The sequence below is a fragment of the Aquarana catesbeiana genome, linkage group LG09, assembly GCF_042186555.1.
Source record: "Aquarana catesbeiana isolate 2022-GZ linkage group LG09, ASM4218655v1, whole genome shotgun sequence".
In the NCBI taxonomy this organism is placed as follows: domain Eukaryota; kingdom Metazoa; phylum Chordata; class Amphibia; order Anura; family Ranidae; genus Aquarana; species Aquarana catesbeiana.
In genome coordinates, this window is record NC_133332.1 from 137,144,987 (window position 1) to 137,433,344 (window position 288,358).

The 288,358-nt window shown below is 42.8% G+C and overlaps 1 protein-coding gene across 1 annotated transcript; it reads left to right on the forward strand.

Annotated features, from left to right (window-relative positions):
- The first annotated feature begins 54,567 nt into the window (after positions 1-54,567).
- LOC141108985 (zinc finger BED domain-containing protein 4-like) lies at positions 54,568-165,903 on the forward strand. Its single transcript, XM_073600943.1, has 3 exons — positions 54,568-55,390; positions 55,475-55,762; positions 165,719-165,903. The coding sequence occupies exons 1-3, from the start codon at positions 54,568-54,570 to the stop codon at positions 165,901-165,903; spliced, it is 1,296 nt and encodes a 431-aa protein (XP_073457044.1).
- The last annotated feature ends 122,455 nt before the right edge of the window (positions 165,904-288,358 follow it).

The window sequence follows — 288,358 nt, forward strand, 5'->3', positions numbered from 1 at the left end:
CATGAAAACTGTCCATTCTCACTCTTTACATCCCTTAATTATGGTCTATGAAATGTGTCTTGAAGTATGTGTAGCTAATTACTCAAAACATTTTCTCCTTTGTCCAGGAGAAAATAGAATTTCATTTTTTTTTTTTTACATATGGAGCCTGCCTACTTTTGATTTGCCTCTGATGAGCACAATTTATGCTTTGTGCGGAAAATTGGTATGATTTCTAAACTATGTGTCAGAAAAAAAGAGTCTGCTTGCTGTTACTAAGGTATAGATTCTATGTCTAAAATTGGTACAAAACGTATATCATATTTCCAAAACATACAGTCTAATTTAATAACTTAAAGATAAATCTGCATGCTCTGTTCCTTAGAGACAGTGGCCTCTCCAAAAAGCTGTACTGCTAAACACTTACAATTTTCCATCTGCTGTGTGTAAAAAAAGAAAAAAAAAATCAACTATAAGGTGCAATTCCAGTGTGGTTACTGTCACCCTCATAAATTGTGATTCTCACAACAAAGGCTTCATTGTCCAAAACAAAGGCACTGATTTACAATTTTCTGGTATAAAATGACTGAATGCTATATATCTGCAAACTATCCACACTGCTTTGTCAGCTGAGTTGCTAAGCTTTAAGCTTATTTCACCCTGAGTTTAAGTGTTTATATACCTATGCTAAATATCTACTCAATCTCTCAGAAATTGCAGCCAGTTCAAATGGGATTTCGAGCTGTGGTGCAAACCTATATGCTATTTCCATCAGCTGTGTCCAAAAAACATGTTTTTTTTCCTGATGCTAAATGCCTACTCAAGCTCTCAGAAATAACAGCCTGTCCAAACAGGCATTTTAGCTGTGGTGCAAACCTGTGTGCTATTTCCATCATCAGCGTTAAAAAAACAGACTCTTTTTTCAGATGTTACATGCCCCCTCAAGCTCTCATAAATTGCAACCTGTCAAAACAGGCTTTTTAGCTGGGATGCAAACCTATATGCTATTTCCTTCCTCAATGTCCAAAAAAGACACACATATTTCTTTTTATTTTAGGACAGATGCTAAATACTTGCTCAATTTCTTAGAAAATGCTTTCTGGATGGCATGGAAACTGATTGGCCATGTAATCTAAGAGCTCCACATGGCCACCGGGGATCTCCTCTCACATTGGAGCTACCTGCAGCCAATTTGCCTCCTAGTGCCCTTTAACATTGTGACATGCCTAGGTGATGCAGAGAAGCCCCACAACCAAAAAAAATGGCAGTTTTTTCCCAACGGTGCTGAAGATACAACCACAAAATGGCAGCAAGATCCACAATGCCCAAGCCATGGCCAGTCCTCTAGCAGCGGCTTTCTACATGCAGACAGAGACAGTAGATGCGACTGGGGGTTTGGTTCAGGGATCAGCAGGCTCTGACTTCTCCTTCAACTAGGAGCTCAGTTAAATCTAAAGGAGGAGCATGGATGTTGACATGCATACAGAGGTGAGCCCTCATAGGGATCCACTGCCAGCAGGTCATTTATAACCTGATTCAGTGGCAGCCTTTGCAAGCTTGGACCAGCCAGTCTCAGGTACCACAATGAAAGATATGCTGCATTCTCTTAGAATACCTTTGAACTCTGAAATGGTGGCCTGTGTGCACCAATACAAAATTGAGGTGCAGGAATTGGGAGAGAGGGTAGGACATGCGGAAGATAAAATGTGTGAGTTCACCTCCACTTTTAATACACTGGTAGATGCCCATGCAGTGTAACAGTAGGACCTAGCCTGGGTCAACACAAAAATAGTGGATTTGGAGGATAGATCTCTGAGAAACCATCACAACTGCCTTACTTTGTATGAGATTACGGAAGTGATCCTATCTCTTACAATAGCTGACATAACTATCAATAGAATCCATAATGTGCCTAAACCCTCCTATCTACCCTCGGGCATTCTAAGTGATGTCTTACTGAGAATGCATTATTTTCAAGTAAAGAAGCGACTCCTTGAAGCCTGCCACAAACCAGACCAACTTCCAGAACAGGCATCTAAATTGCAAGTGCTTCTGGATCTCTGCTAACGCATGATGCAAAAACGCAAAAACTTTCTAACAATTACAAAGGCCTTAAAGCGGTGTTCCGCTCACCGCTGCAAAAACTAAAAGCCAGCAGCTGCACATACTGCAGCTGCTGACTTTTAATAATCAGACACTTACCTGTCCTGGAGTCCAGCGATGTCAGCACCGAAGCTGATGTTTCCATCAGCTGTGGGGTGCATGCCACCTCCATTGCGAGTAATGCAATCTGGCAGTGTAGCCTTTCAGCTTCACGCCGGGAACCCTACTGCGCATGCGCAAGGCTCCGCTCCTCTCTCCTACTCACCCGGCTAAAGGGGGAGGAGGAGGGAGGAGGAGGGAGCCCAAGCCGTGATGTCAATACCTGCGGCTGAAGCTCCCCAAAGTGGGGAAAGCATACCTGTGAAAGATAGGTATGCTGCCCCCCCTCACCCCCAAAAGGTGCCAAATATGGCATCGAAGGGGGGGAGGAGTACAATGAGCAGACTTTTCACTTTTGGGTGGAACTCCACTTTAAGGAATCACAAAATCATGTAAAAGTGTAAGTATTATGCTAATCTTGTCATTACACATCTTAGCTCCACCACCTCTATTACCACCTTAGAGGCTGGCCTGCAATTCTTACACCAGTGGAACAATTTTCCTGAATCTCCCTAAGCTGACAACCACCCTTCTACCAATGCAAGGCTCTTCTTGGATTGGCGAGTCATCTCCCACAAAAGAGGTGCCCAATCGTCCACTAGACAAGACTCATAACCTTCAAATCGATTAAATTGCTAGTTTTTTGGGAATCCCCTGAAGGAGAATAAGTCCCGTCCATCATACTTAATTAACCTCATTCTTAGCCATTCTCAATTTTTTCTAGAGGCCTCTCTATTTTTATCTTTTTGTTTTTGAGGACTTTAACATAGTAGTGCATCCAGGTCTAGACTCTACCTCAGTGACTAGAGGTCGCATTCCATCTCTCGGAGACTTCCTCCATAAGAAGGCCAATATGTTAATGAGAATTCATCTGTTTGTCATAGATAAATGGATCCTACAACGGGTATCCTCATCTTCCATACATGATATCACTCATATGTGTGGAGAAAAAGAATACCTGTATAGCAAAGAGACCAATTTAAGCCAAAGCTCAGCAGATGTTAATGTCAATTTGGGTTTGCCCAATCCAACCATCAACATACGACGTGCGCGTACTATATGTCGCACACATATTTTGGACCAAGAGCAACTTGTTTATGAGTAACATCAGAGTGAAAGGTTCCACCAGGCACAGTTAGAACATCGTGAAATCTTAGAGGTTTTTTTAAAGGCCACTGAAGATGAAATTAAGGGCATGAAGGCATGTATGCAGGGATTCTTGGCAAGCACTGCAGAGCTTCAAAAAAATAAACTTGACTTAGATAGTGGCTTAAGAAGTCTTCTGACATTAATCCACCACCTGATGTTGCCTCTCCCTCTGCTATTGCCTTTTTTTGTATATACATTTTTTTATTAAAGAGGAGAAAAAAGCCTCCCATTCTTAGAGCAAATACATACATATTTTAGATATTAGTAACCTCAGTCTTAGGTAATACATTCGTATCTAGTAAGTTACATATAATATTCCATCCAACAAATTAATCAAAATATCTTACCTCTCTCAGTCATGAATTCAAGAACTAACGTGACCCGATTCGTAATCCCAGGGATGGTAATAAGAATGCTAAACTTTCTTCTCCCTTCCCTCTTTCCCCTTTCCAATAAAAGAAAAAAAAGGGAAGAAGAAGAAATAAAAAAAAAGAAGTGGGAGGGGAAAACAAAACATCACCACCACCAAAGAGAGAAAAAAAAAGGGGGGGGGTGGGACAAAAAATGACCCTTTACATCTTCCTCCTCCCCATAGCCCTCAAAGGAGCCAAATTAAATTAAGGGAGACATTGCCTTCTTTCCTCAGTTATTAGGATTCACATCAATGAGAGTCCTTCCCTCCTCTGAGTTGATAAAAATGTTCCATGGGGTCCATGTTTTGTCATATATCTCTCGATTCTGCCTAGTTGTCTAAACCAAATCTTCCAATCGATTCAATTCTTCCACCTTTCTAAGCCATAATCCCACTGAGGGTGGCCAGGTCTGCTTCCAGGCTAAGGGGGATACGAGATTTAGCCACATTCAAGAGGTGGCACATATTAAATTTTTTGTGTTTCTTACCCGGTATTTTAAAGTCATGCAGAAGAAAAAAAGTTGGGTCTTTGGGAATCTCAGTATCACTAAATTTTTTTTAAAAAAAGAAGGGGATATTTGCGCAAACCAATCAATACATACAAAAAATATATGTGCACAAGTGATATAACTAAATAAATTGAGATTTACCACTTGAGCCCCGGACCATTATACTGCCTAAGGACCAGAGGTCTTTTTCCAATTTGGCACTGCGTCGCTTTAACTGCTAATTGCGCGGTCATGCAATGCTGTACCCAAACGAAATTTGCATCCTTTTCTTCCCACAAATAGAGCTTTCTTTTGATGGTATTTGATCACCTCTGCAGTTTTTATTTTTTGCGCTATAAACGGAAAAAGACCGAAAATTTTGAAAAAAAATGATATTTTCTACTTTTTGTTCTAAAAAAAATCCAATAAACTAAATTTTAGTCATACATTTAGGCCAAAATGTATTCGGCCACATGTCTTTGGTAAAAAAAATGTCAATAAGCGTATATTTATTGGTTTGCGCAAAAGTTATAGCGTCTACAAACTAGGGTACATTTTCTGTAATTTACACAGCTTTTAGTTTATAACTGCCTATGTCATTTCTTGAGGTGCTAAAATGGCAGGGCAGTACAAAACCCCCCCAAATGACCCCATTTTGGAAAGTAGACACCCCAAGGAAATTGCTGAGAGGCATGTTGAACCCATTGAATATTTATTTTTTTTTGTCCCAAGTGATTGAATAATGACAAAAAAAAAAAAAATATTTACAAAAAGTTGTCACTAAATGATATATTGCTCACACAGGCCATGGGCCTATGTGGAATTACACCCCAAAATACATTCAGCTGCTTCTCCTGAGTATGGGGATACCACATGTGTGGGACTTTTTGGGAGCTTAGCCGCGTACGGGGCCCCGAAAACCAAGCACCGCCTTCAGGATTTCTAAGGGTGTAAATTTTTGATTTCACTCTTCACTGCCTATCACAGTTTCGGAGGCCATGGAATGCCCAGGTGGCACAAACCCCCCCCAAATGACCCCATTTTGGAAAGTAGACACCCCAAGCTATTTGCTGAGAGGCATGGTGAGTATTTTGCAGCTCTCATTTGTTTTTGAAAATGAAGAAAGACAAGAAAAAACATTTTTTTTTTTCTTTTTTCAATTTTCAAAACTTTGTGACAAAAAGTGAGGTCTGCAAAATACTCACTATACCTCTCAGCAAATAGCTTTGGGTGTCTACTTTCCAAAATGGGGTCATTTGGGGGGGTTTTGTGCCACCTGGGCTTTCCATGGCCTCCGAAACTGTGATAGGCAGTGAAGAGTGAAATCAAAAATTCACGCCCTTAGAAAGCCTGAAGGCGGTGCTTGGTTTTCGGGGTCCCGTACGCGGCTAGGCTCCCAAAAAGTCTCACACATGTGGTATCCCCGTACTCAGGAGAAGCAGCAGAATGTATTTTGGGGTGTAATTTCACATATTCCCATGGCATGTTTGAGCAATATATCATTTAGTGACAACTTTGTGCAAAAAAAAAATTTGTCTCTTTCCCGCAACTTGTGTCGCAATATAAAATATTCCATGGACTCGACATGACTCTCAGCAAATAGCTTGGGGTGTCTACTTTCCAAAATGGGGTCATTTGGGGGGGTTTTGAACTGTCCTGGCATTTTATGCACAACATTTAGAAGCTTATGTCACACATCACTCACTCTTCTAACCACTTGAAGACAAAGCCCTTTCTGACACTCATTGTTTACATGAAAAAGTTATTTTTTTTTGCAAAAAAATTACTTTGAACCCCCAAACATTATATATTTTTTTAAAGCAAATGCCCTACAGATTAAAATGGTGGGTGTTTCATTTTTTTTTTCACACAGTATTTGCGCAGCGATTTTTCAAACGCATTTTTTGGGGAAAAAACACACTTTTTTAAATTTTAATGCACTAAAACACACTATATTGCCCAAATGTTTGATGAGATAAAAAAGATGATCTTAGGCCGAGTACATGGATACCAAACATGACATGCTTTAAAATTGCGCACAAACGTGCAGTGGCAACAAAATAAATACATTTTTAAAAGCCTTTAAAAGCCTTTACAGGTTACCACTTTAGATTTACAGAGGAGGTCTACTGCAAAAATTACTGCCCTCGATCTGACCTTCGCGGCGATACCTCACATGCATGGTGCAATTGCTGTTTAAGTTTGACGACAGACCGCCGCTTGCGTTCGCCTTAGCGCGAGAGCAGGGGGCGACAGGGGTGCTTTTTTTTTTTTTTCTTTATTATTTTTTTGCTTTTTTATCTTATTTTTAAACTGTTCCTTTCATTTTTTTTTTTTTTAATCATTTTTATTGTTATCTCGGGGAATGTAAATATCCCCTATGATAGCAATAGGTAGTGACAGGTACTCTTTTTTGAAAAAATTGGGGTCTATTAGACCCTAGATCTCTCCTCTGCCCTCAAAGCATCTGACGACACCAAGATCGGTGTGATAAAATGCTTCCCCAATTTCCCAATGGCGCTATTTACATCTGGCGAAATCTAAGTCATAAAATGCTAGTAGCTTCCGGTTTCTTAGGCCATAGAGATGTTTGGAGCCACTCTGGTCTCTGATCAGCTCTATGGTCAGCTGGCTGAATCACCGGCTGCATTCTCAGGTTCCCTGTCGAGACAGGAGAGCCAGAGAAAAACACGGAAGACGGTGGGGGGGGGGCATTCCCTCCCACGGCTTGTAAAAGCAGTCTAGAGGCTAATTAGCCACTAGGATTGCTTTTACATGAAAGCCGACCGCTGGCTGAAAAGAATGATACCAAGATGATACCTAAACCTGCAGGCATCATTCTGGTATAACCATTCAAAGTCGTGAATGGCGTACCTGAAGACAAAAAAATGGTTAACAATAAAGCACAGTAAACGGTAAAGTATAAAAAATTGCATACCTGAAAAGCAAACATGATAAAACATAATAACAATAAAACATTGCAGAATAGAATACAGTAAAAAAGAGCAGAACAATAGAGAGAGAGAATAGAGAGAGAGAGAACAATGAAACGACAACTATTTTTTTTTTTTTTATATATTTTTTTTTTTTTTTTTACACTTTTTTTGTAACTAACTTTTATAACGGTAACCGGTTCCAGGTTCAGGTCTCTCAAAATGCGATGGCATCTTGGGAGACCCTGTGAAAGTGTGCCTAGTCTGTGCAATGCTGTACCCTACGCTAATACTCAACTAATGAATGGTAGCGTTCAAAACATTCACCAATGCAAAGACCAGGATTGTCAGGACAGGAGGGACAATAATAGCGGGTGTCACGCCTATATCCGTGCTTGCTGCAGACACAACATCTTTTTTGGGGGGGGGTTCGTTGGGTAGGGGTACTCGGGAGGACATAAAGAAAATGCCTCTCATGCAGCCGACTGCATTTGGTTGGGGATGTGAATGGGGGAAGTACGGGCGCTGCAGAAGTGGTGGGTTCCCAATTAGGATTGGCGAATGCAGCAGGAAGGGCACTATGGGCACGACGGGCCTGTGTTTGTCTTCTTGGTGGCAGCGCGACACTACTTGTGCTTGCCACCTCACCAGCTTGAACTGCACTTATGGGACTCGCCACGTCACCAAGTGTTACTGCAGTGCTGGTTTGACTATGACCAGGGTGTACTAGGCCGCTGGCGCTTGCCAGTTCAATAAAAAGCTACCAAAAAAACTGTTAGCGATTGCAGGGATCAGGCCTGACTCTGCGAACGCTGCAGTTATGCGTTAAGTGTTTTGTAAGTGACAGTGATCGATCGATACTGCACTTGGGTGGGCTGGGCCGGGCGGAGGGGCAAAATGCAGGTGCTAGCAGGTATCTGGGCTGATCCCGCTAACACTGCGTTTTTGGGAACCCTAAACTGCTGGGGACGCCAGTATAGATCTGATCGGATCAGATATTGATCCGTTCAGATACTATACCACTAAGGGAGGCGTATGCTGCGTGCGTGGGTGTTAGCGGTACTGGCGCTAATCTGACGCTGCTTGGGGCTAGTGCTTGCCAGTTCACCAAAATACTACCAAAAAAACTGTTAGCGATCGCAGGGATCAGGCCTGACTCTGCGAACACTGCAGTTATGCATTTAGTGTTTTGTAAGTGTCAGTGATCGATCGATACTGCACTTGGGTGGGCTGGGCTGGGCGGAGGGGCAAAACGCAGGTGCTAGCAGGTATCTGGGCTGATCCCGCTAACACTGCGTTTTTGGGAACCCTAAACTGCTGGGGACGCTAGTATAGATCTGATCGGACCAGATATTGATCCGTTCAGATACTATACCACTAAGGGAGCTGTACGGTGCATGCGTGGGTGTTAGCGCTACTGGTGCTAACCTGACGCTGCCTGGGGCTGGTGCTTGCCAGTTCACCAAAATGCTACCAAAAAAACTGTTAGCGATTGCAGGGATCAGGCCTGACTCTGCGAACACTGCAGTTATGCGTTTAGTGCCTTGTAAGTGACAGTGATCGATCGATACTGCACTTGGGTGGGGTGGGCGGAGGGGCAAAACGCAGGTGCTAGCAGGTATCTGGGCTGATCCCGCTAACACTGCGTTTTTGGGAACCCTAAACTGCTGGGGACGCTAGTATAGATCTGATCGGATCAGATATTGATCCTATCAGATACTATACCACTAAGGGAGGCATATGCTGCGTGCGTGGGTGTTAGCGGTACTGGCGCTAATCTGACGCTGCCTGGGGCGACGCATATCACCGCCGGGCGATCAGGGGGCTAAACCTTTATTCGGTAATAAACGGCGGGTGCCCTGACAGTATAAAAAATAAACAAACTAACCAGCGTCACCCGTAACAGTTATACGGTGATCAGTGGTGAAAGGGTTAACTAGGGGGCCATCAAGGGGTTAAAACATTTATTAGGTAGTATATGGGGGTCCCTGTCGCTATAAAACGCTGACGGCGAACCTAAATATTTACGTCCCTAACTAGCATCACCAGCGACACTAATACAGCGATCAGAAAAATGATCGCTTAGCGACACTGGTGACAGGGGGTGATCAAGGGGTTAAAACTTTATTAGGGGGGGTTAGGGGGGTATCCTAGACCTACAGGGGGCTAATACTAACTGTCCCAACACTGTAACTGTCACAAACTGACACCAATGCAGTAATCAGAAAAAAAAAAAAAACTGCTGGTGTCAGTTTGTGAGGGGGGGGGTGATTGGGGGGGATCGGGGGCGATCGGGGGGGGATCGGGGTGTTTTGTGTGCCTGGCATGTTCTACTGTGTGTGTGTAGTGTTGTGCACTCACATACCTGTCTTCTCTCCTCGGGCCGGAACGGAAATTACCGAGCCGAGGAGAGATGACATAATTTCCTTTGCTGCTGTTTAGCATACAGCAGCAAAGGAATGATTCGATTGGCCGGCGGCGATCGCGAGGGGGGGCCACGAACGGATGGCCTCCCCCTCACCTCCGATCGCCGTGGGACAAAAGACGACCGCCTCGGGCACCGGGAGGGGGTCCGATCGGACCCCCCACCTGCGGAAGGCAAATCACGTATATGTACGTGATTTTGCCTGTCCATGCCACCTTGCCGACGTACATCGGCGTGAGGCGGTCGTCAAGTGGTTAAATGCTGCACCTCTATAGGTCAAAAACCAAAACCTAAAACCAATATTAAAAAAGAAAAAGATGTGCAAAGAAACCACTACAAATAACAATAAATATTGCTGTGAACAAATTCTCTAAAACATGATAATATTAAAAATTGAGTGGTGTATCAATAAATACCGTATTTATCGGCGTATAACACGCACTTTTTTCCCCTTAAAATCAGGGGAAAGTCGTGGGTGCGTGTTATACGCCGATCCCCGCTATCGCTATGTGAATGTCGGCGATCGCCGCCGACATTTACATAGCGAGTAGTTTTAAATATGGCACCGCGGAGTTCGGAGGGACTCAGCGGTGCTGAACGAGTGCCGCCGAAATCACAGAGCCGAGATACACATACCCGAGTGTATTCGGCTCTTTCCGGCGCCGCTCACAGTCCCGCCCAGTCCCGCCCTATGATGGACATAACACAGGTCCAATGGCAGGACTGGGCGTGACTGTGAGCGGCGCCGGAAAGAGCCGAATACACTCGGGTATGTGTATCTCAGCGGCGTTCGTTCAGTTCCGCCGGCGCTGAGTCCCTCCAAACTCCGCGGCGCCATATTTAAAACTACTAGCATGTGTATGGCGGTGGCAGCGGCAGGCGGTAGACATGGACACTGGGGACAAGGCTGCACTGGGGACAAGGCTGCACTGATAAGGCTGCACTGGGGACAAGGCTGCACTGACAAGGCTGCACTGGGGACAAGGCTGCACTGACAAGGCTGCACTGGGGACAAGACTGCACTGACAAGGCTGCACTGACACTGAAAAGGCTGCAATGACACTAACAAGGCTGCAGATGAACACTGATGAGGCTGCATTGATGGGCATTTTAATGTAAGTTTCTTTTCCTTAAACTTCCCTCCTAAAAGTTTTTTTCCTTAAAATTTCTCTCCTAAACTTGGGGTGCGTGTTATACGCCGGCGCGTGTTATACGCCGATAAATACGGTAAATAGTCCATGTGATATAAAAAATAAATTAATAAAACCAAAAGTGAATTATCAAAAACAGAATATCCCAAAATGATCCTTCAAAATTTAGGAGATGCAAAAGTTATTCACTTAATCTCGAAAAGCAGGACACATATTCATTGGAATCATCTGGAATACGGAGCATAAAATGCAAATACAAACTGCTTACCAGATCCGTTTTTTATTTAAAAAACAAATCATACAAAGTCCATAGATTCAAGCAGTTAAGAAAAGCAGGTTTGAATCAGCCGCAGTGTCTAACAGTCAGCTGTTCAGCGTGGTGATGTCACAGGATCATGCTCAAGAACTAGGGGTGGAGCATGAGCCTGTGACATCACCACGCTGAACAGCTGACTGTTAGACAATTCAAACCTGCTTTTCTTAACTGCTTGAATTTATGGACTTTGTATGATTTGTTTTTTAAATAAATACCTTTGCTGGAACACACTGCACCATGAAGCTCTCTTGTATTCCTCCTTACATGGGAATACCCAGATCCTGGCTTTTATGAGAGTGTCCCGGAGAGTGAAGTTTTGTCCTTGCTGATTCCTGGATAAACAGGTGGATTCCTCTCTGCTTTCAATCACTGTGAGTTCACTTGGCGGCAGGCTAATGCACAAGTGCTTCTGATCTCTATCATTTGAGATCCAACGGATCTGTTAAGCAGTTTGTATTTGCATTTTATGCTCCGTATTCCAGATGATTCAAATGAATATGTGTCCTGCTTTTCAAGATTAAGTGAAGAACTTTTGCATCTCCTATATTTTGAGGGATCATTTTGGGATATCCTGTTTTTGATAATTCACTTTTGTTTTTATTCATTTATTTTTTATATCACATGGACTATTTGTTTTTTGATATGCCACTAAATTTTTCATATTATCATGTTTTAGAGAATTTGTTCACAGCAATATTTATTGTTATTTGTAGCGGTTTCTTTGCGCATCTTTTTCTTTTTTATCACTAAATTTTTGAATGATCCTTTGGACCTCTCTCCAGTAGTTCACGATTCTGGGACATGACCAGAAGACATGTAATAGTGACCCTCACTCTCTCCAGCAGCGCCAACATTGACCAGAGACATTTGGAAAGTATCTATGGTGAAGGGCTGGGGTTCGATACCATTGGGAAACAATCTTGTAATTTGTTTCCTACATTTTAGTACAGATTGAAGTTTCAAATATGGAGTGGATTATGTTAGCGCACTGTTCCTCTATGAACATTATATTGAAATCCAGTTCCCATTTCCGAAAGCAATTGGAAGTTTTCAGAAAGTGCTATTAATAAAGTGTATATCTTTGAAATAGTGTGAGAGAGTGATTCTCTCTCAGTACAATACTCTTCAAAAGGGTATACATTTTGCTCAAAAACATCTGGAGTGTGTAAAGTATGTAAACAATGTCTCAACTGGGCTGCTCACCAGAAGTCCAGCTGATATTGACCAATTCCAGAAGTTAACATTTGAAACGTAGGCCATTCCCCAGATGATATAACATGAGAAGCCTGATAAAGCCCCTGGTCCATTAGTCTATTGCAGCCCCCCTGCCCCCTCAGGCTCAGTATAAAGTGTGGATTCCCCAAAATTGGGAACAATGGAGAATCTAGTGATGAGAGCTTTCCTTTAGTAAAGAGCCCTGAGCACTGCCGTAGGGTGGGTCTTCTCAGGGGATGAGTCTTAATATTGGATGGAAGGCCTCTATAGCACCATGGAGCACTATGTAGCAATGCACTGCTCTGTGCCTGTTCCAGATTAGGCCAAATTTTTATGTCCCCATGCTGACACCAATCTATCAGCCGGCCCAAGTGGCCACCTGATAGTATTTGGGTAGGTCAGGTACAGCCAGTGCACCGTTTTGTTTAAGGAGAATCAATACAAGTCTTCTAATCCTCAGATTTGTTTATACCCAGATAAATCCGGTGATAATTGCGTGTACCTGTTTAAAGTATTGCATAGGTATGGCCTGGAATAAGTATAAGAACTATTGCCTTTTTATAAAGGTAATCTCCAGCCACCAGTTGTTTGCCTAATGTGTATTTTTATGTGATATTTGTATTGCACTTCAAGAAAGTGTAATTAACCACTTCAGCCCCGGAAGGATTTACCCCCTTCCCGACCAGAGCACTTTTTGCGATTTGGTACTGTGTCATTTTAACTGACAATTGCGCGGTCGTGTGACATTGATCCCAAACAAAATTGGCGTCCTTTTTTTCCCACAAATAGAGCTTTTATTTGGTGGTATTTGATCGCATCTGTGTTTTTTATTTTTTGCGCTATAAACAAAAAAAGAGGGACAATTTTGAAAAAAACCCATTATTTTTTACTTTTTGCTATAATAAATATCCCCCAAAAATATATAAAAAAATATTTTTGTCCTCAGTTTAGGCTGATATGTATTCTTGTGCATATTTTTGGTAAAAACATCTCAATAAGTATATATTGATTGGTTTGCGCAACAGTTATAGCATCTACAAAATAGGGGATAGCATTTTTATTATTATTATTTTTTTACTAGTAATGGCGGTGATCTGCGCTTTTTACCATGACTGCAACATTATGGCGGACACATCGAACAATTTTGACACATTTTTGGGACCATTGGCATTAATACAGCGATCAATGCTATAAAATTGCATTGATTACTGTAAAAATGTCACTGGCAGTGAAGGGGTTAACACTAGGGGGCGATCGAGGGGTTAACTGTGTTCCCTGGGAGGTGATTCTAACTGAAGGGGGAGTGGACTGACTGGAGGAAGTGACGGCTCATGGTTTATAGATAATAGGAACACACAATCTGTCACTTCTGTCAGAACAGAACAGGGAAGTGTGTGTTTACTCACACTCATCCCTGTTCTGTCTCCCCCGCTCATAATCGCTCAAGGCGACCGTCGGCCACGAGCATCGGCACCCTCGCAAACCCAACCCCGTGAGCCGATGTATAGCTATGTCGGCTCGCGCAGGGGAGCCAACCTGCCACAGTATAACTGCGGCGGTTGGTTGGGAAATGGTTAAAAGTTACATGGTTTTTGTTTTGGATACAGCAGAGAAGGGTTAGAACATCTGTTCTTTTTTTTTTTTTTTGCTGTCTGTGCCCTGTTAGAGAGATTTCCTCCCTATATTTCTACTGTTTGTCTTTATCAGTGAGAGTGAAAGGACTCTAAAAACCAACATTTTGTCTTGTCAACCAAACAACAGAGGGTGAATCCCATCAATGGGACTCAGATGGTGAAAACAGACTGACAGGGGTTCTAACACTCCATTACTGTATCCAAAATGAAAAAATGAAAAAAAAACAGTTTTACCCTTAGTTACACTTTCAAGTCCTTTGAGACATTCTTTTTGGCAAAGTAATTGTTGTATCTCGGTTGTGCTTTTTGAATATGGAGAATAGGCATTGGGTGCTATTTACTAAAACTAGAGACCAGAAAATCAGATACAGCTGGTCATACTAACCAATCAGATTCTACATTCAACTTGTTCTATGAAGGTTAGACAATAACACCTAGCAGCTGAGTGGATACTAGGTCCAGCTGTGCAAGACTGTATGTGCTGCAGTTTTAGTACCTCCACCATTGTCATTCTAGACAATGTTGAGTCTAGTTCTTTGAGCCTAAACATCTCCTCATCATTAAGAAGATGAGATGTTTAGCAGTGTGTGTCAAAGTGGAATGGGACACCTACATTCCGTTGGCATATACCCTTTTTTTCTTAACAAAACAACGTCCAACAGTAACCTCAAAAGAGAAGTTTCAAAATAAATTTACAAAACTAATTTGGAAATTGCTTTATTCTCTCATCTTGCCATCTTCTTCCTCCTCTTCTACTCCTCGTATATACAATACATTATTTCACCTTATTAGAACTTCTCGAAGATGTCCAGACAATGCCCCATCAATATACTCTTATGTATTGTGAGCTGCATGTCCATGTAGCCATCCACAGAGACCAGGTATTCATTGCATTCCATACCCCACTTCAGTTTCACTAATACTGACTTACCAGTAAGGCCATTAAGGAATGGTTTTGGGTTTAGTGGCAAACTCATTCTGCCGCTGGAGCCACCACTAATCTACAGACCAGTGAAAGGAAGAAAACATTTCCTCATTTCCTCATGGAATTCTCAGAGAACACACCACAGGAGAGAGAAGGAAATGGCTAGAGGTACTCTTGAGGAAAGCAAGAATTGGCCTTTCTGTAAAAAAAATAAAATGATATGCACCTATGAAAATTGGGCTTTGGGTGTTGGTGGTGCCTTCACACTCTAACCCTATAGAACAAGGGTCTCCAAACTATGGCCTCCAGTTGTTCAGGAACTACAATTCTCATCATGCCTAGTAATTTCTGTGAATGTATAAAGTGAATATCAATTTGCGCAATCTCGTGAAATAAAGTAGTGTAACATTTTTTTAAATAATTAACCACTTCCCACCCAGCCTATAGCAGGAAGTGGTTCTGTTATCCTGAGTGAGTGTCATATGACGTCCAGCAGGATAACATGCCGGCGTGTGCCCACAGGGGTGGGAGGCGATCAGTCTGACATGCCACATCTCCAATCTTGATAAGGAGCCTCTGTCAGAGGCTTCTTACCATGTGATCAGCTGGGACCAATCACAGCTGACCATCTCGTGAACCAGGAAGTGCTGGTAAACGGCATTCCTCGGTTCATGCTGACAGGGAGAGCCGATCGGCATTTCTCCCTATCAGAGGGGGGTCTGTGCTGATAATCAGCACATTGATTATCAGCACAGCCCCCTCAGATGTGCCAATCAGCTGCCAATCAGTGCCCAGAAGTGCCCCAATAATAAAGTCTGCCAGTGCCCATCACAGTGCCAATCAGTTCCCACCACAGTGCCAATCAGAGCCCACCACAGTGCCCATTACAGTGCCAATCAGTGCCCAGCAGTAACATCTGTCAGCACCTCATCAGTGCCACCTGTCAGTACCATTCAGTACTGCCTATCAGTGGCAATCAGTGCCGCCTGTCAGTGCCCATCACAGATGCCTGTCAGTGCCCATCACAGCTGCCTGTCAATGCCCATCAGTCCCCATCAGTGCCACCTATCAGTGACCATCAGTGCTGCATATCAGTGCTGCTTATTGGTGCCCATCAGTGCTGCATATCAGTTCCACCTATCAGTGCCCATCAGTGAAGGCGAAAACAACATTTTATGACAGAAATTAAGAAAAACTTTTTTTTCCCAAAATGTTGGTCTTTTTTAGTTTGTTTAGCAAAAAATAAAAACCCCAGAGGTGATCAAAAGAAAGCTCTATTTGTAGGAAGAAAATGATAAAAATGTCGTTTGTTTACAGTGTTGCATGACCGCACAATTGTCATTCAAAGTGCGACAGCGCTGAAAGCTGCAAATTGTTCTGGGCAGGAAAGGGCAAAAGTGCCTGGTATTGAAGCAGTTAATAATGGCTTTTATCACTAACAAGTGTTCTAACTTCACTTAAAAGGTGCAAACAATCAATAAACAGTGCTGCTCTATAAATCAAAAACTATCAATAATGATAAAAGTGTAATTAAAAATGGTAAGCAATACACATATATTGCTGAAAGTTCATATATAGTATCTGTGACTGATTGAAGTGAATTCAAAAAATCAATAAATCAACGGTACAAAAATCCAAAGTGCTTGTGCTTTCCTCCACCAGTTTAACAGGCTGCTCACCGCACATTTAAATAAAATCAGCAGTGTTCCCCTCTGGGGATAATAGAGTAGGCTGGTGTGGTGCTGGTAATCACTTTCCTCCTTCAAATCACCTATTCCCATGGGATAAAAACCCCAATCATCTCACCAGATATGATAGATATGCTAAAGAAGGAAGGAAGAATCTAGTGCTCTCTCCGTTTAATATGTTTAAATATATAAAAAAAAGGTAAGGTATATAACTCATAAAGATGGTATTGTAATGCCGTGTACACACGGTCAGAATTTCAGCCCGCAAAAGACCGATGAGATTTTTTCGTTCGTTGGAAAATGTGATCGTGTGTATGCTCCATCAGTCTTTTGCTGGCAGATTTCCAGCCAGCAAAAAATTAAGAGCATGCTCTCAATTTTTCGGTCGGGAAAAATTCCTATCCGAAAATGCGATTGTCTGTGGCAAATTTCGATGCGCAAAATCCCTATGCATGCTCAGAAACAATTCAAAGCATGCTCAGAAGCATTGAACGTCATTTTCTCGGCTCGTCATAGTGTTGTATGTCACCTCGTTCTTAATGGTCGTAATTTCAGCGGAATTTTGCGTGACCGTGTGTATGCAAGGCAAACTTGAGCGGAATCACGTCGAAAAAGCCGTCATATCTTTTTCCGATGAGAAAACCAATCATGTACACGGCATTAGCCGTGCGAGCTGAAAACACATTTCAGACACAGTAGGTCTCAAGATGGTCGCAATGTAACGTCAGACTCCATCCCCTAGGCGTGTATCTTTAAAGCATTGACTTTTTCAGTAGGGGTGAAGCTAGAGACGTACATCTGCTGTTTATATACTCCCTGATTTCTGTAACACACATGGGCGGCTAATCAGCCCTTCCCCTAATCACTCCCACAGGAGGTCATATGCAGGGCCAGATTAAGAGCATTATGGGCCTGGTGCTGAGGATTTTGGTGGGCCTTAAGGGCTTTGTGTTGGCGTGTGCCCTGAGGTGAAAGGATGCAATAGCACAGGTCCAATGCTATGGAAGTCCCAGGCTTCCATAAGAGCCCTAATAAACAGAGTGCTGGGTTCAGAAGACCATAATACACAGAGTGCTGGGGTCAGGAGACCATAATACACAGAGTGCTGGGTTCAGAAGAGCGTAATCCACAGAGCTCTGGATTCAGAAGACCATAATACACAGAGTGCTGGGTTCAGAAGAGCGTAATACACACAGCTCTGGATTCAGAAGACCATAATACACAGAGCGCTGGGTTCAGAAGGGCGTAATATACAGAATGCTGGGTTCAGAGGTTTGCTATGCACAGGGCACACTTCTGCCCCAACATCTAAAGCTTCTCAGCCTCCCACACAGTCCATTTGTGGCTCTGCCTCTCCTCCACTGGACAGCTGCAGCGGCCGGCAGTGAGATCATCCAGCAGGGGGCATAGGCATTTGAGCACCAGGCTGTTTCTCAGCCAGCAAACCCTCTGATGCCCCTAACATATCATTGCCTCTTCAGCTGTGTCTGTTTCCGAGTGCTGTGCTGGGAGGTTCTGAGGGAGCAGTGCCAGCCCGGGCATCTGTGTTCACAAGTGACAGAAAATAGCAGTAACAGTGAATCTGGCCAGCGAGGGCCTAAATTATGGTAGGGGGCCTGGTGCTGCAGCTCCAATAGCCCCTATGTTAATCCGGCCCTGGTCATATGTGTAAGGAAGTAGTCACTAACACATTTACACGTGGACACTGTATAAGAAAGAAAAAAATGCAGCTTAACCACCTCAGCCCCGGAAGATTTGGCTGCTCAATAACAGGCCATTTTTTGCTATACCGCTTTAACTGACAATTGCATGGTCATACGACGCTGTACCCAAACAAAATTGACGTCCTTTTTTCCCACAAATAGAGCTTTCTTTTGGTGGTATTTGATCTCCTCTGCGATTTTTATTTTTTGCGCTATAAACAAAAGAAGAGCGACAATTTTGAAAAAAACACAATATCTTTTACTTTTTGCTATAATAAATATCTCACATTTAAAAAAAAGTGAAAAAAAATCTCCACAGTTTAGGCCGATATGTATTCGTCTACATATTTTTGGAAAAAAAATCAACATAAGCATATATTGATTGGTTTGCGCAAAAGTTATAGTGTCTAGAAAATAGGGGATAGATTTATGGCATTTTTATTATTATTTTTTTTTTTTTACAAGTAATGGCGGTGATCTGCGATTTTTATCAGGACTGCGATATTGCAGCGGACAAACTGGACACTTTTGACACATTTTTGAGACCATTGACAATTATGCAGAAATCAGTGCTATAAAAATACACTGATTACTGTATAAATGTCACTGGCAGGGAAAGGATTAACACTAGGGGGCGATCAAGGGGTTAACTGTGTTCCCTAGGTGTTTTCTAACTGTAGGGGGATGTAGTCTCCTCTCTTTACACACACAGATCCCGGGTCTCGCTCTTTCACGAGCGATCACGGGTGCCTGGCAGTCATCGCACCTGCCGGGCACTCACATTGGCTCTGGGCACATGGGTAAAACTGCGGCAGCCAGTTGGGAACCAGTTAAGACACAAATTCAAGTGTTTACAAAAACCGGAGCATGCATATCCACTGAATTACATCACAGCCACCTTTTACATTCATTTGGAGTAAGGGAATATCAATAAAAATAAGTAATAGCTTAAACAAGGAAATGTTTATAAATAGGTGAAAAATATGAAAAATAAACTTAAAAATAAACCAGATAAAATTAAAAATAAAAATAAATATAAAAAATAAATTTTTTTTTATAAATAAATAAGAAAAATTAATGAAATAAAAATAAAAAAATATAAAAATAATAAATACAAATAACTTAAAAAATAAATATAAAATAAATGGAAAATAAAAATTTAAATAAAAATCAAAATTAATTCAAAATACCAATAAACATAAAAAATATGTATGAAAATCAAATAAAAATTATCTATCACTAATAAAACAATTAGGGTAACTTTACGGCCTCTAGGTACAAGAACCTTTGCCTCAAATATTCAGGACGACTCTGTTTTACTCAGTTGTCTAAAAAAATTACCCCCTCTCCAGTGTTTCTCCACTTGTTCTATTCCCCAAAACTTAAAAGAGCTAAGACTTTTATTATGAACAGGTTTAACCATTTCAGCCCCAGAAGGATTTACTCCCTTCCTGACCAGAGCACGTTTTGCGACTCAGCACTGCGTCACTTTAACTGACAATTGCGCGGTCATGTGACGTTGTACCCAAACAAAATTTACGTCCTTTTTTCCCACAAATAGAGCTTTCTTTTGGTGGTATTTGATTGTCTCTGCGGTTTTTATTTTTTGCGCTATAAACAAAAAAGAGCGACAATTTCGAAAAAAAAAAGCAATATTTTTTACTTGTTGCTATAATAAATATCCCCCCAAAATATGTATTTGTAAATATATGTATTGTAATGTAAATATATATGTATTCTTCTACATATTTTTGGTAAAAAAAATCGCCTTAAGCGTATAGTGATTGGTTTGTGCAAAATTTATAGCGTCTACAAAATAGGGGATAGATTTATAGCATTTTTATTATTAATTTTTTTATTAGTAATGGCGGTGATCTGTGATTTTTATCAGGACTGCGACATTATGGCAGACAGATTGGACGCTTTTGACACTATTTTGGGACCATTGTCATTTATACAGCGACCAGTGCTATAAAAATGCATTGATTACTGTGTAAATGACACTGGCAGTGAAGGGGTTAACCACTAGGGGGCGGTGAAGGGGTTAAGCGTGTCCTAGGGAGTGATTCTAACTGTGGGGGGAGGGGCTACACCTCACATGACAGCAATCACTGCTCTCGATGACAGAGAGCAGTGATCTCTGTCCTGTCCCTAGGCAGAACGGAGAAATGCTTTGTTTACAAAAGCATCTCCCTGTTCAACCTCTCCGTGACACGATTGTGGGCACCTGGCGGATATTGAGTCCGCGGGACCCACGGTCACGGTCACAGAGACCGCGGCGGGCGCACCGTTTCTTAAAGGGGACATACCTGCACGCCCTTTTGCCCACCAGTGCCATTCTGCCAACGTAAATCGGCGTGCGCTGGTCGGCAAGCGATTAAAATGTTTAGACACATTATGTGTAACCACCCTCTTCTTAATATTCCTAATATGTTCCTCCATTCTAATATGTAGGGCTCTGGATGTATGGCCAATGTATTGAAGCCTGCACCCACACTCCAACATATATCTATCTATCTATCTATCTATCTATCTATCTATCTATCTATCTATCTATCTATCTATCTATCTATCTATCTATCTATCTATCTATCTATCTATCTATCTATCTATCTATTTATATATATATATATATATATATATATATATATATATATATATATATATATATATATATATATATATATATATATATATATATATAGATAAAAATATATAGATATATATAGATCTAGATCTATCTAGATCTAGATCTAGATCTATATCTATATCTATATCTATCTATATATATCTAGATCTCTGGATGTATGGCCAATGTATTGAAGCCTGCACCCACACTCCAACATCTATCTATCTATCTATCTATCTATCTATCTATCTATCTATCTATCTATCTATCTATCTATCTATCTATCTATCTATCTATATATATATATATATATATATATATATATATATATATAGATCTATACATATCTATATATATCTATATATATAGATATATATATAGATATATATAGATATATATAGATCTATATAGACAGACAGACAGACAGACAGACAGATAGATAGATAGATAGATAGATAGATAGATAGATAGATAGATAGATAGATAGATAGATAGATAGATAGATAGATAGATAGATAGATCGATCTATATAGATATATCGATATAGATAGATATATATCCCCAGTGGTAGCACAGGTGATGAGGTCTCTGATTTGGTACCCTTTCCCTGTGCTGGTGGATATTAACTCTTTCCTCTTTTTAATATTAATCTTAGCGTGCCAACACGCCAAACACCTACCACACGCTCGAAACCCTGTAAAAAAATATCAAAAAGCATACTTTTCCTCTGTTTAGGTGGGTCTATAACCCCAGGCGCTAATATGTCTTTTAAGGTGGGGGCTTTCCTGTAAATAAAGCCAGGATGGGTTGGCAAGAGAGGCCCCAATATTTTATCCTTCCTAAGAATACTCCAATGATTTTTATAATGTTTTCTACCTTCTTAAACTGTACATTGTAATCCAAAATGATTTTATACTCAAAAGAACGACAATCGCCTCTATGGCCATCCTGTAGAAGCGATTGTCTGTCCATTTCAGATACTTTATTCTGATCATTTAAAACTGCTGAGGGATGGTAAACTTTTACAATAAATCTATTGGCTAGGATATGAGGAAATAATCTGATAGTTTTGGATCAGTTTCTCTGCAATGTGATAAACTGTCCCTTGGGAATGTTATTAAGCCAGGTATGGTAATGAAGTGATTTCTAGTTGGAAGTCTATCACCATCCTTAAATATCTCTAAATCAAGAAACACTATTTGGTCAGTGCTTAATTTGCTTAATTTGATGTTCTTTAAATTGCCATTCATATTTGCCATGAACCTATCAAAAGACGCCTGATCACCATTCCAGATAATCAACAGGTCATCCATATACCTTTTTATAACATGTCTGTGAATGTCAGTTTTACAATGCCTCATTGGACGTGTAGTTTCGTAACAGCTGGAGGGCCGTAGTGTGAAGATCCCTGCTATAGAAGTATTGTTAATAAAAGCAAGAATTGGCCTTGCTGTAAAAATTTTAAATATATGCACCTGTCAAACAGATGTGGAAAAATTGGTCCTTGGGTGTTAACTGTGCCCATGAAACCTATACCAAAAAATGACTTCAAGATAAATTTAACACCTACAAAGCTAGGCAGCCTAGATAGTCTTGCAGAGATTCCAGATCTCAAAAACATTTAATCAGTGACATCGACATTAGAGGCTTGATAGCTGCTGCTAATCTAGGACTTATTCATTTTGACAAATGTCAGCCAGTCAACAGAGTCCATGGACATACATGCCCTTTTATCTGTCAGAAAACATCCAGCAGCACTGAATGCCCATTCGGAAAGCACGCTGGATGCTGTCCAGTTGTCTATTTGCATGACCCAGTAACCTAGTGGATCGTCTACTGGAAAGCTCTCCATGTCTGTTTTTGCCCCAGATAATCTTCAACCATATGATGCAGAGGTTGCTGATGTGATCTTGTAGCTGACAGTCGTGGGCGCCAAGGACTAAAAATGTTTTTAAATGTATCACTTAGGCAGCCCCCTTCTCCACCACTCCTCCTTTTACCAACAGAAGCCTCAAAATGACTTTTTCCATGAGACTGTAAAGGTGTTACATAGACTCCTTTTTAAGGTGTCCTCAAGATATTTCATCCTGTGCTCCCTCTTCAAGGGCAGGATAAATTCCGAGATTTTCCCCTTGTAACGGTGGTCAAGGAGGGTTGCCAACCAATCTTGATCCTTCTCCTTGATGCCACAAATTCTCAGGTCCTTTTGCAGACTTTGAAGAATAAGGGAGCCCATGCACCGCAAGTTTGCAGAGGCATGAGAAGCAGGGTCCTCGGGGTCACTAAGGATCGCACTGGAACTTCAGCCACATACTACTCCCAAGGTTTTTGGGGACTGAAAATCATCTCTTAAGGTTTGACTCCAAAACTACCATAATCCTCCTCCCTCTCTTCTTGTGTGTTGTGTGGCGTCGCAAGAATGGTGTCTGCATAAAGCGGAGATAAAAAAATAAAGTTTTGTTGCAGCTGCAGTTATATTAATTTTGCTTAATAGCGCAGGTTTTCTCTTTCTTTTTTTTTTGTCTGCATAAAGCGGGCCTTGAGTGGAAAGGAAGTCCTCCTCTGCCTCTCGCTGCTCTGCCTCGGGTGCCCTGTCCAAAAGGCCACACAGAGTATGCTCCAGCAGGAACACAAGAGGGATTGTGTCACTGATGCATGCATTGTCATGGCTCACCATCCTCAAATGGTGACCATACAGTGCATGCATCTTTTATTAGCAGCCATTGGCGTGGAAAAAAAAAGCAGAGGTGCCCTGAGCCTGTCCTTGTGCCATACTCACACAGGTACTCATTGACAGCCCTGTGCTGCATGTGCAGCCGTTGCAGCATTGCCAACGTTGAGTTCTACCATAAAAATCAGGCCATCAAATCAGGCAGTTTACAGGCAGGTGGAATTCCTGCTGAATTTCAGCCAACTGAACACTGGCTCTGTATAATCGCCTGAAATGGCTACAGACTCTTTTGGCCTACTTTAGAAAATCTTGCAAACCTGGGTACCTATTTAAGAAACACTGCACTACCAAATTGAGGACATGTGCCAGGCATTAGGGATGGGCGAATGGTTCAGCCCGAGCATAAGTTTGGGCCTAGGGATGAGCCGAACACCCCCCTGTTCGGTTCGCACCAGAACATGCGAACAGGCAAAAAATTGGTTCTAACATGGGAATTGGTTCTATGGGACACGAACATGAATAATCAAAAGTGCTAATTTTAAAGGCTTATATGCAAGTTATTGTCATAAAAAGTGTTTGGGGACCTGGTCCTGCCCCAGGGGACATGGATCAATGCAAAAAAAAAGTTTTAAAAACAGCCATTTTTTCAGGAGCAGTGATTTTAATAATGCTTAAAGTGAAACAATAAAAGTGTAATATTACTTTAAATTTCATACCTGGGGGGTGTCTATAGTATTCCTGTAAAGAGGCGCATGTTTCCCGTGTTTAGAACAGTCTGACAGCAAAATGACATTTCAAAGGGAAAAAAGTCATTTAAAACTACTCACGGGTATTAATGAATTGCCGGGCCGACAATACACATAAAATAATCATCCCCCAAATAAACGGCATGGGAATTCCCTGAACGAAAATTTAAAAAAAAAATGATGTGGGGGGGTCCCCCTAAATTCCATACCAGGCCCTTCAGGTCTGGTATAGATATTAAGGGGAACCCCGGCCAAAATTAGAAAAAAAAAAATGGCGTGGGGTCTCCCCAAAAATCCATGCCAGACCCTTATCCGAGCATGTAACCTGACAGGCTGCAGGAAAAGAGGGTGGGATGAGAGAGCGCCCCCCCTCCTGAACCGTACCAGGCCACATGCCCTCAACATTGGGAGGGTGCTTTGGGGTAGCCCCCCAAAACACCTTGTCCCCATGTTGATGGGGACAAGGGCCTCATCCCCACAACCCTTGCCCGGTGGTTGTGGGGGTCTGCGGGCGGGGGGCTTATTGGAATCTGGAAGCCCCCTTTAATAAGGGGACCCCCAGATCCCGGCCCTCCCCCCGTGTGAAATGCTAATGGGGTACTTGTACCCCTACCATTTCACAAAAAAGTGTCAAAAATGTTAAAAATGACAAGAGACAGTTTTCGACAATTACTTCCCTGTCCGCCCCCTCTGACGTCACGGGGAATGCCACAGGGAAGTCCCCATGCATCAGAGGGGGGCGGGGTCACTGGGTGGCCCCGCCCTCCATTATTTAAGAACCATCAGAAGAGGAGAAGCGTCACACAGTGGGAGCCTCCCATCATGGGTCAGATGTTATCTCTAGGGGATGAGTATAGATTAAGTATGGCTGTGAGGATGTTCCCTGTCAGTCCGAACTTGAACATGACTTTTTCCATATATTTCCAATGTACTATATCAAACGCCTTCTCTGCATCCAGTGAAAGGAAGAGAGAAGGCGTTTGACTGTGTTCCACCCACTGAATTAAGTCAATGAGGCATCTAGTGCCATCTGACGCTTGTCTGCCAGGTACAAATCTGACTTGGTCAGTATGTATTATTTGGGGGATGATCCAGGATAGGCGTTGCGCTAGTAGTTTCGCATATAATTTGGTATCAGTGTTCAAGAGTGAAATCGGGCGGTAGTTGGCCGGTTTGTCAGGGGGCTTGCCCGGTTTGGGTAAAGTGACTATTAGGGCTTCCAGGGCTTCTTTGGGAATTCAGCCAGTAGAGGTGTACTGGTTAAAAGTATTAAATAGGTATGGGGTGATCAAGTCAGAGAAGTGTTTATAGTACTCATTTGGGAAGCCATCAGGACCCGGGGCCTTGTGAAGGGGCTATTGTTTATTAGCTGCAAGAATTTCTGCAGGAGAAAAGGGTATAAAGATGGATTCTAGTTGCATAGTGGATATAGAAGGGAGGTGAATGGATGAGAGAAACTCATCTATGTCCTCAATTTTAGGATTATTTGTTTGTTCTGAGTCCTTAAGATTGTAAAGTTTGGAGTAAAATGCACTGAATTTGTTCGCTATATCTAAAGGATTATTTAGCTGTTTTCCTTGGGAATTGGTCAGGAACTGTATTTTGTTGGTGGCACGATGTTTTTTCATTTGTTTAGCCAAGAATGCGCCTGATTTGTTGGCCGAGGTTTGCTGAGTTGGTACCTGATATTTTTGAGGTCTAGGGATAGTGTGTTGGATGGTGTTTGTTTATTGACATGTTCTAGTGCCCTAATTTGTTGTAACAATTTTTCAGTGGCAGCTGCGTGTTGTTTTTTAGCTTGAGCACCGAATTTTATTAAGATGCCACGTGAGAAAGCTTTATGCGCATGCCAAATAATAGAACATCAACAGATTGCAGGTTATTATCAAAGTAGGTCTCAATCTCGGATCGAATCTCTCCTTCAATTGCTGGGTTAGTGAGCAAAGATGTGTTTAGTCTCCAAATACTGTGTTGTGTAGATTTTCTGCAATTGAATAATGTGATGGATATTGGCGCGTGGTCAGACCAGGTGATTGTGCCTATGCGCGCTTCAGTGATCAATTGAAGGAGAAATTTGTCTGTTAGAAACATGTCGATCCGAGAGGAAGACTGTTGGGAATTGGAGTAAAAGATGTAGTCTCACTCCATATCGTGTGTACACCTCCAGGGGTCATAGAGGTCTTCATTGTGCAGAAAAGAGGACAGGGCAGAGGGTCTATGTTTAGTTGGGTTGGTTGTGTCTAGGGAGTTGTCAATGATTTTGTTGAAGTCCCCACACAGTATCACTGGGTTAGATCTATATGGTGCCAGTTTAGAGATCAGGGTATTGTAGAATTTCTTTTGACCAGTGTTAGGCACGTAGAGATTCACTAGGGCGAGGGGTTGCGGAGAGGATCAGATATCTGCCATCTTCGTCAGCCTCACAATGGTTACATGGTACACTTCCCCTATGAGTCGGTCTACAACATATGATGATCTGATGACTTCGTAGATCGGTACTGATGTAAGGTTCAAGTTTCAGCTGTTTTGCTAGCTATGATCCTCTGTAGTGGGAGATCATGGCTTTCTGGTAAGGAATAACCCCTTCTATTCCTGGTGGTGGATTGCATTTCATGGAGTGAACACCATTTATTTACAGGGATTTCTCCTTTTCACACGGGTGATCACACACAGATGCCACCATATATTGAGACTATAATTCAGTTCATTGATTATATGGACTATTTTTTTGCATGGGTGGTTAACACTGGATGCATACATTGAGAACATCAAATATTGACTGTTTTTAGTCTATTTCGCATTTGAAATTGGTCTCATCTATTATTGTGTCACGGATTTTTACACATCTATTCTCATTTATTTAGGTTAGCGCGATTCTTTTGTTTTTAATTTTGTTCAAATAGTTTTTATTGAAAAATTTTTAGTGCAAATACAGATAAATGCAGTCATACAGGAGTATAATGAAACAATCCTGTACTTACTGTACAGAAAGTAATCGAAAATAGTAATTACAAGTTTTTATTATAAAAATTGAGTATGTCTGAAATCATTCCAAGGTATCTTAAAGAATGTAGCTTTACTACTATAAAGAGATCGTGAGATGATGCTGATTGTTCTATTCCACGAGTAGCAGTGGAGAAGTAATGGGAAATACAATGCTTTTATAACGGTGGAGGAGATCCCCGGGCACCCCAATGGGAACACACTGTGCTCACATAGGGACTCCCTCCTTTAATTATATTAGTAAATCAGTAACCATTTCAAAAATAAACAGTATAACTCGGGAGTCACTGAGATATATTACTTTGCATAGTTTATCAGCTACAGCTTAGTTGGAATGTTGAAACGAAAAAAAAAGAAAGAAAAAAGTTAAAACAAATAATTAGAAGATAGAAGGAGTTTCCATGGGGACCAGTTAGATTCAAACTTTGAAAAGGTTCCATCCCTGTAAGCCATAATTTTTTCATATTCTATAATAGTGTTAATTTTTATTTTTATATCTTTAATAGTAGGTACATCAGTAGATTTCCATCTGTATACTAATTCCATTCTTGCTGCCAGTAAGACTTGTGTTGCTATACATCTAAGTTCTGGTTTGTAATGGTCCATGTTTAATCCTAGAATAGCTTGTTCTATGTTTGGGACCACTGTGCTATTAGTTATTTTCGAAAGCATATCATAGACCCTCCACCAAAATTTTTTGACTACCGGACATGACCACAGCATGTGTGCTAGGGTCCCTATCTGACCACATCCTCTCCAGCATAGATTTGAGTTGTCTTTGGAGAATTTTGCTGTAATGTAAGGTGTGTAGTACCATCTTAACATCAATTTTTGTGTTAGTTCCTCATAATTGGCGCATCTAGAGAATTTGCGATTATTAGCAATCGCTTGTTTCCATTGTAGATCTGTGAACTCTTTGCCTAATTCTTTTTCCCATTTGAAAATCTTGTTATTTTTTGTAAAGACATCTTTAGAGTGAAGATAATTGTTGATTATTTTAATTCCTTTTATATTGGGGTTTTTGGATTGAAGGAAAGTCCATATTTTTTCTACTATGGACACATGTGTGGCCCTAGACCCCTGAAGATATGAAGTAATCTGGGTATATGTTAGGAATTCAGAAGTGTTGAGATTAAATTTCTGTTGTATTGTGCTAAACGGTAGGAGCCTATCGCCACACATGATATCCACTATATTTAGTATATTTGCTTTATACCAGTTGCGAAGGTTAATATTGGGAATTATCCATTGCAGTGTGTCAAGGGGAATGGGTATCATTGTTGAGGGGTAGAATACATTCCCTGTATTGTTGATTTCTTCCCAAGATTGTAGTATCGCTTGCATTGTTTGTGGAAGGGGTCTTCTATTCTGTTTATGTGCCTTAGTAGCAATTAAAAATGATAATGGTGAAGTCTTGTTTAGTCGTGCAATCTCCAAGTGACACCATGGTTTAGTAATAGGGTTGGAGAACCAATTTTTAAGTTGGTCCAGAACTGCCGCTGTGTGATAGTCTTTCAGGATTGGTAAACCCATGCCTCCCACCGTTTTGTTTTTAGTTTGTATTTCAGGGGAACATCTTGGTCTTTTTCCTGCCCATACAAAGTTAGATAATTGTTTTTGCATTGATCTAAAAAATGATGCTGGTGCTGGTATAGGTAGGACTCTGAATATGTATATTAGTTTCGGTAAAATAAGCATTTTGTACGCTGCTAATCTGCCTAGCCACGTTAAGTGGTGCTTCCCCAGTCTAGACAGTTCTGGTTGAAGGGAGGAGAGAAGTGGGGTATAGTTAATGGTATATGTTTTCGAAACTGGATAGGTGAGCTTAATACCTAGGTAATTGATTGATTCGTTTGTCCAGGGATAAGGTAAGGAGTGTTTGAGGAGGTTTTCAAGTTTTTTGTGTATATGCATACCTAAAATGCTGGATTTAGATGCATTAACTTTATAATAAGATATGTTACTAAAATGTGCAAGGACTTTGTGTGCTGCGGGTAGTGATTTGTCTGGGTTTGATAGGGCTAAGATAACATCGTCTGCAAATAGTGAGATTTTGTGGTGGTGTTCTTGTGATGTGATACCATGTATAGAGGGATGAGACCTAATTTTTTCCGCTAATGGTTCCATAAGCATGGTAAAAATTATGGGGGATAAGGGGCACCCTTGTCTTGTTCCATTTGTAATGGGAAATGGTTTAGAGAACATGCCTTCAGTATAAACAAATGCTGAGGGTGATGAATATAGTGCCATTATAGCATTCTGCAGTGGGCCGACCAGACCAAACTTATCCATGACCTTGGACAGGTACCCCCAATGCACTCTATCAAAGGCCTTCTCTGCATCTAAGGCCAGAAGCAGAGAAGGCTCTTTGTTTTCCTCTACCAAATGAAGGAGATTTAACATTCTTCTGGTGGCGTCTGTGGTCTGGCGACCCACCACAAACCCCACCTGATCATAGTTTATCAAGTTGGGTAGGATACGTGATAATCTGTTAGCTATCAGTTTAGCGTGCAATTTGACATCTACATTTAATAGGGATATCGGCCGAAAATTTTGTGGGAGGTTGGGTTCTTTGCCTGGTTTGGGGAGAGTTATAATTGTGGCTGTAAGCATTTCTGGGGGAAATTTTGCTGTAGTAGTTGCAGCTTCAAAAACATGGAGTAAGTGAGGAGTTAGGATGGGGGAGAATAATTGATAATATTCTGAAGAATAACCATCTGGGCCTGGGGCTTTGTTGCGGGGGAGATGTTTGATGGCGTCATTTGTTTCTTTTAGTGTGAATGGTTGGTTTATGTACGCTAAATCTTCTGTAGATATTTTAGGGAGATGTATTGATTCCAAAAATTCTGAAATTGCTCTGTCATTGGGTTGAACAGTGTCTGGGTCCTTTTGAAGGTTATATAGTTTCTCGTAGTAATCGCTAAATGCATCGGCTATGTCTTGCGGGTTGTTAACTTTTTTGTTGGATTTAGGGTTAATGAGGTAGGAAATTTTTTGTTTAATAGTTTTTTCTTTTAATTGTGTGGCTAGGGACTTTCCTGCTTTATTCCCGTATCTATATGTTTGAGCTTTAAGTGATCTCAATTGGTGGTTGTGGCGTGAAATTAGGAGAGTTCGCAATTCTTGTCTGGACATAAACAATGCTTCTCTTATCTTTTGTGTGGTATGTTGTTTGTTTAAGTTTTCTAACTGTTGGATTTGAGCTAGTATAGTATTGAGTTTTTCTAATCTTTGTCTTTTTGCTCTAGCGCTCATCTGTATGAGTAGGCCTCTTACATAAACTTTATGTGCATTCCATAGCGTGAAGGGGTCGCTGACCGAGGGGGCGTTGATGGCAAAGAATTCTTTAATTGCTTTTTCGATTTTCGCTAGGTTTTGCGGTTGAGATAATGTGAAAATGTCATTGCGCCATCTGTTAGCCCTGGTCTCGGCACAGCGATCCCCCACTTCCACTGAAATCGGAGCATGGTCCGACCATGTAATACAATGCAGTTCAGATTTAGAAATCTGTTGTAAAATAAATTTATCTACTAGAAACAAATCTATACGGGAATATGTATGGTGAATGCTGGAAAAAAAAGTAAAGTCCTTTTCTGAGGAATGTTGGCACCTCCACACATCATACAAACCGGAAGATGAGATGAAATCATTCAGAGTCAATCTGTTTCTTGAATGCTTGGTCTAGCTGGACACATCTAAGTCTCTGTTGGGGACAGCGTTAAAGTCTCCACACAAGATGGTATGACCTTGTTGCATTGAGGAGACTTTTTTCCATATTTTTTTTAGAAAAGATAGCTGTTTGGAGTTTGGAAGGTAGATGTTCACTAAGGTGAATTTTTTGCCGTTAAGCTCACATACTAAGATGATGAATCTGCCTGAGCTGTCCAAGTGAATATCTAGACTTTGGAATTGCACAGAATCCTTAATGGCTATGGCAACACCTCTTTTTTTTGAGGTATAGTTTGCTTGGAAAATGTGCGGGAACTGGCGATTTTGAAAGTTAGGCGATTTGTTTGCTGCAAAGTGTGTTTCCTGGAAACAAATCACATCACAGTGAAGACTTTTAGCTTCTTTCCAGGCCATTTGTCGTTTGTATGGGCTGTTCAGGCCTTTTACATTAAGAGATACAATTTTGATCGGCATGGTGTGGGATCCTGTTGGTCTTAGTTATATGGTTTGACAGTTATTTAGATGTTGGTTACCTTAAGGTCGATGAGTGGTTCGGCTCTGGTCCTGAAGGCGATGATCAGACGCTGGCAGTGTGGTGGTCCGTAAGGTGGAACTTGTGGATTAGGATACTCTCAGGTGGTAGCTGTTGCGGATATGCTGAGATGCGTTACTGCAGGTGGGGTTTCCGTTCAGTTGGAGTAGTATGCGATTCCTTGGGATGTACAGGGATGGATCCCAGTCTTGGAAACTTCTTGGAGAAAAGAATAGTTAACAACAACAAACAAAACTTGATTCTTAAAAGAATCAGTGCGGTAGGAATAACCGCTCAAATGAGGGGTGTTTAACAGGTAAACGAAAGGTGGCAATCCCCGGGGCCATCGGGGATGTAATAACAGTAGAGGTTGCCTAGAAGTATATCTAGTTTGTGGACCTCTCCCTTTCTAGCAATGATTGACTTGGTCGTCTGCATCAGGGAGAATGATTTGCCATTCTCGCAGGAGTCGGAGGCCATCTTTGATGTTAGAGATCACATGTGTGGTTCCTTCTCTTGTTATCATGAGTTTTGCTGGGTATATCCACCGATAGGTGATATGGTGGTTGTTTAGTGGCTTCGTGATAGAGGCTAATTGACGCCTCTGTTGCATGGTGAAGGCTGAGAGGTCAGCATAAAAGGAAAGTTCTTGGAACTCCTCTGGAAGGGAATCACGGTTTCTTGTGGCAGCCATAAACTGATCTTTAACATGATAAAAGTGTATTCTGACAATGGTGTCCCTGGGAAGGTGGGCGGCTACATGTTTAGGCTTAGGCAGTCTGTGGATACGATCCACTACTAGTTCATCAAGGGGAACTTCTGGGAGGGCAGATTTCAGCATTTGTATAAAGTAGGGTTTCAGGTCAGGATTTTTAACTGATTCAGGTATTCCTCGTATTTTAACGTTGTTTCTCCTGGACCTATCTTCCAAATTTGCTAATTTTAGTTTCAGTTGCATCATGTCGTCATCTCTATCATTATGGGCATCCACTAAATCGTTAAAAGTGCATGCGAATTCCCCCATCTTTGTTTCGACATGTGAGATTCTCTTGTTCACTGAAGATATTTCAGATTTAAATTGTCTAGTTAGTGATTGAATGTCAGCATGCAATGTGGACCTGAGAGATATCAGCATGTCTTTAAGTGTAGTGTCCATTATTGGTGTATTAGCGGTGGGGAAGTCAGTTATGGAGTCTTGTAGTTCTCTTGTATCATCCTGAGATGAGTGCAGGCTTACCTCTTCATCATCCTCCTCTGTGTGATCCAACTTTGGCTTGCTTTTGGCTGGGCTGGATGAGGCTGAAGGAGGCAGGGAGTACTGCTCAGCGGTGGGTGAGTTGTAAGCTCTGTTTGGTCTTCTCCCCTGTGCAGCGCCGTTCTGTGTATGAGAGCCTCGTGTGCCTTTCCCCTGCTTGCCGCCGCCATCTTGCTCAGGAGACCGCCGCTGCCACATGAAGTAATCTGGCAGTTTGGTGGGATAAGTATCCTCTTTTCTTTTCCTGGAAGTCATCCTTAGTGTTCCCCCAGCTGAATCGCTTTGGTTGTGGTAAATTTTCTAGGTTGTAAGTCGCTGTTTGGATGTCTGATGGCCCTTGGCAGAGAGGAGCTCTTTCAGTGAGCGTCCATACACCGCGCCGGCTAGCCACGCCCCCCCTTTTGTTTTTAATTTTAAGTGATATATGGGTGTCATATAATCAGAGTTGCTGCTCTTTCACTATAATTATTTATCTGATGTATTATCACAATTTCTAGGTACTTTGTTTATGATGTATGATTTAGGTAAAAAAGCAGGAGTAGTATGGCGCTGCCCTTATGGAGACAACATTTTTTTTATTTTTTTATTTCTTTGTAGTGAATGTATTGCCTAGTATCCTTATAGAATTGCTTCTAAAACCTGTATATGTTCAAAAATTGAATAAAACTGACTGGTGGTGAATATTTCTATTCAAAATGAAAATACAACAACTGGTGCTCCAATTGTTCAACAAAGGTGCATTGTGCCCTTTAACCACTTGACGACCGCCTCACGCCGATGTACGTCGGCAAAGTGGCACGGACAGGCAAAATCACGTACAGGGTACGTGATTTGCCTTCCGCGGGTGGGGGGTCCGATTGGACCCCCCCCCCGGTGCCCGAGGCGGTCGTCTTTTGTCCAGCGGCGATCGGTGATGAGGGGGAGACCATCCGTTCGTGGCCCCCCCCTCGCGATCGCCGCCGGCCAATGAAAACACTCCTTTGCTGCTGTATGCTAAACAGCAGCAAAGGAAGTGATGTCATCTCCCCTCGGGTCGGTATTTTCCGTTCCGGCCCGAGGAGAGAAGACATCTATGTGAGTGCACCAACACACACACACACAGTAGAACATGCCAGGCACACAAAACACCCCGATCCCCCCCCCGATCGCCCCCCGATCCCCCCCCAATCACCCCCCCCCCCCTGTCACAAACTGACACCAGCAGTTTTTTTTTTTTTTTTTTTTTTTTTCTGATTACTGCATGGTGTCAGTTTGTGACAGTTACAGTGTTAGGGCAGTGAGTATTACCCCCCTTTAGGTCTAGGGTACCTCCCTAACCCTCCTTAATAAAGTTTTAACCCCTTGATCACCCCCTGTCACCAGTGTCGCTAAGCGATCATTTTTCTGATCGCTGTATTAGTGTCGCTGGTGACGCTAGTTAGTGAGGTAAATATTTAGGTTCGCCGTCAGCGTTTTATAGCGTCAGGGACCCCCATATACTACCTAATAAATGTTTTAACCCCTTGATTGCCCCCTAGTTAACCCTTTCACCACTGATCACCGTATAACCGTTACGGATGACGCTGGTTAGTTTGTTTATTTTTTATAGTGTCAGGGCACCCGCCGTTTATTACCAAATAAAGGTTTAGCCCCCTGATCGCCCGGCGGTGATATGCGTCGCCCCAGGCAGCGTCAGATTAGCGCCAGTACCGCTAACACCCACGCATGCAGCATACGCCTCCCTTAGTGGTATAGTATCTGATCGGATCAATATCTGATCCGATCAGATCTATACTAGCGTCCCCAGCAGTTTAGGGTTCCCAAAAACGCAGTGTTAGCGGGATCAGCCCAGATACCTGCTAGCACCTGCGTTTTGTGCCTCCGCCCAGCCCACCTAAGTGCAGTATCGATCGATCACTGTCACTTACAAAACACTAAACGCATAACTGCAGCGTTCGCAGAGTCAGGCCTGATCCCTGCGATCGCTAACAGTGTTTTTGGTAGCATTTTGGTGAACTGGCAAGCACCAGCCCCAGGCGTCAGGTTAGCGCCAGTACCGCTAACACCCACGCACGCAGCATGCGCCTCCCTTAGTGGTATAGTATCTGAACGGATCAATATCTGATCCGATCAGATCTATACTAGCGTCCCCAGCAGTTTAGGGTTCCCAAAAACGCAGTGTTAGCGGAATCAGCCCAGATACCTGCTAGCACCTGCGTTTTGCCCCTCCGCCCGGCCCAGCCCAGCCCACCCAAGTGCAGTATCGATCGATCACTGACACTTACAAAACACTAAACGCATAACTGCAGCGTTCGCAGAGTCAGGCCTGATCCCTGCGATCGCTAACAGTTTTTTTTGTAGCGTTTTGGTGAACTGGCAAGCACCAGCCCCAGGCAGCGTCAGATTAGCGCCAGTACCGCTAACACCCACGCACGCACCGTACACCTCCCTTAGTGGTATAGTATCTGATCGCATCAATATCTGATCCGATCAGATCTATACTAGCGTCACCAGCAGTTTAGGGTTCCCAAAAACGCAGTGTTAGCGGGATCAGCCCAGATACCTGCTAGCACCTGCGTTTTGCCCCTCCGCCCGGCCCGGCCCAGCCCACCCAAGTGCAGTATCGATCGATCACTGACACTTACAAAACACTAAACGCATAACTGCAGCGTTCGCAGAGTCAGGCCTGATCCCTGCGATCGCTAACGTTTTTTGGTAGCGTTTTGGTGAACTGGCAAGCGCCAGCGGCCTAGTACACCCCGGTCGTAGTCAAACCAGCACTGCAGTAACACGTGGTGACGTGGCGAGTCCCATAAGTGCAGTTGAAGCTGGTGAGGTGGCAAGCACAAGTAGTGTCCCGCTGCCACCAAAAAGACAAACACAGGCCCATCGTGCCCATAGTGCCCTTCCTGCTGCATTCGCCAATCCTAATTGGGAACCCACCGCTTCTGCAGCGCCCGTACTTCCCCCATTCACATCCCCAACCAAATGCAGTCGGCTGCATGAGAGGCATTTTTATGTCCTCCCGAGTACCCCTACCCAACGAACCCCCCAAAAAAGATGTCGTGTCTGCAGCAAGCGCGGATATAGGCGTGACACCCGCTATTATTGTCCCTCCTGTCCTGACAATCCTGGTCTTTGCATTGGTGAATGTTTTGAACGCTACCATTCACTAGTTGAGTATTAGCGTAGGGTACAGCATTGCACAGACTAGGCACACTTTCACAGGGTCTCCCAAGATGCCATCGCATTTTGAGAGACCCGAACCTGGAACCGGTTACCGTTATAAAAGTTAGTTACAAAAAAAGTGTAAAAAAAAAAAAAAATATGAAATAAAAAAAAATAGTTGTTGTTTTATTGTTCTCTCTCTCTCTATTCTCTCTCTCTCTATTCTCTCTCTCTATTGTTCTGCTCTTTTTTACTGTATTCTATTCTGCAATGTTTTATTGTTATTGTTATTGTTATTATGTTTTATCATGTTTGTTTTTCAGGTGTGTAATTATTTACACTTTACTGTGCTTTATTGTTAACCATTGTTAACCATTTTTTTGTCTTCAGGTACGCCATTCACGACTTTGAGTGGTTATACCAGAATGATGCCTGCAGGTTTAGGTATCATCTTGGTATCATTCTTTTCAGCCAGCGGTTGGCTTTCATGTAAAAGCAATCCTAGCGGCTAATTAGCCTCTAGACTGCTTTTACAAGCCGTGGGAGGGAATGCCCCCCCCCACCGTCTTCCGTGTTTTTCTCTGGCTCTCCTGTCTCAACAGGGAACCTGAGAATGCAGCCGGTGATTCAGCCAGCTGACCATAGAGCTGATCAGAGACCAGAGTGGCTCCAAACATCTCTATGGCCTAAGAAACCGGAAGCTACGAGTATTTCATGACTTAGATTTCGCCGGATGTAAATAGCGTCATTGGGAAATTGGGGAAGCATTTTATCACACCGATCTTGGTGTGGTCAGATGCTTTGAGGGCAGAGGAGAGATCTAGGGTCTAATAGACCACAATTTTTTCAAAAAAGAGTACCTGTCACTACCTATTGCTATCATAGGGGATATTTACATTCCCCGAGATAACAATAAAAATGATTAAAAAAAAAAATATGAAAGGAACAGTTTAAAAGTAAGATTAAAAAAGCAAAAAAATAATAAAGAAAAAAAAAAAAAAAAAAAAAACACCCCTGTCGCCCCCTGCTCTCGCGCTAAGGCGAACGCAAGCGGCGGTCTGTCGACAAACATAAACAGCAATTGCACCATGCATGTGAGGTATCACCGCGAAGGCCAGATCGAGTGCAGTAATTTTTCCAGTAGACCTCCTCTGTAAATCTAAAGTGGTAACCTGTAAAGGCTTTTGAAGGCTTTTAAACATGTATTTATTTTGTTGCCACTGCACGTTTGTGCGCAATTTTAAAGCATGTCATGTTTGGTATCCATGTACTCGGCCTAAGATCATCTTTTTTATTTCATCAAACATTTGGGCAATATAGCGTGTTTTAGTGCATTAAAATTAAAAAAAGTGTGTTTTTTCCCCAAAAAATGCGTTTGAAAAATCGCTGCGCAATTACTGTGTGAAAAAAAAAAATGAAACACCCACCATTTTAATCTGTAGGGCATTTGCTTTAAAAAAATATATAATGTTTGGGGGTTCAAAGTAATTTTTTTGCAAAAAAAAAAAACTTTTTCATGTAAACAATAAGTGTCAGAAAGGGCTTTGTCTTCAAGTGGTTAGAAGAGTGGGTGATGTGTGACATAAGCTTCTAAATGTTGTGCATAAAATGCCAGGACAGTTCAAAACCCCCCCAAATGACCCCATTTTGGAAAGTAGACACCCCAAGCTATTTGCTGAGAGGCATGTCGAGTCCATGGAATATTTTATATTGCGACACAAGTTGCGGGAAAGAGACAAATTTTTTTTTTTTTTTTTTTTTTTTGCACAAAGTTGTCACTAAATGATATATTGCTCAAACATGCCATGGAAATATGTGAAATTACACCCCAAAATACATTCTGCTGCTTCTCCTGAGTACGGGGATACCACATGTGTGAGACTTTTTGGGAGCCTAGCCGCGTACGGGACCCCGAAAACCAAGCACCGCCTTCAGGCTTTCTAAGGGCGTGAATTTTTGATTTCACTCTTCACTGCCTATCACAGTTTCGGAGGCCATGGAATGCCCAGGTGGCACAAAACCCCCCCAAATGACCCCATTTTGGAAAGTAGACACCCCAAGCTATTTGCTGAGAGGTATAGTGAGTATTTTGCAGACCTCACTTTTTGTCACAAAGTTTTGAAAATTGAAAAAAGAAAAAAAAAAAAATGTTTTTTCTTGTCTTTCTTCATTTTCAAAAACAAATGAGAGCTGCAAAATACTCACCATGCCTTTCAGCAAATAGCTTGGGGTGTCTACTTTCCAAAATGGGGTCATTTGGGGGGTTTTGTGCCACCTGGGCATTCCATGGCCTCCGAAACTGTGATAGGCAGTAAAGAGTGAAATCAAAAATTTTCACCCTTAGAAATCCTGAAGGCAGTGATTGGTTTTCGGGGTCCAGTACGCGGCTAGGCTCCCAAAAAGTCCCACACATGTGGTATCCCCATACTCAGGAGAAGCAGCTAAATGTATTTTGGGGTGCAATTCCACATATGCCCATGGCCTGTGTGAGCAATATATCATTTAGTGACAACTTTATGAAAAAAAAAAAAAAAAAAAAAAAAAGTGTCACTTTCCCGCAACTTGTGTCAAAATATAAAATATTCCATGGACTCAATATGCCTCTCAGCAAATAGCTTGGGGTGTCTACTTTCCAAAATGGGGTCATTTTGGGGGGTTTTGTGCCACCTGGGCATTCCATGGCCTCCGAAACTGTGATAGGCAGTGAAGAGTGAAAGCAAAAATTTACACCCTTAGAAATCCTGAAGGCGGTGATTGGTTTTCGGGGCCCCGTACGCGGCTAGGCTCCCAAAAAGTCCCACACATGTGGTATCCCCATACTCAGGAGAAGCAGCTAAATGTATTTTGGGGTGCAATTCCACATAGGCCCATGGCCTGTGTGAGCAATATATCATTTAGTGACGACTTTTTGTAAATATTTTTTTTTTTTTTTTTTTTTGTCATTTTTCAATCACTTGGGACAAAAAAAATAAATATTCAATGGGTTCAACATGCCTCTCAGCAATTTCCTTGGGGTGTCTACTTTCCAAAATGGGGTCATTTGGGGGGGTTTTGTACTGCCCTGCCATTTTAGCACCTCAAGAAATGACATAGGCAGTCATAAACTAAAAGCTGTGTAAATTCCAGAAAATGTACCCTAGTTTGTAGACGCTATAACTTTTGCGCAAACCAATAAATATACGCTTATTGACATTTTTTTTACCAAAGACATGTGGCCGAATACATTTTGGCCTAAATGTATGACTAAAATTTAGTTTATTGGATTTTTTTTATAACAAAAAGTAGAAAATATCATTTTTTTTCAAAATTTTCGGTCTTTTTCCGTTTATAGCGCAAAAAATAAAAACCGCAGAGGTGATCAAATACCATCAAAAGAAAGCTCTATTTGTGGGAAGAAAAGGACGCAAATTTCGTTTGGGTACAGCATTGCATGACCGCGCAATTAGCAGTTAAAGCGACGCAGTGCCAAATTGGAAAAAGACCTCTGGTCCTTAGGCAGCATAATGGTCCGGGGCTCAAGTGGTTAAGTTAAGTAATAAAGTAGTTGTGGATATAGATGTAATATCATCTAGGTGGAAAGTGTTAAAAAAAAAAAAAAAAAAAAAAAAAGGAATAGTATGGCGCTGCCCTTATGGAGACAAAAAAAAAAAAAAAACTCTCTTTAAAATGACTTTATAATTCCTAAAGTGTGTGTGCCAAAAATGAATAAATATGTGACTGGTGCCAAGTCCTTACTGTTAAAGGTACAATTGCAACATAAGGTGCTTCAATTATTCAACAAAAGTGCATAGTGCAGCATCACTAAAGTGACCAGTGTTAAATCATACAAATCCATACAACATTGTGCAAAATATCCATCATAAATAGTGACTCTTGTGCTGTGACCAGTATTGGTTGGATAGGAAAAGTTCCGTTTATGAAAAAAACAAGTTCTTTTTGGAGTATTTTGTAGTGTTCAATCTTTGAGGGTCAAATATCTGTAGGAAAGCTTCTTATCCAGGTGCTGGTTTCTTTAATTAGTGCCTTGTCTGCATGCTCTGACAATGCTTGCACTCACCGGATTCTCCTTTCCCCTGCAGGGGTATGCGCGGTCACAGTGTCTGCCACTGTGCAGCAATCAAGGATATCCCCCAAACTTTAATTTCAAATGAACAAATCAAGCATGCCAAAAGTTAGCGAATTCCCTTTGTTAGAGGTGCTGCAAGACGTTCGTAACCCGCCCTACGCACGTTTCGTCGTCAGACTTCTACTGGGGCCTAGTAGAAGTCTGACGACGAAACGTGCGTAGGGCGGATTACGAACGTCTTGCAGCACCTTTAACAAAGGGAATTCGCTAACTTTTGGCATGCTTGATTTGTTCATTTGAAATTAAAGTTTGGGGGATATCCTTGATTGCTGCACAGTGGCAGACAACGCCATTTACTTCTGTGTGTGTTACTGCCAGTTTAATGCCATATAGTTCTGTGCGTCACTGTACATTTAGCGCAATATATTGCAGAGTATTATATTGAATCCGTGAAGTGTGTCTGTGTAGTGTGAGTACTCAAATTAAAGGGACCAAACACCTCTTTACATTGATTAAAGTGCATCTACATACAGACTTCAACTTCTCCTTTACATTTGCTTATAAGCACCGCCCCTCTCCCCCAATAATGTCTGGGCGTGGTGGTCAGTCCTCAGGAAGGGCATCATTTCCTCTGTTTAGTGAGTTTGCCCGTGTTATCCAGCCACAGCATGCAGAGGAGGTGGTGGACTGGCTTACTAAACCTTCCTAATCCTCCTCATCCTCTGTCACACAAGCAGAGACAAGTGTGCAGTCCCCTGCAGTTGCCAGATTGGATAAACCTGCCTCCTTGTCCACATCTATTCCTGCCATAGCCCTAACATCAGCCATTGAGGAGTCATCTGAGTTATTTGACCACAGCGTCAGCCACTTGCACCTTGATGATGCCCAGCCATTACTGGATTCAGATGCTGGTTCTGAGGTTGAGGATGACAGGAACATGAGCCTAGAGAGAGGGAGGAACACTGGTAGACAAATTGGCATTCATGTTCCCCAAGCTGCAGCGTATTGCCAAGTTGTCTCCAGTGGTAATGATGAAGATGGAGAAGATGGAGATGATGATGATGAGGTCACTGATGCGACTTGGGTGCCAGATAGAGCAGAGGAGGAAACTGAAGGTGAGGTGGCACAACCCCAAGAAGGTCGACATCAATAAAGAGTAGAGAGCAGCCACCCTATTCCATCACATTCTGTAGCTGTTATCTCCCGGCCCACTCCCCAAAGCTCAGCTGTCTGGGCCTTTTTCAGCACATCTACAGCAGATCGCACTGTTGCTATCTGCAAACTGTGTCACAGGCACATCAAACGTGCCAAAAACACCAAACATTTGGGTAACAAGGCATTTAACATCCAACCACACAGCCGTTGGCAAGAGCACCTAAAAGGCACACAAAAGGGGCACAAATCTGTCCCTCCTCCTCCTTACCCACTTCAGTCTGCCCCTGCAATACCGAGTCATTATCTTTCAGCAGCCACCACTGACAGGGATGATGGTATAGCACAGGGTGTCCAAGGTCCTAGCAGCTCATCTACCAGCAGCACACCACCAGCTGTAGACTGTAGCCAGCAAATTTCTCTGCCCCATCTTCTGCAGCGGGAAAAAAATACAATCCCTGCCACCCACATTCTTGCTTTCATCAAGATAATCTCTATAGGGTTACGGTGGGAAGGCGCCACCAACACCCAAAGACCAATTTTAACGCACCCATTACTTCTATCCAAAGTCAAAGTGACACCAGAATGTATCCAAAAAATCTCTAATCTTGTTCCCAGTGCACTACATTGTGGCCTCATCATACACACTGGCTCCCCAGTTGTTGCTGAGCAAAATAAAGGCAGCTTGCAGGAAAAATGTCATTTTTTTGGCTTTATAAATGCAATTATTGCTGCAGCAGATTCTAAACATGGTACAGATCTGCCAACTTTACAGTTAGACTAAGGGGAACCCCCTGGAACTATATTGGAAGGAATTTTTCATTTTTTAGGCTTTCACTTTAAAAATAAAAAAAATTACTGCTCATTTAAAAATGACGTTTTTCACAAACTTTTTTTTTTTTTTGATCCATGTCCCCCAGGGCAGGACCCAGACCCCTATAACCATTGTATGCCTAATTACATGCATTTAAGCCTTCAAAATGGGCACTTTTGATATTTAATGTTCAGGTCCCATTGACTTTAATGGGGTTCGGTGTTCAGGTCCGAACGTTCGCGGTTTTATTAATATTGTATACTTGAGCTTTTACCACCCTCTGCAAAAGCCATCTACCAGTAATAAAAAGATCAATTCTCGAATAAGTCTTATGAGGAATTGAGAAAAAGGTATAGTCTCTATCGGATGTGTGTAAACAACGCCATGGATTATGGAGCTCTTCCTGGAGTAGAAAGTTTTTAAGACCTGTCTTTCTTTTGGAGTTTATTGCTGTGGTGTCTATTTCTGGGTCTATAGGGATGTTGAAGTCCCCGCATATTAACAACTTAAAGACCAGGCCTCTTTTTCAGACTCTGTGTTTACAAGTTAAAAACAAGTTTTTGTTGCTAGAAAATGACTTAGAACCCCAAACATTATACATTTTTTTTCCTAACATCCTAGAGAATAAAATGGCGGTCATTGCAATACTTTTTGTCACACTGTATTTGCGCAGCGGTCTTGCAAGCTCACTTTTTTTGGAAAAAATTCACTTTTTTTAATTAAAAAAATAGAACAACAGTAAAGTTAGCCCATTTTTTTTATAATGTGAAAGATATGCTTCAAAATTGTGACCACTCATGGAATGGCATCAAACGTTTACCCTTAAAAATCTCCATAGGCAACGTTTAAAAAATTCTACAGGTTACATGTTTTGAGTTACAGAGGAGGTCTAGGGCTAGAATTATTGCTCTCACTCTAACGATTGCGGCGATACCTCGTATGTGTGGTTTGACTTGAACTCGAAGCTCATCCCTAGTTGACATACTACCAGCCCTTATTCACAATTACCAATCGGGATTTACAAAAGGTCGCCAAGCCTCAGATGCTACGAGAAGAGTAATTAATGCTATCCATTATGTAAAATAATCAAGGACACCTTCTATTTTCCTGTCTCTAGACACGGAAAAAGCATTTGATAGGGCGAACTAGGGCTACCTCTCATCAGTATTGTCCAAATTCGGGATTCAATGACAAATTTACAATGCCATATAGGCCTTTAATTCTATCCCATCGGCTCAAGTATTTACAGCAGATACCCTCTCATTTCCATTCCAGGTCTCGAATGGAATGAGATAAGGTTGTCCTTTTTCCCCCCTTATCTTCAATCTTATTATGGAACCCCTAACTGAAAGCATCAGATCCAAAAAAAAAATCTCAGGGATATCCATCGCAGACCAAGAGCATAAAATCAGCTTATTTGCTGACAACGTTATACTTATGGTCACCGACCCAGTTACCTCCTTACCAGAGATTCAAAAGATTCTAGCCTGGTTTAGCAATATTTCTTACTGCAAAGTAAACAAAACAAAATCATGTATTTTGAACTTGGGTGTGAACACTGCCACTAGCGAATGTCTTCAACAACAATTCCCTTATACTTGGGCAGATGAAAGTATAACCTACCTAGGTGTGCAATTAACTAACTTAACTAAATCATTATTTCAACACAATTATTTGCCTTTCTGCACCAAACTCCAAGAGGACCTCAACTGGCTGACATCATTTGAATTTTCATGGATGGGATGCTTAGCAGCCTTTAAAATGCTCAATTTTCCCCAAATCCTTTATCTGTTTAGAACCCTCCCAATCCCAATTCCATCTAGCTACTTTAAATCACTTCAAATTATACTTTATAAATTCATATGGCAAAGTAAAATATCTAGATGTGCTTATGCAAAACTAATTAAACAATGCCAGGCGGGTGGAACTGGCTATGTAGATTTTCATGATTATTACTTGGCCTCTGTGCTTACACAAACAAAGGAATAGTTTATGTCTTACCCTGCCACATTATGGGGGAAAATAGAAGCTTCCTATTATTCTCTATCACACTTGGAGCTAAAATTCCTTCTTATGTCTCCCCAACAATTTTAGCGACAATCAAAGCCTGGGACCGAGTTATAAAAAGTAGCTCATCATACCCTCTCAAATCCACTCTCCAAATTCCCTTAGAGGCATTGAATAATTTAATGCACTCAACATCCTATGTAGAGTGGAAAGTGAAAAGAATAATGTGCATAAATTATCTGCTCAGTAAGGAATAAATCAAATCATTCCCCACCTTCCAAATATAATTTCACTTACCAAACTTAGACCTTTTTCTTTACATCTGCACCCAACATTGTATTACCAGACTTCCAACATGGTCCTGCTAGATTCCCCAATCGGCTTTGATCTTTTTTAGAGCCCCCACACCACATCAAATAGGGATCTCACTTTTTTATAATCTCCTTCAACAAAAGAGTATCTTTATCAAAACAACCCCATTACTTAGATGGGAATCAGATCTAGGATGTACCTATACTGTGGATGAATGGGCTAAAGCCTGCAACTCCACATACAAAGCCACCTGCTGTTCCACCCTCTGGGAACTATCAATCAAACTGACAAAACGTTGGTACCTTACCCCTGACAGATTGTCCAAATATGACATAAAACTAGATGATAAATGCTGGAGGCTGTGTGGACAGAGGGGAGATATGCTCCATATATTTTGGAAATGCCCCAAATTAACACATTATTGGAAAGCAATATTCCACTTACTCTCTGAAATTACCCAAACTATAATCCCCCTGAGGCCTACGCTAGCACTATTAGCTCTCTACACGGAACACTACCCGAAAATGTTTAGACATACCATGTGGTGAACACAACCCATGTACACTTCAGCTATGAACAAATACTAGCATTAAGAAACCAATACAAGGATCACACCTATAAACTGTGGCACTCATGGATGAACTGGATTAGCTCCCCAGGAATTATCGAAGCTCTTAGTTCCTAACCTCGCTATCTAGGAACTCTATTTGTTTTTGTTCATTGGTTTAATGTTTAATATTTTAGTTACCTTGAAAAATATAGATTTGCATGATTAAGGTATACATTTTATATGGGATGGGGTTGTTTCAAACCCAGACACAGTATTGCACCCAAAGGGGTGACCGGGATGGTAGTCAATCCTCCTACCCCCATCCTACACTGCAAACCTAATAAACCGCATAACAAAAGTATTATACATCTTGCTGTTGTTATACTACATATGTAGATATATCTAGATGGCTAACATTACTCAACAGATACTGTTTGTCTGTATGTTTACTTGTCTGCTTACTTCTGTTATATATAAAAAATATTAATAAAAATCTATTGAACAAAAAAAAAAAATCATAAAGAAAGAAAAAAATGTAATTCAAAAGAAAAAAACATTGAAAAAAAAAAAACAATAATTAAAAATGTTTTTGTTTTATTTTACTGTCACCAGTCAATGTCCCTGATTACTGCTACAGCAGTCATGTGATGACACTGTACTGCACTGTTGACGGTATGTAAAAAAACTAATTGTGAAAATATTTTTTTTCAATTCTTAATTTTCTAAAAAATTATGACAAAAATGCCATGCCTCTTACTTAATACCTTGTACTGTCCTGACATTTTTGGGTCTCAAGAAATTAGATATGTCAGTACATCAGGATTGATCGATTTTCAGATATATACAGCACCATAGTTTGTGAACTCTAAATCTTTCCTGCATACTAAATAATAAACACTAATTTGGGTTATTTTCATCAAAGAAATGTAGCAGAATGTGTTTTGGTCTAAACTTATTGAAGAACAATTATTTATTTTAAATTTTATAAGAGAAACAAATAAAAACACGTTTTCTTTCCAAAATTTTTGGTCTTTTTTGGTTTATTTAGCAAAAAATAAAAGAACACAGGGTTGATTAAATACCACCAAAAGAAATCCCTAGTTGTATGAACAAAATTATAAAAATTTAGTTTGGGTACAGTATTGCTTGACTGCGCAATTGTCATTCAAAGAGCAACAGTGCTGTAAGCTGAAAATTGGCCTGAGCAGGAAGGGGGTAAAAGTACTAAAGTATTTAATAACGTGTGACATCCCATTCTCTGCTTGATTCCAAATTTTGTTTGATGCATATTTACATTGGATAATGTATTATTCCTACTTGGGGTTTTGGGATAATATGTATGTTCCTTCCTCTGATTCTTTAGTTTTTATTTATATGTGCCAGCTGTGTTGTTTTATCACCTCCAGAGATTAATATGGGGAAATCTGAATGCTTTTTTTAAATTTAATTTTCCTTATATATATATATATATATATATATATATATATATATATATATATACCAAACTTTTCGTTTTTGATTAAGACATCCAAAGTCCAGTAACTTTTAGACAATTGATTTTTCAGTTTTGTTATGATTTATGGCTTTTATTGCTTGCTTCATATTGAGGCTTGTTTTCAGCATCAGCAGTTTATTGAGGCTTGGTTCAGTGCTGGTTTTTGCCTTGCTTCCTTTTCCTGTATAGTTGAGATCGAGGCTTGTATCTGTGGTGATTTATGTCTCATTTTGGGTTTCCTCCTGTTACTTATATATATATCATGATGACCGGATGAGGTCTCTATGCCCCGGAAGACATCATATATGCCAAAATGCACAGGAAGGAAACATCATCGCACATTCTGATACGCGGAAGTGGTCCGCCTGAACGCTGAGACTGGCTTTGTTACCATACATGCTCTATTGTTGTATTTTACTATTGTGAGTATCTTAACCATCTTAACAAAATTGGCAGTTTATGGTTTTTCTCTATGTGGCTTCCCTGATTCTCTTTACATGGATACTGTGAATCTTTGGTATTTGGAATAACAGGAGACCTGTACAGGAGGATGGATATATATATATATATATATATATATATATATATATATATATATATATATATATATATATATATATATATATATATATATATTTATATATATATATATATATATAAATACACACAGTGGGGACAGAAAGTATTCAAACCCCCTTAAATTTTTCACTCTTTGTTATATTGCAGCCATTTGCTAAAATCATTTAAGTTCATTTTTTTCCTCATTAATGTACACACAGCACCTCATATTGACAGAAAAACACAGAATTGTTGACATTTTCGCAGATTTATTAAAAAAGAAAAACTGAAATATCACATGGTCCTAAGTATTCAGACCCTTTGCTGTGACACTCATATATTTAACTCAGGTGCTGTCTATTTCTTCCTTGATCATCCTTGAGATGGTTCTACACCTTCATTTGAGTCCAGCTGTGTTTGATTATACTGATTGGACCTTCATTGGATTAGGAAAGCCACACACCTGTCTATATAAGACCTTACAGCTCACAATGTATGTCAGAGCAAATGAGAATCATGAAGTCAAAGGAACTGTCTGAAGAGCTCAGAGACAGAATTGTGGCAAGGCACAGATCTGGCCAAGGTTACGAAAAAATTTCTGCTGCACTTAAGGTTCCTAAGAGCATAGTGATCTCCATAATCCTTAAATGGAAGATGTTTGGAATGACCAAACAGAAGGAGGGAACTAATGCGCAAAACCAAAGTGAGCTGAAACAATTATAAATAAAGAGATCAAAGAAGCCGCCAAACATAAAAAAGTGTTCCCACACAGAAAAAACAATATGATTATAAAAAATATGTGATGCTAACTAAAGTGCATAAAAATATCATAAATGATGTGATTAAACATAAAAATAATGACAATTCTTCAGTGTGACATCAATAAACTAACAAAATCAAAGTGATAAAATGATCCAATAAGAGTGCATAAGTCCAATGATACTCTAAAAGTGCATAAAGATGAAAGAAATCACAAAAAAAGTAAAAAATCGCATAAAGTAAAAAAGTTGCATATAATGACTAAAATCGCATAAAGTGCAAAAAAAAATCCAATAAGAGTGCATAAGTCCAATAATACTCTAAAGGTGCATAAGAGTGAAAGAAATCACAAAAAAACACAAAAAATGAAAAAGATCGCATAACGTGAAAAAAGTTGCATATAATGAAAAAAAATTGCACAAAGTGCAAAATAGTGAAAAAACACTATAAAAATAGACAAAAGTGCATAATCCAATAGGTGCAGTAAGGTTCCAACGTGGATGAAGTAAATCTTCATATAACAGTTTCTGCAAAGAACAAAAAATGCATGTGCAGAAAATGATCGGCTTCAGATTCCTCCAATCATCAGCAATCCGTGGTGCGCCACATGTTTCCCCTAGCCTCTCACCTCTATTAAAGACCCCTACGGGTCAAGTTGAGCCTGCAGTCTGAAAGCAGACGAGAACCAGTGGTTGATCGATCCCCGACACCTGACTCCTCCCTGACGTGTTGCATCACTGCTCACGTGTCCCTTTGATGAAGTCACGTAAGCAGTGACGCAACGCGTCAGGGAGGAGTCAGGTGTCATCACATCCGGTTGCGGACGAGACCGGAAGTACTGTGCTCTGTGCTGTTTATCCTGATTTTAAATGTAAGTTACTACATTGTAGTTAATAAAATTGTGTTGAATACTACACCATGGGGATACTCCTTTTTATTGCATGCCTCCACCTTACCTGCCGAGCTTGAAGCCTTCCACCAGAGACCCGCCAAGTGCTGTGATGATCGGAGGGAATCGATCAACCGCTGGTTCTCATCTTCTCATCCGAAGGAGTGGCTTGACAACAACGAGACTGTTCTTGAATGGCCCAGCCAGAGCCCTGTCTCTCTGGAGAGACCTAAAAATGGCTGTCCACCAACGTTTACCATCCATCCTGACAAAACTGGAGAGGATTTGCAAGGAGGAATGGCAGAGGATCCCCAAATCCAAGTGTGAAAAACTTTCCCAAAAAGTCTCATGGCTGTATTAGATAAAAAGGGTGCTTCTACTAAATACTGAGCAAAGGGTCTGAATACTTAGGAATATATGATATTTCAACTTTTCTTTTTTAATAAATCTGCAAAAATATCAACAGTTCTGTGTTTTTCTGTCAATATGGGGTGCTGTGTGTACATTAACCACTTCAATACCAGGCACTTAGACACCTTCCCGCCCAGGCCAATTTTCAGCTTTCAGCGCTGTCGCAATTTGAATGACAATTGCGTGGTCATGCTACACTGTACCCAAACAAATTTTTTATCATTTTGTTCCCACAAATAGAGCTTTCTTTTGGTGGTATTTGATCACCTCTGCGTTTTTTATTTTTTGCGCAACAAATAAAAAAAAGACCGAGAATTTCTAAAAAAAAACACGTTTTTCTTTGTTCCTGTTAAAATTTTCTGTAAATAAGTACATTTTCTTCTTCAATGATGGGCACTGATATGGCTGCACTGACGGGCACTGATACGGCGGCACTGATGGGCACCGATGAGGTGGCACCAATAAGGTGGCACTGATGAGGTGGCATTGACGGGCACTGATGATGGGCACTGATAGGCAGCACTGAGGGGCACTGATAGGTGGCACTGATGGGCACTAATAGGTGGCACTGGTATGCGGCACTGATGGGCACTCATAGGTGGCACCGATGGGCACTCATAGGTGGCACTGATGGGCAATGACAGGTGACACTGAACACACTGATTGGTGGCACTGATAAAACATATTGGGGGCATTGCTGGGCAGATCTGGAACATAATGTTGCCAATCAGTGCCCATTTGTGGGCACTGATTGGCACAGATTGGGCACATTGGGCACATGTGGATGGCCATGGGGTACATACCTGGCCATCCACATGTTGCCCCTTCCCTGGTGGTCCTAGTGGCAATCCCTGGTGGTCCAGTGTGGTGATCGGAGGGGGGGCTGCGCTGATAAACAATCAGCACAGACCCCCCTGTCAGGAGAACCGCCGATGGGCTCTCCTCTACTCGCATCTGTCAGACGCGAGTGAGGAAAAGCCGATCAACGGCTCTTCCTATTGACAACGTGATCAGCTGTGATTGGCAGAGGTGGGGGACTCGAGTCACATGACTTGACTCGAGTCGGACTCGAGTCACCTGTTTGAGGACTTGCGACTTGCTTGACAAAATTAAATAAATGACTCGACTTGACTTTGACTTGCCACTAATGACTTGCGACTTGACTTCGACTTGGGCTATTTGACTTGCAATGACTTGCAATGACTTGGCACCACCAGTGCTGTGTCTTGGCCTAGGCAAAAGCCGCCCCCCCCACAAAAGAAAGCTCCCCCGAGTCCCGGCTTCTGCCCGCACAAATACAGCTTGCCAACATTGTGGGCGGGGATCGCATAGGTGTCCGCGAGCGGCGCTTGCAGTGTTCACGGCCGCCGCAGACTTTTTTTTTATTTGATGATGACTGTGCTGCAGTCTCTCCTCCAAGGCTGTACAGGTCTCTGTATTCCGTCCGGCCAGGCCGCGGCGCCGCCCCCCTCCTACTGCGGAGTGATCTCTGAGGGAGGGGCTGGGCTTCTGTGCAAGTGTGCAGAGCCAGCAGCGTGAGTCGCGGGCCTCACGGTGGGGGAGGAAGAAGGAACTGGAAGTTGCCCAAGGAGCCAGCCAAGCCTAGCCGACTGACTGAATCTGAGTGGAGTCCAGTCCAGCAGCCATAGAGTAAGTCATGGCAGACTATTATTCTTCTACTGAGGGGGCACTGAAGCAGGGACAGTCACACGACTCAGGGAGGAACTGGTCTGAGAATGGGGGACAGTGCAGTGGTCGTCGCAGCACAGAAGAAAAAGCACAGAGCCCGGAGCCGAGGAGGAGGAAACAGATTTGCAGAAGCTGCAGGTTTGTTTGATGCAGTGCCAAGCAAATGCTTCCCTGCAAACTTTGCAGGGAAGCATTAGCTTGCTTGGCACTGCATCAGACAGACCTGCAGCTTCTGCAAATCTGCACTAGTGATGTAGCAGCTAGCAGGGCCCTGGCCTGTACTGATGATTACAGGACGCAGATATGATTGCAGATGCAATCTATCATCAATATCATTGCACATGCTAAAACTATGAAACCTAGGTAGGTACAAACCTTCTTTCCTTGTTTTCTCCTCCTCCTCGGCTCTGTGCTTTTTTTCTCCTGCGCTGCGACGGCCACTGCACTGACCCTCAGTCCCAGACCAGTTCCTCCCTGAGTCCTTCACTAATTAACTATTACTTGTGTGAAGTACAAAGTGCTCAACGTGAATATTACATAAAAATCATATTGCTGAATTAAGTTCTCCATGCGTACTACAAATTCATTAAACAGTCCACATCCAGTGAAAGTTCATGTACTGCAATGCTCCATGCATGCTGAAATCAATGCAAACTTTAGCACTGGTCACTGTATTGGTGTCACTGGTGCCCAAAAAGTGTCACTATGAGTCACTAATGTAATATTCTAATCTGGAATGATAAACGTGTCACTGTTTTAAACAAGGTTAGGTTAAGACCGTATATATATAATACATTAAAAATAGTTCTGTAAGTACTAGTGTACTAAGCAGCAACACCTTATTTTCTGGCAGTGCCCGGGCCATCCCGACAGCAAACTCTGGATCCACCCCTGACAGATCAACGCACAAGGCAGCTATAATGGAGGGAGCGATTCCAAAAATAATTAAATTTGGATTTAAGGATTATATTTTAGATGTTGGTGAAAAGAAGAGAACGGCGATATGCAAGGTCTGCAACTCAAAAATAAGAGACACGTCCACCACAACATCCAACTTCATCCGTCACTACAAAACCCACAAAGAAAAGTAGGTACAGTAACGTCACGTGTATGTGTATATATATATATATATATATATATATATATATGCAAATTAGGCCTACATCCCACTTTAGGTGGGAGCAGAGTGTATTGTTGTTCAAATCAATAAATCACATACAGTACCTGACCGCGAGATTGTGTTTCCAGCGCGATACCATCGCGCTGGTTCTCGGCGACAGGGTACTGTGAATGTCGCGCTGGCTTGCTCATCGGGAAAGGAAAACTTTGTTTTCCTTCCGCGATGAGTGACAGGCAGCGCTGACAGCTGTCTGGTATGAATCCTGAGGCGGGAACACCGCGCCAAATTTTCAATGAAAAAACCGGCGTGGGTTCCCCCCTCGGGGGCATACCAGGCCCTTAGGTCTGGCATGGATTGTAAGGGGAACCCCCTATGCCGAAAAATCGGCGTGGGGGTCCCCCCCAAATCCATACCAGACCCTTATCCGAGCATGCAGCCCGGCCGGCCAGGAAAGGGGGTGGGGACGAGCGAGCGGCCCCCCCCCTCCTGAGCCGTACCAGGCCGCATGCCCTCAACATGGGGGGGTGGGTGCCTTGGGGGAGGGGGGCGCCCTGCGGCCCCCCCACCCCAAAGCACCTTGTCCCCATGTTGATGAGGACAAGGGCCTCTTCCCGACAACCCTGGCCGTTGGTTGTCGGGGTCTGCGGGCGGGGGGCTTATCGGAATCCGGGAGCCCCCCTTAATAAGGGGGCCCCCAGATCCCGGCCCCCCACCCTGTGTGAATGAGTTTGGGGTACATGGTACCCCTACCCATTCACCTAGGGAAAAGTGTCAATGTAAAAAAAAACACACTACACAGGTTTTAAGAATAATTTATTAGTCAGCTCCGGGGGTCTTCTTCCGACTTCGGGGGGTCCCCTTCCGACTTCTCCCGGTGTTCGGCCTCTTCTCCCGGTGTTCGGCCTCTTCTCCCGGGCCCCACCGCTATCTTCTTCCAGCTCTATTGCCAGCGAGGGGCCCGGTCTGCTGCCGCTGTCTTGTCGCCGCTGTCTCGCCGCCGCTGTCTCGCCGCCGCTGTCTCGCCGCTTCTTCTCTTCTTTTCTTCTTCCCCGATGTTGACACGACGCTCTCTCCGGCTGGAATGCTGTGTGCGAGCTGCGGAGCCATTTATATAGGCGGTAACCCCGCCCCCTTACGACGTCATGGTCCCAGCATGCGCAGGGACTCTGGCGTCATAAGGGGGCGTGACCCCAGAGTCCCTGCGCATGCTGGGACCATGACGTCGTAAGGGGGCGGGGTTACCGCCTATATAAATGGCTCCGCAGCTCGCACACAGCATTCGAGTCGGAGAGAGCGTCGTGTCAACATCGGGGAAGAAGAAAAGAAGAGAAGAAGCGGCGAGACAGCGGCGGCGAGACAGCGGCGGCGAGACAGCGGCGACAAGACAGCGGCAGCAGACCGGGCCCCTCGCTGGCAATAGAGCTGGAAGAAGATAGCGGTGGGGCCTGGGAGAAGAGGCCGAACACCGGGAGAAGAGGCCGAACACCGGGAGAAGTCGGAAGGGGACCCCCCGAAGTCGGAAGAAGACCCCCGGAGCTGACTAATAAATTATTCTTAAAACCTGTGTAGTGTGTTTTTTTTTACATTGACACTTTTCCCTAGGTGAATGGGTAGGGGTACCATGTACCCCAAACTCATTCACACAGGGTGGGGGGCCGGGATCTGGGGGCCCCCTTATTAAGGGGGGCTCCCGGATTCCGATAAGCCCCCCGCCCGCAGACCCCGACAACCAACGGCCAGGGTTGTCGGGAAGAGGCCCTTGTCCTCATCAACATGGGGACAAGGTGCTTTGGGGTGGGGGGGCCGCAGGGCGCCCCCCTCCCCCAAGGCACCCACCCCCCCATGTTGAGGGCATGCGGCCTGGTACGGCTCAGGAGGGGGGGGGCCGCTCGCTCGTCCCCACCCCCTTTCCTGGCCGGCCGGGCTGCATGCTCGGATAAGGGTCTGGTATGGATTTGGGGGGGACCCCCACGCCGATTTTTCGGCATAGGGGGTTCCCCTTACAATCCATGCCAGACCTAAGGGCCTGGTATGCCTCCGAGGGGGGAACCCACGCCGGTTTTTTCATTGAAAATTTGGCGCGGTGTTCCCGCCTCAGGATTCATACCAGACAGCTGTCAGCGCTGCCTGTCACTCATCGCGGAAGGAAAACAAAGTTTTCCTTTCCCGATGAGTGAGCCATCTCGGCGCTGGCCCCTGCGACGGGGCTCGTAGGTGTCAAATCTCGCCGAGAAGTGCGGCGAGATTGACACAATATCGCGGTCACCTACTGTAGCTAACTTTTTTTTCTATCTCTCTTCTGTTTACTCTATAGATATGAAGAGTACATCCATAGCAAAGGGACTTTTGATGATACCCAGCCTCAAATCTCACAATTCATCGCACAGGGGACTGTGCAGCTATACCACTGCAACCACCAGCAGCAAAAGGCAATTACAAACTCAATCCTGTCAGACCTCATTCTAAACTGCAACATGCCACTGTCCATCATTGAACATCAAAGCTTTCGTCGCTTTTTGTCAATAGTAGATAACAAGTACTCTCCAGTAAGTAGAAGAACAATTACTGGCAAGCTTGACAATCTGGTGGCAGATAGGAAAATGAAGCTGAAAAATGAACTCGAAGTGGTTGATCATCTGTCAGTGACTGTAGATATATGGTCAGACCGCAGGATGAGAGGCTTTCTTGGAGTCACAGTGCACTGGATCAACATTGAGGATGACCGTCTTCAGTTAAAATCACAGTTGCTTGCTTGCAACCGCTTCAAAGGTCCCCATACAGGGGAAAGAATTTGTGAGGAATTTGAGCATATATGTGAAGAGTACAAGATTAAAAAAAAGGTAGACCACATCATCTGTGACAACGCTGCAAACATGAAAAAAGCATTCACTACATGTTTTCCAGGACAGCTAGATGAAGACGATGACCTTGATGATTCAGACATTTGGAATGACCTGTCAGTGGAAGAACAGGAGATGTTTGACAATTATTTGAGTGCAAAAACCCAGACTAGACTTCAATGTTTTGCACACACGCTTCAATTGGTAATAGGTGATGGACTTAAAGAGACTAAATTAGTCAATGCAGCTCTCGCCAAAGCTTCCAGGTTGAGCTCCTTGTTACACACAAGCACCTCTTTCAAGGAAAAATTTGAGGAGGAGTTTGGACAGCGTGGAATCCCTACCTCTGTTACCACACGCTGGAATTCCACACTGAGGCAATTGAAATCAGTGGTCAGCTGTGACCAGCTGAAACTGACTAGAATGCTTGAAGATGGGGGACACAAAAAGACTGTATTCACAGCTAGAGAGTGGAATCAGATTAAGGAACTCGTGGATGTCCTTCAACCTTTTGGAGAAGCCACAGACCTCTCACAGGGAGAAAAACTTGTGACAATAAGTGCTGTTGTACCCTGTATCCTTTCTCTGAATCACCACTTGGAAAATCATAAAGAGAGCATGCGCTACCTTGGTGGCTTGATCCGTAGCCTGCAAGAATCACTCCAAAGACGATTCGAAGGGATCTTTGTCAATGTGAGGATGGCAGATGAACAGAATGATGTAGCAACCTTACCCTTCTCTGACCCTCTATACCTAAAAGCTGCTCTGCTGGATCCTTCATTTGGCACCATGTGGTTGACCCATGATGTTTTGGCTACCGAAAATGTCAAGGAGGCTGTGTCTGCGATGATAAAAAGTATGTTATGTTTTTGGTAATAACCCGTTTGCAGTAATAACACCTGAGTGCATTGAGTCACTGTTTTATGCTTGTGTTTTTCAGACTTGATTCTCAAAGAGGACTGCAAGCCCACCCCAACAACCACCGATGAAGACGAGCAAATGCCAGTGGCAGAGTCAGAGAGTCAATCTGGGCTGTTCACAGCATACCGCAAAAAACAGAAGAGAGATTCATGTTCCAGTCCCCAAATACAGCTGAACCAGTATTTAGACATTTGTGATGGACAGAGCTGCCTTCAGTTTTGGGCCATGAACAGGCACATGCTCCCCTCTTTGTTCAGGGTAGCGGTAAGAGTAATGTCAGTCCCTGCATCAAGCGCACCTGTTCAACGTGTGTTTAGCCATGGTGGGGTGATAATGCGACCCCATCGCTCACAACTGAGTGAGAAAGTACTTTCAAATTTAATTTTTTGCAAATGCAATGCATGTTAGGTGGCTATTCTGAGAATAGCCACTTAACATGCATTGCATTTGCAAAAAATAGTATTCTGAGAAGTGAGAATACTATTTTTTGCAAATGCAATGCATTTTAAGTGGCTATTCTAATAACTAAGAAAAAAGGAATAGAAGTAGATAGGCGCTGTTTCCAAGCCTGGTGAATTCAAATGTGTTATTCCCTTAGTGGGAGGGCAGTATGGAGTGGGAAAGATTGTAAAGATATTGCCTATAGTATAGTGAATGTTTATCCCGTGGAATTACTATAAAGGTCCTGGATGTGCATAAGTCAAGTTGGTTGTCTGACTTAATAAAGTGCAGTGTGTGCTCTAAAAAAGATATAACTTAATCCGTATAAATATAATATATCCATATATAAATGAACCCTATTTTTAAATTAAAAATATTTGTGCAAAATTATGTGATCCATAACGTAATCGATAATGTAAATATGTAGTGAACAAACAAATATATATAATCAAGTGCTTTCAGTGCTGCTACAAAAAAAAACCCTGGATTCTGATGGATATTCCAATGAGTAAACCTTTCAGTGCGTGCCTTAATCCGTGTTCTAATAGTGATTGATTGCACTCACCAGATCCTAGCAGCACTGAAAGCACTTGATTATATATATTTGTTTGTTCACTTCATATGTACATTATCGATTTACGTTATGGATCACATAATTTTGCACAAATATTTTTAATTTAAAAATAGGGTTCGTTTATATATGGATATATTATATTCATACGGATTAAGTTATATCTTTTTTAGAGCACACACTGCACTTTATTAAGTCAGACAACCAACTTGACTTATGCACATCCAGGACCTTTATAACACATTTGAATTCACCAGGCTTGGAAACAGCGCTATCTACTTCTATTCCTTTTTTCTTATATCTTACTCCACCTAGTGGAAGTAATCGGTAGTGGCAGCAGTTCCAACAACATTCTTTAATTTTTAAATTTTTATTCCATTGCATGCATCCCATTGCGCGGGTGTTTCTCCCTCTTTTTTCTATTCTAATAACTAAGCTCAAAGTTTGAACTTGACACAATGCCAAATTGCCAATATCTGGACACTTGAAGAATGGTGATGGGAATACTATTATTCTCATCACCATTCAAGTGTCCAGATATTGGCATTGTGTCAAGTTCAAACTTTGAGCTTAGTTATTTTCCCCCTCAGCAAGGACTACATTTTTTTCAGGCTTGTTGGCCATTTAATTGCTGAGTGTTCTGCTCCTTGTCTGCTGTTTGGGCATTCAAAGTGTTTCTTTAATATGCCAAGAATAAAGCACTAAGCAGTTTTGTTAATGTTGAAAATAAAACAAAACCTTTCCTGAAAACTGACTTTTAACTCATTTAAAGGATGGAAATGGGGTATATCAGTATTTTGACTTAATTTGTGACTTGACCAAAATAAATGACTTGACTTGACTTGCATGCCTTCTAGCAGGGACTCGACTTGGCTTGCTTGCTTTTCGCCACAGTGACTTGGGACTTGCTTATGACTTGAAGGTTAAGACTTGAGACTTGCTTGTGACTTGCACATGTGTGACTTACCCCCATGTCTGGTGATTGGACATGGCTGGTGACATGGTAAAGAGCCTCTGCCGGAGGCTCTTTACCAAGATCGGTGGAGCAGTGTGTCAGGCTGACACACCGCTCAACCGATCGCCGCGATGCGCGCCCCCGGGGGCGCACGGCGGCATGTTATCCTGCTGGACGTCATATGATGCCCAGTCAGGATAACTGAACCACCGCCCAGTCGTCATCTGCTATGGGCTGGGCGGGAAGTGGTTAATGAGGAAAAAAATGAACAAAAATGATTTTAGCAAATGGCTGCAATATAACAAAGAGTGAAAAATTTAAGGAGGTCTGAATACTTTCCGCCCCCACTGTATATATGTATATATATATATATATATATATATATATATATATATATATCGCATGTTTTGATGTTTTGACTTCTATAAAATGCAGTCGAAACAATCTGGTAAGCATTTTTTTTAGCACATGGTGGAGCTGCATAGGGGTGTGGTTCCTATATGGTAGATTTATCTAAACTGGTCAAGAGGAAGATAGATGGGGAAAAAAAAATTAATTTGGGACTATTGAGTTTTAATATACTTTGAACTTTGACATATCACTTTTTCACTTACAATGGAGAAAATCTGCTGAGAGAACACAAGCAATACTGGAAACTAGTACTTTGCCCTTTGTCAGCTTTTCTGAGCAAGCTCCAACAGCTCAGTTCTTCGGAGACAACTGTATAACTGTTCAGATAATGCACAGTTTTTGCCTTTCCCTCCTTAACATAATTAACCCAATGCTTCAGAGATGGCCACATTGAGGTACAGTGCCTTGCAAAAGTATTCACCCCCTTGGCATTTTGTGTGTTTTGTTGCCTCACAACCTGGAATTAACATATTGAGGATTTGCATCATTTGATTTACAGAACATGCCCACAACTTGGAAGATTATTTTTTTTTTATTATTGCGAAGCAAACAAATAGGACAAAATAAGAGAAAAAGTCAATGTGCATAACTATTCACCCCCATAAAGTCAATACTTTGTAGAGCCACCTTTTGCAGCTATCACAGCTCCAAGTCTGTTTGGATAAGTCTCTAGGAGCTTGCCACATCTTACCACTGGGATTTTTGCCCATTCCCCCTTGCAAAACTGCTCCAGCTCCTTCAAGTTGGATGGTTTGTGTTTGTGAACAGCAATCTGACCACAGATTTTCTATTGGATTGAGGTCTGGGCTTTGACTAGGCCATTCCAACATATTTACATGTTTCCCCTTAAACCACTCAAGTGTTGCTTTAGCAGTGTGTTTGAGGTCATTGTCCTGCTGGAAGGTAAACCTCCATCCTAGCCTCAAATCACACACAAAGTGGTACAGGTTTTGCTCAAAAATATTCCCAAATCTATGAACCGTACGACTTATTGTCGTCCTATGTACAGATACTCCAGTCTCTGCTGTGGAACTCTGCAGCTCCTCCAGGGTTACCTTAGGTCTCTGTGCTGCCTCTTTTATTAATGCCCTCCTTGCCCGCTCCATGAGTTCTGGTGTGCGGTAGTCTCTTGGAAGGTTTGCTGCTGTGCCATGTTCTTTCCATTTGGTTATGATAGATTTGATGGTGTTCCTAGGGATCATCAAAGATTTGAATTTTTTTTATAACCGACCCTGACTTGTACTTCTCTACAACAATGTCCCTTACTTGTTTGGAGAGTTCCTTGGTCTTCATGGCAGTGTTTGGTTAGTGGTGCCTCTTGCTTAGGTGTTGCAGCCTCTGGGGCCTTTCAGAAAGGTGTGTATATGTAACGGCAGATCATGGGGCACTTCGATTGCACACAGGTGGACATCATTTCACTAATTATGTGACTTCTGAAGGTAATTGGTTGCACCAGAGCTTTTTATGGGCTTCATAACAAAGGGGGTGAATACATATGCACATGCCAATTATCATTTTTTTATTTCTGAAAAATAGTTTTATGTATATATTTTTCTAATTTTACTTCACCAACTTCGACTATTGTGTTCTGACTTATCACATATAATTCAGATTAAAAAAACATTGAATCAAAGGATGTTACGTAACAAAATAGGGGGGTGAATACTTTTGCAAGGCATTTTACATGGGGATAAGCTGTACAGGCATAGCCATCCACAGGAGGATTTAGGGAGGAGCCTGTGATGATTGTTGTTGGCTGCACCATTGAATTCAGGTAAGTTTGCATCTGGGGAGGAGTAGATAGGTTTAAATCGTGTGATCACTGGCTAGGCAAAATGGCTACTTTCTGTAAAAGTATATTTATCCTTTAATTTATAATTCCAGGCATCGGTATATTATTCATGGTAACATCGGTCTAACTTGGACCAATGTAACTATGTATAACGTACCGATGCCTGGAATTATTCTTTAAAAACTCCAGTTTGCTTTTAGTGCAGCTTTTTTTGCCACATTCTTAATATAGGCACATTATACATAGTTCTTGTCTTAAACATTCATTCATCACTAGATTATGTCACTGTACAAAACAGCAATATTGCTTTGACATCATTTTAAGTGTGTGTGTAGCTTAAATGACATTCATGGTCTGAATAAGCAAGTAATGTTTGTTAATGGAAATCATTTAATTATGTATAGTACAATAACTGTAGAAATGAAATGTCAATGTATATTGACAATTCTAACTCTGAATACATAATGTTTCCATATATCCATAATCCCAGAGTACAGTATATCCATTTTTTCAATTAGTTGACTTTAGAGAGTCAAGGTCACATCATAATGAATACAGTGTCTCTAGATGTAATACACAGTTCTCCTCTTACATAAAGCATTAGCTGTTTTACACCAGTTAGAATAGTAGAGCAATGATGATTAACAAAAGTGTAGTCTCTACTGTATATTTATATACCATGCCATCACAAGCAATATGAACAATTGAATTGCAGTGTTAAGATTTTTAACTTAAAACTGGTGCACACAGAATCTGGTGCAACTCTGTATAGTAACCAATCAACTTTAGCTTGTTCAATTAAGCTTTGACAATACAACTTAGAAGCTGATGGCTCTGTGTGCAACTGCATTAGATTCTGTGTACACTAGTTTTAATCAATTTCTCCAAAGTGTAAAGGGCATGATCTATGAGATTTTAATAACTCCCAGCAACCATTTCAATTTGCTGTTTGATCAGATGCATTCCACCTAACTGCAGTGGTGCTCTGCACTTTACCAGATAACACAGACCTAAAATATACCTGGTGCTTTATAGCTTTTTGCTAGGCAATAAATTATTGTATACAGTAGTTTTTTCATATACTGAGCTACAGGTTTGGGTCAACCATGAGTTCAACCTAAACTCAAGCTGTTCACAGTTCACCAAATGAACAATCTAAATGGCAAGGCCAATTTGTCCTCCTATCCACCTGAACCTCTGGCTGCTGCTGGAACTCATTTATTTAGTAGCAGTATTAATACATAGTTACATAGTAGGTGAGGTTGAAAAAAGACACAAGTCCATCAAGTCCAACCTATGTGTGTGATTATATGTCAGTATTACATTGTATATCCCTGTATGTTGCTGTCGTTCAGGTGCTTATCTAATAGTTTTTTTAAACTAGGGATGAGCCCGATGTTCAAGTCGAACATAAGTTTGACTCAAACATCGGGAGTTCACCTGTTCGCTGAACAGCGAACAATATGCGGTGTTCGCGGCAAAATGGAAAGCTGCCGGAACACCAATAAAGTCTATGGGACACTAACATGAAAAATCAAAAGCGCTAATTTTAAAGGCTTATATGCATGTTATTGTCATAAAAAGTGTTTGGGGATCCGGGTCCTGCCCCAGAGGACATGTATCAATGCAATTTTTTTTTAAAACAGGCGTTTTTTCGGAACCAGTGTTTTTTTTTAATGCTTAAAGTGAAACAATAAAAATGAAATATTCCTTTAAATATTGTGCCTGGGGGGTGTATATAGCATGCCTGCTAAGTGGCGCATTTTTCCCATGTTTAGAACAGTACCACAGCAAAATGACATTTCTGAAGGAAAAATTGTCATTTAAAACTGAATGAATTATCGGGTCCCAGCAATATAGATAAAACTCATTGAAAAAAAGAGCATGGGATCCCCCCTGATTCCATTACCAGGCCCTTTGGGTCTGCTATGAATATTAAGGGGAACCCAGAACCAAAATTAAAAAATTGCGTGGGGGTTCCCCTAAAATCCATACCAGACCCTTATCTGAGCATGCAACCTGGCAGGCCACAGGAAAAGAGGGAGGACTAGAGAGCACCCCCCCTCCTAAACTGTATCAGGCCACATGCCCTCAACATGGGGAGGGTGCTTTGGGGTGGCCCCCAAACTACCTTGTCCACATGTTGATGGGGACAAGGGCCTCATCCCCACAACCCTTGACTGGTGGTTGTGGGGGTCTGTGGGCAGGGGGCTTATCGGAATCTGGAAGCCCCCTTTTACAACTTCAGCCCCGGAAGAATTTACCCCCTTCCGGACCAGAGCACTTTTTACAATTTGGCACTGCGTCGCTTTAACTGCTAATTGCGCGGTCATGCAATGCTGTACCCAAACTAAATTTGTGTCCTTTTCTTCCCACAAATAGAGCTTTCTTTTGATGTTATTTGATCACCTGCGGTTTTTATTTTGTGCGCTATAAACGGAAAAAGACAGAAAATTTTGAAAAAAAATGAAATTTTCTACTTTAAAAATCCAATAAACTCAATTTTAGTCATACATTTAGGCCAAAATGTATTCGACCACATGTCTTTGGTAAAAAAAATGTCAATAAGCGTATATTAACTGGTTTGCGCAAAAGTTATAGCGTCTACAAGCTAGGGTACATTTTCTGGAATTTACACAGCTTCTAGTTTATGACTGCCTATGTCATTTCTTGAGGTGCTAAAATAGCAGGGCAGTACAAACCCCCCCCAAATGACCTCATTTTGGAAAGTAGACACCCCAAGGAAATTGCAAAGAGGCATGTTGAGCCCATTGAATATTAATTTTTTTTGTCCCAAGTGATTGAATAATGACAAAAAAAAAAAAATTACAAAAAGTTGTCACTAAATGATATATTGCTCACACAGGCCATGGGCATATGTGGAATTGCACCCCAAAATACATTCAGCTGCTTCTCCTGAGTACGGGGATACCACATGTGTGGGACTTTTTGGGAGCCTAGCCGCGTACGGGGCCCCGAAAACCAATCACCGCCTTCAGGATTTCTAAGGGCGTAAATTTTTGATTTCACTCCTCACTACCTTTCACAGTTTTGAAGGCCATAACATGCCCAGATGGCATAACCCCCCCCCAAATGACCCCATTTTGGAAAGTAGACACCCCAAGCTATTTGCTGAGAGGCATGTTGAGTGGAGTCCATGGAATATTTTATATTTTCACACAAGTTGCAGGAAAGTGACACATTTTTTTTTTTTTGCACAAAGTTGTCACTAAATGATATATTGCTCACACAGGCCATGGGCATATGTGAAATTGCACCCCAAAATACATTTAGCTGCTTCTCCTGAGTATGGGGATACCACATGTGTGGGACTTTTTGGGAGCCTAGCCGCGTACGGGGCCCCAAAAACCAATCACCACCTTCAGGATTTCTAAGGGTGTAAATTTTTGATTTCACTCTTCACTGCCTATCACAGTTTTGGAGGCCATGGAATGCCCAGGTGGCACAAACCCCCCCCAAATGACCCCATTTTGGAAAGTAGACACCCCAAGCTATTTGCTGAGAGGCATAGTGAGTATTTTGCAGCTCTCATTTGTTTTTGAAAATGAAGACAGACAAGAAAAAAAAAAAAAATATTTTTTCAATTTTCAAAACTGTGAGGTCTGCAAAATACTCACTATACCTCTCAGCAAATAGCTTGGGGTGTCTACTTTCCAAAATAGGGTCATTTGGGGGGGTTTTGTGCCACCTGGGCATTCCATGTCCTCCGAAACTGTGATAGGCAGTGAAGAGTGAAATCAAAAATTTACGCCCTTAGAAAGCCTGAAAGCCTGAAGGCGGTGCTTGTTTTTCAGGGTCCCGTGTGCGGCTAGGCTTCCAAAAAAGTCTCACATATGTGGTATCCCCGTACTCAGGAGAAGCAACAGAATGTATTTTGGGGTGTAATTTCACATATTCCCATGGCATGTTTGAGCAATATATCATTTAGTGACAACTTTGTGCAAAAAAAAAGTGTCTTTTTCCCGCAACTTGTGTCACAATATAAAATATTCGATGGACTCGACATGCCTCTCAGCAAATAGCTTGGGGTGTCTACTTTCCAAAATGGGGTCATTTGGGGGGTTTTGAACTGTCCTGGCATTTTATGCACAACATTTAGAAGCTTATGTCACACATCACCCATTCTAACCACTTGAAGACAAAGTCCTTTCTGACACTTTTTGTTTACATGAAAAAATTATTTTTTTTTGCAAGAAAATTACTTTGAATCCCCAAACATTATATATTTTTTTAAAGCAAATGCCCTACAGATTAAAATGGTGGGTGTTTCATTTTTTTTTTCATACAGTATTTGCGCAGCGATTTTTCAAACGAATTTTTTTGGGGGAAAAAACCCCCATTTTTTAAAATTTTAATGCACTAAAACACACTATATTGCCCAAATGTTTGATGAAATAAAAAAGATGATCTTAGGCCGAGTACATGGATACCAAACATGACATGCTTTAAAATTGCGCACAAACGTGCAGTGGCAACAAAATAAATACATTTTTAAAAGCTTTAAAAGCCTTTACAGGTTACCACTTTAGATTTACAGAGGAGGTCTACTGCTAAAATTACTACCCTCGATCTGACCTTCACGGTGATACCTCACATGCATGGTGCAATTGCTGTTTACATTTGACGCCAGACCGACGTTTGCGTTCGTGCGTTCGACTTAGCGCGAGAGCAGGGGGGGACAGGGGTGCTTTTTTTTTTTTTTTTTTTTTTTTTTTTCTTTATTTTTTTTTGCTTTTCAATCTTATTTTTAAACCATTCCTTTCATTTTTTTTTTTTTATCATTTTTATTGTTATCCCAGGGAATGTAAATATCCCCTATGATAGCAATAGGTAGTGACAGGTACTCTTTTTTGAAAAAATTGGGGTCTATTAGAACCTAGATCTCTCCTCTGCCCTCAAAGCATCTGACCACACCAAGATCGGTATGATAAAATGCTTTCCCAATTTCCCAATGGCGCTGTTTACATCCGGCAAAATCTAAGTCATGAAATGCTCGTAGCTTCCTGTTTCTTAGGCCATAGAGATGTTTGGAGCCACTCTGGTCTCTGATCAGCTCTATGGTCAGCTGGCTGAATCACCGGCTGCATTCTCAGGTTCCCTGTTGAGACAGGAGAGCCAGAGAAAAACACGGAAGATGGTGGGGGGGGCATTCCCTCCCACTGCTTGTAAAAGCAGTCTAGAGGCTAATTAGCAACTAGGATTGCTTTTACATGAAAGCCGACCGCTGGCTGAAAAGAATGATACCAAGATGATACCTAAGCCTTCAGGCATCATTCTGGTATAACCACTCAAAGTCGTGAATTGCGTACCTGAAGACAAAAAAAGGTTAACAATAAAACACAGTAAACGGTAAAGTATAAAAAATTGCATACCTGAAAAGCAAACATGATAAAACATAATAACAATAAAACTTTGCAGAATAGAATACAGTAAAAAAGAGCAGAGAGAGAATAGAGAGAGAGAGAACAATGAAACGACAACTATTTTTTTTTTATTTTATATATTTTTTTGTGTTTTTTTTTTTACACTTTTTTTGTAACTGTAACTTTTATAACTGTAACCGGTTCCAGGTTTGGGTCTCTCAAAATGCGATGGCATCTTGGAAGACCCTGTGAAAGTGTGCCTAGTTTGTGCAATGCTGTACCCTACGCTAATACGCTAAAACTAGTGCATGGTAGCGTTCAAAACATTCACCAATGCAAAGACCAGGATTGTCAGGACAGGAGGGACAATAATAGTGGGTGTCACGCCTATATCCGCGCTTGCTGCAGATACGACATCTTTTTTGGGGGGGTTCATTGGGTAGGGGTACTCGGGAGGACATAAAAATGCCTCTCATGCAGCCGACTGCATTTGGTTGGGGATGTGAATGGGGGAAGTACGGGTGCTGCAGAAGTGGTGGGTTCCCAATTAGGATTGGTGAATGCAGCAGGAAGGGCATTATGGGCACGACGGGCCTGTGTTTCTCTTCTTCTTGGTGGCACCTGGACACTATTTGTGCTTGCCACCTCACCAGCTTGAACTGCACTTATGGGACTCGCCACGTCACCAAGTGTTACTGCATTGCTGGCTTGACTACGACCGGGGTGTACTAGGCCGCTGGTGCTTGCCACTTCACCAAAACGCTACCAAAAAAACAGCGATCGCAGGGATCAGGCCTGACTCTGCGAACGCTGCAGTTATGCATTTAGTGTTTTGTAAGTGACAGTGATCGATTGATACTGCACTTGGGTGGGCTGGGCTGGGCCGGGCGGAGGGGCAAAATGCAGGTGCTAGCAGGTATCTGGGCTGATCCTGCTAACACTGCGTTTTTGGGAACCCTAAACTGCTGGGGATGCTAGTATAGATCTGATCGGATCAGATATTGATCCGTTCAGATACTATACCACTAAGGGAGGTGTACGGTGCGTGCATGGGTGTTAGCGATACTGGCGCTTACCTGACGCTGCTTGGGGCTGGTGCTTGCCAGTTCACCAAAACGCTAACAAAAAACTGTTAGCGATCGCAGGGATCAGGCCTGACTCTGCGAACGCTGCAGTTATGTGTTTAGTGTTTTGTAAGTGACAGTGATCGATCGATACTGCACTTGGGTGGGCTGGGCTGGGCCGGGCGGAGGGGCAAAACGCAGGTGCTAGCAGGTATCTGGGCTGATCCCGCTAACACTGCGTTTTTGGGAACCCTAAACTGCTGGGGACGCTAGTATAGATCTGATCGGATCAGATATTGATCCGTTCAGATACTATACCACTAAGGGAGGTGTACGGTGTGTGCGTGGGTGTTAGCAGTACTGGCGCTAACCTGACGCTGCTTGGGGCTGGTGCTTGCCAGTTCACCAAAACGCTACCAAAAAAACTGTTAGCGATCGCAGGGATCAGGCCTGACTCTGCGAACGTTGCAGTTATGCGTTTAGTGTTTTGTAAGTGACAGTGATCGATCGATACTGCACTTGAGTGGGCTGGGCTGGGCCGGGCGGAGGGGCAAAACACAGGTGCTAGCAGGTATCTGGACTGATCCCGCTAACACTGCGTTTTTGGGAACCCTAAACTGCTGGGGACGCTGGTATAGATCTGATCGGATCAGATATTGATCCATTCAGATACTATACCACTAAGGGAGGTGTATGCTGCGTGCGTGGGTGTTAGTGGTACTGGCGCTAATCTGATGCTGCCTGGGGCGACGCATATCACCGCCGGGTGATCAGGGGGCTAAACCTTTATTCGGTAATAAACGGCGGGTGCCCTGACACTATAAAAAATAAACGAACTAACCAGCATCACCCGTAACAGTTGTACGGTGATCAGTGGTGAAAGGGTTAACTAGGGGGCAATCAAAGGGTTAAAACATTAATTAGGTAGTATATGGGGGTCCCTGACGCTATAAAACGCTGACGGGGAACCTAAATATTTACCTCCCTAACTAGCGTCACCAGCGACACTAATACAGCGATCAGAAAAATGATCGCTTAGCGACACTGGCGATGGGGGGTGATCAAGGGGTTAAAACTTTATTAGGGGGGTTAGGGGGGTACCCTAGACCTAAAGGGGCTAACCCTAACTGCCCTACCACACTAACTGTCACAAACTGACACCATGCAGTAATCAGAAAAAAAAAAACTGCTTGGTGTCAGTGTGACGGGGGAGGGGTGATTGGGGGGTGATCGGGGGGTGATCGGGGGGGTGTAAAGTGTGCCTGGCATGTTCTACTGAGTGTGTTGTGTTGGTGCACTCACATTCCAGTCTTCTCTCCTCGGCATCGGAACGGAAAATACCGAGCCGAGGAGAGATGACATCATTTCCTTTGCTGCTGTTTAGCATACAGCAGCAGAGGAATGATTCGGATTGGCTGGGAGCGATCGCGAGGGGGGGCACGAATGGATGGCCTCCCCCTCATCTCTGAACGCTCCCAGACCAAAGCCGACCACCTCGGGCACCCCCCACCTACAGGTACGTGATTCTGCCTGCCCGTGCCATTCTGCCGATGTACATCGGCGTGAGGCGGTCGGCAAGTGGTTAACAGCCTGTGTGAATTGGTAACGGGGTACAAGTAACCCTACCATTTAACAAAAAAAGTGTCAAAATGGTAAAAAAGACAAGAGACAGCTTGGAACAAATCCTTTATTAAAAAATAAAAAAATTAAAATGTCCCACAATGCAAGTTCACACCGCCTGACAGACTGAAAAAAAAAAATAAGCCGCAACCGATCCGACCTCCATGGGATGCTACCCGCCGAGTGATTCATCTTCGCTGTGACAGCTCTTATATAACTGAGGGCAGGGCCATCTGGTGATGTAACCGGGTGACCCCGCCCCCCCTGACACCCTGGGTGCTTCCCCATGGCTTCCCCGTGGCGTCAGATGGGACGGGGCCACCCAGTGACGTAAAAGGGTGACCCCTCCCCCCTCTGATGCCACAGGTCAGATGCCACGGGTCCATTTCCAGCACATCCTTCTTGAGGACTGGTGCCCAGAACTGGACAGCATACTCCAGGTGCGAAGTAGCATACTCCAGTGTCTTGTAGAGTGGGAGAATTATTGCTTTATCGCTGGAGTTAATCCCTTTTTTAATGCATGCCAATTCTGTTTGCTTTGTTAGCAGCAGCTTGGCATTGCATGCCATTGCTGAGCCTATCATCTACTAGGACCTCCAGGTCCTTTTCCATCCTAGATTGCCCCAGAGGTTCTTTCCCTAGTGTATAGATTGCATTCATATTTTTGCCCTCCAAATGCATTATTTTACATTTTTCTACATTAAACCTCATTTGCCATGTAGTTGCCCACCCCATTAATTTGTTCAGATGTTCTTGTAAGGTTTCCACATCCTCAGGATAAGTTATTGCTCTGCTTAGCTTAGTATCATCCGCAAATACAGAGATTAAACTGTTTACCCCATCCTTCAGGTCGTTTATGAACTAATTAAATAGGATTGGTCCCAGCACAGAATCCTATGGGACCCCACTACCCACCCCTGACCATTCCGAGTATTCCCCACTTATCACCACCCTCTGAATTCACCCTTTTATCCAGTTTTCAATCAATGTACTCACCCTATGATCCATGCCAATGGACATTATTTTGTACAGTAAACGTTTATGGGGAACTGTGTCAAATGCTTTTGCAAAATCCAGATACACCACGTCTACGGACCCTCCTTTAGCTAGATGGTAACTCACCTACTCATAGAAGGTTACTATGGTTTGGCAAGAATGATTCTTCATGAATCCATGCTGATTACTGCTAATGATACAGTTTTCATTACTAAAATCTTGTATATAGTCCCTTATCATCCCCTCCAAGAGCTTGCATACTATTGATGTTAGGCTAACTGGTCTGTAATTCCCAGGGATGTATTGTGGGCCCTTTTTAAATATTGGTGCTACGCTGGGTTTTCTCCAATTCACTGGTACCATTCCAGTCAATAGACTGTCAGTAAAAATTAAGAACAATGGTCTGGAAATTACTTACAAAATGAGTATAGATACAATATCCTAACCCTGGGTTAGGATATTGTATCTATACTCATTTTGTATTCTGCTGTTCTATTATTCATGATCATGTTCAGTACTTTTATCTAAAATTATTTTGTAATAAACAATTCTTTTATTAATACTTTTTTTATTTTTGGTAGTGCCTAGATTAGCCTTTATGAAACAAACTGTAATACCTATGAATCTGATGGCATTGGTTACTCCTGCTGTCAATCAAATCCTGTGATGAGGGAGCAGGAGCAGGTTGGAATCTCTCTGTCTGTGTCTATAGATGCAGACGGCATAGCTCAGGATTGAGCCTGTCACATACAGGAAGTGGCTTCTTATGGTGACACACAGACAAGAGGAGGAGCCAGGAGCGTCAACGGTGGATCCCAGAAGAGGAGGATTGGGGCTGCCCTGTGCAAAACCATTGCACAGAACAGCTAAGTATAACATGGTTGTTATTAAAAAATAAATAGTTTTACAATCACATTCATTTAAAGTTTTTGTTTGAGTTGATTAATAGTTTCTATCTTTTGTTAACCAATCAAAAAAGCCTTATTACAATTTTCTTTCAAGATCAAATCCATATTATTTTGAGCCATTGTCACAAGGTCTTAAAATGGTGCGGGGCCCAAAGCCTGCTGTCTACTCTGCCTATTTGGTAATCCAGCACTGTTACAGGCTGCAGTGTTATAAAATAATAGATGCACATTTTTTAACCTGCAAAATCATGTGCATTTATTATTTGGTTACAAAAAGTAAACTTAGTTTTTTAAGCCTTATTAAAAGGCTTTCTCCACACTATTTTTTTTTTTTTTTTGTATTGGTACATGTATCCCACCACTGTGCCCAGATAATCTTGCATTTTTTTTTACCAAAGCTTGCAAACTGGCCTTGAAAAATTCCAGACAAAAATCAAATTTTGTCCCAATGGGATTTAGGAGCTAAGTCTGTGGAATTTTTCAAGTCATCAATGAATTAACTTCACTTTGTTTTTCTCACAATTGACCAGTACATAGAATTATTTCATATGTGATTATAGTCACCCTGACCTAAGCAGGATGGTTGTTATTTTGTCATGGAATGTAAAGGAGTTTGTACAGTAAGTGTCTAGAGGTATTATTCAGGGTTAATATTGTGGTTTACTTTATGTACAGTATGTTATATTGATATTTTTGTTAAATGATTGTTAATTTTTGTTAATTGATTCATATAAGATAATACAGTATAATGAAATCCAATTCCCTGATAATATCCAATCAGTGATATAAGTAAATGAACACAATTAACACTAGATAATAGCAAAGCAAAATAATGCCAAATAATTATGTGCTAATGCTAATACAATACTTCCTTGCCACTAGTATCAATCCAATCTACTAAATCAATTAATTAATTAATCTACTAATATAACTTCTAAATAAATTATAAAGTGCTGTGCAATTAGACGTGCAATATAATTAATATACAATTGTGTAAAACAACAAATTGTTATAATTAGTAACATTTCCAATATTCAAAGTGTGCAGTCCAAACATAAAGTGCTTCAATAAAGTTATGTAATCTCAAACATTCAAAAGTGCCTTCTTATGGGGAGTGTGGCTTGCGTGCGCACGAGAATGGATGCCTGAGCCGTGAGCTCCCTAACGCCGACTGGACTACCAGCGCCGAAAGGGCTCCTAATCGCTGCCAAATAGCCCAACAGGCACACAGCACATCCCCAGGCACTCCGCCGCCACGATGTCCCTCAAAAGAAGCCAGGACGGAGGCCCGAAGCGCCTAGAATCCTTCTCCTTCCAGCCCCGCTGGGCACAGGGAGCAATGGTGCGGCACTCTGCTGCCTATACAGACACCTCTGACGGCCATCCACAAGAAATTTAGGGTGGATCATCATCCTCATTTCCCCAAGACTTCTCTCCAGCCACCCCGGTCTCTGTCCAGCCAAGTCCAGGATGTGGATGGATCCTAACCACCAGGCCTCAAACACAGTGGGTACAGGCCTCCATAATGAAAACGCTATCTCCTCACTGCAATCCTCTATAGCTCAATTCCTGACCTCTGGGCAACCGGTGCTAGACACCACTATGAAGGACATGCTGTTATCCCTACAATCCTCCTTGATGACTAATCTGTCATCACTGATTGATAAATTTTCCCTGGAAATGAAGCATATGGATAATAAAATGCTATACATGGAAAACAAAATGGAGGAATGTACAGAAACAGTAAATGATCTTGTTGATGCATATACTGAACAAAAGGATGACTCTCTGTGGATTAAAGCAAAGCTTGCAGACCTTAAGGACCTTTCCAGATGCAATAACATTAAAATTTGCAGAATCCCAGAATCCATCCCACCTAAAGAACTGCACAACTACGCTAGCACCATGTTCTCTAGCATGCTCCCAGAGCTCTCTCCAATTGAGCTTACTATAGACCATATTCATAGAATACCTAAACCTCACCACCTGTAAGCAGACATACCCAGAGATGTTTTATTGAGGATTAATTTTATCAAGCGAAAGAACAAATCATATCAAAAGCAAGGGAACTGTCCCCTCTTCTGGCTCCATACTCAGACATCCAACTATATGCCGATTTATCACAGTACACGCTGCAAATGAGGAGGCAACTAAAAAAGATCAGTAAAAAATTAAGTGGTAATTGCGCTGATATTATCCTCTTATTACTACATCAATGTAAATACTTAAATCAGTGATTAGCTACTAATAAATAATATATCATATGTGAACACCTAAAAGTGATATAAGAAATCTTAAAATTCCTAAAAATGAATGAATACAATTCTCAACACTAAAATCACCCCACCAACATAAACGTGAAAAAATAAATAAAGTAAAATGAATTTGCGACTTTTACCATAAAGTGCTCAAAATTATATCTGCTGAGTTAAATAAAAATATGAATATTTTCAGTGCCAATATCATAAACTTGAATCAATATATGAATAAATAAGTGACTAGAGGAGTTAAAAAATCAACAGCATATAGTGCTCAGAATCCATCTAGTGTTTTGTGCATATAATGAGTTCAATCATTGCCGGTTTCAATGTGTCAAAAATGTAAATCAATAAATAGTGTCAACAAAAAGTTTTACTTTCACTTCTTCTCTCGTTTCGTTTTACTCCGCTAATCCGCCCATATCCAGGACATGAAAAGATAAAAAATATACATCCATTACGCAGAGATCATACCAGTTGAATACTAAGTGTTAGGCTACTCTCTTTCACTCACATTTCCAACTCCACACGATTGCATATACATTGATCAGCTGCACGGAGCTCAGCGCTGAGGCTATTCATCCGTCGCCACTGCTCACACACTGCAAGTGCTGGGAACGTCACAGGCTCCTCCTCCCTGCTCCTCCTCTGTGCAGCTGATCAATGTATATGCGATCGTGTGGAGTTGGAAATGTGAGTGAAAGAGAGTAGCCTGACACTTAGTATTCAACTGGTATGATCTCTGCGCAATGGATGTATATTTTTTATCTTTTCATGTCCTGGATATGAGCGGATTAGTGGAGTAAAACGAAACGAGAGAAGAAGTGAAAGTAAAACTTTTTGTTGACACTATTTATTGATTTACATTTTTGACACATTGAAACCGGCAATGATTGAACTAATTATATGCACAAAACACTAGATGGATTCTGAGCACTATATGCTGTTGATTTTTTAACTCCTCTAGTCACTTATTTATTCATATATTGATTTAAGTTTATGATATTGGCACTGAATATATTCATATTTTTATTTAACTCAGCAGATATAATTTTGAGCACTTTATGGTAAAAGTCGCAAATTCATTTTACTTTATTTATTTTTTCACGTTTATGTTGGTGTAGTGATTTTAGTGTTGACAATTGTATTCATTCATTTTTAGGAATTTTAAGATTTCTTAGATCACTTTTAGGTGTTCACATATGATATATTATTTATTAGGAGGATTACTGTAGCTAATCACTGATTTAAGTATTTACGTTGATGTAGTAATAAGAGGATAAAATCAGCGCAATTAACCACTTAATTTTTTACTGATCCAATCATTTATTTAGTTGCAGCTATATTATTTGGCCATCTCTTGTTAACTATTTAGTATCCGCATTGAGTTTATCCACGTCAGCGCTTTAGTACCTTACAAACTAAAAAAGATCACTAAGGCCATGAATAACCACAAAATAATATACAAGTGGCGCCACCCAGCCACCATTTTGGCCACCCACAACAGCATCCATCACACCATATCCACTCTGGATGGCAGTCTGAAACTTCTCCATGCCTGGGGAATCCTACCAGAGCCTCAACATAACCAACCTGATCCCCACGGGAAACCCAATCCCTTTCAGTTGTGTCAGAATCAGAGGCACGGTAAGGATAGACATAAATGAATTAACTTGCCCAGAAAAGAACTACATTGAGCACCAGTTCTAAGTCCGGTCTGGCCATATGCTCAGATAACCATCTGCTGAACTTTTCCCCCAAGTTTGATCAGCTGCTCCCAGAGCTTTATACTGCTGATTTACCTGTGTGTCTTACCTGCAGTTGTTACTTTTGTTGGTTTACATTTCTGCTGGTTAACCATACCTCATCTCTCTGAACTCTAACCGATTTAGTAATTGCAAAGTTGCAGCTCAATACCGAACGCATTTTATACCTTTATTAGAATCTTGCTAGTACCAAGTTTGCAGCACCGCTAAGAAAACCAGACAATGAACCGCGCTTCACATCCTCATTTGAATCCCCGAGGACTAGCCTTCTGATCTCCAGCAACTGTAAGTTATTACAATCCTATCCCACTCCAACATCACACATCAACATGGATATCAACATTTGGTCCCTGAATGCAAAGGGTTTGAACCACCCTGCAAAATGTGCCTCTCTATGGAAAACAGCACTTTCCCAAAAGTGTGACGTTATATGCATCCGAGAGACTCACTTTGCTCAAAATGCATCCCCACAGTGTAGCCACAGACAATTCCCATATGTATTCCGAACCAGCTATACCAAAAAACAAAGAAGAGTCATGATAGCCATTCGGAATACTGTATCCTTCCAATTACAGAACTGCGTCATGGATCCAGAAGGGAGGTACATATTTCTAATTAATAATGTCCCATACACCTTGGTCTCCATCTACGCCCCAAACCACTGCCAAATGTACTTCCTCAAAAAGACTCTTCGGTCTGCAAGGAAAATCCAACAAGGTCACATGTTGATCTGTGGTGACTTTAACCTTGTTCCTAATATCGACATGGACTCCACTGCAGGGTCCAAACGTCATGCTTCTCCTTTGGATAAGTTTACTGCTACTAATGAATTGTATGATGTGTGGAGATGTTTTCACGCGAGTGAATGTGATTTCACTTTCCTTTCGCCGCGCCACAACACCTTCTCACGAATTGACTGATAAATGGCTATTACAGAAAATATCGAGCTCCACCATTCACACCACCACCTGGTCAGATCATGCTCCTATTAGCATCTCAATATCCACTACCTCCCCACAACCCAACTCCTATATTTGGAGGGTAAATAATTACCTCCTCAACACTCCATGCTATTCCACTCCAATTAAACAACAACTAGAAGAATTCTTCCTACTCAACAAAGCATCAGTTTCTGACCCGTTGGTGGTGTGGAGTGCTCATAAAGCCGTAATTAGAGGTGTATTTCTTCAAATGGGAGGTAGGGCAAGGAAAAAAAAAAAGAACTCAAAAACTAGATGAACTCACAGCTGACATATCAGGCGCTGAATCCTTGAACAAAACTAATCCATCTCCTATACTCCAAGCTAAAATCTTCCAACTACGTCATAACTTAAGATCCCTACTCCTTAAGTCATACGTTAAAAACTATAAAAAACTCAAAGCATTCACCTACACTGCAGAGAACAAAGCAGGCAAAGTCATGTCCCTACGGATACAAGGTCATAGAACACAAACTAAAATCCCATTTCTATACCACCCTCACTCCAACAAAAAACTACTTAAACCTCACTCCATTGCCAATGCCTTTAGTGCATACTACAAAGATCTTTACAACCTTAAAGATGATTCACTCACACATCAACCGTCCCCGGAAGAAATCCAAGCATTCCTAGACAACACAAATCTTCTTTCTATAACCCCACAACAGCTTTCATCACTAAATAAACCCTTCACAATATCCGAAATACTACGAGTAATTAACAAACTTCCTAATTCCAAATCCCTGGGACCGGATGGCTTCACTGGGGAATACTAAAAACTTTTCCAATCCATATTAGCCCTTACTCTATGCCAAACCTTCAACTCAGCCACCGCATCCACTTCATTCCCTGCTGAAATGCTAAGTGCCATGGTTGTGACGCTACCCAAACCTGGTAAAGAACCCACGTCACAGAAACATTTCCATCCTATCTCCTTACTTAATCTAGATTTAAAAATACATGCCAAACTTATAGCCAACAGACTTGAAGACATATTACCATCCCTTATCTACAGAGACTAATTAGGTTTCACAAAGGGTCGTCAAGCTTCAGACGCCACTAGAAGAATGATTAATATTATTAACCATGTAGAAACCAATAAAACACCTTTCCTTTTTATATCTCTAGATGCTGAAAAGGCATTTGATAGGGTACACTGGGGATACATTTCATCAGTACTACACAAATTTGGGCTACAAGGCCAAATCCACAATGCAATAATGGCCTTATACTCTTCCCCCTCAGCCACAGTGTTCTCAGTGGAGAACCTTTCTGTACCATTCCAAATCTCCAACGGTACGAGACAGGGGTGCCCGCTCTCACCCCTAATATTCAATCTTATTATGGAACCCCTAGCTGAAAATATCAGATCTAACTCAAAAATTAAAGGAATATCCCTTGCTGATCAGGAAATAAAATAAGTCTCTTTGCAGATGACATTATCCTCATGATCACTGACCCTGACTGCTCCCTGCCCGAGATCCAGAAGATGCTTGCCTGGTTTAGTAACATTTCTTATTACAAAATGAATGAGACTAAATCTTATATTCTAAATTTAGGAGTGAAGGACTCCACTAGTGAACGTCTTAAACAACACTTTCCTTATGCATGGGCGGAACAAAGTATTACGTATCTGGGGATACAATTAACTGCCTCCATGAGAACATTATTTCCATTAAACTACTTACCTTTATGAACTACACTCCAAGACAAACTTACCAGGCTGGCGTCTTTTGAGTTTTCATGGAGTTTTCATGGATGGGGTGATTAGCAGCATTCAAAATCTTCCACCTCCCATAAATACTCTATTTTTTTAGAACTTTCCCGATCCCAATACCCATTAAATACTTCAAATCACTACAAAACAATTCTATCTAAATACATTTGGCAGGGTAAAAGACCTCATCAACGTGGTGGGGGAAAATCGAAGCCGCTACATCCTTAGGAAATAGTCTCCCCTCATGGCTATTTTCTACAACTCTAGGAATCCCTCCAACAATGGTAGCGACACTTAAAACATTTAATAGATTTGTGTCTGGAAGCCTGACCCACCCTCTCAAATCGGAGATAAAAATCCCTTTAGAAACACTGCAGAACTTAATGCAATATACATCTTACTCACAATGGAAACAAAGGGGTATTACATACATATCAGACCTGCTCCACAGACACAAAATAAAACCATTCCCCAAATTACAGAAAGAGTTTCATCTCCTAAACTCTGACATATTCCTATACATACCAAACACTGTATTGCCTCGCTCGAAAGTTGGTCATGCAAAATCCCCCAAGAGGCCTGGACATATTTTAGAAACCCTGCACCGCACCAAAAAGGGATATCATTGTTTTACAACATGCTACAGAACAAAAACATTTTTCCAAATCTACTCTACTACTTAAATGGGAATCAGAATTAGGACAATCATACACAGTGGATAACTGGGAAAAAGCATGCAAATCCACATACAAAGCCACTTGCTGCTCAACCCTGTGGGAACTGGCTGTTAAACTGACACACCGTTGGTATCTCACTCCCGATAGAATAGCCAAATTCAACATGAACCTTGACAACTCCTGCTGGAGGCAATGTGGACGGAAAGGAGACATGTTACACATTTTCTGGAACTGCCCTAAACTGACACAATATTGGTCCTCAATATTCCGCTTGCTTTCTGATATAACACAACTCACAATACCCATGAAACCCTACCTAGCACGGTTATCCCTAGAAATAGAGCATTACCCTAACCCAATGAGAAATATAATACTTCATGTCCTTTTATCTGCAAGACTCAGTACTACTAGAAAATGGAAAGACCCAGAACCACCCACAGTAAGCGAAGTGGTGCAAACAACCCACATTCACTTTTCGCATGAAACCATACTAGCACTACGACACAAAAGCAAATCACATTATCATAAAATGTGGCAACCATGGATTAGCTGGACTAGTTCCCCAGGACATTTTGAATCCATCAGTCCTCAACCCTGATAGATAGCTCTTAGACAGTTTCTCTTAACAGTTCCATGTTAAGTAAAGTTCATAATGGTTGAGTTGTATTGGAAAACACTCCCATAGTGTATGACCCCAGAGGAGAGGGTTGCGTGCCTACATGGGCACAGCATAGCGCCAGTCAGGGTGCGCTGGTGGGCATATACCTCCTCCTCCTCCCTCAATACATCTTTAGGATCGGATGCTCACCACTAACATCCAACACCTATGGAAATTGAGTTTTGTTTTTCTACTTATTAATGTACTATAACTATGATTGTATCTGTATGAAACGTAAAAAACAAGAAATGACTATCGTCCACTATGTTTGTTTGTATGTCATATGCATACCTCTAACATGATTTTTGCATAACTTTGTATTGTAGGAAATCTTTCAATAAAAATGTATTGAGTAAAAAAAAAAGAGCCTTCTTATTTCTTCATGCATGTGTTAACACACACCCTTGTGCTCCCCCATTAAGTGCGTGTTTACCTGAGAGTATGTGACCTCACACTTGAGCTTGGTCAAAAACAGCTCCAATAGTGCTTATATCATTAAAACTCTGTGCTTTTATTTATAAAAGGTAAACAACTTACATTTGCTGGGTGCACCAGTGCACCTACTATATACAGCTTAATTTTCTTCATGCATAGAAATGTCAATACATTGCAAGCAGAGTGTGGGGAAGAAGTCCACCTGCACCCAATGCCATTCTCCACGGATCATCCCACTGGCTTCCCATAGCTGTTCCAGCCACCTCGCTCAATGAGGGAGTGTGAGGGACCTGCCGCAGGATTCGCCATGAGTATGGCTCCAACCAGCCACCCCTTGATGATTGCCCTAGCCCTCGCTACCCTTCATAATCCGATCAGCCAAGGTGGAGAGAATCAGGCGATCCACGACTCATCTCGTTCATGTAAACCGAGGCTCACACTGAAGTGCTCAAGGCTCCCACACCGCCGCCACTTTCTGTCCAGTGACTCACCGGAACATCAAGCCAAGAGGAATACCTGCTGCAGTAAATACAGAGGATAGATGACAAAACTGTCTCTATGCACCTGCAGGCATACCCTTGGCTGGGAGGAGAGTCCAGCACATCACCAGTGAACATCCAGAGATTCTCACTGAGAGGGCCCTGCATCTCACAGTGTGACACCCCACCCACACAACCGTGAGTAGCACCATACAACACTTCTCTAACGTAGACCCATACTACCAAGGGAGTCATGAGAATTGATCGTATAGAGATCCAGTGGGGGTACAATGGGTCAGAATAGTGATTATTACTGCCCCCCCCCCTCCTCACAAGTGCTGACATTTCTATGCATGAAAGAACTGCATCTATAGTTCTCTTGGTTTGCAGACTTCCAGTGGAGGAACATTGTTTACATATGATACCATGTTTTGCACTAGCCCTCCTTGGCAGATCATAGGTAAATAGAGAGAATGGAAGTCCACAGTGTTTGTGTATAGCTATATTCGGGATGACACCACTGAAGTTTCCTGTTACTCACTCTCACCTGATCTCAAGTGTTCTCTTACCATATTATATTGCCTATTATTGCTGGTCATACATATGTTGAGTGCTTATGGACCCGTGTGTGTGTTTTTAGCGACAAGGTTGTCCTAATTTTTTATTTCATGTGCAGTTTGCTTTCTTGTTTTTGTCTCCATTTTTGATACCAATAAAGCAAATTTATATACTATTGGCAACTCCTAAACTCTGTGTTTAGGAGTTGAAGGGAAAGGCACCACCTTTGATGGTGAGTCGGTACCTCCTACTGTGTTTGCTGATACACTTACCCAACACTTGGATCCTATGGTACAAATCCTTTTCTTACCCTAAGACTCTTAAAGTATCATATATGGTAATTATGTCATCAATGTCTATGGACTTTGCTTTGTGCAGTGGTCCAAATCATTTGGTGAAGGGGGTATTATGGTGTGGGTTGTTTTTCAGGAGTTTGGCTTTGCCCCTTAGTTCCAGTGAAGGGAACTCTCAAGGCGTCAGCATACCAAGACATTGTGGACAATTTTATGCTCCCAACTTTGTGGGAACTGTTTGGGAATCGCCTCTTCCTGTTCCAACATGGCTCCAACAGAGTTCCAGTGCACAAAAAAGGTCCATATCTTCATGGATGAGCGAGTTTAGGGTGGTGGAACTTGACGGCCCTGCACAGAGTCCTGACCTCAACCTGATAGAACACCTTTGGGATGAATTATAGCCGAGACTGTGAGCCAGGCCTTCTTGTCCACATCAGTGCCTGACCTCACAATTGCGCTTCTGGAAGAATGGTCAAACATTCCCATAGACACACTCCTAAACCTTGTGGACAGCCTTCGCAAAAGAGTTATAGCTGTTATAGCTGTAAAGGGCAGGCCAACTCTATATTGAACTCTACGGACTAAGACTGGGATGCCATTAAAGTTCATAGTTACATAGTCACATAGTAGGTGAGGTTGAAAAAAGACACAAGTACATCAAGTCCAACCTATGTGTGATTATGTGTCAGTATTACATTGTATATCCCTGTATGTTGTGGTCATTCAGGTGCTTATCTAATAGTTTCTTGAAGCTATCGATGCTACCCGCTGAGACCGCCGCCTGTGGAAGGGAATTCCACATCCTTGCCGCTCTTACAGTAAGAACCCTCTACGTAGTTTAAGGTTAAACCTCTTTCCTTCTAAGTTTAATGAGTGGCCACGAGTCTTGTTAAACTTTCTTCTGCGAAAAAGTTTTATTCCTATTGTGGGGTCACCAGTACGGTATTTGTATATTGAAATCATATCCCCTCTCAAGCGTCTCTTCTCCAGAGAGAATAAGTTTAGTGCTCGCAACCTTTCCTCATACAGTACCTGACCGCGAGATTGTGTTTCCAGCGCGATACCATCATGCTGGTTCTCGGCGACAGGGTACTGTGCATGTCGCGCTGGCTCGCTCATCGGGAAAGGAAAACTTTTTTCCTTTCACGATGAGTGACAGGCAGTGCTAACAGCTGTCTGGTATGAATCCTGAGGGGGAACGCCGCACCAAATTTAAATAAAAAACCGGCGCGGGTTCCCCCAGGAGCATACCAGGCCCTTAGGTCTGGTATGGATTGTAAGGGGAACCCCCTACGCCAAAAAATCGGCGTGGGGGTCCCCCCAAAATCCATACCAGACCCTTATCCGAGAACGCAGCCTGGCCGGCCAGGAAAGGGGGTGGGGACGAGCGAGCGCCCCCCCTCCTGAGCTGTACCAGGCCGCATGTCCTCAACATGGGGGGGTGGGTGCCTTGGGGGAGGGGGGCGCCCTGCGGCCCCCCACCCCAAAGCACCTTGTCTCCATGTTGATGAGGACAAGGGCCTCTTCCCGACAGCCCTGGCCGTTGGTTGTCGGGGTCTGCGGGCGGGGGGCTTATTGGAATCCAGGAGCCCCCTTTAATAAGGGGGTCCCCAGATCCCAGCCCCCAACCCTGTGTTGGGGGGATTTTGGGGGGACCCCACGACGATTTTTCGGCATAGGGGTTCCCCTTACAATCCATACTAGACCTAAGGGCCTGGTATGCCTCTGGGGGGGAACCCACGCTGTTTTTTTATTTAAAATTTGGCACGGTGTTTCCCCTCAGGATTCATACCAGACAGCTGTCAGCACTGCCTGTCACTCATCGCGAAAGGAAAAAAAAAGTTTTCCTTTCCCGATGAGTGAGCCATCTCGGCGCTGGCTCCTGCGACGGGGCTCGCAGGTGTCAAATCTCGCCAAGAAATGCGGCGAGATTGACACAATATCGCGGTCACCTACTGTAACTAAGATCCTCCAGACCCTTTATTAGCTTTGTTGCCCTTCTTTGTACTAGCTCCATTCCAGTACATCCTTCCTGAGGACTGGTGCCCAGAACTGGACAGCATACTCTAGGTGCAGCCGAACCAGAGTCTTGTAGAGTGGGAGAATTATCATTTTATCTCTGGAGTTGATCCCCTTTTTAATGCATGCCAATATTCTGTTTGTTTTATTAGCAGCACCTTGGCATTGCATGCCATTGCTGAGCCTATCATTTACTAGGACCCCCAGGTCCTTTTCCATCCTAGATTCCCCCAGAGGTTCACCCCCCCCAGTGTATAGATTGCATTCATATTTGTGCCACCAAAATGCATTATTTTACATTTTTCTACATTGAACCTCATTTGCCATGTAGTTGCCCACCCCATTAATTTGTTCAGATCTTTTTGCAAGGTTTCCACATCCTGCGGAGAAGTTATTGCCCTGCTTAGCTTAGTATCATCTGCAAATACAGAGATTGAACTGTTTATAGCATCCTCCAGGTCGTTTATGAACAAATTAAATAGGATTGGTCTGAGGACAGAATCCTGGGGGACCCCACTACCCACCCCTGACCATTCCGAATACTCCCCATTTATCGCCACCCTCTGAACTCACCCTTGTAGCCAGTTTTCAATCCATGTACTCACCCTATGGTCCATGCCAACGGACCTTATTTTGTACAGTAAACGTTTATGGGGAACTGTGTCAAAAGCTTTTGCAAAATCCATGTCTACGAGCCTTCCTTTATCTAGATGGAAACTTACCTCCTCATAGAAGGTTAGTAGATTGGTTTGGCAAGAACGATTCTTCATGAATCCATGCTGATTACTGCTAATGATACCGTTCTCATTACTAAAAATCTTGTATATAGTCCCTTATCATCCCCTCCAAGAGTTTACATACTATTGATGTTAGGCTAACTGGTCTGTAATTCCCAGGGATGTATTTTGGGCCCTTTTTAAATATTGGTGCTACACTGGCTTTTCTCCAATCACCTGGTACCATTCCAGTCAGTAGACTGTCTGTAAAAATTAGGAACAACGGTGTGGCAATCACTTGACTAAGTTCCCTAAGTACCCTCGGAAGCGAGACATCTGGTCCCGGTGATTTATTAATGTTAAGTTTCTCAAGTCTAATTTTAATTCTGTCCTCTGTTAACCATGGAGGTGCTTCCTGTGATGTGTCATGAGGATAAACATTGCAGTTTTGGTTACTAAAGCCCCCCGATTCCCTCGTGAAGACTGAGGAGAAGAATAAATTCAATACCTTTGCCATCTCCCCATCCTTTGTAACCAGATATCCTTCCTCATTCTTTATGGGGCCAATATGGTTTGTCCTCCCTTTTTTACTGTTTACATACTTAAAGAATTTCTTAAGATTTTTTTTGCTCTCCTCTGCTGTGTGTCTTTCATGTTCTATCTTAGCAGTCCTAATTTCACTCTCACATTTCTTGTTGCATTCTTTATAAAGTCTTAATGCTGATCCCTCAACCTTGTATTTTTTTAAGGCCTTCTCCTTTGCTTTTATATGCATTTTTACATTGGAGTTAAGCCATCCAGGACTTGTGTTCGCTCTTTTAAATTTATTACCCAATGGGATGGGATGGGATTTTTCCTAATATTTTATCCCAATTTATGCCTTTTAGCAAAGTTTGTAGTTTAGGGAAGTTGGCTCTTTTAAAATTCAGTGTCTTTGTATTCCCTTTTTGTTTCCTATTTGTGTGATTTATACTGAAACTAATTGACCTGTGATTGCTGTTACCTAAATCGCCCCGTATCTCCACATCCGTGATCAGGTCTGTATTGTTGGTAATCAGTAGATCCAGTAATGCTTTATTTCTAGTTGGTGCATCGACCATCTGACTCATAAAATTGTCCTGAAAGACATTAAGGAACTGGCTTGCCTTAAATGAATCCCTCCACCCAGTCTATGCCTGGATAATTAAAATCCCCCATTATGATAACACTTCCCATCCTTGCTGCTAATCCAAATTGTGATAGGAGATCTGTCTCCACTTCCTCCCTTAGGTTAGGGGGCCTATAGAATACTCACAATATTATTTTCCCCTTAGCTTCATCCCTTTGGAGCTCTACCCATAAGGATTCCACTTCCTCCCTAGCTCCCTTAGTGATGTCATCTCTCACATTCACTTGTACATTATTCTTGATATATAGGCATACCCCTCCCCATTTTTTACCCTCTCTATCCTTGCAGTAAAGGGTATACCCTTGAATGTTTGTCAGCCAATCATGAGAGCTGTTGAACCAGGTCTCTGAAATTCCCACAAAATCCAAAGCCTCCTCGTACAATAGTATCTCTAGTTCACCCATCTTGTCCACCATGCTCCTGGCATTGGTGAACATGCCACATAGTTTAGATCGTTCGCATATTGTCCTTGTATTGAGTGTTCTGAGATTGCAACTAGGACTTGCTACTATACTTACCTTGGGTTTTTGTGCTTTAGTCAACCTACCACTAATGCCCCCAATACTACCCTCTGGAATATGTTCCATGCTGACTATCTCTACCTCTGGACCCTCATTTGTGTGCAGTCTGTCCCTTCTATAGTACTGGTTATCGACTGAGAAGTCGGCCCAGTCCTCCAGGAACCCAAAACCCTCCTTACTACACCAGCTCTTCAGCCACTTGTTTACTTCCCTAATTTCCCTCTGCCTTTCTGGTGTGGCTCGATGTACAGGTAGTATTCCTGAGAATACTACCTTGGAAGTCCTTTTCCTCAATTTAGCTCCTAAGTCCCTAAAATTGTTCTTTAGGACACTCCATCTGCCTCTGACTTTGTCATTGGTGCCAACTTGCACCATGACCCACTGGGAATTCCCCAGACCCTCCCGGTAATCTGTCCACCAGATCCGTGATGTGCCGAACCCAAGCGCCCGGTAGATAACATACTGTTTGGCACTTCAGGTCTTTGTTACAGATTGTCCTCTCTGTCCTTCTAAGAATTGAGCCCCCTACCACCATAATCTGTATTTCCTTTCCCTTCGCTTCCCCCCCACTCTCACTGGAGTTCTTCCCTAGCACTAGGAGAGTGCCTCAGCTCCAGCAGTGCTGGTCCCTGACTGGTTTCACCAATGTCACTCAATGGAGCATACTTATTGGGATGCTCCAGCCCTGGATCGGCCTCCCTGGCACTTCCCCCTTTACCCTTCCTGACTGTCACCCATCTACTCTTTGCTAGTGCCTGCACCTCTGTGCTGGCCCCTGCCGCCACCTGCCGTGTATGTTCCTGGCTCTCCTTTAGTATGGAGGGACTTCTCAGTGCTGACAGTTGCTTCCCCAGATTCAGAACCTGGACTTCCAGGGAAACAAAGTGCTTACATTTTGCACAGCAGTATTCGCCCTCGATCGGATGATCAAGGAACGCATACATGCCGCAAGATGTACAGAGTCGCCTCTCCACACCCGCCGGGCATCATACCTATTAAATTTAATGAGGATTGGGGATTATACCCTGTCCAAATTATCTAACAACTAGCTTCCTGACACTAATACTCAAGACAATACACAGATACTCAACAAGACAATACACAGGTACTCACAAACCTACATGCACTCGCAGAACACTCGCAGAACACTAGCAGAACTACGTGCACTTGCAGACCTACGTGCACTTGTAGAACTATGTGCACTCGCAGAACTATGTGCATTTGCAGAACAGTCGCAGACCTACGTGTAATCGCAGACCAATGTGCAGTCGCAGACCACTCACAGAACTATGTGCACTCGCAGAACTACGTGCACTCACAGAACACTCGCAGAACTACGTGCACTCGCAGACCTATGTGCACTCGCAGACCAACATGCACTCGCAGACCACTCGCAGACCTATGTGCACTCGCAGAACTATGTGCACTCGCAGAACACTCAAAGACCTACATGCACTCGCAGACCTACGTTCACTTGCAGACCTACGTTCACTCGCAGACCACTCGCAGACCTACGTGTACTCGCAGAACACTCGCAGAACTATGTGCACTATGTGCACTGGCAGACCTACGTGCACTCACAGACCTACGTACACTCGCAGACCACTCGCAGAATTACGTGCACTCGCAGAACTACGTGCACTCGCAGAACTACGTGCACTCGCAGAACACTCGCAGAACTACGTGCACTCGCAGACCTATGTGCACTCGCAGACCACTCGCAGACCTACGTGCACTCACAGAACTACTTGCACTCGCAGACCTACGTGCACTCGCAGAACTACGTGCACTCGCAGAACACTCGCAGACCTACGTGCACTCGCAGACCTATGTGCACTCACAGAACTACGTGCACTCACAGAACACTCGCAGACCTACGTGCACTCGCAGAACTACATGCACTCGCAGACCTACGTGCACTCGCAGAACACTCACAGAACTACGTGCACTCGCAGAACACTCGCAGAACTACGCGCACTCACAGACCTACGTACACTCGCAGAACACTCGCAGAACTACGTGCACTCGCAGAACACTCGCAGAACTATGTGCACCCGCAGAACTACGTGCATTCGCAGACCTACGTGCACTCGTAATACACAAGTATACAGTACACAATACACAAGTACTAATGATCCACACACACAACTCAGACAACACTCAGGTACTCACACTACACAGGTACTATGACCCCTGTTATAACCTCCTGTTTTAAAGTCTGGTTTTAACTCACCACTTAGACCAGTTCCACTAACTCTGGTTTTAACTCACCACTTAGACCAGTTCCACTAATGCCTCGTACACACGACCAGACTTTACGGCATACTTGGTCCTGTGGACCGGAGTCCGTTGGACAATTCAATCGTGTGTGGGCTCCAGTGGACTTTTTTTCCCCAAAAGTTCAACGGACCTAGAAATAATACATGTTTCAAATCTTTTTGATGGACACGAGTCCAGTCGAAAAGTCTGCTCGTCTGTATGCTAGTCCAACGGACAAAAACCGACACTAGGGCAGCTATTGGCTACTGGCTATGAACTTCCTTGTTTTAGTCCGGTCGTAAGTCATCACGTACGAATCCGTTGGACTTTGGTTGATCGTGTGTAGGCAAGTCCATTAATTCGGAAACTCCATCATAAAGTCAGTCGAAAAGTCTGACGGACAAAGTCTGCCGTAAAGTCCGGTCATGTGTACGCGGCATAACTCTGGTTTTTAACTCACCACTTAGACCAGTTCCACTTGGACAGAGTTCCAACAGACTCAAAATGAGCAGGCTCAATATGAGTTCTACACAAGGTTATAGGCCTCAAGCACCTGTGAGCAATTAACCACTCCCCTTAATTAGTACGTGCGTGTAAAGGCAGGTGTCCCAATAGTTTTGGTAATATAGTTTGTATATATATATATATATATATATATATATATATATATATATATATATTTTTTTTTTTTTTTTTTTTTTTTTTTAACTAATGAATGTAAGGTGATTTCATATCAGCATTCAGAGTTGGGTGCTGATGTGATTGTCAGTGAGAGAAGGCTGCTTTAACTGATTAAAATAACTTTTTAAAAGTGTCCATGTAATGGTCATGTGTCCTATCATTTTTGCCCACAGCCCACACTGTAGTACCTTATGATGGCCCCATAACACTACTGTGTCCTGTATTAACCTAAGGGGCTGGCAGAAGAAACCACAAAACACAGAGGGGACAAGACACTCAACACATCAGCTTTGGATTTTAAATGCTGTGAAGGTCGGTGATATAAGTAAGTATGGATGTTTTTTTTCCATTTCTTTAATTTTTAACAGCAAAATAATCATTTTAATTGCATTTTGGTTTCAGCTGCAGCTGCTATTTCTTACAGGGTATGGCACCTGGCATATAGAATGTTATGTGTTCAATAATTTTTATTATGTGGCACTGTTGTGTCATGTAGCTTCAACAATCCTGATAGCACTATATTTAAAGAAAGACATTCTTAATATTTTGAACAGAAAGAGTGCATATGTTATTAACCCTTCAGAAGACAATCATATGCTCCTTTAAAAGGTACATTTTATTAAAAACAAAGTTGTTCAGAAGCATTCAGTGCTACAGGCCACCTTACAGCTAATACTGTACTGTGTGTATACAGTATATCACAAAAGTGAGTACACCCCTCACATATTTCACATATTTGTAAATATTTTATTATATCTTTTCATGTGACAACATTAAGTACTCACTTTTGTTGCCAGTGGTTTAGACATTAATGGCTGTGTGTTGAGTTATTTTGAGGGGACAGCAAATTTACACTGTTATACATGCTGTACATCAACTACTTTACATTGTAGCAAAGTGTAATTTCTCAGTGCTGTCGCATGAAAATATTTACCAAAATGTGAGGGGTGTACTTACTTTTGTGAGATACTGTATATATACACACATATGAATGTGTTTTTAAGCTTTGTGGGGCACACCCTAATGCCATAGGCTGTACACACCTATGTTTATTGCATTTTATAAATGTATTGCAGCAAAGAAATTGAAAAATTGGAAAATAGGGTCAGCAAATCCACAAATGCCTTAAAGTGGTCCTAAAGGCTGGAGAAGGCCTTGGATTAAGAAGGTGTAGTCATGACCCCCTAGGGGTTGCTGAATGTTGTGGTTCACCTTTCACCCAGCCCAGCATCCATCTCTCAGGCACTCAGAGACACAGAACAGTACATGAACTTTGTTTTTGTTTTGTTTTTATTATGAGGGGATTGAACTTGGATGGGAAAGGGAAGTTATGGGATGCCCAGAAAATTCAGTGTAACTTGCTTGGGACTGCTATATACAATCCTGTATATACACTGCAGTACAAACTCTTGCTTAAGACCTTGTTTCTTACACTCCTCCAGCACTTCCCTTGCTGCATAATGTTACTACTTCAGCACTTCCCTTGCTGCAGACTGTTACTCCTCCAGACCGCATGTTTAGGCCTGACACTAACTTAACCAGGCCTCAATGGATTGCATTTTTCCCCTATGGTGTAGAAATAGTTCCGGTGCTAGCTATACTCTATTCAGCTACCAATCCCAGATAGCTCTCTTCAGGCCCTGCCAGCCAGCCTGGCTGCAATGACCTCTTCCCACTGCCCTTCCCACAGTCCTCTCTTCTGGTTCTGCATCCATCTCAAACTGAAAACTCCCAGTTCTCTCAGGCATACCTCCCCAGTCCTCCCAACTGTGCCTCACTCACCAGCCCTCCAGGCTGCGACCAGTTGTCCTCCCTGGAGGCTCTTAGCAGTGTTCTCTCCCGCTGTCCTCTCCTTGCTCTCTCGTGTTTCTCTCCTTCAGGATCTCGTCTCTCCTCCTAGATGCACTAGAGCCCCGGCCCAGGGTCCCCCCCAGACTGGGAAGCTCCCCGTGGGCCCCGACAGCCTCCATACTCTCTTACTCCAGCTCTTCCACCCGACAACTCATCCTCAGCTGGGCTGACACAAGGTATTTGAGGAGGCCTGCCCCCTGCCAATCCAAGTTGGGGATTTGTAAAAACTTCTCAAGACACCACAGGCAACTCCATATTTCCTCTCCTCCTCTCTTTATAGCACCTTCTAGAAAGAAGAGAGAGGTGACAGTGATGTTACCTGTGAGTCACCCAGCCCTGCCCTGAGCCACTCCCAGCCTAGAATGAAAACAAACATCAGCCATAAGCTAGGCCTGCTTAAATTTCCTCACTCTATCATTATTATTATTATTATTATTATTATTATTCAGGATTTATATAGCGCCAACAGTTTACGCAGCGCTTTACAATATAAAAGGGAGACAATACAGTTATAATACAATACAATACAATAGGATTAAGAGGGCCCTGCTCAGAAGAGCTTACAATCTAATAGGGTGGGGCAAGTGGTACAAAAGGTTGTAACTGTGGGGAATGAGCTGGTGGAAGTGGTAGGAGATTAGTTGGAGACATGATAGGCTTTCCTGAAGAGATGAGTTTTCAGGGATTGCCTGAAGGTAGCAAGAGTAGGGGATAGCCGGATAGATGGAGGTAGCGAGTTCCAGAGGATGGGAGAGGCTCTGGAGAAATCCTGGAGACGAGCATGGGAGGAAGAGATGAGAGAGCTTGAAAGCAGGAGGTCTTGAGAAGAGCGGAGGGGTCGATTTGGGCGATATTTGGAGACAAGATTAGTGATGTAGCTTGGGGCAGAGTTGTGAATGGCTTTGTATGTTGTGGTTAGAATTTTGAATTTAATTCGCTGGGTGATTGGGAGCCAGTGTAGGGATTGAAGTAGAGGGTTGGCAGACACTGAGCGGTTGGTAAGGTGGATAAGTCTGGCAGCAGCATTCATGATAGACTGAAGAGGGGATAGCCTATGGAGCGGTAGGCCAATGAGAAGGGAGTTGCAATAGTCAAGGCGAGAGATAACAAGGGAGTGAATGAGGAGCTTGGTGGTTTCATTTGTTAAAAAAGGGCGAATTTTAGAGATGTTACGGAGGTGAATTCTACAAACTTTTGACAGCGATTGGATTTGAGGCTGAAATGACAAGTCAGAGTCTAGGATTACACCTAGTACCCTGGCGTGAGGGGAGGGACTGATGGTTGCATTGTTGATTTTGATGGAAAAGTCATGGAGGGGGGCACGGGCAGGGGGGAATAATAATAGCTCAGTTTTAGAGAGATTTAGTTTAAGGAAGTGGTGCGACATCCATGCTGATATGTCAGTTAGTAAGTTAGTAATGCGAGAGGAGACTGAAGGAGTGAGGTGAGGAGTAGACAGATAGATTTGGGTGTCATCAGCGTATAAGTGGTATTGGAAGCCGTGGGCAGTTATTAAGTGACCAAGGGAGGAGGTGTAGATAGAGAAGAGAATGGGTCCAAGAACCGAGCCTTGGGGGACCCCCACAGAAAGGGGCAATGGAGAGGAGGAGACAGAGTTGTAGTTGACACTGAAGGAGCGCTGTGATAAATAGCCAGAGAACCAGGATAGAGCAGAATCTCGGAGGCCAAGGGAATGTAGTTTATTGAGAAGGAGCGGGTGGTCAACAGTATCAAAGGCCGCAGAGAGGTCAAGTAGTAGGAGTATGGAGTACTGGCTGTTGGTTTTAGCAGTTAGTAAATCGTTAGTGAGTTTTAGTAAGGTAGTTTCCGTGGAGTGCTGCGAGCGAAAGCCAGACTGTAAGGGGTCAAGAAGGTTATTTTCATTGAGGTAGGAGCTAAGACGGTTGTAGACTAAGCGTTCTAGAAGTTTAGAGGTGAATGGGAGTAATGAGATGGGTCTTAAGTTGTTCAGGTCGGTAGGGTCCAGTGAGGGCTTTTTAAGAATGGGAGTGATCTGTGCATGTTTTAGAGGGGAGGGGAAAATGCCACTAGAAAGGGAGAGATTGAAGATGTGGGTGAGGGAGCATAGGATAGAAGAAGAGGGTGACCGTAGAAGTTGTGAGGGAACAGGATCCAAGGGACAATTGGTTAGGTGGGCATCCGAGAAAATTTTTGTAACCTCTTCCGTAGTAGCCAATTCAAAAGAGGAGAGTGTTGAATGTGCTGCTGGGCAAGGTATGATGGGTGGGGAAGACGTACGCACAGTGGAGATGTCCTCACGAATTGCATCGATCTTGTCTTTGAAGTGATTGGCAATCTCTTGGGCAGTGAGTGAGTTAGTGGGTAGAGGGGGTGGTGGACGAAGCAGAGAGTTAAAGGTTGAGAAGAGCCGACGGGGACTGGATGACAAGGAATTAATAAGAGAGACAAAGTAGGCTTGTTTGGCAGCATGGAGGCATGAATTGTATTTTAGAAGGGCAGATTTATATAGGGTGAAGTCTTGCAGGCATTTGGTTTTACGCCACAGTCGTAATGTCTCTTGAGATTTCTAGTGTTGTCAGTTTGGCAGGGTTGTAACGGTCGGGGCCTAATTCTGCGTGTGGTTAGAGGAGCAAGTGCATCTAGTGATGATGAGAGTGAACTGTTGTAGACAGAAGTGGCCACGTCAGGACAGGACAGGGGAGATATTATGTCATATAGGTGGTCAGTAGCAGAATAGAGAAGAGAAGGGTTAAAGTGGCGAAGGTTTCTACAAGTAATTGTTTGCTGCTTGGAGGGATGGGTGGTTGGAGGCAAGGATACAGTGAAAGTAATGAGGTTGTGATCAGATAGAGGAAAGGGGGTGTTGGTGAGGTTGCCAGGGTTGCAGAGATGGGAGAATACAAGGTCAAGGGTATTACCATTGAAGTGAGTGGAAGTATGTGTCCATTGGGTTAGGTCAAAAGATGAGGTTAAGTTGAGAAGTTTAGCTGTAGTTGGGCTGTTAACATTGACAGGAATGTTAAAGTCACCAAGAATAATGGTGGGTATTTCAGAGGAGAGAAAGTAGGGTAGCCAGGCACCAAAGTCATATACCGCGATACCGGTCCTAGAGGCCTATAAATTGCTGCAATCCTCAGAGAAATGGGAGAAAACAGACGAATACAGTGCATCTCGAAAGAAGAGAGGGATAGAGAGGGAGGGACAGTAAGGACTTGGAAGGTGCTTTGTGGGGACAGAAGGAAGCCAACTCCACCTCCTTTCTGTCTGTTGGGTCTGGAGGAGTGAGTCCAATGGAGACCACCATGGGAGAGGGCAGCAGGAGAAGCTGAGTCAAAATTTTGCAGCCAGGTTCCTGTTATGACGAGTATGTTCAAACCATGAGAGATGAAGAGGTCATGTACAGATGTTAGCTTGTTACAGATGGAGCGGGCGTTCCAAAGGGCACATGAGATTGGTGGGGTGCTTTGAGGAAGCAGGGGGATAGAAATTAAACTGAGTGGATTGCGGTGGTTGCCAGAGGGGGAGGGGTATTGGATATATGGCTTGCATTTGGAAAATGGCGAACCAGGATTAGGAGAAATGTCACCTGAGACTAGGAGAAGGAGGAGGGTGAGGAAGGCAAGGTGGGAGTGGGATGTGCATGAGCGCACGTGTCTAGTGGCCCTGGTGTTTATGTCAGCATGTGGGTGCAGCAACTGCAGGAGATGATGGGTGCCATAGTAGGGAGAGGGTAGGAGTGAGGGTGATATGTGCATGCTGCAGGGAAGAGAGGAGGGGTAGAGTAAAGATAATTTGAGGATAGAAGACACCAATGTGAGAAGGAAGAGAATAAGGAGCATGTTAGTGGATAGAGAGTGGGAAACTAACCTAATATAAAATAAATTTCAAAGGTGGTTTGCTTGTCGTCTTGCAGAGTGGAGCAGAATTCCTGTTGTTCATGCAGCTTTAGTTATCCTGCTTTCGTTAAACTGCGTTGGTGAAACTGCACATCACTCGTGACAGAGCCACTCAGGAAAGAGCCATGATGTCTGCGCCATGCCCCTGTCTGCGCCACCCCATAAGCTGCCATAAATTTATAGAGAGACTAAGCTGGGATGCATTTCTCAGTTGGTCATTATTGGGTCTCTATCAGAAAAATCCTCACTCTAGCACCTACCCAACTAGAGGGTGCTACAAAGGCCTTTTAATTTTACTTTCATGTTTAACTAACTTAAAAAAAAATGTTGTATCCCTGCCCATTTTAAATGTAGAAATAAACATATATGCAAAATAACTATACAGTCCTTTTAAAATTAAAGTTGTATTGTACAGTCTACATATGCATTTTAGATTATTTACACTTTTTATAAAGTGGCATATTTCAGAGTAGAGGTTTATATGATTCATTTGCATACACTTGACCTCAGTTGTAATAATGTTAAATAATCAGCTGTAATTTTAATAAATATTTAATTCAATGAAATACACTTATTGTTAGTGGGGGTAGCACATCTTCATATAATGAGTTTAAAATTTTATTCATGGAATAATCACTCAGATAAATTACTGATTTGCTAATGGCATCATGGGAAGGATTATTAATCTACCCCTTTCAAACATCATTAGACTTGCTTTAGTGCATCAGCTAATTAAAGGTACGCACTTAAGTATAGCGGCCAATGTGGCATAACCATTTGACTGTGATAATTAGATCTACCAGTACAATGTTTGGAATGTGGCAGCTTTGCTGCACCTTTATTGGATTATTCTATCCCGCAATCATCTTTTAATTATAATAAGTGGGCTGGTGAAATTGACTTTTGTACAAGGGTCTTTGAAAACACAGCATCCTAATACAGCAAAGAAAGCAATTGCTGGTCTATCTCTCTGGGTGACTTTGGATTCAGCCAAAGTAACAAGTATCAAATATTTCCTTTTTTTGTATACTGTAGATAAAGTGCAAACAATGCATTCTTGTATGCCATAAAAACAGTATACCAATAGTGGTATCTTTTAAAAGACAAAACTAAAAATGAAGAAATGCTAATTTGTAGTAAGCTAATACACTGCTTTAAATGAGCTCTTTTGTCAAACACACCAGTTGGTTTAAAACAAATATAATATGCATCAGATTTTTCTATGTACACATTACACTCAATATCCAAAAGTGAACCTCCACCTATCCTCCAAATTACTTGCTTAAATACCTTGAGACAGCACAATAGACCACAGTAAAGTTATAGTGTTCCTGATCAGTGCCACACCAGTTACAGTATCCCTGATCACTGACACAGTAGTTACAGAATCCTGGATCACCACCACGCAGGCTACAGTGTCCCTGATAACCTTCACTGCAGTCACAGTGTCCATGATCATCACCACACCAGACCCAGTGTCCCTGATCACTGCCACATCACTAATATTGTCCCTTATCACTGTCACCAACTCATAGTGAAACCCCCACACCACTCAAAATGTCAGTGATCATGGCCACACCAGTCATATTGCCACACCATTGCCACACCAGTCATATTGTCCCTGATTACCGTCACATCAGTAATATTGTCCCTGATCACCATCTCACCAGTTACAGTGTACCTGATCACCACCACACCACTTATATTGTCCCTGATTATCACGCCACACCAGTTAAAGTGTCCCTGATCACTACTACACTATTCATATTATCCATAATCACCATCACACCAGTTACACTGTACGAATTTACCACCACACCAGTTCTAGTGTCCCTGATTATTTACACACTAGTTATGATGTTCCTGATCACCACCACACCAGTGCAGCATTGTCTCTGCTTTCTGCCTATATCAATCCTGGCCTAGTTATTGATTACATTTCTGTCTGCTGCCTGGACCAATTCTTTGCCTGGTTGCTGACCATGTCTAGCCTTCACTTACACATCTGCTCATCCAGCTAACTATGTTCCTGTGAGACACCAGTCCCAGCCATCCCCTGCAGACAACTGCACTCCTGGAACCACAGGGACTCTTTTGTTCTTTGTTTCTTCAGCCTCTTGTAGTGAATATGGCATTCCTGGGGGCAACAACATACCAGTTGGCTTGGCTTGCTTCACTTAGTTTCAATAGGTTTTTATTGTTTTTTCACAAAGAAAAACATAAGAAAAACATAAGAACAGGGTACATAGGTTTCCGAGTATCTACAAAGGTGGGCCAAAGGCCTGCACTTGGAGAACAGTATACATAAACCTTTTTACAGAATGTAAACAAAATGTAAGAAATACATAAAAAGTAACATGAGTCAGAGATTACCAAACATTGAGCAGGGTCAAACCATTCACGGATACAATAAATTCAATCTACTGTGTGATTATCATACCAGTCTAACTATGGGCTCCAACTGTCAAATGCAACCTTGTAGGAGCTCATGTAGAGGGCAAGCATTCTTTCATAGGTAATGTCCTGATGTACAAGAGTCATAACCTCAAAAATGTAAGGCCAAAATTTGGCTAGTGACTTTCAGGACCACAGAAGGTAGTATAATCATTGGTGGTGCGTCCATAAGGGCATACGGGTGCCGCCCCCTCTCTCCAGCCACCCCCTCTATGACCAATGGATAGATTCATGCGTAGCATGAATCTATCCATGGCTACCACTGCCACCCCCTATTCAGGCGCCCGTCCCCTTTTTGGGTGCCGGGTCGCCTGAATTACAGCGGCAGGGGGTGTTTTTTAAGCACGTGATTAGAGCCATAGGCTTGAATAGGCTGAACTGTGAGTGCCATGCTTGGTGCTTGCAGTCCACCCAAGTGTGTTAGAAAAGCGAATGAATATTCACTTTCCTAACACTGAACCGCCTCTCCACCAATTAGGCGCTCGGTCTGTTATGCGTCACCTGAAATGACAGGCTCTGTGATTGGACGCCTATCAGGGGGAGAGGATGGGAGGAGAGGACGGGAGGAGATGCATGCAGGACACCGTTCGCCGCCGTCACCCGCTGCCCCAACGAGACAGGTTAAGTAATGGGCAGACAACGGCGCAGGGGAGATCACAGTAGCAGCATTCAATAGCACAGTGGCAGCATTTGATGGCACAGTGGCGGTATTCGATGGGCACAGTGGCAGCATTTAATGGAACAGTGGCAGCCTTTAATGGGCACAGTGGCAGCATTTGATGGCACAGTTGCGGCATTTGATGGGCACAGTGACAGCATTCAATGGGCACAGTGGCAGCATTTGATGAGCACAGTGGCAGCATTTGATGGGCACAGTGGCAGCATTTGGAGTCACACTGGCAGCATTCGATGGGACTAGTGGCAGCATTTGATGGCACAGTGGCAGCGTTTGATGGGCACAGTGGCTGCGTTTGATGGGCACAGTGGCAGCAATTGATGGGACAGTCGCGACATTCCATGGGCACAGTGGCAGCATTCCATAGCACAGTGGCAGTGTTTGATGGGCACAGTGGCTGCGTTTGATGGCACAGTGGCAGCGTTTGAGGGCACAGTGGCAGCGTTTGATGGGCATAGTGGCTGCGTTTGATGGGCACAGTGGCTCCAATTGATGGGCACAGTGGCGGCATTTGTTGGGCACAGTGGCTGCAATGGATGGGCACAGTGGCTGCGTTTGATGGGCACAGTGAGGCTGCAATTGATTTTTTTTTCAGAATTTTTTCAGTTTGTTTGCGCCCCCTCAAAAATTTTGAACACCAGCCACCACTGAGTATAATGTACCTACTTGTCTGCAGTTTCTCCAACATAAGTTAGATGTTTGAGAGTAAAATTTGGATATACAATGGGTCGTTAAGTACCACCTTAATGTTATCTTGTGCATCAGTTTGCATACATTAGTATTCCTAGTATAAGTGTAGGTAGCAGACAGTACATGTTTCCATTGAGTAGGGGTATGGGTGGTTCCCACTAGGGATGAGCTTTGTGTTCGAGTCGAACGCATGTTCGACTCGAACATCGTGTGTTCCGTCGTGTGCCAAATTACGTACGTTATGGGCCGTTCGCGCCAAATTCGAGTGGGGCGTCACGGCCCATAATTCACTGCGGCATAGCAGTGCATTGCTGGCTGATGATTGGCCAAGCATGCTGTCATGGACATACTACTTCCAGACCTGCAACAGGGCTCAGGCGCATCCCCACCAACAGGTCCCCAGTAGCGAACAGACGTGCGCCAATGCGCATGCGCGGGATCACGGAGATCGTGCACGCGTGCACAGTAACGGGGCTTTGGCGCCCAGTGGCCTTTAAGAGGGGCTCCCACTGTTCAGCTCTTGCTGTCTGATCTGCATCTTCACCTGTGACCTGTTCCTGTAACCTGCGTCCGATTACCTTCCGACCTGGCTTCCTGACTACGCTGCTGTCACCAATCCTGAACCTTGGCTTTCCTTAACCCTGATCCTGTTTACCTGCCTGCCTGCCTGATCTCCTGCTACCAGAACCAGCCTGAACTCTCTGTGAAGAGCAATGGCAAAACCATCCACCCGTCCCCACATGTCAGGGTGCTAGGTGTTATCCTAGATTCTGAACTCTCCTTTCAGCCCCACATCCAATCACTTTCCAAAGCTTGCCGCCTCAACCTCCGCAACATCTCTAAACTACGTCCCTTTCTAACCAGTGAAACTACAAAGCTCCTGATTCACTCCCTGGTTATCTCTCGCCTTGACTACTGCAACTCACTCCTCGTTGGCTTACCTTTAAATAGACTATCCCCCCTTCAGTCCATCATGAATGCTGCTGCCAGACTCATCCACCTTACAAACCGATCAGTGTCTGCTACCCCTCTCTGCCAATCCCTCCATTGGCTACCACTCGCCCAACGAATTAAATTCAAAATACTAACAATAAGTTACAAAGCCATCCACAACTGTGCCCCCAGCTACATCACTAACCTAGTCTCAAAATACCAACCTAAACGCCATCTCCGTTCCTCCCAAGATCTCCTGCTCTCTAGCTCCCTCATCACCTCCTCCCATATCCGCCTCCAGGACTTCTCCCGAGCCTCACCCATCCTCTGGAATTCCCTACCCCAATCTGTCAGACTGTCTCCAAATTTATCCACTTTTAGGCGATCCCTGAAGACTTTCCTCTTCAGAGAAGCCTATCCTGCCTCCATCTAACAACTGCATTATTTTCTCCATTAGCTCATCCCCCACAGCTATTACCCTTTTGTATAACTTGACCCTCCTTCCTAGATTGTAAGCTCTAACGAGCAGGGCCCTCTGATTCCTCCTGTATTGAATTGTATTGTACTTGTACTGTCTGCCCTAATGTTGTTGTAAAGCGCTGCGTAAACTGTCGGCGCTATATAAATCCTCTATAATAATAATAATAATAATAATAATAATAATAACTTGACCATTCCTTGCCTGCCGATTGATCTGCTGTGTATGACCCGGCTTGTCTGACCTTGCTTCTGCCTGCTGTGCGCACCCACATGCGTTTGTTGCTTCTTGGCGCACCTGCAGCCTGCTGACCTGCATCGAGCTTACCTACACCCTTCTGACCTGCATCCAGCTCACCTGCACCCTGCTGACCTGCATCCAGCTCACCTGCAGCCTGCTGACCTGCATCCAGCTTACCTGCAGCCTGCTGACCTGCATCCAGCTTATCTGCACCCTGCTGACCTGCATCCAGCTTACATGCACCCTACACTCCAGCCGGTTCCAGTGCCTCCCATTGGTCATCATCTCCAGTTCCAGAGAATCCACAAGGCACTCTTACACCACTGTGCTCCTACGGCTCACATACGAGGTACGCATCAGTATCAGACAGCCATGCCTGAGCCTGCAAGAGGGACCTCCACTACTGATGAAATCTGCCAATTGCTCTCTGTCCTCACTCAAGAGGTGAAATCCTTCCAGAACAGCTATGAACACCTTGAGAGACAAGTGCAGTCCCGGACGATTACTACAAACCTTCCTTCCAGTGGGTTGTCATCAGAGGCTTCCTCCGCACTCCCTGTAATGATGTTAGCTCCAGAACCGAGGGTCCCAATTCCGGAGAAGTTTTCCGGGGATCGAAGCAAGTTTCGGACTTTCCGCAATGCATGGGAGCTGTACTTTTACTTACTACCTTTAACCTTTTTGAAGGAAAACACCAAGGTGGTGTTTGTTTTCTCACTTCTGCTAGGAGAACCACAAGCCTGGGCTCATCACCTGCTGGAAGAACACCATGTTTCTCTGGACTCTTTGTCATCCTTCTTCGATGCAATGTCACTCTTATATGATGACCCCCCAACGAACTTCCACTGCCGAAGCTGCTGTTAGCACGCTCCAGCAAGGCCGCAGAGTGGTTAAAAACTATATAACAGACTTTAGGCGCTGGAGCACAGATACCAAATGGAATCATGCAGCTTTATGGCACCAGTTTCGCCTAGGCTTGTCAGAAGAATTAAAAGATGAATTGGCTCAGGTCGGTGTACCAAATTCTTTGGAGTCCTTGATTACTCTAACTATTTAGATAGACCGTCGTCTTCGGGAACGCAGGATGGAGAAGGTGACCCAGCAGACTCAACCAACTTAGATGTTACCCCAAGTTCCTACAACCTCTAGTCCTGTTCCCTTTGGACTGGTCCCAGTTAATCCTGCACCAACTAAACTAACACCGGATTTTCATAAATCTGGGCAGGTCGGACTAATGAGACCCACATTGTCCGCCGAGGAACGTCTACATTGGCAACAGCTCAACCTTTGTCTGTACTGCGGGGGAGCTGGCCATTATGTACATTCATGTCCTGCCAAGTATCGTAGATCTTCAGCCATCCCATCTGCCAGTCACCCGGTTCCCTCTACTCACCTGGCTATTCCCATCACCCTTCAGTTTTCTGGAAAAACTGTGTCTGTTACTGCAATAATAGACTCTGGTGCATGCAGTTGTTTTATTGATTTGAACTTTGCCAACCAACAACGCAATCCATTCCAAGCACAGGGCTCAAGGACTTTCCAATTTCTTGGCGGATGGATACCACATTAAATCTGGCCAGGTGACTCAGGAGACTCCCCCACTGCCTGTAGTTACGGTCTCGAACCACAAGGAACTGCTTAAGTTTGATGCAATTGCTTCCCCTCTGTTCCCGGTCATCTTGGGTCTACCATGGCTTTGTTTTATCGGCTTTTATTTTGTTTTCTATCTGTTGGGAATCGGTGTTACCCTTTCCCAGTGCATAACTGGTCAGGAACATACGGCATTTGGATGTTTGTTCCGTATATATGCTTTTAATTAAATAAACGGACGCTTTTTTATACTACTACACTATGGAAGCTCTTTCTTCATGTTTTGGTGTATGAGGGCACAACAGCATCTACCAACCAGCCAGGACACATCCGGGACATCCACCGAAGACAACAGGTAGCAGTGACCTCCATATAAAGCACTATATGCCTATTACCCCTGCAGGGGTGCGTGGAGTCAGTGAGTAGGAAGTCTGAAGGGGGAGCACAGAAGTCACCTGGAAACATCTTTAAGCACTAAAGTCACCCTGATAATGTTCTAGTTTGATGCAGATAAATGCCTATGGGACTATTATATACCAATTTGATTTGCTTACTGCAGCATATGTCGGGTTTGAGTCTCACTAAATGATTTGTATTATACCCGCTTGGCTGACTGTTTGTGTTTGATCTATGTACTTATTTATGTAGACGTGACAGTATATACCAGTACATATATATTGAGGCATCTCTGTCTACATACTGTACCTATATAGGCAGCCTATATGTATACCAGTCTTTCCACATCACTACACACTCAACAAATGTAACCTAGGGATCTAGGGGCCTCTCCATATCTATTCCACACCAGTCACTGGGGAATAATATCTCACATACTGACTGAGGTGGTATGGGTATTGGTGTGTAATTCTCTATTACCATAAAATACCTCTTGTGGTTTTTTCCTAATATACAGTAGTATTTAGGTTTTCGTAGGTAGCGCCAACCACCCCATTTTTTTCACTCTATAGTACCGTGGCTTCAGGATCACAACCCACAAATTGACTGGGGCTCCGGAGAAATCAAGTTTCAATCCCTCTACTGTCAAAGACACTGTCTGCCCTTACAACCAACATATCTGGCCCTCTGCTGTACCTGGAAGCTGACTCAGAATTATGCTCACTGGTACCTGAACAGTACCACGAGTTCTTAGACGTTTTTAGTAAATGAGGGGCAGAGACACTTCCTCCTCATCATTCCTACGATTGCCCGATTGAGTTGCTGCCCGGAGCTGAAATCACCTTCGGGCGGAATTTCCCTCTGTCTGAGTGGGAGTTGGAGGTTTTGAAGGAATATGTTGATGAAAACCTTAAGAGGGGGTTCATCCGGCCATCCACCTCTCTGGCTGGGGCAGGAATCTTTTTTGTGGAGAAGAAGGACCACTCATTGCATCCTTGTGTGGACTGCCAGGAACAAGGTCACGGTCAAGAACCGGTATCCCTTACCCCTGGTGCCTGAGCTTTTTCAAAGACTAAGAACTACTGTTGTGTTCACCAAACTCGATCTTCGTGGGGCCTACAATTTGGTTCGCATTCGTGCAGGGGCGAGTGGAAAACGGCCTTCCATACCAGGTTTGGCCACTACGAATACCTAGTGATGGCCTTCGGTCTCTGTAATGCCCCTGCTACCTTCCAGCACCTGATAAATGATATCTTCGGAGACTATCTAGACATCTTCATCATAGCCTACTTAGACGATATCCTGATCTTTTCCTCATCCTTGGATCAGCACCGGAAACACGTCAAGATGGTACTCTGCCGGCTCCGTCAGCATGGGCTATACGCCAAACCAGAAAAGTGCGAGTTCGAGCGGCAGAGTATCCAATTCCTGGGCCTGGTAATTTCCACAGAAGAGTTCAAGATGGACCCACAAAAGGTCACAGCTGTCCTGGACTGGCCTGTACCCTCAGACAAGAAGGGGGTGAAATGTTTTGTTGGCTTCGCCAATTTTTACAGAAGGTTTATTAAAGGATTTTCTGCAATTATCTCCCTGATCACCCAGCTAACAAGACAAAACGTCTGATTCCAGTGGAATCCCAAGGCTCAAGCCCCCTTTTCTACCCTAAAGGGACTTTTTACTTTTGCCCCCATCTTGAGCCATCCGAATCCCTCTCTTCCTTACCTACTCGAGGTTGATGCCTCAGAATCAGTTGTGGGGGCAGTAATATCTCAGCGCCAAGGACTCAAGGATCTCATGCACCCCATAGCTTTCTTCTCCCGGAAGCTTTCGCCTGCCAAGAAGAATTATGATGTAGGTGACCGTGAACTTCTGGCCATTAAAGCCGCGCTCAAAGAATGGTGATACCTGCTAGAGGGAGCTGCACATCCCATACTTATCTACACGGATCATAAAAATCTGGAATATTTATGAACTGCCAAACGTTTGAAGCCGCGCCAAGTAAGTTGGGCGTTATTCTTTTCCAGATTTTCATTTCACATCACCTACCGGCCAGGATCAAAGAACATCAAGCCTGGTGCTCTCTCTCGGATGTACGATGACCCCAAGGAAACTTCAGTCCCGGACACCATTTTATCTGAGGGCAACTTTCTGCTTTTCCAGACAGACCTGATGTCCGGTCTAAAACAAGCCTCAGAGGGGGTGTCCGGTCCACCAGGATCAACCCTGATACCCAAGGATGGGATGCTTTGGAAGGACAGCAAAATTTTTGTGCCAGAAAGGTGCTGGACAGAAGTACTGAGCCTGTGTCATGACCACCCACTGGCCGGACATTTTGGGGTTCATAAGACTTTTGAACTAATCCAGTGCATGTTTTGGTGGCCGAAGCTTGAGAAAGATTGTAAGGACTATGTCTGGTCATGTGTCATCTGTACCCAAAGCAAGTCTGCCAGGACCAAGTCCTGGGGTCTCCTCAGACCACTAGCAATTCCTGACAGACCCTGGAGCATGATTGCCATGGACTTTGTAGTGGAACTACCCCCTTCTGAAGGACATACAGCTATCTTTGTAGTAGTCGACCGTTTGTCCAAAATGGCCCACTTCATACCCCTAAAGAATACGCCGTCTGCTTTGGAAACCACTCGGGTGTTTGTCAGGGAGATTGTAAGGCTGCATGGAGTACCAACCAACATTGTATCTGACAGGTGAGTCCAGTTCACCTCCCGCTTCTGGAGATGCCAAATCCTGAAAATTGAACTTTCCATGTCATCTGCTTTCTACCCCCAGACTAATGGACAAACTGAGAGGACGAACCAAACCCTGGAACAGTACATCCGTTGTTTTACCTCATTTGTCCAAGACGATTGGGTAGCACTTTTGCCTCTAGCGGAATTTGCTTTCAACAATGCCAGCCATTCAGCCACAGGTCAGTCACCATTGTTTGTAAACTATGGGTTCCATCCTGTCTTCCTGCCTAACATTATCCCGGAATCTCCAGTTCCAGCAGTACAAAGCACTGTCGAGTTCCTGGGTCGCAACAACAAGAAGCTATGGCCAAAGTGCAGGCAACCAACAAGAGGCTTTATGATAGGAAGAGAAGAGGTGAATTACGTCTCCAACCAGGTGATCAGGTGTGGTTATCTACCACCAAACTCAAGATGGCCTGCCCTTCAAAGAAGTTGGCACACAGATTCATTGGCCCTTTCCCAGTTAAAAGGAAATTGAATGAGGTCTCCTATGAACTTACCTTGCCTGAGTCACTCAAAGTGCACCCAGTGTTTCACGTGTCTCTGTTTAAACCCACAGTAACTGACCCCTTCCCAGACAGAGGATTGGGGCCACCTGAACCCATTATTATTGATAAGGATGAGGAATATGAGGTGGAGGCTGTCTTAGACTCCAGGAGGAGAGGTAACCAACTTCAATATTTTCAAGTGGAAGGGGTATGGACCAGAGGAGAACTCATCGGAACCTAAGCAAAATGTGCATGCTCAAGAACTGATCCAGGCCTTCTTCCGGATACATCCTCAGAAAAGAGCTCTTTTGGGCACCCGGAGGTTGTCCTTAAGGGGGGAGCAATGTCATGAACATACTACTTCCAGACCTGCAACAGGGCTCAGGCGCATCCCGCCAACAGGTCCCCAGTAGCGAACAGACATGCGCCAATGCGCCAATGCACATGCGCCGATCACGGAGAACGTGCATGCGCGCACAGTAACGTGGCTTTGGCACCCAGTGGCCTTTAAGAGGGACGCCCACCATTCAGCTCTTGCTGTCTGATCTGCAGCTTCACCTGTGACCTGTTCCTGTAACCTGTATCCGATTACCTTCTGACCTGGCTCCCTGACTACGCTGCTGTCTCCAATCCTGAACCTTGGCTTTCCTTAACCCTGATCCTGTTTACCTGCCTGCCTGATCTCCTGCTACCAGAACCAGCCTGAACTTCACCATTCCTTGCCTGCCGACCCGGCTTGTCTGACCTTGCTTCTGCCTGCTGTGTGCACCCACGTGCGCTTGTTGCTTCTTGGTGCACCTGCAGCCTGCTGACCTGCATCCAGCTTTCCTGACCCTGCTGACCTGCATCCAGCTCACCTGCAGCCTGCTGACCTGCATCCAGCTCACCTGCAGCCTGCTGACCTGCATCCAGCTTACCTGCACCCTGCTGACCTGGATTCAGCTTATCTGCACTCTGCTGACCTGCATCAAGCTTACCTGCACCCTGCACTCCAGCCAGTTCCAGTGCCTCCCATTGGTCATCATCTCCAGTTCCAGAGAATCCACCAGGTACTCTTACCCCACTGTGCTCCTACGGTCACTGTCCTCAACTCCAGTGACCCAGGAACCAGGGCTGTACAAGAGGTCTCCCTCTGCACGTCAGGCTCACATACGAGGTACATGTCACATGCACTATGACACGTATGCTTGGCCAATCACAGCGCTGTGTGTACAGAGAGCCATAATTGGCCAAAACCAAGGAGGCTTTGGCCAATTATGGCTCAGGGGGTTTAGTATACGCCCCACACTATATAAGGCCGCCTCCGTGGCGGCTTTGTGTAGTGTGTTGAGGTGGAGACTGGAGAGAGATAGACACAGAGACAGTGTCATTTGATTTAAGTTAGATAGAGTAGGCAGGTCGAGTCAGTATATGCATCCCAGGTGTTATATATATATATATATACAGTGTATATATATATATATATATATACTGTATTCAGTTTATCTGGATTTGTTCCTGTTATTCTCTTCCTAATACACTGACAGGCAGGCAGGTGTTTTTACAGTATTTCCAGTTGCACCTATAGTATAGCTACCTGAAGAAAGGGGCTTGTGTAGGCTCTTGACATATTTCCAGTTACTGTACTGTGTACCCTGCACAGTTGCACCTACAGTATAGCTACCTGAAGCCAGGTGCTTGTGTAGGCTCTTGACGTATTTCCAGTTACTGTACTATGTACTCTGCACAGTCGCACCTACAGTATAGCTACCTGAAGCCAGGTGCTTGTGTAGGCTCTTGACATATTTCCAGTTACTGTACTGTGTACCCTGCACAGTTGCAACTACAGTATAGCTACCTGAAGCCAGGTGCAGGTGTTCTCATACTAATAATACTACAGGCAGGCAGTTGATTCTGCTAGCTGCAGTATAATTGGTATATATATACATCCCAGTTTTGTGCAGCTACATCTCACTGCAGGCCAATAGTATGTCTGGAAGGCCAACAAGGAGAGGCAGGCAGTCACAAGCCAATAAAAGAGGGCAAGCAGGCTCTGTGTCTAGAGGCAACAGTGCTGGTCATGGACACGGTGAATCCTCATCAGCACGTGGCCGTGGGACATGCTTGGCCTTTTTTTCGGCAGCTGGCCGTGTTGAGCCGCAACATGCTGAAGACTTGGTCAAGTGGATGACCAAGTCGTCCTCATCCTCCTCATCCCTTCTCACCCAGGCTCAGGGTACTTTGTCTGGCAAAGCAGCTGCCAACGCGGCCTCTTCCCTCGGCTCAATGTCATCAGTGACTCCTTCCCTAGCCCCACCATGTCCTCCTGAGGAGTCCCCCGAACTGTTTGACCACAGTGTTGGGTACATGCTCCAGGAGGATGCCCAGCGTTTTGAAGGCTCCGATGATGGTACTCAGCTAGAGGAAGGCAGTAACGTGAGCCCAGACAGAGGGGGTGCCCAAGAAGGACAGCAATCTGGCAGTCATGTTCCTCCTGCTGCAGCATACTGCCAGGTTTGCTCCAGTGATGAGGAGGGAGGGGATGATGAGGTCACTGACTCCACATGGGTGCCTGATAGGAGAGAGGAGGAGGAGGAGGATGAGGCACATCACCAATGAGGCAGGATGCCCTCCAGGAGCCAGCCTAAGGGCAGCACACTGACTGCATCACACCGCGGAGCTCCGCATGTGCAGGGCGCTGCTGTCTCTGCGCGTTATTCCAAAAGTTCTTTGGTGTGGGCCTTTTTTGAGACAAGTGCATCAGATCGCACCGCTGCTATTTGCAACATATGTCTCAAGCATATCTCGCGTGGCCAAAACATCTCCCGCTTGGGCACCACATGCTTGACCAGACATATGGAAAGGAGAAGCTGCGCTATATAAATCTAAACCAGCAATGACTTGTATATAAAAATGTGTGCATTGACAAAGTCCATAAAAGACACCCAGGTGAGCTTGATCAAACTTAAGTGCTGCCACCTAATAGAAAACTCGCTTCCCAGATGGCAAGCAAAAGCATGCAGTTGGCTATAGCCCAGCCACGGCCTTTGCTTGGTAGGAAATGACTAGTGTGACCAGATGATTCGTCTAAGTACCGCAATCAGCTGTGATCGTGGACATCCGATATTCACGATAGCTCAATAACAGGAGTGGGGTCGAAGGCACAAGACAGCCAAAAGAAGTTTATCGAGGAAAATCACAAATACAGCCAAGATGATCTGACAGTCTATTTTATCATAAGCTCTAAGGAAACTGATCACTTTATAAACGTTAACCGCCTGCTTTGGTAGCTTTGGTAAATAAACCCAGAACTTCTGTAATTTCTTCAAGTCTTTGCATTCAAAATCTGTTCTTTCTGTATTTCTAAATAAGAAGAAACATGCAGAGGTTGGGCATTGGTTGCCTATTTGTGTAAAGTCAACAACTTGGGCAACCAAGCAGAAAATGTTAGCAGTGAGGAAGAACAAATTGTCTGACGGGAAAGACTGCACAATTTCGATAACCTGGCAGATGATGCCACTTAAAGTGAAAATTTTCTTTACAGCATTCAGGAAACAGGTACCTAGGCAGTACAGGAATCCACGTAACAGGTGACAGATGTTTTGTACCAGTGAAACCATTGACAAGCAGACAGAGATAAATCCTGTTATATTCTTAATAGACTCTTGCGGAAATGACAAATGGGTTAGGGGTGGTACAGATACATTCTCTCAGAGCATCTTGCATCAACCAGTGACCCCAGAGCCTTGCTGCCAGAATGCAATAACAGAGCAGGGAGGAATCCTCCTCCCCACTCCTGTTATTGAGCTATCGTGAATATCGGATGTCCACGATCACAGCTGATTGCGGTACTTAGACAAACCATCTGGTCACACTAGTCTGGACGTTTCCTACCAAGCAAAGGGCATGGCTGGGCTATAGCCAACTGCATGCTTTTGCTTGCCATCTGGGAAGCGAGTTTTCTATTAGGTGGTGGCACTTAAGTTTGATCAAGCTCACTTGGGTCTCTTTTATGGACTTTGTCAATGCACATATTTTTATATACAAGTCATTGCTGGTTTAGATTTATGTAGCGCAGCTTCTCCTTTCCATCTGATCTTTTTGTGTTATCTTGCAATTTAGCTGCTGCTTTTGATTTTTATAAAATCATTTTTTATTTTTAATCAATATTGTTGTTTGATCTAGCGCGGTTTTTTCCATACACTTTGACCAGACATATGTTGACCTGCCATGCAGTTCGTTGGCAAGCATGCCTAAAAGACCCACACCAAAGAACAAAGAGGACCTCTCCTCGCTCCTCATCAGCTGGGATCTCCAACCCCACTATATCTTCAGTCCTCTCTGAGACCTGCACTGAGAGGAATGAAGGTGTAGAATTAGGTGTGTCACAGACAAGCACTTGCGGGCAATTTGCTATCGGTACACCAACGTCAGATTGTACCAGGCAAATTTCCCTGCCCCAGCTGCTGCACCGCAGAAAGAAGTTTGCTCCCAGCCATCCCCATGCCCAGTGGTTGAATGCTAGCTTGGCAAAATTGCTAGCACTTCAACTGCTACTTTTTCAGTTGGTAGAATCTGCCCCCTTCCGTGAGTTTGTGGAATGTGCGGTTCCTCAGTGGCAGGTTCCCAAATGCCACTATTTCTCACGGAAGGCAATTCCGGTTCTCTACTGCGATGTGGAAGGCAATGTCTTGGCCTTGCTGAACAGGGCAGTCAGCGGTAAGGTGCATATTACCGCTGACTCATGGTCCAGCAGGCATGGACAAGGATGTTTCCTAAGTTTCACGGCACATTGGGTGACTCTGCTGGCAGCTGGGAAGGATGCAGGACAAGGTGCAGTAGTGTTGGAGGTTGTTCCGCCACCACGCCTCCAAAATGCCACTACTGGTGATTCTGACACACCTCTCTCCTCCACCCTCTCCTCTTCTTCTTCCTCCATGGCCTCTTCCTGTGCTTTGTCCTTGGAACCAGCGGTGCTCCGTAGGTGTTCAAGGGGCTACACAAGTACACAGGCCAAAAGATGCCATGCGGTGCTTGAGCTGGTGCGCTTGGGGGACAGGAGCCACACTGGGGCAGAGATTCTGTCAGCTCTGCAGGGGCAGGTTCAGAGGTGGTTGACACCATGCCAACTTAAGCCAGGAATGGTGGTTTGCGACAATGGCACTAACCTCCTCTCCGCTCTCCGACAGGGACAAATGACCCATGTACCCTGTTTGGCTCACGTCCTTAACTTAGTGGTGCAGCAGTTCTTGGGCAGGTACCTGGGCTTACAGGATGTCCTGAGGCAGGCCAGGAAAGTCTGTGTGCATTTCCGCCGGTCATATAATGCTAGTGCTCAGCTGGCTGACCTCCAAAAGGAATTTAACCTGCCCAAGAACCGCCTAATCTGTGACATGCCCACCAGGTGGAACTCAACGTTGGCCAAGCTGCACACGCAGCAGGGGGCCATCAATGAGTACCTATGCAACTATGGCACCAGGACAGGGTCAGGGGACCTTGGTTTTTTAACCCACGCCAGTGGGCTATGATCAGGGATGCATGTACTGTCCTGTCACCATTTGAGGAGGCCACAAGGATGGTGAGCAGTGACAGTGCATGCATCAGTGACACTGTCCCCCTTGTCCACCTGTTGGAGCACACGCTGCATGGAATAATGGACAGGGCACTTGAGGCAGAACAGAGGCAGGAAGAGGAGGACTTCCTTAGCTATCAAGGCCCCCTTTATCCAGACAGTGTTCCTGTGTGCCCGCCAATCACACAGGAAGAGGAGTAGGAGGAGGATTGTGTCAGCATGGAGGTGGAGCCTGGCACTCAGCATCAGCAGCAGTCTTTAAGGGATCATTTACAGTCCCAAGAAACCCATGGACTTGTACGTGGCTGGGAGGAGGTGGCTGCGAATAATGTTGTCCTTAGTGACCCAGAGGACTCCAGACAGAATGCCTCAGCAAACCTAGGCTGCATGGCCTCCCTGATCCTGCAAAGCCTGCGGAAGGATCCTCGTATCAAGGAGAGGGATCGTTACTGGCTGGCAACCCTCCTTGATCCACGTTACAAGAGTAAGGTTGCAGACCTTATCTTGCAGTCGCAGAGGGAGCAGAAGATAAAACATCTTCAGGAGGCCTTGCAGAAAGGTCTGTGCAACGCGTTCCCAGAGACTGTGAATAAATAAGTGCAGCGCTAAGGTTGCAAAAAAGCAAATTGGCATAAATTATATAAATGTGACTTAAACATAAATATATCAAATAAACAGAGATTCATACATGGTGAAATGTGAATCAACCAAAGAAAAAGTGAAATTTCTGAAAAAATACAGGTATGGTGAAAAATGTGCTAGTATGATGACTTTACCATAAATCAGGTTAGAGAGATAGAAATTAGGGTGTTAATATTGAACAGAAACACATCAAATAAACAAGGAATAACACATAATGAATGTGATTTCAAACGTGTTCAAATGTGTTAGTATAATAATGTGCTAGTATAACTGCACAATAAACAAAGTTCAAAAAACAGAAATGGTGAATTGTAAAGTCCAAAGAAATCCAATTAGATGTGAAGTCCCGTTAGACATATGTTGGATTCCAATCACCGGTATGAACTGTAAAGGAAAAAACAGAAGTACCACCACCATAAACAGGGGGAGGCTTACCAGATCTTATTGACTTGGCGGGGCTTACACCACGCAAGTCTGCAGAGCTTATTAGGTTGAACACATCTGTTGGAAACATCTGGTCCTATATCTGTATCAATCAATCGACCTTGGACTGTCACTGAATAGTGACTTGAAGGCTCCAATCATCGTGAGGAGGGTGGAAGGTAAATGCCAGGAGGGATATGTCATGCAATGAAAAGATGGGCTAACATAGCGTGATACCGTATAAAAAAGACAATTTATTAAAAATAGAATAAAACACTCACATTTGGAAGAGTAAAAAAAGCATGTATATAACAAAGAGCGACGCGTTTCGACTCCACAGTCATCATCTGGGGTGTGGACCCCCTGCAACAGCATCGCTTTTAAAGTAAAAATGACCCCAGAACTTGCTAAGCGCCGGAAATGGCTCCACATGACATCACTTCTAGTTCCTGTGTCGCAATCCCGGAAGGAAATGGATACCTAGATATTCCAGGTCAACATTATGTGTGTGTCTCCATAGTATATGATGTACATAACATAAAATAAAAGGCGGATAAAGTAGAGTGCACAGCCCTGCAATTACAAAATGTCCTTATGTCGAACCAACATTTCCTTGTAATGAAAATGAGGCTTGGTATGGTGATATCTGTCATACAATGTGACCAAGCCTCATTATGAAAACGAGGCTTGGAATTGTGTAATGGCTATCAAATAGGCTACCATAAACTATATATATATTCAGCATAAAAAAATGCAAGTAAATAGCAGCCAACACACCTCTAGACCCAAGTGTAAAGAAATATATGCAAAAAGTGTAGCGCTATAAACCCCAAAAAAATTCGCTAGACACTGTGAAAGTTGTTTAACAAACGACTAACATTAAAAACTATGATGTACTTTCAAAGGTACAATAATTGTGTACATATTGATATCAAAGTAGAAACAATAAAGGTGCTTACAAACTAAAAATAGTGTACTATATACATAATGAAATACATATAATAAAAAAAAGAATGCTGATGGAAAATGAATGAATAAAGTCCAGAAAGTCCAACTGAAACTGACACCACTCAAAATTCAAGAAGTAAAGTCCACCAGTGTTGATTGGGATAAAAAAATGTGAAAAAGCCACCACCAAGGATCTTAGGTGGCTTAACAGAAAAAAATAATGAAAGGGACAAATGTCCACCTAGGCATTAGTGATAAGCAACTAACTGGACCAAAACAGGTAAGTGGGAGTGTAGCAACAGCAAAGATGAACAGAAGAGCTGTTAATGGTTCAAAAGCCATCACCGAAGGTACAAGAGGCTTACCAGAGGTAATTGACTTGAAAAGACTTACGTCATTCAAGTCAACAAAACTTAATGACCACCTGGTCAAGATGATGGATCTTCCTCAAATATCCTCAATGACTTCCGAATAGGAATGGCAATTCAACCTCCACAGTTATCCATACGTTATAGAAGTTTAGATTCCAAAAATGCCACAAACGAATATCATAACCCATGCGAGAAATGGATAGAAAACTCACATAGCATAATACCGTAAAAACTGGTTTATTTAAAAATTACAAAAATAGACTCACATGTAAGAAGATCATCAAAAACAAGAAGTTAAAAATAACGGTAATTATGAGGGGTCCACCCAACATGTTTCTGCTAAAAAGCCGTCATCTGGGGTGCGGAACCCCCCCACCTCACCGCTTTATAAAACAATAATGATCCCTCTTGGAAAGTGTCATAATACTGGAAGTGCATCAAAATTGAATCACTTCTGGTTAAATAAACTTCAAATTTTACTTTAAACCCTATACAGGCATAAATCCCAAAAACTATCAACCTAAAAAATGGATATAGTAGTATTAAATCAGTGTAACCAACTAAAAATGACAAGAATTGGCCGTAAATGTTAATATGTGAAAAAGGGGACCAAGCCTCGCTTTCACAATAGAACATGAGAAAATTGAGTACTGTCCGTGATACTTTTTTTATTTGCACTAACATACAATTTTTCAGGACAAGCTTTCGGGGTATGTCCCCTTCTTCAAGGTCCAAGCAGTACTGATTCACAAATTTTTAAGCAGAATGTTAAAGAAGAAAAAAAAAAAAAAAAAAAGAGAAAACCAAACACATACAAATCAATGGTAATAAAGATAGCAGCAGAGTTAGTGAGATAAGACAAATCAAATCAAGTACAATAGAACATGAGAGGCTGCCTGTGTTGTGTACAGCCAAGCCTCATTATGCAATCCAAACATGACGTCATGACGCCGTGTAAACTACACGGCATCACGGCGTTCCGCACAAAGAAACCAAGCCTCAGTCTGAGGTCGGTCTCCTGGTAAGCTGACGTTGGGACGTGTTCAGCGTGCCAATGACAGTAGGCGGAGCCGAATCCTAACAGCGCCATGCGTCATGACATAACTGGTCACAACGGCGGCACAGCGGTGTCCTAGTACTACATAGGGAGCAAACCAAACATCAATTAGGAGAATGGTCACATGGCTTCCTTAGTGGTAAACAATACAACCCACTGGAACCATCCACCAGAGTTTATAAGCAAAAATCAAATTGAACAACTGATGTTTGGATCACAGTGATAAATTATGGTCACAAACCACAGTCCCCAAAAGAGATCATAGTGTAGTTTAATTAAAACGTGAGCCATATTAAATGGGCAATAAACTCATGTATGGGAAGATGCAAATCACGACCTATGACAACTGGGGGTCATAACAAAATAACACCATCAAAAGAGGGTCATCATTGCATATTAATAAATAACATAGTAATCAATTCCCAAATCAGTGTTATAATTACAGAAATAGGAGGAATATTACCATTACCATTAAAAAATTTAGTAATATTAAAAAAGTATAATGACATTAAAAAGGAAGAAAGAAAAAAGAAAACAATACATATTAAGCTTGGTTGATAAATGAGTTGATGTCCCACTCCACGTTCATCCCTTGTGGAAAGTGGGACTGCAACTCATGTATCCAGTATGTCTCTAATCGCGAGACTCCCCTTAAAATAGTTCCACCCCACCATGGGGCAACATACTTATCGATAATAAGAAACCGTGTGCCCTTAGGATTCCGATCATGGAATTCCCTATAGTGCCGGGGGACCGTATGTTTGGTACTACCCGCCTTAATCAAGTTTATATGTTCAGATACTCTAGTTGAAAAAGATCTGATGGTCTGGCCCACATATTGTTTGCCACACGGGCAAGTTAGCAGATATACTACTGATGTGGTGGCACAGGTACAGAAATGTTGAATCGGGTACGTGCGGCCGATAACGGTGGAAATGAAATGATGACTAGCTCTCCTACCACACGTATTGAACTGGCATACCAAACATTTTTTGCATGGATGGAACCCAATCCAGTCATGGAAAAAAGATGGTCTACTCGGAGGGTTGATGATATTGGGTGCCAACTTACTCCGAAGTGAAGGTACTCCCCTAAAAACAACTTTCGGTACATCGGGCAGCCTCCGGGCAGCCTCTTATGTTCTATGTAATTACTTCTGGCATGACCAACGTTACTACAAACAAGCAATAGGGATTGCTATGGGTGCAAAGTTCGCACCGGGAGTTGCCAATGCCTTTATGGTGGAATGGGAGGAGATAGCGATTTACACAAACACCCCAAGGGAACTCACCCTATATAAGAGGTTTATAGGTGATCTAATAATAATTTGGAATGGAGATAGAGACAAACTGGAAGCCTTTTTAACCAAGCTTAATGAAAACAAGAAAAATATTAAATTGGTGTGGAAGATAGATGAGAAATCTGTGTATTTCTTAGATTTAAATATCTGCATAGAGGAGGACAAACTAATAACCAAAACGTACTTCAAGAATGTTGATGCCAACAGTTACTTATCCATAAAGAGTTGCCATCACAAACCATGGCTATACAACATACCAAAAGGGCAATTCATTTGGTTGAAGCGGAACTGTACTAAAAATGAAGATTATATATCTCAAGCACTGGTAATAGGTGAAAGATTTAAAGCCAAAGGGTACAACGATTCATGGATAAAAAATCAAATACAACACGTTGAAAAGATTGAGAGAACCCAAATGTTACAAGATAAACCAAAAAAGAAAATATTATCAGAAGCACCAAGCATAATATTGGACTATAATGCCCAATATAAGGATGTGACCAGGATCATTAAACGTCACTGGTACATCCTTAAAAATTACAAAGATTTAAATAAGATACTACCAGAACGTCCGAACATTATCTATAAAAGAGCTCCCACGATCAAGGACCTGGTTGTTAAAGCAGTAATAGAACCACCAAGGAAACCAACATTTACCTTCTTCAATGGCAAAGGATTTTACCCTTACAAAAATTGTTACGCCTGCCGTCATGCAAAAAAGTTCCAAGGCAAAAGAACGGAATTTATAGCTACAAATACGGGCCAAGTACACATGATTCATGACTTTATCAACTGTCATACGGAAAGAGTTGTATACGTTCTCCAGTGCAGCTGTAATTTACAGTATGTTGGAAGGACCAAGAGGGCACTGAAAGTAAGGATAAAGGAACATATGCAAAACATACTAAATGGTTTTCCAAAACATAATGTATCAAAACATTTTCTATTGAAACATAACAAAGATCCCTCACAACTTCAATTTTGGGGCATTGACAAATATCAAAAAGCGTGGAGAGGTAGTCACAAAATTAGAACAATCAGCCAGAAAGAATCTAAATGGATATACACTATGCGCACATTAACACCTGGGGGAATGAACGTAGAGTTCGATCTGAATTGTTTTTTCCTTGTCAAAAGAAGTTTATTGAGTATACAATGTTATAAAGATACATAAAGTAAGTTTACAAGGATCTATAAAGTAAGCTCATTGTTTTACAGTAGGGTTTATATAGGTAAATATCATGAAATTTCAAATATTAAACATTGGGTTCACGTAAACCTAAATTAAAGATATATATCATTTTCTTAGTTACTTTTGTAGTTATTTAAATGATTTATACCTACTATACATATTGTTTACAAGTAGAGTGTATATAGGTCAAATAAATTCTGATAATGAGCTTTAATCGTAAGGTGGAGAAAAGGAAAGAGAAAGAAGAAAAAGGGTTGAAAGGTAGAGGTATGGTCCACAAGGTTGTCCCGCTCGTCAGTTTATTATTCTTTTTAGTTCTCTTTGAAGCCTTAGAATGGGTGTCTCTGTAAGTCATTTAATCTGTTACCATGGCAACAGGACAGAGTCATTGAAGTTTGACAGGAACTGTTGTTTTATCCAAGGATGCCAAAGTTTTTCAAATTTTGGAATTTGATTTTGATCGATGGCTACCATCTTAGCATGGGACATTGTATTATTCATTCTGTGAATTGTTTCTGCTAGTACCAATGTAGGAGATTTCCATGCCTTGGCCACTGTTTGTTTTGCAGCCGTTATTAGTTGGATCATAAGTTTGAATTGAGAGAGTGTTAACCATTCCGGTTTTAGATTAAGTAAAGTTAAATATGGATCTGGTTGTATTATTTTTTTAAATATTTTAGATGCAATCATGAAGACTTCCTTCCAGAAGGTTTGGATTACTGGGCACGTCCACCATATGTGTAAATATGTGCCTATTTCTGGGCATCCTCGAAAACAAAGAGCTGAGGTATTAGGTGAATATTTTGCCACTCTAGCGGGTACAAGGTACCAGCGAGTTAGGACTTTATAATTTGTCTCCAGTGCTAAGATGTTGGGTGAAGATGACTTAGATGTGAGCCATATGTTAGACCAGTCTGTGTCTTCTAAAGTTCGTCCCAGGTCCTCCTCCCACCTCTGAACGTAAGAGGGTCTATTAAGATTTGCTACTCCATATAATTGATTATAAAGTGATGAAATTGTACCTTTAGCAAATGGATCTTTTGTACAGATTGATTCAAAAATGGATAATTGGGATAATGGTGTATCCCCCTTTAGGAATGGTGTATAGAAATTTTTGATTTGGAGATATCTAAATATCTCAGAGTTTGGTAGATCATATTTTTCTCTAAGCGATGGGAATGAAAGGAATGATTTAGATGCTATGAAGTCATTTAGTGTCTGAATGCCTGATGTTGTCCAAGCTTTAAAAGAATTTGGGTAGATCCATGCCGGATAAAAGGCCGGATTTCTGATAAAAGAAAGGAGAGGATTGTGTGGAGATTGTAACTGATATTTGGTTTTTAGTTTATCCCAGAGAGATAAGAAGTGTTTAGTTATGGGATTATGAATTTTAAAGCTGTCTTTAGGATCAAGCCATAATAAATTTGATATTAATAGAGGGTCATTTTCTGAAGCCTCTATAAATACCCATAATGGGATTTCCTGTTTTGCATGGTATTTGGACAGACTGGCCAAATGTGCTGCTCTGTAGTAGTTAGTAAAATTAGGGTATCCCAGGCCTCCTTTATTTTTGGGAAGATGTAGTGTGTGTATAGGTATACGTGGTTTAGAAGAGCCCCATATAAACAAAGTTGCTCTTTTTTGTACTATTCTCAAAAAATAGGAAGGAATTGGAATAGGGAGGACTCTGAATAGATAAAGCAATTTGGGTAGAATAGTCATTTTGATTGCATTAATCTTCCCTATCCAGGATAAAGGAAGTTGCGACCATTGTTTTATTAGATTTGTGATCTGTCTTAATACAGGAGGATAATTGGTTGAGAATAAGTCAGAATGAGATGCTGTTAAATGAATTCCAAGATATGGGATTGATTTTTCTGCCCATGTGAATGGGAGTGCAGCCCTAGCCGGGATCAATTCCATGTTTGTGAGTGAAATATTAAGCACTAGGCATTTCTTAGGATTAATCATAAGGCCGGATAGGGCTGCAAACCCATCAAGAGCTGGTATTAAGTTAGGACCAGAGACCTGTGGTGATGATAGAAAAAGTAATATATCGTCTGCAAATATACATAATTTGTGTGTAATACCTCCTACTTCAATGCCAGTTATAGTTTGGTTTGTTCTGATGTATTGGGCCATGGGTTCGAGTATAAGGGCAAATAATAAGGGAGATAATGGGCAACCCTGTCGGGTACCTCTTTCGATATTAAAGGCTTCAGATTTGTATCCAGCATATTTTATATAGGCTTTGGGTTTATTATATAATGCTTTGATCCATGTTAAAAAGTGGGGTCCAAAACCCCATTTTTGTAATGAATATTGCATATATTGCCAGGATACTGTGTCAAATGCCCTCTTAATATCGAGAGATAGAAAACATAAAGGGATTTTCCGTTTTTTAGCAATATGTGCCAATAACACTGCCCTGCGTATATTATCGCCTGCCTGTCTATTTGGCATGAAGCCTACTTGATCTCTATGTATTAATTTTCCTATAATGCTATTGAGGCGTTTTGCTATTATTTTTGCTAATAATTTAATATCGAGGTTTAACAGAGAGATAGGCCGATAATTCACACAGGAAGTATCATCAGAAAGGGGTTTTGGGATCATACAAACAATTGCCATTAGTGTTTCTTGCCGAAAAGAATGTCCATCTAGAAGTTTGTTAAAAGTTTCAGTGAGAATGGGAGAGAGTATTTCTGAGAATGTTTTATAGTATAAAGCCGAGTAGCCGTCTGGGCCTGGTCTTTTGTTAAGTTTTAGGTCTTTTATGGCGTTAGCAACTTCATCTATAGTTATAGGCTCATCCAAACTGCTTTTTTGATTCTGAGATAACTCAGGTAAGGTTATTTTTGAGAAGAAGGATTCAGCCTCTGTAGGATTAAATTCATTGTTTGTCTTGTATAAAGTTGCGAGATGTGAGTGAAATTTATGGACTATTTTAACTGGATTACAAGTGTAAACATGTTTTGATAATTTCAAACGTATTGGTTTGAAAGATTTGTTAGTTGAATTTAATGCCCGAGCCAAATATGTACCTGGTTTGTTTGTATTCATGTAGAAATTGTGTTTGGAGCGTTTGAGGGATTTATCAACTGACTCAGTGAGAAATAGATCGTATTCCAATCTAGATTTTTCCAGATGAGATTTTGTACTCTGAGATGGATTATCTTGAAATGATATGTAGGCTGCATTAAAATTGAGTTCTAGTTTTTTTGCTAGATTTTTGCGTTCCCGTTTAAATAGTGCCATTTGTCTTTGTATTGTACCACGCAAGACAGGCTTATGAGCTTCCCACAGTGTTATTGGGGAGATGTCTGTTGTATTATTAATTGATATGTATTCCTTTAAAGCTTGTTCAATGGCCATCTGATGTAGTGGGTGTTTGAGCATTATGTCCGGTAAGTACCACGTTGGGTCATGCGCTTTTGGTATGGCTGAGGCTATAGTAGTGTATACTGCATTATGATCAGACCACGGAATCGGAATTATATCTGATGCAATAATTTCTGGTAGCATTCCTATTGTTAGAAAAATATGATCTATTCTGGTGAAGGTTTGATGAGGGTGCAAGAAATAAGTGAATTTTTTTTTCATTGGGTTACTTTCTCTCCATGAATCTACCAGATTGTATTTGGAAAGAAGTTGAGAAAAAGGTAATCTAGAGGTTATTTTGGATGGTGTAAAAGGTGATTTATCTAGAAATGGGAGGAGGACCTGGTTCGAATCCCCACACATTATCACTGTTCCTATTTTGTGTGTATTAATCACTTGTAATATATGTGAGAGGAATGGTGTAGGTTGTTTGTTAGGAGCGTAGTAGGAAATCACTGTGATTGCTGTATCCATTATATAACCCATGAGTATCAGGTATCTACCTTCTGGGTCTTTAATTTCTGATGATAAGGTGAATGGTGTGGATCGGTGAAATGCAATTAGAGTTCCCCTTTGCTTGGTACAGGCAGAAGCCGTGTAAATTTGTTGATAAAAAGGAGAAATATATTTTGGAGTAGAATCTTTGGTGAAGTGTGTTTCTTGGAGGCATACTATGTGAGCCTTCTTGTTATGGAAAGTACGGAAGGCTTTGGTCCTTTTTTGTGGGACATTTATTCCCTGAACATTCAGGGAAAGTATATTCAGTGGTGCCATGGCAATAGATCAAATAGTTTTGACTTACTTTTTGTTATGCAGAGCTGACTGCGCAGATCAACCTGTGTGGACTGAAGAGATGAATAGATAGAAAAGAAACCAGTGAATTCTGGAGTAAAGAGTAAACAAAAAACATATGAGATTAGATGATACATTGTATAAATTATTTTTTGCAAGTAATCACAATTTACCCGTGAAAGAGAATAAATATCTCTCTCAGGGGAATAAGTGCCTTCGTCACACTCCCATATAATATGGTTGGGAGAATGAGGAGGGCTAATGGGGGTACACGGATCTTCCGCTTACAGGAGAGAAGTGCTATGTCAAAAGACATCAAAATGATGTTTCATTAATTGGAGTGCAGAATATAGTTTTTGTTGAAATTATTTATTCCAGGGTGGTTGTATATGGTTAGTCTTGCCCTAGGCTAAATAATTCAGTTAGAAAGGTACTGTTAATAACTTTGGTATTGATGAAGATAGTTTGAATTATTTTGGGATTTTAACCCTTTTAGAGTAAACAATTACATATTTTATTCATACGTAACTGTTTAGATATGTTAACTCATAAAATTGAGGTTGTATTGCTTCAGATTAGAATAAACAAAAACATAATTCTAGGAACTAGTTAGGTAATAATATATTTGTTTTAAGAAAAGAAAGAAAAAGCTTCCATTACTTCTGGATTATTGAATATATTTGTCCTAAAAAGTAATAAATCTATTGTTATTACCTGATAATATATAACTGAACAAGAATTTCCTTATTTCACTTATATATTCTAAGGCTATATGAATCAGAAGTAATAAGAAATATAACTGGAATGTAACATGATCCCACACAGTGTGTGACTATCAGAATGCAGTTACATTCAGTTATAAATATAGGTTTTTTATAGAGAACCATCTCTTAGTATAATAAATGAAGAGATATCAGGAATTAGGATGTCAGTCCATTGAATCTTCTTGGTCCATGGATGATGTGGCATAACGGCCTCTTTTGTGAGAATGATGATTCCCATTTTGTTCTGAAATTTTCTGGGTGCTGCCTGAAGGTGAAGATGATGCCATTCTTCTGCGTGTGGGAGAGTTGCTGCTTGTGGGTTCTGTCAGATTTAATTTTAAAAGGGTTTGTTGTAGTTCATCTGCTGATCTGCTTCTGTAAATTGTACCTTGGTAGTTAAATCTGACTGAAAAGGGGAAGCCCCATTGATACATAATGTTGTGGCGTTGCAGTTCCATTAGTTGGGGTTTCATGGATCGTCTTTTAGTAATAGTAAGTTGGGATAGGTCAGCAAAAATTTGATAATTGTGTCCTTGAAAATTAAGTTCCTTTTTTTCTCTTGCAGCAATTAGTATTTGTTCTTTCGTTCTGTAATAATGAAATTTTGTGATTATATCACGTGGGGGTCCATCTTTCTTTTTGGCTGTGAGGGCTCTGTGTACTCTGTCCAGTTCTAAACGTTCAATAGGGATATCTGGCTTTAGTTCTTGTAATAGAGCAGTAATAGTAGATTGCAGGTCTGTCACAGTTTCAGGTATTCCCCTCATGCGTAAGTTTGAACGTCTGGCTCTATTTTTGTAATCTTCGAGCTTAGTTTGAAGTATTAAATTATCTTTTTTTAATTGTTCCAATTCTGTTATATTTTCTTGGGTTGTAATTTCAATTTCATCCATTTTTATTTCTAAGGCTGCGGTGCGGTTTCCCAGCTCTCTTATTTCTTTGGTTAGGCTGTTTGTTATTTGGTCTGAGGTTTGTTTTAAAGCCTTATGAAGCATCTTTTCAAATTGTAATAATATTACTGGGGATACTGAGGAGGCTTGTGGAGAAGTTTGTGAGAGGATTTGTTCTGTATCTGACTCAAATGGAGAGTCTTGCTGTGACATTTTCTGTCTGTGAGAGCGCCCTGATGCTGTATCTTGTGAGGTGACTAGAGCTGCTTCAGCTGCAGTGAGTGCCTGTGAGCTCTTTGTGAGGTGATTTTTATTTCTGCCACGGTTTCCTCCCAGTACCATATTTCCTTCCCAAACTTTCACAGTTTGTTCCCAGGGGCAAAAAGGTTCAAATGGATACCTTTTGAGCCTGCAGGCTCCGCTTTGTCCTTCTCTTCTCTCCTCAGCGGTGTGGAGCTCTAACAATGCACGTCTGCTCTGCTAGGCTCCGCCTCCTGCCCCCCGATCTGAATTGTTTTTTAAGTAATTTTTAATACACATAATCATTTTTATTCTATTTATTCCATTTTTACATCCACACCCCATTTACATGATTAGTTTTATGATAAAATGGACAAATATGTAGCCAGTATGGGCTGGAAACATAGATACCGCTAAGAGGAGTTTACTCATTATATATTTTATATATATCATAAATCATAATGTAATCATATCGTTGCTCTGGGATATATTTATGAATTAATTTTAATTATTTACTAAATATTTTAATGAATTAATTTTAGCACATAATAATTTACCATTGAGATATGAAGAATTATAATTTTTATTTGGTTATGTATTAATAGGTTGGTGTGTAAAATGCATAATATTTACCTTATGATTATACTGTGATTAAGATTGATTAGATGACTCAATCAAGAATGTTTAATACTATGTATATGAAGCAGTATACATTATCTCACTAAACAGACGCTAAGCGACTATGTCAGGCACCCATTCCACCAGTGAGGTACATATTCACTAGCAAGAAATTTATATTCAACCTTACAGGCTTCAAGTAGATCCCGAAGTATAGAGTGCAGCCTGACTAGCTTAACATTGTGATTGTAAGAATGGCCGGGGTCTTATACTTACATTGCGGACACTAAACTTACAAAAATGGCAGATGGTAGACTCAACATCAAGAAAAATAGTGACCGCAATGTACCTCTGCAATAGACTACAATAAAATGGCCGCAATGTTTCCATATCGTCCATTCCTAAAATGGCCGCCGAACCACTTCCGGAATTTAATAATAAAAGCATGGTCCAATAAACAATCCGATTCCACCAATGAAGTTGTGTGAAACAACGTAACGCGCAGGGATTGGCCGGATAGAGCCGCGACCGGAAGTGATGTGAGAAGGCGAGGAACAACGCCTAATTTGTTCCCTGTGTTTTTTAACTTTGTTTTGTGTAAGAGTATATGCTTTTTAATAAATACGGTTTTAAAATTATCTGGCATACTGCACTATTGGAGGCCCCTTGCTCTCCCTGTCCCCTCTTCACGGGGGTACAGCCCCACTTAACAGGAGTGAGTGTCTGAACCTGGTTATCTGAGAGGAAACAGCATTACGATATACCATCCAGAGGAGTGATGATCACTGTCTAAATTGAGGGATCCCCCCAGTGGTGACGACGGTAACTGCATGTTATTATTAACCTCGAGGTAAGAGTTCTGGGAGACCAGATAGATAAAGGAGCCACAGTAGAAACATTGGAAATAATCATCCTTACCTGATCCTATATTTACAGAACTTGGTTATCCTCTACCCACTAAAATATTTATTGGACTTCTATTATATTATTCCCTATCACTGTCATAGAGACAATTTAAAGTGAAGTTTATAGAGTCCAGGCTATATATATCCCATCTATATATATTCCATTTGCTTGTATATATATTGATTTATTATTTACACTATTGTATGTAAACCACTGAGAATTCACACACGGATGTCACTATTGTCATGAATATTGTTTATTGATTATTTTCTAGTATTTTAATAGATTTTTTACATCACAGGGTTTTATTTAATATGGAAATAATGTAAATACTCTCCTGTAATATTTTATTTGATCAGCTTGACACATTTTTAATATTTGCGCGAAATCACCATATTATTTATTTCATTTGATTAGTGGTTTGTGTTACACTAACAGATTTTGCTGCATTTATCTATACACTTTCACTTTTAATTTGTTTATCAATAATATTTTTTCACTCATCCATAGTAGTGCAAAGGCACTCCCCTCACTATTGGGTACATGGTACCTCTACCCATTCACCCCAAAAAGAAGTGAAATGTAAAAAAGCAAGAGAAGATTTATTTTATTGTAAAATATCTCTGAGCTGTCTTCTCCCCGAGCTGTCTTTTCCTTCCACTGTCTCTCCCACCGCCGACTTCTCCTGCCGCTATCTCTCCAGCCACCGTCTTCTCCTGCCGCTCTCTCTCCTGCCACTGTCTCTTCTGCCTCCATGTTCTCCTGCCGCTGTCTCTCCCGTGCCATCTCTCCCGCTGCCGTCTCTCCCGACGCCATCTTCTCATGTTGCGTCTTCTCCTTCTGCTGTGTTCTTCCTCACCGCTGGTTACTCGCTAAAAAAAAAAAAAAAAACAAGGGGCGGGCTCTCTGGGTGACATCATCAGATGACCACAACCCATGGCTAGATAAGAGATGCCAGGCAATATCTGTAGGCACTCTTTTTAAAGGGGGCTTCCAGATTCCGATAAGCCCCCCGCCCACAGACCCCGACAACCACAGGCAAGGATTGTCAGGAAAAGGCCCTTGTCCCCATCAACATGGGGACAAGGTGCTTTGAGGTGGGCGGGTGCAAGGGTGCAGAGCCCTCCCGCGCAAAGCACACCCCCCATGTTGAGGGCATGCGGCCTGGTATAGTCAGGAGGGGGCGTTCACTCATCCCTTCCCTTTCCTGACCTACAGGCTGCATGCTTGGATAAGGGTCTGGTATGGATTTTGGGGGGACCCCAACCCATTTTTTTAAATTAAATTTTGGCATGGGGGGGGTCCCCTCCAAATCCATACTAGACCTGAAGGGCCTGGTATGGACCTGGGGGGGACCCCCTACATTTTTTTTTCCCCTTTTTTTGCTGGCAATTTTTTATTTTTATTTTACATTCAGCTGTCAGGGGGGAATCCCCCTGACAGCTGATGACTCATCGGTTGTTAAAGACAGGGCGAACGGCTTCCCGGCCCCTTGCTTAGCAACCAGCTATACACTGTGTGGGTCCTCCCCAAAATCCAGGCCAGACCCTTATCCAAGCATGCAGCCCGGCAGGTCAGGAAATGGAAGGGATGAGCGAGTGCCTCCCTCCTGAACCAAACCAGGCCACATGCCCTCAACATGGGGGAGGGGTGCTTTAGGGCAGGGGGGCTCTGCCCCCACACCCCAAAGCATCTTGTCCCCATGTTGATAAAGACAAGGGCCTCTTCCCGACAACCCTGGCTGGTGGTTGTCAGGGTCTGCGAGTGAGGGGCTTATCAGAATCTGGAATCCCAGATCCCCCCCCCTTGTGAATGAGTGTGAGGTACATTGTACCCCTACCTATTCACCAAAAAAAGTAGTGTAGTGTGGCAAAAGACAATAGCCAGTTTTTGACAAGTGCTTTATTAAAAATGTCTTCTTCTTCTTTCCCCGCTTCTTCCTCCAGTCTTCTTCTTCTTCTTCCTCCACCACCCTTGCCACCACCGACCCACTGAAGATACAAAAACAACCCTCCTCCTATGCTGCAGTCCATCGATCTGTCCGCTTCCATGGCACATGGCATTTTATATAAAACTATGGGGTGTGGTCACCGGATTGCAGGTCTCTGAATGACGTCATCCACCCCATTGCAGCATTGGAGTAGGTTCTTTTTTTTAATTTTAAGTAGGTCATCGGTGGGAGCGGTGGCAGAGGAAGAAGAAGACCGGAGGACGAAGCAGGGGAAGAAGAAGCCAGAGGAAGACTGGAGCAAGAAACGGGGGAAGACGAGGACGGGCAGATGGAGGAGAAGACAGGAGGAAGAAGCAGGGAAAGAAACATTTTTTATGAAGGATTTGTCAAAAAACTGTCTTTTGTGTTTTTTTACTTTTTGAAAATTTTTTTGGTGAATGGGTAAGGGTACGATGTACCCCATACTCATTCACATGGGGGGGCCGGGATCTGGGGGCCCCCTTGTTAAAGAGGGCTTCCAGATTCTGATAAGCTCCCCACCCGCAGACCTCGAAACCACCGGCCAGGGTTGTCTGGAAGAGGCAGAGGCCCTTGTCCTCATCAACATGAGGACAAGCCAAAGCACCCACCCTATGTTAAAGGCATGTGACCTGGCACGGTTTCAGGGGGGGCTCGTTAGTCCCCCCTTTCCTGACCTCTATTTTTTTTAAATTTGGCGTAGGGTTCCCCTTAATATCCATACCAGACCTGAAGGGCCTGGTATGGATTTTGGGGCGACCCCCGTACATTTTTTTTTTTAATTTTGGTTCAGGGTTCCCCTTAATATTCATACCAGACCCAAAGGGCCTGACTTTCTGACTGTGAAAAAGCTTTATTATCCACTGTCTGGGCATTACAGAATTTCTGCAGTTATATTCAAGGTGAAAGAATTATTGTTGAGACTGCACACCAGCCTTTACAGAATTTACAGAGTGAACAGATCAGGGATGGAAATGTGTCTAATAGCCGCATCACTGCTTGGACTTTGTCTTTGCAAGGGTGGTCCCTGGAAATTCAATACAAACAGAACAAGAAAAGTGCAGTGGCCCAGGGCCTTGCTGAACTGCATGATTGTTCCACCCCCGACACTGACTTTTTAGAAGAACAACTGTTGTCTCCCTACAAGGTTTATGATGATGAATACTGTAAACAGTTACCGTGTGTATATGTAGATTGCTGTGCCTATCATCATAAGGACAAAGAATAGCTCCAACTAGTGGCTGGTATTGGGATTAGGTGTAGCCCCAATCTCTGTGGGATACAAGCTTGGGCCAAGAAGCAGCCAAGTTGCTGGACTCGCTGCAATCCTGAAAGCCATTGAGATGGCCATAGATTACCGCCTTAAAGAATTTGTCATCATCACTGATTCAAATTATGTCAGGAATAGTTTTGTTGAGTATCTTCACGGATGGAAAAGGAACAACATGGTAAAAAGTAACCATAAACCTGTCAAACATGGTAAGTTGTTTTGTCAAATTGACCAATGGTAAGTGTCATGAACAGGTGTGACCAGAACCGTGTGATCTGTGACAGAGGACACCAAAACGTATATAAGTGAAAATATAATAATTTATTAAAGTAAGTGAATAATATAGTACAACCACCTCCAATAGGACACAGTGCAATAACCAACCAACAGACAGAGACCCACAAATAACAACAGACAGATAAGTACAATAAATGGGAAATACCAGGATCATAAACAATAGCCAGGCCAGGGTCATACACAGCAGATCAGCAGATGGACAGGGGATGTTCCAGAGACATAAACGTAAGCCAGGCCAAGGTTATACACAGGGAGATCAGCAGATGGGGTAAGGAACACAGGACAGGGAGAGGGTGGATGGATCAGACTGCAGGCAGGGATGCAAGGTAACAGGTGGGACAGGATAGGGGTCGGGACAGGGAGACAGGATCAGATACACGGGTCACAGGTTCAGGGCACAGGAACAGGTTCAGAATCAGGATCAGATCACAAGCTAGCAAGGGCGCAAGGAAGAAACCAAGGCAAACATGTGAGTGCTTGCCAGATATTTATAGGCCTGTGATTGGCCTCAAGTGACACCTGATTGTAGGAGGTACTGTCTGCTCCACACTGCCAGGATCCATCTGCTGGTGGACCCCAGTACTGCGGCCCAAAGATGACATAACATCAGCAGGGAAAAGCTCTCCTGACAGTTCCAAACTGCCAGGAGACACCTGCTGGTGGACCTCAGTACTGCATGCCAAATGACAGATATTACCAGCGAATGGAATATTTCCTGACAGTAAGGGAACACGAGATCACTCTATTTTAAGAAAACCAAGGGCCACTCCAAAGTTCTAGGTGAAGAAAAGGAAGGGAATGATCCGGATGATTCCATAGCCAAAGAAGGGGCCCTAACAGGTGAGTTGCTAGATATAGATCATCTCTTAGGTTCAGTACAGTTAGAAGCTGTCACTAGACAACAAGCTAGGATGACTGATGATTCAAATGTATTGCAATGGTGTCAATAAAACCCCAGTGAAGATTTAATCACAGCCCAAAAAGAAGACCCAATAATTGGCTTATTTTATAACCATTTAGAACGCTGGACCAGAATCCCCTTAGTCAAGAAAACTATACTGGCAAGGAAGACGTATGTATATTAATGAAATCCAAATCCCAGTTTACACTGCATCAGGGATTGTTGATCCGCACCTCAAATGGGGTTATCCAACAATAGTTAGTCCCACTTAAATTCAGAGGTTTAATGCTAAAGCATGCCCATGATGCTGTCAGGGCTGGGCTCAGCCCTTCCTTCTCTGAGCTGGCAGCTTAGCTGTCAGCTAATTGCCAGCTCCTATCTCTCCACAGTTACTCAGCTGTTGCTGATATCCTGCTCATCAGTCCTGCCTACTTAAGCCATCCAGTCCAGAGGAGCTCTGCCTTCACCTTAGTCAACATCACAGAGACACTCTCCTGCATTCCTGTTAAAAGACTTGCATGGCTGACATCCCTTCTGGCTCCAGATCCTGCTTGCTGGCTTCCTGGCGTTTGGCTTGTCTGACTATCTGTTCCAGTTCCTGAACTATTACTATGTTTTGACTACGTTTGTTCTATTTACTTTTTTTATTAAACAAGTGTGATTTAACTGTACTTCTGTCTCAGTCTCATTTCATGGTTTCTGACAGACACCCCCACGTTCGGGCACCGCAGAGAAAAGATCACCTATGAGAACCTCCAGGATTACGCCAACTGGCCTCATATGCTGCGTGATGCGAAGGCATACTGCCAAGGCTGCTTAAAGCGGTTGTATACCCGCTGAAATTTTTTTTTTTAAAGCAAAAGCCATAATGAGCTAGTATGCACCGCATACTAGCTCATTATGAAATACTTACCTAAGAACGAGGCGTCGGTATCTTAACTGGTCCACGCCGAGGTAGCTGACATGTTGCCTCGGCGTGTCTTCCGGGTACCGCGGTTCCAGTGCTGTGAGTGGCTGGGGCCGCGATGTCATCACTCCCGCGCATGCGTGCGGGAGATTTCTTTCCCGGCAAGGTCCGGCAGTTGCCGGGCCTTCAGCCAAAAATCCTCTGTGTGCATGCGCCGCTGCAGTCAGCGGCTCATAGCAAGGGGAATATCTCCTAAACCGTACAGTTGCCTATCGGCCCGCCTCTAGTGGAAATTTGTCAAGGAAACAGGCAAATACGGTCACAAAAATGTGACCCTTTGAACTCATGACCGGAAGGCAGATGGTCCTGCCCCAACACCTCTTGTACCACACCACTGACCATAATTTGGTCAATGTCACCACAACTCACCAATACATAGAAAATTTACAGAAACACTTACAAAATGCATTCTCCTTCACCCAGAGAAATATTGAAAGAGCCGCAACTAGCACTAAGACATACTATGATCATAAGATCACCAAGAAGGAGTATGAAATTGGGACAAGGTATATCTCTACAATTTTGCGAGGAACCAGGTAAAGGAATGGAAATTCCTTCCATCCTGGAACGGTCCATTTAACATTGCTGATAGGATCTCCCCCATGGCATATAAATTGCATATTTCACGGAATAGTGAAATCAGTGAAATTACATGCTTGCCATCCCAAGTCCCAATTACAGTTGTTGGAGGACTAACCTTCCTACCCCTCTTTGGTGATTGAAAGGTCATGATTGGCGACCTCTAAATTCAAGGTCAATTTAAAAGGTTACCTCACCGGAATATCAATATCTTTCTATATCTATGTGATACTCAAACTGTCTATTCCCTTGCAGTATGCATGAGCCTAATGAGGTCCCTGCCGCCATCCAAACCAGTGATCGGAAGTGGTAATGACCGGGCACTAAACAAAGAGTCCTTTTCAAGTCTGGTCGGTCTCATTGCCTAACCAGGACCTTCCACTGAAATCTTCATTCCCAAAATGCACATGGAGTCATCTGAAACGACTGACAGAAAAGGCCCCGGATCCCTACAAAGTTGCCACCTATCAGTAGAGGCTACATACACACTTCTGATCATCACCATGTTATGGAGTGAATTCCATGCACATTTCCCTTACATACCTAGGGTGCAAAGGGGGATTTTTTCATGGCCGGGATACATAAAAAAATTTCATAATTCATAAAACACTCAGCTAAGGAGTCGTCATACCAGAGGAGCGCCCCCCCACCAGAAAAGGTTGAATTAATCATCTTCTCCAAGTGGAGGGTGGATGTCAACACACAAACCTTATGTTGAAACATAGGGCCCCTTTTCATGAAAACAAAAGATATTTACCTGTTTGGTTCTCCTCTTGAAACCACTTAAGTCAAGAGTAGAGAGAAACTGGTTCATCAGACAATCAACTCATTGTTGCAAAGCAGAAATCAAAGATATTTACCTGTCCTTGTTGGGTAGATAAAAGGATAGACCCAACACTGCCATAAAAAGTTACACAGATCACGGATCTTGTGGACAGATTACTGGGAGGGGCTGGGGAAGACCCGGCTGTCATGGTGCACGTTGGCACCAATGACAAAGTCAGAGGCAGATGGAGTGTCCTAAAGAACGATTTTAGGGACTTAGGAGCTAAATTGAGGAAAAGGACCTCCAAGGTAGTGTTCTCAGGAATACTACCGGTACATCGAGCCACACCAGAGAGGCAGAGGGAGATTAGGGAAGTAAACAAGTGGCTGAAGAGCTGGTGTAGTAAGGAGGGGTTTGGGTTCCTGGAGGACTGGGCCGACTTCTCAGTCGGTAACCGGTACTATAGAAGGGACGGACTGCACCTAAATGAGGAGGGTGCAGATCTGCTGGGAATGAAGATGGCCAAAAAGTTAGAGGGGTTTTTAAACTAGGCGATGGGGGGGAGGGTCCAGAGACAGTGATAGCCAGCGCGGAAGATATTCCAGAGGGTAGTATTGGGGGCATTAGTGGTAGGTTAACCAAAGCACAAAAACACAAGGTGAGTATAGTAGCAAGTCCAAGTTGCAATCTTGAAACACCCAATACGAGGACAATATGCGACCGGTCTAAACTATGTGGCATGTTCACCAATGCCAGGAGCCTGGCGGACAAGATGGGTGAACTAGAGATACTGTTGTACAAGGAGGATTTGGATTTTGTGGGAATTTCAGAGACCTGGTTCAACAGCTCTCATGATTGGCTGGCAAACATTCAAGGGTATACCCTATACCGCAAGGATAGAGAGGGTAAAAAAGGGGGAGGGGTATGCCTATATATCAAGAATAATGTACAAGTGAATGTGAGAGATGACATCACTGAGGGGGCTAGGGAGGAGGTGGAATCTTTATGGGTAGAGCTCCAAAGGGATGAAGCTAAGGGGAAAATAATACTGGGAGTATGCTATAGGCCCCCTAACCTGAGGGAGGAAGTGGAGACGGATCTCCTATCACAAATTGGATTAGCAGCAAGGATGGGAAGTGTTATCATAATGGGGGATTTTAATTATCCAGACATAGACTGGGCGGAGGGAACCGCGCATTCATTTAAGGCTCGCCAGTTCCTTAATGTCTTGCAGGACAATTTTATGGGTCAGATGGTAGACGCACCAACTAGAAATAAAACATTACTGGATCTACTGATTACCAACAATACAGACCTGATAACAGATGTGGAAATACGGGGCAATTTAGGTAACAGCGATCACAGGTCAATTAGTTTCAGTATAAATCACACAAATAGGAGACATGAAGGGAACACAAAGACACTGAATTTCAAAAGAGCCAACTTCCCTAAACTACAAACCTTGCTAAAAGGCATAAATTGGGATAAAATATTAGGAACAAAGAATACAGAGGAAAGATGGGTTTGCTTTAAGAGCATATTAAATAAGGGCATTAGCCAATGTATCCCATTGGGTAATAAATTTAAAAGAGCGAACAAACATCCTGGATGGCTTAACTCCAATGTAAAAATGCATATAAAAGCAAAGGAGAAGGCCTTCAAAAAATACAAGGTTGAGGGATCATCCACAGCATTCAGAATTTATAAAGAATGCAATAAGAAATGTAAGGGTGCAATTAGGATGGCTAAGATAGAACATGAAAGACACATAGCGGAGGAGAGCAAAAAAAATCCCAAGAAATTCTTTAAGTATGTTAACAGTAAAAAAGGGAGGACAGACCATATTGGCCCCATAAAGAATGAGGAAGGACATCTGGTTACAAAGGATGGGGAGATGGCAGAGGTATTGAATTTATTCTTCTCCTCAGTCTTCACGAGTGAATCGGGGGGCTTCAGTAACCAAAACTGCAGTGTTTATCCTCATGACACAACACAGGAAGCACCTACATGGTTAACAGAGGACGGAATTAAAATTAGACTTGAGAAACTTAACATTAATAAATCACCGGGACCAGATGGCTTGCATCCGAGGGTACTTAGGGAACTCAGTCAGGTGATTGCCAGACCGTTGTTCCTAATTTTTACAGACAGTCTATTGACTGGAATGGTACCAGCTGATTGGAGAAAAGCCAATGTAGCACCAATATTTAAAAAGGGCCCAAAAAACATCCCTGGGAATTATAGACCAGTTAGCCTAACATCAATAGTATGTAAACTCTTGGAGGGGATGATAAGGGACTATATACAAGATTTTAGTAATAAGAATGATATCATTAGCAGTAATCAGCATGGATTCATGAAGAATCGTTCTTGCCAAACCAATCTATTAACCTTCTATGAGGAGGTGAGTTGCCATCTAGATAAAGGAAGGCCCGTAGACGTGGTGTATCTGGATTTTGCAAAAGCATTTGACACAGTTCCCCATAAACGTTTACTGTACAAAATAAGGTGCATTGGCATGGACCATAGGGTGAGTACATGGATTGAAAACTGGCTACAAGGGCGTGTTCAGAGGGTGGTGATAAATGGGGAGTACTCAGAATGGTCAGGGGTGGGTAGTGGGGTCCCCCAGGGTTCTGTGCTGGGACCAATCCTATTTAATTTGTTCATAAACGACCTGGAGGATGGGATAAACAGTTCCATCTCTGTATTTGCAGACAATACTAAGCTAAGCAGGGCAATAACTTCTCCGCAGGATGTGGAAATCTTGCAAAAAGACCTGAACAAATTAATGGGGTGGGCGACTACATGGCAAATGAGGTTCAATGTAGAAAAATGTAAAATAATGCATTTGGGTGGCAAAAATATGAATGCAATCTATACACTGGGGGGAGAACCTCTGGGGGAATCTAGGATGGAAAAGGACTTGGGGGTCCTAGTGGATGATAGGCTCAGCAATGGCATGCAATGCCAAGCTGCTGCTAATAAAGCAAACAGAATATTGGCATGCATTAAAAGGGGGATCAACTGCAGAGATAAAACAATAATTCTCCCGCTCTACAAGACTCTGGTCCGGCCGCACCTGGAGTATGCTGTCCAGTTCTGGGCACCAGTCCTCAGGAGGGACGTACTGGAAATGGAGCGAGTACAAAGAAGGGCAAAAAAGCTAATAAAGGGTCTGGAGGATCTTAGTTATGAGGAAAGGTTGCGAGCACTGAACTTATTCTCTCTGGAGAAGAGACGCTTGAGAGGGGATATGATTTCAATTTACAAATACTGTACTGGTGACCCCACAATAGGGATAAAACTTTTTCGCAGAAGAGAGTTTAATAAGACTCGTGGCCACTCATTACAATTAGAAGAAAAGAGGTTTAACCTTAAACTACGTAGAGGGTTCTTTACTGTAAGAGCGGCAAAGATGTGGAATTCCCTTCCACAGGCGGTGGTCTCAGCGGGGAGCATTGATAGCTTCAAGAAACTATTAGATAATCACCTGAATGACCGCAATATACAGGGATATGTAATGTAATACTGACACATAATCACACACATAGGTTGGACTTGATGGACTTGTGTCTTTTTTCAACCTCACCTACTATGTAACTATGTAACTATGTAACATAACTGGATTGTTCTCACAGAGAAATCACCCTTATCTAACGGAACCCATTGTTTAGACTCTAGGAATTGTGTATACAACTAAACTAAATCTAAATATTCATTGAGTCTGTCCAAAGTTCACTTCAAAAGACTTTTAGGAAGACATTTGAAAGTTGTGCATTCAGCATTATTTTAAAATACCTATATTTGATTATAAGTCACGCAAATTATATACTATATTCCAGGATATAGATACAATTATGATTTTAGTGTCTACTGACCCAATGATAATTCTGTCGTATGGTAAAAACATGAGACTTAGATGTAAGAAAAAATTAGAAGCAAGAATTGTTTTAAAATGCTAATCAGTGTTATGAAAGACATATGAATTGTGACTATAACTGTATAAAAATATACCTCTAGCATGTGTTTTCCTAGATAAACAAGTATTCACAGAATATACCAGAATTATAGATTTATCCATATATATAACCATTCTATGTGATATTGATTCATCAAAATTATACTGAGCATATTTTATATTGGACCGGTACCAGAGTATTTAAATAATATATACAGTATCTCACAAAAGTGAGTACACCCCTTACATTTTTGTAAATATTTTATTATATCTTTTCATGTGACAACACTGAAAAAAATACACTTTGCTACAATGTAAAGTAGTGAGTGTACAGCTTGTATAACAGTGTAAATTTGCCGTCCCCTCAAAATAACTCAACACACAGCCATTAATGTCTAAACCGCTGGCAACAAAAGTGAGTACACCCCTAAGTGAAAATGTCTAAATTGGGCCCAATTAGCCATTTTCCCACCCCGGCGTCATGTGACTCGTTAGTGTTACAAGTTCTCAGGTGTGAATGGGGAGCAGGTGTGTTAACTTTGGTGTTATCACTCTCTCTCATACTGGTCACTGGAAGTTCAACATGGCACCTCATGGCAAAGAACCCACTGAGGATCTGAAAAAAAAGAATTGTTGCTCTACATAAAGATGACCTATGCTATAGGAAGATTGCCAAGACCCTGAAACAGAGCTGTAGCACAGTAGCCAAGACCATACAGAAGTTTAACAGGACAGGTCCCACTCAGAACAGACCTCGCCATGGTCGACCAAAGAAGTTGAGTGCACGTGCTCAGCATCATATCCAGAGGTTGTCTTTGGGAAATAGACGTATGAGTGCTGCCAGCATTGCTGCAGAGGTTAAAGGGGTGGGGGGTCAGCCTGTCAGTGCTCAGACCATACCCCGCACACTGCATCAAATTGGTCTGCATGCTGTCATCCCAGAAGGAAGCCTCTTCTAAAGAGGATGCACAACAAAGCCAACAGTTTGCTGAAGACAAGCAGACTAAGAACATGGATTACTGGAAACCATGTCCTGTGATCTGATAAGACCAAGATAAACTTATTTGGTTGAGATGGTGTCAAGTGTGTGTGGTGGCAACCAGGTGAGAGTACAAAGACAAGTGTGTCTTGCCTACAGTCAAGCATGGTGGTGGTAGTGTCATGGTCTGGGGCTGCATGAGTGCTGCTGCCACTGGGGAGCTACAGTTCATTGAAGGAACCATGAATGCCAACATGTATTGTGACATACTGAAGCAGAGCAGGATCCCCTTCCTTCAGAAACTGGGCCGCACATACTGGACAGTATTCCAACATAATAACGACCCCAAACACACCTCCAAGACAACCACTGCCTTGCTAAAGAAGCTGAGGGTAAAGGTGATGGACTAGCCAAGCATGTCTCCTGACCTAAACCCTATTGAGCATCTGTGGGGCATCCTCAAATGGAAGGTGGAGGAGCGCAAGGTCTCGAACATCCACCAGCTCTGTGATGTCATCATGGAGGAGTGGAAGAGGACTCCAGTGAAGCTCTGGTGAACCCCTTGCCCAAGAGGGTTAAGGCAGTGCTGGAAAATAATGGTGGCCACACAAAATATCGACTCTTTGGGCCCAATTTGGACATTTTCACTTAGGGGTGTATTCACTTTTATTGCCAGTGGTTTAGACATCAATGGCTGTGTGTTAAGTTATTTTAAGGGGACAGAAAATTTACACTGTTATAGAAGCTGTACACTCACTACTTTATATTGCAGCAAAGTGTCATTTCTTTAGTGTTGTCACATAAAAACATGCAATAAAATATTTACAAAAATATGAGGGGTGTACTCACTTGTGTGAGCTACTGTATATTCCAGAACCAATATACAAACAGATACACATTATGAAAAGATAACATATTATTTAACAGATAGTTCAGAACACATTTTTCTGCCCTCAGACATGCCTAGTGGTTGAACGTGATATTACCTGAACTGACCAAAGTAAATCATTGGATTTTTCCAACCAGTGGAAAATAAGCCATACCTCTGAGCTGAGCTTATTATAATTTTATAAGCTTATTGTCCCAGATGGTATAAAGTATGGGAGGTGCCATAGAGAGGAACCACAGACCCACTCGCTGACATACACCCTCTGGACGAACACAAATTTGGTAATAAGCGACCACTCTCCAACTCGCTGGACATTGCTGCTAGGACGAATCAAATATACATCCTTTCCTTTGGTGGTGAGATACTGACCATATAATTATTGATAATATTTTTCTCTTCCCAAAATCATAGGACTTGTATCTTACTGTATGCATGTTATCTTATCTAATACTGTGTGAAGGGAAAATTATAGGAATTGTATGTTACTGTTTACATTTTATCTTATCCAATACTGTGTGAAGGGTAGCTTAGTATTTAATAATTGTCCCCGTTATTGGCCTTGTGTGTTGAAGCCGTTTGTGGGTGAAATTAAGATCAAACTGTATTACAACAAATTTGGCTACTGTGGTCCCAGGGAAATTATTTATCACCCCATTCAATCTGGTAGCTCTGTTAGATTAATACTCCCTTCAAATTGATAATATCTATCAGTTGACTCCGCTAGACATACTCTGTATTCCTTCCGGCCAGAGAAATTCAGAGGATTGTTTTCCAGAGCGACAAGAGATATTGGGGGTTATTTACTAAAGGAAAAACAACTTTGCACTGTAAGTGCACTTAAAAGTGCACTGAAAATGCACTTGGAAGTGCAGTAGCTGTAGATCCGAGGGCGACATGCAAGGAAAATAAAAAACAGCATTTTAGCTTGTACATGATTGGATGATAAAATCAGCAGAGCTTCCACTCATTTCAGATCTACCCCTTAGATTTAGAGCAACTGCACTTCCAAGTGCACTTTCAGTGCACTTTTAAGTGCACCTGCAGTGCAAAGTGGATTTGCCTTTCGTAAATAACCCCCATTGTGTTTTTAAACTTAAGGCGTGATTACCGCAAATCTTTTTAACATAGTCATTTGGGCGACCCTTGGGTTATTTGTCAAATATTAAGGTAAATAGTTTTATTGCCATGTTGATGTCTTTGGTAGGGTGTATGAAATATTAATCACCAGAAAATCCGGTTCTATAAGAAGTTGTATAATTATACTTGTAAATTAATAAAAATTATTTACTTAATAATTGTATTGGGAGATATTTATACGTTGGTAAGAATTCTCCATAGAATAACAAACTATTGTGGTATGTTACTGATTGTCTGAACAAAGTTCACATTTTTACTGTAAGGTTGGAGGCACTGAGCAAAACACTAAGATTTTATGTAATTCGAATTCCCCATATGTAAGATTCTATACCACACTCACAACAGCTATACACTCTGAACTGCATTATATATACTATACGGACTGCACTATATACTCTGAACTGTATTATATATACTACACTAACTGCACTATATACACTGAACTGTATTATATATACTACACTAACTGCACCATGTACTCTGAACTGTAATATATATACTACACTGACTGCACTATATACTCTGAACTGTATTATATATACTACACTAACTGCACTATATACTCTGAACTGTATTATATATACTACACTAACTGCACTCTATACTCTGAACTGTTTTATATATATATACTACACTGACTGACTGCACACTACACTACACAACCTGCCTAATCTCCATTCATTCACAAAATACGGCCGCTGTGTAAGCAGCAGCTTAATATAGTGTGGGAGCGTGGACTTAGCCCCTGAGCCATGACAGGCAGGGTGCCAATCGTAGCTCTCACAGCAGATCACGCTGTAATTAGCCAAAGCATGCAGGTCAGGTGCATACTTTGACCAATCAGCAGCCAGAGCGGGCAATCTTCCCACGAGTGCCCCATTTGTTTGTTTGTTCTTTGATCAAATGAACATCCAGACTACCCCTAGTCCTAATGTTAAATGTCAGCAGCTACAGTATGTGTAGCTGCTGACTTTTAATTTTTTTTTTGAGGGGGACAGAACTCCTCTTTAATTGAGTATGGTAGAATATCACTGCACTGTACCTGTACTGTGTGTGCTTCAGCAGTATGACATCCATCTTGGCCAAGTCCTGGAATCTTCTGCCTGCTTCTGTCCCTACCCACTGTTCTGCCCACCCCCTATCAGACTTGTTCCACGGAACTCAGAAAGTTCTCCAAAACCCCTCAGTTCTGTGTATAGGTTGTGAGCAGCTAAAAGACACAAAAACCGACTGGGCGGCATCAGTACAACTCCTCTGCATGTCACAGTATAGAGCAGGAGAAGCCAGAAGCTCAGAGTACGCCCCTCTCCTTCCTTTGTCCTGACACTGGCTGGGAGGAAGGAATCCTCAGCTGAGCTCCCTCCTCCTGTGTAGTGAAGTCGTACACCCAAACATCAGTATTGGTTCCTTGTTCTGCAGGCACAGGAGCGCAGCGCTGCCCTGGCAGGGAGTAGGGGAGGGAGGGGCTCAGAGTTTCTGGCTTCTCCTGCTCCATACTGTGACATGCATAGTAATTGTACTGATGCGGCCCCCCAGGGCCATCTTTAAGGCAGGGCAAAAGGGGCAGCTGCCCTGAGCCCTGTCATTGTTGTGGGGCCAAAAGTATCTACCTCATACTTGATAAGTATCCCGGTTTAAATTCCCTTGTCCCTTGAAACTTTAGTCCCGTGATGTGTCCCGTATCTGGGTGTGAAGTGCTGCTACTAATGCTGCCTAGCTATGCCCCATTGTTGTGTACAGATGACTCTCCTGCAGACCCTGTGTTTACATGTAAATAACCTACATTGATATGTAAATGCCGATAGCATTCATATGTAAATAGAAGCAGCATTCATATGTATATCATGCCCCCCTCAGGTCATATTCACCATCACCTATACTGAATGCTGCCCACTGGGGAGATAAAGGGGAATGCATTAAAGTCCTGCCTGCAACTGTGGTCAGTTAGCCAAATATCAGCCTGATCTGCAAAGGTAAGCAAATTGGTGGTGGTGGTTGTTGTGTTGGGGGGTAGTGTGGGATGTGCAGAGGTAGCCAGAGAAGGAATTACAGTTTGGGTGCACAGGTGAGCAAGGAGGGGATGTAAAGAGGTAAGGAAGGTGGGTGCAAATATGATCAGAGGAGGCAGGTAGAGTTAAAGGGATGGAGGGTTGGAGTGGAGAGGATGGGGGAGGTTTGGGGTGCAAAGATTAGCAGGGATTTTAGGATGCAAAGGTGTACTGACAGGGTGGATAAAGATGTAGGTCACATGTAGGGCAGCCCAATTATTTCAGTGGGCTGCTCCATGCACTAGAAATGTGGAAGACAGTCCCTAACGCTTTTTCAAAATCACGCGGTTGCACAGCACATGTCAGCAGATGTGTGAGGGAGTCATTAACAATTAATGGCACTGCTGTGTATCTGCTAAAGGGCAGCACATTTCTGTGGCACCAGGAAAGCGATTTTCCATGCATTCCCGACACACACAAATGTGAACGCAGGCTAAATGTCTCAGTTACATTGGTGGTCAGTATAAATCTTTTCATTACATTGGGGCTTGGTGTAGAATCCTTTCATTCATACTAGTGGCCAGGAGGGATGAGCTTTGAGTTCGAGTCGAACTCATGTTCGACTCGAACATTGGCTGTTCGCAAGTTCGCCGAACAGCGAACAATTTGGGGTGTTTGCGGCAAATTCGAATGCCGTGGAACACCCTTTAAAAGTCTATGGGAGAAATCAAAAGTGCTAATTTTGGAGGCTTATATGCAAGTTATTGTAATAAAAAGTGTTTGGGGACCTGGGTCCTGCCCCAGGGGACATGGACCAATGCAAAAAAAAGTTTTAAAAACGGCCGTTTTTTCAGGAGCAGTGATTTTAATAATGCTTAAAGTCAAACAATAAAAGTGTAATATCCCTTTAAATTTTGTAGCTGGGGGGTGTCTATAGTATGCCTGTAAAGGGGCGCATGTTTCCCATGTTTATAACAGTCTGACAGCAAAATGACATTTCAAAGGAAAAAAGTCATTTAAAACTACTCGCGGCTATTGCATTGCCGATCCGACAATACACATAGAAGTTCATTGATAAAAACGGCATGGGAATTCCCCACAGGGGAACCCCGAACCAAAATTTAAAAAAAAATGATGTGGGGGTCCCCCTAAATTCCATACCAGGCCCTTCAGGTCTGGTATGGATATTAAGGGGAACCCCGGCCAAAATTTAAAAAAAAAATGACGTGGGGGTCCCCCTAAATTCCAAACCAGACCCTCCAGGTCTGGTATGGATTTTAAGGGGAACCCCGCACCAAAATTTAAAAAAAAATGGCATGGGGTCCCCCCAAAAATCCATACCAGACCCTTATCTGAGCACGCAACCTGGCCACATGCCCTCAACTGAACCGTACCAGGCCACATGCCCTCAACATTGGGAGGGTGCTTTGGGGTAGCCCCCCAAAACACCTTGTCCCCATGTTGATGAGGACAAGGGCCTTATCCCCACAACCCTGGCCGGTGGTTGTGGGGGTCTGCGGGCGGGGGGCTTATCGGAATCTGGAAGCCCCCTTTAACAAGGGGACCCCAGATCCCAGCCCCCCCCTGTGTGAAATGGTAAGGGGGTACAAAAGTACCCCTACCATTTCACTTAAAAACTGTCAAAAATGTTAAAAATGACAAGAGACAGTTTTTGACAATTCCTTTATTTAAATGCTTCTTCTTTCTTCTTTCTTCTATCTTCCTTCATCTTCTTCTTCTGGTTCTTCTGGCTCTTCTGGTTCTTCCTCTGGCGTTCTCGTCCAGCATCTCCTCCACGGCATCTTCTATCTTCTTCTCCTTGGGCTGCTCCGCACCCATGGCATGGGGGGAGGCTCCCACTCTTCTCTTCATCTTCTTCATCTTCTTCTTTTCTTCTTCTCTTCTTCATCTTCTTCTCCGGACTGCTCCGCATCCATGCTGGCATGGAGGGAGGCTCCCGCTGTGTGATGTTCTTAAATAACGGGGGTGGGGCCACCCGGTGACCCCGCCCCCCTCTGATGCACGGGACATGACGGGACTTCCCTGTGGCATTCCCCGTGACATCACAGGGAAGTCCCGTCAAGTCACCGTGCGCCCCCGTTATTTAAGAACCATCAGAAGAGGAGACAAAGAAGAGAAGAGAAGAAGATGAAGAAGAAGATGAAGATGAGAAGAAGATGAAGAGAAGAGCGGGAGCCTCCCCCCATGCCATGGGTGCGGAGCAGCCCGAGGAGAAGAAGATAGAAGATGCCACGTAGGAGATGCTGGAAGCAGAAGAGCCAGAAGAACCAGAAGGAGATGAAGGAAGATAGAAGAAAGAAGAAGCATTTAAATAAAGGAATTGTCAAAAACTGTCTCTTGTCATTTTTAACATGTTTGACAGTTTTTTAGTGAAATGGTAGGGATACTTTTGTACCCCCTTACCATTTCACACAGGGCGGGGTGGGATCTGGGGGTCCCCTTGTTAAAGGGGGCTTCCAGATTCCGATAAGCCCCCCAGCCTGCAGACCCCCACAACAACCAGCCAGGGTTGTGGGGATGAGGCCCTTGTCCTCATCAACATGGGGACAAGGTGTTTTGGGGGGCTACCCCAAAGCACCCTCCCAATGTTGAGGGCATGTGGCCTGGTATGGTTCAGGAGGGGGGGAGCTCTCTCGTCCCCCCTCTTTTCCTGCGGCCTGCCTGGTTGCGTGCTCGGATAAGGGTCTGGTATGGATTTTTAGGGGGACCCCATGCCATTTTTTTTATTTTGGTGCGGGGTTTCCCTTAAAATCCATACCAGACCTTAAGGGTCTGGTTTGGAATTTAGGGGGACCCCCACGTCATTTTTTTTTTAAATTTTGGCCGGGGTTCCCCTTAATATCCATACCAGACCTGAAGGGCCTGGTATGGAATTTAGGGGGACCCCCACGTCATTTTTTTTTTTTCAATTTTGGTTCAGGGTTCCCCTGTGGGGAATTCCCATGCCATTTTTATCAATGAACTTCTATGTGTATTGTCGGACCGGCAATGCAATAGCCGCAAGTAGTTTTAAATGACTTTTTTCCTTCGAAATGTCATTTTGCTGTCAGACTGTTCTAAACACGGGAAACATGCACCCCTTTACAGGCATACTATAGACACCCCCCAGCTATGAAATTTAAAGGGATATTACACTTTTATTGTTTGACTTTAAGCATTATTAAAATCACTGCTCCTGAAAAAACGGCCGTTTTTAAAACTTTTTTTTGCATTGATCCATGTCCCCTGGGGCAAGACCCAGGTCCCCAAACACTTTTTATGACAATAACTTGCATATAACTTCACATGTTCTGGTGCGAACCGAACAGGGGGGTGTTCGGCTCATCCCTAGTGGCCAGTGTGAAGGTCCCCCTTACATTAGTGGTCAATGTAAATCCCTCTTTACATTGGTGGTTACTGTGAATGCTCCTATTACATTAGTGGTCAGTGTAAATCCCCTTTACATTGGTTGTCATTGTAAATCTTCTCATTACATTGGGGCTTGGTGCACAATCATTTTATTCACACTAGTGGCCAGTGTGAAAGTACCCCTCCTTACATCGGTGGTTACTGTGAATGCTTCTATTACATTAGCGGTCAGTGTAAACCCCTATTACATTGGTGGCCAGTGTTTAAACTCTTCTTTATATTGGTAGTCAGTAAAAAAATCAGCATTGACATTGATAACACCCTCCCCTCTCCCCAGTACTGCCACTGATACCTATGAGTTTTCTGTCTATTGATGGGTCTCCTCACCATCCCAGTCAATGGTGTGCAGGCAGGTGAAGAATGAAATTGCATGGGGGGCAAGAAAATGTTTGCCCAGGGTCCAATCAATATTAAAGATGGCCCTGCCACCCCCGATTGTTTTTTGTGTCTTCTAGCCACTCACAACCTACTGCACAGAACTGAGGGGGATTTGGAGCACTTCCTAAACACCGTGGACAAGTCTGATAGGCGGGTGGGCAGGGACAGAAGCCGTCTCTCTCTGGCTCTTCCTTGGGCTGACAGGACAAGTGATACCACTGTCAATACTGCTGTCAGTGGCGGTGCCCCCTCTCAATGCAGCCCCCGGGCAGATGTCCCCCCTGCCCCCACTAGCTTCGGCCCTGGCTGCAGGCATCACCCTAGTACTGTTTGTTAGAGCCGGCAGTCGCCTCTCTTGTAAAAGCAATTCTGGTGGCTAACTAGACACTGGATTTCTCTTACAAGCAATAGAAGGGGACGTCTCCCCCCTCTCGCCACCTTCCATGGCTCTCTTGGGCTCTCCCATCCCACCAGGAGGCCCAAGCGACCAGCTGGCACATCTGACAGCTGGCCAGATAGCTAAACAAAGCTGGGGTCAGCTTTGATTGGCTCTCTGCTATAGTAACCCGTAAGTAATGACCTAGATGTCTATGGTACCATTTAAAAAAATCAAAAGCATTCAAAAACATTAATCTTAGTGTTTTGAATGTCTTTAAGGGCAAGGGAGGGATCTGGGGTTTTATAGACCCATATCTCACCATTAAGAGTACCTGTCACATGCCTATTGCTGTCACAAGTATGTTTACAAGTTATTAAAAAAATAAAGCAACAGTGTAAAAATAAAAAAAATAAAAAATTATTTTCTCTTATTTTAAGAGGGAAGGACTGTGTCTCTCTATCTTCCCTCAACGATCCTAACATTACAAACATGGCAGGAGTCCCTGATTAGCTTTACAACTGAGAGTTGTCCCTATAAGCCTTTAAACATTGAAGAGGACTTTTAATGATTCAGGTTCAAACTGTCTAGAGCAGGGGTCTCCAACCCCAGGCCACGGCCCACTACCAGCCATAGCATCTCATGCCGTGGATGCTATGAGAGCCTGGCACATCACAGAGGTGGGCAAGAGAGCCCAGCGCATCACAGAAGTGGGCAGGTGAGAGAGCCCCGGTGGATCACAGAGTCAAGCGAATGAGAGAAGCTGGCAAGCAGAGATGGCATCATCTCTCTGCACCCACCCCGCATCACAGCTCTTCTTCCCCCACAGCGCTGGTGTTGGAGGTGCGGTGGGGAACAGAGAGATGACATCATCTCTCACCGACGGCCCTACGACACCGCTCTCCTGCCCCCACTCAAGAATGACCACTGCACAGAGGCCTTCCTCTGTGCTAAATGGACTAGTGCCACCAATGCAGTGACAATCCACATCTGGTGGCACTAGCAGGCAGCGTGGCATTCATCTAGTGGCAGGCAGCATGGCAAGTGGCATTCATCTGGTGGCAGGCAGTGTGGCAAGTGGCATTCATCTAGTGGCAGGCAGTGTGGCAAGTGGCATTCATCTGGTGGCAGGCAGCGTGGCAAGTGACATTCCTTATCTGGTGACAGGGGGCATGGCAAGTGGCATTCCTCATCTGGTGACAGGCAGCGTGGCATTCCTCATCTGGTGGCAAGTGACATTCCTTATCTGGGGCAGGCAGCATAGCAAGTGACATTTCTCATCTGGTGGCAGGGGACATGGCAAGTGACTTTCCTCATCTGGTGGCAGACAGCATGGCAAGTGACAAGCTGCATCTGGTGGCAGGCGACATGGCAGGTGACACTCTCAGGGCTCCCACTGGTTCGGCATTATGGTGAGCTGAACTATTTCATTTTATATTACAATGTAATAATAGAAATAATACGCTTCAATCATCCTGACACCACAACAACCATGGTGCCATGATGATTGAAGTGCCAACACCAGCTATTGCTCTGATAAATTGCCAGCAAAAAATCACTTACCCCCGCGTGCACCCCCAAACCCCCCCGGCCTTGGCACAAATTTGTTTCTTTCACGCAGCCGGTCCCCGGTGCCAAAAAGGTTGGGGACCGTTGATCTAGAGGATTCACTCCTCCTTTCTAGCATGGCTGCTCCCCTCTTTTCTATCTCCAGCAACCTGGCATCTTTTGGAGTTGGATATGTTTCATCAGGGAGCCAAGTGTTATCAACTGGTATAATTAAACCAAGGCTATGTTTTCTCATGTTCCTCCTATGGTCACACAATACCTTGCAATCCAGGTCTTTGTTGGGAATCTTGTACTCAATCAATTCAGTATGTCTCTTGTTCTTAAGCATCTGTATCAGCAATATGTAGCATTCATAAGACTCCTGAGGAAGCCATTTTGGGTGTGTAATGGAAATTTGTAAGTTCTGTATATAATTGTATTGTATTTTGTATGTATTGCACTCTGCCCTCACTGTGCACACGGCACTAATAATGTTTTCAGTAAATGTTTACATTCTTTCGAGTCCTGGTTAGAATTAGCCTGCCTATGTAACGCCCCTTGTTACCATAAACCTACAATTGTAATATTAATGTGATACCTACGTAATCGTGTGCATAAAAACCTTCAATTGCGTCATAATAAAGCAGAACAGTAATTTGGAAAGATGCTGAGCGTATCTTTTGTGTCTGTTCCCTACTGCAGTAGTTATTATTAATTTGGAACCACTAATCAATATGAGGATAGGAGTTGCCTATCATCAATTCAACCGAGTCAGCATGGCGAGCTTTGCCTTAGGAGGGGATTCCAGGTGACCCTGAGTATCCGAAACGAGGAGCTTGAGACGATCCGGGAATTTCTGATAATCAGCCGGCTGAGGTAAGCCTTTTGCTTACATTTGAGTTATCAGACTTCCTTGATCGGTAAGGCATTTTCGGGACAAAGGGTACCTATTTTACTCCCCTTAATCGAACTGTATTGATTGGTGGTTATATGTTATGTTGTCCCTGTCTATTGTCCATCGGAGTGTTATAGATAAGAAAGGGAAGAATAGTGCTGTTCACAGGTATATGTAGTACATCTGCTAGATAAAGTAGTTTAGAGGCAAGAGGGTATAGGCACAAGTAGAGAAGAGAGAAGACTGGCCAGTCATTACGGGCATTGAATTAAGTAAGGGAATGAAGGGTAAGAGACCCTCAAAAATGCCCAGCGCAAGAGAAGCGCTATATATGAACCGAAGGTGTGGTTCCGCCTATACTGAGCCCCTAGATTAATGGTTAGAGTGGACAGGGATCCACAATGGGTAACTGGGTTACCAAGGTCCACAGGGACTAAGAATCATGCAGAGTAAACAGCTAGAGAAACAGCTATCAATGTAAGCAGGATGGATCAAGGGTGACATTAGAACTAGACAGAAAGGGACATTTTCATGTTAAGTTGTGGGATGAATTTGGGATCAGGCACTACAACTAGTAAAAGTCAGAAACAGAGAAATAAGAGGTAAAACAGAATACTTTATATGTTGTCAGAGAGAGAAGATGGGATGAGCACTGTGGCTCCCCATCTGATCATAGAATCATAGAAGCTAGATATAAAAGTTATCTGAACAAAAATAAAGAAAGTAGAATTTAGACAGGAAAATATTAATGAGAGTTAAAAGAAAGTGAGAGAATGATATGCATGTGTTGTGTACAAATGGGAAAAATGTAAGCGATTTTAGAGAGATATTGGTGTATGTGTGTGCGAATGCTGGGACCTTTAGTTCTATCCCTTGTGTGTGTCATGTACGCAGATGTGACCCCCTCCTTTGTGCTCTCCTGAAAGAAATGTGGCTGGGATGAGAGGTCAGTGATAAGCTGGAAGGACATCATGCCAATTCCAGTTTTTTTTAGACAAAACATTTATAACAAAATGTGCCGGGTTAACGAATCTAATGGTAAACAATGTGATCACAATTATTTTGAATCTGTTTTCCAAACATGGTAAAATGAAGGTTACATTTAACCGTGTATTACACAAATTGAATATCCTTTGATAGTGGAAACAGTGCATTTAAAAAAGGGAAATTAAGTAAAATTAAGTAGTAATGAGTATTAATTTCTAATATGAGTTTAACAATTTTATTAATAATATAGATATACTGAAACTGGTTTAGACAACCTTTGGTTGGAAATGAAATCCAGGTTAATGGGGAAATTTGTAATGAATGAGATTAGTTTAGATTAAGATAACAATTTTGTAATTTTACATTTATACAATAAGCTCTTATTGAGAGAAAAAAAAGATTAAGATGAGGTTGTTATTTTGAATAAAGCTGCCATAATATTTAACAAAGCCAAGATGGATGGAATACATAAGAAGTTTTTCTACAAAAATGATATTGTAAGGTTTTTGATGAAAACTTGATATGCGGTCCATGATGTAAGAGTAATATTAAATAAAATTTAAATATAACAGACCCATCACATCAAGTCCACACACCCTGTTAGGATAGATGCCACCTGCAGCCAGTTGTTTTATAGTTTTTGATGCTTTCTGGTCCATCATACAGATTACTGGTCCTTTTGTTTTTATTTATTTTTATTTTTGAAATCCAAAGCAGAATGTGTGGATTGTGAAATGATGTGCCCCTTTTTCTTGTAAGTACAGTGGTATAAGCAGAAGAATATTTTGGATTTATGGGCATCTCTCCATGACCGCAGAGTATTGTTATCATTTATTATAATATTGCCAGGAAAAAGTTGTCTTTTGAAACATGAAACTGGAGTTCTTACACAAATAGTGTGATAGAAAACAAGACATTGTAATATATTTATGCAAGCTGGACCCAGTAATGAAGGGTTCATCCCGATATATCAGAGCTGTAGCTTTTATGCAAAGGTGCTATTAGACAAAGTTAGATATTGTTTTGGTCAATGGTCCGACATTCTGTGCAGCAAATTTACAGCTAACTAAATGTTTGTCTAATGAAAGGTTTAAAATATGAGTTTGTTTATGTACAAATCTAACAATGAAAAACGCGTACATTTATTCAAAAGAAAGGAAAAGACGCATGTGTTAAATTGATGACATAGGAATCAGCTGCTGTGAGCCCAGTGCAGGACACACTCCCTGAAGACCCAGATATTACATTTTTTGTAGATTTGAGTATGCAGTTTATCACCCAGAAGGATACTCTGTATTCAAAGTCATTGGATCCTTTTTCCCCAGCTCAAGAAGCAGAGCTCCATGTTTTAGCAAAGCCTGTGAGCTATAAAAAGAGTGTATATTTATATAGATAGTCGAGATATAGAGAGCTTTTGGTTCCATTTAAAGGGCCAGAAGTTTGTTTTTACTTCGGCAGGTAAACCAACCAAGCATGCCAAGTTAATTTGATCGGCTGTTTTCAGCCTTCCAGGTTCTTGCTGAGGTAGCCATATTAACTTTCACACATGGAAGCAGACCAGGTGACTCTAAGGATGCTGCATTTACAGCCCCGGACACTTGATGGGTCTGTGCAACTCACAGATTCCACCCTAGTTCTGGCCCAGTATAGCTGGGATTAATAATTCAACTTTAAGGACCCCAGAACGAGAAGAACAAGTGGTCCGCAGGGGGCAACTTCTTATGAAACAGGACTTTGGAAAAGGTGATCATTTATGTCTGCCAGCCACTCTTTTCCCTTCAGCTTGACACATGGACCGTGTCATCAGTCACAAGAAGTTATGGCTGCCTTAGTAAATGAGCGTGGGATAGAGCCAGGGTTCACCACAGTTGTTTTTATAACACACCACTTCTTGTTTTACCTGTTACCAAAGGTGTTACCAAAAGCTAAACATCCCTTCCAGAGATTACAAAAAAGATATATCCAGATGCCCAAGTCAGGATCTTACGAGTATGCATTTTGTCTGTATGGACATGTTTTTTGGATGTCCAGTGGCAAATGCTACTGCAAAGGCCACAGTAAAAAGTGTTATCAGAAGTAGTTTGTAAATATAGAGTGCAGAAAGTACAGAGAGTAACAGAGGAAATAATTTTTATAGGAGAGTCCTTACTAGAAGTTTTGAGGTTTTATTTTTACACCCCCTACTGTCTACAATATAGCGGACAAAGTAAAGTAAGAAACTAGAAAACTTTTGCCTGAATGTTTTCTTAAATTTTATCAAGCCCCTAAGGGGATGTTGGACTCTCTCCCTATGAGATTTTGTTTGGGAGTGTGTTACTCACTTGCTTATATTTTGTCTCAGCAGCTGAAGTCCTCCATTCGGATCTCATGGAGAATGCTGATGATCTTTTAAGGTTTTTTACAAACTCATTTATGTGTTTTCTCCCTAATTCCAGATCCTAAAAGTTTGGAAGGATCTAAAACTAAAGCCAGGTGACTTTTGGATTGTTAAGAGACATTTATATATAAGGAAATGTTTGGAGACTCAATACAGCATCTATTTCATGTACAGTTTTTGCAAAACTTGAAGGAAAAGTCACCTGGATCCACACCAGACACTGCAAAAATGACTTAATTAAAGAAATCTCTGTGTTTGATTTGTTTCCCTCTTGTGATCACAGTCTAGGGTACTTTTTTATTCAATTACTTTAATTGTAAGGGATATATATATATATATTTGAAAAGTAGTTCAGCCAAGTTGAAGTCATATTTGTCTTTTGTGCGTCTTCCATTTCATGTAGAATTGTCTGTGTTTACATGTGCTGATAAGTCAGCATGTCCACAATTCAGCTAGAAGGCCATTCTGGCCACAGGAGTGTACAGCCAGTACTCTGTAAATATGTCTTATCAATCATTTGTTTTTCACAATGAAAAGTAATTTTGGTAATGAAAAAGTTGCTTAGCTATTATTTTCTCCACAATGGAGTTTTTGCTTCTTTGGCCAGGACTACCTCCACCTAAGCGTGTGGAGGTTCCAGGTTAAAGGTGATAGCAGGTATGGTTAGTGATCAAAATATTGATCAAAAGAGGGGAGACTGTAATGGAAATTTGTAAGTTCTGTATATAATTGTATTGTATTTTGTATGTATTGCACTCTGCCCTCACTGTGCACACGGCACTAATAATGTTTTCAGTAAATGTTTACATTCTTTCGAGTCCTGGTTAGAATTAGCCTGCCTATGTAACGCCCCTTGTTACCATAAACCTACAATTGTAATATTAATGTGATACCTACGTAATCGTGTGCATAAAAACCTTCAATTGCGTCATAATAAAGCAGAACAGTAATTTGGAAAGATGCTGAGCGTATCTTTTGTGTCTGTTCCCTACTGCAGTAGTTATTATTAATTTGGAACCACTAATCAATATGAGGATAGGAGTTGCCTATCATCAATTCAACCGAGTCAGCAAGACTGTAATGGAAATTTGTAAGTTCTGTATATAATTGTATTGTATTTTGTATGTATTGCACTCTGCCCTCACTGTGCACACGGCACTAATAATGTTTTCAGTAAATGTTTACATTCTTTCGAGTCCTGGTTAGAATTAGCCTGCCTATGTAACGCCCCTTGTTACCATAAACCTACAATTGTAATATTAATGTGATACCTACGTAATCGTGTGCATAAAAACCTTCAATTGCGTCATAATAAAGCAGAACAGTAATTTGGAAAGATGCTGAGCGTATCTTTTGTGTCTGTTCCCTACTGCAGTAGTTATTATTAATTTGGAACCACTAATCAATATGAGGATAGGAGTTGCCTATCATCAATTCAACCGAGTCAGCATGGCGAGCTTTGCCTTAGGAGGGGATTCCAGGTGACCCTGAGTATCCGAAACGAGGAGCTTGAGACGATCCGGGAATTTCTGATAATCAGCCGGCTGAGGTAAGCCTTTTGCTTACATTTGAGTTATCAGACTTCCTTGATCGGTAAGGCATTTTCGGGACAAAGGGTACCTATTTTACTCCCCTTAATCGAACTGTATTGATTGGTGGTTATATGTTATGTTGTCCCTGTCTATTGTCCATCGGAGTGTTATAGATAAGAAAGGGAAGAATAGTGCTGTTCACAGGTATATGTAGTACATCTGCTAGATAAAGTAGTTTAGAGGCAAGAGGGTATAGGCACAAGTAGAGAAGAGAGAAGACTGGCCAGTCATTACGGGCATTGAATTAAGTAAGGGAATGAAGGGTAAGAGACCCTCAAAAATGCCCAGCGCAAGAGAAGCGCTATATATGAACCGAAGGTGTGGTTCCGCCTATACTGAGCCCCTAGATTAATGGTTAGAGTGGACAGGGATCCACAATGGGTAACTGGGTTACCAAGGTCCACAGGGACTAAGAATCATGCAGAGTAAACAGCTAGAGAAACAGCTATCAATGTAAGCAGGATGGATCAAGGGTGACATTAGAACTAGACAGAAAGGGACATTTTCATGTTAAGTTGTGGGATGAATTTGGGATCAGGCACTACAACTAGTAAAAGTCAGAAACAGAGAAATAAGAGGTAAAACAGAATACTTTATATGTTGTCAGAGAGAGAAGATGGGATGAGCACTGTGGCTCCCCATCTGATCATAGAATCATAGAAGCTAGATATAAAAGTTATCTGAACAAAAATAAAGAAAGTAGAATTTAGACAGGAAAATATTAATGAGAGTTAAAAGAAAGTGAGAGAATGATATGCATGTGTTGTGTACAAATGGGAAAAATGTAAGCGATTTTAGAGAGATATTGGTGTATGTGTGTGCGAATGCTGGGACCTTTAGTTCTATCCCTTGTGTGTGTCATGTACGCAGATGTGACCCCCTCCTTTGTGCTCTCCTGAAAGAAATGTGGCTGGGATGAGAGGTCAGTGATAAGCTGGAAGGACATCATGCCAATTCCAGTTTTTTTTAGACAAAACATTTATAACAAAATGTGCCGGGTTAACGAATCTAATGGTAAACAATGTGATCACAATTATTTTGAATCTGTTTTCCAAACATGGTAAAATGAAGGTTACATTTAACCGTGTATTACACAAATTGAATATCCTTTGATAGTGGAAACAGTGCATTTAAAAAAGGGAAATTAAGTAAAATTAAGTAGTAATGAGTATTAATTTCTAATATGAGTTTAACAATTTTATTAATAATATAGATATACTGAAACTGGTTTAGACAACCTTTGGTTGGAAATGAAATCCAGGTTAATGGGGAAATTTGTAATGAATGAGATTAGTTTAGATTAAGATAACCATTTTTGTAATTTTACATTTATACAATAAGCTCTTATTGAGAGAAAAAAAAGATTAAGATGAGGTTGTTATTTTGAATAAAGCTGCCATAATATTTAACAAAGCCAAGATGGATGGAATACATAAGAAGTTTTTCTACAAAAATGATATTGTAAGGTTTTTGATGAAAACTTGATATGCGGTCCATGATGTAAGAGTAATATTAAATAAAATTTAAATATAACAGACCCATCACATCAAGTCCACACACCCTGTTAGGATAGATGCCACCTGCAGCCAGTTGTTTTATAGTTTTTGATGCTTTCTGGTCCATCATACAGATTACTGGTCCTTTTGTTTTTATTTATTTTTATTTTTGAAATCCAAAGCAGAATGTGTGGATTGTGAAATGATGTGCCCCTTTTTCTTGTAAGTACAGTGGTATAAGCAGAAGAATATTTTGGATTTATGGGCATCTCTCCATGACCGCAGGGTATTGTTATCATTTATTATAATATTGCCAGGAAAAAGTTGTCTTTTGAAACATGAAACTGGAGTTCTTACACAAATAGTGTGATAGAAAACAAGACATTGTAATATATTTATGCAAGCTGGACCCAGTAATGAAGGGTTCATCCCGATATATCAGAGCTGTAGCTTTTATGCAAAGGTGCTATTAGACAAAGTTAGATATTGTTTTGGTCAATGGTCCGACATTCTGTGCAGCAAATTTACAGCTAACTAAATGTTTGTCTAATGAAAGGTTTAAAATATGAGTTTGTTTATGTACAAATCTAACAATGAAAAACGCGTACATTTATTCAAAAGAAAGGAAAAGACGCATGTGTTAAATTGATGACATAGGAATCAGCTGCTGTGAGCCCAGTGCAGGACACACTCCCTGAAGACCCAGATATTACATTTTTTGTAGATTTGAGTATGCAGTTTATCACCCAGAAGGATACTCTGTATTCAAAGTCATTGGATCCTTTTTCCCCAGCTCAAGAAGCAGAGCTCCATGTTTTAGCAAAGCCTGTGAGCTATAAAAAGAGTGTATATTTATATAGATAGTCGAGATATAGAGAGCTTTTGGTTCCATTTAAAGGGCCAGAAGTTTGTTTTTACTTCGGCAGGTAAACCAACCAAGCATGCCAAGTTAATTTGATCGGCTGTTTTCAGCCTTCCAGGTTCTTGCTGAGGTAGCCATATTAACTTTCACACATGGAAGCAGACCAGGTGACTCTAAGGATGCTGCATTTACAGCCCCGGACACTTGATGGGTCTGTGCAACTCACAGATTCCACCCTAGTTCTGGCCCAGTATAGCTGGGATTAATAATTCAACTTTAAGGACCCTAGAACGAGAAGAACAAGTGGTCCGCAGGGGGCAACTTCTTATGAAACAGGACTTTGGAAAAGGTGATCATTTATGTCTGCCAGCCACTCTTTTCCCTTCAGCTTGACACATGGACCGTGTCATCAGTCACAAGAAGTTATGGCTGCCTTAGTAAATGAGCGTGGGATAGAGCCAGGGTTCACCACAGTTGTTTTTATAACACACCACTTCTTGTTTTACCTGTTACCAAAGGTGTTACCAAAAGCTAAACATCCCTTCCAGAGATTACAAAAAAGATATATCCAGATGCCCAAGTCAGGATCTTACGAGTATGCATTTTGTCTGTATGGACATGTTTTTTGGATGTCCAGTGGCAAATGCTACTGCAAAGGCCACAGTAAAAAGTGTTATCAGAAGTAGTTTGTAAATATAGAGTGCAGAAAGTACAGAGAGTAACAGAGGAAATAATTTTTATAGGAGAGTCCTTACTAGAAGTTTTGAGGTTTTATTTTTACACCCCCTACTGTCTACAATATAGCGGACAAAGTAAAGTAAGAAACTAGAAAACTTTTGCCTGAATGTTTTCTTAAATTTTATCAAGCCCCTAAGGGGATGTTGGACTCTCTCCCTATGAGATTTTGTTTGGGAGTGTGTTACTCACTTGCTTATATTTTGTCTCAGCAGCTGAAGTCCTCCATTCGGATCTCATGGAGAATGCTGATGATCTTTTAAGGTTTTTTACAAACTCATTTATGTGTTTTCTCCCTAATTCCAGATCCTAAAAGTTTGGAAGGATCTAAAACTAAAGCCAGGTGACTTTTGGATTGTTAAGAGACATTTATATATAAGGAAATGTTTGGAGACTCAATACAGCATCTATTTCATGTACAGTTTTTGCAAAACTTGAAGGAAAAGTCACCTGGATCCACACCAGACACTGCAAAAATGACTTAATTAAAGAAATCTCTGTGTTTGATTTGTTTCCCTCTTGTGATCACAGTCTAGGGTACTTTTTTATTCAATTACTTTAATTGTAAGGGATATATATATATATATTTGAAAAGTAGTTCAGCCAAGTTGAAGTCATATTTGTCTTTTGTGCGTCTTCCATTTCATGTAGAATTGTCTGTGTTTACATGTGCTGATAAGTCAGCATGTCCACAATTCAGCTAGAAGGCCATTCTGGCCACAGGAGTGTACAGCCAGTACTCTGTAAATATGTCTTATCAATCATTTGTTTTTCACAATGAAAAGTAATTTTGGTAATGAAAAAGTTGCTTAGCTATTATTTTCTCCACAATGGAGTTTTTGCTTCTTTGGCCAGGACTACCTCCACCTAAGCGTGTGGAGGTTCCAGGTTAAAGGTGATAGCAGGTATGGTTAGTGATCAAAATATTGATCAAAAGAGGGGAGACTGTAATGGAAATTTGTAAGTTCTGTATATAATTGTATTGTATTTTGTATGTATTGCACTCTGCCCTCACTGTGCACACGGCACTAATAATGTTTTCAGTAAATGTTTACATTCTTTCGAGTCCTGGTTAGAATTAGCCTGCCTATGTAACGCCCCTTGTTACCATAAACCTACAATTGTAATATTAATGTGATACCTACGTAATCGTGTGCATAAAAACCTTCAATTGCGTCATAATAAAGCAGAACAGTAATTTGGAAAGATGCTGAGCGTATCTTTTGTGTCTGTTCCCTACTGCAGTAGTTATTATTAATTTGGAACCACTAATCAATATGAGGATAGGAGTTGCCTATCATCAATTCAACCGAGTCAGGTGAAATATGTAGAACAGAAGCTGCTGCACTGCTGCACAAATTGCATTTCATGTGATGAAATTGTATTACCTTTTAACTTGTTATGAAATAATAATTTGGACTATATTTAACTTTATGTGAAATACCTGTGGTTTTTGGCACCTTAAAAGTCCCATTTTCTGCTTCTACAATTGTTCTATTATGGGATGTGGTTCCACTTTGACCCTCCATTGCCCAGCTGTCTAAAAATGTCTATTTGTATATTTGTTGCTAGTTGTTTGATACTATTCATATGAACAAAAAGGTGAATATATCATCGGTTAGTGGCTGCTCCGTTCCTAATTTACAAAACCCCATGCATCTCCCATGGGACGTTGTTGCAGCAAATAGGACTCAAACAAGATAGTTTTTTATGTAGAAAAATTAAAAAATTTTACTATACAACAAGATTAAATGTCTCTAATCTATACTATTATTCCCACCTCACATATTCCCTGAGGAAGACTGCAAACAGTCAAAATATGTTGGGACATTTTGGTGGTTATTTAGCTATTAGTCTTTGTACATAAAATCTCCACTCCTTGTTAGGAAAGTATGAAGGAATAGTCAAATACCAGACCAGGAATTTGATTATGATAAACTTGTGTTATGATAAAACATGAATTTGACCCAGAATCCTGCCTGTTTCTATGCTGATTCAGCCTGCAAGCATCAGCTAGAATTCTCCCATATAACAAGGGCAGAAATACAATCATTGTATGACATGAAAGATGTAAAGCTGTATGTGGTGTTACTGAATAGTATTTTCATTAACAACATAATAAAATATATACTTTATGAATGTAGGAATTGGCCAGGTTCAGAACAGTGTGTAAGCACATAAATAGACAGAAAATAGAAAGAGGCAAGGGAGGTTTTATCTTGAAATAAACATTAGAGTGTGTTATCTGGGATACAATAGCCACAACTAGTGTACAGTAGTTGGGTAGTATGTAAGCAGATTGATTAGGTCAAAAGAAATAGAATACAAGACAGAGAGAGAGAAAAGGCAGTATTTATATTATGAAATACAGATTACAGTGTATTATCTGAAAAAAAAGTAGCCACAAATGATGTATAGCCTGGATAGTATGGAAACAGCTTGTTTAGTCTACAATTTAGAAGGGAGGAACAAGGCAGATTTTATGTTGAAATATACATTACAGTGTAATATCTGATAAAATAGCCACAAATATTATTAAGTGACTGGACAATATGTAAGCAGCTTGATTAGGTAACAATATCACAGGAAGAGATAAAGAATTAAAATGTATTATCTAAGAACACCAGAACAGTAAATAAGTAGCTTGGTTAGAACTCAATTAGGGATGGGTGAATCTGCTCAGGTTTGTTTCACCAAGGTGTCTGCAAATTGTATTTGAATTTTGACGTTCCCAAACTTAGCTATGACTCTCACAGGAATCTATGGGGTAGGGGGCAAATCTTTTTTTTAATAGTCAAACTACTATCAGAAAAATTATGGGTAGCTAAGCGCTGCCAGAGAAACATGCACTAATGGTGAAGAAAAGAAAAGGTAGATGGGATAATCCACCACTACGATGATTCTCTCCTGCAGACACACCCATGGCAAATGACAGTTCCTCCCTGGCTGCTGTATACAGTATCTGGTGACATCAATGAAAAAAAATTCTGTCAATGGTGACAACTGAGATCCCTTGGCTGCTGTGTTTACGAAAATATTGCATGTGAAACGTTCATTTAGGTGAGGTATTTTTACGTTTGAGTATATTGTACTGATGCACAGCTTCACATGCAGATTTAAGACCTACTCCAAGCATGTAATTAAAAGTATTTTTGTAATTTTAATGTTGCCCTTAAGGCTGCATTAAAAGACTCTCTGCAGTGATGTATCCAGACCATGAAGCAGAACAGCTGCTAAAATGATGAGTTCTGTGCCTTACCCAAGGGTTTCCACTGCTCAGACCTGGTCAACACACACTGCCAAGGGCAGGAGATACCCAGGTCACAGCCAATCATTACACACAGTGGGTTTCAACAGGTATCTCTCCCATGCCTCTCTTTACTGTGTCACCCATAGTACAGCCCAGATAGCACCTGGCCTCTCCGCTGCACACGCAACCTGGTAGCAGCAACACCTGGTGGTGGCAGACTTTGGCAACCTACAGGGTGCAGAACAAATGCAGGCAACTCTCTCTCTCCTATACCCACTCCACAGCTCATCAAGGAATCTGCTTCTTCAATCTTTGAATCTTCCCACCCACCACTCAGAGACACAATCCTGGATGGTGGACCTGGAGCTTAAAGCCAATCTGCATGCTCTGCCAACTAGGCAAGACCTGGATGCATTCCCTACATGGCTAAACCTGGAATTGGTGGTTCAGAGGATTGAGAGAGCCCTGCAAAAATAGATAGCAGATGTCAAACAAGAGTTCTTGAACCTGGATTCCAGGGAGGTCATCCTGGAAGAATCAAAAGACACTATAAACTCTTGTTTAACTGTCTTACAGGAATCTTGTGTCTGACAACACTTTACCCTCATTCTCCTCCACAAGGAAGATGCGGAAAACCACAGTGAGAGTTAGAAAAAGTGGATCAAGTGCCTCCAGGAAGCCACTGCTTGAATGGACCTCAAAATCACAGCTGAGGCAATTTGCAACACCATCTTGGAAAAACCCCCTGAGGCTGAACTCAAGTTAGACAGAGTGCACTGGGTCCCTTTGCTGAGAAGAGGTACCTCCGCTTCACTTTTGTATGTGCTATGCTTGCGTTCTTTTTTTGATGGACTGCCTGACACCCCGCCTAAGTGCCTCTGCCAAAAGGTGCCTCCTGCAACTCCAAACCCTTCAAGCGGACCAATAGCTAATTTATAGCCCTTTATCATAAAAACCAAATCAAAGAAATCACTTTATTGAACAGAAATACGGGTTTTTATACACTTCAAAAACATGGGCAGTCTCCACATGAACAATAAAAACTAATATTACACATTGAGGTAAACATCCCGGTAACGAGGTAAAGTTGACACCAGACTAATAACATCAGGTGGATTAGCAAACAGACAAAAACAATAGGATACTTAATTAACAATTGAAGAAATACACTTACCAGGAAACACAGAACACCTTAATAAATAAATACACATATCAGCAAGAGACCTCTGCATCGGGTTGTTTTGAGCTCATCATCTTCTGCTTAGACTCTCTGAGTCTAGGAGGGAGTTGAAGAATTCAATGCTGGTTTGAGCACAGAGGCCCAAAATCTGTATCTGCATCCTCCAGAATCTGTGTGTTTTGGGGAGACATGGACTTTAATCCGAAGTAAAATGCCTCCAAATGTCCCCCAGGCACACACCTCCAAAAGAATAGAGCCCCCTCAAATTCCAGGGCCCATAGTCAGTAGACAAGAAGCTAGGCTGCAGTCCCCTCCAAAAGTCCCTGTCTCGTTGGGTCTGTCACAATGTTTTTACCATCAGAGCCTGGCAGAAGGGCCCCTTGAATGTTGACAGTGTGCACATCTAGATTTTACCAGACCTTTCTTTTTACACCTTATGTAGTACCCTTTATTGGAAGTGATCCAGGTGACTGCGGCAACCTAGAGATGGGGATACCCTTTCCACCGCCTAATCGTTAGGCCAAACAGGCATTTCCTCTTGCAAACCCCATCTCAGCTACCAGACTTGTTGCCTGGACTTTTTTCCAGTCATAATTCCTGACTGGCTGGAATGGTCTGAAGATGTTGAAGTTCCATATACTAACATACCTCTTTCACCTTGAACTCACCTGGCCAGACCACAAAGTGTCTCCACCTCACACCAGCCTCACAGACCAGCAGACCCTGAACTTTGAAACCTTTGAGTGCTGTGATTATGTGCTACTTTCAGAGCTACCTTGATGACAGCCAGGTGTCATTATGTCATTATAGCTGCGACCATTTTTTTATGCCCTTATATTTAGTTGCATTTGTTGTTTGTTTGTTTCTCTTAACACCCCCCTCCATTGCTTTGGGCCTTAGCTGTTTAGAGACCAGTGACCCGTCACATATTGTGCAATCTTCCTCCCAATGGGGACCAACCTGGGACCTTATTGTCAAAGATGGTCACCCACAGGTCCTTATGACCTCTAGAGGTATAACATATGCCTTTGATGGGCTCTGCCTCCTCTGTGGCAATTCCTAGGAGATTACTAAACCCTCCACATCCATCTCTCCTGATCCCACCCTTATTTTTGCCTTTTTGGAGGGGTGGGGGTCGGGTGTCAAAAGCTACAAAATATGGCTGAACCTTTTGACAGACAACAAATGGTGGCTTTTTAAACTTTCTATATGACTATGTGTAGATGTTGCCAGCCAGTTTGACTCCTTAACATTTCTCATCCTTAGCTGAAGGGATGCTGTACATTCTACCAATATGTACAAAAAAGTGGCAACCACCCCAACCTATAACTAGCCTTTGCGGTAAGGTGCACATGGAAGGGCAATGCGCATCACAAACAAACAAATATTTCCCATCTAATCTGAAAAAAAATGATCCTGCCTAACAATTTATATTAAAAACAGAGGGTTTTGTTTAACACATTTACAAATATGTACTTAAACTGCAGTGCTTACGTCAAGGCTTTTCTGTGTATTGCGGTCCTAACTCTCAAATTGTCGGAGTCCCCCAAGCTGGAGCACATATAGCAGTGGATAGATTAAGGACAGGTTTACCAGGAGGGAGCCCACCCCTCCTTAAATGCACAGGGAAGCATGGGACACCAAGCAAGAGCACAATGGCAGATGACGACATTGAGTGTGTCACAAGTAAGCCTGCAGATTCCTGCTTGTGTACTCTTACTTCTTTGCTGCAGTGTTTCTCTACCCTGTTTCCTTTCACATGTGTGGTTTGGCTGTGATCACCTTATTTCCTTCCCTTACATCACTTCCTGGCCCACCTCCTAGTTTGCATGTCTATATAAGACATGCTCAGAGTAACCCATTGTTTATACTGTGTCTGACTACCCATGTACCGACCCCGGCTTCATTTACCATCTGTGCTTGTTCGCTGCCCACCCTGATCTTGAAAGAAACAGTGCAACCAAGACAGAATGTAATCTATAGGCAGTTCATAATCAGTTAGTCAGTCCATAGAGGAGGATGGTGAGGTATAATAGGTGGCTGCTGTCCTTCAGAGAAAGCTAACTTTGTATTCAGACACTGTGAGGAGAGAAAAAACAGGAATCGTCACCTAAGTGCAGTATTAAGATCAATATTTAATGGCAAGGTACTTAAAATAACTCACAAGAAAGAAGTAAAAAACAAGCTCATCTGTTCCCAGTAGTCCAGGGGGCTCCCTGTGTCCATAATCGGCTCAATGCATGGCTGTGTTTGTGTGTGTATAATCCTCGGCACCTCCTGTGGCCACCAGGAAGGCATCCGGAACCAGCGTGGAACGCACGGAAATGACATCACGGACAGCGGAGATTCATCCAGAGGAACAGTGTAATGAAAGGAGGTGGTACAAGGGTACTATTTATATGAACTATGTCTCTGCTGTGGGATGGGACAACAGATCTCAGCGCATGCACTCGTTCTGATTGGCCACACGGGACCAGCACACAATGATATTATTACAGAAGAACAACCAATACATATAAGAGAACTATGGCATCAAGTACAACTTAATGTTTGATATATCGAACATATGTATATATATATATATATATATATATATATATATATATATATATATATATATATATATATATATATATATATATGTACACCCCTCACATTTTTGTAAATATTTTAATATATCTTTTCATGTGACTACACTGAAGAAATGAAACTTTGCTACAATGTAAAGTAGTGAGTGTACAGCTTGTATAACAGTATCAGTTTGCTGTCCCCTCAAAATAACTCAACACACAGCCATTAATGTCTAAACCACTGGCAACAAAAATGAGTACACCCCTAAGTGAAAATATCCAAATTGGGCACAAAATGTCAATATTTTGTGTGGCCACCATTATTTTCCAGCACTGCCTTAACCCTCTTGGGCATGGAGTTCACCAGAGCTTCACAGGTTACCACTGGAGTCCTCTTCCACACCTCCATGATGATATCACAGAGCTGGTGGATGTTAGAGAAGTTGAGTTCCTCCACCTTCTCTTTGAGGATGCCCCACAGATGCTCAATAGGGTTTAGGTCTGGAGACATGCTTGGCCATTTCATCACCTTTACCCTCAGCTTCTTTAGCAAGGCAGTGGTCATCTTGGAGGTGTGTTTGGGGTTGTTATCTTTGGAATGGTTGGAATACTGCCCTGTGGCCCAGTCTCCGAAAGGAGGGGATCATGCTCTGCTTCAGTATGTCACAGAACATGTTGGCACTCATGGTTCCCTCAATGAACTGTAGCTCCTCAGTGCTGGCAGCACTCATGCAGCCCCAGACCATGACACTCCCACCACCACGCTTGACTGTAGGCAAGGCACACTTGTCTTTGTACTCCTCACCTTGTTGCTGCAACACATGCTTGACACCATCTGCACCAAATAAGTTTATCTTGGTCTCATCAGACCACAGGACATGGTTCCAGTAATCCATGTCCTTAGTCTGCTTGTCTTCAGCAAACTGTTTGCGTCTTTCTTGTGCATCATCTTTAGAAGAGGCTTCCTTCTGAAACGACAGCCATGCAGACCAATTTGTTGCAGTTTGCGGCGTATGGTCTGAGCACTGACAGGCTGACAGCACTCATATGTCTATTTCCCAAAGACAACCTCTGGATATGATACTGAGCACGTGCACTCAACTTCTTTGGTCAACCATGGCGAGGCCTATTTTGAGTGGAACCTGTCCTGTTAAACCACTATATGGTCTTGGCCACTGCAGTGCAGCTCAGTTTCAGTGTCTTGGCAATCTTCTTATAGCCTAGGCCATCTTTATGTAGAGCAACAATTCTTTTTTTCAGATCCTCAGAAAGTTCTTTGCCATGAGGTACCATGTGGAACTTCCAGTGACCAGTATGAGAGAGTGAGATCGAAAACACCAAATTTAACACGACTGCTCCCCATTCACACCTGAGACCTTGTAACACTAACAAGTCACATAACACCGGGGAGGGAAAGTGGCTAATTGGGCCCAATTTCGACATTCTCACTTAGGGGTATTCTCACTTTTGTTGCCAGCAATTTAGACATTACTGGCTGTGTGTTGAGTTATTTTGAGGGGACAGCAAAATTGCACTGTAATACAAGCTGTACACTCACTACTTTACATTGTAGCAAAGTGTAATTTTTTCAGTGTTGTCACATGATAAAGATATAATAAAATATTTCCAAAAATGTGAGGAGTGTACTCACTTTTGTGAGATACTATATATATATATATACACACACACACACACACACACACACACACACACACACACACACACACACACACACATAAAGAAATTACACACACATATATACATACAAAAATATAAAATCAAATTTAAAAATGATAATAAAGATTAAACATGAAAAATGTATTAAAAGATCTCAATAACTAGATACATGTAAAAAAACCATAAAAATTATTAATCCAGTATGTATGAGAAATCAAATTATTTAAAGACCTAGGAGGAGATATAACTAGGAGGAGATATATATATATATATATATATATATATATATATATATATATATATATATATATATATATATATATATATATATATATATATATATATATATATATATATATATATATATATATATATATTATATATATAATATATATATATATATATATATATATATATATATATATATATATATTATATTATTATTATTATTATTATTATACAGGATTTATATAGCGCCAACAGTTTACGCAGCGCTTTACAATATAAAAGGGAGCCAATACAGTTATAATACAATAAAATACAAGAGGATTAAGAGGGCCCTGCTCAGAAGAGCTTACAATCTAATAGGGTGGGGCAGGTGGTACAAAAGGTTGTAACTGTGGGGAATGAGCTGTTGGAAGTGGTAGGAGATTAGTTGGAGACATGATAGGCTTTCCTGAAGAGATGAGTTTTCAGGGATTGCCTGAAGGTAGCAAGAGTAGTGGATAGCCGGATAGATGGAGGCAGCAAGTTCCAGAGGATGGGAGAGGCTCTGGAGAAATCCTGGAGACGAGCATGGGAGGAGGGAGAGATGAGAGAGCTTGAAAGCAGGAGGTCTTGAGAAGAGCGGGGAGGTCGATTTGGGTGATATTTGGAGACAAGATTAGTGATGTAGCTCGGGGCAGAGTTGTGAATGGCTTTGTATGTTGTGGTTAGTATTTTGAATTTAATTCACTGGGTGATTGGGAGCCAGTGTAGGAATTGGAGTAGAGGGTTGGCAGACACTGAGCAGTTGGTAAGATGGATAAGTCTGGCAGCAGCATTCATGATAGACTGAAGAGGGGATGGCCTATGGAGAGGTAGGCCAATGAGAAGGGAGTTGCAATAGTCAGCAGCATTCATGATAGACTGAAGAGGGGATGGCCTATGGAGAGGTAGGCCAATGAGAAGGGAGTTGCAATAGTCAGCAGCATTCATGATAGACTGAAGAGGGGATGGCCTATGGAGAGGTAGGCCAATGAGAAGGGAGTTGCAATAGTCAGGGCGAGAGATAACAAGGGAGTGAATGAATATATATATATATATATATATATATATATATATATACCTGAACTGGCCTTCAATATAAGTACTAATATAATATTGGTCTCAGTAAGAAATTATTTATACCTATGTGGGTTATGCGACCTAAATGTTAATAATTAGTAGACAGGCACATGCGTTCATGAAGGCAACACTAGTGCCTGTATACATGGTGCTAGAAAACTTGCATGTATGTACTTGTACATTGTCCATGGATGGACTAGTGGTGTGTACGTGTGTACACCCAATGACACACTGGGTGCCCCTTGGACTACTGGGAACAGATGAGCTTGTTTTTTACTTCTCTCTTGTGAGTGATTTTAAGTACCTTGCCATTAAATATCAATCTTAATACTGCACAAGAGCTCACTACCACAGACTCCTGACAGTTTGCTCAGGCCATGAGCTCCTCGGAAACACCACATCCTCTTCTGGATCAACCTCAGTGTTTGGCGCAGAGAGTTGACATCCAGCAGGCCTATCAAGAACAGATTATGCAGTGTCTGCAGGAACTTTACTCCCGTTTAGATCAGCTGCAGGTTGTGCTCACTTCCTCACCCTTCGTTCCTGCTCCTGGTTCAGCCCCTGCTGCTCCAGCTCCTGCAGTCCCTTCAGCGGAGGGCAGTCCTTCAAAACTTCAGCTGCCTCCACCGCTGCACTTCTCTGGTGATCCTAAAGCTTATCAGAGTTTCATCAATCAGTACTCGATCCACTTCCAGCTAGCAGGCCATTATTTTCCTACTGATCGTTCCAAGGTGGCGTACATGATTTCACTCCTTTTGGAGGAGGCTCTGGCTTGGGCCTCGCCACTATGGGAATGTCAAGATTCTACTGTTTCCAGTCTCCTTGCCTTCCTACAAGCTTTCTGAAACACCTTTGATGTGCCTGGCAGGGTCTCATCTGCTTCTGGAGCTCTTCTTTGACATTGTCAAGAAAACATGACTGTTGGTCAATATGCAGTTCCGTTTTGCACCTTGGCTTTAGAACTGGCATGGAATAATGAGGCTATTACTGCAACCTTTTGGCAGGGTCTAGCAGATCGTATTAAGGATGAACTAGCCAGTAGAACTATACCCACCACCCTGGATGGCCTAATCGCTCTTAGCATCTAAATTGATGTCTGCTTCCAGGAGTGAGATCGCCCCCAGTGGGTCACTTCGCTCCTGCTGTCCAGAGCACTCCAGAACAACCCATCTCTCCAACTGTGTCAGCTTCTGAAGAACCTATGCAATTAAGCCAGACATGCCTCCCTCCACAAGAACGGTCACGTTGACTGAGACTCAGCCTATGTCTTTACTGCAGAGCTAATGGTCATATAATAAAGTCATGTCTGTCCAGGAAACGCTCGGGTCTAGGCCACTTAAAGGGAGGTCATCTAGACCAGAACCTGAACTCTGCCACTTACCCTCGAATTATCATACTTGTCTCCATTCATTGGGTCCTGAACTTGTATCAAGTTTCTGCATATTTGTGCTCTGGGGCAGCCGTGAATTTCATTAAGCAGTCCTTGGCCACTCAATTAGGCATTCCTTTCATTCCCTTGGCAATGCTGCTATGAGTATCTGCAGTGGATGACTCTACCTTGTCCTTCGGACTACTACGGTTTTGAACCACCTCCATAACTATGCATGCCAGTGTCCTTCATTGTGAGGAAGTCTCCTTCCTGATCCTTCCTAAGTCATCTAGTCGCATCATTCTTGGGCTTCCATGGTTGCAGAAATACTCGCCCTATCTGGATTGGAACTCTGGCCAAGTGTTATCTTGGGGGTCAAATACAAAAAAAGAAAAAAATGCACTGGTAGGTAACACTAACCCTAAACTAATAAAATAAGCAGCAATTCTGTATGCAACACAAACACCAACAAAAATGAGTAAAAATAATAATCGTGCTAATTAGTGAAAAATCATATATGCATGATATAAATGTAAGATGAATAAATTGAAATTAACATGAAATGCCAAGGTGCATCAATCATAAACAATATTGAGTAATAATATGTGCAAAAAGTTCATAAACAGGTGATCTATCAAGATGCTCTATTGGTGAACAAATCCATCTTCCATCACCACAACCATTGTGAATCCACCACCAGCTGAAGAAACCACTTACCAGCTCATGTAGACCCCTTGTTATAGGGGGTCAAGTACTGCCTGTGGCTTAACACCCAGTTTGGGCCTTCTTCCTCATCTCAAGACTGTTCCATGCTTCCGGTGTCCTTCGGTAAGGGAACGATGGAGTTTGGCACCCAAAAAAGACCAAAAAGGCGCCACATAGTACAAAAAATCCTTTGGGTTTATTAAATAAAAACGTAGCACTCATACATTACAAGTAGAGTAGAGCCTATTGTTTGGTGTGTTGGCCATACACAACCCAAACACCCGTTAAAAATTACGTCGTCCTGGGGCACCTTGGGGGTCTCAGTGCCATCAGACTTGTCTCCCTTAGGTACGCCCACCTCTCCGTGTACCTGTGGCTGAGGTCGTTACCTCTCCCTTGCTCCCTCAGCATTATCAGGCCTTCCAAGATGTTTTTTGTAAAAAAAGCTGCTGACAGTTTGCCTCCTCATCGTCCCTATGATTGTGCAATTGACCTCCAACCTGGGAGTACGCCACCCCGAGGTCGAGTCTACCCTCTCTCCATTCCTGAGACTCAAGCCTTGTCCGATTATGTCCAGGAAAATCCACAAAAAGAATTTATCTGTAAATCCTATTCTTCTGCTGGGGCTGGCTTCTTCTTCATGGAGAAAAAGGATGGTACACTCCGGCCCTGCATTGATTATAGAGGTCTCAATGTCATCACCATTAATAATCGGTACCCGCTACCCTTGGTTTCTGAACTTTTTGACAGATTACAAGATGCTCAATTTTTTCTAAGTTAGACCTCCATGGAGCATACAATGTAATTAGGATTTGAGAGGTAGATGAATGGAAAACCACTTTTAACAACACTATGAATGTCTTGTAACGCCCTTTGGCTTGTGTAACACCCCAGCTGTCTTCCAGAACCTTGTTAATGACATTTTTTTCTGATCTCCTATATGTTTGTGTCATTGTGTATCTGGATGACATACTCATCTTTTCTCCAGATTTGAACACTCATCATAAGCATGTTTGTATGGTTCTTCTACATCTTCGGGACCACCACCTGTATGCAAAGTTGGAGAAGTGCCTCTTCGAGCAAACTCAAGTTCCTTTCCTAGGCTACATAGTCACGGCTAAAGGGCTGCTCTTGGATCTTGCCAAACTTCAGGCCATCTCCAACCGGCCTTAGCCTTCTGGTTTAAAAGCTATGCAGTGGGGGGCATGGCCGGCAGCTGGAAGATATGGTCACACTCCACAGGATCTACAAAGTGACTTCCAGCGACCGGGGACAATATAATCCTCACCCCAGCACCTCGTACTACTCCCGGGAAGCAGTGGAGACATGCGGGGAAAGAGAAAAAGTCAGTGAAGGGCCTCATGAACCTTTTCAGAACAGTGGGCGCCAGAGCATTTGAAGATGGCGCTGGCACTGTGGCTTCAGCTCACAGACAAGCAGGGCAGCTGCTTCCACAAGGAATACATATCAGATCAGTCACTCGGCCACAAAGGTTTAGAAGAGAAATCACCCTCCTCTGCTTTTAGCAGCCCAGTGAAGCAGAAAAGAAAAATAACTGCAAAGGGCGAGATAGTAAGTGACTCTTTAAAGAAATCAATGGTTTCAGTGAGAAGCTTGATGCATTACTAACTGTAGGCCAGCCCATAATGGATTCCACATTCAAAGACATGTGTATAACCCTCAGAGGTGCTTTACAACATGACATGGCCTGTTTTATGAAACAGACCACCAAAGAGATCACATCAATAGGCGACAGGGTGGACCACATTGAAAATAAGCTAGGGGACTATTCACAGGCCCATAATGAGGTGGTAGATGCACATAAAGAGCTAATGGAAGACATCCGCAACATGAAAATTAAAATGGCCAACCTGAAAGACTGCTCCAGCTGGAACAATGTGAAATTCAGAGGCATTCCAGAAATGGTCCCACCAGTGGATCTCCTCCCATTCCTTCAAAAAATGATTGCTGAACTGCTTCTATCAACAAAATCTCATGAGCTTGTTATTGACAGAGCGCACTGACTACCAAAGCCAAGATCCATTTTTTTCACGTTAAGGATCAGCTTATGTTTTTCTCACGCCAGCGCAACACATTGACGGAGCCCTATTCAGGGATCTCCCTCTATATAGACCTTTCACAAGCAGCCATCAAGGCCTGCAAAAACAAGATCACCATCACAAAAATTCTGAGAAATAACAACATCCCCTACAAGTGGAAATTTACAACTAAACTATCCATTGATAGAAATAACAGGAATTATCTTGTATCCTCTTTAGATGAGGGTCTAAACCTCATAAAGTCCTGGGTCCTTCTACCCCAAGAAGAAGTCGACATTTAAGACCCTCCCTCCGATATCTGGGACTCCAGAGGAAGGCAAGTGAACTCTAACTGACTTACAGTAAGCCCTCCTACTCACTTTAAACAGGGCACAGGAACCCATGCTCCTTAAGTGTCCTTTTTTCCCTTACCCTTTAAATGGGTACTAGAAAGTATTGGCATTACTAACTCCAACACACTTCACAAAAAGATCCTGTCCGGTTAGACTCTCAGACCTCACCTGACATATGTATGGGAATTGCCTGTACCCAAATACTACTCTCTAACAAGTCTGTACGGATTGGCAACAAGCTGCTAGTTTTTTTTTGTTCACATTGTTTTGTTATTTACTTTTTTTCCCCTACATTTACCAGTGCAATAATCACCTTGGAATCACGTTGGTTACATACACGCTGACTGACTTTACTATCACCTATGGTACTGAAGCTCTTGTCACTTAATGCTAAAGGGCTTAACAGCCCCTATAAATGCAAGGCGCTATGGAAAGAGGCTCTCAACCACCGTTGTGACATTCTGTGTGTACAAGAAACACTGTTTTCAGAAGTAAATCCCCCAAAATGCACACATAAGAACTTTTCCCATATTTTTCAGGATAACTACAAGACAAAGAAAAGGGGGGTTTTGGTGGCATTTAAAGACACAACTTCCTTCAAACTACATGCTTCCATACTGGATAAAGGAGGCAGATTTATCCTACTAATGGCGGACATTAATAGTATAACTTATACATTGCTAGTTATCTATGCTTCCAACAATGGCCAAAGCTCGTGCGATCCAGAACGGGCAACTTTTAACCACTTGCCGACCGGCTCCTGTACATATACATCAGCAGTTTAAAGATGGATGCCACAACCGAGGTTTTGAGCCGGCGATCCTGTTTACGATAATGGTAGTCTCTGCAGCAGATTCGCCGCAAGATCACCGTTATCGGCAGCGGGAGAGGGGCCACCGGAGCCATCGGCAGTGGCGGAGGTGATCAAACCCAGCCGTGGCTGGGTATGGAGATGAGTGAGGGGACCACCCTTCTCCATACTATAGCAGGGCGGAAGCGACATCATACATCCTAAAGGTCCATCTTTCTGTTGTCATTTTTTTCAAATGACATTTTTTTTTTTTTTTTTTTATTGCATTTAAGTCCAAATATTAGATCTGAGGTTTTTTTGACCCCAGATCTCATATTTAAGAGGACCTGTCTTTTTTTCTATTACAAGGGATGTTTACATTCCTTGTAATAGGAATAAAAGTAACCCATTTAAAAAAACAGTGAAAAATAAATAAAACCAAGTAAATAAATAAAAAAAAACATTTTTTAAAGCGTCCCATCCCGACGAGTTCATGCGCAGAAGCGAACGCATACGTGAGTAGCGCCTGCATATGAAAACGGTGGTCAAACCACACATATGAGGTATCGCCGCAATCGTTCGAGTGAGAGCAATAATTCTAGCCCTAGACCTCCTCTGTAACTCAAACCTGTAACCTGTAGAATTTTTTAAACGTTGCCTATGGAGATTTTTAAGGGTAAATGTTTGATGCCATTCCATGAGTGGGCACAATTTTGAAGCATATCTTTCACATTATAAAAAAAATGGCCTAACTTTACTGTTGTCTTATTTTTTTAATTAAAAAAAGTGAATTTTTTCCAAAAAAAGTGAGCTTGCAAGACCACTGCGCAAATACAGTGTGACAAAATGTATTGCAATGACCGCCATTTTATTCTCTAGGATGTTAGGAAAAAAAATGTATAATGTTTGGGGTTCTAAGTCATTTTCTAGCAAAAAAACTTGTTTTTAACTTGTAAATACCGAGTCTGAAAAAGAGGCCTGGTCTTTAAGTGGTTAATATGCGGGGACTTCAACATCCCTATAGACCCAGAAATAGACACCACAGCAATAAACTCCAAAAGAAAGACAGATCTTAAAAACTTTCTACTCCAGGAAGAGCTCCATAATCCATGGCGTTGTTTACACACATCCGATAGAGACTATACCTTTTTCTCAATTCCCCATAAGACTTATTCGAGAATTGATCTTTTTATTACTGGTAGATGGCTTTTGCAGAGGGTGGTAAAAGCTCAAGTATACAATATTTTGTGAACTGACCACGCACCAATCTCTATTGAGATCTCAGATGGTCACCCAGGTAAAAACATGTAATTGTGGAGGAATGACACCTATGTTTTGTCTAACTCGGGTTATGTAACATGAAGACACAACTGGAGGAATTATTTTTCCTTTAATTCAAGCTCCTCCAGCGGTATCTTTCATTTATGGTGCTCTCATAGGGCCTTTGCCAGAGGAATTTAATTGAACTGGTCTCTAGCTGCTTGCCGACTGGCTCACGCTGATATACGTCGGCAGAAGGGCACGTACAGGCATATTAATGTACCTGTACGTTGCCCTTTAAGAAGCGGTTTGCGGGTGCGTGCGTGCCCGCCGCAAGCTCCGTGAGTGTGATCGCAGGTCCCGCGGACTCGATGTCCGTGGGGATACCCGCGATTGTCTCATGGAGAGGAAGAATGGGGAAATGCTGATGTAAACAACCATTTCCCCGTTCTGCCTAGTGACACTGATCACAGATCCCTGTAATTGGGAGGGGTGATCAGTGTCATGTCACACATAGCTCCTCCCCCCCACAGTTAGAATCACTCCCTAGGACACATTTAACCCCTACAGTGCCCTCTAGTGGTTAACCCCTTCACTGTCAGTCACATTTACACAGTAATCAATGTATTTTAAATCGCATTGATCGCTGTATAAATGTGAATGGTCCCAAAATTGCGCCAAAAGTGTTCGATCTGTCAGTCATAATGTCTCAGTCATCATAAAAATCGCTGATCGCCACCATTACTAGTAAAAAAAATTGTTAATAAAATCCCCTATTTTGTGGACACTATAACTTTTGCGCAAACCAATCAATAAACGCTTATTGTGATTTTTTTACCAAAAAGATTTTTTCAAAATTGTCGCTATTTTTTTGTTTATAGCACAAAAAATAAAAACTGTAGAGGTGATCAAATACCACCAAAAGAAAGCTCTATTTGTGGGGAAAAAAGGAGGTCAATTTTTTTGGGGAGCCACATCGCACGACCGCGCAATTGTCAGTTAAAGCGACGCATTGCCGAATCGCAAAAAGTGCTCTGGTCTTTTGCCAGCCAAATGGTCCGGGGCTTAAGTGGCTAGAGAACAAAAAAGGAAAAACTTGCAGATTACATCATTACTTGCTGATATTGCCCACCTGGAGAACTTGCATAAGAACACTCCCCATCAATCAACCTTATCTAAACTTACACAATGTAGAGATGAGCTCAAAACAGCACTGATTGCAGACCATGAGAAATTTATTAAGGGGTTAAATATGGTCCTGTACTCACAAAAAAATAAAGCAGGAAAGAAATTGGCCTCTCAGCTTAAGCAAAAACTAACTAAAACAAGGTAGTCCAATTACAGCACCACAGCACAGGTAAATTTGTTATTAATCCATCAGATATTGCTTAATCTTTTTGTGAGTAGTATGCCTCATTGTATAACCTGAAGGAGGACAAAGCCACCCCCAACCCAAAAAGGAAGACATATCAGCTTTTCTAGAAAAATTTAACTTACCAGCCTTAGATACAGCTAAACTAGCTCACATTACCCGCCCTATAGAAGAACAAGAAATAACTAAGGTTATATCCGCTCTCCCACTAAATGAATCATCTGGGATAGATGGCCTCTCCTCTGAATATTACAAGGCCCTTACCCCGAACCCTAAGCCCTTTTTTGGTGAACCTTTAGAACACTGCTGTATCCCTGGAGCAATTGCCAAAGGAAATGCTGGAAGCAGTTATAGTAACTCTCCCCAAACCCGGAAAATAACCTACCCACCCTCAGAATTTCAGGCCAATCTTTCTTCTAAACTTTCATTTAAAAATATATGCCAAAATACTAGCAGATAGGCTATTAGACCTTACCCCCTTTCTCCTTAGGCCCAGAACAAGTGGGCTTTGTGAAGGGGAGACAAGCTCATGATGGAACAAGGAGAATGATTGACCTGATTCATTATGCTGGAACCTGTTGGGTGCCTTCTCTTCTCCTTGCATTGGATGCAGAGAAGGCATTCATCAGGGTACACTGGGAGTACCTATCGCAAGTACTAGAGAAATTTGGATTCTCAGAGGCAATATTTTTAGCGATTATGTCTTTATATAATAACCTGTCTGCAAGAGTGTTCGCATCGGGTACCCTGTCTGGGCCCTTTGATCTTTCCCCTGTCCCCTATTATTTTTACATTAGCTATTGAACCCTTTGCAGAAGCCATCAGAGCGGATCCCCTCATACAAGGTCTAAAGATTGGCACCTATGAGCACAAAATAGGGCTTTTCGCTGACGATATTATCTTGTCCATTTCAAACCCCTTAAGCTCCCTTCCCAAAATTCAACAATTAATTGCAGAATTAGAAAAATGTCCTATTATAAGATCAAGTAAATGCCAGACCCTTGCCATGGGACAGCCTCCAGACCAAGTCCCTTCACATGGGGGGATAAACTGATAACATACTTGGGAATTCAATTATCCTTCCCCGACAAAACTCTATATGAATATAGAACAAAATAGGGGTGGTGCTAAGTTGATCTAGAGAGTAGGGTAAACCCAAATCCCCAATATGTCTAGGCAAATGGAAAATTGTTCTTCTTGAGGGACTTTAAAAGGAGAACCTACTCGGGAGTGATAAAGAATATGAGGAGTGTATGTTTTGAAATGAAATTAGGTGTTTATTAAGGTATAGACCTAAGAAGGTCTGTAGTAAACGGGGTAAATGTAACAGGATTACACAACAAAAAAGGCGGGGGGTGTTACAGGATGCGTAATACAGACAGAGAAATTGCAATACAATATGCATAGATACACAATCATTAAACTCTGGTGCATATGGAATACACATATGGGGAGTACCCGACGCGTTTCGAGATACACTCTTCTTCAGGGGTATCTGATTGGAATCAGCATAAACAAAGGTATGTCTATAATTTAAAAAAAAAAGTTATGAGCAAAATGTAAAACATTACATATTCATCATCAACATGAGAAAAAGTGTAGAAATGTATAAAATTGTGTAACAGTAATCACTAACCATGTAGTATTGCTTGGGAGAGTGTGTATATTAATGCATCCATTTAAAACCATTCAGGCGGAGAGGGGGTAGGGGAGGGCACATGTCGCCACATGCACACCAAAGTATGTGCTCGCTCCTGGTCCAGGTCGGGCGGGCTGTGTGTACCTTTTCTCAGTGGGGGCACCAGGGGGGCTGTTCCCCAACAGAGGGCGTCAAAAGCACCAATGGGTATGGCGGTCCTGGGGTCAGCTCCAATCCGTATGAGAAAACAGGGGGTATGAGGAAGTCAGAGCAGAATTAAGTATATGCCTGGGAGGGTGTTGAGGTCATAGGCATAATGCATGCCCTGTGTGATACCTGGTTGTATGCAAGTAGATAAAAAGGAAAGTACCTGGAGTGGGTGGGGGACGCTGTGCAGTAGAGGTCCTGTATGAATGTATAAGGGGGCAGGCACCAGCAGGTCAAGTAGTTGCCCAATATGGCATGAACCAATCCCCAGCAAGATGAAGCCTGGTATTATGGGGGTCAGGTGCTGCAGATGTGGGTAAAGAGGTTTGCCAAGGGTACCATGGGGTAGGTGCCTGGCCGGGAATCCAAACCGGAAGGGGTTTGGGGTTGTTTAAAAGTATCTAGCCTAAAAAGAGAGTATAGTTGTAAGGTCCAGCCAGTGAGTCTATGTCTGGGGTTGCCCAGGAGGGCTGCCACAGAACCATGTGTGAAGAGAGGTTTACCTGAGACAAGTCCCGGGATCGAGATGGTGTACACTGCAGGTGTGCAGGTGTGGCGGGGAGCCTATATATATGAATATAGAGTCAAATGACTCTATATGAATATAGAGTAAAAAAAATGGGCAGAGGTCAGCTCCAAAATACTTCAACATAGTATGGTACCAACATCCATATGTTATAAGAAATAGATAGGTAGAGGATATGGGACTTTAAAGGTACATTTGGTGTAAAGAAAATAAGAATAATATACTCAATTCTAAAAAGTTAAATTATTTATTACAGAAAAATTGATAAAAAGTAGGGAATACAGTATAGATCACAATCATAGGTACATACACATTTGCCTATCATTGACAGCGAAAAGAACTGTAATCACATACAAATAGCTATTACGTCCACACATTTCAACATGTTTCGCCGGTGTGGCTTCATCAGGAAAAGGGACATAACAATTTATTTAATGAATATAAAGATGTACAAATTTCTCAGCTTAAGATGTGTATGAAAGAGAAGAGAAAAATAGTGTTAATATACATCGTTTTTACATATTATAAACCAACACACACATGGCTATGAATCGCAAAAAATGAATCGGCAAAGAAAAAAAAAATGAAAAAACCTCCCGTACCTAGTAAAGGGCATGAGAATGTATGTCCAAATGGAGATTCTTCCGGTCAGCCTAACATCCCCATACCCTACTCCAGTCCAAGCATAGCCAGATCTCCCGTAGGGAGGGATGTAGCTTATTATTCAAAATCTCATAGTAATGCCTGTAAAATATAACATATATTTTTTATATTATTCTTGAGTTGTAAAGGAGGGGAGCACACATTCAAAGCAGGCCCCAGAAACATGAAGCATGAAGTATGCTTAATGAGTACGCTTCATGTTTCTGGGGCCTGCTTTGAATGTGTGCTCCCCTCCTTTACAACTAATACATAATATAAAAAACATATGTTATATGTTACAGGCATTAGTATGAGATTTTGAATAATAAGCTACATCCCTCCCTACGGGAGATCTGGCTATGCTTGGACTGGAGTAGGGTATGGGGATGTTAGGCTGTGGGGATGAGGCCCTTTTCCCCATCAACATCAACATGGGGACAAGGTGCTTTGGGGGCTACCCCAAAGCACCCTCCCCATTTGAGGGCATGTGGCCTGGTATGGTTCAGAAGGGGGGGCACTCTCTTGTCTCCCCCTCTTTCCTGCGGCCTGCCAGGTTGCATGCTCGGATAAGGGTCTGGTATGGATTTGGGGGGGCCCTACGACATTTTTTTTTAATTTGGCACAGGGTTCCCCTTAAAATCGGGCCTGGTATGGATTTTAGGGGGACCCCCACGCAATTGTTTTTTTAAATTTTGGTTTGGGGTTTCCCTTAACCACATGCCGACCGGGCCATAGCCAAAAGACGGCCACAGCGCGGTCGGCTTATCCTGGGAGGGCGTCCATGGACGTCCTCCCAGAATACTGCTCTCGCGCGCCCCCTGGGGCGCGCACTCGAGAACTTCTGTGACCGCCGGGTCCTCCAGACCCGGCGCATCACGGATCACGGTGAACGGCCGCTAATCGCTAGTCTTTGCTAAAAAAAACATATATAATATTTTGGGGTTCTATGTAATTTTCTAGCAAATAAATGATGATTTTTACATGTAGGAGAGAAATGTCAGAATTGGCCTGGGTGCTCCAGAACGCCTGGAGGTGCTCCGTGCATGTTGGGTCTCTGTATGTGGCCACGCTGTGTAAAAGTCTCACACATGTGGTATCGCCATACTCGGGAGTAATAGCAGAATGTGTTTTGGGGTGTAATTTGTGGTATGCATATGCTGTGTGTGAGAAATAACCTGCTAATATGACATTTTTGTGGAAAAAAAAAAAATAAAAAAAAATCTTGATTTTGCAAAGAATCGTGGGAAAAAATGACAACTTCAAAAAACTCACCATGCCTCTTACTAAATACCTTGGAATGTCTTCTTTCCAAAAAGGGGTCATTTGGGGGGTATTTGTACTTTTCTGGCATGTTAGGGTCTCAAGAATATAGATAGGCCATCAGTAATTTAGGTATGATCAATTTTCAGATATTGGCACCATAGCTTTTGGACTCTATAACTTTCACAAAGACCAAATAATTTACACCGATTTGTACTTATTTTTACCAAAGATATGTAGCAGTATAAATTGTGGCCAAAATTTACGAAGAAAAATTACTAAACTTGCTAAATTTTATAACAGAAACAAAGAAAATTTCATTTTTTTACCGAATTTTCAGTCTTTTTTCTTTTATAGCACAAAAAATAAAAAACCCAACGGTGATTAAATACCACCAAAAGAAAGCTCTATTTGTGTGAAAAAAAGGACAAAAATTTCATATGGGTACAGTGTTGCATGACTGAGTAATTGTCATTCAAAATGTGAGAGCACCGAAAGCTGAAAATTGGTCTGGTTAGGAAGGGGGTTTAAGTGCCCAGTTGTCAAGTGGTTAATATTCATACCAGACCCAAAGGGCCTGGTAATGGACGGGGGGGATCCTATGCTCTTTTTCTCAATGAGTTATATCTATATTGCCGAGACCCGAAAATTAATTACAGCCGCGATCAGTTTTGAATTTTTCCTTTAGAAATGTTATTTTGCTGTGGTACTGTTCTAAACACGGGAAAAAAGCACCACTTTACAGGCATACTATAGACACCTATGGCAACCAAGCAAATTCCACCCTTCTTGGGTTCCCACCACTGCGCTTATAGAACAATTAATATGATGAAGCTGCCACTTTAAACAAAAAATTTGTGAAATAATATATTAATTTGCAATAGTGTCAAAGAAAACTAATATAAGCGGCGCTATAGTGAAACTTCAAATGTGATGCTGTGAATGTCTGTTTGCACAGACTTACAACTAGGGATGAGCCGAACACCCCCCGGTTCGGTTCTCACCAGAACCTGCGAACGGATTGAAAGTTTGCGCGAACTTTAGAACCCCATTACAGTCTATGGGACTTGAACGTTCGAAATCAAAAGTGCTAATTTTAAAGGCTAATATGCATGGTATTGTCCTAAAAAGGGTTTGGGGACCCAGGTCCTGCCCCAGGGGACATGTATCAATGCAAAAAAAAGTTTTAAAAATGGCCGTTTTTTCAGGAGCAGTGATTTTAATGATGTTTAAAGTGAAAAAAAAAGTGAAATATTCCTTTAAATATCATACCTGGGGGGTGTCTATAGTATGCCTGTAAAGTGGCACGTGTTTCCCATGATTAGAACAGTCCCTGCACAAAATGACATTTTTAAAGGATTAAAAGTCATTTAAAACTGCTTTAATGTAATGTTGGGTCCCGGCAATATGGATGAAAATCAGTGAGACAAACGGCATGGGTAACCCCCCAGTCCATTACCAGGCCCTTTGGGTCGAGTATGGATATTAAGGGGAACCCCGCACCCAAATTAAAAAAAGGAAAGGCGTGGGGCCACCAGGCCCTATATACTCTGAACAGCAGTATACAGGCGGTGCAAACAAGACAGGGACTGTAGGTTTGTTGTTAAGTAGAATCTGTTTGTAATTTTGAACTGGTACATTTTTAAAGTGTAGCTCCAGCTGAAAAATCTATTTTTAAGCTTTTTGGAAAACATAGGGAAGGATTATCACCCCTGTAACCTTTGTTTTGCTGTCTGTGCACCTCTTCAGAAGATTTCACCTCACTTTCTGTCCCAATGACAAATGTTTTTTGAAAATTTGGGGTTTTTAGTGAAACAAGGATTGGTGATAAAGCATCAGTGGAGAGGAGACACGTTTTCCCCATATTAACTCTTACAGGAGAGAATTTCCCTTCCTAGGGGTAGATTTCATCTCACTTCCTGTTGTCTCCTTCCGTTTGCAAGTAGGAGTCGTTTGTAAGTTGGATGTTTGAAAGTAGGGGCCTGCCCTATATACTCAGAAATTGGGGCCTTAGGTGTTGGTGTTGCCACAACCCTCTAAGCCCTCACAGTTACTCTTGGTGGGAGCAGGAACGGGCCCTGCTGTGAAATATTAGATCAAGAATTGTAATTACATGCCATTGTTGAACAGGGGCAGAAAAATTGGGCCTTTGGTGGTGGTGCTGGTGCCACAACACTGTAAGTCCTCACAGTTACTCTGGGTGCTGGAACGGGCCCTGCTGTGAAATATTATATCAAGAATTGTAATTACATGCACCTGTTGAACAGGGGCAGAAAAATTGGGCCTTTGGTGGTGGTGTTGCCACAACACTGTAAGCCCTCACAGTTACTCTTGATGGGTGCAGGAATGGGCCCTGCTGTGAAATATTAGATCAAGAATTGTAATTACATGCTCCTGCGCACATGCGCGGCGGATTGGCGCTTCGGCGCACACAGGTGAGCGGCCCGATGTTGCGCAGTCGCTCGTGAGTGCGCACGGTGGTGCATGCAGTGTGCGCAATGGTGCACGCCGATGCGCACGCTGTGGCGGGGCTATTTCAGACGGCTCTGGTGCCCAGACGGGTTGCTGGTTTGTCGTCAGCTTCCTGTTTGTGCCTGTTTCCAGTTTTGCCATATCTGATTACCTGCCTTGACCCGGATTGTTCCTGACTATGCTGCTTCTCTCCTCGATCTGACCCCTGGCTTGCTTTAACGGACTTTGCTTGATCTGCCTACCAGTGTTTGACCCTCGGCCTGCCTAACGGACTTTGCTCATTTGCCTTACCTGGATTTGACCTCTGGCCTGTTTCACGGACTTGTTTGCTTGTCTTGCACCTGATCCCTCTGTCCTGCATTGGATCCTCAGCCAGTTCCTGAAGCTCAGCTACCGTTCATACAGCTCCTCAAATTCTTCAGAAAACTCACACCTGCTGGTGGCCGGTGCCTCCGCGTGCCACCTGTACCCTGTATCACCTCCGGGGGACAGGGTACGCGTGGTCGCAATGGCGAGCCGCTCTCGGCATCTCAGCCTCGGTAAGTACTATCCGTGACACAGGGGCTGAAAAGTTGGGCCTTAGGCACTGGTGCTGGTGCCACAACACTGCAACCCCTCACAGATTCCCTTGTTGAGTGCAGCAACAAGCCCTGCTGAAAAGTATTGCATCAAAAATTGTAATTATACGCCCCTGTTAAAAAGGGGCTGAAAAATTGGGCCTTAGTCAGTGGTGCCACAACACTGCAACCCCTCATAGATACTCTAGTTTAGCGCAGCAACAAACCCTCCTGCAAAATATTGCAACAAAAATTGTAATTACATGCCCCTGTTAAACAGGGGCTGAAAAATTGGGCCTTGGCCACTGGTGGCAGCGCCCAGAAACAAAAATGTTCTTACAAGCTATCAGCATGATCATTGAGGAGGAAGAGGATAATCACTCAGCATAACAGGATAGTCACTCAGCATCAGTATTGGCAGTCTTGAAGGGATCTGACATTTCAAAAAAAATATTCAGTTACATCAACATCAGGTGCCTGGTAGCTCATGGTGATCCAAGACTGATTCATTTTTATGAAGGTCAGTCGATCGACCGAGTCGGTGGACAGGCGCACCCTGTGATTGGTTACAAAGCCTCCAGCAGCACTGAATGTGCGTTCCGAAAGAACGCTGGATGCAAGACAGGATCCATCCTCAAGACCCAGTAACCCAGGGGATTTCGGTGGGAAAGGTGTCCAACTCAGATCTTGCCCCTAGGTATTCCTGCACCATGTAAAACAGAAGCTGGAGATGGTTGCTGGAACCGATCATACCTTGGGATTGCGGACTAAAAAATTGTCTGAACGCATCAGTCAGACGGCCACCTTCTCCACCGCTCCTTCTTTGACTGACCGAAGCCTCAGCAACACGTTGTCCAGGAACAGGAGTTTGTAACCTCCCAGTCTCTCGGAATGCATTGCACAGACCTTTCTGCAAGGCCTCCCGAAGATGTTTCATCCTCAGCTCCCTCTGTGATGGCAAGATAAGGTCCGCAACCTTACCCTTGTAACGTGGATCAAGGAGGGTTGCTGGCCAGTATTGATCCCTCTCCTTGATACCACGAATACGAGGATCCTTCCACAGGCTTTGCAGGATCAGGGAGGCCATTCAGTGTAGGTTTGCTGACGCATTCGGTCTGGAGTCCTCTGGGTCACTAAGGATGACATGATCCGCAGCCACCTCCTCCCAGCCACGTACAAGTCCATGGGTTTCTTGGGAAAGTAAATGATCCCTTGAAGACTGCTGCTGATGCTGAGTGCCAGGCTCCACCTCCATGCTGACACAATTCTCCTCCTCCTCCTTCTCCTCCTCTTCCTGTGTGATCGGCAGGCACGCAGGAACACTGTCTGGATAAAGGGGGCCTTGAGAGGTAAGGAACCTCCTCTTCCTCCCTCTCTTCTGTCTCAAGTTCCCTGTCCATTATTCCACTCAGCGTATGCTCCAACAGGTGGACAAGAGGTATAGTGTCACTGATGCCTGCACTGTCACTGCTCACCATCCTCATGGCCTCCTCAAATGGTGACAGGACAGTGCATGCATCCCTGATCATAGCCCACTGGCGTGGGGGAAAAAAAAACAAGGTCCCTTGACCCTGTCCTGGTGCCATAGTTGCATAGATACTCATTGATGGCCCTCTGCTGTGTGTGCAGCCGCTGCAGCATGGCCAACGTTGAGTTCCACCTGGTGGGCATGTCACAGAATAGGCGGTTCTTGGGCAGGTTAAATTCCTTTTGGAGGTCAGCCAGCCGAGCACTGGCATTATATGACCTGCGGAAATACACACTTTTCTGGTCTGCCTCAGGACACCCTGTAAGCCCGGGTACCTGCCCAAGAACTGCTGCACCACCAAGTTAAGGACGTGAGCCAAACAGGGCACATGGGTCAGTTGTCCCTGTCGGAGGGTGGAAAGGAGGTTTGTGCCATTGTTGCAAACCACCATACCTGCCTTAAGCTGGCATGGCGTCAACCACCTCTGAACCTGCCCCTGCAGAGCTGACAGAATCTTTGTCCCAGTGTGGCTCCTGTCCCCCAAACACACCAGCTCAAGCACCGAATGGCATCTTTTTTGCCTGCGTGCTTGCGTAGCCCCTTGAACGCCTATGGAGCACCGCTGGATCCAAGGACAAATCAGCACAGGAAGAGGCCATGGGGGAAGAAGAAGAGGAGGGGGGTGGAGGAGAGAGGTGTGGCAGAATCACAACTAGTAGAATTTTGGAGGCCTGGTGGCGGAACAACCTCCAACACTACAGCACCCTGTCCTGCATCCTTCCCGCCTGCCAGAAGAGTCATCCAGTGCGCGGTGAAAGCTAGGTAACATCCCTGTCCATGCCTGCTGTTCCATGAGTCAGCGGTAATATGCACCTTACCACTGACCGCCCTGCCCAGCGAGGCCAAGTCATTGCCTTCCACATGCCGGTAGAGAGCCGGAATCACCTTCCGTGAGAAAAAGTGGCGATAGGGAACCTGCCACTGAGGAACCGCACATTCCACAAACTCACGGAAGGGGGCAGAGTCTACCAACTGAAAAAGCAGCAGTTGATGTGCTAGCAATTTAGCCAAGCTAGCAACTGCTGGGCATGTGGATAGCTGGGAGTGAACTTCTTTCGGCGGTGCAGCAGCTGGGGCAGGGAAATTTGCCTGGTACAATCTGACGTCGGTGTACCGATAGCAGATTGCCCCCAAGTACTTGGCTGTGACACACCTAATTCTACACCTTCATTCCTCTCAGTGCAGGTCTCAGAGAGGACTGAAGGTATAGTGGGGTTGGAGAGCCCAGCTGATGAGGAGCAAGGAGAGGTCCTCTTTGTTCTTTGGTGTGGGTCTTTTAGGTACGCTTGCCAACGAACTGCATGGCAGGTTGACATATGTCTGGTCAAGCATGTGGGGCCCAAGCGGGTGATGTTTTGGCCACGCGAGATACACTTGAGACATATGTTGCAAATAGCAGCAGTGGGATCAGGTGCACTCGTATCAAAAAGGGGCCACACCAAAGAACTTTTGGAATAACGCGCAGAGACAGCAGCGCCCTGCACATGCGGAGCTCTGCAGTGTGATGCAGTTGGTGTGCTGCCCTTAAGCTGGCCCCTGGAGGGCATCCTGCCTTGTTGGTGATGTGCCTCCTCCTCCACCTCTATACTATCAGGCATACATGTGGAGTCAGTGACCTCATCATCCCCTCCCTCCTCATCACTGGAGCAAAGCTGGCAGTATGCTGCAGCTGGGGGAACATGACTGCCAAATTGCTGTCCTGCTTGGGCACCCCCTCTCTCTGGGCTCACGTTACTGCCTTTCTCTAGCTGGGTACCATCATCGGAGCCTTCAAAACGCTGGGCATCCTCCTGGAGCATGTACCCAACACTGTGGTCAGACAGTTCAGGGGACTCCTCAGGAGGACATGGTGGGGCTAGAGAAGGAGTGACTGATGCCATTGAGCTGAGGGAAGAGGCCGCGTTGGCAGCTGCTTTGCCAGACAAAGTACCCTGAGCCTGTGTGAGAGATAGGGATGAGCCAAACAACCCCCTGTTCGGTTCGCACCAGAACTTGCGAACAGGCAAAAAATTAGCTTGAACACGCAAACACCGTTAAAGTCTATGGGACACGAACATGAATAATCAAAAGTGCTCATTTTAAAGGCTTATATGCAAGTTATTGTCATAAAAAGTGTGGGGACCTGGGTCCTGCCCCAGGGGACAAGGATCAATGCAAAAAAAAGTTTTAAAATCGGCCGTTTTTTCGGGAGCAGTGATTTTAATAATGCTTAAAGTGAAACAATAAAAGTGTAATATTCCTTTAAATTTTGTAGCTGGGTGGTGTCTATAGTATGCCTGTAAAGGGGCACATGTTTCCTGTTTTTAGAACAGTCTGACAGCAAAATGACATTTCAAAGGAAAAATAGTCATTTAAAACTACTCGCGGCTATTAATGAATTGCCAGTCCGACAATACACATAAAAGTTCATTGATAAAAATGGCATGTGAATTCCCCACAGGGGAACCCCAAACCAAAATATAAAAAAAAAATGACGTGGGGGTCCCCCTAAATTCCATACCAGGCCCTTCAGGTCTGGTATGGGTATTAAGGGAACCCCGGCCAAAATAAAAAAAAAAAAAATGGCGTGGGGTCCCCCTCAAAATCTATACCAGACCCTTCAGGTCTGGTATGGATTTTAAGGAGAACTACATGCCAAAATTTAAAAAAAATTGGCGTGGGGTCCCCCCAAAAATCCATACCAGACCCTTATCTGAGCACGCAACCTGACAGGCCACAGGAAAAGGGGGGACGAGAGAGTGCCCCCCTCCTGAACCATACCAGGCCACATGCCCTCAACATTGGGAGGGTGCTTTGGGGTAGCCCCCCAAAACACCTTGTCTCCATGTTGATGGGGACAAGGGCCTCATCCCCACAACCCTTGCCCGGTGGTTGTGGGGGTCTGCGGGCGGGGGGCTTATCAGAATCTAGAAGCCCCCTTTAACAAGGGGACCCCCAGATCCTGGCCCTCCCCCTGTGTGAAATGGTAAGGGGGTACAAGAGTACCCCTACCATTTCACAAAAAAACTGTCAAAAATGTTAAAAATGACAAGAGACAGTTTTTGACAATTCCTTTATTTAAATGCTTCTTCTTTCTTCTATCTTCCATCTTCTTTCTTCTATCTTCTATCTTCCTTCGGTTTCTTCCTCCATCTTCTTCTTTTTCTGGTTCTTCTGGTTCTTCCTCCAGTGTTCTCATCCAGCATCTCCTCCGCGGCATCTTCTTCTCTTCATTTTCTTCTCCGGGCCACTCCGCATCCATGATGACATGGAGGGAGGCTCCCGCTGTCTCCTCTTCTGATGGTTCTTAAATAATGGAGAGCAGGACCACCCAGTGACCCCGCCCCCCTCTGACACATGGGGACTTGACAGGTACTTCCCTGTGGCATTCCCCGTGATGTCAGAGGGGGCTGGGTCACCGGGTGGCCCCGCCCTCCATTATTTAAGAACCGTTAGAAGAGGAGAAGCGTCACACAGCGGGAGCCTCCCTCCATGCCATCATGGATGCGGAGCGGCCGGAGAAAAAGATGAAGAGAAGAAGACGCCACGGAGGAGATGCCGGACAAGAACACCGGAGGAAGAACCAGAAGAACCAGAAGAAGAAGAAGATGGACAAAGAAACCGAAGGAAGATAGAAGATAGAAGAAAGAAGAAGCATTTAAATAAAGAAATTGTCAAAAACTGTCCCTTGTCATTTTCAACATTTTTGACAGTTTTTTTGTGAAATGGTAGGGGTACCCCCTTACCATTTCACACAGGGGGGAGGGCCGGGATCTGGGGGTCCCCTTGTTAAAGGGGGCTTCCAGATTCCTATAAGCTCCCTGCCCGCAGACCCCCACAACCACCAGGCAAGTGTTGTGGGGATGAGGCCCTTGTCCCCATCAACATGGGGACAAGGTGTTTTGGGGGGCTACCCCAAAGCACCCTCCCAATGTTGAGGGCATGTGGCCTGGTACGGTTCAGGAGGGGGGGCGCTCTCTCCTCCCCCCTCTTTTCCTGCGGCCTGCCAGGTTGCGTGCTTGGATAAGGGTCTGGTATGGATTTTTGGTTTTTGGGGGGACCCCACACCAATTCTTTTTTAAATTTTGATGCGGGGTTCCCCTTAAAATCCATACCAGACCTGAAGGGTCTGGTATAGATTTTGAGGGGGACCCCACGCCATTTTTTTTTTAAATTTTGGCCTGGGGTTCCCCTTAATATCCATACCAGACCTGAAGGGCCTGGTATGGAATTTAGGGGGACCCCCCACGTCATTTTTTTTTTTAATTTTGGTTTGGGGTTCCCCTGTGGGGAATTCCCATGCTGTTTTTATCTGTGGCTTTCAAATTTGCCGCGAACACCACAAATTGTTTGCTGTTTGGCGAACTGGTGAACAGCCGATGTTCGAGTCGGTGAGGAGGATGAGGACGGCTTGGTCATCCACTCTACCAAGTCTTCCGCATGTTGCCGCTCAACATGGCCAGCTGCTGAAAAAAAGGACAAGCGTGTCCCACGGCCATGTGACGATGAGGATGCACTGTCTCCACGACCAGCACTGTTGCCTCTAGCCACAGAGCCTGCTTGCCCTCTTTCATTGGCTTGTGACTTTCTGCCTCTCCTTGTTGGTCTTCCAGACATACTAATGGCCTGCAGTGAGATGTAGCTGCACAAAGCTGGGATGTATATATATACTGATACTGCAGCTAGCAGAATCAACTGCATACCTATAGTATTATTAGTATGAGAACACCAGCAATTGTGTTCAGGTAGCTTTAGGTGCACACTGTGCAGAGGACACAGTACACTAACTGTAAATACTGTAGCTGCCTGCCTGTGGTATTAATAGGAGCAGAAGAACACCACCAATTGTCTTCAGATAGCTTTAGGTGCACAGTGTGCAGAGGACACAGTAAACTAACTGTGAATACTGTAGCTGCCTGCGGTATTAATAGGAGCAGAATAACAGCAATTGTGTTCAGGTAGCTTTATGTGCACACTGTGCAGAGGACGCAGTACACTAACTGTAAATACTGTAGCTGCCTGCCTGTGGTATTAATAGGAGCAGAACAACAGCAATTGTGTTCAGGTAGCTTTAGGTGCACACTGTGCAGAGGATGCAGTACACTAACTGTAAATACTGTAGCTACCTGCCTGTGTTATTAATAGGAGAAGAACAACAGCAATTGTGTTCAGGTAGCTTAAGATGCACACTGTGCAGAGGACGCAGTACACTAACTGTAAATACTGTAGCTGCCTGCCTGTGGTATTAATAGGATCAGAAGAACACCACCGATTTTATTCAGGTAGCTTTAGGTACACACTGTGCATAGGACACAGAACACTAACTGTAAATACTGTAGCTGCCTGTTTGTGGTATTAATAGGATCAGAAGAACACCACCAATTTTCTTCAGGTAGCTTTAGGTGCACACTGTGCAGAGGACACAGTACACTAACTGTAAATACTGTAGCTGTCTGACTGTGGTATTAATAGGAGCAGAACAACAGCAATTTTCTTCAGCTAGCTTTAGGTGCACACTGTGCAGAGGACACAGCACACTAACTGTAAATATTGTAGCTGCCTGCCTATGGTATTAATAGGATCAGAAGAACACCACCAATTTTATTCAGGTAGCTTTAGGTGAACACTGTGCAGAGGACACAGTACACTAACCGTAAATACTGTAGCTGCCTGTATGTGGTAATAATAGGATCAGAAGAACACCACCAATTTTCTTCAGGTAGCTTTAGGTGCACACTGTGCAGAGGACACAGTACACTAACTGTAAATACTGTAGCTGCCTGCCTGTGGTATTAATAGGAGCAGAAGAACACCACCAATTTTCTTCAGGTAGCTTTAGGTGCACACTGTGCAGAGGACACAGTACACTAACTGTAAATACTGAAGCTGCCTGCCTGTTGTATTAATAGGAGCAGAACAACAGCAATTGTCTTCAGGTAGCTTTAGGTGCACACTGTGCAGAGGATGCACTACACTAACTTGTAAATACTGCAGCTGCCTGCGATACTAATAGGATCAGAAAAACACCACCAATTTTCTTCAGGTAGCTTTAGGTGCACACTGTGCAGAGGACGCACTGACCAACTTGTAAATACTGCAGCTTCCTGCGGTACTAATAGGATCAGAAAAACACCACCAATTTCCTTCAGGTAGTTTTAGATGCACACTGTGCAGAGGACGCACTACACCAACTTGTAAATACTGCAGCTGCGTGCGGTACTAATAGGATCAGAACACCACCAATTTTCTTCAGGTAGCTTTAAGTGCACACTGTGCAGAGGACGCACTACACTAACTTGTAAATATTGCAGCTGCCTGTGGTTCTAATAGGATCAGAAGGACACCAGCGATTTTCTTCAGGTAGCTTTAGGTGCACACTGTGCAGAGGACGCACTTCACCAACTTGTAAATACTGCAGCTGCCTGCGGTACTAATAGGATCAGAAGAACAGCACCAATTTCTTCAGGTAGTTTTAGGTGCACACTGTGTAGAGGACGCTCTACACTAACTTTAAAATACTACAGCTGCCTGCGGTACTAATAGGATCAGAAGAACACCACCAATTTTATTCAGGTAGCTTTAGGTGCACACTGTGCAGAGGACGCACTATACTAACTGTAAATACTGTAGCTAATAGGACTAATAGGATCAGAAGAACACCATCAATTTTCTTCAGGTAGCTGTAAATACTGTAAAAACACCTTCCTGCCTTTCAGTAGGAAGAGAATAACAGGAACGGATCTAGCTAAACTGAATACAGTGTATTTACACAATACACTGTAAGTGCAGCTAACTGACTCTCCTGCCTACTCTATCTAACTTAAATCTAATGACACTGTCTCTCTCTTTCTCTCTCTCTAACTCTCTCTCAGCGCTGGAACACACTACACAGGGCCGACGTGCAGGCGGCCTTATATAGTGTGGGGCGTGTACTAAACCCCCTGAGCCATAATTGGTCAAAGCCACCCTGGCTTTGGCCAATTACGGCTCTCTGTACAAACAGCGCTGTGATTGGCCAAGCATGCAGGTCATAGTGGATGCTTGGCCAATCATCAGCCAGCAATGCACTGCAATGCCGCAGTGAATTATGGGCCGTGACGCGCCACTCAAATTTGACGCGAGCGGCCCATATTGTTCGTAATTCGATGAACGGTCGAACATGCGATGTTCGAGTCAAACATGGGTTTGACTCGAACTCAAAGCACATCCCTACTTACAAGATAAAAAGTTGCAATAATATCACATAAATCACCCTGTGCCAATAGTGAAAAAAAAACTTATTTATATATATATGTGCAAAAGACAAAGTCCATGAAACTTGATGAGAACGTTGATTCTGCGCAGGATTCCTTAAATAATCCACCACCCCCAGGTGTCAGTGATTCCTCCCCCGTCAGATGAAACACTCACCAACTAGATATGCCTCACATCATCACAGTCAGTAGGTAAGAGAAATACCCCAATGATTGGTATGGAATGGGTAAAAGCGATCCTAGGGTCCCTAAACAAATTATGATTGAGTATTTTATATTGTATGTAAAGAGAAAAAGTAATAAAAAAAATTAATAATAAAATAAAAAGAATGGTGGATATATGGACTGTCTATGTGGGCACATATTGACAGATATGTCCCACTATGTATGTGTTAATATACACTGTGCCAACTATATAGAAAGAAACACAGGTCAAATGCAAGCAGTCAACTGATTGGGTACACTGAAAATCATATCAGCCAAGCGGGTGCAATATAGGTCATACAGTGAGGCTGGAACCCAGCATATGCTGCAATGAATAGATCAGAGTGATGTATAATAGTCCCATAGGGTTATATCTGCATCAAACACATCCACATGTTTATATAAATCAAACAAAGTGTAGGCCATATGGGTACACTACAACTCATATAGTGAAACCTAGACCCAGCATATGCTGCAATGATTACGTTAGAATGGTGTACAATAGTCCCATAAGCTTATGTCTGCATCAGGTAAGGACCTCCCAGAGGTGACTTTAGTGCTTAAAATGCTTCCAGGTGACTTCTGTGCTCCCCCTTCTGATTTCCTACTCACCGACTCCTGGTACCCCTACAGGGGTAATGGGCATGTAATGCTTTAAATGGAGGTTGTTGCTCCCTGTTGTTTGCGGTGGATGCCTCGGGTGTATCCTGGCTGATGGAAGGTGTTGCAGTGCCCTCATATACAAAAACATGAAAGAAGAGCTGTCCATAGTGTAATAACATTAAAAAAGTCCATTTATTTAATAAAAACATATATACAGGACAAACATCCCAAAATACTGTATATTCCTACCCAGTTCTACACCAGGACAGGACAACAACAATTCCCGACAGAAAAAACTGTTTAAAACCAATAAAAACAGAGCGTGTATCAAGATGGGGGATGTGCGCTCCACCTGCGTTCCACCTACTCGTAAACATGGAAGTGACGTAGTGTGCGTGGTTCCGTTGTACGCGTTTCGTCATTTGACGTCCTCAGCGACGGTACCACGCTACTGCACACTGTGTGTTTATATGAGGAGAGCGTCCATGTCTGTCCCGCCTCTTTGGCTACAGGCAGCCAATAGAGTCAGTTGCATACAAATTCCTTAGAAGGTCGTGTGGTCATGTATTCCGTCAGAGGGAATATTACAAGGAGAACGAAATTAGATATCTATATGGCAATTTAGATCTTGGAAAAACTTATTATAGTGGACGTCATGGTGGCGCTCTCCCCTATGTTCATATCATAGTGATATATACATAGATATTTTATAAAAATAGGAAACTCCCCCTACTGGTCGGTAGATGGTATAACATACACCAAGATAGAGCAATATGCTCAAGTATCATTATATAAAATGAAAATAAATAAAAAAATAAAAAATAAAAAATGAAAAATGAATAAGGATAAAGATAGAACATACACATTAAAATAAAAAATAAAATAAAAAATAATAATTAATAAAGCAGGGGTGTTTAGAATGTGCCATTAACCACACTCTTATATAGACTTTACCAAAGATATAATAAATAACTGACAAGAACAGGAAGAAATTATGTTACATGTTCAGAAAAATAGTTGTGTGTAGAAAGGGGGTGTGTTCTTACACCTGCATCCCATTTGCCCATATAACATAAGGCAACTAGAACTTTATTAGCCTTAAATTTTACCACCACTAAGAGAGGTTAAAGAAAATGAAAATATTAGATAGATGGTGGTGTATGTTATATAAGGAGACCACCGTGCTTAGAGACCTGAACCTATAATTTGAACCATATACAGAGGTGAATACATTGTATATGTCTCTGGATACATAATCCAAAATAGGAATGTATCCTCCTTAATAATAAGCTGTGTTGTGAAAAAAGTGCTTATACTGAAAAAATTCTTTATGAAATAAGTGCTTATTGTGAAAAACGTACTTATTTTAAAAAAAGAAGAAAGAAGAAGTACTTATTGTGAAAGAAGGGGGGGGGGGGGCACCTATAGTGACCACATTTCTATTCCTATGTGGATCAAGTGTGTACTTAGGTATAGTGTGAGTGTAATATATATCACTCACACTCTTATATCGCCCCATATGGGGTGTTATAACTCACTTATATTAAGGAAAAAATTACTACAGTGATAATAAGAATAAAAGTATGAGTGTAAATATAGAATAGAAAGGCCTATAAAGGCCCATAGAGTGGTCTATAAAATGTACAGTGTGTACAGTGGGCCTAAACGTGTACAATATGTATAGTGTAAGTGGTGAAATAGAAAAGGCCTATCGTGATCATAGGATCACTAGTCCTATTTAGAGCCTAGATATGTGATAAGGGGAAGGGCAGAGTGATCCATAACGCAAACGTAATGCACTATACTATGGACCAGCCCAACCCAGACAATGCCTTGAAGGTGCCTAAAATTGCACTAAGTTACATAGAGTATTAGAATTATTACAGTGAAAACCAACCCGCCCAAGGCAATATTGGTTCTATAAAGAAGTGATATTTCTAAGAAGAAGGAGAATGAGGGTGGAGGGCTAAAGGTCAGATGGTGCATAATTAGCAAGAGTGTGAGGTCTCTAAAAACTCCATGATGGGACAGTACACACCCCCAAAAAAGGTTGGGGGTATGCAGGTTCCCCTCATGGGTTGGCTATAAAGCAGTTGAGAGCTATGTCTAGGTTGAGGCCCCTGGGAGCCAGGGATCCCAACCTATATATCCAAGCCATCTCATTTTGCGAGATGAGAGTAGTTTTGTTACCTCCCCTCCAGTGGTCTTTAATGGAATCAATGCCATAAAAGATTAGGCCAGACGGGTCTCGGTTATGTGCCTGATCAAAATGGCGTGACAGGTTGTGTTTAGGGAACCCCTTTTTTATGTTCTTGATGTGCTCCCGTATCCGTACATACAGGGGGCGTGTGGTTCTCCCCACATACTGGAGGTGGCAAGGGCACTCTATGACATATGTCACATGAGTGCTATGACAAGTGATCAAGTTCCTGATCTTATACTCCTTATGATCAGTCTTAGATCTAAACGTTTCTCTTTTGCGGGGCTGTTTTTTACTAACCCTGCAGGGTAGGCATTTTTGGCATTTATAAAAGCCTTTCATATCTGGAAAAATCTCTCTGCTTAGGGGGATTCATGACATTGTGGACCAGATGATCACGGAGGTTAGGGGCCTTCCTATAGATGAAATTTGGTTTATTAGGCAGTATCTTAGCCAACTCTCTGTCTTCCTTAAGGATAGGCCAGTATTTCTTAAGGATGTGCTCAAGGTCTTTGTATTGGGTGTTGAATCCTGTTATAAATGCCATATCCATTGGTTTATCTTTTTTTACGTTTTTTTTTTTTTTTAAATGCATATGCATTACCCACCATATAGAACACCCAATAGGTTCCCAGACAGACCAGAAAACAGGAGAATAAATCACCAGCAAACCACTCAATATGGGACTCCACGTACACCAAGATATAATATATCTACTTACAACAGATATTCAACACTAAGGGAACAAGGCCATTCCAACCATGGGAGAGAATATGGTGAGTTTGAAGGCCCTCAAAATAGACGGAACTATGGAGATCAAAAGGGTTTTTCCCAGGGGAGGCCCACGAGACAAACCATCAGGAAGATGGAAGGCCCCTGTTCCCTACAGGAATCCGACATGGCGAGGAAGGAATGCAAACAGGGAAGGATACGGACGTACAATGGAAGACCAATATCAGGTAGAACACCATGAACAGGCAACATATGGACACCCCAGAAGAGATTGGGACAACCAACATGGAAGAAACATGGGACCAACTCAAAGACCTATAGAAAGGGGAAACAGACCAGAGGAACTAGAGGGGGAAGAAGAAAAAGAAGAAGGGAATATTAGGAAAGGGAATCTACAACCTCAGCAATGTCCAATTTACCGATGAAGAAATGAAGATCTTAGATCTTGGGTTGAAGTACACTCCAGAGAAGCCTCTGGACAAATTTGAAACTTATATAGATCTACAAAAATTTATGAGAAAGCTTAATCTTAAGAAGCATTTTGCACTAAATGAAGACACGCGGACAAGTAAAAAACTCACCTCACGTGCATACCCAACTTGAAAATAAATCTATCTTCAACCCAAACACCCCAGGAAACCAATGCAGCATTTAAGAAAATGGTGGAGGAAGACTTGAGGAAGTTGGAAAAAAACAATAACCATACAACTAAAAAGATTTGGAAAACCATCAAGGCACTTAGTAAGAAGAATGAGGTGGTCATTCGACCAGCAGATAAGGGGGGAGGATTGGTAATCCTCAACAAAAAAGATTATGAAGAAGAAATGGAAAACCTGTTAAAAGTGGAGCATACGTATAAGAAGTTAAAAGGGAACCCAAAAAGGACGTATGAGAGAAGACTGAAGGCCTTCGTACAAAAAGGTAAAAATAGTGGAATACTTGATACCCAAGAGGCGGAATATCTGATCTCTAACTCTACTAAAACCTCAGTAATCTATTATACCCCTAAAATTCATAAGAGGCTGGACAAGCCTCCTGGGAGACCCATTGTTAGTGGGATAAATTCAGTTTTTTCAAGGTTGGGTGAATACTTGGACACGTTTTTAAAACCATTGGTATGTAAAGGAAAATCTTACCTACGTGACAGTTCGCAGCTCCTACAAGATATACAGGAAATAAGTGGAGTTCAGAACAACATACTTGCTACAATTGATGTAAATTCCCTCTACACTAGTATCGTGCAAAAAGACAGCTATTAGGTGTAGAGAAAGCCCTACATGAACACACTAGGATGAGACAATCACAGATTAATTACATATTGGAAGGCCTAGAGCTTGTTATGGGATGTAACTATTTCTGGCACAATCATAGCTATTATGTCCAACAAAAAGGAGTTGCAATGGGGACACGCTATGCACCTAGTGTAGCGAACCTGCTTATGAATATGTGGGAGGAGTATCTATATGCAAAAAATATCCCCCACCTCAAATTCTTCCGTAGATATATTGACGACCTCATCATAATTTGGGAAGGTACACCTGAGGCCAAATATGGCCTTACCTTCACGGGTAAATGGAGCCACCAAAAGATCGACTACCTGGATCTAGAGATCTTTAAAAATGGAGACAGGTTACACACAAAAACTTTCTTCAAGGCAACAGACAAAAATGGGTACATACCTATGACTAGCTGCCATCATCCTCAATGGAAAGGAAACATTCCAAAAGGACAGCTATTAAGATTACATAGAAATTGTGACACCTTGGAAGACTTCCTAATGCAAGCAGACACTCTGATTGAACAGTTCTATGAGAAAGGCTACAATATGGAGAAGTTGGCAAAAGTAAAAGCCGAAGTAGCAAGTATGGATAGAAACAACTTGTTTAAAAAAAACGTAAAAAAAGATAAACCAATGGATATGGCATTTATAACAGGATTCAACACCCAATACAAAGACCTTGAGCACATCCTTAAGAAATACTGGTCTATCCTTAACCACTTCAGCCCCGGACCATTATGCTGCCTAAGGACCAGAGGTCTTTTTCCAATTTGGCACTGCGTCGCTTTAACTGCTAATTGCGCGGTCATGCAATGCTGTACCCAAACGAAATTTGCGTCCTTTTCTTCCCACAAATAGAGCTTTCTTTTGATGGTATTTGATCACCTCTGCGGTTTTTATTGTTTGCGCTATAAACGGAAAAAGACAGAAAATTTTGAAAAAAAGTGACATTTTCTACTTTTTGTTATAAAAAAATCCAATAAACTCAATTTTAGTCATACATTTTGGCCAAAATGTATTCGGCCACATGTCTTTGGTAAAAAAATGTCAATAAGCATATATTTATTGGTTTGCGCAAAAGTTATAGCGTCTACAAGCTAGGGTACATTTTCTGGAATTTACACAGCTTTTAGTTTATGACTGCCTATGTCATTTCTTGAGGTGCTAAAATGGCAGGGCAGTACAAAACCCCCCCAAATGACCCCATTTTGGAAAGTAGACACCCCAAGGAAATTGCTGAGAGGCATGTTGAGCCCATTGAATATTAATTTTGATAATGACAAAAAAAAAATTACAAAAAGTTGTCACTAAAGGATATATTGCTCACACAGGCCATGGGCATATGTGGAATTGCACCCCAAAATACATTCAGCTGCTTATCCTGAGTACGGGGATACCACATATGTGGGACTTTTTGGGAGCCTAGCCGCGTACGGGGGCCCGAAAACCAATCACCGCCTTCAGGATTTCTAAGGGCGTAAATTTTTGATTTCACTCCTCACTACCTATCACAGTTTTGAAGGCCATAAAATGCCCAGATGGCACAAACCCCCCCCAAATGACCCCATTTTGGAAAGTAGACACCCCAAGCTATTTGCTGAGAGGCATGTTGAGTCCATGGAATATTTTATGTTTTGACACAAGTTGCGGGAAAGTGACAATTTTTTTTTTTTTTTGCACAAAGTTGTCACTAAATGATATATTGCTCACACAGGCCATGGGCATATGTGGAATTGCACCCCAAAATACATTTAGCTGCTTCTCCTGAGTATGGGGATACCACATGTGTGGGACTTTTTGGGAGCCTAGCTGCGTACGGGGCCCCGAAAACCAATCACCACCTTCAGGATTTCTAAGGGTGTACATTTTTGATTTCACTCTTCACTGCCTATCACAGTTTCGGAGGTCATGGAATGCCCAGGTGGCACAAAACCCCCCAAATGACCCCATTTTGGAAAGTAGACACCCCAAGCTATTTGCTGAGAGGCAAGGGGAGTATTTTGCAGCTCTCATTTGTTTTTGAAAATGAAGAAAGACAACAAAAAACTTTTTTTCTTTTTTCAAATTTCAAAACTTTGTGACAAAAATTGAGGTCTGCAAAATACTCACTATACCTCTCAGCAAATAGCTTGGGGTGTCTACTTTACAAAATGGGGTCATTTGGGGGGGGGGGTTTGTGCCACCTGGGCATTCCATGGCCTCCGAAACTGTGATAGGCAGTGAAGAGTGAAATCAAAAATTTACGCCCTTAGAAAGCCTGAAGGCAGTGCTTGGTTTTCGGGGTCCCGTTCGCGGCTAGGCTCCCAAAAAGTCTCACACATGTGGTATCCCCATACTCAGGAGAAGCAACAGAATGTATTTTGGGGTGTAATTTCACATATTCCCATGGCATGTTTGAGCAATATATCATTTAGTGACAACTTTGTGCAAAAAAAAAAAAAAATTGTCTCTTCCCGCAACTTGTGTCACAATATAAAATATTCCATGGACTCAACATGACTCTCAGCAAGTAGCTTGGGGTATCTACTTTCCAAAATGGGGTCATTTGGGGGGGTTTTGAACTGTCCTGGCATTTTATGCACAACATTTAGAAGCTTATGTCACACATCACCCACTCTTCTAACCACTTGAAGACAAAGCCCTTTCTGACACTTTTTGTTTACATGAAAAAATTATTTTTTTTGCAAGGAAATTACTTTGAACCCCCAAACATTATATATTTTTTTTAAAGCAAATGCCCTACAGATTAAAATGGTGGGTGTTTCATTTTTTTTTTTTCACACAGTATTTGCGCAGAGATTTTTCAAACGCATTTTTTGGGGAAAAAACACACTTTTTTAAATTTTAATGCACTAAAACACACTATATTGCCCAAATGTTAGATGAAATAAAAAAGATGATTTTAGGCCGAGTACATGGATACCAAACATGACATGCTTTAAAATTGCGCACAAACGTGCAGTGGCAACAAACTAAATACATTTTTAAAAGCCTTTAAATGCCTTTACAGGTTACCACTTTAGATTTACAGAGGAGATCTACTGCTAAAATTACTGCCCTCGATCTGACGTTCACGGTGACACCTCACATACATGGTGCAATTGCTGTTTACATTTGACGCCAGACCGACGCTTGCGTTCGCCTTTGCGCGAGAGAGGGGGGGGACAGGGGTGCTTTTTTTTTTTTTTTCTTTATTATTTATTTGCTTTTTTATCTTTTTAAAACTGTTCCTTCCATTTTTTTTTTTAATCATTTTTATTGCTATCTCAGGGAATGTAAATATCCCCCATGATAGCAATAGGTAGTGACAGGTACTCTTTTTTGAAAAAATAGGGGTCTATTAGACCCTAGATCTCTCCTCTGCCCTCAAAGCATCTGACCACACCAAGATCGGTGTGATAAAATGCTTTCCCAATTTCCCAATGGCGCTGTTTACATCCGGCAAAATTTAAGTCATGAAATGCTCATAGCTTCCGGTTTCTTAGGCCATAGAAATGTTTGGAGCCACTCTGGTCTCTGATCAGCTCTATGGTCAGCTGGCTGAATCACCGGCTGCATTCTCAGGTTCCCTGTTGAGACAGGAGAGCCAGAGAAAAACACGGAAGACGTGGTGGGGGGGCATTCCCTCCCACTGCTTGTAAAAGCAGTCTAGAGGCTAATTAGCCACTAGGACTGCTTTTACATGAAAGCCGACCGCTGGCTGAAAAGAATGATACCAAGATGATACCTAAACCTGCAGACATCATTCTGGTATAACCACTCAAAGTTGTGAATGGCGTACCTGAAGACAAAAAAATGGTTAACAATAAAACACAGTAAACGGTAAAGTATAAAAAATCGCATACCTGAAAAGCAAGCATGATAAAACATAATAACAATAAAAAATTGCAGAATAGAATACAATAAAAAAGAGAAGAACAATAGAGAGAGAATAGAGAGAGAGAGAACAATAAAACGACAACTATTTTTTTTATTTTATATATATATATATATATATTTTTTTTTTTTCACTTTTTTTTGTAACTAACTTTTATAACTGTAACCGGTTCCAGGTTCGGGTCTCTCAAAATGCGATGGCATCTTGGGAGACCCTGTGAAAGTGCGCCTAGTCTGTGCAATGCTGTACCCTACGCTAATACTCAACTAGTGCATGGTAGCGTTCAAAACATTCACCAATGCAAAGACCAGGAGGGACAATAATAGTGGGTGTCATGCCTATATCCGTGCTTGCTGCAGACACAACATCTTTTTTGGGGGGGTTCGCTGGGTATGGGTACTCAGGAGGACATAAAGAAAATGCCTCTCATGCAGCCGACTGCATTTGGTTGGAGATGTGAATGGGGGAAGTACGGGCGCTGCAGAAGTGGTGGGTTCCCAATTAGGATTGGCGAATGCAGCAGGAAGGGCATTATGGGCAAGATGGGCCTGTGTTTCTCTTCTTGGTGGCAGCGGGACACTACTTGTGCTTACCACCTCACCAGCTTGAACTGCATTTATGGGACTCGCCACGTCACCAAGTGTTACTGCAGTGCTGGTTTGGCTAAGACCGGGGTGTACTAGGCCGCTGGTGCTTGCCAGTTCACCAAAACGCTGCCAAAAAAACTGTTAGCGATCGCAGGGATCAGGCCTGACTCTGCGAACACTGCAGTTATGCGTTTAGTGTTTTGTAAGTGACAGTGATCGATCGATACTGCACTTGGGTGGGCTGGGCTGGGCTGGGCTGGGCTGGGCCGGGCGGAGGGGCAAAACGCAGGTGCTAGCAGGTATCTGGGCTGATCCCCCTAACACTGCATTTTTGGGAACCCTAAACTGCTGGGGATGCTAGCATAGATCTGATCGGTTCAGATATTGATCCGTTCAGATACTATACCACTAAGGGAGGCGTATGCTACGTGCGTGGGTGTTAGCGGTACTGGCGCTAACCTGACGCCGCTTGGGGCTGGTGCTTGCCAGTTCACCAAAACGCTACCAAAAAAACTGTTAGCGATTGCAGGGATCGGGCCTGACTCTGCGAACGCTGCAGTTATGCGTTTAGTGTTTTGTAAGTGACAGTGATCGATCGATACTGCACTTGGGTGGGCTGGGCTGGGCCGGGCAAAACGCAGGTGCTAGCAGGTATCTGGGCTGATTCCGCTAACACTGCGTTTTTGTGAACCCTAAACTGCTGGGGACGCTAGTATAGATCTGATTGGATCAGATATTGATCCGATCAGATACTATACCACTAAGGGAGGTGTACGGTGCGTGCGTGGGTGTTAGCGGTACTGGTACTAATCTGATGCTGCCTGGGGCTGGTGCTTGCCAGTTCACCAAAATGCTACCAAAAAAACTGTTAGCGATCGCAGGGATCAGGCCTGACACTGCGAACGCTGCAGTTATGTGTTTAGTGTTTTGGTAACACCAAATTGTCCCAGACAGAGGGGGACCAAAAAGAAAAAAAGCGGGGCTCAAGGGAGAGGCAAACTCAATAAGTGTTAAATGCGAAATACATATTTATTGGTACAAAATTATTAAACATGAAGATGTATGCACAAGCATTAACCAAATATAACCCTGCCCTATTAAAATTCATCAATATCTAAATTGATCAAACACAAACCATACACAGACATGGGGAACATATAACATGTGTGAATAGACAAGACAAGACAAAGGCGTCCGGACGTCTTGGCTATTGATGTCTGCAGAAACCACCTATGGTAAGTATACAGAAATGCTGAATGCGGTTAGTGGTGCAGACATCAATTCCCCCGGGGGAGGGGCGGCTCAGGGCAGATGGTGCAGAAAAGGGGAACTGGGAAAAAAAAAAAAAAAGGGGGGGGAGGGAGGAGGGAAGGGAGGGAAGGGGGGGAGATGGGACGGGGAGGGGGGGGGGAAGGATGGGAAGGGGGGGAGAAACGGGGGGGGGGAATGGGGAACCTGGGAGAAGGTAATCGGCCGTGGAGTGGGGTGCTGATATGAGGTCTGTAATCAGACATCAATGCATCCTATGGACGGAAATATATTAGCCATATATGTGTGAATATGGAATCACAGTTCCCAGAGTCCAGGGTGGTGTGTTGCAGGATGTACAATTATCCAGTATAGATAGACTCTATGCAGAGGTGTACTGTGGTAGAGTCAATAGGTGACAGGTATTGGCACGAATACAAAGAAGGTTGCCTGGTACGTTACCGCTTCCGGGTCCCGTCTGGGAATCCTGTAATGCTTCCGGATAGCGGTGGCTCCAATATTGTAGACAGTCCCTCCTGTCGCTGTGTACAATGCCGTACACTGTCCTGGACAATTCTCCGTGATTCGCGGGGTACTACTAGTGTACCGCTGATGTAAACATGTGGCCAGTCCTCCAGGTGCACCTGTCGTCCTCCACACGGTTGCTCCAGACCATGGAGCGGAACGCTCCCTCGATAGGCGAGCCGGCTAGCCCCACCGGGGGATGACAGCGGGCATGACGTCCGGGCGCAGTGATGTCATGCCGTCATCCGTTCAGATACTATACCACTAAGGGAGGCGTATGCTGCGTGCATGGGTGTTAGCGGTACTGGCGCTAATCTGACGCTGCCTGGGGCGACACATATCACCGCCAGGCGATCAGGGGGCTAAACCTTTATTCGGTAATAAACGGCGGGTGCCCTGACACTATAAAAAATAAACGAACTAACCAGCGTCACCCGTAACGGTTATACAGTGATCAGTGGTGAAAGGGTTAACTAGGGGGCAATCAAGGGGTTAAAACATTTATTAGATAGTATATGGGGGTCCCTGACGCTATAAAACGCTGACGGCGAACCTAAATATTTACGTCCCTAACTAGCGCAAGCAGCAACACTAATACAGCGATCAGAAAAATTATCGCTTAGTGACACTGGCGACAGGGGGTGATCAAGGGGTTAAAACTTTATTAGGAGGGGTTAGGGGGGTATCCTAGACCTAAAGGAGGCTAATACTAACTGCCATACCACAGTAACTGTCACAAACTGACACCATGCAGTAATCAGAAAAAAACAAAAAAAAAAACAAACAAAAAACTGCTTGGTGTCAGTGTGACGGGGGGGAGGGGTGATTGGGGGGTGATTGGGGGGCGATTGGGGGGGATCGGGGGTGTTTTGTGTGCCTGGCATGTTCTACTGTGAGGTGTAGTGTTTCTGCACTCACACTGATGTCTTCTCTCCTCGGAACGGAAAATACCGAGCCGAGGAGCGATGACATCATTTCCTTTGCTGCTGTGTAGCATACAGCAGCAAAGGAATGTTCTGATTGGCCGGCGTCAATCGCGAGGGGGGGGCCACGAACGGATGGCCTCCCCCTCACCTCCGATTGCCGGGGGACAAAAGAGGACCGCCTCGGGCACCGGGGGGGTCCGATCGGACCTCCCACCCGTGGGAGGCAGATCACGTATATGTATGTGATTCTGCTTGCCCGTGCCGCCTTGCCGACGTACATCGGCGTGAGGCAGTCCTCAAGTGGTTAAGGAAGACAGAGTGTTGGCTAAGATACTGCCTAATAAACCAAATTTCATCTATAGGAAGGCCCCTAACCTCCGTGATCATCTGGTCCACAATGTCATCAATCCCCCTAAGCAGATAGAGATTTTTCTAGATATGAAAGGCTTTTATAAATGCCAAAAATGCCTACCCTGCAGGGTTAGTAAAAAATAGCCCGTAAAAGAGAAACGTTTAGATATAAGACTGATCATAAGGAGTATAAGATCAGGAACCTGATCACTTGTCATAGCACTCATGTGACATATGTCATAGAGTGCCCTTGCCACCTCCAGTATGTGGGGAGAACCACACGCCCCCTGTATGCATGGATATGTGAGCACATCAAGAACATAAAAAAGGGGTTCCCTAAACACAACCTGTCACGTCATTTTGATCAGGCACATAACCGAGACCCGTCTGGCCTAATCTTTTATGGCACTGATTCCATTAAAGACCACTGGAGGGGAGGTAACAAAACTACTCTCATCTCGCAAAATGAGATGGCTTGAAAATATAGGTTGGGATTCCTGGCTCCCAGGGGCCTCAACCTAGACATAGATCTCAACTGCTTTATAGCCAACCCATGAGGGGAACCTGCATACCCCTGACCTTTTTTGGGGGTGTGTACTGTCCTATCATGGAGTTTGTAGAGACCTCACAGTCTTGCTAATCAAATCACTTTGCCCTTCCCCTTATCACATACCTAGGCCCTATATAGGACTAGTGATCCTATGATCACGATAGACCTTTTCTATTTCACCACTTACACTATACACATTGTACACGTTTAGGCCCACTGTACACACTGCACATTTTATAGACCACTCTATGGGCCTTTATAGGCCTTTCTATTCTATATTTACACTCATACTTTTATTCTTATTATCACTGTAGTTATTTTTTCCTTAATATAAGTGAGTTATAACACCCCATATGGGGCAATATAAGAGTTTGAGTGAAATATATTACACTCACACTATACCTAAGTACACACTTGATCCACATAGGAATAGAAATGTGGTCACTATAGGTGGCCCCCACTTCTTTCACAATAAGTACTTCTTCTTTCTTCTTTTTTTATAATAAGTACGTTTTTCACAATAAGTACTTATTTCACACAGAATTTTTTCACTATAAGCACTTTTTTCACAACACGCTTATTATTAAGGGGGATACATTCCTATTTTGGATTATGTATCCAGAGACATATACAATGTATTCACCTCTGTATATGGTTCAAATTATAGGTTCAGGTCTCTAAGCATGGTGGTCTCCTTATATAACAAACACCACCATCTATCTAATATTTTCATTTTCTTTAACCTCTCTTAGTGGTGGTAAAATTTAAGGCAAATAAAGTTCTAGTTGCCTTATGTTATATGGGCAAATGGGATGCAGGTGTAAGAACACACCCCCTTTCTACACACAACTATTTTTCTAAACATGTAACATAATTTCTTCCTGTTCTTGTCAGTTATTTATTATATCTTTGGTAAAGTCTATATAAGTGTGTGGTTAATGGCACATTCTAAACACCCCTGCTTTATTAATTATTATTTTTAATTTTATTTTTAATTTTAATGTGTATGTCCTATCTTTATCCTTATTCATTTTTCATTTTTTATTTTTTTATTTTTTTCTTTATTTTCATTTTATATAATGATACTTGAGCATATTGCTCTATCTGTATGTTATACCATCTACCTACCAGTAGGGGGAGTTTCCTATTTTTATAAAATATCTATGTGTATATCACTATGATATGAACATAGGGGAGAGCGCCACCATGACATCCACTATAATAAGTTTTTCCAAGATCTAAATCGCCATATAGATATCTAATTTCGTTCTCCTTGTAATATTCCCTCTGACGGAATACATGACCACTCGACCTTCTAAGGAATTTGTATGCAACTGACTCTATTGGCTGCCTGTATCCAAAGAGGTGGGACAGACATGGATGCTCTCCTCATATAAACACACAGTGTGCAGTAGCGTGGTACCATAGCTGAGGACGTCAAATGATGAAACGCGTACGACGGAACCACGCACACTACGTCACTTCCGTGTTTACGAGTGGGTGGAACGCAGGTGGAGTGCACAGCTGCCGGCATCCCCATCTCGATACACGCTCTGTTTTTATTGGTTTTAAACAGTTTTTTCTGTCAGGAATCATTGTTATCCTGTCCTAGTGTACAACTAGGTAGGAATATACAGTTTCTTGGGATGTTTGTCCCGTATATATGTTTTTATTAAATAAATGGACTTTTTTTACGTTATTACACTATGAAAGCTCTTCTTTCATGTTTTGGTATATGAGGGCACTGCAACACCTTTCATCAGACAGGATACATCCGAGGCATCCTCCGCAAACAACAGGGAGCAACAACCTCCATTTAAAGCATTACATGCCCATTACCCCTGTAGGGGTACCAGGAGTCGGTGAGTAGGAAATCAGAAAGGGGAGCACAGAAGTCACCTGGAAGCATTTTAAGCACTAAAGTCACCCCTGGGAGGTCCTTACCTGATGCAGACATAAGCTTATGGGACTATTGTACACCATTCTAACTTAATCATTGCAGCATATGCTGGGTCTAGGTTTCACTATATGAGTTGTAGTGTACCCATATGGCCTACACTTTATGTTTGATTTATGTAAACATGTGGATGTGTTTGATGCAGATATAACCCTATGGGACTATTATACATCACTCTGATCTATTCATTGTAGCATATGCTGGGTTCCAGCCTCACTGTATGGCCTATATTGCACCCGCTTGGCTGATATGAGTTTCAGTGCACCCAATTAGTTGACTGCTTGCATTTGACCTGTGTTTCTTTCTAGTTGGCACAGTGTATATTAACACATACATAGTGGGACATCTCTGTCAATAGATTGTGCCCACATAGACAGTCCATATATCCACCATTCTTTTTATTTTATTATTAATTTTTTTTTTATTACTTTTTCTCTTTACATACAATATAAAATACTCAATCATAATTTGTTTAGGGACCCTAGGATCCCTTTTACCCATTCCATACCAATCATTGGGGTATTTCTCTTACCTACTGACTGTGATGATATGAGCATTGGTGTGTAATTCTATAACTGTATCATTATAAAACTACCTTCTGTGGTTTTTCCTAATATGCAATAGCATTTAGGTTTTCTAGGTAGTACCAATCACCCTATCTTCTTTCAGTTTATTTACAGTAGCAGAGTACCCTCTGTGAGTGCTCTGTGTAGGGGAGGCAGCAACGTGTTCTCTTACCATTTAGGCCCATCCTAAGCGCAGTCTCTCTACGTGCTATAGATATGCCTCACACTCTTGTGTTCGGAAGACAAGCGTGATAAACCTCTCAGGAAGGTTTAAACGAATATTCCAAATTCCATCCGTGTTATTACACAATCATTCCACATGTAAATAAAAAATTGCACTAATATGCCCCGTACACACGGTCAGACATTGATCGGACATTCCGACAACAAAATCCTAGGATTTTTCCCTACGGATGTTGGCTCAAACTTGTCATGCATACACACGGTCACACAAAGTCCGATCGTTCTGAACGCTGTGGCGTAAAACACGTATGTCGGGACTCTAAATGGGGCAGTAGCCAATAGCTTTCATCTCCTTATTCTGAGCATGCGTGGCACTTTGTGTGTCGGATTTGTGTACACACGATTGAGAATTCCGACAACGAATTTTGTTGTTGGAAAATTTTATAGCAAGCTCTCAAACTTTGTGTGTCGGAAAATCCGATGGAAAATGTGTGATGGAGCCTACACACGGTCGAAATTTCCGACAACAAGGTCCTATCACACATTTTCCGTCGGAAAATCCGACCGTGTGTACGGGGCAATAGTGTGATAACGTAAAAATAAATTTAATAACCACTGTTTACACTTCAATCATTGCACTTACATGAATCTCTTTAAAAACGAGCAGTAAAACCACAGCAATGTCACATCAAAACTTCCAGTGTATGCCCAAAACCAGTGCAATATGGTCACGATGGACCCAAGGTGTGCGGATGAACTCTCACCACCTCTCACTTCCCTTCGCTCCTCGAGCTTGGATCTCTTTTTCCTGACTCGGTTCAGCACGTCCTACATCACACGCTACCTCAGATGGTTGCCGTACAGCCACGCCCTGACATGTTTCATCACATCGACTTAATCATAGGATTGGCTGTACGGCACGTCAACCCCTCCTCTTATACTCCTCCCACCAGCTACGAACGGAAGGAGCGGGCCTTATAATTTCCTATAAAAAAGGAGCAAATTGTGGTACAATCAGGTGAGCATATAAAATTGCCACTCTTCTTCACCATATATTGTACATGGTGTGTACCAACAATACAATATTGATATATACACCCTACACAGAATAAGGATAAGTTATGGGTCACACTTGACAACACTAAAAATTGTTTATAAAGCAATTGAGGTCTACCTCAATATTGAGGCCCCTAGGGGAAAGATATATACATAGGGTCTCCCTCTGTGACAGATCCTCACCCGATTAGAACCCCTCCATGATGGATGCACGCAATCTATCCCACAGAAATGTACCAAGGAGGGGTCCTGATTGTGTTTATCTCTAAAATATAATGATACAGTGTGGTATTTGAATCCATTTTTGATATTGATCAGATGTTCAGCAATACGGACCTTTAGTAGTCTTTTTGTTCTCCCCACATAAAGTAATCTGCAGGGGCACCAGAGCAGATACACAACATGTGAGGAATTACAAGTAATGAATTCCTTTATCTCAAAGGTTTCTTGATCGGCATTGGTGACTCTCAACATACCTCTGTTAGTTATTTTTACCGTTCTACAGCATATACATTTTTTGCATGGGTAGAACCCTTTCAGATCGATTCCTAACGTTTGGTGGCCTGGTGGATCCAGAATTTTTCTTACCACCTGATCGCCAAAATTGGGAGCTCGTCTATATATGAATTTGGGTTGTTTCGGTAGGACCTCACCCAAATGTCTGTACCTACTCAAAATGTGCAAGTGTTTCCTGAAGATGGTTTCAATTTCTCTATACTGAAAGTGAAAGCTTGTTATAAATCCCCATTGATGTTGATTGGTTGATCCCAATGTTTCCTTTTTTCCAAAGCATTGGTCTCTTGGGATGTTAGCTACTTCCTGGGTAGTTTCCTTCAGAGTCTCTTCTCGATATCCATTCTGTATAAATTTATCCTTCAATTTGTTAGCCTGTACATGGTAATCATCCTGTTGGGTACAATTGCGTCGTACTCTAAGCATTTGTCCCTTAGGGATGTTCTTAATCGAGGCAGGGTGATGTCCACTTCTGATCGATAAGTAGCTATTTTGATCTGTGGGTTTAAAATAAACCCTAGTGCTTAACCCATTCAGTTTCTTTTAAATGGTCACATCAAGAAAGTTGACAATTCTGTCACTGATTTGATAATCCGATCTGATGTTATTGGAGTTGTTGTTCAGAACTCCCAAAAATTCCACCATAGATTCCCTTGATCCTTCCCAAATGAATAGGAGATCATCTATGAATCTGCGGTAGAACCTTAATTGGGGTCTCTGTCTGCTGAAAACATGCCTGTCCTCCCATTCTGCCATAAACAGGTTGGATAGGCTGGGTGCAAATTTTGCCCCCATAGCCATGCCAACCTGCTGTGAAAAGAAAAAAAACATTACAAAAAAATAATTGTGTGACATGCAAAAGTCTAAAACATGTCCCAAAAACTGTTTTTGCATGTGTGGGATATCATCCCTCCTACTCAGCGCCCAATTTAATGCCAGTAGGGCATCCTCGTGTTGTATAATGGTGTACAACGAGGCCACGTCAATAGTCACTAGATACATTTCAGAATCAGGGTTAATTACTACTGTCTCCAATCGCTGTAAGAGGTCTGATGTATCCTTTAGATAGGCCCTTGTGATTTTTACACTTGGTTGGAGGAATCTATCCAAGTACTCTCCCAATCTCGCGGTTATTCATCCAATTCCATTGACAATTGGTCGTACTGGTGGTAATTGTATGTTTTTGTGGATTTTTGGTAATGTATAAATCCTGCATGCAGAAGGAACAAGGTATAATTTTTCTTTAGAATTTAAAGCATTGGTGTAATAACCCCATTCAACCAATGAATTCAGCTGTGCTTTATAAATCTCTGTTGGGTCAGATCCCAATCTCTTATATGTATTCCGGTCCCCCAGCAGTTCCATCAGTTGGTTATGGTAAAAAGATTTATCCATAACAACTACCCCTCCCCCCTTATCCGCTGGTCGAATAATAATGTTTTTCCTATCCTCCAAAGATCTCACTCCTTCTCTAATGTAATCTGGGTTGACTCTCTTTTTTAAGGGGAGTTCTTCAATATCTTTCAAAACCAAATGCTTAAATACGTCAATAAAGTGGTCATTGGACATCTGAGGATTAAATATCAATTTGTTTTTCAAATCACTGTCTATTCTTTCTGGCACCTTGTTGGCTCTAATTACAGACTCAATGGGATGACTTAAAAAGTATTTCTTCATATTCAAAGTTCTGATAAATTTATGCGTGTCAATGTATACTTCAAATTTATTCATAGTTTTCCTTGGTGCACATTTAAGGCCTAAATTAAGTATGTTAAGCTCTTTTTCATTTAATTCAACCTCACTGAGATTGTACACACCAGTATTTAAGTGTCCCTCATCCATTTTCTTGGGTTGTTTGTATTACCCTGTCCTGCATCCCCTTCTTTCCCTTTGGAAGGGTATCAGGTCTCTGTCTGGGTATTGAAGCAGTCCATTTCTGTCCCCCCTTGCGATTCATTGGGTAGACATTCCTCCTTGGAGTCACCCCCCCTTCCCCCCACCCACTGTCCTAAAAAAGGCTTCTGTTGGTAATTTCCATTATATTCATCCTCAGCCAAAGGTTGATATCTGTTATGCACTGGTAAATAATTTCCTGGCTCAGGAGTGTAATATGGGATGACTCAAAAAGTATTTCTTCATATTCAAAGTTCTGATAAATTTATGCGTGTCAATGTATACTTCAAATTTATTCACAGTTTTCCTTGGTGCACATTTAAGGCCTAAATTAAGTATGTTATGCTCTTTTTCATTTAATTCAACCTCACTGAGATTGTACACACCAGTATTTAAGTGTCCCTCATCCATTTTCTTGGGTTGTTTGTATTACCTTGTCCTGCATCCCCTTCTTTCCTTTTGGAAGGGTATCAGGTCTCTGTCTGGGTATTGAGGCAGTCCATTTCTGTCCCCCCCTTGCGATTCATTGGGTAGACATTCCTCCTTGGAGTCACCCCCCCCCCCCCCCGCTGTCCTAAAAAAGGCTTCTGTTGGTAATTTCCATTATATTCATCCTCAGCCAAAGGTTGACATCTGTTATGCACTGGTAAATAATTTCCTGGCTCAGGAGTGTAATATGGGGGGGGGGGGGCAATGATGCCATTGTTGATACTCCTGTTGGGGGTTATAATTTTTTGAATTACCGCCTCTATATGATTGGACTGGTCGTGGTGATTGATGGTTATAATTATATTGTGGATAACCACCCCTTCCTTGACGTGATGGTCTTGGTGATTGGTAATTACTACCATCATGGTTACCCCTAATAGGTTGAGTCCCACCACTTCGTAATTGATTAGGTGCTATTAATTCTCCTCCATTTGATGATCTTCTACTTCTCATATTTTTCCCTTGGTCATTTTTTGAGATGATGTTGGTCACCCTTTGTTCTTTATTCCCATTAGTGGTTTCAACATTTCCAGCACCTAAACTCTGCCAAAGGTACACTTTATTGGTTTTAAAATCATTGGAATCCCTATTATATTTTTTTACCTTTTTTCTTTGGGTGTCCCGATCTATTGTTTCCAAGTTCCTTTTCATATTGCTGTTAAATTCTTTAATCTGATTGGAGTCATTGATCGGTTCTAGTTTGCTCTGGATTGTGTTTATTTTCTTATTAAGTCTACTTAATTTAATTTGTTTGCTTTTTAAGACAAGGGTTTGTAGTACCATCCTGAGGGGAAACTTCCTACCTCATGTTCCTTGAAATAAGACTTTCTTTTTGGTAGTGTTCAAAAGTAAAAACATCCCACCATGTCTTGACCTGTTTTTCTAGCAGATTTTCTAAGTTTTTAACATCCCTGAGTAGTCTCCCACACACTCCGTCATTTCCTGACTAGTGGAGAAGACACACTCCGGGTTCATTTGTCTGTTAGACAAACAATTGATAACCTCCATAGCTGCAAGTGGTTAAATAAATAAATGTGAAGAAAACTATGGTAACCAAGCAAATTTTGCCCTTCTTGGGTTCCCTCCACTCCGCTTATAGAACAATTAATATGATGAAGCTGCCACTTTAAGCAAAAAATTTGTGAAATAATATATTAATTTGCAATAGTGTCAAAGAAATCTAATATAAGCGGTGCTATAGTGACACTTCAAATGTGATGAAGTGTGAATGTTTGCACAGACTTACAACATAAAAAAATTGCAATAATATCACATAAATCGCCCTGTGCCAATAGTGAGAAAAAAAAAATTATATATATATATATATATATATATATATATATATATATATATACAGTATATGTGCAAAAGACAAAAGTCCATGAAACTTGATGAGAATGTTGATTCTGTGCCGGATTCCTTAAATAATCCACCACCCCCAGGTGTCAGTGATTCCTCTCCCGTCAGATGAAACACTCACACTCTCGCGTTTGGCAGACAAGCGTTATAAACCTCCCAGGAAGGTTTAAACAAATATTCCAAATTCCATCTGTGTTATTACACGATTATTCCACATGTAAATAAAAAATTGCACTAATAGTGTGATAACGTAAAAATACATTTATTAACCACTGTGTACACTTCAGTCATTGCACTCACATGAATCTCTTTAAAAACGAGCAGTAAAACCACAGCAATGTCACATCAAAACTTCCAGTGTATGCCCAAAAGCAGTGCAATATGGTCATGGCGGACCCAAGGTGTGCGGATGAATTCTCACCACCTCACGTTACCCTTCACTACTCGGGCTTGGATCTCCGCTTCCTGACTCGGCTCAGCACGTCCTACGTCACACACTACCTTAGATGGTTGTCGTACAGCCACGCCCCGACATGTTTCGTCACATCGACTTAATCATGGGATTGGCTGTATGGCACGGCAACCCCTCCTCTTATACTCCTCCCACCAGCTACGAATGGAAGGAGCGGGCCTTATATCTACGCTCACCAGGTGTCCCCATGACCACAATACATCTTGTAATGGGCTGATCATACACCATACAGGAAAAATAACCACATAATACAAAAAGCAAGTTCATCATTCCTCCTATATAGTGTGGTAAGGTATTAAGCTACAGACAAGGTTAATATTATATAACCCACATCGCATAATGTCCCCATGACCACAATACATCTTGTAATGGGCTGATCATACACCATACAGGAAAAATAACCACATAATACAAAAAGCAAGTTCATTATTCCTCCTATATAGTGTGGTAAGGTATTAAGCTACAGACAAGGTTAATATTATATAACCCACATCGCATAAGCATTTGTCAGCTATGACACACAGAAAAATTATAGATCAAAAATTAAAAATTAAAAACTAAAGCTAAAATGATATTATGGAGAATGTTTTATGATGTAAGTCTGTGCAAACAGACATTCACGGCATCACATTTGAAGTGTCACTATAGCGCCGTTTATATTAGTTTTCTTTGAAACTATTGCAAATTAATACTATAGACACCCCCCACGCACGATATTTAAAGGAATGTTTCATTTTTATTGTTTCACTTTATGCACTTTAAGCATTAAAAAAAATCACTGCTCCTGAAAAAAACGGCCGTTTTTTTTTTTTAATTTGCATTGATACATGTCCCCTGGGGCAGGACCAGGGTCCCTAGACACTTTTTATAACTTTCATATAAGCCTTTAAAATAAGCACTTTTGATGATTCATGTTCGTGTCTCATAGACTTTAACGGTGTTCTAGTGTTCTGCCAAATTTTGTGCCTGTTCGCATGTTCTGCTGCGAACCGAACAGGAGGGTGTTTGGCTAATCCCTACCCTGCTGTTTTAATTAGTGAAATAACTGGGATATTCAAGCCTCAAAACCAAGAACTGGCTCTTCTCAATATAGGAATAGAAGCATTCAAAGTAACAAGTAGAACTGTAATTGCCCACATATTGTTTGCAGTTAGGATTTCCCTCACTAGTCATTGGGAATCTCCAGTATTGCCCAAGCTGGAGGAAGCAATCTCCCGGGTAAATGTACAGTGTCAATATGAAAAATTTCTAGCACTCAAAAATCATGAAACCCAACTGTTTCAGAAACTCTAGAATTCATAGTTACTTCACCCTAAGGCTTCCCTAGACCTTCATTTGTATTTTAGCTTAATAATTAACCAAGGTGTTAGAACCCAACACTGATTGTTGAAAACCAAGTTAAATACTGGTATATTTTCCCCTTTCTGTTTGTGATCTAAGAATAGTTAGACTTCTAGCTTATCCAGTAAAGTATCTATTCTGCAACATGAACCAATCTTCCTCGTCACAGTCAGTTCCCAATAGGGGTGATGAGAAGACTTACAGACCAGCACTTCCCTTAACTAACCGCTTCAGCCCCAGAAGATTTGGCTACTCAATGACCTGAGCACTTTCTACAATTTGGCACTGCGCTGCTTTAACTAGTAATTGCGCAGTCATGCAATGCTGTACCCAAAACTAAATTTACATCATTTTTTCCCACAAATAGAGCTTTCTTTTGATGGTATTTGATTGCCTCTGTGTTTTTTATTTTTTGCGATATAAATGGAAAAAGACTGAAAATTTTGAAAAAAAATGATATTTTCTACTTTTTGTTATAAAAAAAATGTAATAAATTTAATTTTAGTCATACATTTAGGCCAAAATGTATTCAGCCACATGTCTTTGGTAAAAAAAAATGTCAATAAGCGCATATTTATTGGTTTGTGCAAAAGTTATAGCATCTACAAACTAGGGTACATTTTCTGCTGGAATTTACGCAGCTTTTAGTTTATGACTACCTATCTCATTTCTTGAGATGCTAAAATGGCAGGACAGTACACCCCCCCCCCAAATGACCCCATTTTGGAAAGTAGACACCCCAAGGAAATTGCTGATTGGCATGTTGAGGCCATTGAATTTTTATTTTTTGTCACAAGTGATTGAAAAATTAAAAAAAAAAAATTAGATTTAAAGAGGAAGTCTACTGCTAAAATTACTGCCCTCAATCTGACCTTCGCAGTGATACCTCACATGCATGGTGCAATTGCTGTTCACATATGACACCAGACCGGTGCTTGCGTTCGCCTTTGCGAGTGAGCATGGGGGGACAATGATAGCCCTATGATAGCAATAGGTAGTGACAGGTACTCTTACTTGAAAAAATTGGGGTCTATTAGACCCTGGATCTCTCCTCTGCCCTCAAAGCATCTGAGCACACCAAGATTGGTGTGATAAATTGTTTTGTCAATTTCCCAATGGCGCTGTTTATATTCGGCAAAACCTAAGTCATGAAATGCTCATAGCTTCCGGTTTCTTAGGCCATAGAGATGATTGGAGCCATTCTGGTCTCTGATCAGCTCTATGGTCAGCTGGCGGAACCACAGGCTGCATTCTCGGGTTCCCTGTTGGGACAGGAGAGCCCAAGAAAACCATGGAAGACAGTGGGGAGGACATTCCCTCCCACTGCTTATAAAAGCAGTTTAGAGGCTAATTAGCTGCTAGGATTGCTTTTACATGAAAGCTGACTGCTGGCTGAAAAGAATGATACCAAGATGATACCTAAACCTGCAGGCATCCTTCTAGTATAACCACTCAAAGTCCCACAACATACCAGTACGCTGCTGGTCCTTGTTGGGCATTCATTGTAATGTTCTTTTTTTCATGCAGCCTGAGGGCTGAACAAAAAAAAAGAGATTGATCAGTGGGTATCCCCACCATTAGAATACCGCCCTTCATCCACCCACTTCTAATAATGGGCATACATGCACCATTTTTTCTTTAACTGTGGTGGTGAAATCACCTCCTACAGCGCTGGAGTTGCTGATTTACGTATCGTGGGAGCAAACGCTGTTGCTGTCAAGATAAATAAACCCATGCTGCAGCTGAATGGCATACCTGCTAAGCAAATGATGATTAACAATAAAACAAAGTAACATTACAGTATAACAGTAGGACTTAACCATACCTGTAAAGCAAAAACAATAAAACATAGTAAAAATAAAACATTGCAATCTGTGCCTAAAAAAATATATGTCGAAGCATGGGTGCAATCCGCCCCTAATGTTAGGAGCAAATTGCTCCTCCACCCCTGCCCCTATGCTTCGCATTTATATGCTCTTTTTTTAAACTGTGGTGGTGAAATCACCTCCGACAGCGCTGGAGTCACGGCTTTATGTATCGTGGGAGCAAGCGCTGTTGCTGTCAAGATAAACCCATGCTGCAGCTGAATGGCGTACCTGCTAAGCAAATGATGGTCAACAATAAAACAAACATTACAGTATAACATACCATACTTGCAAAGCAAATACAATAAAACATAGTAAAAATAAAACAGAGAGAGAACGATAGATATAGAACAATAGTGAGCAAACAGTAGAGAGGACATAAGAGAGAGAACAATAGCGAGAGAGAGAGAAGAAAAATACAACCACAACTATTTTTGGCTTTTTTATTTTTTATTTTTTTTTTGTGTTTTTGTGTGTTTTTTTTTTCACTTTTTTCACTTTTATAAAAACTGTAAAAAAACTGTAAACTGAACGTTGCAGATTAGGGTCTCTCAAAATGTGATGGCCATCACATCTTTCGAGACCCTGTGTATGTGTGCCTAGGACTGTGTGGTGCTCTACCCTACGCTAATACTGAACTAATGTGTGGTAGCGTTCGAAACAGTCGCCAATGCAAAGACCAGGTTGGTCAGGACAGGAGGGACAATAAAAGCGGATGTCACACCTATATCTGCGCTTTCTACAGACACAAGATTTTCTTTGGGGGTTTCTTTGGGTAGGGGTACCAGAGAGGACATGTGGAAAATACCTCTCATGCAGCCGGCTTACTGCATTTGGATTGGGAAGGTGGGCCACAGCATCGTCTGGAAACAGAAGGGCTGTGATGATCTCTTCCTGGAATTTATGGAAGGACCCAGTTCGTCCTGAAGCTTTGTATAGCATAAAAGCATTTAGCAGACTGCTGGTTGGAAGCTAAACAGTGGGGACCTTGAGTGGAGAGTGAACAAGTCTTGCTTTTTGACTGCTGGTGATTGCTGGGTTGCATTTTTAGGTTCTTTTTGGGGCTTTTCCTTGTAGCTTTTTAACACCTTTTTCTCACACTTTTTAAACAGCTTTTTTTTTTTGCTTCCTTCAGCCTACTAATTAAGGGAAGTGGTTCATTGGTCACAGGTGCTTGAGGCCTATAAAACCTTCTGTATAACTCATTGTGAGCCTGCTCATCTTTGAGTCTGCTGGAACTCTGTCAAAGTGGAACTGGTCTAAGTGGTGAGTTAAAAATCAGAGTGGAACTGATCTAAGTGGTGAGTTAAAAACCAGAGTTGAAAACAGGAGGTTATAACAGGGGTCATAGTACCTGTGTAGTGTGGATACCTGAGTGTTGTATGCGTAGTGTGTGTGGATCATTAGTACTTGTGTATTGTGTACTGTCTACTTGTGTATTGTGAGTGCACGTAGGTCTGCTGGTGCACGTAGTTCTGCGAGTGGTCTGCAAGTGCACATAGTTCTGCGAGTGCGCGTAGTTCTGCGAGTGCGCGTAGTCCTGCGAGTGCACGTAGGTTTGCGAGTGCACATAGTTCTGCGAGTGGTCTGTGAGTGAACGTAGTTCTGCAACTGCACGTAGTTCTGCGAGTACCTGTGTATTGTCTTGTTGAGTACCTGTGTATTGTCTTGTTGAGTACCTGTGTATTGTCTTGTTGAGTACCTGTGTATTGTCTTGTTGAGTATTAGTGTCAGGAAGCTAGTTGTTAGGTAATTTGGACAGGGTATAATCCCCAATCCTCATTAAATTTAATAGGTACGATGCCCAGCGGGTGTGGAGAGGAGACTCGTTGTACATCCTGCTGTGCAAAATGTAAGCGCATTGTTTCCCTGGAAGCCCAGGTTCTGAATCTGGTGAAGCAACTGTCAGCACTGAGAAGTCCCTCCATACTAATGGAGAGCCAGGAACATACACGGCAGGTGACGGCAGGGGCCAGCACAGAGGCGGGTGGAGACAAAGAGGTACAGGCACTAGCAAAGAGTAGATGGGTGACAGTCAGGAAGGGTAGAGGGGGAAGTGCCAGGGAGGCCGAACCAGGGCTGGAGTATCCCAATAAGTAGGCTCCATTGAGTGACATTGGTGAAACCAGTCAGGGACCAGCACTGCTGGAGCTGAGGGACTCTCCTAGCTGCGGGGGGAAGAACTCCTCTAGTGAAAGTGGGGGGGAAGGGAAGGGAAAGGAAAGACAGATTCTGGTGGTAGGGGACTCAGTTCTTAGAAGGACAGAGAGGCCAATCTGTAACAAAGACCTGAAGCACCGAACAGTATGTTGTCTACCGGGCGTTCAGGTTCGGCACATCAAGGATCTGGTGGACAGATTACTGGGAGGGGCTGGGGAAGACCCAGTTGTCATGGTGCACGTTGGCACCAATGACAAAGTCAGAGGCAGATGGAGTGTCCTAAAGAATGATTTTAGGGACTTGAGGAAAAGGACCTCCAAGGTAGTATTCTCAGGAATACTACCGGTACACCGAGCCACACCAGAAAGGCAGAGGGAGATTAGAGAAGTAAATAAGTGGCTGAAGAGCTGGTGTAGTAAAAAGGGGTTTGGGTTCCTGGAGGACTGGGCCGACTTCTCAGTCGATAACCGGTACTATAGAAGGGACGGACTGCACCTAAATGAGGAGGATGCAGATCAGCTGGGAATGAAGATGGCCAAAAAGTTAGAGGGGTTTTTAAACTAGGCGATGGGGGGAGGGTTCAGAAGTAGATATAGTCAGCGCGGAACATATTCCAAAGGGTAGAATTGGGGGCATTAGTGGTAGGTTGACCAAAGCACATAAACCCAAGGTAAGTATAGTAGCAAGTCCTAGTTGCAATCTCGGAACACCCAATAAGAGGATAATATGCGACCGGTCTAAACTACATGGCATGTTCACCAATGCCAGGAGTCTGGTGGACAAGAAGGGTGAACTAGAGATACTGTTGCACGAGGAGGATTTGGATTTTGTGGGAATTTCAGAGACCTGGTTCAACAGCTCTCATGATTGGCTGGCAAACATTCAAGGGTATACCCTTTATCGCAAGGATAGAGAGGGTAAAAAAGGGGGAGGGGTATGCCTATATATCAAGAATAATGTACAAGTGAATGTGAGAGATGACATCACTAAGGGAGCTAGGGAGGAGGTGGAATCCTTATGGGTAGAGCTCCAAAGGGATGAAGCTAAGGGGAAAATAATACTGGGAGTATGCTATAGTCCCCCTAACCTGAAGGAGGAAGGGGAGACAGATCTCCTATTACAATTTGGATTAGCAGCAAGGATGGGAAGTGTTATCATAATGGGGAATTTTAACTATCCAGACATAGACTGGGCGGAGGGAACCGCGCATTCATCTAAGGCTCGCCAGTTCCTAAATTTCTTGCAGGACAATTTTATGGGTCAGATGGTAGACGTACCAACTAGAAATAAAGCGTTACTGGATCTACTGATTACCAACAATACAGACCTGATCACGGATGTGGAAATATGGGGCAATTTAAGTAACAGCGATCGCAGGTCAATTGGCTTCAGTATAAATCACACAAATAGGAAACATAAGGGGAATACAAAGACACTGAATTTCAAAAGAGCCAACTTCCCTGAACTACAAACCTTGCTAGAAGGCATAAATTGGGATAAAATCTTAGGAACAAAGAATACAGAGGAGAGATGGATTTGCTCTAAGAGCATATTAAATAAGGGCATTAACCAATGCATCCCATTGGGTAATACATTTAAAAGAGCGAACAAAAGTCCTGGATGGCTTAACTCCAATGTAAAAATGCATATAAAAGCAAAGGAGAAGGCCTTAAAAAAATACAAGGTTGAGGGATCATCATCAGCATTCAGACTTTATAAAGAATGCAACAAGAAATGTAAGGGTGCAATAAGGACTGCTAAGATAGAACATGAAAGACACATAGCAGAGGAGAGCAAAAAAAATTCTCAAGAAATTCTTTAAGTATGTAAACAGTAAAAAAGGAGGACAGACCATATTGGCCCCATAAAGAATGAGAAAGGACATCTGGTTACAAAGGATGGGGAGATGGCGAAGGTATTGAATTTATTCTTCTCCTCAGTCTTAACGAGGAAATCGGGGGGCTTTAGTAACCAAAACTGCAGTGTTTATCCGCATGACATATTGCAGGAAGAACCTCCATGGTTAACAGAGGACAGAATTAAAATCAGACTTGGGAAACTTAACATTAATAAATCACCGGGACCAGATGGCTTGCACCCAAGGGTACTTAGGGAACTCAGTCAAGTAATTGCCAGACCATTGTTCCTAATTTTTACTGACAGTCTACTGACTGGAATGATACCGGCTGATTGGAGAAAAGCCAATGTAGCACCAATATTTAAAAAGGGCCCAAAATACATCCCTGGGAATCACAGACCAGTTAGCCTAACATCAATAGTATGTAAACTCTTGGAGGGGATGATAAGGGACTATATACAAGATTTTAGTAATGAGAACGGTATCATTAGCAGTAATCAGCATGGATTCATGAAGAATCGTTCTTGCCAAACCAATCTATTAACCTTCTATGAGGAGGTGAGTTGCCATCTAGATAAAGGAAGGCCCGTAGACGTGGTGTATCTGGATTTTGCAAAAGCATTTGACACAGTTCTCCATAAATGTTTACTGAACAAAATAAGGTCCATTGGCATGGACCACAGGGTGAGTACATGGATTGAAAACTGGCTACAAGGGCAAGTTCAGAGGGTGGTGATAAATGGGGAGTACTCGGAATAGTCAGGGGTGGGTAGTGGGGTCCCCAGGGTTCTGTACTGGGACAATCTTATTTAATTTGTTCATAAACGACCTGGAGGATGGGGTAAACAGTTAAATCTCTGTATTTGTAGACAATACTAAGCAAAGCAGGGCAATAACTTCTCTGCAGGATGTGGAAACCTTGCAAAAAGATCTGAGCAAATGAATGGGGTGGGCTACTACATGGTAAATGAGGTCCAATGTAGAAAAATGTAAAATAATGCATTTGGGTGGCAAAAATATGAATGCAATCTATACACTGGGGGGGGGGGACCTCTGGTTGAATTTAGGATGGGAAAGGACCTGGGGGTCCTAGTAGATGATAGGCTCAGCAATGGCATGCAATGCCAAGCTGCTGCTAACAAAGCAAACAGAATATTGATATGCATTAAAAAGGGGATCAACTCCAGAGATAAAACGATAGTTCTCCCGCTCTACAAGACTCTGGTCCGGCCGCACCTAGAATATGCTGTCCACTTCTGGGCACCAGTCCTCAAGAAGTATGTACTGGAAATGGAGCAAGTACAAAGAAGGGTAACAAAGCTAATAAAGGGTCTGGAGGATATTAGTTATGAGGAAAGGTTGTGAGCACTGAACTTATTCTCCATGGAGAAGAGACGCTTGAGAGGGGATATGATTTCAATATACAAATACCATACTGGTGACCCCACAATAGGGATAAAACTTTTTTGCAGAAAGGAGTTTAACAAAACTCGTGGCCACTCATTAAAATTAGAAGAAAAGAGGTCTAACCTTAAACTATGTAGAGAGTTCTTTATTGTAAAAATGGCAAGGATGTGGAATTCCCTTCCACAGGCGATGGTCTCAGCGGGGGGCATTGATAGTTTCAAGAAACTATTAGATAAGCACCTGAACGACCGCAACATACAGGGATATACAATGTAATACTGAGATATAATCACACACATAGGTTGGACTTGATGGACTTTTTTCAACCTCACCTACAATGTAACTATGTAACTATGTAGCAGAGCCAATTGAAATAAATATACAGATACTTTTTTGTACCAGCGTCTGGCCTTACGGGCAATTAGATACAACACCAACAACTGGTCGTTGAGGTCCACCCCTCCCATATTAAGGTTATATTCTTGGACACAGAGGGGTTTCTCCACAACACCAGTCACAGTAGGAATTTGGACTGTCATGTTTGCATGAAGGGAGGACAGAACGAAAACATTCCTATTATCCCTCCACTTCACAGCGAGCAAACTTTTACATCTCAAGCAGGCTCTCTCCCCCAGCCTAAGACAGGAATCTACAAGCTGCTGGGGAAAGCCCCGGCGATTAGATCGCACGGTGCCACATGCACCAATTTGTAATGTGTAATAATTGTCCACATACAAGTGGTACCCCTTTCCAAATAAGGGTAACACCAATCTCACACAATCTTACCAGTGCTCCCTATGTAGTCTGGGCAGTTCTCCGGCTCTTCGTAACTATCTCTTCCCTCGTAAACCCTAAAACTATATGTATAGTCTTTGGCCCTGTCACAGGGCTTATACAGCTTGACCCTATATCTAGTACACTTGCTGGGAAGATACTGTTTGAATGACAAGCGGCCAGAAAACTTAATCAGGGACTCAGCAATGCAGACAACTTGATGGGGAGTAAACAAAGCTGCAAAGCATTGGTTGAAGTGGGGCCAAATTTTGTAGAGCCGATCAAATTCAGGGTCACCCCAAGGATGACAGAGTTCATTATCGTTGAAGTGCATTAACCGCAAGATCAGCTCGTATTGTGTCCTGGTCATGGAGGCAGATAACACAGGCATATGGTGAATTGGGTCAGTGGACCAATATGACTGCAACTCACTCTTTTTAGTTATGCCCATGAGGAGGGTTAGGCCCAGGAAGGTCTTAAATTCAGAAACCATAATTGGTTTCCAATCTCTGGCAAGGGTCAGCTGGGGATTAGTGGCTATGAATTGACCAGCATATAAATTGCTTTGGTCCACAATAGATCTATAGAGATCTTCTGCGAAATACAGTGAATAAAAATCAAGTGACGCAAAATCAACTATGGGCTCGACGGGCCTGTCTTTGTCTTCTTCTTGGTGGCAGCGGGACTCTACTCATGCTAGCCACCTCGCCAGCTTGAACTGCACTCATGGGACGTCACCACGTGATACTGCAGTGCTGGATGTATGACCAGGATGTATTAGGCCGCTGGTGCTTGGCAGTTCACCAGAAGGAAGAGCGGCGCTAGTACTGGCTCTCTGCTCCATATGAGGGACCTCCGGTTCTTGCACCTCAACGACAGCAGAAGAAGAATGGGGTCTGGTACCCCTGACCTTGGCAGGGACCACAACTCCGTCATCAGAGGTATCTGTCAGGGTGCCACTGCTGTCTACAGGTTCATAATCTGAGCCTGAATCAAACAGTTGAGTGACTTCCTCTTCACTATCTGTCATGCTCAGAAACGTGTAGGCCTCTTCACTACTGTGCCTTCGATTTGCCATTTTGGTCTGTAAATTTACTGGTACAGTAGTGAGACCCACAAGAAAAAAAGCACCTGACTGTCAGCGACTGATTCAAACGCTACCAAAAAAACTGTTAGCACTCGCAGGGATCAGGCCTGACTCTGCAAACACTGCAGTTATGTGTGTTGTGTTTTGTAAGTGACAGTGATCGATTGATACTGCACTTGGGTGGGCTGGGCTGGGCAGAGGGGCTAAACGCAGGTGCTAGCAGGTATCTGGGCTGATCCCGCTAACACAGTGTTTTTGGGAACCCTAAACTGCTGGGGATGCTAATATAGTTCTGATCAGATCAGATATCAATCAGTTCAGACACTATACTACTAAGGGAGGCGTATGGTGCGTGCTTGGGTGTTAGCGCTACTGGCACTAATCTGACGCTGCCTGGGGCGATGCAGACCCTATCTGACGCTAAATCCTAACTTTGATCACCCTCCGGGTGATCAGGGGGTTAAACTTTATTGGGTAAAATACGGCGGGTGCCCTGACGCTATAAAAAATAAACTAGTAAACAGCATCACCCGTGACACTTATACAGTGATCACTAGTGAAAGGGAGTAATCAAGGGGTTAAAACTTTATTGGGGGGGTTAGGGGGGTCCCTAGACCTATCTGAGCCTAAGACTAATTACCCTAATGCTGATTTTTGTCACTAATGACACCAGTACAGCGATAAAAAAAAATCTGAATGCTCTACTGGGTGACATAGTGACAGGGGGTGAAGGGGTTAACTGGGGGGGTGATTGGGGGGTGAAATATGTGCCTACATGACCTGGTGTCAGTGTAGTGTTGGGGCACTTACTATTAGATGTTGTCTCTCCTCGGTCTGGAACGGAAAAGACCGACACGAGGAGAGATGACATCACTTCTCCTGTCAGTGTTTATAGTTACATGACAGTGGAAGGATCTCATTCGCCAGGACTGATCACCAGGTCCAGGTCAGATTTAATTGGCCTGGGCCTGAAGATTGATCGGTTCTTGATCAAATCCGATCATCACGGCCGCCGTAACATGACGGCGATTCGCCTGCCCGTGCCATTCTGCCATAGTACAACTACAGCGGCTGGTCGGGAACAGGTTAAGATAATTTCTTATTTATTTTTATATGGGGTGGTGTTTGTGTGGGTCATGTGTGTTTGTCTAAAAATTTGGCCTCAAAACACACACCTACTTCCTGTGTACAGATTACTTCTGCCAAAGTATATTGCTTCTTGCTTCAGTGTGTGTGTGTGTGTGTGTGTGTGTGTGTATATAGATATATCTATAGATGTAGGTTCTTGTGTCCGCCAGCAGAGAAAGTTGGGTAGATGCCACACTCCCAATTCTGGAGGCATAAAAATGGTCTAGCACAGGGGTCTTCGAACTATAGTCCTCCAGTTGTTCAGAAACTACAATTCCCATCATACCTAATCATGTCTGTGAATGTCAGAGTTTTACAATGCCTCATGGAATGTGTAGTTCCACAACAGCTAGAGAGCCATAGTTTGAAGATTCCTGATCACTCTAGCATGTCTTGAAAAAAAGGTGGTTTTTCATGTGCCTTGTATAATGCCCAAGAAATATCATTTGGAAAATACAAGTGGGTCATGGCACATCTACATTCCAAATTTGGCACTTAAGATGGTCATGCACTATGCAATCTGATTGGCCAATCTCTGTACAACTCGATATTTAGGCAAAATTGGTAATAGGAAGATGCACTTGAACAATTAATTCAAATTATAGGAAATCAGACAGGCTCTTGCACTAAATCTAATTCATTTAAGCTCAAAACTGATTGCAGTGTATGATCACCTTTAAAGATCAAGATCTGAAAATATCAATTTATTGGGTTTAGAAACACTTCTCTGTTCTTTGTAATGTGTTGAAAGATTTGGGTAAAAACAGAAAAAAAACACTTTTCAAAGATATATTAGAAGTGATAGGAATGCGATTAGCATCAAAAGGGTTAATTAACTGAGAACACCTACTAATTGCCTAACAAGACAGATCCAATGAAATTAAATCAACCAATTGTATTGGGTGTGCGTCATTATCAAAGAGAAAGCCGTAGTTACCCAATCGACAATTGCAGTTTAGCTATAAAGGAAATTTCTGTGCTAACTAATGCCCCGTACACACGGTCGGACTTTGTTCGGACATTCCGACAACAAAATCCTAGGATTTTTTCCCACGGATGTTGGCTCAAACTTGTTTTGCGTACACACGGTCGCACAAAGTTGTCGGAATTTCCGATCGCCAAGAACGCAGTGACGTCAAGCACGTACGACAAGACTAGAAAAGGCCATTTCAGAACCAAGCGCGGCACCCTTTGGGCTCCTTTTGCTACTCTCGTGTTAGTAAAAGTTTGGTGAGAGACGATTCGCGCTTTTTCAGACTCGTGGTTTTCAGATCGTTTTCTGCCGTTCAGTTTGTGCTTGTGGGTTTGTATCTGCTCTTCAGTGCGTGCAAGCAAGTTCCGCGTTTAAGTAGACTTTAAGTAGTCATTGTGTTCTTGCTGTTTTTCAGGTCGCTCTTCACAGGCCTTGCTGTTCTTCTGTGCGCTCTGTTACTTCGTTCTGAGCATCCAACCGTTTTCTATCCATGTTGCGTATGCGTACTCCTCGTAGAGTTTGTGCTGTGCGGGGGCTTGGTGTTGGGGTCCTGACCTTGACACAAGTCCAGTCCATGAACAGGGTGGGGAGGAGTTCATGGACCAAGAATTGGTTGCTTCAACGTGACCAGTTCTCTCATATGCCTTTGCTCCGTGAGATCCTTGAGAATAATCCTGATGATTTCAGGAACTTTCTCAGGATGACGGACCCCGTATTTCACCGTCTGTTGGCTTCGCTGACCCCTTATATTAGCAGGCAGGATACCTGCATGAGGCAAGCCATCACTCCGGAGCAGAGGCTCGTCGCTACCCTGCGGTACTTGGCGACAGGGAGAAGTCTGCAGGACTTGAAGTTCTCGACAGGCATCTCCCCCCAGGCTCTGGGTATCATTATCCCAGAGACCTGTTCTGCCATCATCCAGGTCCTGCAGAAGGAGTATATGAAGGTAAGATTTTTATCCTTTAATATCACATTTTATTGTATTTAATGATTGATAATATATTATATTTCTTTCCTCATTCCCTAATTACCATGATTGGAATATGCTGTGAATGTCCCCTTTGTCCTCATGCATGCTGGATTTGTATGTAATTAATTTTTTAGTCCTTCGCACAGATTGTCCTTCAAAAACCTCCCCAGCATGTTCTCCTGCCCTATATTCACCTAATGTAGTCACTTAACAATGTATTTTATCATCTCCATAGTAGTGCTTTACCCCAAACACCCCCTAAAATGTTTTGAAATGTGATTTGTGCTTTAAATTCAGGCAGAGTGCCAGAGGCTTTTTTTTGTGGTGTCCCCAAATCATTTTTCTTAACCCTCCCTCCCCCCAACCGGTAAGTCAGCTGATCCCAATTCTCTATCTATCCACAATCATCTATCTGATGACTTTGCCAAACCCATACACACTATACCCATCTCTTTTGTGCTCTGATTTATGGATGAATTCCCCAAAGCATGTAGTGCAAGGGCCTGCCTGTATACTTTCAAATAGTACTGTTTGAAGTTTTTAGATCCTATTATTATCTTGAGACAGGTAATAGCAGAATGTTCAAATGTGCTCAAATGTGTACAGTGTGTATTTATATCTTTGTATTCTGACACTTCTTACCTGTCCAGTGGGCTGCCAATAGTGTAACTAAGGAGGGGCTGTTCCAAGTAATACCCATTATTTAGGCATTCATCTCTAAATGAAGTGAAGAGGGTTACCTGTCCAAAATTTCCACACCCCCCATAATGTTAGAAATGACCCATGAGAGGGGGGGGGGGGATATGATAGGTGTACCTTATACTTTGGTGTTGTTAAATTCCCCTTAATAAATGCTATCTGGAGGTTGCCCCAGAATGTTTGTGCCTAATCTGCTTGCCATGTTTCTGAGCAAAAATATTAATTTATTTTTTTTCCTCAACAGTTTCCTTCCACGCCACAGGAATGGCAGACTGTGGCCTCCCACTTTGCCCAGCAGGGGGACTTTCCTAACTGCGGAGGGGCAATTGATGGGAAACACATCCACATCATCCTACCACCCAACTCGGGGTCGTACTATTTCAACTATAAGGGGTTCAATAGTATTGTTATGTTGGCGGTGGTGTTGGCTAATTACGACTTCTTGTATGTGGACGTGGGGAAGAATGGCCGGATGTCCGATGGTGGAGTCATCACCCAGACGGAGTTCTACGGGCATCTCCAGAATGGCAGCTTGGACTTGCCAGCTCCAGAGGACAATGTGGAAGGACTCCTATTCGTGTTCGTTGCTGATGAAGCGTTTGCGCTGGGGGACCATCTTATGTGGCCATTCCCAATGAGGACCCTCACCCCAGAACAGAGGGTTTTTAATTACCGGCTGGGCAGAGCCCGAAGAGTGGTGGAGAACACATTTGGAATCCTGGCCAGCCGGCTCTGCCTATTTCTGACACCTATCCATATGGCGGAGTATAAACTTAATCATATAATCATGGCGTGCTGTATTCTCCATAACTTTTTACAGAAACATTCGGCCAACTATGCTGGCTCAGTTGGGCCTGAGGCCGGAGTGATACCTGAAACAACACTGACGGCGCTTGAAAACGGCCGTCCTGGCTTGCCCTCCCTGAGTGCCCGTGATGTCCGGTTACGATACCTGGAGTTCTTTGTGGGTAGGGGGGCCATCAATATGCCTGCAAATTTGTGAAGCCTTTTTCAAATAAAAAAGCAAAAAAAAAGAAATTCTTTGTGGACATTTACTGCTTGTGTTTGTTTTAGCTGACCCTGACAGAAATGTGTTGAGTCCAGAAAATGGCGTGATTGTGTAACCTTATACAAAGCACTGTTGGCTGTTATTTACTAAAGGCGTATACACTTTTTATACTACAAGTGCTCTTGAAACTGCAATGAAAATGCTCTTGTAGTGCAAAGAGGATTTGCCCTTAGGAAATAACCACCATTTTCTCAGAAAACAGCAATTACATCACCACAAAAGTGTTGTAGCGTTGAGACAATAATCCACACATTCTTGATTAACAAACTTTTTAATACATGCACAATCACATGTGCATTTAGAAACGTTTTTTTAAAACAAACCAACATGTTTGTTGTATAACAATTTTTGGGGTGGCATTATCAAAAATAGAAATGTACATTTAAGATAAAACAGGCCTGTGTAAAACCAACAAGAAAGACAAAAAACTTGAACTTACAAAGTTCACATATGGTAAAACTTGAAGGCAATATCAGACATGAGTATTTAGGAACTGTGTTTGATATTGCATTCAGATGTAGTGAAGTCACCCCTTGAAAAGCCAAATTTGGAAGATGCACACCAATTTACGAATGTCAACATGTGCTAGCTGCCATCACGGGGGATCAAGGGACGTGTTTTGTGGGAGCAACTCCTTCCTCACAGCTACTTTATTATTGAGGAAGGGGTTGCACCCCCAAAATGTGTCCATTGATCTCCCGTGATGGCAGATAGCACATGTTGGCACACTGTGTGCATCCTCCAAATTTGGCATTTCGAAACATTGCTAAAAAATTTAAAACATTGTACCACACAAAAAAAAGTGATTTTGTGGGGTTTTAAATTCACTCCAAAACATCAATGATGTTATTATTTTTTTGAATCACATCATTGATTTTTTTCTTGATGTTTTCCAATTCTAAATTACACCCCATTATCTCCCCAATCAGGATCTGAGCACTTTCTGATGTGAAAGGATCTCGATCCCTAACCTCACGATCACCTAAAAAGAGAGAAAACAAACAAAAACAGGTATTATAAATATGCCGGCATCCATCTCTTACCTGAGCCTGTGGTCGCAGACACTCACCTGTTGTGGTGCCAATTTCCACCACATCTTCTTCCTCCTCCTGCTCCGCTTGTGTTGGGGGTATTTCACCTTCTTCCAGAGGTGGGGGGTCTCTGGTCTCCTCGGATGAGGGGGGGACCTCCGAGTCTTTTCTCCCCTATGTAAAACAAAAATGGTATAATTAGCACACAGATATTTGATTAAAGAACTATAAATAGGAAACATTGCTTGGAAGTGGGGTACAATTGTCAATTTTAGCAGAGTTCCAAGATGTCGCTTTTTTATTGTCCTTTGTCAACCTGCAATACTTTACCTGTTTTGTACAAGCTTAACAGATGGAGCCCCCCCTATAGTATACACTGGAGCACCTGTGTGGGCCCCCTAATAAAAAGGGTTTTCTTGTGTCCCACACTAGTGCTCCAGTGTCCAGATGTGAAAACAGCTGCTGAGTGTCCTCTCCTTACACCGAATCTAGTTTGCATTTCATTCTAGTAACAAACCCATCTACACAACCAAATATTTTGCATCCAAGTAGGCCCTAAAAAATGTAGGAAAATGCATATGGCCTAAACAATGGTGTTTTAGAGGCCGAAAAAAAAAAATGTTTGATACGAACGAATAATGGGCCCATGAACATTAAAATTGACATTTTAAACTGTACAATTAAGAAAAGCATATGGAGCAGCACAAACGTAATAAAGATAAAAAGAATAGGAACACAGCTACTTACTTTTTTGCAGCACTCTCCGGATCTTTCGGTACTGCTCGGGCTCTCTTAATTTCAGGTCCAACCACCGCTTCCTGAGCTGATGTTTCGATCGTCGTACCCCGAAATTCCGGTGCAGACTTTTGACCACTTTCGCCATAATCTTGGCCTTTCTGATATTGGGGTTGGGGTAAGGCCCATACTTTCCATCATAGTCGGCCTTCTTCAGGATGTCGACCATCTCCAACATCTCCCCAAAGGACATATTTGTGGCCTTAAATCTTCTCCTTCTGGATCGGGACGTTTCTGTCTCCGAGCTTTCCTCCTCCTCCTCATTGCTATAATTAGCACGCACCTGCTGTGACTCCGCCATGTGCTCTTCACCCACTGCGCCGAACGAAAAGGGGCAGGGAATAGACTAGAAAGAACGTCAGGGGCGGGCGGAGTTACACGCATGCGCAGTGTGTATAAAGCGTAACATACGTGCGTATTACGTACGATCTGTGAGCGGAGGAAGGAGCATTGGACACGTCGATCATAAGAACGAAGGTAAGAGACATACTTGTGCCTATAATGCTTCTAGATTGAGGCCTATATTGTAACAAGATTAGGAGAGTTTTGTCTGACATTAGGCTTTGTCTTGTGTTGTGTCTTGCAGTGAACATGGATATCTTATTACAAGATAATGACTTCATGTCAATATTCATTGACATGTTCAGGGAGCTGCCCTGTTTGTGGGAGATCAACCACCCACATTACAGGAACCAAACAAAGAGGAAGGCAGCGCTGGATCAATTGTTGGAAATTGTGAAGCAGGTGATCCCCACGGCAGACATCACATATTTGAAGATCTTAATTGATGGCCTGAGAAGCACATATGTAAGGGAGCGCCAGAAAGGCCAGGATTCGCAGAGATCAGGAGCAGCAGATGACATCTATGTCCCCAGGATGTGGTACTATGACAGGCTGCATTTTCTGGCAGGCCAGACTGAACCCAGGTCATCCCTCTCCAGTCTTCCTTCCACGCTTCCTTCCCCTCCAGCTGAGGCTTCTGACGCCCAACCTGGGCCTTCCAGGCAACAACATGTGGAGGAGCCCAGCTTGAGCCAGGTATAGCATTCCTCTAAATATTTCTGCTTGTCCAATCAATGATGTTAACTAGATGTTAGTTTGGAGTATTAATTTCTGATTGTGATTGATGATGCAAAAACTAAAACCATGTCCCTTTTTCATACACAGGAAAATCTCAGCCAGGAGGTGGCCGGGCCGAGCAGGCTGCCTGATCTGCAGGTCCCTCCCCAACACCTGGAAAGAGAAAGTGGCAGGAGGAGGAATGCCCTGGAGGAGGCTGCCATAGGCCTCTTTTGGAGGGCTACAGAGGCCCTGGGAGCACCACAGACCGTGGAGGATGACTTCACTGCCATCGTTGCCTCTAAAATGCAGAGGATGGAGGAGGGACAACAACTCATGTGTGAGTCGCTCATATTAGGGGCTCTTAATAAAGGTATGAGGGCCCAAATTACATCTGGGACACACCTTTGCAAACTCACACACGGTCCTCCTCCTCCTCCTGCAGGTCCTCCTCCTCCTTCTTCTCCAGGTCCTCCCAGTCCTCCTCCTCCAGGTCCTACTCCTCCTCCTGCCACATCTCCAACAGCACAGCCACAGCCCGGAATGAAGTGTGGAAGGAAGACCAGAAAGTGAGGACCCTGGATCCAGTCTGGTCGGCCAAAAGATGCAGCCTCTTGTGGCACCACAGCCTGGGGACACAGATGTCATCTGCTGCTTTCCGGATCTCTGGGACTTCTGGACCAGACTGCCCTCTCTTACATATGGACTCCTCAGGCCACCAATTTTGATGTTCAAGAATTGATGTCTGCCCTGGGGGTCCCAGGCTTCGCTAATTTCTCCTGTTTATCCAGCGTTGCCTCCCTCTTTGTTTGGTTCTGAGCCCTTAATAAAGGACTTTTGTTTTGAATTATACTTGCCTATGTGTGTTTTACTTCAAAAAGGACAGTTTGTTTGTGAGGATTCAGGTACATTTCAAAAATACAATCTGAAATTAACAAGGAACACCAACACCAAGCAATCTCCTTGAGATTAAATAATAAAAGATATCAATGGTGTTGTGGTAACTTGACACACAAAACACACACAAAAATAGTCTGGAGTAAAACTAAAAATAACATTAAACAAAGATCAGCCTTGGAAAAAATACAAACATAAAATCTAAACCAAAAATGGCTTTAAATAAAAAAAAACAAAACAAAAAAAAAAAAAAAATTCTGTCAGATGTGACAAATAACAATATATTCAGGGAATCCCAAGAAAAAAACAAAAAAATAAGTTTGTGAGAAGTCTGTGTGAATATGAGCAGCAAAACTACTTAATTCTTGTCACATTATAAAGAAGAAGAGAGTGCTCTGTATTAAACCATTTTTAACATTGCAGCGTGCCGAAAGTGCTGTATCCATTGCGAACGCTAATTTTACCTGACCGAGTTGTTCCATGTCTAAATTTCTTCTGAGCATGCGTGGCACTTTGTGCGTCGGAACAGGCCACACACGGTCAGAATTGACGCGATCGGATTTTGTTGTCGGAAAATTTTATCTCCTGCTCTCCAACTTTGTGTGTCGGAAAATTCGATGGAAAATGTTCGATGGAGCCCACACATGGTCGGAATTTCCGACAACATGCTCCGATCGGATATTTTCCGTCGGAAAGTCTGACCGTGTGTACGGGGCATAAGTGAAAAAAGTGCAGATGCTTGTGTAAGCCTAAATACAAAAAAACTCCAAAACATATATCTCTGAAAAACAAGCGCGCAACCATTAATTAATCAGTGAAGATGATTAAACACAACCATACAAACTCATATAAAGATATATATGGTATTGTGCAAAAGTGATGCAATAAAGTAAAAAAATGCTACCAAAAAATGCTACCAAAAAACGGTACAGTTATAATCACCCTTGATTCAGATCTCTTCTCATGGATGATCTCAGCGTTAACACTCAAGGGAGATAAGAAAAAAGCTCCATAGTGCAGATAAACTTCAAAAAGGGGTTTTTTATTCCAAAAAACTTCAGAGCAGCTGACAGCAGTTTAAAAAAAAACTTTGGTAAAACTTCACAGCAAATGTTCACAGAAAGCTAGCAATCTAGCAATCATAAAAATGAAAACAGGAACGGTTGAAAAACTAATGAAGCAACAGCTCAGGATCAAACCAAATAGCTGGATAAAATGTGATAACGTCAGAATCAGCTGCTCCAGCCGACGCGTTTCTCCATAGAAGGCATCAACTGGGAACGAAGACATGATGCAACCGTTCCTGTTTTCGTTTTTATGATTGCTAGATTGCTAGCTTGCTGTGAACATTTGCTGTGAAGTTTTACCAAAGTTTTTTTTTAAATTGCTGTCAGCTGCTGTGAAGTTTTTTGGAATAAAAAAACCCTTTTTGAAGTTTATCTGCACTATGGAGCTTTTTTCTTATCTCCCTTGAGTGTTAACGCTGAGATCATCCATGAGAAGAGATCTGAATCAAGGGTGATTATAACTGTACCTGTGTGTGGATTCCAAAAGGAGAGAGGAGTTAGCTTTGGTTGTTGAGGGTAATTGTAATCACGATCCCTGGACTGAAAGACAGGTGGAGAATTTCGATGCCGGCAGGCTGATGCAACAGGCTCCCATGATCTCTATAATTTAAGGTCCAACTGATCTGGTAAGCGGCAGTAATATCACAAGTTGTTGGGCTGCAAGAACATCTCACTCCCATCTCTCCGGATTACTGAGTTTCTCCATACTCACATTGTCATTTTTATGGACTTTGCTTATATATTTTTGATCACTTAGATACACTCACCTTAATGGATTTTGTATATATCAGAGTACTTTTGCTTTAGGTCCTTGTAACAGGTTTATGGTGCACACCATTGTTCACATGGGCATTTTTTGGTAGAATTTTTTGACTTTATTGTATCACTTTTGCACAATACTATATATATCTTTATATGAGTTTGTATGGTTGTGTTTAATCATTTTCACTGATTAATTAATGGTTGCGTGCTTGTTTTTCGGAGACAGTTGCAGTTTATATATGCGGGTATTTATCGCTATTTGCGCTAAAAATAGAAAAGAATAGAATAGAAAATCAAAAGAATAGAGTAGAAAATAATAGTATTTTGTGAGCTGTACTATGGTGACGTGAATAGTGATCAACAAAGGCACTGTGAAAATTTTGCTGAAAAAAATACAAATTTCTAATATGGTCGCACAACTCTTCATATAGCCCATACAAAATCAAAAACACACATGGATTGTGGATTACGGATTGTAACTCACATGTGCCAAAAGGGTACATGTGAGTGTACACCTGGCGGGGGGAACATTGGTATTTTTTATGTGAATCCATTAATAAACTACCTCTTCAATGACAAGTTCCTCTCTGTGATCTCAATACATGCCATTATGGTGCTTAAATTAAACATATATGTGCATTGTACAAGGGCTAGCTGACCGAAATAACAATCCAATATTTGAATCATTATGAATTCAAGTGGATTCAAATTTGAAAACAAAATTGAAATGTGTACATCATATTTCTCCTGTCAGAGATTACCAGTGCAACCAAACCACTATCACAGGCATGTACCAGTGTACAAAAACATCTGTACGACTAGTGTCCCATCAGCATCCGTCCCAGTGTACCAGTACACACCAAAACCTCTGTCACAGTGTACCATTGCACAAAAACATTTGTAATACTAGTGTCCTATTAACATCTGATGTTAAAGCTGAAAACTTTCTTATATGTGAAAATCGATAAAAATGTAGAATTCCAAAAAATAATTTTATTTGAAAAAGTTGAATTTGAAAATACTTTGAATTCAGTCAAATTTCACAAATTCGGTCGAATTTTCCAATTTGGTCAAATTCAGAAAATTTGAATCAAATTAGAAAACAAATAAACTAAATATAACAAAACAAATTCCGAGAATGGATTAAACTAATTAACCTAATCTAACAAAACAAAATTAGTTAAATAATGAATCAAATCAAAACATATCTAGTAGTATGAGAGCAGACTAGTTTTAAAAAGCAAAACCATTGTGTTTCGTAATATTATTATTATTATTATTACTATATAGGATTTATATAGCGCAAACAGTTTGCGCAGTGCTTTACAACATGAGGGCCAACAGTACACTTACAATACAAATCAATACAGGAGGGATTAGAGGGCCCTGCTCGTTAGAGCATTCAATCTAGAAGGGAGGGTCAAGTGGAAACAAAAGGTAATAATAAGTGTGCGGGATGAGCATACAACTTTGTTGTATTCTGCTGCAATTCAGCTGACCAAAATGAATATTAACCCTGCTTATCGGACTACAGTAGACCATAAATATACTAAAAATATACTCCAAAATATTAAATAAACATACCGACAATTTTTTATGAGTCCATTTCACAAGAAATTGGATCTTAAGATTGTATTTTTTATACTTTAATTCTTTTTTGTTTAAGAAAACAGTACAAAAATTGCAAAAAAAAAGTGTAAAATTGTGGAATAGCATGGCATGAGGATGGTAAAATAATAGACAGTACAATATAGTATACAGGTCATGTAAGAGAGAGGAAAAGTCTCAAATAAAACAGACATAACAACAAATAACCTGGAAATGTCAAAAAGTTTAATCAGTAATTGCAATGTCCAATGTAGGGTGGTTTCAAAGGTTAGTGGTGATAAATTTTGTGGCAATGGCAAAAGACCAGTTCCTAGAAAACCAAATAACAGAAGTTGAACATACCTCTAGCATACAATATGACAAGTAACACATAGAACAAGGTAAACAAAAGTACATGGCACAATGTTAGGATGGCATATCAGCGTAGAGAGTCATACTGGGGATGGTGGAGGGGAGTATAGAAGAAAGTTCCTGAAATTGCAGATATGAGATGTATGGCAGTGTAGTGGGGTTCGGAATGTATGGCCAGACATGATGTGGGCATGGGTGATAGAGTCAATTAATCTATTAGTTTTACTCCAGAATGTGATGAGAGCCAAAAGAGTCCACCAGGTGTGGTATAAGATGCCACATTGATAATGGTTGCGCCAACAGTTTGTCAAATGATTTTGGAAAAAAGGAGGCTAGTTTAGAGGAGGTGTAATACCACCTATGGAATATTTTTTGGCGTGACTTCCAATATGAGAGGCATTTAGATAGCTTTGTAAGTGTTGAGTACCATTGGGTAGGAGGAATCGAGAAATAGATGTCTTCCCAATAAATCATTGAGGGTGTTTTATCTTGAGAGTTCTGTTTGAGAAGCAGACAGTAGAAAACGGCTATTCCTTTCCAGAGGGTGGTGAAGTCCTCATAATACTTTATCATATCCCAACACAGTGCACTGTCAGTCTAGCTGGTAGCAGAGAGAATAGTTTGAAGTCTGAGATATTTGTCCACAATGTCGAAAGAGTATCTAGATTTTTTTTTTTGCAGAAAGTCAGAATTTTTTTTTATTGAAAATAACAGAGATTCAGAGTAGACAGTTAACTATGATGGGTAACAGATCATTTCTCAGTGTTCAATGTCAAGGAAATACTTTTCGTATGAATGGGCTCCTTAACTAAGTTACAGCATAATACCATAGCACAATAAGAGTAATATATTGTTAAGGCACATGTACATGTTTATCCCTTTCATGACTAAGCCTGTTTTTGACATTTGGTGTTTACAAGTTAAAATCCGTATTTTTCGCTAGAAAATTACTTAGAGCCCCCAAACATTATATATATTTTTTAGCAGAGAATCTAGAGAATAAAATAGCGATTGTTGCAATATTTTATGTCACACGGTATTTGTGCAGCGGTGTTTTAAATGCAACTTTTTGGGAAAAGGGACACTTTCATGTATTTTAAAAAAACAAAACAGCAAAGTTAGCGCAATTTTTTGGTATAATGTGAAAGATGATGTTACACCGAGTAAATAGATACCAAATATGTCATGCTTTATAATTACACGCACTCGTCTAATGGCGACAAAGTACGGTACCTAAAACTCTCTATAGGCTACACTTTAAAAAAATTTTATGGTTACCAGGTTTGAGTTACAGAGGAGGTCTAGTGCTAGAATTATTGCTCTCACTCTGATGATCACGGTGATACCTCACATGTTTACATATACGGGTGAGACTTCCGTATGTTTTTCCTTTGCTGCGCGAGCTCGCAGGGATGAGGACGCTTTAAATTTTTTTTCTTATTTATTTTATTTATTTTTATATTAATGAATTGTGTTTAAAGAAAAAATAAATTTTTGATCACTTTTATTTCTGTCACATGGAATGTAAACATCCCTTGTGACACTAATAGGTGGTGACAGGTACTCTTTATGGAGGGATCGGGGGTCTAAAAGACCCCCGATCCCTCCTTTGCACTTTAAAGTATTCAGATTGCTGTTTTCTGTGATTCTGAATACTGTATATTTTTTTAAAACCGGCGCCATTGGCAGCCGAGTAAACGGGAAGTGACGTCATGACGTCGCTTCCATGTTTACAATCAGGAGACTGGAACAAAGCCATTTCTGGCTTCATGCCAGTCTGTCCCTAGCCGCCAGAGGTAGTGGATTATCGATCGGGTCTCCTGGTGGGACGGGAGGCCTGTTGAGAGTGGCGGGAGGCGGCGGGAGGGAGGATGTCCCCTCCCGCTCCTTTGGTATAACAGCCGAGTGACTTTTAGCCACATTGGTTGTTATCTCTGGAAAGCCGATCGCCGGCTCTAAAAAACGGTACCGGGATGATGCCTGCAGCTGCGGGCATCATCTCAGTATTACCCCCGAAACCCGAGGCCGCGTATCTGCGTACGCTCGGTGGCAAGGGGTTAAGCTATCAGCGCTATCTCTTAATGCAGTGTCCCCCTGTGTGTGTGGTTTATTAAAAAAGGCATTTATACCTAATTTCTGAGCGCCAATCAGCGCCCACATAACTGGCCAGCTCTCTCCTCTCCCCGTCTGACAGATTCAGCGGGCAGGGCCAAGATCCCCCCACTGACGTCAGTCAGGAGGGGAGGAGGAGAGGAGGAATGAGCCGGCCGGTCAAGTGAGCACTGATAGGAGCTCAGAAATTAGGTATAATCGGCTTTTTTTTATAAATCACACACACACAGGGGGACACTGCATTAAGAGACAGCACTGATAGTATAAATATGTACATGTTATTCCAGCAGCAGGAGGGGGGAGGCTGGCTCTGTCACTAACTGACAGGTAGGGAGGGAGAGGGAGAGAGGACAGAGGAGGACAGGAGATCTGTGGATGACAGAGGCACGTAAACTGACCACGGTGTCAGGGCTCGGGAGCCATGATAAACCGTGGTCAGTTTACAGAAGGGAAGGCAGAAACTGGCAGGATCAGCCAGGTATTTCAGGTGATACAGGGGGCCAAATTATACAGAACAAGCACGGTGCTATTATTCATGCTTTAAAAGGATAGAGTCCTTTTTTTTTTTCTTTTTTATGTTAATAAACGCTTTAAGTCTTACTAATTAAGATAAACAAATGCTAGACCAATTATAAAGGTAAGGCAAATCATACAAATCACTGCATAAATCTGTATGACACCAGAATAACTGGGGTAGGACCAGGGATTTTCAGTCAACCATCCCAAAACTTCTCAAATTTGGCAGGGTTTCTGTGATGTAAGTAAATTAGGTGTCAGTAGTTTAAGGCGACGAGTATCTACATTTGAAGATCTTAACTTGGAGAAATTGTTAATGACTGCAGAGTTGTACAAGTCCCCAATTGATTGAATGCTAGAAAAGACCCATCTTTGTAAGGAAAAGTCAGGACAGAGCAGTTCCAGTGACTGTAGTGGTAATAGATGGAGACGTTTAGAAATGCCTTTACTGATCATATGATAGAGTACCTATCTTGCAGAGTAGCTGTGAATGTGCATAGGAAGCAATAATTAGGTTTGTGGTGAAGTAATGAGGCATCCAGTAGGGTCTTTGGTAAGAAATACTGAGATTCCTGCTCTGTGACCAGGATGGTGCTGCCAAGTTGGTCCACCAAAATCTGGTTTTGTCTCTGATTGTTGTTTTTTTGTCCTGTACGAAGAATTTAAAAAAAAATTACAAACAACTACATTTAAAATAACAATCTCCACATATACCACCATAAACCAAACAGCACTAATTAGTCAGTGTGGGTAGATATATCTGCATATTCCAATAGTAAGTACATCTAGTATAGTAAGATAATAAAAATAGGAAAGTTAGATAAGTATTAACTATTAAACAATCATTGTGTAAAGTAATACAATACCACATTCCTGGGATGTAGTATTGTACCACTACTTACCATCCCTGTGATGTGGTATAGTACCACTAATTACAATGGTTGTTTAATACTCATCAAATTGATTATTGCGCTATACTATATGTATATTGACTAATGTAGTATGATTTAAATATTTGAGACATGTTATTTTTATTGATGAGCTTTGGGCTCAGGTCAAAAGAAAGTTTGAGCTGAACAGGCAAACTAAATGGCCAGATTTGGCCTATTCACCCACCCATACTAGCAGGTATTCCAGGTGATGCCATTAACCATATATAAGTCAATTAAGTTAGCCAGCAAGACTGCCCACCTTGTTGACATTCAGCTGCCTAATGTGGAGCTGTGATTAGAACGAGAGACCTGCAATAGAGGATTGTTATGTGGGGGACATCATGCGTATGTTAATGGGGCATTGTTCATCATGATTGCTGATGAATTTACATCGCTGGATGACGTGATAGATGATGGATTTACACTGTGGGACCTCCCCCCTGGCAAGGCACCATGTTCCAATGATGATGGAACTTGAGCCAAAACCCTACATCCCTGGCCCAAAGGATGTACCTCTTGTTGTTCATTCACAAAAAGCATACAACATGTAAATAAATATGCCCAAACTGTGACAAATGTCTGTAAATCCATTGTCAATCACGTTGCCCAGCGATATAGATGTATAAAGCCCCTCTGATACAAGCTTGATTACCTGCATCAATGACAGTTAATATATGAATACTAAAGCAGTGGAACCAGGAGCCCTTACATTTTATAAATAAGGCAATCACATTCCCAGTTATTAGGTTGTGTCCTTCTGTGTTCACAGTGGCAGCAGAGAGTGGAGGGTGAGAACCGGATGTGGCAAAATGTCCTGTCACATTCTGGCTGCAAAACTGGGTGTGAAGGCTACATGACAAGGCCTGTAGAGCCATATTCAGCCTGCAGGCTTTGTGTTTGACATATGTGTCCTAAATTAATAAGTAGGTCCAAACTTGTTTGTTGACATTTCCCTATGTGAAAGGACCTCTATCTGTTCTTTATTTCCATATTACCAGCTCCAGTGGTGTGCATAGATACCCATTATATAATGAAAGAAGAAGACCATCATAGTGCTACACTGCATTTATTACAAAACACAGTATATATAAAAACAATAGAATTAAAATTAGCAAGGGCTCACCCAGTACTAACTTTAAGCTTTTTCAATTTTGAAGACCGCTACCCGCCATACTCCCTGTTCAGTGAACACATGTGACAGAGTGTGGCATGTACCTGTCTGCAAAACAAAACAAAAAAAAAATTGAAAGATGTATTTGAAGATGGATTACACCATAGAAGAACATATTTGGGGGGCACACCATACAATGCATTTAAATTCAAGATGGTGCTGCTGTAAGACCTATAAACAGTACAAAATATTTTACAGCGCACACATACAAGAATGACATTTCCTGCAGGGCTAGTTAAAAACACCTGAACACCTGAACATATTCAAAAAATACGGGGGTTTGGTCACACTATATGGTCATATAGTGCTAAGCCCACTTACTGCGACAAAGTACCCCGAATTAGTGGGTCCTACACTAGTAATAGAATGGAAGATCCTCTGTCTCAACCATGGGAGCTGAACTCCTCTATGTGGGAGAACTGAAAGGGATACATCCTAATCACTGGTGGCCACTAAATAGGAGGTAATGAGGAGGGGGAGGGGTGCTCCAGCCCAAAAACCTGGTCAGGGCCTATTACAACATACAAGAACATATTTGGGGGGCACACCATACAATGTATTTAAATTCAAAATGGTGCTGCTGTAAGACCTATAAACAGTACAAAATATTTTACAGCGCACACATACAAGAATGACATTTCCTGCAGGGCTAGTTAAAAACACCTGAACATATTCAAAAAATACGGGGGTTTGGTCACACTATATGGTCATATAGTGCTAAGCCCACTTACTGCGACAAAGTACCCCGAATTAGTGGGTCCTACACTAGTAATGGAATGGAAGATCCTCTGTCTCAACCATGGGAGCTGAACTCCTCTATGTGGGAGAACTGAAAGGGATACATCCTAATCACTGGTGGTCACTAAATAGGAGGTAATGAGGAGGGGGAGGGGTGCTCCAGCCCAAAAACCTGGTCAGGGCCTATTACAACATACAAGAACATATTTGGGGGGCACACCATACAATGCATTTAAATTCAAGATGGTGCTGCTGTAAGACCTATAAACAGTACAAAATATTTTACAGCGCACACATACAAGAATGACATTTCCTGCAGGGCTAGTTAAAAACACCTGAACACCTGAACATACACCATAGGACTTTTTTTGGTGGGATTGTTCAACCCCACCAATTGGGGTTGGTGGGGTTGTTTTTGTTTAATTACTTGTCTCCTGGCTTGTGTACGCAAATTGCTGGATGATGCAGCTAACTGAGCCAAACACGTATCCCCATGAGCACCACAACGTGAGTGCGTTGTCTTTTGGAGAATGAAGCTTAATGAATGCACAGATCCATTGAGACTGTCTCCTAACCATGTGATCACTGTGACCAATCACAGCAATCACACATTTTTTACACTTGCTTTTACTTTTATTTCACATCACTATCGCTGTGTGAGATGAATAATAAGTTCCTGATGACAGCCAGCACACTGTGAATAATAAGAAAAAGCAACCTGTATCAGCATCACTGTCACACACCACATCTACTGTAATCAGTTGTTCACAGTATATGTCAGCGCCATCCTATCCCTGTGCTGACCTTTATATTAACCCCCCATCTGCCTTATCCTGCACATATGTACATTAACTTCTTTATCTCCTGCTCTCTTTGTATGTGATCTGTACATTAACTCCTTTAACTTCTCCTTCCTTTGTATACCTGTAAATGTAATGTATACAGTACCCCATTACTAAGCTCTATGTCCTGTCCTGGCATTTGTATTTGCTGTATTTCATAACAGAAGGGAAACTTTTTTTTTTTTTTTTTTTTTTTTTTTAGTTTTTTGGTCTTTTTTTCTTTTATATTGAAAAAGTTAAAAATCTCAATAGTTTTTAAATACCACCAAAAGGAAGCATTGTCAATGGTTTGCACAGAGAAGCCCCAATCCTCCTCTTTGCGAGTTCCCTGCCAGGGGTCCTGGCTCCTCCTCTTCTCTGAGTGCCCCCATAGAGAGCCTGCTATGGGGGAACTTGTGCATGCTCATTCCCAAGCCCCGCTCTGCGTGTCCATAAGACACCACCGCTGCTCCCTCCTCAGTAGCTGTAATTGATAGCAGTGGGAGCCAGTGACTCCCGCTGATGTCTCTCAGCCAATGAGGAGGCAGAGATCCTGAAAAGTAGCTGCTCTTGTGCCCATTGCTGGATCAGACTCAGATAAGTCTTAGGGGGGCTGCGGGGGGAGCTGGATACTGAAGGTTTTTTACCTTCATGCACAGAATGTATGGAGGTAAAAAAACCTTCAGCCTCTAAAATCACTGAAATGCCTGAGTCATGTCCGCCAATGACATACATGTGTATTTGAATGTATTGTGGACTTGTCTGTGAGGATGTTTACTAGACCTTCTGAATCTGTCCTTCTTTAAATTCATGATAGAAATATTCCCCTCATCATTGCTATCTTGCAATATTCATGGTAATATTCTGGTAATACGTGTCAGTGGGTGCATTAAGGAAATACATATTAAATATTGAGAGACTATTACCAGGGAGACAGATACTGATTCTGCATTCCTCCTCATCCATGTCAGTAGAAATATGAAGGCCTATATTGCTCACCTTCTTTCCATTTGAGGGAGAGACAATCATTTTACCTACCCACACCTGTATGAGGTAGGTGGGTCTCTTGAATAGATCAATGTCCATTTTTAGAAGTTTTAGATGACTCAATGCTATGTTTTTTTGTTTAGGGATCCAAGGCTATTAACATTTCTGTCAACCACATTTATGTTTACAGGTGTTAAAAAGAGAGGTAAGGTTTGAGATTTATATAGAGTATAAGTCCCTTCTCAGAAGGGTATTCCCCACAGAAATCATGCAGTTGTAGAATGTGGTCACTTATAGAGAGCCAGGGATGACCATAATTGTGACCATTATAATGGATATCATGCGAACCATCAATGAACAAACTTTTAAAAGAAATAAAGATAAGCAATGTATGACTGCAAACTATAATTTACAAGAGTACCAAGTACACACCTCTCTTTTCTTTTCAGAGGAGGGCAGAAATGTTTCTTTGTTACTCCACATTGTCAGAGAAAAGACTATAATAGAGATATAATTACTACTTTCTGATAAGGACTAAAATAGCATCAGAGAGCAGTATACATGGTTTTGTAAGGATGACATCAATAGTAAAGGTCCACGTGGAAGCTGGTTGAGGAGTGTGTCATAGTAGGAGGAGCCCATCAGGAATGGAGCATGTGTATTCACATATATTTACTTCAAGTGAAGATAAGCATGAAGGCATTTAATGTCAGGGATCTTGTAGTCGCTCACTCCCCCTTGACCCAGGAAGCAAATTGGCAGAGTCTACTGGGGATCAGAAAGCTTAGTGTCCACCATAGTGGGTAGTCACAAGAGAAAAAAAAAAAAACATAAATAGGCAATATATATGCTTATCTGTCCTGGGACTTGGTGTATCAGGTAGAAGTGCATGAGGTTGCTGATTGGAACATCTGATGCAGGTCAGCACTGGATGTTTTTTGTGAGGCATGTAGGTGGTGCGTTAGCCTTTGGTGACATAGGCCAGAGACCAATTGGAATGAAAGTGTCACCATACTAGTTAGGCACTCAGGTGGTGCGGTTTATAAATTTAGAGGCTTTGGGGTTGATTTACTAAAGGAAAATAGGCTGCTCAATTTGCCAGGGAATGTACCTCAGAGCTTATTGAATGTGGTGAAGATTCACTTTACAATTTTAGAATGGTTCTGTGTAGAGCCAGCTTCATTCTGTGATGATGGAGTCACTGAAGAATCAACATAGACTGGGTCTTGTGTGGTGATCTTCCTGATCTGGTTCTACGACTTGTTGCCATGTGTGTACTTCCTCCATGAACAGTGAAAAGTTATGGTTGTTGGCCAGAAATGTGTCCATCTGGGAATGGCAGATAACCCCGATTATCAGTTATTTGAAGTGGTGAGTTTTTATCCTCCCTATCACTCTGGCAGTGCACAAGCTCTCCTTTTTTGCAGCCATTAAAATAGGCACTGGAACCAAAAGTTAGAACGTTGGGGTTGATTTAAGTGCAAAATCTGGTGCAACTCTGCATAGAAACCATTCAGCTTCCAGGTTTGTTTGTTTTTTTTTTTTTTATCAAAGCTTAATTGAACAAGCTGAAGTTAGAAGCTAATTGACTACCATACGCAGCTGCATAAAGTAGTTTAGAATTACAAATTAAAAAAACAGTTTCTCATTTTTTGTTGTTTACCCTTTTAAAAATTGGAATGTTCAAAAACATCAGTTTGTGCTACAAAACTCCAATATTTTCCGTGTCTAAACAGACATGGACATGCACAATTTACTGTGAGCTTTTATTCTTTATAGGGTCAAGTTCTTGTTTATGAAAATACTATATTTTCATTTCTGCAAAGATCTTAATTTGACAACTAATGACGATCTTGCCTACTGACCATAAGATAATTAATTCCTTTGAGTTCTGAGTGCTCTGCAATTCTGTTTGCCAGTTCATGCCCTGCTCAGCCTGCTGTAGTGTTTTTTTTCACATTAACAAATATTCATGATTGGCCTTGAAGGTTGGCATCTGTTTCTGTGCTGTCATCTTAATAGAAACGTTTATTGCTTATAGAAAATCAAGACAGATTTACAACCCAATTCCAGCTTTATCCATATGTTAAACTACAGCAGGAATGGACAAAAATAACTAACAAATTATCCCATAGGATTTTTTTAACACATATGTCAGAGAATGTTGGTCAAAGTTTCAACCAGTTGGGGGCAAGGGATTAGAATTTTAAAGATTTTGCTCTTATATTTATTAGGATTTGCTTTTAAAAGCTTTTTAATTGCTTGTTCCTTTTTATTTTGTCTAGATGCAACTGGATATGTCACTATTGTCACTTGGAGGAATTGTTTAAATTTGTTTCTAAGAATAAAAAAAAAATATAGACTATTGAAACCTGTCCCTTGGCCATTTTCAGTCCGTCTGCCGACTACTCACTTACTGTAGCTTTTTTCAAGTATTGTGCTATGAGGTCAAACAAGCAAGTAAACAATCTGCTTTCACATTTGTACATCTTTAATTACAATTCAGGATGTTTGGGAATACTATTGCCCCTGTGGCGTCAGAGGGGGTGGGGTCATCTGTTTATGTCACTGGGTAGCCCCGCCCTCAGCTATATAAGAACTGTCACAGAGAAGAAGTGTCAGTCGGCGGGAGCCTCCCATGGAGGCAGAGCGGTCACGGCTTTTTTTTTACGGTCCGTCAGGAGGCGTGAGTTTACATCGCGGGACATTTTTATTTTTTTTTATTTTTTAATAAAGAACTTGTCCCAAGCTGTCTCTTCTCTTTTTTACAATCTTTGATACTTTTTTTGTGAAATGGTAGGGGTACAATGTACCCCATTACCATTTCACATAGGGCGGAGGCTGGGATCTGGGGATCCCCTTGTTAAAGGGGCTTCCATATTCCGATAAGCCCCCTGCCCGCATAACCCCACAACCACTGGGCAAGGGTTGTGGAGATGAGGCCCTTGTCCCCATCAACATGTCCCCTAGACATTTTTAACACACTGTTTTGGTAGTAGAGAAAATCAGGGAAGCTTGAGATATGGTTGCTATTTTATTTAAGATCAGGTTCTGTGGTGCTTACTTTTCCCAGAAATAGAGGATCCTGGTGAAAAGTTGTGGCACAGATTCTGGAGACAAGGCACACATTGGAGCCTGATGTGCGCTCTCCTGCACTACCACCCTTCTGTTCCCTCTCTCCACTTTACCTGGAGTATAAAGATACCGAAGATGTCAGATCACACATTTTGCCTGAGCAGCAAGAGGGCTAAGCACTCCTTGTTTTTCTATCTTGCACTGTGCATTGAATGTTGCTTAAGTCCAGTTGAATTTTTCCGTAGAGTCATGCACCAACTTAGCAAACTTGTCCCCTGCTTTTTGAGATGTTGGTGGTCTGATCTTTCCCATGGTGATGGTCTCAAGGGGTCAGAGGTCTCCCAACCAAAATGGAGCTGTCAGTTGCCCTGAACCTGAGTAAACTCCCTATATCTCAGTTGCTGGTTATGCCCCCACCTTCTTAGTATTTAAAATGCTAATTCCAGATAGCGCTAAAAGACAAAAATAAACCCATGCAAGAGTTGCCTATAAATCCACTACAAAAACATGTTTATGCAATAATGTTGTGAAAAACTGCAGTAGGACTCTAATACATCCAACTTACCATTGCATGTTCCTGTATAGCTTTCCTTTCATGTGTACAATTAGTTAATATCCAGAATAAATCCATGTAAAAAAAAAAAAAAAAAAAACATTTCTATGTTTGTCTTGTGTGGTCTGTGTATACAGCATTATACACAGTTTAACAACCATGGCTGCAGGCACATTTTCAATGAAAACATTTTAAGCCTTCAAACAGGATGAAAAATCTTACATTGAAGATTTTCCAGCACATTTTTGGTGTTTGAACTTACAACTGGGTTTAGTTTATCATTGGAAAGATGCTTCAAAAGAGATTAATTCTATGTTAACAGTTATACTTTGGCCTGAAGTGATGAAGCACACTTTTATAATTAAAAATGATAACACTTGACGTCTTTCAGTTATGCACTCGATTTAGATTTAATTTAACAGAACACTAGTTCTAGATAAAACGGTATGACAATATCTTGAAAAATATTACTCTAAAGCATAAAATGAGCCAAATGTTAAAATATCTTAATTGTGCTATAAAGCTCATGGAGAGATGATAATATTCTGAGTATTCCCTATATATCAGTTTGTATTGAGGAAACAATCTCCTGTTTTAAAATAAAGAGATAAGTCTTGCCGAATCTTCCAAATAGGGTTTCAGGAGGGAACTCTCTGTAAAATATTCTCAATGCCATGATTAATTACCTGTCAAGGTACTACTACTGTGAGCCCACAGGTGAGCAGGTGACACGGGATCCCCCAGGGCATTGAGGCCAAGGGCAGCCGATATTCTGCCAGGGACCCCCTCGTGAGGGTTTGGGCTTAGCTGCGTGCTGACCCCAGGTCACGACCCATGGGTTCACCCTGCTCGCTAGGGGAGTACCAGAAGACACTGTCAGACACGGGTGGATGGATGGATGAAGCAAAGGAGAGCCAGATAGCAAGCCAAGGTCAGGGCGGGCAGCAGACAATGTAATCAGGAGAATAAGCCGAGAAGGTACATAAGAGATCAGTTCACGAGAGGTCAGGTTAAAGCAGGTTACACGAAGGCAGCTCAGAGCAACCAGAAACTGGTCTGAGTGGAATTTAAATAGAGAAACACATGGGAGGCTGGACAGGAAGTAGCAGGAAGGAAGTATATAGAAGACAACAGGAGAAGCCGGCGACACCCATAACTGCAGAGTGTAGCAAGAGCTGAACACAAGCTGTGGAACAACAGGAACCAGCCGACCTACAGCAGTAACAAGTAAGACACAGATCAGCACTGCAGCCGATCTGTGACAGTACCCTCCCACTTACAAGGTCTCCCTACATGTCTGGGGGCTGGCTTGGAGGGAAATTTCCAATGGAATCTGGTCACCAAGTGTGGGGCTGAGACATCGATAGCAGGAACCCAAGACCTCTCCTCCAGACCATAGCCCTTCCAATCAATCAGATAGAGTAGCTTCCCTCAGGAGTATTTGGAGTCCAATATTTCTTTAATATCATACTGATCCATGGTATCAGCCACAGGAGCGGGGTGAGAAGAAAGGCGAGAGAAGCAAATGAGGACCAGTGGCCTGAGCAGGGAGACATGGAAGACATTGGGGATCCTGAGATGAGAGGGCAGACGGAGCTTGAAAGCAACTGGATTGATCTGACGGAGAATGGGAAATGGACCAATGAAGCGAGAGGAAAATTTTATTGAGGGCACCCGGAGACAGATGTGCTTGGTAGAGAGCCAAACTCTATCGCCAGGCAGGAACTTAGGAGCCGGACGGCGATGACGATCTGCTGCCATTTTATGCCTGGAAGCAGCTAGATGAAGATTCTCAGAGACTTCTTTCCATATTGAGTTGAAGGACCTTTGAGTTTCAGCTGCTGCTGGTACAAGAGGAGAAATGGGAACAGGAAAGGGAACAGATGGATGCTGCCTGTAAACAGTGAAGAAGGGAGATTTTCAAGAACTGGCATTGGAGTGATGGTTTAAGGCAAACTCTGCCCAGGGCAAAAGGTCCACCCAGTCATCTTGGTGGGCTGAGATGAAGGCACGGAGAAAACATTCTGCATTTTGATTGACAGGTTCTGTTTGCCCATTGGACTGGAGATGAAAGGCAGATAAAAAATCCAATTTAATCCCAAAGGAGCTGGCCAAGGCTCTCCAAAGCAGTAAATAGAACTCCACTGTCAGAGACAATATGTGAAGGCATCCCATGAAGAGGAAAGATCTCCTTAATGAAAGTTGTGGCAAGACTGGGAGCAGAAGGTAGACCTGGGAGAGGAATCAAGTGACACATTTTGGAGAACCAATCCACCACTACCCAGATGACTGTAGAATCTGTTGAGGGGGGCAGATTCGAGATAAAATCCATGGAAATACAATGCCAAGGTATATCGGGAACTGGTAAGGGCAGAAGCAACCCAGCTGGGGTGGACGTGGAAGATTTGGATAGTACACAAACCGTACAAGCTTGAACGTACTCCTTGACAGCTTTACAAAGAGAAGGCCACCAGTAATGATGCTGAAGAAGGTCACAAGTACGAGGTATGCCAAAATGTCCAGAGAACTTGGAATCATGTGCCCAAGCAAGGAGTTTGGGACTAAGTGCGGGAACTACAAAAGTTTTACCTGGAGGAGGATGCGTAGACCGGAGCTGAGTAGTGGCTAGAATATAATGCAGAGGGATGATGGGACCAGGATCAAGGTGATTCTTAGAATCGTTGACATCAAACGACCTGGACAAGGCATCGGCACAAAGGTTTTTGGCACCAGAACGAAAGGTAATGTTGAAATTGAAGCGGGTGAAGAAGAGGGCCCAGCGAGCTTGGCATGGGTTCAAGCTTTTCGCAGATTGTAAATACTGCAAATTTTTATGATCAGTATAGATGGTAATAAAATGGGGAGAACCCTCTAGTAGATGTCACCATTCTTGAAGAGCTAGTTTAATAGCCAGTAGCTCATGATCCCCAATGGTATAGTTCCTCTCCGCATCCGAGAACTTCTTGGAAAAAAATCCGCAAGGCTGAGACTTGCCCTTCTGAGCTTGGAGTAGGACAACACTGACTCCTACTGAAGAGGCATCAACCTCCAGAGAAAAGGGTTTTGTAATGTCCGGACGTAGGAGAATTTGGGCGGAGAGGAAGGCTGCCTTGAGTTTGTGGAAAGCATTAATGGCTTCAGGGGACCAGATCCGGGCATTGACACCCTTGCGGGTGAGAGATGTAATAGGAGCTACCAAGGTGGAGTAATTACGAAAAGTAATTGGTGAAGCCCAAAAAGTGTTGAGTGGCTTTAAAGCCAGAGGGCTGGGGCCCCTCAGAGATGGCTCAAAGATTGGCTGGGTCCATGAGGAGGCCCTGATATGAGATTATGTAGCCCAGGAATGGAACTTGTGTTTGTTCAAATAGACACTTCTCCAATTTAGCATATAGACAATTGTCCCATAGTTGCTGAAGCACAACTTTCACATGAAGACGATGAGTGAGTAAGTCTGGTGAGAAAATAAGAATATCATCCAGATATACAATAAAACAGACATACAGAAGGTCATGGAAGATCTCATTAACCAAGTTTTGGAAGAAAGCTGGGGCATTGCACAAGCCAAAGGGCATCACAAGATATTCATAATGTCTGTCCCTGGTGTTAAAGGGGGTCTTCCACTTGTCTCCTTTGCTGATTCTTATTAAATTGTAGGCCCCTCTAAGATCCAATTTGGTAAAAACACTAGAACCCCATAGTCTGTCAAAGAGTTCGGAAATTAAAGGAAGAGGGTATCGGTTCTTCATGGTGATGGCGTTAAGGCCCCTGTAGTCGATGCATGGACGGAGTGAACCATCTTTTTTCCCTACAAAGAAAAACCGGACTCCGACAGGTGAGTTGGATTTCCTGATGAAACCCTTTTTCAGGTTTTCCTGAATGTATTCAGACATGGCTTGTGTCTCTGGGATAGATAGAGGGTAGACTCGGCCTCGGGGAGGAGAGGTCCCTGGAAACAGATCAATAGAGCAGTCATAGTCTCTGTGAGGAGGAAGGCGATCAGCTGACTTTTTGCAGAAAACATCTCGAAAGCACTGATAGATAGATATACTTTATTGTCATTGTATACTTACAACAAAATTTGTTTGGGTACTCTCTCTTTACAGCAGCAATAAAACATTTCTATACAAAAACCACACATACATACTACTAGAACATGCCCACATATCTATTTAAATATATCAAAATATAAAATTTTATTTAAAAATAAATAAATAAAAGAATATTAGAATTCTACATAAAATTCCTAAAACACTGTACCTGATGGGATTATGGACAATACGGCCCTAGGGAAAAAACTATGCTTTAAGCGATTAGTGTACTTTTTAAGTGTTCTATATCTTTTCCCTGATGGCAATGGGACAAACACACTGTAACCTGGGTGGGTTGGATCAATACTAATAGCTTTTGCCCACTTTTTTTTTTCCAAAATTAGCGTTTATTGTTCATACAAGTTGAAATACACGTTGAAATACACAATCTGGATACATAAGAAGGGTGTTGAGGGATTAGGTTAACATCTTAATACAGAGTATGAGATACAGCTGTCAAGTATGATCGAAAAGCAGTGCGTATTTGTATGAATCAAGTTTATAAAAGAAGAAATCATGAACATATAACCAATAACCAAAACTCAACAGGGGCATTGAGCCCTTTATTTAACTAAGTGGATGAATCATCGCACAGATTCCTCATTTGGTATGTGTATTGTCTGTATCGCAACACTTTGACATGTTCTAAGGAGCCTATTAGACTCTCTGTGCGATTTTAAACCTGTGGGGCGGTTTCGCCTTGTGCATGTATTTGGGGATCTTAGGCCAATAGAAAGTATAGTGGCGGTAGCTTGAATGTGTGGACTCAGTGCTGGAGATGTAAAGAAGGATGATATTTATTTGGGGTTGTTGTATGATTGTATGAGGGTAGCAACAGTCACTTGCCTATATTTACTTGATGTCTCAAAAGCCGTCTGGTTTGTGGTCAACGGACCACTAGCAAACCATGCGAGGGGTTTATCTGACTGGCAAAAAGTCTGAAGTAAGCGGAGACATGGAGATTGTGATTTTGGGATTAAGAGGGGATGGGGGAAGGGTTTGAAGTGGGTGAAGGTATTTTGTTTTCGGGGGTTGTATAACAACCCTCTCTATTATATGGTGATGTTTAAGACGGATGGTCGGGGGATGGGGGAGTATAGAGTGAAGGTTGTGAAAGGTCAATTGTGTCTCTTTCTCCTTTTTATTGGCCTCTTGGGCCATAGCCTATCCTTATGAGAGTAGATGTGCGTATTCGTCTGTTGTCTGATAATGTTGCCAACAAGACCAGATTTTCCTGAAATTAGTGGGTGTGTCTTTGGATGGGTGTATTTATTCCTCCATCTCTGCTATTTTTGCTATACGTTTGAGCCAAGCAGCGGTGGTAGGAGACTTGGAGGATTTCCAGAGGGTTGGGATGCACATTTTTGCAGCATTCAATATGTGTAGCGCAAGGGAACGCTGATAGTGTCTTTTTGGGATAGAGGAGTGGTGTAAAAGCATTTGTGCTGGGGTAAATTCTATCTGGTAGGTGGTGATGTTGGTGGTGATGCGTTGGACTTCCTTCCAGAAAGGTTGGATAGACGGGCATGACCATATATGTAATAGAGAACCTTCTCCATCAGAGCTTCTCCAACAGCTAGAAGGTATGGCAGGGGAGATTTTGTGTAGTCTTGCCGGGGTTTTGTACCAAAGAGGATTTTAAAGCCATTTTCTTGTGCGGACACATTCATTGATCCCTTATGAATATAGGTGTAGATATTTTCCCATTCTTCCTCCGACAGGTCAATTGACAACTCTCTTTCCCAACTGCGGGTTGCTATATTAGATTTAGGGTTGTGGTCAGAGAATAGGAGAGAGTATATTTCTGAGATCACATGTCTTTGTGGTTCTGTTTTGGTACGCAGTTGTTCAAAAGGTGTGAGTTGTCTGGCGTATTCGGAGCGTTTGTGGGGATGGTTGAGAAAGTGTCTGATTTGGAGATATGTCCACTGCGGGAAGTGTCGGTCAGTCGTTTGTGTAGGTAAATTGGGGAGAGATAGAAAGGTGTCTCCAGAGAAGAAGTGTTCTGCGCGTATGTCGGTATGGGGACAAAAATCATTAAGGAATGTGTCGGACAAGCCAGTTGGAAATTCCGGGTTGTTTCGGATGGGCGTCATCGGACCTTGTGTGGAGGAGATGTGGTGAGTTCGGCACGCCTTCTGAAAGGTTTGGAGAGTGCAACCTATTAAGGGGTGTTGTGTGCAGGCCGGAGGGATATTGTTTGGGCTGATCCAGGGTAGCTGTCGAACTGGGATCTGAGAGAATTTGTTTTCAATTGTAATCCAGGCTTTCGTATGGGAGTGGACATTCCAGTCCACTATTCTCGTCAGTTGACAAGCCCAGTGGTATTTAGCAAAGTCTAGTAGACCAATGCCTCCTTTTAGTTTGGGTAGGGTAATTCGATCAAAGCTGAGCCTAGGACGGTCTTTGCCCCATAGGAAGTCACTACAGGCTCTACGATACGAAGTGTAAAAGGCTTGTGGTAATTTTATGGGGATTGTTTGTAAAATGTATAGTATTCTCGGGACAATATTCATTTTAAGTATGGATGCCCTACCAAACCAAGAGAAGATTCCCGTCGACCACGCCTTTAGGTCCTTCTGAATGTTTTGGAGGATAGGGAGGTAGTTTTTAGAATATAGGTCGGAAAGATGGGATGGTAGATTAATCCCGAGATAAGTAATGGCGTTCTGATTCCATCTAAATGGGAAGTTACTTTGGCACAGTGTAAGAGTCTCTTTATGTAGAGATATGTTTAGGGCTTCTGATTTTGCGAAATTGATTTGTAGGTTGGAAAGGGTGTTGAACGTGGCAAAATCTTTAAGTAGGTTAGGTAGAGTGATGTGAGGATCTGTCAGGAATAAGAGGATGTCATCTGCGAAGGTATAGAGCTTGTATGTAGTATTTGAAATTGACACTCCTTTGATGTCCATGTTGGACCTTAGGAGCTGGAGTAGTGGTTCTAGGGTAAGGGCAAATATTAAGGGGGACAGCGGGCATCCCTTGCGAGTCCCATTGGATATGGAGAAGGCATCCGACAGGTGACCATTGACTCGGACTCTCGCGGTAGGGGAAGTGTACAGGGCTCTAATGAATTGAAGCATACGGTCCCGCAATCCCATCATTTTGAGCACTTCAGTCATGTAGTCCCAGGCCACCCTGTCGAACGCCTTCTCCACATCGAGGGATAGAAAGAACCCTTGTTGCTGGGAGGCCAGCCATTTATGAATGTTAATGGCCTTGATTGTGTTGTCTCTTGCCTCTCTACCTGGTATAAAGCCTACTTGATCTAATGATATGAGATTGGGTAGTAGAGGCAAGAGACAATTGGCCAGGATTTTGGCAAAAATTTTGAGGTCTACATTTAATAATGAAATCAGGCGGTAATTAGTCACTAAGGACGCGTCTTTTTTCGGCTTAGGGATTACCGTGATGTGTGCTGTTAGTAGATCTCGCGGGGGGGGGGGGGGGGGGTTGTCGGAGGATAGGGAGTTAAATGCAGGCAAGAAGTGTGGCTTAAGCGTGTTTATGAAAGTTTTGTAATAACCCGTCATCAGCCCGTCTGGACCGGGGCTTTTACCGGGTTTCAGTTGTTTAAGAACCATATTGATTTCTGAGGGTGAGATAGGTCATTCTAGGTCATTGGCCGATTCAGCAGATAGGGGATCTGGGCTGTATTTACTGAGGAAGTCTCTAATTAATTGTAGTCTACGGGTATTGTCGGTCCGAGGGTCATCAGGGTGTAAATTGTACAGGTGGGTATAGTAGCGAATAAACTGGTTGGCTATTTGGTCGTTTGATACTATTTTTTGTCCCTCAGTGCCGGTAAGTGAATGGATATTCATGGAGGCCTTCTTTGCTCAGAGAGCTCTTGCCAGGAGTTTACTGGACTTGTTTCCGTATTCGTAGAAAGTTTTTTGGGAAAGTATATAGTTTCTTTTTATTTGTTTGTTTAGTGTCTCTAATAATTCATTTCTAGCTTGGATCAGATCTGGAAGGGTCTCTACTGCTTGAGAGTTTTTATGAGTTCGTTCTAATTCTTGAATACGTGCTGTCAGTTTTGCAATAAAAGCATTTCTTTCTTTTCTGCATTTGGCTGAGATTGCTATAAGTTCGCCACGTATGGTACTTTTGTGCGCCTCCCATCTCAGCATAGGTGATATGTCTGGGGATTTGTTTTCTTGGAAGTATAGTTCAAGGCGTTTGTCTATGCTAGAAGTAATAGAAGTGTTTGGGAGAAGAGAGGGGTCTAGGCGCCAAATTGGGGATCTGGGAGGGTTGTCTGTAAGTTCTAATGTCATGGAAATGGGATGGTGGTCCGAAAGATACATGGGGTCAATAGAGGCCGTGGTAAGAAATGGTAAATCTCTTTGTGAGAGGAAAAGATAATCCAGTCTCCAGTGTCGGTTATGTGGGGTTGAATAGAAGGTGTAATCCTTCACGTCTGGGTAGAGCGTGCACCATGAATCGTGTAATGATAATTCCTGTATCTGTGTTTTAATTGCCCTTAGTGCCTTATACGGCATGGTAGAGGTGCCCATTGATGTATCGTGTAAAGGATTAAGGGGGACATTGAAATCCCCTCCGAGAACAAGAAGGCCTTCTTGGAATGTGGAGAGTTTTTGCAATGTGGATCTGAAGAACGATAATTGGCCAGTATTGGGGGCATATATATTGGCGAGGGTGACTCCCTTGCCAGATAGAATGCCTTTCACAAAGATGAACCGTGCTTCCTCGTCGATGTAGGTATCATTAATTTGAAATTGGCAATGTTTGGCAATGAGGATAGATACCCCTTTATTTTTTGCGGTGTGATTCGTTGCATGGAAAGCTGTTGGGAATCGCTGGTTTGAGAGTTTTGGAATGGAGTTTGTTTTAAAGTGTGTCTCTTGGAGGAAGGCAATGTCGGCTTTGTTTCTGTGTAGGAAAAGTAGAACTTGAGAAAGTTTTTCTGGGAGATTAAGACCACGTGCATTGAGGGAAATAATTTTGGTTTTAGATTTGTTTGGTTTGTTTGTTGGTCGTGACATTTTATGGAGGCGGTTCTGATCTCGATTCATCGGGAAAAGAAAAAAAACAGGTATAGATACTTGTTGTGGTTGAATATGGGGACTGCGAAGGAAGAAGATTAGTGTTAGGAGGTAGAAGGATGGGTAGTGTCATCGGAGGATGTGTTAGCGATGGGAAAAGGAGGGATAAGAAGGGAGATGGTGGTGGAAAGGATCCCGTAGGTGTTTCGCATGGGGGGAATCTGTGAAAGTGAAAGTTGGAGGGCCTTTTTTCTATAGGTGGTCGTTTTCGAAGACTAGCAAGAGCCTGCTCGCTAATCCAAGGATACTGTGTATCTGTATCCAGGTATAACCGAAGTAGGTCAGTGGTGGTTGGTGAAGAAAGAGGTGTCGTTCAGGAGTATCAATGTGTGTAGACAGCCACTGAGTGGGGTGGGACTAGAAACGGCGGAGAGTGGAGAGGTCTAAGGGATAATTACTACCCGCTGAACAGAGAGAAAGGTGAGGAAATGTGGGAAGAGGAGGTCAGAGAGGTATACTGATTGCGTTATGGAGTATTATTAAGGCAAGTGGACGAATGGTCATGTGGTGGGATATATTAGTTCAAGAGAGTGTTAAAATGAAAAGGGATGGTAGTCTCCATGAGGGATAGTATGAAGATAATGAAAAGGAGGGGTAGTCTTTGTTCTCTTGTAGTGTGTGTGTTTGAGGTGTAAGGGTGATGTTGAGATCCTCCAGAGAGTTTAAACTAGCGGAGCGAAATGTCGTTATAAACGTATGACATTTAATAACACAATGTACCTATAAGTATTGAGGTACCAATTAGGAAAAACTACGCAAAATAAACAGTGCATAAACAGACAGAACTTTATCCCCTAGGATTGATATGAGATGTGCCTTCCCAGCCTGCTATGCTTGCTGCAGTACGAACCCGGGTTAAGGAGAGATTGAACCAGGATTTGTTGCGTGGAGCTTTGTCGGAGCCTCTATGGATCGTGTATGATAATTAAGTCAATGTATATCTAATGGGGGGGTGATAAGTCCAAAGGCACCAGGTGAGCATGACAGGTGGGTTTTGGGACACATATGCCGTGAAGACTGTAGGGTTGAGCTTTTATGGTCTAAATACTCAACGTCTGTGTGCAGGCCATTGATCTATCCATGTCAAAGAACACGAAAGGTTGTCTGAGCAAGAAACAACGTAAGACATGTGTGACAGACTCACCCGGGACAGAGGCTATTGGAGGGGACTGAAAGCAAACCTCTTGCCAACAGATTATGGGCCCTGGATTTTAAGGGAACAATACTCTGAAAGGTGAATTAGAAATCCAGTCTGATCTGTACTAATCAGACTCAATCATGTATATACAGTATGTATATATTGTATGTTGTCTCATTCTGTTGTGGACTCTTTGCTCTGGTCATTTGGGATGTGTGTCCCTGTAGAGGGAGGGGGGATTCCTCCAGCAGCCCCCCTGCTGATAAGACTGATTCATACTGTTGGGACACATCCTGTGAGGAGATGCTGGTGTCATCAACTCCATCTGTCTGTCTGTTGCCTGCTAGAATGTGTATTGTAAATAAGTCTAGTATGGGATCTAAGAGTCATTAGATCCCCATTGTTGTTTGTGTTAATTAACTCTGCTATTGTGTGAAGAAGAGTTCAGTGTTGATTTGTGATAATGTTGATTGGGTTTTCTGTGCTACAAGACAGCCAGTCTGGCCTAAAGGTCATGACTGAGTCATCTAGGCTGTCTAAAGGGATTAGTTAATTAGCCCATGTTAATTAGGTTTCTGGTCACAGGTGTATGTTCAGAGTAATATGAGCAGGAGGTATGCACCTCCTCTTTTACTGTATAAAAGAGCCTGTATTCCTTTCAATAAAAGAGATTCCTGATTGAACTTACATACAGCCTGCCTGGTGTTTGTTCTGAGCTATCACAACTGGATTTGAATGGCACATAGCTGTAGTTCAAGTCCCGGAGCATCGGATGACCAAACCATCAGACGTTGCAATCTGATTCAATAGCCACAGAGGAGTGTCGGGAGAGTGGAACCGAGCGAGCAGGGGCTCGTTACATTGGTTGGCAGCTGTGGGATTTGCTCTCTAGTTACTGGGACACTCCAAACCAGCCTGCAGGAGAGCCACTCTGAAAGACTTATTTGAGAGCCGGGAGGGACCGGTGGGATCGTGCTTCCTTGCCGTGAACACATCCAAACCATCACCTGGATCCAAGGCCCAGATAGAAGGAGAGGAGAGGTACAGATACCAGCCACCATGGAAGAGGAATTCAGAAGGAGGTTACGAGAGATGCAGATACAGCACAGAGGATCAGAGCAGGTCCTGCTAGGGTGGTTTGATTCTATCCGCTGCAAACTCTGGAAGGAAGCGCTAGCCCGTGAGCAGCGAAACCAGGGCAAAGTTCTCCCCTCCATCCATGTAAGGTACTGGTCGCAGTATGAAGTGCGAATGTTGTTATTGGGGGAACAGCCAAACCAGGAGTTGACAGCTGAGTTAAGCAGGCTGATCCGGGCAGAAATGCGGTTGGACGAGAGCTACAGAGCCCTCTGGTGGTATGTAGCCCAAGTGTGCCCATGGACAGCAGATGACAGCCCCACGGAAGGCTTTGACTACAATGGCCTGAGATTGTTGTACTGGAGGCTGTCCAGGGACCCTGACTTTGGGAGTGATCAGGAGTGGCGTTTGGAGGAAATAATGGAGCACAGAGAGCGAAGACTGAATGTCTCGGCAGTGCACTGGGCACAGCAAGATTTGGAGTTTCTGGCCAATCAGGAATGGAAGCTTGTGATGGCCTACAGACAGCTGCTAGACTCTGCTCAGCAGCAGGGTGGGGCTCCCTTTGCCTGGGACTATTAGAAAATACAAGTTGACAACTCTGAAATTCTGGCTGAAGAGTTGACAATGTGGCTTTGCCAACCTGCCCCCGCAGCTATGGAGGTGGAGGTATTATGGCGGATGCAGCAAGTGCTGACTGAATTTGATGAACCTGTTTCTGCATTGGATGATCTTGGATGAAGGAATGTGCCTGTCCAGCAGAATGCCAGAGAATCGGCAGTGAAAAATCTGGAGATCGCTATCCCCAAAGCTGAAGTGCTGACAATGGGGCAGAGCTCTGCTAACCTCTGCCCAGCACTGATAGCATCTTCTGGGTTCCAGGGACAGGAGACGGTGAACCTTATCCCCAGACACCAGTTGCAGAGACAGGGGATTTGATAGACTTTTCTGCTGAAGAAGAACAATCTGATGAGCCTTCAGCAGAAGAGCTGGTATTAGGGCCAAACTTCACTGTGCTCTGCCCAGCACCAACAGCAGTATCTGTGGAGTTACAACAAACTTCTCCAGCTGAAGATCTGGTAACTGAACAGAGGGTCCAAGACCTCTGCCCCACACTTTTAGCAATTGCAGAGACTGGGGATTTAATAGACGTTTCTGTAGAGGAGGAACCACCTAGCAAACCCCCAGCAGAAGTGCTGACAAGCGGACAGAGGGTCCAAGACCTCTGCCCCACACCTGTGGCAGTTTTGGAGGCTCAGGGTAAGAAGGTGGCAATCACTTCCCAGCAGCAGATACAGGGGGAGAAGGGAGAGGAGGTGTGTGTTGTCCCTCCCCAACAGTTGGTCAGGATGGAGGAAGCTGCCTTTCCTCCCCAGCAAAGATCTGTGCACCTGGGAGACAGTACCACAGACATGTCGTCCCAGCAGCCAGATGAGGGAATGGAACAGGAAGCAGCTGGCTCACCTCCCCAATGGCAGCTGCATAGTTTGGGAGTGGAGGAATACAGCCTCCTGCCCTAACAGTTAGCCAGAGCAGAGGGTGTGAAGTCCCCAGCAGAAGTGCTGGCAACAGGGCAGAGTGCTACCAACCTCTGCCCAGCACCGGCTACATCTGTGTAGATCCAGGGAGCCGGGGCAGTCGGCCCCTCTCTCCGGCGACTCCCAGCTGAATCGCTGGCAACAGCGCAGAGCGCTGCTGGCCTCTGCCTCGCACCTACAGTTTCTTCTCAGCTTCAGGGAATTGGGACAGTGGGCCCCTCTGTCCAGCAACAGGCCAAGCCATGGAATGGTAAACACCACCCAGCTGAAGTGCTGACAGCCAGACAGAGAGTAAATTACCTCTGCCCCACACCTACTGAGATCAACTATTCCTTGCAGCCAAGAAAGGAGATCATGCGGGAAGACTATGTGAGTTCACTCTGCCTGACTAATGCATGTCCAGTCCAGACCAGGTGGAGGTCTGGGACCTTGTTAGTCAACCTTTGATGGGGGAGAAATGTGACAGACACACCCGGGACAGAGGCTATTGAAGGGAACTGAACGCAAGCCTCTTGCCAATAGATTATGGGCCCTGGATTTTAAGGGAACAATACACTGCAAGGTGAATTAGAAATCCAGTCTGATCTGTACTAATCAGACTCAATCGTGTATATATGTATATATTGTATGTTGTCTCATTCTGTTGTGGACTCTTTGCTGTGGTCATTTGGGATGTGTTTCACTGTAGAGGGAGGGGGGATTCCTCCAGCAGCCCCCCTGCTGATAAGACTGATTCATACTGTTGGGACACATCCTGTGAGGAGATGCTGGTGTCATCAACTCCACCTGTCTGTCTGTTGCCTGATAGAATGTGTATTGTAAATAAGTCTAGTATGGGATCTAAGAGTCATTAGATCCCCATTGTTGTTTGTGTTAATTAACTCTGCTATTGTGTGAAGAAGAGTTCGGTGTTGATTTGTGATAACGTTGATTGGGTTTTCTGTGCTACAAGACGGCCAGTCTGGCCTAAAGGTCATGACTGAGTCATCTAGGCTGTCTAAAGGGATTACTTAATTAGCCCATGTTAATTAGATTTCTGGTCACAGGTGTATGTTCAGAGTAATATGAGCAGGAGGTATGCACCTCCAATTTTACTGTATAAAAGAGCCTGTATTCCTTTCAATAAAAGAGATTCCTGATTGAACTTACATACAGCCTGCCTGGTGTTTGTTCTGAGCTATCACAACTGGATTTGAACGACGGCACATAGCTGTAGTTCAAATCACGGAGCATCGGATGACCGAACCATCAGATGTTGCAATCTGATTCAATAGCCACAGAGGAGTGTCAGGAGAGTGGAACCGAGCGAGCAGGGGCTTGTTACAACATGTATGGGTGGGGGAGCTCGTTCAATGTATTCCCTGTAAATTGTGACTGCATCAGAATGTGGTGTGTCCACGTAATGCAAGTGTGTAGTTATGGAGTTGTATTAGGTATGCCTCTCTTTTGAGGAAAGATTCGGCAGCACTAGGACCTTTGTCATTCCTATATGAATAACATATTAATCTGATAGGAGAGTAAGGTCTTGTTCTTGTATGAAGTAGCGCAATATAGTGATCGGTGGACGAGAGGTGTCGTGTATACAAGAGATGTGTTAGTGTTAAAGTCCAGGCTCAGGTCATATTGCATACACCACTTGTAAGGAAGCATGATATCTAGATTACCCCCTGGAACAGAAATTGTCTCAGTGTTCAATTAGGGTTGAGGTGATGATCAATTGCGGCCACTCCGCCACACTCCCTACTGTTGGAAGTGTAAGTGGTGAGTGAGTTGTGGCGGAGTGGCGGAGTAGGCAGAGTGACCACATATGGCACGCGTCTAGCATAATGTGATACTCGCCGGCATGCTATCCAGCGGATGATAAGGTACCCTGGTTAAGTAGACCTATCTAAGCATACCGTTTGGTTCTACAGGCGGGGAGAGATACCTATATAGATAGAGTTGGACATATTTAAGTTGCTGAATGGACCATCACCCCAACCACATACAATTAAGGTTAGCTAGAAGGGTATCATACATGTTCACATATTTCTCATCATCAGAGGGACTTCATTTGTAAGCAATAGGATAGACATATTTGAATATAAAAATACATTAAAAAAAAGGGGGGGGGGAGGATTAAACAGGTAAGAGAGAGTTGGAGGAAAGAGCAGAACTCAAAAAGGATTCTTAAATGGGAGAGGGGGGTTACCAGCCAGCACATCAGTTTTCCGCTGCAATCATCAATAACAGATCTTAGGAGCAGCGCGTCTGAAGTCTTCCGGCATACAGCGGTTGTCGTCCATAGAGTACTGGGTTATTACACTCACATGAGAGTCATGTGTGAACCTTACGAAAGAGCATAGAGTCTGACATTAGACGAGTTGCACTTAGCCCGTTAGAGTGGGAGAGTGTTCAGCAACTTATGTTTAGCAGGGCAATGTGGCAGAGGGTAGAAAAAGCAGGCTGTAGGGAGGAAGGAGGGAGGAACAGGGGGGACAAAGAGAAAGCTAGGGAGAACTTAGCTGGAGGTGGGGAGCAGCGCATTGTCGCTTAACGGTCGCGTCGTGCTCTCCTGGGTTGCGGTGCTTTCGACGGGCTGGATCAGTGATTCTGGCCTGGGGCCAAGTGATGAGCCCGGGTTTCAGACAGTGACCGTTGCCTCCTGAGACAATGTTCTTGGGTTTCCATGGGTTCGCTGCGAGGGGCATTTTTATTAGCGGGGGGGCGATATTCAGCGTACCAGTCGTGTACTTCCGTATAAGGAATTTTCAGAGTCTCACAGAAGTGGCGTAGATCTTCTGGCACTCGGAGGAGTGCAGAACGTCCCTGAATGGAGGCTGACAAGCCGAAGGGGAACTTCCATCGATACGGAATTCCTTTGGTATGTAGAACTTCCAGTAGAGGGTGCAGTTCTCTTCGGCGCTGTAGTGTGATGTTTGAAAGGTCCTGGAAGAGACGGATATCTGTGCCATTGTGTGTCAGCGGGGCATTATTACGGGCATTCTGTAGGATCTCTTCCTTTAGTTGGTAGTCAATCACACAACAGACCACATCTCGGGGAGGATCCGAATCTCTTCCTCTTGGGCGAAGGGCGCGATGTATGCATTCCATACCAATTGGTGTAGCGGTGGGTTTTCCCAGCAGGGTATTAAACAAGCCTGTAACTTCTGTTTGTAGGTGATCTGCATCATTTAATTCTGGTAGTCCTCGTATGCGGAGGTTATGGCACCTACCGTGGTTGTCCAAGTCCTCCATGTGACGATTAAGATCACGTAGCTGCATGGTGTGTGTGTCTATAACTTGGCATGAGCGACGGAGTATGGAGGAGTGGGTAGCCATAACTTTTTCAACATTATGTACTCTGCCGGCGATTGATTGAATGTCAATCTTAAGGTCTGAGATCGCGGCTGTAAGAGCTGCCGTGATGGGTATTCTTGATGTCTGTCGCCACAGAGTGGAGATCATAGAGGCTGGGTTGCGGTTGTGGCGAGAGGACTATCCCGACATTATCCGAAGGGATCTGTGAGTCAGGACCAGGTAGCGGGCCTTTTGAATGAGGTAGGCCATGGGAAGACGCCATGTTGCTGGCCTGTTTCCGGAATGTTCTGGCTTACCTGTCCAGTTAGATCATGGGGAGATCTGGAGCGGGAGGCAGTGGAGCTGTGGGATGAGGTCCCCATGGCATATGGGATTGTTGGTGAGTTAAAACCTCCATTTTAGTCAGATGAATCTCTCTGTCAGCAGGAGCTTACAAGTTATGCTGCCATTCTCCATCGAGGTCCTTTGCCCGCTTTTTTAATCGGCTGGCATATGCTGTGTCCAAATTTGGTAGCTCTGTTTCTATGATCCGCTGTGCTGTTTTCACCACACGAGAGAAGCACTTCTAATGCCCCATACACACGGTCGGATTTTCCGATGGATAATGTCCGTTCGAAGCGTGTTGTCGGAAATTCTGACCGTGTGTGGCCAGTCCTGACGCACAAAGTGCCACGCATGCTCAGAAGAAATTCGGAGACGGAACCGCTCGGTCTGGTAAAATTAGCGTTGGCAATGGATACAATGCTTTCGACACCAAGCAAGGAGATTGCTTGGTGTTGGTGTCTCTTGTTAATTTCACATTGTACTTTAGAAATGTACCTGAATCCTCACAAACAAACTGTCCTTTTTGAAGGAAAAACACATAGGCGAGTATAATTGAAACAAAAATTCCTTTATTAGGGGCTCAGAACCAAACAAAGAGGGAGGCAACGCTGGAGAAACAGCAGAAATTGGCGAAGCCTTGGACCCCCAGGGCAGACATCAGTTCTTTAACATCAAAATTGGTGGCCTGAGGAGTCCATATCTAAGGGAGTGCAGTCTGGTCCAGAAGTCCCCGAGATCCGGAAAGCAGCAGAAGACATCTGTGTCCCCAGGCTGTGGTACTACAAGAGCCTGCAACTTTTGCCAGACCAGACTGGACCCAGGGTCATCACTTTCTGGTCTTCTTTCCAGGCTTCCTTCCTGGCTGTGGCTCTGCTGTTGGAGATGTGGCAGGAGGAGGAGTAGGACCTGGAGGAGGAGGAGGACTAGTAGGACCTGGAGGAGGAGGAGGACTAGTAGGACCTGGAGGAGGAGGAGGACTAGTAGGACCTGGAGGAGGAGGAGGACCATGTGGGAGGTCACAAATGTGGGTAGCAGATGTTATTTGGCTCCTCAACCCCTTATTGAGAGCTTCCAACATTAAGGACTCACACATGAGTTGTTGGCCCTCCTTCATCCGCTGCATTTTGCAGGCAATTATGCCAGCAAAGTCCTCTTCCACAGTGTAGGGGGCTATCGGGGCCTCTGTAGCCTTCCAAAAAAGGCCTATGGCAGCCTCCTCCAGGGTACTCCTCTTCCTGCCACTTTCTCTTTGCAGGTGGCTGGGAGGGACCTGGATATCAGGCAGCCTGCTTGGCCCAGCCACCTCCCGGCTGAGACTTCCCTGTGTATGAAAAAGGGACATGGTTTTACTTTTTGCATCATCAATCACAATCATAAATTAGTACTCCAAACTAACATCTAGTTAACATCATTGATTGGACAAGCAGAAATATTTAGAGGAATGCTATACCTGGCTCAAGCTGGGCTCCTCCACATGTTGCTGCCTGGAAGGCCCAGGTTGGGTGTCAGAAGCCTCAGCTGGAGGGGAAGGAAGCGTGGAAGGAAGACTGGAGAGTGATGACCTGGGTTCAGTCTGGCCTGCCAGAAAATGCAGCCTGTCATAGTACCAGATCCTGGGGACATAGAGGTCATCTGCTGCTCCGGATCTCTGGGAATCCTGGACCTTCTTGTGCTCCCTTAGATAAGTGCTCCTCAGGCCACCAATTAGGATCTTCAAATAGGTCATGTCTGCCGTGGGGATCACCGTCTTCACAAATTCCAGCAATTGATCCAGTGCTGCCTTCCTCTTAGTTTGGTTCTTGTAATGTGGGTGGTTTATCTCCCAAAGACAAGTCAGCTCCCTGAACATATCTATGAAGATTGCCATAAAGTCGGTATCTTTCAAGATATCCATTTTCACTGCAAGACACAACACAAGACAAACCATAATGTCAGGCAAAACTCTCCTAATCTAGTTACACTATAGGCTTCAATCTAGAAGCAGTATAGGCCCAAGTTTGGCTCTTACCTTCGTTATCACGATCGGCGCCTCCGATACCCCTTCCTCCGCTCACAGATCGTACGTACTACGCACGCGTGTTACGCTTTATACACACTGCGCATGAGTGTAACTCTGCCCGCCCCTGACCTTCTTTCTAGTCTATTCCCCGCCCCTTTTCGTTCTGCGCAGTGGGTGAAGAGCACATGGCGGAGTCAGAGCAGGTGTGTGCTAATTATAGCAACGAGGAGGAGGAGGAGGAAAGCCCAGATCCGGAAACGTCCTGATCCAGAAGGAGACGATTTAAGGCCTCAAATATGTCCTTTGGTGAGATGTTGGAGATGGTCGACATCCTGAAGAAGGCCGACTATGACGGAAAGTATAGACCTTACCCCAACACCAATATCAGAAAGGCCAAGATCATGGCGAAAGTGGTCAAAAGTCTGCACCGGAATTTCGGGGTACGACAATCGAAAGATCAGCTCAGGAAGCAGTGGTCGGACCTGAAATTAAGAGAGCCCGAGCAGTACAGAAAGATCCGGAGAGTGCTGCAAAAAAGTAAGTAGTTGTGCTGTGTTCCTATTCTTTTTGTCTTTATTACGTTCGTGCTGCTCCATGTGCTTTTCTTAAGTGTTGTACAGTTTAAAATGGCAACTTTCATGTTCATGGGCACATTATTCGTTCGTATCAAACATTTTTCTTTTGGCCTATAAAACACCATTGTTTTGGCCATATGCATTTGCCCACGTTTTTTAGGGCCTACTTGTATGCAAAATATTTGGTTGTGTAGATGGGTTTGTTACTAGATTGAAATGCAAACTAGATTCTGTGTAAGGAGAGGACACTCAGCAGCTGTTTCCACATCTGGACGCTGGAGCACTAGTGTGGGACACAAGAACACCCTTTTTATTAGGGGGCCCACACAGGTGCTCCAGTGGATACTATAGGGGGGTCTCCATCTGTGAAGCTTGTACAAAACATGTAATGTATAGAAGCTTGACAAAGGACACTAAAAAATCTACATCTTGGAACTCTGCAAAAATAGACAATTGTACACCACTTCCAAGCAATGTTTCATCTTTATAGTTCTGCCATCAAATATCTGTGTGCTAAGTATACCATTTTTGTTTTACATAGGGGAGAAAAGACTCGGAAGACACCCCTCATCCGAGGAGACCAGAGACCCCCCACCTCGGGAAGAAGGGGAAATACCCCCAACACAAGCGGAGCAGGAGGAGGAAGAAGATGTGGTGGAAATTGGCACCACAACAGGTGAGTGTCTGCGACCACAGGCTCAGGTAAGAGATGGATGCCGGCATATTTATAATACCTGTTTTTGTTTGTTTCTCTCTTTTTAGGTGATCGTGATGTTGTGGATCCAGGGCATTTCAAATCGGAAAGTGCACAGATCCTGATTGGGGAGATCATGGGGTGTAATTCAGCATTGGAAAACCTCAAGAAAACATCAATGATGTTATTCAAAAAAATAATAACATCATTGATGTTTTGGGGAGAGTTTAAAACCCCTCCAAATCCCTTTGTTTTTTTGTGTGCTACAATGTTAAAAATGTTTTAGCAATTTTTAGAAAAGCCAAATTTTGAGGATGCACACAGTGTGTCAATATGTGCTATCTGCCATCACGGGAGATCAATGGACGCGTTTTGAGGGTGCAACCCCTTCCTCAATAATAAAGTAGCTGAGAGGAAGGGGTTGCTCCCCCAAAACACATCCCTTGATCCCCCGTGATGGCAGGTAGCACATGTTGACATTCGTAAATTGGTGTGCATCTTCAAAATTTGGCTTTTCCTGGGGTGACTTCACCCCATCTGAACGCAATATCAAACACAGTTCCTAAATACTCATGTCTGATATTGCCTTCAAGTTTTACCTAATGTGAACTTTGTAAGTTCAAGATTTGTGTCGTTCTTGTTGTTTGGAAACATGCCTGTTTTATCTTAAATTGACATTTCTATTTTTGATAATGCCACCACAAAAATTGTTATACAACAAACATGTTGGTTTGTTTTAAAAACCTTTTCTAAATGCACATGTGATTGTGCAGGTATTAAAAAGATTGTTAATCGAGAATGTGTGGATTATTGTCTCAACGCTACAACACTTTTGTGGTGATGTAATTGCTGCTTTCTGTGACAATGGGTCTTATTTCCTGAGGGCAAATCCACTTTGCACTACAAGTGCAGTTTCAGTGCATTTTCAAGTGCACTTGTAGTGCAAAGTGTATTTGCCTTTAGTAAATAACACCCAACAGTGCTTTGTATAAGGTTACACAATCACGCCATTTTCAGGACTCACCACATTTCGGTCAGGGTCAGCTTAAACAAACACAAGCAGTAAATGTCACCAAAGATTTGCTTAATTTTTTTGTATTTGATCAAGGTTTCACAAATTGTCTGGCATATTGATGGCCCCCCTACCCGCAAAGAACTCAAGGTATCTTAGCCGGACATCATGGGCACTCAGGGAGGGCAAGCCAGGACGGCCACTTTCAAGCACCGTCAGGGTTGTTTCATTTATAATTCTGACCTCAGGCCCAACTGAGCCAGCATAGTTGGCAGAATGTTGCCGTAAAAAGTTATGTAGAACACAGCACGCCAGGATTATATGATTCAGTTTACACAGCACGCCAGGATTATATGATTCAGTTTATACCCCGCCATATGGATGGGTGTAAGAAATAGGCGGAACCGGCTGGCCATGGTTCCAAATGTGTTCTCCACCACTCTTCTGGCTCTGGCCAGCCAGTAATTAAAAACCCTCTGGTCCGGGGTGAGGGTCCTCTTCGGGAATGGCCGCATAAGGTGGTCCCCCAGCGCAAAGGCTTCACCCGTTATGAAGACGAATGGGAGTCCTTCCACATTGTCTTCTGGAGGTGGCAAGTCCAAGCTGCCATTCTGGAGACGCCTGTAAAACTCCATCTGGGCGATGACTCCACCATCGGACATCTGGCCATTCTTCCCCACGTCCACATACAGGAACTCATAATTAGCCGACACCACCGCCAACATCACAATACTAATGAACCCTTTATAATTATAATAGTATGACCCAGAGTTGGGTGGTGGGACGATGTGGACATGTTTCCCATCAATTGCCCCTCCGCAGTTAGGAAAGTCCCACCGCTGGGCAAAGTGGGAGGCCACAGTCTGCCATTCCTGTGGCGTGGAAGGAAACTGTGGAGGAAAAAAAAATTAGTCTTTTTGCACATTAAAACATGGAAAGCAGATTAGACACAAACATTCTTGGCCAACATCAAGATAACATTTATTAATGGGAATTTTTAAACACCAAAGTATAAGGTACACCTATCAAATTCCCCCTCCCCCACCCCCTCTCATGGGCCATTTCTAACATTATAGGGGGGAGCTCTTGGACAGGTAACCCTCTCCACTTTATTGAGAGATGAATGCCTAAATAATGGGTATTACTTTGAACATCCCCTCCTTAGTTACACTATTGGCAACCCACTGGACAGGTAAGAAGTGTCATAATACAAAGATGTAAATACACATTGTACACATTTGAGCACATTTGGACATTCTGCTATTACCTATCAAGATAATAATAGGATAAAAAAACTTTAAATATTACCATTTGAAAGTATACAGACAGGCCCTTGCACTACATGCTTTGGGGAATTCATCCATGAATCTGACCACAAAAGAGATGGGTATACTGTGTATGGGTTTGCCAAAGTCAGCAGATAGATGATTGAGGATAGATAGAGAATTGGTATCAGCTGACTTAGCAGTTGGGGGGAGGGAGGGTTAAAAATGATTTGGGGACCCCCCCAAAAAAGCCTCTGGCACTCTGCCTGAATTTAAAGCACCAATCACATTTTAAAACATTTTAGGGGGTGTTTGGGGTAAAGCACTACTATGAAGCTGATAAAATACATTGTTAAGTAACTACATGAGGTGAATATAGGGCCAGGAGAGCATGCTGGGGAGGTAAGTGAAGGCAAATATGTATGAAGGAGCAAAATAATAATTACATAAAAATCCAGCATGCATGAGGACAAAGGGGACATTCACAGCATATTCCAATCATGGTAATTAGGGAATGAGGAAAGAAATACAATATATTATCAAACATTAAATACAATAAAATGTGATATTAAAGGATAAAAATCTTACCTTCATATACTCCTTCTGCAGGACCTGGATGATGGCAGAACAGGTCTCCGGGATAATGATTCCCAGAGCCTGGGGGGAGATGCCTGTTGAGAACTTGAGGTCCTGCAGGCTTCTCCCCATCGCCAAGTACCGCAGGGTGGCGATGAGCCTCTGCTCCGGAGTGATGGCTTGCCTCATGCAGGTATCCTGCCTGCTAATATAGGGGGTCAGCAAAGCCAACAAACGGTGAAATACGGGGTCCGTCATCCGGAGAAAGTTCCTGAAATCATCAGGATTATTCTCACGGATCTCACGGAGCAAAGGCATATGACAGAACTGGTCGCGCTGAAGCAACCAATTTTTGATCCATGAACTCCTCCCTACCCTGTTCATGGACTGGACTTGTGTCAAGGTCAGGACCCCAACACCAAGCCCCCACACAGCACGAACTCTACGAGGAGTACGTATATGCAACATGGCTAGAAAACGGTCAGCTGCTTAGAACGAAATAACAGAACGCACTGAAGAACAGCAAGGGCTGTGAAGAGCGACCTGAAAAACAGTAACGAACGAACAAGAACACAATGACTCAAATAAATCACGCGTAGCTTGCTGCACACACTGAAAAGCAGATACAAACCCACAAGCACAAACTGAACAGCAGAAAACGATCTGAAATCCACGAGTCTGAAAAAGCGCGAATCGTCTCTCACCAAACTTTTACTAACACAAGATTAGCAAAAGCAGCCCAAAGGGTGTCGCGCTTGGTTCTGAACTGGCCTTTTCTAGTCTCGTCGTACGTGGTTTACGTCACCGCGTTCTTGGCTATTGGAAATTCCGACAACTTTGTGCGACCGTGTGTACGCAAAACAAGTTTGAGCCAACATCCGTTGGAAAAAATCCTAGGATTTTGTTGTCGGAATGTCCGATCAATGTCTGACCGTGTGTACGGGGCATTATCCTCGGCCCTGAAGCTGGCATACCACACTACAGCACAGTGGAGAAAAAAAACTCTCAATGGTACAATGATAGAAATTGACCAGAAGCCTTAAGGGCAATCCAGCCTGCTTCAGTCTCCGAAGGAAAAACAGTCTCTGCTGTGCTTTTTTCACTAGAAAAAAGTATTTTAAGACCATGACAACTCCCTTGTAATGTGCACTCCCAAAAATTTAATAGTGTCCACCCTTTCCACCTCCTCACCACCTATATAAACCGGGCAATGATTGATGTTTCCTGATCTCCTATAATCCACTATTATTTCTTTAGTTTTTGCCGTATTGAGTATTAAATCATTTTCTCTACACCACTCAACCAAATGTTGAATTTCCTGCCTATAAGCTGTCTCATCATTATCTTGTATGAGTCCCACTAAAGTGGTGTCATCAGCAAACTTCATTACAGTGTTAGACGCATGTATGGGAGTACAGTCATGCGTAAACAAGGCCGGACTTAACACACATCCCTGTGGTACCCCTGTATTCAAAATAATAGCGTTAGACATCTGACAACATACAACATATATGTACATATATAGCCAAAGCAACAAAGGAAATGCCCAACTTGGAAGCCAAAGATTGTTCAATGAAATTCCCGGAAGCTCCAGATTTTATGCATGCAGAGAGTTGATAGGCATTTTGAGCCCAGTGATAGCCATGGGAAGGGTGAAATGAGAGAAGCAGACAAAATCAAAGGAACGATCTAGATCACCTCCCTCTGAGTGACCTAGTCCCTGGAGTTTCCCAGACGAACTGGACAGGAGTTAAAAAGATGTCCTTTATCACCACAATAAAGGCACAAGCCCAATTCCATGCACTGGCCACGTTCCTCTGGAGTGAGGCGAGTTCACCCAAGCTGCATAGGTTCTTCCAACGTGTGAGAGGTTTAAGACGAAGAGGACTCCACAGGTCTTTGGACTACCTGTGCTGGACGGCCAGCAGGGGGATGATTGAATCTGGATCTCTCCAGGGCCCGGTTCTGGAAGCGAATGTCTATTTGAATGCTCAATGCGATTAAATCATCCAATGTGGTAGGAATGATGCGTCCGGTGAGTTTATCCTTTACACGCTCAGATAGGCCTTGCCAAAATGTAGCAGTAAGATTATTATTTTATTTGAGTTCAGCGGCCAGCGTATGGAATTATACTGCGTATTGGTCGACTGTCATTCCTTGCTAAAGAAGATGAAGGATGGCCCCAGCAGCAGAAGACACTCTGCCGGGCTCATCCGTTTTCCGGAATGCATCCAAAAAGGCCTAGAGGTTGGAGGTGATAGAAACGTGTAATTCCCAGTGGGGAGGCCCAAGCTAGAGCATCACCAGAAAGGATAGAGATGATATATGCGCCTTGCCTTTGGTTAGATCAGTTGGAAAATGGTGGCTGGAAAGTTCAAAGTGGATGGAACACTGATTAATGAAGCCCCGACAAGCCTTAGGGTTGCCAGAAAAATGATGTGGCGGCGGCAAAGGCAGCAGTGATTGCCAGGTGTAGCAGGTAACACGGAGCAGCTGAAGCAGAAGCAGGAACGGGAGGAGCTGAAGTTGCAGCGAGTTGCAGACGATCCAGATGGGAGGCAAGATCCTGTAGAACCAGCATTATTTGCTCTTGATTTGCTTGCTGGGAATTAAGTCTCTGAACTAGATGTTGCATTTGATCCTCGGTCAGTGGCCGACTCTCAGAGGAGCTCATGGCTTGAGCAAACTGTCAAGGTACTACTACTTCTGTGAGCCCATAGGTGAGCAGGTGACACGGGATCCCCCAGGGCGTGGAGTCTAAGGGCCAGCCGGTATTCTGCCAGGGACCCCCTCACAAGGGTTTTGGCTTAGCTGCGTGCTGACCCCATCTCATGACCCCCGGGTTCACCCTGCCCACTAGGGGAGTACCAGAAGACACTGTCAGACACAGATGGATGGATGGATGGATGAAGCAAAAGAGAGCGGATAGCGAGCCAAGGTCAGGGCGGGCAGCAGACAACATAACCAGGAGAACTAGTCGAGTCGGTACACAAGAGATCAGTTCACGAGAGGTCAGGTTAAAGCAGGTTACATGAAGGGAGCTCAGAAACAAGTGTTGCTCAAGCAACCAGAAACTGGTCTGAGTGGAATTTAAATAGAGAAGCATATGGGAGGCTGGACATGAAGTAGCAAGAAGGAAGTATATAAAAGACAACAGGAGAAGCCGGCGACACCCATAACTGCAGAGTGTAGCAAAAGCTGAACACAAGCTGTGGAACAACAGGAACCAGCTGACCTACAGCAGCAACAAGTAAGACACAGATCAGCACCATAGCCGATCTGTGACATTACCATATATATCTATATAGATATATCTACATATAGATATATCTATATGTAGATATATCTACATATAGATATATCTATCTCTCTCTCTCTCTCTATAAATAGATATATCTATATATCTATATCTACATACTATATCAACAATACATTAGTCATCTTAATGCGATCCACAGCTACATACAAGACCTTTCTAGGAACTTTTCCATCATCAAGGATGTGGAGGGGCTCATCCACTGAAGCTGGAAAGGTAGAGACATTTACAGCGACCTCCACCTCACTGGGGGTAACTATCTTCACAGTCTGGTGCTCAACTGGAGTGCTGTCAGATGTACGTCTCACATTTATCCCTTCTGCCACAGCGTCAGTGAGCCGCTGCAGGTCATAAGTCACATTGCCATTTTTGTACTCACTATTTTCCAGCGTTGGGGCTGTGGATAACACAACTGCCATGCATGCGCCCTTAACTGGTCCTTCTGACTGAAGGGGACCAATCTCTGCTGGAGCCAATGCGCCCTTGGCCACTGGCCGTCCTGCAATCCCTCCGTTGGACATAGCAGGTGTTATGTCCACATCTTTGTTACACATCATAGCTTTGTAACTCATAGTCACTTTGTTTAGTGTTGCAAATGCTTCCTTGCACCATGCTTCCCAGTCCGTGGTGCTTCCCTGACAGGCATTCTGCAGCGCTGCATCATCTTAGTTACATAGTTACATAGTAAGTGAGGTTGAAAAAAGACACACGTCCATCAAGTCCAACCTATGTGTGTGATTATGTGTCAGTATTACCTTACATATCCCTGTATGTTGCGGTCATTCAGGTGATTATCTAATAGTTTCTTGAAGCTATCAATGCTCCCCGCTGAGACCACCGCCTGTGGAAGGGAATTCCACATCCTTACCGCTCTTACAGTAAAGAACCCTCTACGTAGTTTAAGGTTAAACCTCTTTTCTTCTAATTGTAATGAGTGGCCCCGAGTCTTATTAAACTCTCTTCTGCGAAAAAGTTTTATCCCTATTGTGGGGTCACCAGTACAGTATTTGTAAATTGAAATCATATCCCCTCTCAAGCGTCTCTTCTCCAGAGAGAATAACTTCAACGCTCGCAACCTTTCCTCATAACTAAGATCCTCCAGACCCTTTATTAGCTTTGTTGCCCTTCTTTGTACTCGCTTCATTTCCAGTACATCCTTCCTGAGGACTGGTGCCCAGAACTGGACAGCATACTCCAGGTGCGGCCGGACCAGAGTCTTGTAGAGCGGGAGAATTATCGTTTTATCTCTGGAGTTGATCCCCCTTTTAATACATGCCAATATTCTGTTTGCCTTATTAGCAGCAGCTTGGCATTGCATGACATTGCTGAGCCTATCATCTACTAGGACCCCCAGGTCCTTTTCCATCCTAGATTCCCCCAGAGGTTCTCCCCCCAGTGTATAGATTGCATTCATATTTTTGCCACCCCAATGCATTATTTTACATTTTTCTACATTGAACCTCATTTACCATGTAGTCGCCCACCCCATTCATTTGTTCAGGTCTTTTTGCAAGGTTTCCACATCCTGCGGAGAAGTTATTGCCCTGCTTAGCTTAGTATCGTCTGCAAATACAGAGATTGAACTGTTTATCCCATCCTCCAGATCGTTTATAAACAAATTAAATAGGATTGGTCACAGCACAGAACCCTGGGGAACCCCACTACCCACCCCTGACCATTCTGAGTACTCCCCATTTATCACCACCCTCTGAACACGCCCTTGTAGCCAGTTTTCAATCCAGGTACTCACCCTATGGTGCATGCCAACGGACCCTATTTTGTACAGTAAACGTTTATGGGGAACTGTGTCAAATGCTTTTGCAAAATCCAGATACACCACGTCTACGGGCCTTCCTTTATCTAGATGGCAACTCACCTCCTCATAGAAGGTTAATAGATTGGTTTGGCAAGAACGATTCTTCATGAATCCATGCTGATTACTGCTAATGATATTGTTCTTATTACTAAAATCTTGTATATAGTCCCTTATCATCCCCTCCAAGATTTTACATACTATTGATGTTAGGCTAACTGGTCTGTAATTCCCAGGGATGTTTTTTGGGCCCTTTTTAAATATTGGTGCTACATTGGCTTTTCTCCAATCAGCTGGTACCATTCCAGTCAATAGACTGTCTGTAAAAATTAGGAACAACGGTCTGGCAATCACCTGACTGAGTTCCCTAAGTACCCTCGGATGCAAGCCATCTGGTCCCGGTGATTTAGAGGCATCATGTTCCAAGAGGCATCAAAAGAACCCGGGACTCATTATCCAATACTGTATATTTGTCATCTCTATATGCATCACATTGTACAAGCACAGGTTTACTAATGTCACATTGGGACAATGCTTTGTCACACAAGGCAGGGTGCAATACACCATTTTACCAATTTGTTCTGGTGGTGCTATCATCACACCCAGCTTTACACTACCAGCTTTAACAGTGTGAATAAATTGTTCACCAATCTAGTCACATACCTGGCAGATGGTCTGCACCCACACACTCTCACTGTGTGGTGCAGTCCCCCCTTCCCCCAGAGAAGTGCCAGAGCGGTCCTGGACAACCTCCAGTTCCAACACAGGGAGATCCCTGGAGATTTCCATAGACAACCATGTGGCTCTGCCTCTGGTGGTCACAGGAGACATCCTACTCCCATCCTTTTTAGTAAACACATTACCAACATTATTCTCAAATATGACATTTCCAGAAATACATTTCTCAACCGTTAGAGGATCATCATAACACTTAGACGTATCTGTAGCTATTGTGGGTGGCCTCTTACCCACTTGAGCAGCTTTACAGCTGACCTGGGAAACCCTCCGCTCCAACACTGTGGGCTCCTGGGAGATTTCCCTGGGCAACCCGCAGCACCTGTCTCTGTCACGAGGGAACATGGTATACAGATTTCTTTAGTCACCCCTAGTACAGCTCTTCCAGCACTCTGCTGGATTCCACCAGGTACATAAAGAGTCCCCATGTCCTTTTTAGTCTTTAGTCTTGCTGCCAGTTGGGCTTTACCCCATGCCTCCCCACTACTTCGGGTAGCACACTGCAGCAAGTCCACCTGTACTGTGGATCTCCCTGCTGGACACACTTCCACTTCATTGGGTTAATTAGGTTCTGTCCCATAAACTGCAACAGTCTTACCAATTCCTGTAGCCGGTGTCACAGCCTTCATTTGAGTGCGTTGTCTCTCATCTGTGGTGTCTCCACAGTCTGACTCTTCCATGTGGTCATGGAGTAACACTGAAGCCTTTCTGGACCCACCAACACCCCCTGCAGGTAACACAGGATCCCTGTTGCTAGGGGTAGCAGCAGACCAGCACGCCAAAGATGGTTGGCTACACATCATGGATGTTGCAGACTGTCGTGCCCTTCTTTCTGGGCTGACCACTTCACATAAGCGGCCATAATACACATCTTTACATTCATGCTCATTGGTACCCCCTGCAGGCCACACAGACTTCTTGCCACTGTTGCCAGGAGTGACAACTGATATGCTTGCAGAAAACCCAGGGCTGGTACACTGATGCACACTCATGCTCTCCTGAGCCATTGCTTGACTGGTGCTTTGTTGTCCCAGTGATGCTTCTCCCATTGCTATGGGTGATGACCTCCCTTTGCTGGAGCATTGCTGGCATTCCCATTCACACCAGAATATTTCCCCAAGCAGAATCTCAGCTTTATACTGGTCATAATCATCTCGGCTTGGACCCATCTGTTGGTAGGATACCCAGATCCGATTCAGCAGCAAGCGTTGCAGCAACTCTGGCCACCGGTCTCTAGGCCATGCCCTCCAAGTTGCAACTCTTTCAAACTCCATTAGGAAGCCTCCTCTGCAAGCAGCATTGGCCGTATGAAGTTAGATGCCACTATGTCAACTTCCCACTCTGCAGCCAGGGACAAAGGACGTGGAACAACAGCTGGCATTTCCCTTTTAACTTGATTTAACATGAACTTCTTGTGTTTTGACCACCTCATCCTTGCAGTCACATGCAGAGCAGCTTGTTATACAGTTCACAGTAGAAGAAAAAAAAATTCTCACAGGTGCACTACCTGCATGCAATGCTCATTGCCTGACTGCCATTCACCACACACAACCACTGACTGTTCCTTGACAAACTCACTGCTGGAGCAGAGACCTGGATTTTCACCATCTGTGTGCCCGCATTCGACAACCACTTGTAATATTGGGGATGTTTAGCTCAGTGGGATTCAGTGAGTTCACAGCCAACGGGAACTACAGTTTAAGGGAGTGGTAGCCCACTTTTATTGAAAGTAACAAAAATGAAAGTTCATACACACATGGATTGCCCCCACTAAGTGAAACATTCCACCTGGCTCTTAAGGCTCACTTAGCCTTAGGCGTAGTATCTTGCTGCACGGACCCACTCCTGGCCTCTAGGAGGCATTTGTCTGACACTCCAGGATATCACACTCCTCCAAGACTCACGGTCCCCTCTTGTCCCCAGGACTCTCTCCTCCAGTTGTCTCAGCTATGGTCTCCCCGACTCTCTCAGTTGGCCCAACTCTCTCAGTCCACTGACCTGGAACCTCTCCCACATGGAGTGCCATCTCAAGGATATTGCCTGGGTTCTTAAATGGTAGCACACCTTCCTCCTGGCTGCAGCTACACTATCTCTCCAGAGCTATGCTCAGATCTGCCTTTTAATGAGTGTGTGCACCTGGACACACACACAACCTGCAGAACTTCTGGAAAGCCCAGACACAAGACTGAAGATTCCATCCCTCCCAATGCTCTTTGAAGTCTTCAAGTTTCCAGTCCCAATCCAGACTTACAAAATCCAGAGAAGACTTAAAGCATAGTTTTCTCTGCTCACCAATCTTCTGCTAGAACTTCTCAAACTGCCTCTTTGAGTGTCCTGTGTGCATTTTGCACTCTTTTTCACAGAGACAGGGGCTTCAACCCTCGCAATATCTAAATGTATATCTATATTTATCTATCTGTCTAGATATATATCTATATATATATTTGGGATGAGCCGAACACCCCCCCCCCCGTTCGGTTCACACCAGAACATGCAAACAGACATAAAATTTGTGTAAACATGCAAACACAGTTAAAGTCTATGAGACACAAGCATGAAAAATCAAAAGTGTTCATTTTAAAGGCTTATATGCAAGTTATTGCCATAAAAAGTATTTGGGGACGCGGGTACTTCCCCAGGGGACATGTATCAATGCAAAAATACATTTTTAAAAAGGACAATTTTTCAGGAGCAGTGAGTTTAATAATGCTTAAAGTCAGACAATAAAAATAACACATTCCTTTAAATATCATGCCTAGGGGGCCCAATTAGTCTGCCTGTAGAGTAGCGCCTCTTTCCCATATTTATAACAGTACCGCAGCAAAATGACATTTCTAAAGGAAAAAATGTAATCTAAAATTGCTCGCGGCTGAATTGTATTGTCGGATCCCAGCAATATACATATAAAAAAAATTGAAAAAAATGGTGTGGGTCCCCCCAGACCATTATCAGGCCCTTTGGGTCTGGTATGGATATTAAAGGGAACTCCATGGCAAAATTTAAAAAACAAATGGCATGGGCCCCCCCAAATCCATACCAGGTCCTTGGGGTCTGGTATGGGTTTTAAGGGGAACCCCACGCCAAATAAAAAAAATGGCTTGGCCCCCCAAAATCCACACCAGACCCTTATCTGAGCATGCAACCTGGCAGGCCACAGGAAAAGGGGGAGGCGAGAGAGCATCCCCCATGCAGCTCTTTTTTGTTCAAGTATCATCGTATTGTGCTCCTTAAAAACAACCACACCATTGTTTTCCAGAACAGCCTGCATTTCTCCTGATGTTACCTGTGGATTTTTCTTTGTATCCCGAACAATTCCTGTGGCAGCTGTGGCTGAAATCTTTCTTGATCTACCTGACCTTGGCTTGGTATCAAGAGATCCCCAAATTTTCCACTTTTATTACATGATTGAACAGTACTGACTGGCATATTCAAGGCGTTGGATATCTTTTTATATCTTTTTCCATCTTTGTAAAGTTTGATTACCTTGTTACGCAGGTCTTTTGACTATTCTTTTCTGCTCCTCATGGCTTAGTATCTAGCCTGCTTAGTGCATCCATGTGAGAGCTAACAAACTCATTGATATTTATACACAGACACTAATTGCCATTTAAAAAGCCACAAATGTGGGAAGTTAACCTTTAATAGCCATTTCAACCTGTGTGTGCCACCTTCTGTGTCTATACCAAGGCCAAACAAAATGAACACCCGACTCGACATACATACGACTCGAACCGCGGGCTCATCCCTAATATAGAAATAGATATAGATAGATAGCTTTTTTTCTCAGAGAATAGGTGCAGGTATTCCTCTCTTCTGAGTCACCCCTTGTCTCTGACCCCCTAGTTTTAAAGTCAAGATTCCTTGACAAAGGTTATAAGGAGGATCAGTTGAGTGAACATATTCAATAGGTTTCCCTATTGAGTGGTGCCCACTTTATTTACTTTCTCCTCTCAGTATTATAAATTAAAATGCTGATCAATAAACACAGGTTCATTGTTAAGAATGATAGGACTTTGAGTTCTATGTTGTTGGATAAACCCATGTCATTTTTAAGAGGGTATCATTTTTCATGAATAAAAATGGCTCTGAATGTTGTTGTGCTAACTAAAAGGTTAAGCTTTTTGAAGAACTACAATTATTTTTCCCTGCAAAAAATGCATGGTATGTAAAGTTGTGGGTCTTAATGAAGTGAAGCCACATCTTTTGTCACAAAAACCACTGGGTGTACTTACCTGATTCTCTATTTTATTACATGTTCTACACAAAATGAAGTTTATTTATGGCAATGCCCTTGTGGGCTGCTATATTTCAGAAGGACCTCCTGAAACCTTGAAACTAGGATAGATAAGTAACTTGAGACTGTTAGAGTGAATCCCCTGCTGGCTACCTTTTGCTTAAAGTGGATGTAAACCTAATGTCATCCTTTCTAAACTACTGCCATAGGGGTTATCTATAAGGATATACACGCCTCCTGCATGTATCTTTACCTGTCAAATGTCTCCCCTCTGTCTGTTATTAGATCTGAAAAGCTGCATATTCTGTGGGTGGGTCTGTTGTCTGGAGCTCGGTGGGTGGAGTCGTGATGTCAGTAGACTCCCCGCCCACCTCTACACTCCTTGTCAATATGCATTTTCGCCTGTGTATTTCTAACACTGAACTTCTGCTGAACTTCTGCTATGATCTCTAACATCCAGTGAAAAGACAGGAAAGTAACCACATGACTTCAGCATGCCAAATCATACTGAGGTGTGGAACAGCCAATCCTTGCAGAGCTGCTGAAGAAAGGAGTGGGGGAGGGAATTAAAAAATAATGCCTGTGTCTTAGGCTGTCACTCACAGCAAGGGGGAGTATTTGACAAAGTTTTTCTCAGTTTGTCAAGATTTATCTCACTGAACAATAAAAGAGGATTGCTCAGAGATGGATTAACTCTATGTGGCAAGACTGGGCTCAAATGATAGGAAATCTTATACTCTACAGTATGAAAATTGGGTTTACATCCACTTTAATATTATAAAAGAGTGCTTGTGACCGCCATAATTAGGAGTTCTAATGCAGTGAAATCCACATCTTTTGTCTCAAAAACCACTAGGTGAACTTACCTGATTCAGGATTTTAGTACATGTTCTACAGGAAATGTAGCTTATTTATTGCTGTGCCATTGTTGGCTGCTATATTTCAGATGGACCTCCTAAAATCTTAAAACTACGAAGAGGAGTAACTTGAAACTGTTGGAGTAATTCCCTTACTGGCTACCTTCTGCTTATTATTATAAAAGAGTGCTTGTGACCTCTATAATTAGGGTTCTTTGGATTTGGTAAGAGGCATATTTTTAATGGTGGTGGAGGTGAAATATTGCCCCCGGTGATAATTCACTGGGTGTTGAAGAACATAAGATTATGTTTGTTTTTTTGCATGTAGTTTGTTTGTATTGCATTTACTATTGCATGATAATTATATTCACTATTCTTAAAGGGATAACACTACACATTTATTTATGTTACATAGTTACATAGTCATGTTAAAAAAAAGACACAAGTCCATCCAGTCCAACCAATAAAAAATAAAAAAATAAAAAAGTCATACAATCCCATAAACCCAAACCTATACCCATAGATGATCCAGAGGAAGACGAAAAAACCCCAACAAAGCATGATCCAATTTGCTACAGCAGGGGAAAAAACTTCTTCCTGATCCTCCGAGAGGCAATCGGATATTCCCTGGTTCAACTTTACCTATAAATGTTAGTACCCAGTTATATTATGTACTAGTATTGTTATGTATTAGTAAAGATTCCAGGCCTTATCTGAAGCAATCTACTGAGCTGGCCAGAACCACCTCTGGAGGGAGTCTATTCCACATTTTCACAACTCTTATGCCCTGTACACACGGTCGGATTTTCCAATGGAAAAAGTGCGATCGGATTGTGTTGTCAGAAATTTCCGATCGTGTGTGGGCTCCTTCAGACTTTTTCCGTCGGAATTTCTGACACACAAAGTTTGAGAGTAGGATATAAAATTTTCCGACAACAAAATCCGATCATTTAAATTCTGATCGTGTGTACACAAATTTGATGCACAAAGTGTCACGCATGCTCAGAATAAATTAAGAGACAAAAGCTATTGGCTGCTGCCCCATTTATAGTCCCGATGTACGTGTTTTACGTCACCGTGTTCAGAACGATCGGCTTTTCCAACAACTTTGTGCAACCGTGTGTATGCAAGACAAGTTTGAGCCAACATCCGTTGGAAAAAATCCATGGATTTTGTTGTCAGAATGTCAATGTTCAATGTCCGATCGTGTGTACAGGGCATTACCGTGAAGAAACCTTTCCATATTTGGAGATTAAATCTCTTTTCCTCTAGACATAAAGCGTTTCCCCTTGTCCTCTGTTATGACCTTAAAGTGAATAACTCAACACCAAGTTCATCATATGGACCCCCTATGTATTTGCACATGTTGATCATATCCCCCTTATGCCCTGTACACATGACCGGTTTTGCTGTCGGAATAAACTCTGAAGGTTTTTCATACGGAATTCCGATGGAATTCCACTCAGGCTGTCTTGCATACATACAGTCACACCAAATTCCGACCCTCAAGAACACGGTGACGTACAACACGTATGACGGGACAATACGTACATATGTAGTAATTTTTTCAATTAGTTTGTGGACTTGATTCCAGAAAACCTGGATTCTAGGGCAAGTCCACCAAATGTGCAGGAGGTCACCTAATTCATTCTGACACCTCCAGCACTTATTTGATTGGGATTTATCAATCATGTGTAAGATAGAAGGGGTACAATACCAACGTGAGATTACTTTGTAATTTGCCTCTTGGGTAGAGACATTCATAGAGCCTTTATGTGCATTTCGGTGTATTGTGTCCCAAGAGCTACTTGAAATTTCTATATTTAGATCCTTGTTCCAGGCTTTGCAGGCTATTCCCTCATCCGTCTGGGTATTGTTCCAGAACATGTTATGTATCAGGGAGATGGTATGGCGTTGTGGTGTATCGCTAAGGCATAATCTTTTAAATTCAGTAAGGGTTTTGGACAAGTCCATCTTACTTTTTATACTGTCTACAAAATGCATGAGTTGCCAGTAGTTTAGTATGCTTAGTTTGTGCGTGGTCCAGGTTGTATCTATTTGTTCTCAAGTTAGTAATTTGCCTTCATGTATGACGTGATATATACGTAAGCCTATGTCTGGTTGTATGCAGGATAGTGGATGACGTTCCATCCCAGGGGCAGATTGTGGATTGAACAAGATTGGCGTGAGGGGGTCTGGAGTTTTGGTAAGCTTGAATTTGTGGTTGGGCTGCGCAAAGCATTCCAACATGGGGCCTATCGTTGGGTGATTCATAATGGTTTTTGGTAGAAGGTTGCGTTTGATCCAGGGGGTCCTGGTAATGGGGTTAGGGGAGAAAGAGTTTTCTAATGCCACCCAGTCTTTTGTCTTTTGATGTGTGTGCCAGTCGACAATCCGCTGTATGTGACATGTCCAACTGTAGTGTTGTATGTCAGGTAGGCCTATTCCCCCTTTGGCTTTGGGTTTTATTAGTTGGCTGTATCTAATTCTGGGGTGTTTTTGGTTCCAAATGAAATTTCTATTAGTTTTGGAGATCGATCGCAGGAAAGTGTTAGGAAGTTTGATGGGGATCGTTTGAAGAAGGTAAAGTACGCGTGGCAAAATATTCATCTTGACTATGACCGTTCTTCCGAACCAAGAAAAATGCGATTTATTCATTTTTAAGAAAAAGATCTGGTAGGTTTGCAGGAAGTTTAATTCCCAAGTATGTCAATGCCTTTGATTTCCAGACGAATGGAAAGTTTTGCTTGCATTGTGACATCTGTTGTTCTGTTAGGGTTATGTTAAGGGCGTGTAATTTCGAAAAGTTTATTTTGAAGTGGACTAAGTATTGGAATAATTTGAAATCTTTAAGGAGGTTAGGGATAGTTACAAGGGGGTTGGATAGAAATAGGAGAATATCATCCGCAAACGCAGCTAACTTGTAATTTTTCTCCGCTATAGTAAGCCCATGGATGTCTGAGTTATCCTGTAGTCTATGTAGGAAAGGCTCGAGTGTGAGAACAAACAGAATGGGGGAAAGAGGGCAACCCTGACGTGTGCCATTTTTGATTCGGAAGGCCCTTGACAGGAGTCCATTAACTCGGACTTTCGCTCTTGGCTTCGAGTATAAGGATGTTATGAAGTTTACCAAGCGTTCACCGAAGCCGAGATTCCATAGTACCGCTATGAGGTAGTCCCAGGCTAGCCTGTCAAAGGCCTTCTCAGCGTCTAACGTTAAGAAGAAGCCAGGGACTTTAGTGGTGGAAAGCCAATGGTGGATGTTTATGGCTTTAAGGGTGTTGGCCCTGGCCTCCCTTCCTGGAATAAACCCCAACTAGTCTTTCGATATGAGATTTGGGATTAGAGGAAGTATGCGATTGGCTATGATTTTTGCAAAAATGTTTAGGTCGGAGTTTAGTAGGGAGATAGGTCGGTAGTTTGAGGCTAATTCGCTGTCTTTGCCAGGTTTGGGAATTACACATATATGTGCTTCGAACAGGGTGTTGGATGTTGTACTGGGTTGGGATAGTAGGTTAAAGGCTCTTAAGAAGGGGATGTTGTACTGGGATGTTGGATGTTGTACTGGGTTGGGATAGTAGGTTAAAGGCTCTTAAGAAGGGGGCCGTTAATAAATTTGAGAAAGTTTTATAATACGTCATGCAAAACCCATCTGGGCCAGGACTTCTATCTGGTTTCATTTGTTTTATAGCTGAGAGAAATTCTTCACCTGTTATGGGACCATCTATTAATTTTGCTTGAAATGGGACTAGGGCTGTTTTGTGTGAGGAATTCTGTGAGGATATCTTCGCGTGACCTATTGTCCGAGTGTGGTTTTTGTTCAGGGGGAAGGTTATATAAATCTGAATAGTATTGGGCAAAGTGGTTTGCGATCATGTCGCTTTTAGATAATGTTGTGGTAGGGGACGATCTGATTTTGTGTATTGTGATGCTTGATTTTTTGGCTTGCAGGGCTTTGGCTAGAAGGTTTCCACTTTTATTACTGTGCTCATAAAAGAGTTTTTGGGACAGGATAAAGTTCTTCCTGGTCTTTTTCCCTAGTTCTTCTTTGTGGTGATTTCGTGCTTGTTCCAGTTCCTGTAGGGTGGAACGGGCCTTAGTTAGTTTGTGTGCCTGTTCCAGTTTCCGTATTTTGTTTAGTAAGGCGTTAGTTGCTTCCTGTTGGGAATGTTTACGCATGGCTGCAAGTTTGATTAGTGCTCCCTTGACCACGCACTTTTGGGCTTCCCATTGGGTCATGTGGGACGTGTCGGGAGTGTCGTTTATAACAAAGAAGTCTTTGACGGTTGCCGTAATGTCGGCCATATACGAAGGGTTTGTGAGTAGTGATGCGTCTAATCTCCAGATGTTGGTGCGTTGTGTTTGTTCCGGAAATGTTAAAGTTGCTGTAATGGGGTTATGATCGGATAAAAACGTAGGTTCGATGGTTGCTTCTGACAAGAGTGGCAGATCTTTTTGTGTGACAAACAGATAGTCTATTCTGGAGTGACAGTCATGAGGTCTGGAGTAGAAAGTAAAGTCTCTGTCACCAGGATGTAGGGTACGCCAGGAGTCATGTAGGAGTAATAGGGCGTACACACGGTCGGACTTTGTTCGGACATTCGGACAACAAAATCCTAGGATTTTTTCCGACGGATGTTGGCTCAAACTTGTTTTGCCTACACACGGTCGCACAAAGTTGTCGGAATTTCCGATCACCAACCACGCGGTCACATACACCACGTACGACGAGACTAGAAAAGGCCGGTTCAGAACCAAGCGCGGCACCCTTTGGGCTCCTTTTGCTAATCTAGTGTTAGTAAAAGTTTGGTGAGAGATGATTTGCGCTTTTTCAGACTCGTGGCTTTCAGATCGTTTTCTGCCGTTCAGTTTGTGCTTGTGGGTTTGTATCTGCTCTTCAGTGCGTGCAGTCAGTTCGTATCAGAGTTTTCTGTGTGATCTTGCCTGCTCGTTGCTGTTTTTCAGGTCGCTCTTCACAGGCCTTGCTGTTCTTCAGTGCGTTCTGTTACTTCGTTCTGAGCAGCCGACCGTTTTCTAGCCATGTTTCGTATGCGTACTCCTCGTAGAGTTCGTGCTGTGCGGGGGCTTGGTGTTGGGGTCCTGACCTTGACACAAGTCCAATCCATGAACAGGGTGGGGAGGAGTTCATGGACCAAGAATTGGTTGCTTCAGCATGACCAGTTCTGTCATATGCCTTTGCTCCGTGAGATCCGTGAGAATAATCCTGATGATTTCAGGAACTTTCTCAGGATGACGGACCCCGTATTTCACCGTTTGTTGGCTTCGCTGACCCCCTATATCAGCAGGCAGGATACCTGCATGAGGCAAGCCATCACTCCGGAGCAGAGGTTGGTCGCTACCTTGCGGTATTTGGCCACAGGGAGAAGTCTGCAGGACTTGAAGTTCTCGACAGGCATCTCCCCCCAGGCTCTGGGTATCATCATCCCAGAGACCTGTTCTGCCATCATACAGGTCCTGCAGAAGGAGTATATGAAGGTAAGATTTTTATCCTTTTATATCACATTTTATTGTCTTTAATGTTTGATAATATATTGTATTTCTTTCCTCATTCCCTAATTACCATGCTTGTAATATGCTGTGAATGTCCCCTTTGTCCTCATGCATGCTGGATTTTTATGTAATTATTATTTTATGTCCTTCATACATATTTGCCCTTCAATAACCTCCCCAGCATGGTGTCTCCTGCCCCTATATTCACCTCATGTAGTCACTTAACAATGTATTTTATCAGCTCTATAGTAGTGCTTTACCCCAAACACCCACTAAAATGTTTGGTAATGTTATTTTTGATTTAAATTCAGGCAGAGTGCCAGAGGCTTTTTTTTGTGGTGTCCCAAAATAATTTTTAGTAACCCTCCCTCCCCCAACTGCTAAGTCAGCTGATCCCAATTCTCTATCCTCAATCATCTATCTGCTGACTTTGCCAAACCCATACACACTATACCCATCTCTTTTGTGGTCAGATTTATGGCTGAATTACCCAAAGCATGTAGTGCAAGGGCCTGCCTGTATACTTTCCAATGGTACTGTTTAAAGTTTTTGTATCCTATTATTATCTTGATAGGTAATAGCAGAATGTCCAAATGTCCTCAAATGTGTACAGTGTGTATTTATATCTTTGTATTATGACACTTCTTACCTGTCCAGTGGGCTGCCAATAGTGTAACTAAGGAGGGGCTGTTCCAAGTAAGACCCATTATTTAGGCATTCATCTCTCAATGAAGTGAAGAGGGTTACCTGTCCAAGATTTCCACACACCCCATAATGTTAGAAATGGCCCATGAGAGGGGGGGGAGGGGGAATATGATAGGTGTACCTTATACTTTGGCCTTGTTAAATTCCCCTTAATAAATGCTATCTGGAGGTTGCCCCATAATGTTTGTGTCTAATCTGCTTACCATGTTTCAGAGTAAAAATAGTAATGTTTATTGTTTTTTCCTCAACAGTTTCCTTCCATGCCACAGGAATGGCAGACTGTGGCCTCCCACTTTGCCCAGCAGTGGGACTTTCCTAACTGCGGAGGGGCAATTGATGGGAAACACGTCCACATCGTCCCACCACCCAACTCGGGGTCGTACTATTATAATTACAAGGGGTTTAATAGTATAGTGATGTTGGCGGTGGTGTCGGCTAATTACGACTTCTTGTATGTGGACGTGGGGAAGAATGGCCGGATGTCCGATGGTGGAGTCATCGCCCAGACGGAGTTCTACAGGCGTCTCCATAATGGCAGCTTGGACTTGCCAGCTCCAGAGGACAATGTGGAAGGACTCCCATTTGTGTTTGTTGCTGATGAAGCATTTGCGATGGGGGACCACCTGATGCGGCCATTCCCGATGAGGACCCTCACCCCGGAACAGAGGGTTTTTAATTACCGGCTGGCCAGAGCCCGAAGAGTGGTGGAGAACACATTTGGAATCCTGGCCAGCCGGTTCCGCCTATTTCTGACACCTATCCATATGGCAGAGTATAAACTGAACCATATAATACTTGCGTGCTGTGTTCTCCATAACTTTTTACGGAAACATTCGGCCAACTATGCTGGCTCAGTTGGGCCTGAGGCCGGAATCCTACATCAAACCACACTGACGGTGCTTGAAAGTGGCCGTCCTGGCTTGCCCTCCCTGAGTGCCCGTGATGTCCGGTTACGCTACCTGGAGTTCTTTGCGGGTAGGGGGGCTATCAATATGCCAGACAATATGTGAAGCCTTTTTAAAATAAAAAAAAAAAAAGAAAATCTTTGTGGACATTTACTGCTTGTGTTCGTTTTAGCTGACCCTGACAGAAATGTTTTGAGTGCAGAAAATGTCGTGATTGGGTAACCTTATACAAAGCACTGTTGGCTGTTATTTCCTAAATGCAAAAACACATTTCACTATAAGTGCACTTGCAACTGCACTGAAACTGCACTTGTAGTGCAAAGAGGATTTGCCCTTAGGAAATAACCCCCACTTTTGCATAAAACAGCTATTACATCACCCCAAAAGTGTTGTAGTGTTGAGACAATAATCCACACATTCTTGAGTAAGCCACTTTTTTATACCTGCACAATCACATGTGCATTTACCAAAGGTTTTTAAAACAAACCAACATGTTTGTTGTATAACAATTTTTGCAGTAGCATTATCAAAAATTGAAATGTCCATTTCAGATAAAACAGGCCTGTGTAAAACCAACAAGAAAGCCAAAAAACTTGAACTTACAAAGTTCACATTAGGTAAAACCTGAAGGCTATATCAGAAATCAGTATTTAGGAACTGGGTTTGATATAGCGTTCAGATGGGGGGAAATCACCCCTGGAAAAGCCAAATTTGGAAGATGCACACCAATTTACGAATGTCAACATGTGCTATCTGCCATCAGGGGGGATCAAGGGATGTGTTTTGGGGGAGCAAGCCCTTCCTCAACGCGACTTTATAATTGAGGAAAGGGTTGCACCCCCAAAACGCGTCCATTGATCTCCCGTGATGGCAGATAGCACATGTTGGCACACTGTGTGCATCCTCCAAATTTGGCTTTTCAAAACATTTCCAAAAAATTTAAAAGATTGAACCACAATACAAAAAGTGATTTTGTGGGGTTTTAAATTCACCCCAAAACATCAATGATGTTATTATTTTTTTTAATAACATCATGGATTTTTTGCTGGATGTTTTGCAGTTCGGCATTACACCCCATGATCTCCCCGATCAGGATCTGGGCACTTTCTGAAGTAAAGCGTTCTCTATCCCTCACATCATGAACACCTAAAAAGAGATAAAGAAAAAAAAAACAGGTCTCAAAAATCTGCCACCATCCATCTCTTTTACCTGAGCCTGTGGTCGCAGACACTCACCTGTTGTGGTGCCAATCTCCACCACGTCTTCTTCTTCCTCCTGCTCAGCTTGTGTTGGTGTAAGTTCCCCTTCTTCCAGAGGTGGGGGGTCTCTGGTCTCCTCGGATGAGGGGTGTCCTCCGAGTCTTTTCTCCCCTATGTAAAACAAAAATGGTATAATTAGCACACAGATATTTGATGGCAGAACTAGAAATAGGAAACATTACTTGGAAGTGGGGTACAATTGTCTATTTTAGCCGAGTTCCAAGATGTGTTTTTTTTATTGCCCTTTGTCAAGCTGCAATACTTTATCTGTTTAGTACAAGCTTCACAGATGGAGACCCCCCTATAGTATACACTGGAGCACCTGTGTGGCCCCCTAATAAAAATGGTGTTCTTGTGTCCCACACTAGTGCTCCAGTGTCCAGATGTGAAAACAGCTGCTCAGTGTCCTCTCCTTACACACAATCTAGTTTGCATTTCATTCTAGTAACAAACCCATCTACACAAACAAATATTTGGCATCCAAGTAGGCCCAAAAAAAATGTAGGAAAATGCATATGGCCTAAACAATGGTGTTCTAGAGGCCGAAAGAAAAATGTTTGATACGAACGAATAATGGGCCCATGAACATTAAAGTTGCCCTTTTAAACGTTACAATTAATCAAAGCATATGGAGCAGCACGAACGTAATAAAGACAGAAAGAATACGAACACAGCACAACTACTTACTTTTTTGCAGCACTCTCCGGATCTTTCGGTACTGCTCTGGCTCTCTCAACTTCAGGTCCGACCACCGCTTCCTGAGCTGATCTTTAGATCTTCGTACCCCGAAATTCCTGTGAAGGCTTTTGTCCACTTTCGCCATGATCTTGACCTTTCTGATGTTGGGGTTGGGGTAAGGCCCATACTTTCCGTCATAGTCGGACTTCTTCATGATGTTGACCATCTCCAACATCTCCCCAAAGGACATATTTGTTGTCTCCTTCTGGATTGGGACGTGTCCGGATCCGGGCTTTCCTCCTCCTCCTCCTCGTTGCTAGAATTAGCATGCACCTGTTCTAACTCCACCATGTGCTCTTCACCCACTGCGCCGAACGAAAAGGGGCAGGGAATAGACTAGAAAGAACGTCAGGGGCGGGCGGAGTTACACGCATGCGCAGTGTGTATAAAGCGTAACACGCGTGCGTATTACATACGATCTGTGAGCGGAGGAAGGAGCATTGGACGCTCCGATCATAAGAACGAAGGTAAGAGACAAACTTGTGCCTATACTGCTTCTAGATTGAGGCCTATATTGTAACAAGATTAGGAGAGTTTTGTCTGACATTAGGCTTTGTCTTGTGTTGTGTCTTGCAGTGAACATGGATATGCTACTCAAAGATAATGACTTCATGTCAGTATTCATAGATATGTTACGGGAGCTGCCCTGTCTGTGGGAGATTAAACACCCCCATTTCAAGAACCAAACAAAGAGGAAGGCAGCACTGGTGCAATTGTGTGAAATTGTGACGCAGGTGATCCCCACGGCAGACATCACCTATTTAAATATATTAATTGGTTGCCTGAGGAGCACATATCTAAGGGAGCGCAAGAAAGTCCAGGATTCGCAGAGATCCGGAGCAGCAGATGACATCTATGTCCCCAGGATGTTGTACTACGACAGGCTGCATTTTATGGCAGGCCAGACTGAACCCAGGCCATCCCTCTCCAGTCTTCCTTCCACGCTTCCTTCCCCCCCGGCTGAGGCTTCTGACGCCCAACCTGGGCCTTCCAGGCCACATGTGGAGGAGCCCAGATTGAGCCAGGTATAGCATTCCTAGAAATATTTCTGCTTGTCCAATCAATGATGTTAACTAGATGTTAGTTGGGAGTACTAATTTAGGATTGTGATTGATGATGCAAAACATTACAACCATGTCCCTTTTTCATACACAGGGATGTCTCAGCCAGGAGGTGGCCGGGCCGAGCCGGCTGGCTGATCTGCAGGTCCCTCCACCCCCCCTGAAAAGAGAAAGTGGCAGTAGGAGGAGTGCCCTAGAGGAGGCTGCTATAGGATTCTTTTGGAGGGCTACAGAGGTCCTGGGAGCACCCCACACCATGGAGGAGAACATTGCTGCCTTCATTGCATATAAAATGCAGAGGATGGAGGAGGGCCAACAAGTCATGTGTGAGGCCCTCATATTGGAGGCTCTTGAGAAAGGTATGAGGGGTCAAATGACACCTCAGACACACCTTTGGGATGGTCCTCCTCCTCCTCCTGCAGGTCCTCCTCCTCCTCCTCCTTCCCCTCCAGGTCCCCCCAGTCCTCCTCCAGGTCCTCCTAGTCCTCCTCCTCCTCCAGGTCTTCCTCCTCCTGCCACATCTCCAACTGCACAGCCACAGCCCGGAAGGAAGCGTGGAAGGAAGACCAGACAGTGATTGCCCTGGGTTCAGTCTGGTTGGCCAAAAGATGCAGCCTCTTGTGGTACCACAGCCTGGGGACACAGATGTCATCTGCTGCTATCCGGATCTCTGCAAATTCTGGACCAGACTGCCCTCCCTTACATATGGACTCCTCAGGCCACCAATTTTGATGTTGAAGAATTGATGTCTGCCGTGGGGGTCCCAGGCTTAGCTAATTTCTCCTGTTGATCCAGTGTTGCCTTCCTCTTTGTTTGGTTCTGATCCCTTAATAAAGGATTTTTGTTTGGAATTATACTCTCCTATGTGTTTTACTTCAAAAAGAACAGTTTGTTTGTGAGGATTCAGGTACATTTCAAATATACAATGTGAAATGAACAAGGGACACCAACAACAAACAATCTCCTTGAGATTAAATAATAAAATATATCAATGGTGTTGGGGTAACTTGACACACAAAACACACCCAAAAATATTCTGGAGTAAAAATAAAAATAACATTGAACAAAGATCAGCCTTGAAAAAAATCAAAACATTAAAGAAAAAAAAAGGCTGAAAATCCAAAAAAAAAAAAAATAATAATATAAAACTGTCAGATGTGACAACTAATAACAATATATTCAGGGAATCCCACTAAAAAAACACAAATAAAAGTTTGTGAGAAGTGTGTGTGAATATGAGCAGCAAAACTACTTAATTCTTGTCACATTATAAAGAAGAAGAGAGTGCGCTGTATTAAACCATTTTTAACATTGCAGTGTGACGAAAGTGCTGTATTCATTGCGAATGCTAAGTTTACCACAACGAGCTGTCCCGTCTCGGAATTTCTTCTGAGCATGCGTGGCACTTTGTGCGTGGGAACAGGCCACACACGGTTGGAATTGACGCGATCGGATTTTGTTGTCGGAAAATTTTATCTCCTGCTGTCCAACTTTGTGTGTTGGAAAATCCGATGGAAAATGTCCGATGGAGCCCACACACGGTCGGAATTTCCGACAACACGCTTCGATCGGACATTTTCCATCAGAAAATCTGACCGTGTGTACGGGGCATTGTAGTTGGGCTTTAATTTGTTTAAGAGCTTTGAATGTAAGGGAGGATGTTCCAGGGGACGTATCTTCGAGTGGATTTAGAGCGACGTTAAAGTCTCCTCCGAGTAAGAGGATGCCTGACTGGAAAGAGGTTAGGGCCAATGCTATCTCGCGGAAAAAGCTCACTTGACTCGAGTTAGGACTATATATATTAGCTATCGTGATGGGTCTATTCCATATTGTACCTTTGATAAACGCATATCGGCCGGAACCATCTATTTGTAAATCTGTCACTACTAAAGGTACATGTTTGGATATTAAGATTGATACTCCTTTCATTTTAGCTGGCAGATTGGTAGCGTGAAAGGTGTTTGGAAAATTTTTGTTTGAAAGTCTAGGTATTTGGTCAGTTCTGTAGTGCATTTCCTGGAGTAGGACTAAATCAGCTTTGATTTTTCTCATATATAATAGGAGTTGTGCTCTTTTTTTGGGAACATTAAGCCCTTTCGCATTTAGGGAGACTATTCTGAGTTTATTTTTCATGAGAGGTTGGTTTGCAATGGGCATTTCTGTGTTTGTTGTGTGCCACTGTTTATGAGTTATAAGCGGTGTATAATTTGTCTCTTCTGACTGATAATGAGGTTGGTATGAGTGGAGAAGGGGGGGGGGAGGGGGTAGATCAGAGGGATGCAGGGGGTTTTGCTAAAAGGAAGATACTTATGTGTGGATAGGTGGGGGTTGTTCCGACGGCAGGGATAGACCCGCTAACCTGCCTAATTTAGGTAGTAGTGTGTCGGAAAAGGTCAGCATAGGTCTGGGAACTGTGCTGTTGCAGGGTATGGTAGGACTGGTGAGGATAGTTTTAGTGAATATACGATAGGTGTGGGTACTGTACCTCGTGACTACTCGTACGGTCATCATGCTAGATAGGATATGTGTAGGAGAGTAACAAGTGGTATAGAGATGGCACCTTCAGGGGTGTTTAGTTGCCGAAAC

What these genes read in the sequence shown, in the direction of transcription:
- LOC141108985 (XM_073600943.1), top strand. Translation starts at nt 54,568, where the DNA reads ATGAAAAAAGCATTCACTACATGTTTTCCAGGACAGCTAGATGAAGAC. An exon ending in TGTGTCTGCGATGATAAAAA is followed by an intron (nt 55,391 to 55,474) that starts GTATGTTATGTT and finishes TGTGTTTTTCAG; the next exon opens with ACTTGATTCTCAAAGAGGAC. An exon ending in ATCAAGCGCACCTGTTCAAC is followed by an intron (nt 55,763 to 165,718) that starts GTGTGTTTAGCC and finishes TCTTTTCTCCAG; the next exon opens with ATTTGAACACTCATCATAAG.